General features: G+C 37.8%; 2 protein-coding genes and 1 pseudogene across 5 annotated transcripts; 2 read left to right on the top strand and 1 right to left on the bottom strand.

Moving 5' to 3' along the window:
• Positions 1–20356: 20356 nt before the first annotated feature.
• Positions 20357–67236, top strand: ARHGEF33 (Rho guanine nucleotide exchange factor 33). Of its 3 annotated transcripts, XM_060168553.1 has the most exons (17): positions 20357–20381; positions 21986–22035; positions 30332–30496; positions 30819–30940; positions 31828–31970; positions 34469–34528; positions 35358–35582; positions 40528–40657; positions 46219–46351; positions 47868–47951; positions 49066–49149; positions 50727–50875; positions 51887–52051; positions 54530–55328; positions 59249–59388; positions 66841–66998; positions 67124–67219. In XM_060168553.1, exons 1-16 carry the CDS (start codon positions 20357–20359, stop codon positions 66968–66970), a joined length of 2604 nt encoding a protein of 867 aa, XP_060024536.1. In that variant the 3' UTR covers positions 66971–66998; positions 67124–67219. The 3 variants fall into 3 exon arrangements, with proteins under 3 accessions (XP_060024536.1, XP_060024535.1, XP_060024537.1); XM_060168552.1 differs by having other exon boundaries at positions 66841–67236; XM_060168554.1 differs by lacking the exons at positions 66841–66998; positions 67124–67219 and adding an exon at positions 65009–66340.
• Positions 67237–77935: 10699 nt separating this feature from the next.
• SOS1 (SOS Ras/Rac guanine nucleotide exchange factor 1) lies at positions 77936–235272 on the bottom strand. 2 transcript variants are annotated; one of them, XM_060168550.1, is made up of 23 exons: positions 235049–235272; positions 160384–160509; positions 150152–150283; positions 147964–148128; positions 144839–145048; positions 142187–142330; positions 134055–134165; positions 133882–133980; positions 117160–117287; positions 115718–116373; positions 107111–107192; positions 106231–106353; positions 105618–105721; positions 104248–104470; positions 103018–103137; positions 98746–98908; positions 98129–98246; positions 89316–89488; positions 88991–89107; positions 87682–87946; positions 82301–82345; positions 80462–80580; positions 77936–79543 (listed from the first exon to the last, which is right to left on the bottom strand). In XM_060168550.1, exons 1-23 carry the CDS (start codon positions 235133–235135, stop codon positions 79052–79054), a joined length of 4002 nt encoding a protein of 1333 aa, XP_060024533.1. In that variant the 5' UTR covers positions 235136–235272; the 3' UTR covers positions 77936–79051. The 2 variants fall into 2 exon arrangements, with proteins under 2 accessions (XP_060024533.1, XP_060024534.1); XM_060168551.1 differs by lacking the exon at positions 82301–82345 and having other exon boundaries at positions 235049–235271.
• LOC132531881 (ubiquitin-ribosomal protein eS31 fusion protein-like) lies at positions 214435–214962 on the top strand (annotated as a pseudogene).
• Positions 235273–239877: the final 4605 nt, after the last annotated feature.

Below are 239877 nucleotides of genomic sequence, written 5' to 3'. Positions count from 1 at the left end.
TGCAACATAATAACTATGTGCGATTTTTAAGTCTTACCCTCGTTTTACAGTTGAAGTAGGTTTATGAAGATTAAGTAAGGTTCCAGGCTCACAAAACTAAATAAGTCACAGAGCTGGAATTTGAAGCTAGATGTTTAATGCACTTAAGAGAAAAGTCCCATAGTTCAAAGCAATATTTTTAAATTTCAAATCTAAAAAGTGCACATTATAAAACAAACACTTGTTCAAGACAGAAGAGTGTAAGTAAAATGTTTAAGCCCATCCCTCCCCTACCCCATCCCTCTTTTCAAGCATAACCACTGTTAGTAGTTTGATATAAACCCTTCCATATCTTTCCTTTTGTCCAATATGCTTTTCATTACATCACACTTCCTGCCTACTTAAAAACATCAATGAATAGAGGAGGTTGAATTTACCATATATCTGTACTAGTATAAATATCTATCTTTAAATAATAACTGAAAAGCTCATTCAGCTAACATTAGGCATCTAACTATCGAGACTCAAAGAATAGAATTCACTCTTTCTTTCCTAGGGCCTCATAATCTAGTGCAGTGGTTCTTAATTTGGTTTTGAGAGAGTAAATATGGACTCTTTTGAGACTCTGATGTGAGCTCTGAACCTTCTCCCCAGAAGAAAATAAATCTGTATAAAATTCTGGCTATAATTCAGGGGATTCATGGAGACTCTGAGAGTATACGGACCCCTGATCTTGTAGAAGTAAGATTTTTAAATTAGTAATTTAACATAAATACTATAATAGAAGTGTGGACAAGATGCTATGGCAGCACAGAAAAGCAAGGACTTTACCGAGACATGTCAAGAAAGGGAAGAGTGATACTTGTACAGAAATCTTGAAGAACACAAGGAGTTTGACAGCTAGCCCAGGGTAGGGGAAAGATGTCCACTGAGGAAACAACATTTATAAATCCTAGAGGCTAGAAAGGACAGGGACCCACAAGACTGTCTTTGTGTTAGGAGCCCAGTATGTATATGAAAGTGACTAAAGAGTTTGCAGAGCTAGGTAGAGGCCAGATCATGAAGGGTTTTGTCCATTGTGATAGGATGTTTGAACTTTAGGAGTCACTGAAGGATTTTGATCAAGATTTTCATTGATCTTTTGATTTGATTTTCATTGATCTTGATCTTTTGATCAAGATTTTCATTTCATTCATTCATTTGATCAAGATCATCATTGGTAGGTAAGAAGTCTACAGTTAATGCATGACTAAATAAATGATCATGGGAATACTAATGTGGATGATAGAATAAGATATAAAAAGGAGATAAGACCATTTGATTCAGATTTGTTGGGGGATCATTGATGAAATAATATGCTATTAAAAATATACGTTACTAAAATCAAATGGAATTGAGTGGAAGGTCACTGCTTTCACAAAGGAGATTGGGAGACTGAAGCTCTGAGACTGTATTTGTAAGATAAAGCTCAAAATTTGGGCAGTACATCTGCCCCCTCACTGCAGTGAGTCCCAGGCACAGTCAAGCTAGTGTCAGTCCCTCGGGGTGTCTGTATCACTCCTGGTCTGCCACACCATCTTGCCTTCCACTGTCCTACAGTAACTCCTGATGGACCATTTGGTTTCCTATTAACTTTGCAAAGAGTAGGAAAAGAGAAAGAGGGTAAAACGGGTAAGGTTATCAAGTTGTTTACACTGAGCATGTATTGCTTTTATAGTTATTTTTCTAATTTTTTTTAAAGTAATGTGGTATAAAGCCAGGCTTACAAATAATGTCATAGCTAGTTCATTTCTATTTGTCTGTACTTCACCTGATATACCTACCTAAAAATGCAATATTAGTCTCACCTCCTACTTCTCGGCAGTGACTTCATAAATGAGGTAAGACTATAAAGTCTCAAAGATATTTCCCTTGATAAATATTTATTGTTCAATAAAAATTTTACTTATCAGATGCTACAAAGGCTGTGAAGACTAAACTTGTACATATATTATATATGCTATTTTGTGTGTATGATGTATCATAAGAACTTTTTAAAATACAAGAAGCATTTGGTCTTTGCTGAAGGGTAGTGCTCTGAAAGATTTCTCAGTCTACATGTATAGATAGTGAACTTTTGTTAACAAAAAATTTACAGTTTAGGTGATACAGCATTGATTTTTCCAGCTTGCCTTTCTAGCTCATTATTTTTTAAAAAATGCATCTCCTTGCTATTAATAAAAATAAATAAGATTCCGCGTTGTTTTCTTTTTTCCCCAGATTTATTGAGGTATAATTGACAAATAAAGTTATAAGATATTTAAAGTGTGCAATGTGATGATTTTATATATGTATTCATTGTGAAAGGATTTGCCCCCCCCTTTTTTGGTGGGGACATTTAAGTTCTACTCTTTTAGCAAATTTCAATTATATTTACAATTCAATCTTAACAACTATAGTCACCATGTTATACATTAGATCCTCAGACCTTATTCTTCTTATAACTGAGAGTTTGTACCCTTTTACCAGCCTCTCCATATTGTTTTCTTTAGGGAAAGAAATCATTAACTATAAACATCCTCTGGAATTTAAATAAATTCAACTCAAATTTGTGTTGAGTGCCCACCACAAAAAGTTCTCAAACTTTTCATATCAGAGGAATGTGAACAAATGATATAAATGTATTTACCTTTAAAACTCAAGCTAATTTTGCATGCCTCTCTATGAACTATCTGAACATTTAAAATATATAATACTGGGCTTCCCTGGTGGCGCACTGGTTAGGAATCCACCTGCAAATGCAGGGGATACGGGTTCGAGCCCTAGTCCGGGAAGATCCCACATGCCGCGGAGCAACTAAGCCCATGCGCCACAACTACTGAGCCTGCGCTCTAGAGCCTGCGAGCCACAACTACTGAAGCCCGTGTGCCTAGAGCCCGTGCTCCGCAACAAGAGAAGCCACCGCGATGAGAAGCCTGTGGACCGTAACAAAGAGTAGCCCCCACTTGCTGTAACTAGAGAAAGCCCGTGTGCAGCAACGAAGACCCAACACAGCCAAAAATAAATAAAATAAATTAATTTAAAAAATAAAATAAGATAAAATATATAATACTTTTTAAAATTGCTTACCATTGAGTAAAATTGCTATTATAAAGAGATAATCTACGTTTATCTTGAGGCTTAAAGTCTAGCAGTCTAGTTTGATAAGAACCAGATGCTCACCAGGTGCAATGGATATGAATATGAATAGTCCCTGTCCTGGTGCAGCTTACAGTGTCGTGTGGGACACAGACAGGGCCTGTTGCCTATAAATCCCAACAGAGAGAGACACTAATAATATGCTATGAGAATGTAGTAGAAGAGGGATCAACTAATGATGACTTGGAGGACCAGGGCAGGCTTCATAGAGAAGGAGGGGCTTAAATTGAGCCTTGACGGATAAGAAATAGTCATTAGGTAGGGAAAGATATTTGAGGCATAGAGGATGGAAGGAACAAAGGTACACAGGCAAGGATTTGACGAAATGCATGAACTGTGATTATCTATCTACACATCTGTATCATATATACTAACTGCTATGAAGTTTTATTTGAAATACTATGAAACAGAGAAACAAATGAAGTAAGTTCAGCCAGTCCAGTCATTAGCTGTTACAAGTAGTAAAATCATATCAACTAATGTCTAAGTGGCTACAGGGATATATCGGGAGCCACACTCAGGCATAAAATTAAGGTCCCATAGGCAGAGCTTGATCAAGAGACATGAGGCAGGCTTAAAATCTGACACTCATTCAAACAGATTTTCTTTCATTATTCAACATTTGAATAGAAAAGAGGCTGATTCCTCCACAGAGGTAGAGCGGAAAAGGAGGACTCCCAAGGGCAGTACTCAGTCTCCTGTGCAGGATCAAGAGCAGCTCAACTCTGGCCTCACACTGGCTGCACCACTCAGCAAAACAAAAAGCCTACAAGGAAACCAGACTCACCCTTCTAAGAAGGCTTTCTGGCAACCATTTGTTGCTATTCAAGCCTGCATCTAGGGTATCCCATCACCCACCCCAAACACACACACATACATACACACCCTCAAGATGCTTATCGAAGCATTCCTTTCGATCACACAAGATACTTTCCTTGAGAGAATTCCTGATAAGTATGGTTTTCTCCCTCTCACATTTCCAGGCCCTTTCAGCACCTCTGAAAGACAGGTGCATGCACAGCTCCTTCATCTATCTCTAGCCCTGTTTTCAGGCCCGAGGTTGCCAAGCAGTTGATGGCTGGGGGGGCTCCCTCCCTCTCCACAGCTGGGCTGAGGCTGCTGCCTTGGATGCAAGCTCTCGATTCTGGCTCCTGAAGTGGTAACCGGCACCTGCACAGTGCTTACCTGTGAGCTAAGTGCTCGAGACCACAGACAAAGCTTAACATATGGTTCCTACCTTTAAAGACCGTTGAATCTAGACTCCTCGGGAGGATCCAAAGTTTGCTTTTTCTTTCACCTCTGTCGATCTCAGGCTAGAGCTTCCAGCTTTGTGCTAGGTAAAACGGCAAAGGATAGTAATAATCACTACCAGAGACATATAATCATACCACAGACGGAGCTAATCAGACTCTCAGAGAGATTAAGTAACTTTCCCAGGGCCAATCAACTATTTAAATCATACAGCTAGGACTGGAGTCTAGACGCTCCATACTTCAAAGCTCAGATTCCCCATTCCCATCCCCTACCTAGCTTGGCTCTCCGTGTTGCTCTCAACTAGTTAAAGTGTTAGCTGACAACAGAGTAAGTAAAGTATGTTTTAAAAAAATCTCTCAAGGTCCAAAGGAATAAAGTCATAGTGTTGGTGACAGTGAGGTTGGTTTATTTGGGCAAAGGGCCTGACCTGACAGCCTTTTTATTCCACTGATTTATGAGGCCCACCTCACTGAGATTAAAATGGCATTATCAAATTCCATAATTACCATATTTGTACAAGAAATTGGAACTCTGTAGTGAACCATTTTATTATTTCTGTCAAAACAAGAGCTTATGACTTGTCAGGTCACTTAACCATGGACCTCATTTTCTTTATTTTGAAGTGACAGGGTCTGGCTGGCTGATCTCTGTGTCATTTTTCAGCTCTGATCCTTTTTACCACATATGCTGAATCCTTAGTTTATATTGCAAGTTGTTCTGGTTAGGTGTGGTTTGGTTTGGTCTTTCCAAACCATGATACTGATACTGTTTCATTCATTTACTTCATACCTATTTATTTGGGGTCTATTCTGTGCGAGAGACCCTCTTTCAGACCTCAGGGAATGCAGAGTGAATAAAAACATCCAAGCCCTCATGAAGTAGAGATGATGGGCCAAGATGATCAATAAACAAATAAACAGACCATTGTCATTTGGTAGAAAATGCTGTAGGGAAAACTAAAGCCATGGAAAGGAGACAGGCAGTGAAAGCTGAGTCCTGCTCTTATGTGCGTGGTCAGGGAAGGCCCTTTTAATGAGGTGACATTTAAAGAGACCAGGAGCCTTAGAACTTTTTTTATCCTTAATGTATGATTGTGGGATATTGTAAATTTGACAAGACTTCGAAGTTGTCAAGAGATAGGAGCAAAATGGGCCCTGGTGAAGGTGCGTAAGAGTTTGAGTTTCAACCTCACTTTTTCCCCTCACATCCTGTGGGTCCCAGGATTTTCACAAATGAGCTTTTCTTGCTTCTGTGATTCTAAATATTCTATATTAACATTTTAATGACTTTTCAAATGTACTGAATCTACTTATTTATATAATTTTTGCCAATGGGGATTATGGCTATTAACAGTAAATTCAAAAGGCTATGAAAACTGAATTTACAGGATTTTAAGAAGCAGGGTTTTGATTTGCATGTAAACTTTGCATCCAGATTTACAGTATTTCTCTCCTCAGCTTCACAAGCCACAGGCTAGAGGAAGGACCTAAGTTTAGGAATATGTGGGAAGGAGTTAAAGATTCAAGGAGCAGGCTGAAAATACTGCTTTCAAAGGGGTGGGTGTGGTTTCATTTTTGTTTTTGTTTTTCCTGGATTCCTAGATCTTGCGTCTACAGGCTCATTTACTGCCTGTCTCATATTTGTTTTGGAGACTAGGAGCATGGATCCCCAAGAAGATGAGTGGTAGATGTTACAGGCCAAAGGCAGGTCCCTGAGCGTTAAGAGAAAAGAAGTGGGCAAACCCCAGGCAGTGAGGTTTCTAAGGTGCGTTCCAAAATAGGTGGAGAAGAAAAGGATTGACTTTGTCTCTAAATCCAAAACATTAGAACCTAATATATATAACAAAGGCTAAGCCATCGCAGATCATCTTATTTTAGACCCTGTCACTCTGAAAATGCCCTTTAGGACTGAGATAGAGCATTAAACCCCTTTGTTCTACTCTCCCGGCCTGGATTTCCTGCAGCCAAATTCTTTCTCCCTCTGTCTCTACGTCCACGACTGTTGATTGCCAGATTGTTAGGTAAGAGAACACTTAACAAGTAATTATTAGTAAGGAATTAACACCTAATTAATTAGGGGAGGATTATGTGCTACATAGTTATTATTGACAATGTTTAGCAGGTTTATCACCTCAGTCAACAAATTTTTATTGAGCTTCTATTCTATGTAAGAATATAAAACAGGCACCAAGAATATGAGGAGTTGGAAAAAATAGCCTCTTTTCTCAAGAAGTCTATTTAGAAAATGAGACTATAACATAAGATACATACAGCAGAAAATCATGGTTTTGGTTCCAGTTGAGTTCTACAGATATTCCACGACAGGGATAATTTCCTATTGGACTGAAGGTAAAAGTCCCAGACAGGGATGGAACCTGAGTTAGACTTTGGGGAGTGAGTAAGGATTTGACAATTGGAGTAGGGTGAGGAGGGCAGACTAGGCTGCAGGGAAGGGGAGAGATAAGGTAGGAATGCAAGTGGTGAATAAGAGTTAGGGGGCTGGAATACCTTCTAAATATCCTAAACAAGGTTGGAGACGAAGGTCAGGGACATTGTGGAGGACCTTGGGGTTTGTTGTATATTTTAATAAGGAGAGAGCTATTCAAGAGCATGAACAAGGGCAAAAGATGATAAAAGTGATATTTAAAGGAAAATAATCTAGTTCTGTAGCAGCATAGAGTGTTGATAAACTAATTAGGATGTTCCTATAGATGTTTAGGAACAAAGCAGTCAGGTTGATCCAAAGAAGTGACAATGAAAATGAAGGAGAGGGACTTCCCTGGTGGCGCAGTGGTTAAGAATCCGCCTGCCAATGTAGGGGACACGGGTTTGATCCCTGGTCCAGGAAGATCCCACGTGCTGCAGAGCAACTAAGCCCGTGCGCCACACCTACTGAGCCTGCGCTCTAGAGCCTGTGCTCCGCAACAAGAGAAGCCACCACAATGAGAAGCCTGCGCACCACAACGAAGAGTAGCCCCCGCTCGATGCAACTAGAGAAAGCCTGTGAGCAGCAATGAAGACCCAATGCAGCCAAAAAAATTTTTTTTAAATAAAAAGGAAGGAGAAAATGTAAGAAACCATATAAAGGAAGACTCAGAAGGATTTCACTAATGGTGGTGTCTCATAGGATGAGAGGAAAATCATTCCAAGGTCTTAAGTCTGGGTCAATAGTGGTGTTAGTGACAGAGCCTGGGAAAAGAAATCTGAAGGGGGTACCTGGATAGGGTGAAGGTGACCGATGTGATTTAAACAGGTTGAATTTGAGGTGACCATGGAACAGCCAAGTGAAAATCTTCATTGGAGTGAGAGAGTGGCATGGACATACATACACTACCAAACGTAAGGTAGATAGCTAGTGGGAAGCAGCCACATAGCACAGTGAGATCAGCTCGGTGCTTTGTGACCACCTAGAGCGGTGGGATAGGGAGAGTGGGAGGGAAACCCAAGAGGGAGGAGATATGGGGATATATGTATATGTATAGCTGATTCACTTTGTTATAAAGCAGAAACTAACTTACCATTGTAAAGCAATTATACTAAAATAAAGATGTTAAAAAAAATCTTCATTGGAAAGAAATATAAGTCCAACAAGGGATATTCATTTAGCAGAAGAAAAAGATCAGAAGAACAGACAGTTTTGTTTCCTCCTCTCAAAATAAAGACCTAAATACTAAAAAGATAGCTAAAATGACATAGCAGAAAAAATAGGGATTACAAAATTGTGAACTGTTTAGCATCATTTTGGTTTGCGGTACAGTGGGTCTTTTTTTTTTTTTTTAACATTTATTTATTTATTTTGGCTGTGCCAGGTCTTAGTTGTGACATGAGGGATCTTTAGTTGTGGCATGAGAACTCTTAGCTGCGGCATGTGGGATCTAGTTCCCTGACCAGGGATTGAACCCAGGCCCCCTGCGTTGGGAGCTCAGAGTCCTAGCCACTGGACCACCAGGGAAGTCCCTGGTTTTTGTTTTTTAAATTGAACAAAGGGACAGTTATAGAAGGCTCTGGACTGAGGGCTGGGAAGGAAAGCCATTGGTTGCCATATCACCATATTGCTGAGTAATATTTGGAGATGCCCTGCTAGGGTTTTAGCCTCAGCATTTCAGGGCTGCAAGGACTTTGAGAGACTCTGCATACTAGATATGAGGAAATGGAAGCCTGGAGAGGGTGCCTGGCTTTCCCACAGCCCCACAGTGAGTGAGAAGTCAGGGTTGGATCTCAGTCCAGTATTCCTTCCTTTCCCCAATACTGCTAGTCATGAGGTGCACTACCTTCCTGACTCTTTAGGGAACATTTTTACATAGTTCTATGGTAGGAAGCCTGAGGAAAACGTTCACAGATTGCGTCATCAGAAAGCAAAATGGATGGCCTAACAAGAGCGCTAAGTACATAGCAACAAAGGCAAGAAATGATGTGGGGCAGCATGTGTGTGCCCTGTTAGATCAGCTTGCCTTCAGTTAAGGGAGCCATTTTCAAATGATATCAGAACAAGTTGAAATGGGCATGATCTACACAGGGAATGATTTGCTATAGTACATTTAAGTAGCCCTAGATAGATTTCAAGTGAGGTTGTTCAGTGTCTTTCCATACATATTTTTAAAGGTTCTGAAGAATAGGATTGCTATCCAACTATCTGGGATGGGAGAAGTATGTAATTCAGTTTGGAGGCAGGAGGATGGAGTACTTCTTTCTATATTTTATTTCCTTATTCCTGTCCCAACTTTTTCCAAAAAGGAAATTGAAATAGTGCAATATGAGATTTAGGAATCAGAATATAGCTTCTTAGCAAAACCAGACCCAGTGTGCCCAATGTGTTCTGGTCTCTTTATGGAATGTTTTTAGGCCTTTTCTTTTCTTTTTTGCCCGTGCTGCTGAGCAGCTTGCAGAATCTTAGTTCCCTGACCAGGGATTGAACCCGCACCCTCAGCAGTGAAAGCACAGAGTCCTAACCACTGGCCCGCCAGGGAATTCCCTAGGCCTTTTATCCTTGTGCCAAACTTACCAGATGTGGTACGAAATTACCCACTGATTGGATTCAGTATACCTTAGCTCTAAGGAGGACATGTATGAAATAGGATAAATTAAAAAAGAAATTATCAAACAAATGATGAATTTACATTTGTTATCAATCAGTAAAAATGTTGACTATTTCTTATATCTAGGTTACTACGCTGTTTGACTCTAATAATAATGGGTTATTAGATGATCCTTGCCCTAGTGAAGACAGATGACAGTTGAGGAGAATGGCCAAGTCAAGGCTTATGAAGGGTATGAGTCATGATCTGCCCTTTGAAGGGTGAGCAGGACTTGGGTTGGCAGAGGGCAGAGGGTTTTAGGCAGGGGAACTGTGGGGACTCCTCAGGGAGATCCTCAGGGAGGAATACGTAAGGCCTGTGGGGGGACTAGTTCTGCAGGGAGGATGCTGTAGTTTCAAGAGAACATTGCTGACCCCTGTAAACGGTGCACGGGCTGTGGGCTATTCTAACTGAGGTCATAGATTTGCAGGATTTGTCTATGATTTCCAAGTCCTGGAGTTCACTGGGAGGTGGTAAGAAATTAGCCATTAATGAAGATTGTATTTTACTCTAGTTTCCTTTTTAGCAGTTATAAAAGTGCTAAAGGCAGATCCAAACTGGATGTCATTTCATCTGAACTATGAAAATTATGCTCCCAGGAGTGTCAGCAGTAACCTTGTTTCCCCTCTCACCTAAAATAGGCTGTTAGTGGTAACTGATGCTCTATTTCACAAAGTACTACTAACTCAGCTATGTGATTCAGATCTTGTGAGTCCTGCCACTGCCTGTGCTTCAGCCGGAAGAATACTTCCTGAGGACTAGTTAAGGGTTTACCCTCTGAAAATTAGGGTCAACCCTAGGGCTGGAGGGAGCTTTCTCTGGGGCTCAGGGCTCCTTCCCTGCAAAATTCTCCCAGGAGCCTCTCTTGCCCTTCACCATCTTCCCTCTCTTCCAAGCAGGACTGACCTAGTGAAAATACAGCAACAGTCAATTTTCTTTTGAAGTAGGTATTTACCTTGTATTCAGGTAACACTGTGCCCTCTGCCTCTTGAACAGAGTGCTGGGAGGCTCTTAACTTCTACTCAGATAATCCAGGGAGAGAACCTGTTTAAAAGGTTGAAATTAAAGTGAGTCAAACCAGGATAAGAAAAGAGATAGTGCACATCTTCCTCACCAGACCCGTAGCCCCTGAAGTGTCCAGCTTGCAAAATCAGGTTCTAACACCTTTATGTATGCCACTTAATGAGTCAGAAGAGCTTCTGGAAGTAATACGGTCTGAAACTTTTGATAAGCTTTGATGTTTTAAATGAGGCATTCTTAAACTTAAAATAATTATCTCTGGCCATTGGATTTTTTTGTATGTGTAATAGCATGCTGGCATTTCTTTTTCTTTTTCTTTTTTTTTCTGATTGAGTTGACACGCAGCAACTCAAGCAAATATCTTGCCTGATATTTGGTAGACAAAACAAAAAAAATTAACGTGCCTGTGGAGTGGAGGTGAGAGGACCTCTGCTATTCCATATTCAGATGTAAAGAACCTCTATGTGCTTTATGAGCTACAGAATTGCCCACTCTCTGTGCTTTGCCCCTCTTCTCATTGGCTCTGGGCACTTTGAGGTTGCTGGCAACCATGGAGTATCAGTTACAGTTTTGGTGCTGGACCATTTGTTAGGAAATCCTATTTATTCTCTCTTGGTTTGTCAAGCCCAACGGTGGGCGCGGGGGATATATTTCTGCTAGTGAAACTTTGCTTGATAAAATAAAACAATTTTTTTTCTAACAAAAATCACCTCTAGGCTAAACTCTTTCTGTATTTACCACCGATTATTTTTTGCTTATGTGAAGCATGCATGGTAAAATCACGTTTCTCTGTAGGCTATTAGATGAGAATTCAACTCACTTCCATAAGCATTTGTTGAGCACAAGCTCAGAATGGGGCAAGGAGCAGGGGATACAAAGATGAATAAAACACACCCTCTGCTTACAGTCTGGTAAGGGAACTAGCATTCAGGCAGTTAACCAAGGATGTGACAATGGCCTTGTGACCTGATTCAGTGGCAGGGGCCATCCTGTTTCTAGCAACACTTATATTTGAGAAAAGGTCAAGTAAGAGGCTGACTTGAGGACCAAGAAGTATTTTCAAAATAAGACTATTTATTGTTTGAGTCATCTGGTGAGATCCCTATTTTAACTCTTTAATTTATTGCCTTTGCCATCATAAATTGCTATGTATTCAAGGATGATTTTATTATATATATTTGGGGGAAGTGGGTATAAAAAGTTACATTATCACTGAGGCATCCTCATTTTAAACACCTGCATGTACACTTACGTATTGTGAAATTTGTCTTATCTCATCATTTTGCTTCTCAGGGTCACACTGTGCTCTTTGCTTTTGTTTTGTTTTTTGCATTATATTGATTAATGAATTATATTAATAGATTTCTAAGCATCAAGACCTTTTTATAACCTAGAACAAACCACTGATCATAGTGTTGTATTTTTGTTTAGAATATTTGTATATTTATTTAGGCTATCCTAGAGTAGATTTGGTATCAGAACCTCATAGAATGGATTTAGTGACATATATATCTTATTTTGGGGTATGGATTAAATAACACAGTCATTGTTATTTATAGAAATTTCCTGTTATATTATCCTGGGTTATTTCTTATTTGGTGGTAGATATTTGACCTCCCCCTTTCAATATCTTCTATAGAGAGTTGTAATTGACTTTATAGTTTTTAAAACAAAGTTCAACAGCCTATGTTTTCCTAAACAATTGTCCGTTTCATTTCACTTTAAAAGTTATTGGCAATAAAATGCACATAGAATTTTTTTTTTTTTTTTTTTTTTTTTGCGGTACGTGGGCCTCTCACTGTTGTGGCCTCTTCCATTGCGGAGCACAGGCTCCGGACGCGCAGGCTCAGCGGCCATGGCTCACGGGCCCAGCCGCTCCGCGGCATGTGGGATCCTCCCGGAACGGGGCACGAACCCATATCCCCTGCATCGGCAGACGGACTCTCAACCACTGCGCCACTAGGGAAGCCCTGCACATAGAATTTTAATAACAATATTTCATAGCCTCTGAATCGGTGGTTACATCCTATTTTTTTGTATTCTTTCTTTCTCTCAATCTCCTTATATGTCATTAGACTTGTCAAAACTTTCCTCATTTTACAATTTTTTCAATCTGTTTTTTCAAATAGCTATCAGACCACACATAGGAACTGATACGTTTATAATGACAGTAAAAGTGGCTTTTGATACTAGTGCTTTGGAATCCTGTGACATGAAGAGGTTTCTTTAAAGATAGAAACTAATAGAATAATGGTTCTACTTGGAGCTACTTCCTTAATTGTTCAGAGCTACTGTTTCCCTTTGTATAAAATGGATGGTAAAGTGTGCTGCCCACTGCACAGCATTGCTACAATCACCAGGTGAGATAATGTATGGGAGTGCTTTGGAAACTATGATGCAGGTTCAAGCAAGGTCATGAAATATATCATTTCATGAAACATATGTTGCTTTTAGGCTGTATGGAAAAAACAAACAACCCCTTTCATAAATTTTTTCAAAGTACTTTTCTATATCACAAAGATCATGTAGACTTTCCTCTTTGAAACCATTTGCAAGATTTGTCCTGATGAATTATTTTAGTTCAGGGGAAAATATTTCCTCATCACCCTCCCCCTAACACAAAAAGTTCTCATTCTACTAAATTAGAAATGTGCACTAAAGACCCATTCAATAAAGGACACTGGAATGGAAATTAACTCAAGTCTGTTTTCAATTAATTTCAATTCCCCAAAGTGCCAAACTTTCCTTTTCTGTCACAGCAGTAATTGGAAAGTAATAGACAATCCTAAGTTTTTGTGGTCTTATGCCTGCTTTTGTGTGTGGAGTATACATTCTAGGTCAGTCTGGGGGAGGTTCAGGAGATTTTCCAGTATTCTTAGGCTTCTATTAACTTTATTAATATTACTAATTTTATTACTTGAATTTCATAAAAATCTGGTTATAACTTTTTAGGTTAATGTTTCAACATTCTTATTTCTCTATTGTGATCATTTTAGAGCCTTTTTAAAACATCAGGAACCCATTTTAAAAGAAAATTCTTCCCCAAAGCTATAGTATGTGAATTAGATGAGAACAGAGAGACTCTGGTTGAAGGGGATGGGAAGGGGGGCCCAAGACTCCACCAGCTTGGTGGCTTTCTCTCTCCTCCCAAGGCAGGCTCAAAAAAACACTGAGGGCTTCAAAGAATAGACTAAAAACCATTGCTCTATATAATGATCAGACATGGTTTAGAGACAAACAGGCTTTTTTTAAAAACTTACCAGTATTTTTTTAAGAGTCTGCCAAGGCCCAGATGGATGTTATTAGAGGCTAGAATTGCTACTGTAGAGATGGAAAGAAAGGAGGAAGGCTGGGGAGGAGTAGAAGCATGATAACTTGGTGAAAATAACGTGGCAGTACCTGATTTATTCAAAGGCAGGCAGTGATTCAAGGACTATGAAGGGCAGAGTAAAGAATTACTGGGCCCAGAGAGTGAGGGATGCCCATAGGCAATGAAGCAGGCTACAAGTAAGATCTCAAAGGGAATTGCATAATATAGTATAGCTCTTTCCAGAAAAAGTCATAGTACTTGTCCATGTAATCCTGTTATTTTCCCTTTTAAGATGTACTTTTCAAAATATATTACTCAATAATATGATCATCCTCTTCAAACTAGTAATTCTCTTCTGTAAACTTAGCCTAAAAAAGGTCTTAAATAAGGGGAAAAAAAGCTATATTCTTTTTTATATTCATTAATTATAATGAAAAATAGAGAATGAGCCTAATATTCAATAATGGGGAGAGGGAAAGAAAACAATGATATAATTTCTCAAACGAGTATTTTTCAGTAATTAAATATAATGATTGTGAAACTATTTGGAGAAATTTAGGAGTTGAATCCACCAGTTCTGAAATCACAGAGACCTGAGTTCCAATTCTGTCTCCCTCTGCCATTTCTTATCTGTGATCCTGGGTACGTCATTACCTCATTTTCCCAAGCCTCAATATGCTCATCTAAAAAATGAAGATAGGGCTTCCCTGGTGGCACAGTGGTTGAGAGTCCGCCTGCTGATGCAGGGGACACGGGTTCGTGCCCCTGTCCGGGAAGGTCCCACATGCCGCGGAGCAGCTGGGCCCGTGAGCCATGGCCGCTGAGCCTGTGCGTCCGGAGCCTGTGCTCCGCAACGGGAGAGGCCACAACAGTGAGAGGCCGGCGTACCACAAAAAAAAAAAAAAAAATGAAGATAATGATCCAAACTAAACAGGACCAATATGAGGATTCAGTTAGAGGTGACAATATAAATAAAACATGAAGCATAGTGCTTGGCACATAGCAGCTGTTCAATAAAAGTTAGATGCTTATTCTCTATCAACAGATTTGTTGACAAATTTAAGGAAATTATTTCCTAGGAAAATATAAATTATAAAATTAAGTTAAAAAGTCGAAAAGACCAATTACTTTTGAAGAAATTGAATAGGGTTTAAGGATCTACATTTTTGAATTTTACTTATTTTTTATACAGCAGGTTCTTATTAGTCATCCATTTTATACACATCAGTGTATACATGTCAATCCCAATCTCCCAATTCATCCCACCCCCACCCCCAGCCCCCACCACTTTCCCCCCTTGCTGTCCGTATGTTTGTTCTCTACATCTGTGTCTCAATTTCTGCCCTGCAAACTGGTTCATCTGTACCATTTTTCTAGGTTCCACATATATGCGTTAATATACAATATTTGTTTTTCTCTTTCTGACTTACTTTACTCTGTATGACAGTCTCTAGAGGATCTATTTTTTTAAAAAGGCACTAAGACCAAATGTTTTCATAGCTATGCTCTACTCTCTTTCAATGAACAGATAATTGCAATTTAATTTTAAAATTTCTAGATTATAGAAAAAGATTTAAAAACTCTTTGATTCACTTTAATAAGCTAGGATAACATTAATTCCCCCCCATAGAATAAAAAACAAAGAGCAATAAATCCTCCACAGATCAAAATCACTCATGAATATAGATGCAAAAATGTCTAAATATTAACAAATAGAATCCAGCAGAGTATCAACAAAACTATATCCTATGACCAAGCAAATATGCCAGGAATGTAAGGATGATTCAACATCAGGGAATCGGTATAATTCATTATAATAATAAATTAAAGGAGAAAAAGGCAATTCTATCAATAGCTGCTAAAAGGACTGATAAATTCCTAATAAGGAATTTTAGTAAAATAAGACTAAAGAGAAATTACTTAAATATGATATAGATTATTTACCAAAGGTAGAAAATAAGTATGATTCTAAGTGACTTTAAAGCCATTTACATTAAAATAAGAAGATGGATAATGATATCCACTGTCACTATTATTAGTAAACATTATTCTAGAAGCTCTAGCAAATATAATAAAATACAACAATGAAATAACCAGTATAAAATTTGAAAATAAGGATAAAAGTCACCTAGAAATACTTATTTTAAAAATCTTCCACAATTAATAAAACAATTTAGTAATGTGGCTACGTATAAAGTAAATATTAAAAAAAAAAAAAGAGAGAGAGAGAGAGAATACGAAAACCAGCAACAGAGAATTGGAAATGGAAAAAATGCCATTCACAGTAGCAATAAAAATTATAAATTATTTAAGAATAAATTTAACAATAAAAGTACAGGAACTTTAAGAGAATAAAAAATCTGATTGAAAAACCTAAAACAAGATTCAGACAAATGAGAACTATATTGCTCTTGGATGACAAGTTTTGATGTAAGAAAAATGCCAATTCTCCCACATTAATATATAAATCTATGCAATTCCATTGAAAATTTCAACATTTTTTTGTAATGGGTAAAATCATCATGTAGTACATTTATTCATATGGAAAAATAAATGTCAGGAAAAGCAAATTATAAAAAGAATAATAGATGACTTGCCTCATCAAATATTTTTAAACTACTGAAGAGCCATATAATTTGTGATTTTGGAATAGTTAGATAGATCAGGATGGAATAGAGAGTCCATAGAAAAATAATAGATCTCAGTGTATATGAGAAATGGTATTTCAATTCCATGGAGGAAAATGATGATTTATGTAATAACTGGTGTAGCTACAAGTGGCTAGCTATCTGGAAAATAAGGAAAGTGAACATTCTCTCACCCCATATATAAAAACAAATTCCAGATGAATTAAATACTTAACAATAATAAAAACCTTAGAAGACAATTTAGGAAAAATGTATATATAAAACTCTGGGGCTGAGGAGAGCTTTTAAAACCAACTCAAGAAACCAAGAAGCAATTAAGGAAAAATTTTATTTGACTTCATAAATTAAAAAAATGTGTCAATAGCAAAAGTGTCCACAAAGTCAAAAGACAAAAAGATAGATGGGATATTCATAAATCATGCGACAAATAAATATTTAATCTATATTATATAAAAGCCCTCATTAATTGATAAGGAAAAGGCAGATGACCCTATAGAAAAATATGCAAAGCAGAGGAATAGATAATCACAAAAGAGTAAATCTAAATGTCCAGTAAGTATATGTAGATATGCTTAATAGCACTAGAAATTAGTAAAAGTAAGATGAAATATCACTTGTCATCCATCTGACTAGCAAGAACTAAAAAGCATTAACATCCGCTATTGGCTGGGATGCAGGAGAAAAGGTACTCACGCAGTATTCTTGGAGGAAATGAGAAGATAGTCTTTTTGGAAAGCAACCTAGTCATATCTATTAAACCCCTACATACATAAAAGCACCAATATATATGGCTCTATGTACCAAGATGTTTGTCGCAGCATTGTTTCAGTGACAAAATAATGGAAATAAGGGGAATGCCCATCAATACAGGAATGATTAACACAGGTCACTCCTACCATGGATATTATGCAGCCATTAAAAGTGATTTTTAGATCTCTACCAATTAACTGGAAAGATTGCTACGATGTATTAAGTGAGAGAGATGATGCAGAGAGGTACAGTATGAACTACAATGACAGCTCCACCCCATATATGTATATTCTGTATATATGTTTGAATGTGGTTCTATGAGGATGGAGAAAGGGATGGAAGAATTCCAGCAGACTGTTAACACTGACTGGGACTAAGGAGGAACACTCGTACCCTCTACCCAAATGACCACAATAAAAACAACATGAATAATAATGGTCCAATTTGTAAAAGAAAGTAACAGGCTTATGTTATAATGTAGGTGGAAAAGTAGATTAAAAATTATAGGTAGGCTCCATTAACAATCAGGTAAAACATTCAAGAGCAAAATGATCGACTGGCAATACAATCAAATGACTGTGATCATTAAGTAGAGGCATTATAGTTGGTTTTGTCCCTCTATATTTTAAAAATTTTTTACAATGTGGTTTGGTTGCTTTCGTAATTAAATAAATAAAATAAAACTTCTAATTTATTTTCTAGTAACCACATACCTTTGATTACTTCTTGAAATCAGCAACTATTTGTACATTTGTGAGCCTGATGATGTCTTACCTCTGAAAATGCAAAAATTTACATTTTATCTCAGATAGATGGAGGTTTTGGGGTTTGTTTTTAATTAGTTGTAGATTAGATCAATAAATCTGCTGGAATTAATTATCCATAAAATCCCATTAAAATATGGCTTCACATATTTCAAGATTTTTTCCCCCAAATAGTAACAGAAATCACTTCTAACAATTATTTTCAAAGCTGCGTGGCTTTGAGCAGGTCACTTCTCTTCTCCTCTCCAGGCCTCAGTTGCTTCTCCTATAAATGAAGAAGATGGATCAAATAGTTTTCTCAGTGCATTTTTGGCTCTAACATTCTGTGATTTAATTATATTCATCATGGAATTCATTAAATATCAAATCAATTGCTAAGGAGCAGAAACATTTCATCTTAGTAATGCTTATATAAGCTATGAAAGAGATTCAGATAGCTAGGGAAGATGCCTTACCTTGACATAACTTCCATGCTCACATGAAAAATGTACAAGATTCCAAATGGCATATGGCCTTCACTTTGGGCCTTCCTTTAGATCCCTCATTTATAACTGTGTAGCTATTGACCAGGTTTTCATCCATGTGAACCTTCCAGACTGTCAATTTATCATTTTGCTTCACAGACCTCAATATATGAATGAAACACCAATTCTACTTTGAGGTATAAATTATACAGGATAAAATGCACCCAGTCAAAACATACATTTTGATGAGTTTTGACAAATTTATGCATCTGTATAACCACTACCACAATTAAGCAACAGAATATTTTTATCACTCTAAAAAGTTCACTGTGCCTTTTCCCAGTTAAACTCCCACCTCTTGCCCTAGGCAACTACTGATCTGCATTTTATCACTGTGGATTAGATTTGTCTTTTCTAGAGCAATGAGCAAAGTCTTAACTTGTGTCTTCTCAGTCTTGGATAGCGTTAATATATTTTTATTGTTTCAATTAGGTTTCTTAGTTGCAAAGCAGTAAAAAATAGCTCTGGCTAATTTATGCAGCAAAGGAATTTGTTGAAAGGATATGGACAGCTCATAGAATTGCTAGGAGACTGGGGAACCAAGTTTGGGATATGCGGCCAACAGCAGTGCCCCAAATCATGTAGTACAGCTGTTCTGGTGAGGAAAGGACCAAGAACAGCAGCAGCTTGAGTTACCTAAACTGTCTGTACCAGATCATGGTCACCACCACCCTCCTTGCTGCTGCTGCTGCTGCTGCTGTCTTAAGAATTCTTTCTATTTCTAAGAAAGTAGAAAGTATATCAAGTATATCTGCCTTAGGAAATTCTTCTGCAACTGCCAGTTGGGGTGGGTGTATCAAAGTGGTACCATGTGCCCGTCATACCTTAGCTGCAAGGGAGGCTACGAGAACCTGGCACTTTCAGCCTCTATATAATGGGAGGCCTCTGATCAAGCCTCATAAGGTTGGGGAATTCCCCAATCATTGGAAATTCTAGATGGATAAAAAGAGGGCCAATGTCCACAACACTATTTTTGCTTGTTAGATTTCATTCTGAACTGGCAGTTTCATGTCTAATGGTCACAGCGGCCAGGCTACATTTGACAAGCATCTCCTGGTGTAAAAAAGTCTACCAGATGCAGAAAGTGGGGATAAGGCCATCAAGGAACTTACTATTTAATTAAACAGAAACAGATATATTAGCCTTTATGCCTGCTCAAGTTAATTTCCTTAAACTATACCCTGCTAATAAAATCAATGGGTTTAAATTAATTTATTTGATCCCCAAAATAGTATCTTAAAAACTACCATAATTTTAAGTAATGAATTTCATACTTGTCGACAAGATATTTACCTTTGAGTTTTTTTAATATAAATTCATTTATTTATTTGCTTTGTTTGTTTATTTTTGGCTGCGTTGGGTCTTCGTTGCTACGCTCAGGCTTCTCATTGTGGGGGCTTCTCTTGTTGCGGAGCATAGGCTCTAGTAGTTGTGGCACATGGGTGTTGTGGCTCGTGGGCTCTAGAGCACAGGTTTAGTAGTTGTGGCACATAGGCTTAGTTGCTCTGCGGTATGTGGGATCTTCCCAGACCAGGGCTCGAACCCATGTCCCCTGCATTGGCAGGTGGATTCTTAACCACTGCACCACCAGGGAAGCCCTACCTTTGAGTTTTAAGCTAAATATTTACTCAACAATATTTTCACTCTTCTGAAATTGCACACAATGCCTGTTGCTTCTAATAGCTGTGTTCATTTCAGTTTTTTAAAGTTAACACATAAAGTAAATCCAGTCACTTCACTTGTTCCCTTACTCTTGATTTCAACTGACAGGTCCGGGGAAGAAGGGATGGCCTGATACAGGGACAATGAAGATGCAATGTTGAAGAGTAAGCTGGAGGAGAGAAGCAACAGGCACCATGGAAAAAACCAAAACAAAGCAAGGTTAGATTTCTCCTATGTCTTGCTTTAAGGTTCAGGATTTAAGAAATGTAGGTTGTGGGCTTGTCTTGCCCTTGTCTCAAAACATGATAATATGTTAACCTGACTATTCTCATTGCCTTATCATAGTAGAATGACCACGAAGAGCATAGACTTGGTGCTGGGGAAACAGGAAATGCAACATGTATACATACAATTTGAGTAGTTATGTTACTTTTCTTAGTAATAACTTTGGGACTGCCTCAGAATGACCTGCTGAATAAGGCCAAGATACATATTCAACTAACAGACATCCAACACCTCCTAGGCTGGCCTAGAAACATAGGGCTTTCTCTTTTAATCTTTACCATATAGAATCAACCATATAAAAGTAGGTTCTATTATCATCTCCAATAGACAGGTGAAGAAACAGTCATAGAGAAGTCAGGCTACAAACCACGACCTATCAACGTTTGATTCGGGAGCCTGGTCTCTGTTCCCAAGTTCTGGTTCTTGACATTATACCAGGCTGTTGGGACATAGCATAAAATGGGCTAAGTAATCTTTACTCAAGCTTGTGTGGGGAATTTTGGTAATCTCTAACCATCTGGATTTTATAGGGACAGCCCTCAGTGTGTATAAATTCTGGGCTGAGGTTACGTATTATGAACTTAACATACCGAGGCTGGTTCCTCTAAGGAGGGGTTCACTATACCTGCATGTCTTAGGAGAACAATATACACATTCATACAACCAAATATTTGCAACCAGGGGTTTCATCTATAAACTGCTTGATTCATACAATGTGATTCAATTCATACAATTCATACAAAGGAGATGTAGCTAAGTGGATGAGTAAAGGGCTTCATGTGGGCTGCATGTTTTACATGGATTGCCTCATCTTCAGAGCCAACCAATGTGATTCTAAAAGGTACATTCTAGGCCAACCTTTTTTCCTCCCTAGGTATAAATGGTATTTATAACCTACTACTTCCTTTGTGTTTGACCTGTGTTTCACAGTCTCTGGTGTTGACAGTATTGTTTTCTTTCTGCCTGCATCATTCCCAGACCCTTTGCATTGACAATTCCCTTCTATCAACCCTCTTGTCCAGGAGGATGGCAAGGTTCCCTTAGCTGATCTGGGCAGTGACAGAAGGGCAAAGTTCAGAGGTTTAGCGAGGATCAGAGGCAGGAGAACTAAGGGATATTTTATAGAGGCCTCCTGAGAACAATAAAGTGACAACTGAATAGATGCCTTCCTGACTGTGGAACTACCCCCTCAAGTAAACCTCAGTCAGCCCCCAAAATCAGAGAGAGACCCTTCATGGGCATTCCCTTCTGACTATTTAATGATTACTCGTCATTCAGTTTGATTGAGAAACTTCCCCACCACGGTAAAGCATGGTTTTCTACTATAAGAGTTACCTCAGGTAGATATGGTTTGGTCATTAGGATGTAATACAAAATCACCTACACCAAGTTATCTTCTGTTCTGGTTGAATCATTGGCTTCCTGTCGTGCAGGCACAGATTCAGGATCCTATAAGTCCCCTTATTCCCTGCATGTGTCTGAAGAGAATAGGGACAGAATGAATTGTGTTGATTAAACAAAGCTCTTTCTCCCTACAGGAGAGAATGAACATAAGCCGATGAATAATCCTTCCACACAGATTTACCAGGTAAAGACACAGATTGTTTTGAGCTCTCCTATGTGTCACAGTGATGACTGTCCTTTACGTATAAATTTTTTTGGCACTCATAAAAGCTTCTACATATATCATTGTATTTGTTCACTTAAGGTTGTGGGATAGGCAGGGACGAGAGTACCATTCACATTGTACTTTTGAGAAAACTGATGACTGAAGGACAACTTATCCAGTTTATAAATTACAGCACCACCACTCCCACATCAACGCTGCTTTTCTTCCTGTTGCCTCCATCAACCTGGCATTACACTGTGGGATAACATTTCAGTCAGGAGTGAGAGATCTACTTTTCTTAGTTTCTTATTTTAGCAGGGAGAACTGAAAATAAAAGGGGGTTAATATTGCAAGTGTTCAAATACGATAATAGAAAAAAATTTAATCTCTTTTTAAACAATGGGAATAATTTGATTTACAAGGGAGATAAATGTTCTGCAAAATTTTATGTAATATGTTTGCAACAAGAGTCACATTGGGCTGCTTTGGCTCTCTACATAGCATTTCTTTGGCTTCTATCTTCCGCATGTGATTTAAAGTAAATTTCTGTCCTTAAAAATCACAGAGATTATTCTGACATAATTTGTAATGTAAAAGTAGCTTGGGTTAGGGAAACCCATGCTCCTCTCTAGACTTAAGACATTGTTATCTGGAATACATGAGAAAGAAGAAAGAATTGACAGGGTTTGATGGGGGTTGGGAGAAAAGGTGATAGCAAAGTTGGCTCTAAGGTTTTAAGCCCTGGTAACTAGGAAAAAGAGTGGTCTCCCAAATAGAGATATAGGAATCCAGAGGAGCAGGTAGTTTGGGGGAAATGTAATTTAGATTTGTTGAGTTTAAGTAACAGTAAAGTGAAAATAACAACTAGTTTCCAAAAATATCATGCAAGAGATCATTGCTGTGGACCCAACTAGGGCAAGCCAGCACAAGATTATGAAAACATTTTAATCATGTTGCTCCTAGAACCAGATCAGCAATGAGAAGGGGTGAAGGAAATAGCCTCATTTCAACTTAATGCATATTTATTGAGCAGTTACTACGTGCAAAGTCTTCTGCTTGGCCTAACGGGAGATGAAACAGATGAAACAGACATTCTCATTGATTTTTAAGTGTCCATACAATAAATAGCTCATACAAGGTAGGCTGTTGGAAGAATTACAACAGAGGTATTGATAAAATTCTATGGAATTTGGACAAGGGATGAATTAATATTGACTGAAGGATTTGGAGCAGGCATTTAAGGACGAGTTGATCATTGGTAAGTGGATATGTGGGAGGGTATTTCAGGCAGAGGGACTAGCCTGAACAAAGGTCTGGAAACCAGAGTGAGTCTTCACTCAGTGCTGATTTGATGTTTTACTTGTCCAAGACCTCCAAAAGCCTTCCCCGCCCACCTCCCCTCTGTTAACATCTGACCTTTGTATGGCATTTGAATGAGTGTGACTACCTCTTTAAACTCAGGTATGATTTAAAGTCTATTATAGATTTAATGTAGGTCACTCCCTGAATGTTGGCTAAATATAGCTGCAGTGGGGGTGGCCTCATTCTCTTATTGCATCACAAATCCAAGTACATCTGTTCACAGAGGAACAAGTGAAGCAGTAAAAGTGAAGTTGGCCTATATGACCTCTGTGATGCTGTGATTACAACCCCATCCTTGTTTTAAAAGAATGTCTCCTAAGCCCCAGTCTGTTTACTCCAAGCAACATTTAACCAAAAGAAGATGAAGGAGGAGAAGTAAAGAAAGAAGAAGAGGAAGAGGAAGGAGGGATGCAGGGAGAAATTAACTATAATAGATACAATCTATACTAAAAAGGGAGAGCAAAATATGAAAGTTGAAGTGTCGGGAATTCCTGGTGGTCCAGTGGGTAAGACTGCGCTCCCAATGTGGGAGGCCTGGGTTCAATCCCTGATCAGGGAACTAGATCCCACATGCATGCTGCAATGAAGAAGTCAGCATGCCGCAACTAAGACCCGGCGCAGCCAAAATAAATAAATATTAAAAAACAAAAAAAGCCTGTGACATCGAAAGTTGAAGCAACATATGACATTTCAGCCATTTTCTATCTCCTTATTTTATTTTCTCAATAGACTCCCCCATCCCTACCTGACATTATAGTAAATATTAACTTGCTTATTTATTTTTTAACTGTCTGTCTCCTTCTCTAGAATGTAAGCTCCAAGGGCAGGGATTAGTACATTTTGCTCTCTGTGGAACTCTCAGAATAAAGTATAGTGCCTGGAACACAACACATATTCAATAAATATTAGTTGAATGAATGAATGAATATCGTGAGATGTATATATCGCTTTGAGCCAAGAGGTCTGATGCAGTCATGTAGGCTGGTGCCAAATGGTATTTGGAAAATTGTCTGGTTCTTTGCAAAAGAAAGAAGTGATTCTCAATTCATACTCTAATCAAAATAAACTCAAAAGTGGATGAAAGGATTAAATATTTTTAAAAACCATAAAAGTTTAGAATTAGTGAATATTTATTTTGTCTCTGGATGTGAAATGTCTTTTTAAGTAAAAAAGCACTGGAAGAAACCACAAGGGAAAGGTTAGAGCGTTCATCACATCACAATTAAAAATTTTCCCAATGTAAAAATATTTTCAACAAATTCAGAGACAAATAACAAAATTGGAAAAATTCCTACCAAAATATTACAGAGGTTTAATGATGTATAAATAGTTCATAGAATTAATAAAAAGGAAACTTCTGAAACCCCGGTAGAATACGGGCAAAGAACGTAATTTCCCAAAGTAAGATTACAGATGGCTAACAAATGGAAGAAAAGGTTGAAGCTCAAAGAAACAATGATTAAAACAAGGAGTATTAGTTTTTGACTACCTAATTAGCAAATTAAAAGATACAGTAATTAATAGTATTTATATCTGATGAGTGTGTGTGTAAATTGGTGGAACCTTGTATGAAAATTAATAGTTAAAATGCAGAAAAAGTGTTAAAATGTTTGTACCCCAAATTGGTTCCCTGTTCGTTCAATGGACGTGACCTCCTTGGTAACAGTAAGGTACCATGACCTAAATCGGGTCACAGAAGGGAACAGGAGAATGAGTACTACCATCTCCCAGTTCATTCCAGGTAGAATTACTGTGGACCAGGTGAATCAGCGGGGACACGCTGACTGCTCCTTAGCTTAGTATACTTCCTTTTATTTGAATGCAAGTCTGTCCCCTTTCCTTCCTGTCCTTGGTCCACTGCACATGGCCCTCTCAAAGTCCACCCCAATATCTTCTCCAAAGTCACACTGTGTTGCTTCAGCCTTGATTACTTAATTTTGAATATGTATTCTAAAATTATGATTCCATTAACGTAAGAAGTGGGGGTCGGGTGTCCCCAATTAAGGCAACAGATGTGGCAACTGTGCAATTTACTTCTAGCTCAACCCTCACACTAATGATTTGAACTCCAGCTGTGTTTTTGCCTCACTTGTAGCCTTAGCAGTGTAGACTCTTCAGCTTCCACCAATTATACTGCCTATGTTTCATACATCTTGTCTGAGACATGTTTCTCCGAATACGCTAATTTAGGACATCGCACATCATACAGCATGTTTCTAAGAATATACAACCATATTGTTATAACTTTTCAAACCCTCTGGTCAAATACATTTTCTATAATTATTAATTAATTAAATACGTTGTCTCCTTCTAATACGGTAGATTGCCCTTTGGGTCAATACAACCTAACATTCTTTGACTCACAGTAATTTCATATTTAGGAATTTATCCTAAGGAAATAACCTGAAGTACATACAAATCTTTAAATAAAAAGCATTCTAGGGGCTTCCTTGGTGGCTCAGTGGTTGAGAGTCCGCCTGCTGATGCAAGGGACATGGGTTCGTGCCCCGGTCCGGGAAGATCCCACATGCCACGGAGTGGCTGGGCCTGTGAGCCATGGCTGCTGAGCCTGCGCGTCCGGAGCCTGTGCTCCGCAACAGGAGAGGCCACAACAGTGAGAGGCCCACATACCGCAAAATAAATAAATAAATAAATAACTTAAAAATAAATAAATAATTTAAAAAAAAAACATTCTATTCCAATGCATTATTTTATATTGAAAAATTACAAACAGGGCCTCCCTGGTGGCGCAGTGGTTGAGAGTCCGCCTGCCGATGCAGGGGACATGGGTTCGTGCCCCGGTCTGGGAAGATCCCACATGCCGCGGAGCGGCGGGGCCCGTGAGCCATGGCCGCTGAGCCTGCGCGTCCGGAGCCTGTGCTCCGCAACGGGAGAGGAGAGGCCACAACAGTGAGAGGCCCACGTAGCACAAAAAAAAAAAAAAAAAAAAATTACAAACAACAAAAATTTCCAACAAGGGTGAATGGGTAGGTAAACTCTGGCACATCTGTAGGATGGAATATTATATAGCCATTAAAAATACCTACTTAGATAAAAACTTGAAGGCTAAGGGAAAGGGCTTATAAGAATGTTAGCCAGAAGAAAAAAAAGGGGAGGGCAGAATCAAAATATATCTTTAGTGTGATTTCAACAATATAAATATCTGCATTTATATTCACAGCACAAATTACAAGGAAATATGCCAAAATGTTAATGGTTATATTAATGAAATTTGGGGTGACTCTCTTTTTTCTTCTTTATTTTTCTCTGTAATGAAAATAATTTAAGAAAATGAGTTATGTACCCAAAGAAACTCTAACTGAAAAACTATGGGAACCAGTCCTGCAGTAATAGGTTTCATCATCAAAACTGCCACTGAACATTTTCTAGGATTTGTAAGCCCTGTTTGAGCCTCAGTCTCTTTTTAGCATTGAGGAATGTCCTTTTAACTCCAGAGAGGTTAACTCTGCTAGACCTGTGGTGCATCCAAGGATGGATAAGATAAATTTCCAGCCCAATGGGCTTCACAGCAGCCTCAATAGTGCCCTGTGAGAATGCTTTAAGGATCAACCTCTGCAGGGAGTGTAGACGAGTAGGTTTGGGAAATTTACTCTTGACTGATCAAATGACTCACCTACTTTGTGTTTTAAATCACTGCATTAAATTAATTGCAATGGATTAGTTTGTTGCATTGGATTAACAGAGGCCTACAATTAGGAAGTGGCAGCTGGCAGAAGGAACCTGTTCCTTCTGTAGCAGCCACAATTTAGGGGGAAGCCAAAGCAGTTACCTTGCCATCCTTGCCATCATGTGCTACTTCAAAATACCTGGGCTTTTGCTCCTGTAGAGCCTTTAGACAGGTGTTGCAAGAATTTGGCATATCTTGTGGAGATTTCTCAAATCTTGACATTTATGACTTTGCAGAGTTCTCAAGGCACAGGCACAGTCCCTGAATTTGCTTCATAGCAGCCTTCTGACCTTAATAATGGGACAGAAAGGAAGGAGAGAGAAGTCTGTAAAAAAACAAGGTGGAACAACTTACATAATTCATGAAAATTTAGTTTGAGGGATCTTTGGTGGAAAAAAAATGGGAAGACATTGACTAAAATTCATCTTGAGAAGAGTTAAGAAGCCAAGAAAGTAAAAGAAATTGAGAGACAGAAATTAAGAGCATGAAATAGGAAGAATTCGGACTCCCCTCCCCTATTTCTTTGAGCCTAAGATGCCCTCTGTGGACCGTAGGCTTCGAAGTACAAGTCTTCCCTGCACCTGCCTCCAGTGGGAGCCCGCCTCCAGCGGCAGGATGGAGGGATCATAACCTCTCTAGAGCAGCTTCATGAAAAAATCAACGAGATGAGGAACGTGTTCAACTCGCTGGAGAACAAGGTAGACACCCATTTCTAATCCTGGGGGTGGGCTGCGGGCTGTCAAATAAGAAAGCTGCAGAGAGAGCCGAAAAAGACAAGTCCATGTCTTCAGAGTATTTTTTTATTCACAAATGAATGGCTAGTTGGTACCAGAAAACCAGTCTGTAGCAGCTAAAGATTTTAAGAGCCCCAAGCACCTTAAAAATGACCTGTTGTCTCAGGTGTGTGATTGTATTCACTATGGCATCCGCTCCCTGGCTGATCAGTGGTTGTGAAGCTGTTTATAAAGCAGTAGTGTTACTTCAGTGGCAGGTATCTAGGGAGCTCAAAGTAATACATGGAAAGGAAATGGGCTCATAGCTCTAAATGGTTTCAGAATTCCCAAAGTCCCTATACAACCTGGCTGTTAGTGAAATGTATTGATAATTCTTAATTTTTTGAGAACTGGGGTTCTACAGGTGAGGAAAATCCTTTCCCCAGGGCTCTGCTGCTTCCTTTTGCCTCCTGGGGAAAACTCCACACATCCACCTAAGGGAGCAGTGAAAATGAAACCTATTTCTGTTGGAAAGTGGTTCCCTTTTTTTTTTCCAAGCAGGAAATGTGAGTGAATCTCAGGCTTCCTTCCTTCAATTTTAAAACTTGCCTAGGTTTTGCTTTGATTTTATATGGTCATCGATTTCATTTTGCTCACAGAAGATGAATTTATATAATAAAAATTACCAGATCAAATGTAGTTGATCTGGTGATTTAATCCATCATGACAACTGAATTAGGACATGTGCCGAAATCCATCACAGAGATTAATTAAAATTAAAAATGACTGGAATGAAAAACAGATTGCTCACGTTGTTTCCCAATCTTTCAGCTCCAAACACTTGACAGGGCGTGCTTTTTCCCTCAGAATGACCTCTTTGGTTCCTCATATTTCCCCCTCCTCCTAGCCCTCGAAAGAAAACTTTGTGAAGCACAGTGAACCACAAAACCCTATATTTTGAAAATACGGTGTAGGAGAGTAAGTCTTCTTATAATTGGAGATGCCACTGCAAGTTGGAACCATTTGGATAATCAGGTTCTAAAAGTGTTTAGATATATACATTTGAATAAATTTTGTTAAGGTACTGGACTTTAATTTCCATCCCTTTAAAATAAGCATACTTGGTGGATACTTTTAATTGTAGAATAAACCTTCTAAAAAGTTCTGTTGTAAAAAGCAATCTGGAGCTAAGCATTCCTCTGCTTAGCAGAGTGTAAGATCATAAATATTATGAATGTAATGTTATTATTATCTTATTGTTATTATTATCTTAACTTTCTGTCTGTTGAAAATGCTTTTTTCATTTATTCAATAAATAAAACTGGCGCTTCCCTGGTGGCGCAGCGGTTGAGAGTCTGCCTGCCGATGCAGGGCACACGGGTTCACGCCCGGTCTGGGAAGATCCCACATGCCGCGGAGCAGCTGGGCCCGTGAGCCATGGCCGCTGAGCCTGCGCGTCTGGAGCCTGTGCTCTGCAACGGGAGAGGCCACAACAGTGAGAGGCCCGCGTACCGCAAAAAAAATAAATAAATAAAAATAAATAAAACTGAACTTTAGAAGTGCTCCATTTTCTCTACATTTCTGTTTGTGCTTAACTTTCTGATTTGCTACTTAAAGGGGGAAAAGAATTAAAATTTCTTGAACACATTTTATGTATCAAGCATATGCTGTGGCAGGTACCTTACCTACATTTACTCATTTAATTCTCAAGACAGCCTAGTGAAATGTTATCACAGCTATTTTATGAATGAGGAAACTGCTACAAAGAGGTTAACCAGCTTGGCTGGGGTTTTAGTACTTGTAGGAGAATGCTAGGATTTATACCCTGTCTGACTCCAAAATTGACACCTTTTTCATGGTTGGAAGTTGACAATAAAAATCCAGTGTGCATTCCTACACAACTGGGCTTGATGGCTGAAGATGATTCACATCACTATCAATGTGCTGAACTTCTACTGTTGTAGCTATTTCCTGCCACTGGAAATACCATTATCTCCTTTTCCATGATATCATCCAAGAATATTTAAAAAAAAAAACAACTTATTCCCTTTCAAAGAAATATTCAGATATGCTTAATTATTACTTTTTATCGTTTCATTTTTTAAGGAAAAAATATCTGAATTTCTTCAACATCCCTTCTTTCATGGAATTTGAAGAGTTACAGATCGACACTGTCTTTCACACGCATATGTTGCTTTTCAAGTAAATCTCTTTTTAATCAAAAGTGTGAGAATAAATAGTAGCTTGCAGAAGCACTTGCCAACTTAATTAAAATTGCTTGCTTTCCTGTCACTATCAAACTTCAGCATGTGTGATATAAAGAAGATCCTCTTTTTCCTAGATGAATGGGGCCAAGGTTTCCTTAAGTTGTCCAAACTTTAGTCTTCTAGTAAATGAGTTCTGCACATGTTCAAGAGCCTGATTTCTCAAACAAGAGAAACGTCCGAGGTGTCAGTGATACCATTTATAATAATTTATAGCAAACTGAATTCACTCTTTGTGTATTATTTAGTTGCAGGCTCTAGCCTCTGAACTCAAAACTGGCTTCACAGAAGCAATGCAAGAACTGTCAAGAATTCAACATGGAGAATATGCTTTGGAAGAGAAGGTTAAGAGCTGCAAATGTTCCATGGAAGAAAAAGTTACTGAGATGAAGAATTCATTGAACTATTTTAAGGTGGGCCCCTCTCTATTTCCCTGCTGAAGAGAGATTCCTGGTCTTAGTAACAGAAGTAGAAACCTTGCCTTTTTGCCTAGCAACCAAATACAAGAGTATTCCTCTGACCCATTCACTAATTTTCATGGAAAAATATCTATATCATGTTTTTACTTTCTTGGATCTCTGTGTTAAAATTAGAAGCTACAATAGAAGTAAAATTGTTATCTCTCATTCATTGATTCAACAAGTATGTATTAAAAGCTTACTGTGTACTAGATATCATGTTATATACTTTTACTTCATATACCAGGTTAAATACCTATCAATTCTTATTTTTTAGGAAGAGTTGAGCAATGCCATGTCAATGATCCAGGCCATTACTTCCAAACAAGAAGAAATGCAACAGAAAATTGAACAGCTTCAACAGGAGAAGCGAAGAGAATCTCGAAAAGTTAAAGCCAAGTGAGTGTCTGACCAAAAAATTGACCAAAGGCAAACCCGTAAGCAGCGGCTTGTACAAAGGCACCAGGAACACCTTCCCCACTCTTGGTGTACAGCTGGCCACTGGGCTCCATGGGCCAGCATGTGATGGAGGTTATGCAGCATAAAAGTTGGTTAATACTAAAAATGCATGGTAATAGAAAACGCACTTAATACAATAGGAAGTTAAATGAAAAGGATGTAAAGTGCCATGTAGAATTTAATTTCAACTGTAAAAACATGTAAAATAACAACTAGAAAGATATATTTAAATTACGACTGTGTTAAGATAGTGGGGTCACCAGTGATTTTCTTTCTTTATTAGTTTTCTGAAATTTCTCTAATACTATTATTTGACTTTGATCATTGAAAATAAATTTATGTTAAACAATCTCTCCACCAGGTTGAATCAAGTAAAGCTTCACCAATAAACAGACATAATCTTCTTTGTTATATGTTTTAATATTATCAGGTTTAAAATAGAAATAATATGTGTGTGACCCTGGAGAATGGTTCATTGTTTTCAGTTGAGGACCTGCTCCTTCCTGCTATCTTTGTGTTGGTTTGTGAAGAGAATGTAAATCATCCCAAGCAAACTGACACCGCTGTAAACTCTGTGAAGGTCTTGACCACAGGGAAGCCAGTAACAGAAAAATATGAATATAGATATTACAATTAGAAGGTGATTTGTAGATGTTTGATTTTTTTTCTCCAGCTTTGGTAATGAGTCATGCAAACTGCTAGTATTTAACTGTTTTTAACTTATAAAAACAGCAATTTTGTAGGGTTCAGAAGTTTCCTTGACCTATTCTGAACTTGCTCTCTTCTTACCCCATCATGTATTAAGATCCTTTGTTTTCCTTCCTTAGGAAAACTCAAAAAGAAGAACATGGCTCACAGGCCGGACCTGCTCAAGCACAAGGAAGTCCTTTCCGTTCCATCAACATCCCTGAACCTGTTCTTCCAAGTGAAGACTTTACAAACCTTTTGCCTTCTCAGGCCTATGAAAAAGGTACAGTTCACACACCATACTGAATTAGCCAAGTAGTTCTTCCTTGGTTCCTAGGGCTTAAGTAACGTTGAGAATAGGCTTACATCATCCATCCTTATTAGAGGAAAATGGTGTATTGCTCAGAATTTTTCCTTTTGTAACTGGAATGTAGAAGAATCCAGGGGATCTAAGAGATGGGGAGAGTCTGCCCAATTTTAAAAGATTTTCTTTTGGGGGAAAATACTAATCTGGGTATTCTAAGTTTCAAATGGATTGGAAATAACTTACTGCACAATAATACTATATCAGCCATAGGAGAAAAAATTTTTAAATTATTCACTCTAATAAATTGTTTTCTTTTCTACATTATTCTCAATCCTTGTCTCTCTGCATAGACATAAAATTGTGTGTTCTCCTTTTTTTTTCAGCCAAGTTTTCACGGATATGAGAAATTCATATCTGCTCTAACTGGCAGACAGTGATGTCAGCAACAATCTAACTCTGTACTCTCCTTTGTCTGGAAAACTGATCTGGTGTTGTTTGTGGGCTGAAACAGCCACAGGCACATCCCTGATCTGGGATGATGGAACAGATGTTAGCAAATAATTGCATGTGGCAGTACTGAAGAGACTGGCTTTCCAAGCGATGTCGTTAACCATGTTTGATTACATGTTTGCTACATCTTTGTATCCTCAGCAATGTCTAGCAAGCACCTTATACGAAGGAGTATGAATGTAGATATTAACATTGGGTGAATTTTCCTCTTATTCTGGTCTCATGTCGAAAGTCTCCAAAAGAGGCTCAGTGACTTCTAGATCAATTGTAAGCTCCTCAAGGGCAGCACTGGTGGTTTTCTACCCTTATGGCTTAAGAAACAATGTGGCTCATATATTCAAAGACAATAAATGTGCTTTGGATAACTGAATTTCAAACTCCTAATCAAGTGGCTTTTAATAGGTATTAACTTTAAAGTACAGATTTGTTTTTTTATTTTTAGTTTTTACCCATTTGAGTAGTTTATTTTAGAGACTCAATAGGTACAGCCTGGGAAAACTCATTTGATCCATCTGGGGAGTGGGTTCATCACAGGTCGTCCTACTTTCTTTGCTCCGTGTCATAGAGAGCATGACATAAAAGGATGATCTTGTTAGGGAAGAATATAGAATGGACTTGGAAGGTAGAGGTCAGATCAATGTCAAGCCTGGGGCAGCTGACCATGTTCACAAGATAAAAGATTAAAAGTTATATTTGCAAAAAAAAAAAAAAAGTTATATTTCCAAAGTGCCCAGGTGGATTTAAACTCGCTGTTTGGTGGCAAATTCTCCTTTCTTCCTTGTTATATGGGTAGGGCTTATATAATATAGTTTATTCTACTGAGTTACTACAGAAATTTGGGGATAATGTGCTGTAGTAAGACATTCTGGATACGATCGGTGGTAGGTTATGTTAAAACTCAGGGTCGAAGGACCAAACTTTTAGAAAGCGTTGGCTTACCCACTGTTAATTATAAAATGGTGCCATTGTTAACTACTGACCCCAAATTCAGTATCTTAAAATAGCAAACATTCATTATGTCAGTTTTTCTGAGTCAGGAATCTGTGCACAGCTTAGCTGGGTGCCTCTGGCTCAAGGTCTCTCATGAGGTTGCAGTCAAGGTGTAGCCGTCCCACTACCCTTCCTTCTATCCATCCATCCACCCCAGGCACTGATTTAGGTGGTGGGATTTCATAATGAACAAAACAAAAAGTCCTTCCCTCTTGGAGTTCTTGTTCTGAAGGAAGCAGACAATGAACAAGACAAATAAAATATGTAGTATGTTAGATGTGATGACAAATAAGGAAACAGAGGTGTAATTTTAGAGAGGGTGCCAGGTAAAAACCTGAAGGAAGTGAGAAAGTTAGGTTATGGATATCAGGTGGAGGGAAGGGAACAGCCCCAAGGTCCTGGTAGGAACATAACTGATGTGCCCAAGCAATAGCAAGAAGACCAGTGGGGCTAAAGCAGAATGAACAGGGAGACAATAGGAGATGTGGGTCTTTTGGGTTTTTTTTAAAGAAAGAAAAATATCAGGCAGGGGAAGAGGCAGGTATTTCAGGGCCTTAAGATCAATCTAAGATCTTTGGCCTTCGCACTGAAATGGGAAGCTGTTGGAGGGCTAAGCAGAGGCTTGACAGGGTCTGCCTTACATTTTAAATGCATCGTTTTGGCTCTGCTCAGCATTACCATCCTCATCATCATAGTTAGGCAATAATTAACTCTTGCTGTGTGCAGTTTAGAAATGTTATCTGATTTAATTCTTAGGGTTATCTATGAGTTAAGTACCACTTATTATATCTTTTTACAAATGGGAAAATAGTACTTATCATACTATATTGTAATTCTCTTTTTTCTTTTTTAACTGCTCTGGCTCCCCCAGTCAAAGGTAAGCTCTGTGAGTCTATCCCTGTTCCTAGCTCATAGCAGGTGCCAGTCTATGATAGTGAAATGAATACTGACTGAAAGCTTTCCTTCTTCCGCAGCTCAAGAGGCCAGATCCATGCATGTAGGAGATAGCAATGTGAAGGGCATGATGGGTCCTGGTGAGTGGCTCTTCTCTGAGTTCTCTTTTCTTCTAGCAATTCCCCCCTTTCCCTTCTTCTACCTTCCTTGTTTCTACTCCCTAAGTCCCAAACCAGGCACGAAAGAACCCAAGCGAGGTAAAGCACTATGGTTACTAAGATTCCAAGACGTGTGCTGGACTAGGTTGGTGACTCAGTGAAACCCAAAGAGAGAGAAGGGGCAGAGAAGTTTAAGACAAAACCAGTATTCTTGGTTCCTTTGGTCTCATTTTAGTTACCAATGAATTTATACTTGCTGAGAACTCACAGGTGTAGGTAGCATGACATAAGTGTTCTGTGGACCACACACCTTATAGTTTATGTAATTTAAAAAGTTGTTTATTTAAGAGATAATTCACCAGAATTTTATAAATTATTTCATCTTCCCTCCCTCCCTTCCTCCTGCCTTTGGGAAACTTACCATCATTAAGGCCAAGAAGGACAAATTCCAAAATAAGACATTGTGTGTGGCACCCTTCTTCCTCCTCTTTCTGTATTTTCTTCCCTGGTGTGCTCACCTGAGAGGCAGCAGGTATGAGGAGTCAATACATACTATTATAAGTTAGTTACATTATTTTATACATTTATTTTTTAAAAGTCCTTATTCAGTAGAGACTGTGTACAAAGAGTGAGAACATAGACCACAAACAGAGAAAGGTGATGCTTTGCAATTGTGGAGGCTTTTAATCCTTAATTGATATATTTAATCCTCAAGGGATAGTTGTACCCAAGCAGAGGCATAATATTTAAGAGTTCGTAACAAATATAATCTTTAAACGATCAGAACTTGATGGCAGACGTTATTTTTCAGGAATGAACCCAACAACTCCAGAAGCAGAAGAAAACCTTAAGACTTGCCTCTCAGCTGATATCCAACACAAGGGCCATCTTCCACCTGGTGTGTGGAGGCAGCCAAAGGATAGTAAAGAATGGGGTGAAGAATATGTCACGAAAGACCACCCAGATAAGCTCAAGGAAGCTGGCCAGGGCAGACACAGCTCCTTGGAAAACATTTTATGTGAAACCTCTTTAGCTGGTAAGTCCCAAGGGGCAATTTATTTTTTATTATATTGTTTTTTTTGCGGTACGCGGGCCTCTCACTGTTGTGGCCTCTCCCGCTGCGGAGCACAGGCCCCGGACGCGCAGGCTCAGCGGCCGTGGCTCACGGGCCCAGCCGCTCCGCGGCATGTGGGATCTTCCCTGACTGGGGCACGAACCCACGTCCCCTGCATCGGCAGGCGGACTCTCAACCACTGCGCCACCAGGGAAGCCCCCAAGGGGCAATTTAGATGTAGTGGACCTATGAGACCACCCAGCCCCTGGTTTACTTTTGAGATGAAAAAACTAAAGTCTCGAGAGGTGAAGGGACTCACCTGAGGTCACATGGCCGACTGGGACCACCACCTTGATTCTGGGTATCCATGACATTTAGTAATGTAGTGCTTTGTGAAAATGGCATAAGGTTAGTGGAGAAGAGGGCAGAATTTTGTGATCTAGTTATTCAGTGATAGGGAATGTTCAATATACGAATCTTGTATCAGGAGTCCACCACCAAAACACCGAACACTGCAATAAGGTCTGTTCTCCCTTCCTCCTTTTTCCCTCTTTCCTTTCCTTCAAATCATAAATCATCACTGAGCACTTACTATTGATATATGTCAGACAATGGCATATCCCTCTGTTTTGTGGGAGGTAATTAAAAATTTTTTTATTATAAAATACATGAAAAATTAAATAATACTAAAAGGTTTATTATGAAGACCAATAACAACCACTTTAAATTCTTTTGACAGTTTTTTCTGGTACTTGCTTCCATGTTTTAAAAAGAGTTCATGCTTCTATTTTTCTATCAATACTTTATTGATGGTTAATTTACATGGAGTAAAATTCACAAAGCTTAAGCTTAAGCTCACTGTCCCCCTTGTGATCACTACCCAGGTCATGATATACAGACCTGTATAATAAATATATTAATATTTCTAATAATAGAAATATTACCACCAGAATGTTCTCACATGCACCTTTCCAGGCAATATCCACCCACAGAACAACTACTCTGACTTCTGTCACCATAAATTAGTTGTGTCTGTTCTTGACTCCATATAAATGGAATATTACAATATATAGTCTTGTGTCTGGCCTCTTCCTCTCAACATAATGTGTTGTGTGTAATTCATTCAATAGTTTATTCCTTTTTATTAATCATATTGAATAAATTTACCATAATTTTTCCATTCTCCTGATACTGGACATATGGATTGTTTCCAGTTTAGGGCTATTATAAAGCAAGCTGCCATGAATATTCCTGTACAGGTGGAATATCTAGATTATAGAATAGGATTATGTTTAAGTTTAAAAGGAATTGTCAAGCAGCTTACCAAAATGGTTGGAACATTTTATACTCTTAGCAGCAATGAATGAAAGTTCCAGTTGCTTCACATCCTTCTCAATATTCAGTATGACCAGCCTTTAAATTTGAACCGTGCTTGTGGATGTGTCCTGCTATCATATTGTAGATTTTTTTGGCTGCACTGACTCTTAATTGCTGCACATGGGCTTTCTCTGGTTGCAGCGAGCGGGGGCTACTCTTCGTTGCGGTGCGCGGGCTTCTCATTGCGGTGGCTTCTCTTGTTGCCAAGCACGGGCTCTAGGTGTGCAGGCTTCAGTAGTTGAAGCATGCGGGCTCAGCAGTTGTGGCTCGTGGGCTCTAGAGCGCAGGCTTAGTAGTTGTGGCACATGAGCTTAGTTGCTCCGTGGCATGTGGGATCTTCCCAGACCAGGGCTCGAACCCGTGTTCCCTGCATTAGCAGGTGGATTCTTAACCACTGAGCCACCAGGGAAGTCCCCATATTGTAATTTTAACTTGCACTTACCTGAGGACTAATGAGGTTGAGCATCTTTTCATATGCTTATTGGCTATTTGTATAATTTCTTTTATGAAGTACTATTTAAGTCCTTTATCCAAGTTTTAAACTGGGTTATCTTTTTATTCTCTATTAGTAGGATTTCTTAATATATTTTGAATATGAGTTCTCTGTCAGACAGACATGTTGAGACCATTCTCTGGCTTACCTTTTCCCTTTCTCAAGTCTTTCGATAACAGATGTTTTTAATTTTAATGACGTTCAATTTATCAATATTAAACTTTTAAAATAGCTTGTGACTTATGCGTCCTTCCAAGAAATTTTTTGCCTATTCTAAGGTTACAAAGATATTCTAGTATGTTTTCTTATAAACTCTTTATAGTTTTAGCTTGCACATTTAGGTCTGTGACTTATCTTGAATAAATTTTGACGTGTGGTGCGAGTGTAGGTTCATTTTTTTCCCATATGGCTATTCAGCTGCTTCAGCTCCATTTATTGAAAATACCTTCCTTTCCACATTGAACTGAATAGGGAAAGTCAAGTGATCATATACCGGTGGGTCTAGACTCTATATTCTTTTTATTCCGATTAGTAGAGAATTGACCTCTTGACAGTACTGATGTTCCAGTTGAGGAACGTGGTATATATCTCCTTTTATATAGGTCTTCTTTAATTTTTCTTAGCAGTGTAACAGAAAATCTATCATTTACATTTTTTTACAAAAACGTTTGCCCTAGAGACCTCTGTCATCCTACTCCACGCTGCCTCATTGCACTGCTGTGCTCCTGCGACTTCTCAGTCTTCCTGGGAATTTACTTCAAATTTCTCCTATGTTAGATTCCTATTTGGGGTTTTGTGGAGTTTTTTGCATATCCTTCTTGGTTTCTTGGTTTACTCCTTGTTTTGATGGAACACAAAGTCTGGTAGCGTCCATGTAATTCTTTGATAGTTTATTTAGCTGAATATAAAATCATCTTCCATTACCATTTTGAAGCAATTGTTCCATTGTCTTCTAACTTCTAATGTTGCTAATGAAAAGTCAAATACCATTCTAATCCCCAGTCCTTTGCACATTACCTGATTTTTCTCTCTGGTAACTTTTAGGATCTTCTCTTTATCTTTGGTGTGCTAAAGTTTCACAGTGATGTGGTACACCTTACAATGATATGAGTCTTTTTCATTAATTATACTGAGTGCAATGGGCCCTTTCTTCTGGAAATACATGTCCTGGTATTTTTTTTTTTTCTATTCTTAATTTGATAATATCTTCTCATTCATTTTCTTTCTTTCCTCTGAAACTTCTACTAATTTTTTTTTTTTGAAACTTCTACTAATTTAATGTTGGATCTCCTAGATTGATTTTCTCTGTTACCATCTTTTTCAGTATGTCTCTTTCTTGGGGTGGGAGGAGAGCAGAGGTGGGTGGACAGATTTCCTTGAATTTATCTTCTCTTTTATCTGTTTTTAAAAATGCCAAAAAGTTTCTTCTTTTTTTGGATTGCTCTTTTCTAAAAAATAGGGTACTGTCATTATTAAATGGCTAGAACTTTTTTGGTAACTCTTTGAGGATATTAACCATAAGATTTTTTTTTTAAAAGGTTTCTTTTGTTTCCTGCATTGTCTCTGTTTATTCACGGTTCCTCCTTTTTTTTTTTAAAGCACACATTTATTTATTTATTTATTATTTATTCTTAGTTGCATTGGGTCTTTGTTGCTGCACATGGGCTTTCTCTGGTTGTGGTGAGCGGGGGCTACTCTTCTTTGCGGTGTGCAGGCTTCTCATCGTGGTGGCTTCTCTTGTTGTGGAGCACCAGCTCTAGGTGCGAGGGCTGCAGTAGTTGTGGCACGTGGGCTCAGTAGTTGTGGCTCAAGGGCTCTAGAGCGCAGGCTCAGTAGTTGCAGTGCACGGACTTAGTTGCTCCATGGCATGTGGGATCTTCCCGGACCAGGGATTGGACACGTGTCCCCTGCACTGGCAGGCAGATTCTTAACCACTGCACCACCAGGGAAGTCCCTTTACAAAAATTTTTTGTTGTTATTTGGCTGTTCCAGCTCTTAGTTGCAGCACATGGGATCTTTATTGTGGCTGGCGAGATTTTTTAGTTGTGGCATGCATGATCTTTAGTTGCGGCACGTGGGCTCTTAGTTGTGGCATGCGGGAACTAGTTCCCTGACCAGGGATCGAACCCAGGCCCCAGGAATTGGGAGCACAGAGTCTTAACCGTTGGACCACCAGGGAAGTCCCCCTCCTCCTTTTAAAAATGTGTATATACTTTTTCCTTCTCTTTCTTTTATGATGTAAGATTGATTAAATGTCTGAGGATTCTTAGCTAATTATTTATATCCAAGAAAAAGGCCCTAAATTTTAAAAAACCTGAAAATTCTGTGTTGGTTAAGCTTATCAATAAGTGGGCTTCATTATCTGCTAAACAGGTGGCAAATTACCTTTTTGATAGGTGACCTCTTTATGTCAGTGTTTATAGATCTTTTTCACTTGGGCAGTTCAGTTTCTCCAGTGGAAGGTTCTCCCCTCTCCTGCCTGGACAGTGTAAGTCTGGCTGCTGGCATTCTGGGACCTGCAGTGCAAGAGGCTGAGAGGAGTCTGACTGTTCCCTATGCAAGCCTTCTCTGAGTTCCTTTGTTTTCATTTAAGCATCTCAACTCTGCCCTCTACTATGTCTAATGTTAGCTCAGATACTAGAGACTCAGGCTTCTCTAGTTTAATTGTTCTCATTTCCCATTGGGTGGAAATGAGGAAGCCATCTGGCATGGGGATGGGGAGCTGGAGGATCAATTGCACTTTATGTGGACTATTTCTCCTGTTTACAGCATTGCCCCTTATTTGTACGTTCTGTGGTGCCTGGGTGCCTCCAATCCTTGAGCCTTTCTGCTTCTCAGCCGATTTCCCGTCCTCAGATGAAAACACCAAAGTAAAGGCTTTTGTGCCCTTTACTCTGCTGAATTAATAAACATGCATCCATTCTGTTTTACATCTTCCAAAAACCTGTTGGTTTCTCTTTATACTGCTTTCAATATCTCTCGATTGCTTTCTAACATTTAATGATGTTTCAGGGAAGAGTGGTTAACTGAAATTCCCTCCTTGGTTTGTTTTTAAAGCTAAAAGACAGACTGTGGCTTTGGAACTGCTTGAATCAGAAAGAAAATATGTCATTAACATCTCTCTGATCCTGAAGATCAAGGCAACGTTCCAGGGGTCAGATGGAAAGAGGAATTCCAAAGAGAGAAGGTATCCATGTATTCATTGCCTTTGCTTTTCAGATTAAAATTTAAGGTAAGTTGTTTATTGTTTCCACTTTGGGAATTCTGGGACCTGTAAAGAGTTCCAGAAATAGTCTTTGAAAAGAGAGTTATCAGTGACAGCAGGTAACCCTTGGCAAGTCTCAAATTTAGATTCTGAGCAGATACGAAAATGAGTGCAGTCTCTGGGGCTTTCGGTGTCCCTGGCCTGTCTGTTAAGAACCTAAAAGAGGAATAAATGCTACAGTGAGGGAGGCATTCCTGTCTGTTGCCATCTGCATGTTCCACTGGGATCCTGGAAGACCCCCTGGAATCACTTCTCATGAAAGTACAGGGAATGGATGCAATGGAGGTCTGAAGTGGCCATTAGATAAATGATACAGGGCTGATATAGCTATGAACTTGGACCTTTTTCATTATTTGTTCACATGATCCTGGATGATGTGTGAGTCGTGTGTGTGTGCACCTGTGTTGTGGCGCAGTGCTTCCAGAGGGCCTGTGATGGGTTACAACAGCTTGCTAGCCCCAAGGGTACAACACTCCTCCATCTATATCTGTTTCCAAACTTCAGATTTGCTCTGCTTGCCTCTCTGTTGAGAGAAAGCAGGAAAGAGAAACTATGATTTGGTGGGAAAAGACTAATGTAATAAAGATGTAATAATCCAGATCAACTGAGGAAAAGGCCAATCCAAATAAATGAAAAGTCTGGGTGACAGACTACTGGAGACAAATACAGCATCGTGACTTTAAGCATTCTGTCGGGTAAGATACACTGCTGGCTCATAAACCGTGGGATGCCCTAACTATGTTTTCCTGATTCGTATCACCCTCCCACCCCCAATCTTACTTGGCTTTGCAGCTGCCAGCAGTACACCCAGTCACCAAAACGCAATGCTCCCCCTACCTGGGTGATTGAGGTAAGAAAATATTCCCTGACAAATCCACCAGTGGCTTAACAATTTTCAAGAATTGTTTCACTGGGACTTCCCTGGCGGTCCAGTGGTTAAGACTCCGTGCTTCCAATGCAGGAGGCGCGGATTCGATCCCTAGTTGGGGAACTAAGGTCCCACATGCCGCACGGTGTGGCCAAAATATAAAAAATAAATAAATAAAAAGGAATAAATTTCTTAAAAAAAGGAATATTCATTGTTAAAAAAAAGAATTATGAAGTAAACAAAACAGAAAGCAGCAAGGAGCAGAAAGGGTCATGTGACACTTAAAGCTGTGAACAAGAGAGGCTCTGGATTGGGTTTTACTTTCTCTCAGCAGCCACCTAGATTCTTGCTGGTCCTTCCTTTCCCTTCTGGCCACTTGATTCCCCCTCCTTCACCCCAATCGAGCTTGTCCTACCCTCCCAGATTGCCCCTTCAGCCCTCCGAGAAGTCTCTCCGGCCTCTAGCTACCTTGCTGTTGCCAAAGACTTGCTCAGTTTACATTAAAACCAATTTAAAACCCAGTGTACCTTTTGATGGGCTTTGCCTCCACACCTAAGATCCTAAGCCAGCAGCATCTCTTTCCAGTCTCTGGAAATGTGGGGATGGAGCAAGGAGAGAGTAAGGGAGGACTGTTTGCTCTGGAATACAGTAACCAGGCCCCATGCTTCGCACTTCATTTACATTAACTTCATGACATCTTCACAAGAACCCTGTGAATCCTACCTTATGGATGAAGAAACTCAGGTCTAGAGAGGTTTAAAGCCACCAACAGGTGCCAGAACTGAAGCCCAGGCCTGTCTGACCCTGTGTCTTCTGCCCTTTCGACATCACACTGCTTCCCTAAGGACCAAGTGATGGCAAAGATACCACCTTGACTAACAGCAATATGCCAAGTGCCTCAGCCAGAAGCCGACTCTGTCTCCTCCTATTTCACAACTTACGCTTCTCTCTTAACCGCCCACAAGTTCTTACTTCAGATCTCAGCTGACTCGTCAGGTAGGGATATATTCTTAGCTCACGGAAGCTCTTTTCTACTTGCCCTCACTTCTACTTTTCATGACCCATTACTGAGGAAGAAGTGGGCCTTTCCCCAAAATCCTGAGATTAAAAAAAATTAAAAGTATCATGCCATCCTCAATGAAAGTAAGACAATGGCTATTTCTCGTATCCATGATAATGCTATTCATGTTAGTTATCTGCTAAGCAACCTCTTTTTTGTTTTCATAGCCCAAGAAGAGAAAAGCTTCAACTTAGTATTCTTAGTGCTAATCTCTGGTTCTGAGGTTCGCAATGTTGCCCTTCTCCTACCTGGGGTTAGATCTTCATCCTCCTCCTTTACTATGTTTCTTTTTTTTTAGCTTTCTGAAGCCTCCAGCTGTACTTTATTTAAATAGACCAGCTGAATGAAATACAAAACAGAATGAGATTATTCCTCTTCCCTACTGGCATTGTTCCTCCCACGCAAAGATGAAAATTTATTTATTAACATTTACTATTTTTCCCATCACAAACTGCAAGCCTTCTGCATCTTCTACCCTCACTGAAAAGTCACCTGGGGGTGAAAACAACACCCACTACAACTACTTACCTGACACTCAAACCTGAGGTTGCCACGTCTTCTCAAGCCTATAAAATAAAACTTCAGGTTTTCCACAGAAAAACGTGAAGCACTCAGGAGTCTCCTCAGGCTGTTTCAAGCCAGCCCTGCCCCTGGCTAAAAGGGCCTGACGCTACAGGGGCAAAGGCTGCCCGCTGAAGCCTGAGGGGGATGTGCAGGCTGCTGTCCATTTGTAGGAGGATCACAGAAGTTGGAGTTCTTGGCTTCTTCCGGTATGATTCACGCACACAGAGCCACAACGTCAGGCTCAAACAGCCCTGTCCGAACCTTTATCAGGAGGGACAAAGCCAGCTCCACAGGATTGCCAGTTAGCCTTAGAAGCTAAACTTCAGGGCCACATCTCCCAAGGGCTCAGCGAGCTGCGTGCTTCAGATCACCACCAGGTGGCACATATTTTAATTATCGATGCCTCACCTTGCAGCTGAAGCTCAGGAGCTGTTTTGACTTAAGAGCTAAGTTATTAATTTGAAACTATAACTGGATTTTCACTGATTGCTTTTAGTTTATTTTTCTCATTGCTAGAGTACTGTCTTGCGGGAGACGAAATTACTTTGAAGGCTTTAGAAAGAATAAACTACTCATGTTGCCATAATCTCACCCCTGGTAAGGAATAGAAAATAAGTTGAGCACCTAATACTTTTGTCTTAATGAAAAACTTGCTTCTGGGAGTCAGGTCTGGCTCCAGGCAAAATAGTGAAATAGATTAAGTGTGTCTGTGCTTCTTGCTTCTTTCTCCCTCTGCTCTCCACTTCCTGGCTTACCTCGTCCACACTCTTCCCTGATTTCAAATATTAACCTTATTAAATTAAAAAAATTTTTTTAAAGCCTGTTTTCAATATTTGGTACAGAACCCACTGTAAACCATTGCTCTTCATGTAACTTACATGCTTCCATGATGCTTGATGGGAGCCTTAGCCTTTTCTGACCCTCATCCTGAAACCTTACTCTGTTAGCCCAGTGGACAGTCCAGGAGACATCTGGACTCCAACCAAGTTACCAGCTGTCAACTCTGCAAGTACACTGGTCACAGTGTAGCAGAAGGCAGCTTTCTAGAAAGGAAAGAAAAAGAAAGGACAGGACAGGAAAGGAAGGAAGGAGAGAAAAAGAAAAGAGATAACCCAAGACATATTATATAACCTACAGTGACAACCCATCACAAAGTCATATCTCACCACGGTGCCCTAACATCTCTCAGTGTCACACCAGGAATATTACCCAAACTCACTGTCAGCCTCTGGGTGGGGAGAAATCTTTCACATCTAGATCTTTTGCTGGTGCAGTGTTTCACTCTTTCAGTTTGATCAGTTGTGCTTTCCTCCATCAGATTTATGGTCTTCTCCCAGTCAAGACTGTCTCCCAGCCACTCCTCCAAATTCCCTTTGGTCTGGACAGGGATTACTTAGATCTTCTGAGCCCACTGCACCAGCCTAGCACAGGCCTCTCCTCCCACGCTTATGGATCAGCTGGCTCTGCATGTGTGGAGGCACAGAGGGTGGTGAGATGGGGGTGGAAGGAATCCTTGTATCTTTTCACAGGAGGCTGGGTATCCCATTCCGGCATTTGTGTGTCTTCTCTGAGCTACGATCACGGGGGAGTCTTCTTTGCCTGGAGATGGGTTGAAAACACCTCCTTTCAAACTGGCGTCCTTCCTTCTGTTCTCAGCAAAGTTCTGCTTGTTTGCTGTTGGCAAAGCACCCCAACTGTCCACTAATTTACTCTCAGTAGACTCTGGGGAAATATCCAAATAAGTTTGGTTCTCAGCAACAAGCAGGCCATCACTTTCTTCTTTGTTAAACTTGTGGTCTTGGCCGCTCTCCCCTTTTGAGACGGACTGCATTCTGCCTATGGAATGTGTATGTCTGCTTTCACTTTACTACGGCTAGCCCTTGAATTCTTTGCTGCGCGAAGCCAAGGACGCTTACTTGGCAGCCTTTCCCAGGGACCCGCCCGAGACCTGGGACATGACCATTCTCTTGCACCCCAATTTTCCTGCAACCTCTTTACAAAGGATATTAATAAATCTACTTCTTACCTAAAAGAAAAAACAAACAAAAAACCAACCAAACAAACAACAAACCAACCCTCCCCAAAAACCCTGTGGTCTTAAAAGCACAGGGTAACCTATTTTCAATCTCCCTAAGTTACCAAGCTGGAGCTGAAATCCTTGCTGTAGCCCCAGTAAGACTTCACTCTTTCTGTTTCTTCCTTCCTCGCTCCTACAGGCCTCTGCTCCCTCCCTTCTCCATCCAATCCCCCTTCTTCTTCCTCCTATGATTCTCTTTGTCTTTCCTCTCCCCCCATCCTCCTCTAACTTCTCTCTTCTTTCCTTCATTTCCTCTGAAAAAAATGAGGCACACTGAGATGGCTGGGGGGATGTGAGAGCAGGAAGGGGGCTCAGCAAAACTCCTGGGAGTAGCAGGCCAGGCCTAGTTTGTAGCCTCCCCTGGCAAGACTCCATCCTTGCCCAGATTCTTCTTAGAAACTGAAGGAAAGGGGAAAAGGAACACTTTTATGCCCTCATCCCCTGAGCTTTCAGTTGCCAGCTTTAAACAAAATTCCTCCTTACCTAAGTACAGTCTCCTACCCAGTAGCTAAGAATGACCCAGTGCCACCTTAGTGTCCTCATCTGCAGCATTAATTACAATAGACAATTTGCACATCAAGCGGGAATAACTTTAAAACGTTGAAAAAGATTTCCCTTAAAATTTCCACTGTCACATAAATAAGAGTGTACCAGTTAAGCTTTAAAAAGGCCATTCGAGTGACGTGCCCTTTACTAGTTCAATACATTCGTATAGGAGCCATCAGTAAAGGGCTCTTTCTATAGTCTGAGGATATCTGCTGTGAGGTTGACGATGACAGACTTTTTTTTGAATACGAAAGGCAGACCTGTGACTCAACATATTTTGAATGGCTGGGAAAATGGGACCTGCTCCATGTATTCTTGTAGAGCCTTTTCTTCTCTACACCTGGTTTGTGTGTCTATTCTGTTCCAAGCCTCTTCCCTGGCTCTTTACGGTACCTTGTCCAGCAGCACCTGGATTTGCTTCATGCTCTGCAGGAAAGGGTCTTGAAGTGGCCACGCCAAGGGGTCCTTGGAGATTTATTCCTTAAGTTAACAAATGATGAGGTAAGTTTTTTTCTTAATCCTTTATAAACTTGAATTATATGTGTCTGTGTCTCCCTTGTCTGTTTCTCTTAATAGAGAATCTAGAACCAGTGAATTTCAGAGTTAGAGGAACTCCTGAGATCTAGTCTAACCTCCTCATTCTACAGATAATGAAATAAAGTTCAAAGAAACTAAAACCCTTGGCTGAAATCACCCAGCTATCTAGATATTTGTAGATCTGTGGCTAGAACCCAAGTCTTTTAACTTCCAGATCATCACTTTCCACTGTACTATAACTGCCCCCATTGAATATGCACGTGTATGTGTATGTATGTGTGTGTATTTGTGTATAAGTATATATACACGCACATATATATCCATACATACATATAACGTAAATATATGAGAGTTTGTATATATGTATATACTTTCACACACAATTTCATTTCCTGGAGATTTTTTAAAATGTGATGGGCAGCTATTTGTCTGGAATGTTTTTTGTTTTCACTTCCCTGGAGAAAGGATGCTAAGGTTTGAAATCTCTATAATGTTCTTCAAAGAAAGTATGATTTAGGCCACAAGTTGCAAACTCAAATGCCTATAGGGCCAGACAATGACATTAGTGAGGAGAAGTGAGCTGAATGTAAAACAATGTGGACTGCGGGGAAGTGAGCTTAAGTGGAGCACATATGCTTTCAACAAAGAATAGCTACTCAGCTTTATCCAGTTGTTATGCAGGAAAAAAGGACTAGAGTTACCAGAACTTCTGATATTTTAAGAGAAGCTGGAAATCCAGAGTTTTGTACGAAATTTTCTTATTTTAAAAGTATTGTGTGGGCTAATTAAAACTGGTCTGCAAGCCAGATTTTGCCTGCAGTTAACCTCTGCATATCGATGATTCTCAGCTGTGATTAATAATACAAAATTTACCATTTACTTGTATAGAGTGGATGTAATACTATCCCTCTAATATCACTTTTACTCATTTGTATTCAGTATGCTTTCTTGAGCTGAAAATTGTTATATCTATGGGAGTATAACTTTGAAACGTGAGAACTGTTTTCCTGAGGGGATATTCCATAGGTGAATATGTAATTAGCGGAAAAAGTCGAGAATCCCTGGTCTAGAAACTATGAGGTGAGTTTGACAAAGTTCCTCATTTAGATGTAGATGATTGAAGCATTTCATCATTAATGAAAGTAATTAAAAAACAAAATATGCATTTTTATCACTGAACAGCTTTTAAAAATATTTTTCAACTTACATGGCCCCTTCCCTCTGGTTTGGTTTATCATTTCACTTTCTCTCGTTAAAGCAGGGATACTGAGTTTTGTTTTCCAAATCCACAGGAATATTTTCCTTAAAACCAAAAAGATTTTTAAGGTGAATTAAAAAAAATTTACTACACACATTAAATGAATGATTAAAATCATCTCTGCAAAGTACTCCATTTAATATGCATGACTCTGTAAACATATTAGTTGTTGTCATTCCTGTCTCCAGGTTCTTACCATGCCTTTTTCTGCTTGTTTTCAAGAATAATTTTTTGGATTATTATGTTGCTTACCTGAGGGACCTGCCAGAATGCATCTCTTTGGTTCACGTGGTTGTTCTGAAGGAGGTATGTGTGCACTGTCCTTTGGTTACACTGTCCTTTGGTGTAACTATATGATGTTGCTCATCTGCCCAGAAACTACAGCACATGCGCTCTGAGCTTGTTCTCCAGGCTGGGGAATGGCTTGAACAGAGCCACTGACATTCCTCCCTGGGGTTAAAGGAGCCCACTCAAGGATCAGTGCCATTGCTTTGGTCTTTGCTGTTCCTTACTGACCCTCTGTTCCGTTCCATTGGAAATACAGACAAAGTAAACAGCTATTCTAAGCAGAGATCTTCAGACTGCAGCTTTGCAGCCTTGAGGGGTTTTGGGTTTTACAGGCTCAGACAATATGAACTGAATATTAAATTCATGTTATCCTGTATCTGTCAGTTTATAAGATTATAAAATGGCTTTAGTCATGTTGCTTTAAGTATCGCTTCTGCAATGATATATTAGGTGCTCAATAAGCACATATAAATATAAGACAATTCTAGTTATTTTAGGTCAATAGAAAAGAACCATATCAGGAGCTCTAAAGTTAAGAGTTAATCAAGTTTCACAAGAGGTGAGAGGCTCCATTAACTTTCTACTTCAACCCTACTGCTCCCAACCCAGTACAATACCAACCACGTGTTAGCACTCAGCAAATATTTGAGTAAGGGAAAGGAGGGGAAGGGACATGGAAAAAGTCCAGCATGTTTCCTGCTGCCAGGCCAGCTGACCAGTTTCTAATCATACTCCCTTCCCCATTCTCATGAGGCTCCAATCCACCCTTAGTGCCTATTCGTAAACCACTGTAAAGATTACTGGCTGAAGAACCTTAATGAATTTAGTCAACTCATATATAATTTACTGAATGCCCACTGTACTAAGATGGTGTTGGAGGGTGGGGAAGAGGAGGGAGTCGTTGGGAAACTTGGGTGGATTCTAAAGAAGTGTATGACATGCTCCCTGCTAGAGAAGAGCTGTCTCCTTGAGCATGTCCCCCAACAGATCAATGCTGCCTGACACTCTAGATGAAGAAAATTCTCTTCAGAGAAGAGAGTAAACCCTTCTTACTCTGGGGGAACTGACTCTGGGGTTTGACAGCCAGAGCTGGGGGGACGCTGAAGACTGACTCCAACTTTCTTTCATTCAGGGTGATGAAGAGATTAAGTCTGACATCTATACACTGTTTTTTCACATAGTTCAGCGCATCCCTGAATATCTGATACATCTGCAGGTAGGTATGGCTGGCCAAGCCACTAAACTGATTTTCATGCTAAACAGGTGTTTTGGCTTCCAATGAAAGACACTGTGAAGGGTCAAGGAATCATGAATATTTCTAAGAAGTGTTTAAATGATTTAGATTGTTATGCTCACCCCATCTCCACCTTGTGGTATGAGCTAATATCTCATTCTCTAAAAATATTTGGCTTGTGACGCCAAAAATGAAGTTCTACCTTCATTGACCAGCAATTCACACCTATGCTGATCCAGGATCTTTCTATGGCAGCTCCTGCCAGACCCTGGATACCTATTCAGTCCCTTCCACCTTGGTTCTACAGCCATCTAAATGCACCCCTGACTACTACTTTCTTTTGGCTTGCGTCCAAGACTCTACAATACATTGTGCTTATGTCTTGTGTCACAGGAGAAGCATGGAGAAGCTGATGAGCTGACTTCTTCACACCATTTTCCCGCAGGGTTTGTAGCATCTTGGAGGCAGTAGAATTGAGAAAGAGACTCATCAACACCCCTACCAGCCCCTCTTCTTCCCACCACCCACCTGTTCTGGTTTAATTGCTGACTGATCTTCTTAAGTAATTCAGTGAAAGCATCTCAGAAATGCTTGGGATTTGTCTCAGGTAGAAGTAGCCCAGTATTAATATTAAAAAGACTTTCAATTGTATGTAGCTTTAGATCTTAAAATTATTCTCTCACAGTAATTATCTAATTTAATCTTTTCAACAATCCCATGAACTAGGTATCATTATTAACATTTTTTTAGATAAGGAAATGGAGACCCAAAGAAGTAACTTGCCCAAGTTAAGACACCTGGTCAGTGAAAAAATATAGGCCTGAAACCCAGGTCTTGCAAGCAGGTTGTAAGTAAGTAAATAAGAGCCCAGATTCTGCTGTCTGACTTGAGTTCAAATCCTGACTCTGCTACACATTAGATGTGTGACCCAGTGAAGATTACTTAACTTCACTGTGCCTTGATTTCCTTATTTGTTAATTGGAGTAACAATGGCATATATCTAACTGGGTTATGGTAAAAATTAAATGAGAAAATAATGTAAAGGACTTTGTGCTTGGCAATAGGAAGCGCTCAATAACTGTTAGCTTTCCCAAATCCAGCCAGCATGCACATTCCACTATAGCACAGCAGGCAATGTAACAGGAGGGGCCACTAGGCCAGGCTTGATCATAAACATCCCCTCACTTCCAGCCTTGGTGCCTGACCTTCTCACCATTGGTCTGACTCCTTTGGGTTATAAGGCATTGCCTATAGACAGTAATTGTTAGAATGGCTCCATTACTTCAGAGATCTAATTAGTAGATCCTTCTAATTTTTCAGATGGAATTATGTTCAAATTCAACTCGAACAGGAGCAATAGTGACTATTATTTTCCCTTGGTGTGATGGCCAAAGAGAACAGCAAGTTTGACTTTTCAGTTTGTAATTAAATTGGCCATTTGCATCATTTTGATTAAATGGCTACCAAACTCTCACAACAGATCAAGGCAAGGTACAGAAGAGACGAAACAACTTTTCATTCTAACTATGCAATGCTGCTTCCTTTTTTCCTCCATCCAGAACGTCCTGAAGTTCACAGAGCAGGAACACCCTGACTATTACCTACTTCTTGTGTGTGTTCAACGCCTGCGAGTATTTATCTCACACTACACCCTGCTGTTTCAGTGCAATGAGGATTTGCTTATTCAGAAACGGAAAAAACTCAAGAAGTAAGGTTCTGACGGTGCAGTCTAGAGGGGTGATCAAAGGTTTCTGAGAACAGGGATACAGACGGTCAATGTGAGTGTCTGTCACAAGTAACCACACTGAATGTAAAGCGGCTGAAATGCAGTGATGGAGGCGGAAGAGAAGAGAGAGCAGGGGAGGGAAGAGAGGTGACCAGGTTGGCTACAGGAGGGAGGTACTTACTACCTGGTGGAAATTAATTTAGAAAAATAAGCACTTTTACTCTAATGCTTATGCAGACCTTCTATTATCTCATGTTGCTAACCACCTCAAAAATAGCTGTTTCACTAAACTTGCCAGGTTTAAAGTTGCAGTTTAAAGGCCAGAATGTGATTTCTTTCATTAATTCAAGAAATATTTACTGAGCACTTATTGAATATCAGGCACTGTTCAGCAAACTGAATATACTGCAAAGAACAAAACAGACAAACATCTTTGCCACGTGGAGCTTACTTTCTAGACCTGGGTAGCCAGTTAATAAATAAGTTAGATGGTTTAAGTGCTATGGATAAAAATAAAACAAATAAGGGAGGGGGTGGTGGTTGAAAGGATTTCACACTAAGAGGAAACAGGAAGGACCGATTAAGGAAAATCTGGGCTTATGAGGGAACAGAAGCAACTCATAACAAAGCTTCCTAATAACCTGGAATTCCTTCAACCTCATCCCAATCCAATGAGGAAAACAGAGTCATTTCTGTGCGTGCTTTACACCAGTGAAACATGCTGTGTCCCAAACCAGGGCTCCTCTAATTCTCCTTATACTCCCCTTACCCCCAAACTCAATTCAGCCAATTAATCAGCATCCCTACTCCTACCCAGCATCCAGCTTGCACTATTATGTAAGCAACCTGGTTTGTAGAGAGCCCTGGAGAGACCGAGAACTTCACAGCTGAGCTTCATCTGAGAAATAGTCTGCCTTTCTTGGTATAATGTGTGTATTCAGAGAGCTGATTTCCCACTGTAGACCCTGAGAATAATTACCTCCATTCCATTAGGTCATCCATGGCGAAGCTGTACAAAGGGCTGGCTTCCCAGTGTGCAAATGCCGGGCAAGATGCTTCTCCCACTGCAGGCCCCGAGGCTGTCCGTGACAGTGGGATCCACTCCGAAGAGATGCTGCAACCCTACTCTCCTGCTCCCAGTTCTGGCCCTGCTGTCACGTAAGCACCTGTTGCTGTGGAAAGGTTAATGACAATGCCCTCGCCTCCCAGGGGGCCTGTGTGGGGGTAGCAGGCCAGCCTGTATTAGGAGTATGACCTACAGGACTCCTTCCTCCCTCTTGCCCCATCAGGTCCATATGTGGCAGGCAAGCAGCTGACCCAAAGTTTGGATCCCAGAGGACGGTACTTATGTTAAAGAGCAGGCCTAGAGGCTGGAGGTTACTCCCAACACTTATCACACATAACCACCCTCCACCTACAGCATGAGTCTCTCTGGGTTTGGACAATGACAGAGTGGAAGGGAGTGCTGTAAGATGACAGGAAGGCATTTTACAACCCCACAGAAAGGTGGGAATCCACTTAATGTCTACAAAAGACGTAGTGGAGAAAAAGGTTTCCCAGTCAGGGGTCAGAGGAAGTCTGGGCTCTGAGGATGAGAAATAGGTCAGAGGTGATACAGAAAGAAGGTTGTTTAGCCCTTCCCAATTCTCCTTGAAGCTTCTTCAGAAAGGGACTTCATGACCTCTGTTCTTATGACAGCTTCTCTGAAAGCTGTTCTGGGCAGTGGATGGATTTGACAGTCTCTTAAAGTCACTGCACACAACCCTCTCGCACACGAAGCTGGATTATCATTCAGCCAACTTCTTGATGATCTTTAGGGTAAGGATTAGGCTATTTACATATCTGGAACTCATTTTACCTCTGAAGGATGTCAACTTGGCCACCTTTGAAACTGGGACTTCTGGAAGAATAAGGGAAACCAAAACTCAAAATTCCAAACCCCCAATTTACCAAATATAGACAATTCTCATAAAACTAATTCCTTAGACTATAATTTCTACTTTGGGTTTTATTATCTTAAGGAAAATTTAGAAATCATGCAAGAAGCTACTTTTCTAAAACTACAATGAAGTGAGAGGTAGGCAGTTGAGATTACTTCAATGTTTAATCCCTACAGTTTTTAGAATGCTAATTACAGTCACTGGAAGGAGCAACTGATCAATAACACAAAATAAATCCTGTTTGCTTTCTGCCCTTATCTCTTAAAATTGAGAACATTTGTCAGTGAGAGATGGAAGTGCAAATGTGGAGGCAGAAAGGGAGAAATTTTATCATCATTCTGAAAACCTATGAGACATTCACTTTTCTATAAATAGAGCCCAGGATGATTTTCTTACTATAGAGAAAATCCTGGAAGTCCTATAAGGAGAGAACTCCTTACAGAAAAAAATACCTTTCCTGAGTGGGGAGTGGGAGACAGGAAGTGGAATTTTAGTTTGTGGATCACTTCAGCTCTTAGAACAGTGACAGAACTCTCTACTTTGAAGTGAGACAAATACAGCCAAAAAAAGAAATCCCTAGAGATTATATCCAGACTGAAGAAGATGGCTGCCGTTGCACTCTGTGCTAGAAACATAACCAGAAAAAAACCCAACAAGAGTCTTCCAAGTTAAAAGGGAATTCAAGTCAATATTTCATTTTACTATTTTTTTCACCTCTGTCAATGTGAGACCTAATTTTCATCTTAAGACCACCAGAGAAAGATACTCAGTGTTAGCATTTACAACTGCATTCTTTATGCATTTCTGTGGTAGAACTAAGTATGAATAAATAAACTAGCACAACCAGTTTGGGTCAGTGTGTAGTAGTCCACTCACATCTGTCTGGCAATTAATTCCAGCAGAACTGGCAAACCACATCCAATCTGATGGGTATTCTATCCAAGCATCCAATGTTATTCTTTATCCATGATTAACCAAAAAAACCCTGCATGAAATTGGGCATATTCAAAGTGACAGCCTTTTCATTTCAGTAATGTTTTTTTGGGTGGAAGTTTGAGATGACTTATATAGCATGCTTTATAGCCACAAGGAATTTTTAGTTTATTATGAAAATTTCAAACATACAGAAAAGTAAAATGGACACTAAACCCCACACACCAACATTCAGATTCAACGGTTATCAAGATTGTACTCCACTTACTTCATCTGGGAATTAATTCTTAAGCATTAAGATCCACGAGTTGAACACAAGTTGTTTCCATGATTTTACATGACTCTGCTAGGGCAAGAAAGGGAGAGAAGAGAGAAAAGAGGTGCCTTGGGGCCTTGACAAGTGGTGGGAAGGGTCGGAGATTCCACATGGGGAATGATGAGCATCCTTGGCCTACCAGCCATCTCTGCGCAGTGCCTCTGGGCTCAGACGGGTACTTCCGGCATCCCCTTCACAGATGGTCATTTTCACTCTCCCACTTGGGGGACCAGGGCTCGTGGGGACTCCTTAATCTGAGAAGCCTGTGGCGCGTGGTAGGTAACACACGTAGGCGGCTGGGAGGGACGGAGAGGAGGGAGTCGGCAGTTTGCACCTAAGCGGTATCCGGCGGGCAGTGTGTTGGTCCCGGCCTTGCGCTGCTCGGTGAGAGGCGTGCGCTAACAAACCGTAAGCACACTTGTTTTGTATTCTCTTTCCCCTTTAAAGACATTTGATGCCCCCAGTGAAGAAAAGCCAACAACAGCAAAGCTTGATGGAGAGCATGCAGCCCGGAAAGCCCAGTGACTGGGAGATAGAGGGCAGAAAGCACGAGAGGCCTGAGAGCCTCCTGGCGCCGGGGCAGTTCTGTGCCGCCGAGCAGGACGTGAAGGCGCTCGCTGGGCCCCTGCAGGCCATCCCGGAGATGGACTTCGAGCCCTCTCCGGCCGAGCAGCTGGGCAACGTGGAGCGCTCCCTGCGCGCCCCGGCCGAGCTCCTGCCCGACGCCCGCGGCTACGTGCCCGCGGCCTACGACGAGTTCGAATACGGCGGCGAGATCTTCGCGCTGCCCGCGCCCTACGACGAGGAGCCCTTCCAGGCGCCGGCCCTCTTCGAGAACTGCTCGCCCGCCTCTTCCGAGTCCAGCCTGGACATCTGCTTCCTGCGGCCCGTCAGCTTCGCCGTGGAGGCCGAACGGCCCGAGCACCCGCTGCAGCCCCTGCCCAAGAGCGCGACGTCTCCGGCGGGCAGCAGCAGCGCCTACAAGCTGGAGGCGGCGACGCATGCGCACGGCAAGGCCAAGCCGCTGAGCCGCTCGCTCAAGGAGTTCCCGCGCGCGCCGCCCCCCGAGGGCGCGGCCCCGCGCCTCTACAGCACGCGCAGCAGCAGCGGCGGCCGCGCGCCGCTCAAGGCCGAGCGCGCTGCGCAGCCGCACGGCTCGGCCTCCTCCGCCCGTGGCGCGCCCAGAACCTTCTTTCCCCAACAGAGGTCCCAAAGCGAAAAGCAGACCTATTTGGAAGTAAGGAGGGTAAAGTAAAACCGACCCCAAACCCACAGCGCTGGCAGCCCCGGGCCTAGATCTCCAGGGTGCAGCCTGGGCTCACCTAGCGTGGAGGGGAAGCAGGCTGGCCAGGCGGGGGCGCAGAGGCCGGGCTGGGCGAGGATGTTGAGGGAGAGCCCGGGTTAAAGGCTTGACTATAAGTGGCCCTCGGAGGAGAGCGTTAGCGCCCACTCTGCAGTGCTAGGACACAGGAGCATGCCTACCTATATATGTAGGACGACCAAAAGACTAGGACTCCTAGTAGACCTGATTAAAACGCCCCCCCACCACCCCAAGTGAAAGAGTTAGAGGTGTTCTCTGTCTTGCTGCTTAAGCTGTGGCACCTCCCAGCAGCACTTCACTTGCAGGGCACTGCACGCAAGTCCCAGGCCTGTCTGTTTCTTCCTTTGCCTGTTAGGCGCACCCCTTGTTTACACGTTCAAAATATCGAGCCCTGTGTGCCAGCCAACTGTACTCCCCGACCTGCACCCTTGTTTGTAGCTAGGGAGGAGGCAAGTTGCCCTCTCTCACTGAGGACTCCCTGCAAAATTGACTGCAAAGTTCATTACCGCTTGCTTTCCTTTTGCCTGGAAAAGGGTGTCACCTTACTTGGCAGACTCCAGTGGGACGAGGACAACACAAAATAGTCAAGGAAGCATTGACTCACAAACACCTTCTTTGGCCTCTATATCGATGTTTGGTATTTTGATGTCTAACCTTGGAGTCTGCAAGCCTTGGGAGATTTAAAGAGGTGTTTAAATACACATCCATGAAAGGACTAATAGTTCCTGAGCAAATAATTTCTCTGCACGTGATTGGAACAAAGGCAATTTCTGATTAAACGGAGTAAACAGTGTAGCTTTGACCTGTGCCCCCGTCCTTCCTGTTAAACATTTTAGAAGTGGTGGTTAGGGTTTACAGGGCAACTCTGTATTGATTGATACATCTTGAAAATGACAGTCCAGGACTGCCTTTACCTGCACGACGTATCCCTTGCATCCAGCACTAGGGATCCTTTGCCTAGGTGAGAAAGGGTTTCCCCCAGGAATGAGGGCCCTGCATTCCACCTGTTTCTATTTCCAAGTGAATGGGAAGAGATCGAAGATCATTGACTCCTTTCATTCATTCATTTTTCAGCAAACACTGAGCACCTGCCTCGCACCAGGCTCTGTGTGAAGTGCTGAGGGTTCAAAAATAAACGGCATCCAGTCTCTGCCCTCCAAGGCCACTGGCTTAGCCCAGGGAGGAGACGCATAAACACAGAATTATAATAAACGGTGGAAGCACATGGGAGGGTATTTAAACCCTCCTAAGGTGATGATGGTCAGAGAAGTCTCCTAGATAGTTTGAACGTCTGAATTCAATTTTAAAAGCTGCTTAAAAGTTGGCTAAGTGAAGAGAGGGGTAGGGAAATATGAAAAAAGGCTCATGGGCCTTTTACAAAAACGGCAGGGTGAGTTTTTCTTTGTAAATATTGTCCCAGGTGGGAGTGGTGGACATTAGGCCAGAGGAACATGAAGAGCCTTGGAGCTTGCCGCCCACCTGGACTCCAGAAATCAAAGTCTGTGTCTGCTTCCTGAGAGGGCAGAAACGCCTTAGTGTGCCCAGCTAAGGTTGCTGAGTTTCCCCAGGATTCTCAGATTTCCTTCTGCCTCTGATTTTCAACTCTAAACTTTATAAAATTCTATTAGGTAAAATTTCTTAGACAAATCAAAGTTAGGTGTATGTCAAAGTTTAAAAGTTCATTAACAAGGGAAGTAGAAAGGAAATAATAGTGCCAATTCAAAGAGACTTGGGATGGGCAGAGATATACATACAAAATCTTATAACTAGTATAGTCTAAGCTGCAAAGAATTTTTTTTTTTTTCTTTTTTTCTTTTTTTGCGGTACGCGGGCCTCTCACTGTTGTGGCCTCTCCCGTTGCGGAGCACAGGCTCCGGATGCGCAGGCTCAGTGGCCATGGCTCACGGGCCCAGCCGCTTCGCGGCATGTGGGATCTTCCCGGACCGGGGCACGAACCCGTGTCCCCTGCATCGGCAGGTGGACTCTCAACCACTGCGCCACCAGGGAAGCCCGCAAAGAATGCTTTTATTTCATATATTCATAAAAATGTCTTTTTTTCCCTAGCTGATGTATGAAAAATTGGAAACTCAACAATTGCTAGACAAAAACCATTAATCAGAGCGAGATGTGGTTTTAGTTGCAAAAGATTAACCCTTCAAAAGCCCCATCTTTAAAGATATCAGCTCTTTCCTGCTGAGATGTGCAAAGTTCCTAGGGTTCCAAGTCCTCAGATATACTCTGTGTATCTTCCACCCCTGCCCTCAGAGCCAACCAAACCCTAGTCTTTAGTGTTCTGTCTCTAAGAGTCAAGAAAGAAGACACTATGTTTTAGTGGAAAGAGCACCTGACTGGGTGTCAGGAGATCCTGGTTCTAGTCCTGACTCCGCCGTGTGCGGAGCTGTGTGCTTTTGGACAAGTCATTTGGCTGCTCTGTGCCTCCAGTTTTCTTATCTGTGAAATAAGACAATCTATGCCTACCTCACAGGGTTGCGTGAGGATAAGGCCAAATAAGATAAAGTTTGTGAATATGCTTCGTAAAGTATGGAATGCTATACAAATGCAAGACATTATCAAGATGATTCCACAGAAAGATTTTCCTAAAACTATTAATAGATTTAGTCCTAAAAAGTCCCTAAAAGCCCACTTCTCAAAATATGGTCCTTAGGCTAGTAGTAAATGTATTACTTGGGAGCTTGTTATAAATGCAGGATTTGGGCTCCACCCGTGACCAACTTAATCAGAATCTGCATTTTATCAAGATTCCCAGGTGATTCATATAAACATTAGGTGCAGGTGGGTTGGCACATACCTTAAACTGTTGGTTTTCAAAATCTAAGTGTGCAAAAAGATTTTCTAGGCCTAACTTCAGAGATTCTGGTTCAGATAGTCTGGCTTGGGGCTCAGGAGTTTACATTTAAATAAAGGCCCCAGTTGATCCTGTAGCCCCAGGACCACACTTTCAGAACGCTACACTAAGCCGTTAAGGTGTTGATCTCCGTGGTTTAGTTATGAATCTTCATAGAATCTCAGAGACTCTCTAGATCTGCTACTACAACCCTGAGTTAAGGTCTCAAAGTCAAACCCATATGTTTCCTGAAAAAAATTTGTCCCCACTGTTTGCTCTCTATCAGCAAGCATTCACCGATCCAATTCATGAACGTTTCACGATGGTTTTTGCTTTGACTTCTCGGCTTCTCTTTTTGGTTCAAAGTTAAGTAGCTATTTTAGGTTGCTTTTTAAAAAGAAACTAGAGAGTTCACAAAAGATAGAGGCTTGCTTTTAATTTATTTTAACTTTACACTGTAAATAGCATGGATTAAGAATTGTAAAAGGCATGCGTGCAGGTTGGAAATAGGAGTTGACATTAATTTCTAAATAGATCCGACCTCTCAAAAACTCCTTCCATCATTAATGTCTAAAGTGGAGAATTAGGAACACGAATTTAAACTAGTATGAAAATCAAGAAACTTTTTTATTTTGTAGAAAGAGAAACATAGCCAGGGATATGAGGGGACTACTGCTGGTTTTCCAGCAAGACAATATTGTTGCCAGAAGAAGTTAATCTTCCTTTATTTCCTGATCTTTAATTATTGTTATATCATAACCCTACTCTAGACTATTTGCCTTGATATGTAGAAAATACTTCTACACTCAGCAGAAAATTATCCTCTTTTCAACTACTGGTTTCTTAATTAGCCTAGGTTTGCTTTGGTTGGAATAGGGTGCCCGCCATTAGCCTTTTGGAGTGGGAGAGGAAAGTGACAAGTTAAAAAAATTGTCCCATAGTCAGGATCAATATTAACTTTTGAAAAGAGTAAAAATACACCCCTCTTTTATGTTTTCAGGAGATGCATTTAGAAGACGCCACGAGATTCTGTCCAAAGGAAGAAAGAGAAAGTGAACAAACATCTTTCAGCGATCAAAACCCCAGGCAAGACCAGAAAGGGGGCTTTCGCAGCTCCTTCCGCAAGCTCTTTAAAAAGAAGTGAGTAGCCCTTAGACAAGACAGCATTGTAACTCATTTCCCTGTGGGCTAAGTCTTGAGGTTTTAACAGTAATAAGTATCAAGTAGCCTGGTTTCACACAACTGCTTCAAGCTCAGTGCCTGCACCCAGTAGCCACGATTCCTGCCAGGTGAAGATGTTTCTCATTGTGATCTCGTAGAGTAAAAGCAAACTCAGCTCTGTCCTCTGCTGCTTCTGTCTTTTAGCCCTACTTCCTTGTTCCCAAAGTCGTGTGTTCTGAGAGGAGTGAGCAGAGGAGGTCCCCTAGGAAATCCCCTTTGGCTGGGAGGAGTGGGATCCACCATTGGAGTTGGGTGTAATGGGTGCGCCAGCAGGATCTCCCCACCTGTGGAAAGTTTTCTAAGGCATCACAGCGCTTCTGCCTGTAGGGGCCTATAGTCATCCTGGTTGCTAGTGCATATTTCTGGGGACTTCTGCCAGTGTTTTCCTTAGCAGAAATGATTGAATGGATTTGGCTTGGGTCCTAGTTAAAAAAATCACTTTAATGGAGTTTCCATACTCCATAGGAGGCAAAAACAAGGCCTCTCCCTCCTGTGATCCTTCTAAGATTCTCGGTCCTTGCTGTGTGGAATCACCCACCTGTCATTTCGGTCAGCACTTATTAGCACTGTCTCGCAGACTGGGAGACCATGGCCAAACCCCAGCATGAAATGTGAGAAGAAAGAGCTGAGCGTTAGCATTTGATGGTGGGGGGAGTCTCCAGTCCAGCCATCGCGTGCCTGGAAGATGGCTGTCTCTCTCTCCACTGGTCCTCAGGCCTGTTCCCTCTCCCTTAGAGAGATTTCGCCTGCTACTTAGTTTCTCTTGGAAGAGGAGGTTCTTGAAGTGAGTTTTAAACAGTAAATCTTCCCATTTTAGTGGATGGAAAAGTTAAAGACACTATGGCTGACTTTACAGAGCTGCTGATAAGTGACGAAGCACAGGGAAATCACTTTCTCCTGATTTAGGTAATGGTCATGATGGAAGAATTGGGGGCAGGCCTGGAGTGAGAACTTTTTTTGATGGTTTGTCTAATTCCTCTCTGATAGGGAGGGTAGTACTGAGATTAGTAGGTCTCTGATTGTTGGGCCCACCTGTTGTGACTGGAAGAAGGAGGAAAGGGGGAGAAACTACTGCAGTGAGACAGCCCCACTCCATGAGTCCCCTTACAGTTTTGCTAACGTAGCCCCGTGTGTGCATGACTATTGCTAGATCCGCTTTATTCTGGGGGTAATGAGCTGAGAATTGTTCCCCTCTCTCTAGGATCATAGATTTAGATCTTTCCTGACCCAGTACCTATTGTCAGGTTTTTTTTAAAAAAAAATATTTATTTATTTTGGTTGCTCCGGGTCTTTAGTTGCAGTGTGCACGTGGGATCTGGTTCCCTGACTAGGGATCGAACCTGGGCCGCCTGCATTGGGAGGGAGAGCCCCCTACTGACAGGTTTGACAGGGTGGAGAGAACTGGAGGCAGACAGCTCTCCAGCCTGACCCTGGGATTTAGGCTTCTGAAATCTTCTGAGGGCTCCAAACTCCTAAGGACACTGCTTGAGCCTATCTTTTTATTTTATTTTATTTTATCTATTTATTTATTTAGTTTTGGCTGCGTTGGGTCTTTATTGCTGCCCACAGACTTTCTCTCTAGTTGCGGCGAGCGGGGGCTCTTCTTGGTTGTGGTGCGCGGGCTTCTCATTGCAGTGGTTTCTCTTGCTGTGGAGCACGGGCTCTAGGTGCGTGGGCTTCAGTAGTTATGGCGCACGGGCTCAGTAGTTGTGGCTCGCGGGCTCTAGAGCACAGGCTCAGTAGTTGTGGCACATGGGCTTAGTTGCTCCACGGCATGTGGGATCTTCCCGGACCAGGGCTCGAACCCGTGTCCCCTGGACTGGCAGGCGCATTCTTAACCACTGTGCCACCAGGGAAGCCCTGAGCCTATCTTTTTATTTTTACTTATTTTTAAGCCACAGTACTTCCCAGGAAAACAGCCACTTTTTGCCCAGTGCCATTTATAGTGACTGGGTGTTGTCTGTTAGAAAGCAATGAGTAATGGATCCACCATGGCTCCTTTACAAATTCCCGTTTTTCAGGGATGCAAGAAAACACTCTGCCAGTTACCTGAGGCAGAGGGAGTGGGCTTTTCCTCTCTGTATCCAGTGGGCTTGTCCTCTCTGTATCTAGGAGCAATGGGTAAGAGGAAGAACTTTCTAAAAATGCAGCTGCCTGGAACTGGAGCTAGCTGCCTCACGAGGGAGTGGGTTCTCTTAAGGAGAAGCTAGATGACCCTGGTCAGGGATGCTGTGAAAGGGATTGCCACACTGGGTGGGAGATCATTGTCACTTGAGTGCTTTCTAGTCCTGAGATTTGCTTTATCTGTAGTTTGACTTTGTTGTAGATCAGTCTGGGTGATCACCTCTTTTTAACACCTGAAACAAGAAATTAATGTGGCCTGGGACCTCTAATTTTAAAGACTCACCATGTAGAAGACCAGATTTTGTCTTTCTGTAGCCTCCCCCACCCCTTGGTTCAGTGCTGAGCACGTGCTGTGGACTCTCCAAATTTTCATGTTGGTTAACTGCTTTCAGCCCTCTTGCAGCTTTTTGGGATCCTTTTTAGAGGGCCAGAGTCCTCTTATCCTTTTTCATAGATGAGTGCCTCCTGTATCAATCCAACTGCTGCCACCAATCCTGGTACTGCCTTTGTATTTCAGATTTGAAGTGTTACACGGATGGAAGTAAAGGTGGCGCCACACAGATGGCTGCTCCCTCTGGCAGGCTTTCCTGGCTTTTTAGATCTTGTGTAGAACTGTGAGCACCATCATGTGATGCTTGCTTATCGCCTCGTGTCCAGGGTGCTGCGGTGGGCACTTTGGGGACTTGGCATGGGATAAAGGAGCAGCTCCAGTAGCTTTTCCTGAGTATTTTCATCCAAGAACCATGGAAAGTTTGTTCCATTATGCTGAAGTAGAGACGAAGGGCAGGGAGGCCCCAGTGTAGCACAGAAAGGTCAGTGGCTCTTAACTCAGATGAGAACCCTCGATTTTTCTCATTAATGGAACATCCTTTATTATATGCACGTGCTGTGCGAGATGCTTGTCTAGGAATTGTGAGTGGCTTGGTTGGTCACAGCTGTTAGTAGGAACTTGCACCCTGAAGCCAGGCATGCGGACAGGTACAGGGAGGAACCAGAAAGAAGGAGAATCAGCCCATTCTCCTCCCATGTGTTGGGAGGTCAGGCTGGCAGCAAGCTCTGGGACTTCAAGACGTGGTTCATCCCGGGTACTGGAGTCACGTCAGAGGCTGGCCTCAGAGGCCCAAAAGGGACCAGTGCCAGAAAAGCCATGTGTGTCACATCAGGGGCTCGCTGCCTGCCTCTCCCACGGCCCTCTGGAGGCTCACTCCCGTCTGCGCTGACACACGTTTTGTATCCATAGGGGCTTGTTTGGCTGGTGGGCCCACCCACCCAGAATGCTGCTTCGGGACGAAGCTAGGCATGGAGCCAGATGCAACAGAAAACCTGAGAAAGGGTTCTCTTCCCTCTGAGGCTGGGAGGGCCGAATGCTCCTACCCACAAGAATTCAAAAGGGAGAGTCAAGCTGACATCATAAAACAAAAAAAATCCTGAAAAATGCCCAAGATATTTGGGGAAAAGGATGACGCTCTGATTGTTTCTATCTCGGGCACATTTGTCCTGGGTAGATGCCAGGTCATGTGTCCCTGAGAGCTGCCCAGAATTGGTCAGAATAAAGACTGCCTATCTTAAAGTTGGAAAATGTTAAATGATTTAAAAAATTTTCAATGACGATTCTTAGAAGACAGGAACAGACCTAATGTGATAGACTGATGCTGGACTGAATCCTTGTCCCCCTGCCTTTGAGCAGGACGGTAGGCAGACTATCCCATTCTGCAAGGATCTATCTGGAGGCTTTCAAAAACTTAAATCTAGACTGTCCTGAAGCCTGAGACAGATGCTACTTCATCTTTATACATAAATCTTGCACTTAAGCTAATAAGTAGTCTTGGTTGGGGGTGTGCATGGGGGAAGAAGGGTTACGTAAAACAGCTTAGGGGCAGGGAATGTAGATGCTTTCTCTTTTTATCCTCAACTCTGGGGGGAGTGGAAGACAAAGAGTATGGCTTCCAAATGATTAATTCTGTTTCCTCACCCATTTCTTCCTCTTTAGCACTTTGTAACTCACATGCCTCAGAGTGTCTCCTTCCCAGTCAGCACCCTCCCTCTACCAGTCGCATCAGAATCTCTTATTTTCTTAACCACACACTGCAGAGAGAGCACTTCTGCAGGGCCCCATATGATTGTCAGTGAATCCACTTCGTGTCCTGTCAGCTGTCTTTGCATCTACTCAGCCTTGGCTATGGAACAGACCATGCAATAGAAAGGACTACTAAAGAATCAATTGATAACTTTACCCTCACCTTCTTCTCTGCCTCCTTAGAGCCTATCTCAAGTTCTTTCTCCATTCTTACCCACTTTGGGGTTCTCTCTCATTTACCATTTCACTTCCTTATACAACTTGAAAACTGAAGGAGATGGCTGAAAGGATAACATTTACTTAAACCTGATTACAGATGTTACTCAGTAGGTCACTGGAAATCAGTCACTAAGTTAAGGATCTTCAGTGTTCTAGGTACTGTCATTAGGAGCTTACGATCCAAATGTAAGAGTAACCTAGCTACAAGGTTTAGTACCTAGAACATAGTAACCCCTCTACAGATATACTTTAAATGAACATTCATTTGTCACCCTGTTGATTACCTGGGCCAACCGATTTGGCTGACAGGATGCGTGTTCCCCTGCTCCCTTACTTCTCCATCTGCATGTTCCTAAAGCTTTCAAGGCGGAGTCTTTCCATCAGAAAACCAACCCTTCTTAAGTCAGAGGGTCCTGCAGCACTAATTCCAGCCCTCCTCCCTTCCCCCGCTCCAAACAAACTTTAAGGCTTACCATAGCAAACTGCTACTTGTATGACCCACCCAACTTGTGATTTGTCTTCATCCCTGTCAGTTGAGTGGAAGGAAAGTTAGTGACAGGTCCGTTCTTTCCCGTCAATTATTTGGATGGCTGTGTCGGAATGTACTAGGTGCTGTCCTACCCTTACCCAGCAAGCGTTTGCCTTCCTAGCCCTTTATGTGTTCCCAGTTCTGCCCTGCAGTCAGCCAAAATGGCCCCAGGAACTCAAAAGCCATTTCTGTTTTATTGAGAAAGGGGATAAAAGCAAATACACTAGCTCTTTCTCCTAGATTCTGCAGCTTATGTCTCAGTAATTTAGGTATGCATTACTCGAGAGCCACACCTTTGGAGGAGTCCATGAGTTTAGGTGGCCATATTTCATTAGAAAGAAACCAGTTAAAAATATCTTTAAAAGGATAAAAATGAGCTTTTAGTCATAGCTACAGTAGAATGCTGGATTTTGAAAATGATTAACAAGTTAGTCATTAGTTAATTGTTAGTTAATATCAAGACCTGTGGAGCCATTCACACACCTGCAGACATAGAGAAGGTGGTTTGTGAGAAGAGCAGTTAAAGAAAAAACTAAGCTGAGTTTGTGGACCTTGAAAACTAGACAGGGCGATTTTGGCATTTGTTTCAGAAATGGGAACGCAACTGGTGAAGATTTCTGTGGTCCTTGGGGCTGGTGGTGACATCAAAGCTTTCCCATTTCCAGGTAAACATGAAACAGTTGCATGTTGGAACCATCAAAGTATGACATGTTGGGTTTTGGAGAGATCAGATATAGCTAAGAGGGGAAATGGAAGGTAAAGATTTTAAGTTTTGAGCAATGACCTTCTGATGAGAAACTGTCATTTGGGAAAACAATTAAGAAACACCAGCCAGATTCAAATCTTGCTTCTTACTTCCTGCCCCCCAAACTTTAGGCGTTCTTAGTCTTCTGGATAACAGAAGATATGGGGAAAGAAGGACATGGTCAAAAATCTATCTTCCTAACATTTTGGGTGCAGTGTACTAACCAGGGAAGATCTGAACTGGAGGTAGCTGGGAGTTCTGAGAGAAGGCCTGGAGCTTCAGGGTGGGACCTGTGGAGGTGGTCTCAAGGGAGAGTTCCAGGGGGTCTTCTGCACTGAAAAGGAAGAGGACTTTCACCCCACTCGGCTGTCATCTTATTGAATGAATACCCAGATGTACTCGGGTTGGATAGATAATATGCACTGGGATAAACGGAAAAGTGCTCCTTACTGACCAGATGTAGAGAGTGTGGTAGGCAGCTAGGGTTTCATCTGTGATACCAAATATCAGGGCCAAAAGTAAAAAAATCCAATCAGTCATCAGGCTTCCAGACATCAGGGTTTTAGCCTTTGTGTGGCTCCAACTTCTTCCCTTGAATAATGTAAAGGAGTTTGAACTCTGCCCCATTAATTCAGTAAATGATAGTCGTAATTAACTTATCTAATAGCAACAATGAGGACACTCAAAGCGTATCAGTGATAGTGAAAGAACTTATCTTTCTTTTGTGGATAGTGGAAGCATGCCTGACTCTGCCTTGGCATATGGAGAACGTGCTCAGTTGTGCAGGAGCTTTGGACAAAGAACTTCATGTCTAATGTCACTGTCCTACACCTTGCATGAGGTCTTTTGATATTGGTTCTTAAGTCACTGGGCTAGTTTTACTCATTTTAGCTCAGGGTTTAAGCTAGCCAAAGGGCCCCAGCCTAGTTTATCAGAGGTTATTTCCAGAAAGCCTCCTCCCTCTAGGGACTTCTGACATGAACAAACTGGAGAAGGTGCAGAGCTGGAATGGATTACCCAACTGGCTTAACCAAGAGAAAGGAAGAATACACCCTCGACTGGGGACTCAATTGGACTGTTTTGAGTTGTTGCCTCTTGATTGGGCTTGGTCTCCTATGTGGTGGTTGAGATAATAGAATCTCCCTAATCTGATTACTGTACTAATTTCTGCATTCTACCAAATGTAGCATATATGTGTGGTTGGCTTCAATAAATTTTTCATTTTAAAATGAAAACAAGCAAAAGCAAGAGTTTGTAATGTAACGCCCAAATTAAGTAAAGGCCCTTGATAACCTTGGTTGAGAACAATGAATTCCATCCCTTAAAATTTAAGGGCCTTGCTAATTTGTGGAGTAGTTACTTGATCGAATCAAAATAGGATTTATTGAATTTTCTAAGCCTTTATTCCCCTTTTACAATGTTATTACACAGTTTCTTACACTGACATACACAATTGTCACAACTGTCCCCATAAAGCATTAGAAAGGTAAATTCTTTATGTTCACTGCAAATCTTAGTTACACATTTCCTGAGTCATGAAATTCAGGGGAAGTTAAAAATTATTCCAGATCTAGGAGGCAACTGTTTTACAATTGCAAAACAATTTGGATAGATAAAATATTTGAAAACAATTAAAACCAAATCAACCTGTACTTTATCTGTGTGCTGAGATTTTAGGTCCAGTGGATCAGAATACAGGGAAAAAACTAATGAGAACCCCTCAATGGATCCTTCACCCACCAAACAAGATTTCTTCAGAAACCGACTTGCTCTTGCAAATGACCTTGACCAAGGAACAGCTGTGTAAAACATACTTACAGTTGTATTGTCAAGTGGTAAGATGAGGATAAAAAGCTTGTATATATCTGTGTAGGAATATATATATATATATATATATATTGATGTATAAATCCCTGAGGAAAACTAATATAAATACTTACATATGAAACTATATCAACAGACAAGACATTGAAAAGATGAAGATTAGTCTGTGCTTGAGAGCTTGCTTTTTGAACAACACCTGGGAAAAGGGAAATGAAGACTTTTCACAGCATTACAGAAAAACACAATAAATTTGGAGGAAAATAAACGTTTGTAAGAACAGAAACTTCCACCTTGAGGTCATTCCCCCAGTATAATATTGAGCATGTTCATATTTAACATGGATGTGAATTTTATGCTTCCTAGGCATTTAGCGTATTAATTCATCCCAGTGTTCTCAGACTAATATACACTATGTTAGGGGCCAGTTCTGTCTTGCCATATGTCTTTCAAAAACCCCAAGGCAAACACCTAACATCCCTTAAGGCAAAGGATCAGTTAATAGAATTGTATTTTACATGTACTTTACATGTACTTTACATGTTGCAAATATGAATTTTGTGGAAAATTTGTGCTTAAACCATGACACAGAAGGTTCAAAGCTTAAAGACATATTAATCTCCAAATAGGAAAAGAACCTTAAGAGTAGTATTCCTCTTGTTCTATGGTTATGAAAATCAGTGCAGGGAACAGTGATTTTTCTAGAAACTGGGAGGCCAAAGAAACATTTTCCCTCACGTGGGTTGTGCTGCAGATGGGAACGAATCCAGAGTCGGTGTTTTATTGAGTACTGAGGATTCAAAGATCCACCAGTGATCCTGAGTGTCACACACACTCATGACCATATGGACTGGGAAAAAGCACTGATTTTGTCACCAACATCAGTACTTTAATGGCTTATACACAGTGGTTGCTACAAACACCAAGTCGGAATGAAAAGTCAGCGCTAGCGTTACCTTATTCTATTTTCCAGAAGTAAGTTGTAAAGAAAGGTCTTACAGTGCAGGCAGAGAAATCATTGCAATGAGGCTTGCCTGGCTATGGGGTCAATAAAATGTACTCTCTTTCCACATAGGTATGCCCAATATGGCCCACAACCTTGACATGCCCCAAACATCAGAATCGTAACAGAAAAAAATTAGGTTGAAACAATCTGTCTCTATTTCTCAGCAGTTCTAATTAGGGGCATAGGTTACTATTCATTCAGAATCTTGGTGCTCCAGCTGACTTCTCCAGAGGCTGTTCCTCTAGTGACTACTGTTTGATAAAATAGGGGAAGTTTCACTTGTGTTACAAGTTTTCTTCTCCTTGTCTGACGACTAATTAGGAACCCATCTATTAGCATTTGGAACAGTAGGAGTCTGGAACAGTTACAGGATCACTGCCAACTTTTTGGAGTTTCCAATAATATTTGAAGCCAAGCTTTTCAAATTAATGAACTCCTCTGAAATTAGATTTCTTTCTATTATCAGGCCAAAGATGTTTTGGGGGACAGTGCTTAAAAGCATAGTGTGAAATTGACTGGACATGAAAAGTGAAACAGGAGACATAACCTCTTAAATAAAATGTAAAAAACAAAATTTCTTTCCCCTTCATATTGTTTATCATAAAAATGATGAATTACTGGGATGGTTTCAAAAATATTCACATACATCCCAAAGTTTCATTTTGATAACACCCTTTGAAAAATCTTGATGCTACATCTGTAGCACAACTCAATTTAGTAATATTTTAGGAAAGTAGCCTATAAAACTAGTAATAATTAATGCTGCTACTCTCTGGGTCTCTATCATCTGATATCTGGATTTTTTTCTGGTAGCTTTCTAACTGCCCCCATCAATCCCACACATCTCTTAACATGTGAATATTCCCAAATATTGCTTTGTGTTAAACTCTTTGACTGTTCTTATTTGTCTGTAGTCAAATTCCAAACTCTTTGACTTGACATTCAAGGCTCTCTCTCTCCAGTGCAGCTCCAGGTTTTCTCTCTGGCTACCAGCTCCCTCTTTGCAGTGCTACTGAACTACTGTACCTCAGCTAAGCTGGGCTGTTACTGTTTCCTGGCAAGCCACGCACCTCGCTCAGGCTCACTCTTGCTTCATGTCTTTACTCTGGCCTCCTTCCTCTCTGCTAATGTTCAAGACCCAGTTTAAGCCTCCTCGTCTTTCCGTGGCCTCTAGTGGTGTAACTTGTCTATCTTTTGATCTGTGTGTCTTGTCTTCCCAACAACAATGTAAGTCTCTGCAAGGGCAGGAGCTGTACCGTATCTTTTGAAATTCTTTCCACCTCTAGAATTCTAGGTGCTTAGTAAGCAGTTGATGCCAACATTAATGTTGGTGCTCTAAAATATAGAGGCCACAGAAATTAATTTCTACTCATAATTTGCCAAAGAGTTTCAGGGTTGTCACTTTACTTTCCTGCCTTTCATTTTTCTTTTTTTTTTTAAAGAAAACTATCAATCGCAAAGGAAATAAAATACAGTTGTCTTCAGAAGCCGGTAAAGGCACCACTGCCACTGTCATAGCATCTAGCATTAGAAAACATCTCTCCATTAAAAATAAAAAAGTTTGCTACTCTTTTCTGTGCTGTACTGACCCATTTCATAATCCTTCTAGGTAGTACTGTAAATTGACAGAGGAGCTAGGATATTTAATGATATTTAATGTAATGTTGCACTAGGGATGAAGTCAGGGTGGGAAAGAGCTTTTGGCAATTGATAAAATCTGTTGCCTCCAGTCCTTCCAGAGAAGGAGAGCACAGACAGCTCCTGGAAGTGTTTGAGTGAATAAGCAGAGAGAAGCATTCCACCAAAAGATGAAGTGGCTATTTCTGCACAGGCTGGCAGTGGCCACAGGTCCCTTCTGTGTTCCTGTGGGGTCTGTATGGAACTCCAAGCAAGGATTGTCCTGCTTTTCTGATGCCAGAACTGGGACCTTGGAGAGCTGGGGATTTACGGACGAACACTATGGGGTTCCATGTGGTGGGGTATTTCATCATATGACATAGTTTGCTTGAAATTACAAAGCCTCTTTCTTGCTCAGGGAAAACCCTTTGAACAGTGTTTCTATAGCACCTCGTGTCTGTCATATTCTCTCACCTCCTTCAAGTCTGTACTAATATACTATCTTCCCTATGAGGGCACTTGTGAAAATGCAGATTCCTGGGTACTATTTCAGTCCCACTCTACTGGAATATTTCAGAGTGGGGCCCATGAATCTGCATTTTAAATGCACTCAGGTGATTCTTTGGCCCACTGAATTTTTTGTTTTGTTTTGTTTTGTTTTGCGGTACGCGGGCCTCTCACTGTTGTGGCCTCTCCCGTTGCGGAGCACAGGCTCCAGACGCGCAGGCTCAGCGGCCATGGCTCACAGGCCTAGCTGCTCTGCGGCATGTGGAATCTTCCTGGACCGGGGCACGAACCCGTGTCCCCTGCATCGGCAGGCGGACTCTCAACCACTGCGCCACCAGGGAAGCCCGGCCCACTGAAATTTTAAAGCCACTACTTCTTAGACCAATAAATTGAATGATTTAGTATATAAACCACAGCACTGATTCTAAACATAGATTGAATTTTAGGACAGAATAAAGGATTATACTTACCTTGGGTTACAGAAAACTGATAGTTCATGAAAACCCAAATGATTCTTTTTGAATTATTTAATTTACCATCTGTGACCTTTACTATTATATATAGTAAGATTTTGATTAAAAATATACATATATACATGATCAGTGTTTTTTATAATAAAGTAGTAAAATTGACTATATATTCTACATAATCAATTGCATGCACTTAGAAACATGATAAAATGAATGTCTTAACATTAAGTTGTATAATAAGATTAAGTCTAGTTTTCAGACTAGACTTTCTCTTGAAATATCACCATAAATAACTTTCTTCCTGAGCCTAAAACAGTAGTGCTCTGGGAACACTTGGGACTCTCATATCCTGAGAGCTGATTTAAGTTAAAGATGTGCATGCCCCACTCAGCCTGTGAGCATCCGAATATCTATGCAGAGAGGCCAGTGGATCTCACATGGTAGGGAGAGGTTGACAGAAAAACGGGTGAGAAAGAGTTTTTCAAAAAGGGAAACAGGTTAAAAAAAGGTTGAGAAAATTGATGGAGAGACACCTCTATATTTTAAGGGAAAAAATTAGAAATTGATGTGTGACACTAAGTTTTAAACACAGGAACATAAGGATGTGCTGTAAGCAGTGCAGAAAATATTGTTTTGGAAAATTGTCAGACATTCAAAATAGTCAATATTTTTGTACCTAAACCAAATAACTTATTTTCCAAAATTTATTCTTGCTTTCAAAGAGCTTAGTGTACAATCTTTAATGTTATCAAACTTATTAAATATCTATAGAGATGTTTTTATTCCTTCTTCTTGCCTCATTGCCTCCAGAGATAGCAGCATTCAGTGCTCTGATTCTTAGCAAGAAGACTGAATGTGTTGTGTTTCTTCCTCATGTACGTAAACCTGTTCATCTGAAGATTGTGGGATCTACGTGAAGGACTGCTGTGGATCCCATCTGTGTTTCTAAGTGTGTTGTTTCCACTTCACACTAGATCGCATCCCCTCTTCTCATCATCACATTTTCCTTTTAAACTGGTGCAAACCCTTCAGCATACAAACAGGCTCTTATTTCTTTCATTTTAAGCAAAAGAAACCTTCTCTTGAAGGTTCTAACTCTGTCGCAGTTCACGGCTTCCTTTTATGTAAAACCTGAAAGACCAAACTGCTCCGCGTCTCTCCTCCCATTCCTCATTAAACTCACTCCACCCACAGCACTCCCCTTACTACTCTTGTCAAGGGCATCATCGGTGATTTTCACCCTTGCTAAATGAATGGTCCATTCTTAGTTGTTTTACTCCCCCATCAAATAGCATTTGAGGCACTGATCACTTCCTTCTTCGGAAATATCAGTAATTTCTTCACTAGGCCTCAAGGATGCAACAGGCTGCTGGTTTTCTCCTTCATTCCTTCCTGGTCTACTTGTTCGGGAGTGAGGCGGCTCTCTCCTCCTTTTAAGGTTACAAAGCCCCAGGGCTCTTTGCTTAGATCTCTTTTTTTTCCAGGCTGTACTCATTTCTTTGGTGATCTTATCTGGACTGCTGGCTTTAAAATATGATCTTTACAAAAGTGACTCCCAATTTTGTATCTTGAACCCCTAACTCTCCCCCAAACTCCAGACTCACATCTCCAGCTGCCTCCTTGGCACCTCTCAGGTGTCTTATATATTTATTGAACTTATCATGTCCAAGCTTGCTTCAACCAAATCTTCCCCACCTCCGTTAATGGTAACTTTGTCCTTCCAGTTGCTCAGGCCGCTAATCTGGAAGTTATCCTTGACAATTCTGTGAAACCCAACATCCAGTCTATCGGTGACCTCTTCTCACCACCTCCTCTGCTGTTACCCTGGCCGATCTGCCTTCTATTGGACCAGCTTCCCTAGTCCCACTCTTAACCCCTAATTATTCTGAACACTGCAGCCAGAGTGATCATGTTAAAATGTAAATCAGATCACGTCACTTCTCTGCTCAAACCCTCTAAGGGCTCTATTTCTCTCAAACAGAAGCTAAAGTCATTAGAAGTGATCTGGACCCATTAAACCTCTGACGGCACCGCCTGCTCACTCAGTCATTCCTCTCCAGACCAGTAGCTTCGCTATTCCTCAGATATATTAAGTATATGCTCCTGCCTCTGGGCTTTTGAATTGACTGTTCCCTGTGACTTCACATATTTTTTTTCCTAGATACTTGCATGTCTCATTCCTGCACCTCCTTCAAGTCTTTACTCGTATGTCCCCTTCTCCGTGAGGCTGGCTCTCACCATCCTGGTTAGGTTTCACTTCCCTTGCCCCTACGTTCCCAGTCACCTTGTCCTGCCTGCTTTTTTGTTCATAGCAGTTACAACATTCTAACATATATCTATTTGTTCTTATTACTTATTGTCTACATTTCCTCACTAGATTATTAATCCCACGATATGGATTTTTGTCTGTTTTGTTCATTGCTATATTCCTAACATCAAAACTGTACTTGAAACAATAAATATTTGTTGAATAGTCAGATGGGCCCTTAACAAATGCTTATAACTAAGGTCACTCAAAACCAATTTAAGTGTAAACATCAAAGGAAGCTGTATGGTAAAGAATCAAATTATGGGAACTTCAGGATGAACCATCAACCTCTTAAAAGATATCTAAAAGCAGGCAAACTCTGAAAACATATCCCTCATATCTTGTTACTATTAAGTACTCACTCTGTGAAAGGCACTGGGTTTTATACATACTACCCTTTAAACCTCACAACAGTCCCAAAGAGTAGATCTATTGACCTCAAATATTGATGAAGAAACACAGACTCAGATTATTTAAATAACTTCTCCAAAGTCACACATCTAGTAAGTCATGGGCCAGAATGTGAACACAGAGATTTGATTCCAAAGCACCTGCTTGTTGTACTCCACCACCACAATTTTTCCTTTTCTAGATGAGTCATGAAGGTACAGAAACCAGCTTCTAAAAATGGGCTGTAGTTTTCTTCTTGCCTCCAATAAGAATCAAGAGCCCTAAAATAGTAGAATGACTATAAACTGCTTTTTTGGAATTGTACTCTATCAAAGCCCTCCTTGCTACATGCATCTATCTGCAAAAAGGTAGGCTCTGCTGGTGGCCGAACCCTAGCGTCTTAAGTGCCCTGAATCTGTGATGAGCTAGTGACTAAAATAAGTAAAAAAACAAACCACCTGGTTAAAATTGAAAAGAAGTGATGTTTTAAGAGCAAATTTGGAATCAGGTCTGACTAATCAATATTGTTATTTTCCTATAGCTTTTAAATTGATTTTCTAGAATATACTCAATAATACATACTTGGATTTCACAGTGGCCTACAAATGGAATTTGTACAAACTGATGATTTTGTGTCTTTAAACCAGGGGTGAAAAAAAAAACAAAACAATGAATTTTGACTAGTCCTGAAAGCAGTCCTCCAAATACCAGGAATCAAAGTTGAGTCAGTGGTCTCAATCACTGACTGTCACATGATGTTGGCTAAGTCATGTCACTTACTTCAATTTTAAAATAAGGGTATTAGATCTCTTAAGGATTCATTAGTTTTCACATTCTGTAGTTCACCATGAATGACCTCATATTTGCATAATTCTTTACAGTGTACAACTGTAAGCTGTATCTTTTTATGCCAAGCCCAGAAAGAACTGCTGAATGTCAGGCTGCCATGTTCCAGCAGGTCTCAGCAAAACCTGCCTTTTGAGGGACTGTGGTATCTTAAAACTTCTTTTATGGAATACAAATGCCTCAGCCCTCCCCTGCAGCTTCATCCAGGTGACACCCAAGGTCACTAAAGTACTAATTTTCATCCCAAGGGCCTCCCACTCACTACAATCATAGAGCTTGATACAGAAGGAAGTATTCAACTTCTTTTATAATACTGTGATACAGGAAAAAGCGCCTCCAAAGCAAGACCATGATTAAGAGCAAACTATTTCTATGGAAAGTATGAGCTAAAATGAGAATCACTAATGGCATTAAAATACTGCCTTCTAAAATAAATACATGCAAAAATAATACACTTGTGGGCTATGTAAGGCATTTTTTTTTATTATTTTTCGGTTTATCTTAGTAATGCCAGAAAAATAACAGCCGTTATTTTCACTTTAAATGCAAACCAAATACTGCTGCACACAGAGTACAAAGATTACCTACGAACATGGTTAGGTACAAAGGCCATATTAGATGTATAGACCAAACTTTGTTTTTACATCAGAGTAAGACTGACAGAGCAATTTTTTGGACAATTATTTTAGCAAATAACCGTGCTACTAAACAAAGGCAAATACACATATATATACATAAACACGTTTCAACTGAAGTTATTCGTGTCACTTTGACAAACAAAGGCTTCTTCTCTGGTGGGTTTCACCAGATATTTGCACCCCAAAGTCCCCTGCCCTGATCCCGCCCCCAAATGCTGACTTGATCTGAAGAAAAAAATCAGAGATGTTCTTAATTAAAGGCACATTTGGCAGCTACGGAAAGTGGCATGCATCTGGCACAGGTGCACTCTCCCTATAAAGCCACACCACATGTGACTTCCATCCACTATGCATCTTGTTTGAGTGGTAGTCCAATGTGATCCACCTTTAGCTAATTTGCTTTATAATTTTGCAGCAATTGGCTACTTAATGCACTATTTTCATTAAAGGCAAAAGGGAAGTTTGCTCACAGTTGACAGAAAATGCACTTTATGGTGTCAAAAATGGAAAATAAGGCATGAAATTTACAAAACAAGTTACAAGTGCTTTTGTTTAGATTTATCATAGACTTCATGCTTTTCTTAACTAGCGCTCAAAATATTTCACTGGCTCATGTATAAGGAATTTTGAAATGATTTTAAAAGTAATGAGATGTTTCAAAAGAAAAATACTGAATAAATAAACTAAGTCATCACTTTCCCTTATAAATAATTTTACTGCATAATTCTTTCAGACAAACTGGTATTAACCCTGTGATGCTTACTTTACTGGTAAAGATTTATGTGCAACACAACAGCACCTACACTTGTACGACAGTCATACAATATAGGTTAAAAGAATAAGTGAACCTACCTATAGCAGCAGAATACCGAGAAATAAATGGTTAAATTTTTCTTTCTGAATCTGGAGGGGAAAAAAAAGGTTTTCCTCAATATGTATAACACTAATAAATTGAGACACCTCCCCCCATTTCCATTATCTGTTTTGCTGAGCCACTTAAAACTCTGAATTTAAGCTGTCATGAAAAGACAAATGATGAGGTACATGACTAATGTGAGCTAAATTTGAGAATTAAGACAAGATTGTGATCATAGATACCAACTAATTTTTGGTTTGCCTAATTTTTGATGTACAGAAAAAACACATTAAGGAATTTAGAACCATAATATAGCCTCCAACTGAAATAGTACTAGTTCACTACACTGTTCTGTTAATTGGAGTATAATTAGTGTGGCATGCTCCTTGCTAAATTCAGATACATTAAAACATTCTTGAGTTGTTAGAGCACAGTAACCTACTAAACACATAATTTGATACCCAACAACCTTTAATTAAGCAAACTTTTGACCTTTGTACATTTCCTCATAATTTGTAGTCTTAAAACACATTTGGAGATCTGGGAAGAGTAATTAACCTGTCTTTCAATAAATTTAGAAACATATATTTATCTTTTCCTGTTTTTAAAAGTACTTAGATGTGAAAAGCCTCCCTTTCTATTATATTGGTTATCAGCCCATTTAGGTAAATTCAACCTTGAAATATTTTCTTCATTTTGTGATCCAAAGAAAATGAAACATCTAAGAGCACTTACATTTCTAAAAGAAACGTTCCATATTTTGGAAGGTGATTTAGGAAAAGTCACGCTGCATTGACTGTCTTGTAATGTCCTGAATTCAAAAGCAGAATTTTGTGGTGATGCATTTGTCTTCTCAGCCACTTCCTGTCCCTGGAAATTTTAGTTACTACAAAGAATAAGTTTGCCAGCTAGTTAATGTTTCACATGTGAAGAAGGCAAGGATACAGTTTTCTCAACTCCACTGAAGGGCATCCAACTGGAATTTTTCTAATCAGTTACCACTGCAGAAAATATTTTTACCCAAATTTTACACTTCAGAATAAAAATATCCTCTATCCACAATGCATGTAAAGCTGATGCACAGTGAAGCGGTCGCCTAGAACCATGAGGGTAGAAGAATGCTTCCCTTTGGGAGAAGTATGATTAGAACTTCAAATCTGAGTTTTTTTTCTTTATACAATCAGGCAGGTTGAAAAGAGGTCATTACCTTGTTGAAGGCTAACACACTGGCCAGAGAGATACTGAATAGGCTCCAATGGGACTTTTCTCAGGTTCTCATTTGGAGTGGGGGTGGGGTAATTAAAGAGAAGTGTGCGTAAGACATATAAAGGGAAATCCTAGGGACGATGTGGCTGGTCTAATAAAAAGTCATGGAAATTCTGGAATGTGTATTATGATTAATTGTAGCAGCACTAGTACGTAGGCTTAGATAAATACTTGTTGAATGAATGGTCTTATGGACACTCTGCGTACAAGAGGAGATTTGAAATTAATTTGGGGGGAGACTTTTAAAAGGAGACATTTTACAAAGAGAAAAGTGGCTACCATAATAGGAATGGTACAAATATTAGAAAAAAATTATTCAACTTTAACAAATAAATAAAGTATATGACAGGATGGACTGCTAAATGATGATGCAACCAACACTCTAGTCTTAAAGGACTATATATTGTACTACTGTGATGTACATTTAATGCTCTAATAAATATCACAGAAAATTATTAAAGTACTAGGTTTCCACCACGATGCAGCACTTCTAAAAATGTCTCTAATGGCATCGTTAACAGAATTGCTGAAATGTTGCTTCATTATTCAGAGGACACATGCATATACTGATAAACTGATGACTCTCTAAGGATGGAATACTGCACACTTCACAGATACTATAGTGGAGATTAATAACACTTTTTCTCTTCAACAAGTTGCATGCATTTCAATCACAGTATTTGTTAGACTCAGAAGATCAGTACATAGGCTTAATGAATAATCCATATTATGATATTAATGATGTAGGTAGATGTTCTATTACGAATAGTTCTGAAAGAGCAAAGACCTCAAGCAAGGTAGAATGTTTAATATAAACTTTAACAGACTTTATACAGGTTACCTAGGAAATTAAAAACCTTACAAAGCTCTGCTTAAAAGATACCCATCCTATTCTAACCAAATATTTTCCTACATGCCAAACTGCAACTTTAGATCATTCTTTAAGATGAATACATACATCCAGAACTAGAAACCAAGGCGTACCACAATACGTGCTTTTATGCTTAGTGTTTGTGTGTTTCAACTGAAAGAAATAAGAATCAACCATTTTCTCATATAATAATTTAATATATGCCAGCCAAACAAAGTATTTGTATCTTTATTCAATTAAATTAAAACAGACCTGCCAGGTATATTATATAACATTCACTATATACACATGATTTAGGCAATGCAAGGTAATTCTAGATATGCTGCTCACTCAACTATTAGTAAAACATGAACGGTGTCAGCGATGCCCAGCAAGTACTCCTTTCACACTGGGTGACTGCATTTCCATAGTATGGTTAGAGGGACAGCTACAAGCCATGACATGGATTACCAGTAAACTTTTGTGGGAAAAGGGGGGAAAATGACAATCTAGCATAGATTAACAGTCTCCTAAATGTAAATCATATACTTGACAGTTACATTGTTTTAAAAGTTCTTCTGTCATTGTTAATGACACAAAACTTCTCTTGTTTGAAGGCAACACCACCACATTTTGTTTGTGTAGGGAGGGTGGGTAGGGGAATGCTCTTAAAATCGGTATAATTATTCTTAAAAAAAAAAAAAGTACCTCTTTGGTGAAGCCTCGGTACCCATTCAATTCACTGTAATAATCTGTAAACAGGACTGTAGTACAGTGCTGGGCCTTGATTCCAACAAGGTCAGGTACCACAGCCTTTCCTCACAGTCCTCTGAATGATTTTTAAGAAAATATTCTAAAGTAGGACAAACAAAAGCAAAGGAAAACAAAGGAGGATTTGAAGATCCCTGTTTAAGATTTCTTTTTAAAAAGTGCATAATATTTTGAATTACAAAAACTGTCATCATGTGGGCCTGCTGGACACTAGACTGTGTTTTTCATCCCTTTAATGATAAAGATCACTTCACAAAAAGAGGACTCCTGCCTACTGGCTGGAGAAAGTTCCCTTTACTTGATTTTCAGGTGCAATCAGTTGTCCACTTCCTCTAGATCAGTCTTTCCATATTCTAAACGAACACCATTTTCACTTTATAATTACATCTAGGTTAAAATTCATTGTCTTATACTGCATCTTGAAGTAGAGTCGTTAGTGTTTGGAGTTCTCATTTTAACTCCTCAGTGCTGGCACGTTCAGTGCATCCATCGCCAGCAATGGATTTGGGGCCAGGAAAATGTACATCCTGGTATAGAGGAACTCAGGAAGAATGAGCATTCTCCAACAGTGGTGGTCCATCTCTGTGCATGGATGGGTGTGTATGCTCCCTTTTGTAAGTTTTTGGAGGGAGTTTAGGGATATGTTGAGAAGTGCTTTGTCGTGGAGGAACAGGCGGCCCAGCAATGGAATGAAGGTCCACTTCTTGTGTCAATGGTGGTGATGGCAGATGCCTTCTTGTGCCGTGAGGAGAAGGTGTTTGAGGAGGAGGTGGTGTAAAGGGGGAAGGGCTGTTTGGGAAGAAGGCATTACTATGGTCACTTTTTTTGCCCAAAGGGGGAGGTTGGAGATGTAGTGGTGAGCTTGAGAAAACATCAGGTGTCCTCACGGGTTCTCGTGGAGGTAATAAGGGAGGGCTTTCAGGAGGATCTGATATAGAGGTCCGGTCTGATACTGAATATCGTGGTGAATAGGCTTTTGATGTGGGTTGCCTAGGAGGAATTGCTGGGGGGCTGTCCAAATGCTTAGACATGATCTAACATAAACGGGAAAAAAAAAGACATTTATTAATAATTTATGTAGCACCATGAATATATTAAGAATTAAGCTGGGGTTTTCAAATATGCTATTGGAAGAACCCTAGATGTGGATCAGGTCATTTTGCCATGTTTTAAAAATTGGAGGTTATGGCAGTTCATTCATTAAAATTATTTTTCCCTCAGTGTTAAGTTTTTATTTTTCTCAAAATTTTGTTATTTGCTACTGCTTACCTATTATTGAATCTAATATAAGATCATTTCCATTTAACATAAATTACCTGTCAACTTTACAATTTTAAACTTACTATATTAACATTTCATGATATTCTGCAAAGAGTGTCTTGACTTGCCCAGGTGCTCTGCTCTCTGGACACTGAGAACACTGAATCATGTTAACAACTGGCAAAGAAAGAAATTCCAAGAGGTAGAAAAAATAGCTATTATGAGCCTTTAAGGTCTCTTCTGACCCAGAATTTTAATGAAAATCCCACTTAAAAGCATGCCACATTCACCTATTAAAGGTTCAGATAGGTAATATTTAGCACTAAGATACCATTTCATTTAAAATGTGCTTTCATATAAAGCTTCAGACCTCTTTCCTTCTCTCTCTCTTGTATCTTTTAAAGAACTGTTTGAGACTGCATTACTCTTACATTATAGGTTAAACTTTTTTCTTGACAGTACCCATAATTTAGATTTACAAGGGTTTTGAAAACCTACCAAAAAACTTTCAGAAGAAAGGAAATAAACATTACTGCATCGTAAATCCATACTTAATCCTTGTTTAAACTCTATTAAGCCCAAATACTCTGAGTATTAACCTAATTCAGTTAGAACTAAACCAGACACAAGCAATTGATTATACTGTAACTGTAATGATTCCAGTTTCCAGATAACAAGGTTTTCTACTTTACCTTAGATGGCGAAGATTCCGCTGGGGCAGATTCTGGTCGTCTTCGTGGAGGAACAGGAGGGGGGACAGGCACTTCATCAGTGCTCTTGGTTAAACTTATAGATGATACTGAAGCAGATCCTGTAGGATGTTAAATTTTTTGAAAAGTTCACAGGAATTTTATTTCATCTATCAATCCTGAAAAGACTTGGAAACTGCTTATATTTATTAAAAGAAATGTACAGAAGTATCAAAAGCAGTTCAATAAATCAACAACCAATAGTATTTCCTTTATTAAAGCAAACTGCTATAAAAGCATGCAGAAATTTCTTAGCAGAATTTTCAGAAAAAAAGCTGCCTAAGATATTCTGTTATTATGTTTCTTGAACAAAATAACATTCCCACTGTTAATCTATTACTGGAATTTTTTATTTGGATCTGAGTCTCAGATTTCTGGAAGAGACAGCAAACTATTAAAAACCTTTGGAATGGTAATTTCTGTTAAGCTTTTTTGATGGGCTCATTTTTTCCTCTGACTTTATTAGTACAGAATTTTCTTGCCTTCACTGGATAGTCCTTGGGGATAGTTTCTGATCTTAACCACTCTCTCCAATGTCTCTCCCGGCAATCCCCTCAAAGGATGCCAGGGAGAGAATCTAGTGCCTGGGGGAGGGGTCTCTCCTCAGTGTGCTTAGATATTGTTCTCCTTGGCAGGGAAGCAAAGTCAGGTTCATCATACTCTAATCCAAAAATTTTCATTGTGATGGAGGTATTTAAGATGACTGAGGCAGTGTGCTGATAATAAAAACAGAAATTACACTAGAATCTGGTGAACCTGATTTAGGAGTAAGTTGATAAACTGGCACCAAAAGGTTAAGTAAAGCCTCTAACTGTAACACATCTTACAGACATTTATAATGACAAGGACTTAATATAAGCATATAAATAATTACACTTTGAAAAACATTTATGTAAGTTGTTAACTAGTTTATCAGCGCAATGAAAAAGATATGAAAAAACACTTAAATGGTCGTTCAAAATTATATTTGGCAGGTTCTTTTTCTCCTTTAAACACTGACAGTTTTTATTTTGCCAATTAAATGTTATAACAATATAGAACTTAAAAAGAGTAATTTGTGTACTGATATTATTTAAATGAACAACATTTTGATCACCTACCTTTTTTCTTAAGAGACTATGTAAGTTAATTTAGCTTTAAGAATACTTTCCATTGTACACATTCTGAAATCATTTGTATGAAGAACAACAACAAAAAACGATTAGCTTAAAATTTATGAAATAGTTTGGTGAATTGTTAGTTTACTTTAAAATTAAAAGCAAATACCTACATTGGAACTTTATTTTGCTTATCAGTGATGAATATTTAGATTATATAATACAGATAGGTACAATGATAAGATAGCTGTTCTAAAGTCAAATAATAGTCATTTGCCTACAATCTGTGCTGTTCCCAGGCTAAGTGACTTAGACACTGCACGTAGCTGCCAACATTCTCATATGCGCATGCATGCTCTTGCTTTTTTTTTAAAAGTTGAGCATTAAAATATGTTTAGAACTCCAGAGCTGGAAATGAGAAGTGGTTAAATGTGGAAGCCACCCATATAATAATGTTCTTTCAAAAGAGAAAAAAAGATTTTACAAAAAGCATGAAAAATATGTAAGTTTAAGCAAATCATTTATGGTCAAAAGATAGCACAAGTGAAGGCCTCACTTCTAAGATGCTGCAAAGCAAGGTACCAATACTGCCAGACCCAAGACGAGTTTTAGCAGGAAAGGTTACATTTGGTTTAATCTTTAAAGCCAAAGCGAAAATTATGAGTCTTAAACCAAATATACTAACTTGGGCCATGGGGCAGTGTAACCTGGATAAAGACGGTATCGCTGCCTGTGAAAGGAAACAAGAAAAAGTATATATTTTTTCTTTCACTGATATATTCAAACTCATCTGTAAAAATTTATGATAGAAATGTTATTTTTGTCATTCTAGTTTTAAAGAATGGTAGAACAGTTTAGCAAAAGCTCATTACTACTTACTTTTGAGAAAGATAAAGAACTAAACTGCATTAATATTGGGAATTTTCCAGATTCCTTTTAGATTCACTACTTGATGCCATAATAATTAAATGAAAAGCATTCATGAGAAAACTATATACAATATCCTGTATATTAGAGGAAGACTTTCAAAAAATGTATAAACCCAATGTGAGCAAAGAATTCAGCTGGACCTACAGAAATATGTCATTTACTAAGGATAATTTTGAAAAACCAAACTTGTGAAAGTAAGTAGTAAATAATAAATTTATGTTATAAAAATTGAAACATAAAAGGAAATTTCTTACTACTATAATTATTATAAAGTTTTGGAAATGTTCTTGGGGCATATGTTCATCACAAAATAACCACAGCTTTGGATATTACAAACAAGCTTCAAAGTGATATAGCTTTTTTTCCTTCTATATTTTTAAACACTTAAAAAAAATCATTAAACAGTTTTGGTGCTTAGACAGATTTTATATAGGAAACTCTGATAATTTTTGAATGTCTAATTTCAACAACACTAGCCCCAAGAGCATTAAAGTAGAAAAACTGAGACAAAGGCTAGAAGATCTATACTGCTTCTAAATCGATATAGGTGTTTAGGTTACACTGCCTCATATTACCAACATATTGAACAGATAATATCCAAGAGACTAAAGCAATACCTATAGCACTAGACTGAGCTGATTTTTAAAACTTCAGGTTTCTCTCATTTTTGCACAATAGGCAATCACTCAAATAATTAGGGCTGTTGTTTTTCTAGCTTCTTTGCTCAGAATGAGGATAATTTAACGTCCTAGGTTCAGTGGGCGGAATTATTAATTTGATTGCTTATACAGATACAGTGTTCTTATTTCCCAGACAGCTCCAATTTCAAATAATCTATCCTATTACCTCCTTTCCATATGTACTGATATTTATTTGGAGGCTCTGGTTACTAAGGGTAGCAATCCAGCTAATTCTAATAAGTTAGCTCTCAAAAGATTAAAATTCATTTTACACTTTGATATTAAATAATTCTGCTACTGTGTCAAAGATTCTGTTTACTAAAAATCAGATTCTCTTCACTAACATAATAGGGGTTAAAGGGGGTTATCTGCTTTAGTGTTTACTACTTATGTTTTTTCCAGTTTTCTTGGAAAGGAAATAAATATGCCTTCTGGAGATAAGCCTCAAGAACATGGTCGTATACTTAGTACAATACAGGAGTAAAATCAAAAGACAAAGCTCATGACAGTTACCAACTGCAAGCTTTTAGAAAGAATGATTACACCTATGCATACACACTTGTGCACGCAGACGCAGACTTGGCTTTGATCATATTTATATATAGCACAGGCTTAGATTCATGTGTAAACTTGGGGCACTTTTCTGAATTGTCACTTCAAACTAACTGCTTGGTCTTACTGCCTGGAAAATGCTATTTAAAAACTCTCAGAATTAAACATTATATATATCAAGAAATATATACTAGGAATTCTTGTCAGCTAGGTACTGAACAAATTTATTGATAATGACTTAGGAGTGAAACCCAGTTCATCAAAAAGTAGTATCAATTTGTTAAATACAAATCCCAGACAACAGATCAGTGGTTCTCCATCGTGGCTGCACATTAGACCCTGCTAGGGAGCTTTTAAAAAATACTGATGCCCACGTGCCAATGCCAGTCTAACTCAAGTGTGGGCTGGGCATATAGGTATTTTTTAAAGTTCCCCAGGGGGACTGTATGTCCAACCAGGGTTGAAACCACTGTTGAAGATAATCTCCAATTTATAATTGAGTCATTCTTGGAATAGGAATAAGCATTTTCCTATAGAAAAAAATTATATAAATCATGAATAACTTCTTAAACGTACAATAGCCTGTTAAATGCAAGTGTATGAAATCAGAAATTAATCACTTATAATAATCTTCTATGAAGAAAAGCCTTGCATTCCAGCTTCAAATGCTTGGAATACATTTTTTCTTGTTAAAGCTTTCGCTACTAAGGGATGGGGCTAAAGCTCATCTGCAGCCCACAGACCAGGCCAGACCTATGGCTTCCTTTTATGACCAGGCAACCTTCAAACAGGAAAGTACCAAGAGCACTTCATCCTCCTCCCTCCATGCTATAGCCAGAGATGCAAAGCTGGGTGGTCTCTCCCCTTTTCCCGGCCACTGTCATCATCACCTCAGAGGTGGACCTGGTCAGGATAAGGTGTGGAGCAGGGTTCTGAACGTGAGAATGTATGTAGCAGCAGTAGGTAGGTGGCCAGTTTCCTTCCCTCTCTGTCTTCACCACAAAGCTTTCCGTGACCATTCTTGCCTACTCCGTGGTCATCTTTGTGTAAACTTCTACAGCATTAATGTCTTTGCCACTCATTTAGCATTTTGCTAATAAATTAGCACTTATACATCTTCTCTGGTGAAGCCTGCAATCTTACTGAGAGATGAAAAAAATCATGGTACAAACAGAATCAAGCACTTAACAATGGTTAAACATGTAACTATGATTTTCTTGGTACTATGATTATTTTTTTAACATCTCAGTAAGATTGCAAGCCCTAACAGAGAAGGTGTGTCACTGCTTAGCAAGAAATGAGATATGCAACAGATACTGGCTGAAAAAATTAATCTTTGTTTTTAAAGTAAGTTATTTTTGGAAAAAAAACTATAAGAAGCAAAAAAAAACTATTATAACTGATCAAAAATTCTAGTCAAACTCTGCCTTTTAAAAAACGTAAGCAATGGAACTTTTTGCCTCATTGTATGGAGTGGAATATGTTCAGATGACTTAAGAATGTAGGTACAGCAGCTCTTTCCTGCCAGGCCCTGAGGGAAGCAAGGAAGTAGGTATTCACTCTAGTGGCAACACAGTGAGTACCAGTCTGGACGTGCTGGTGATCCACCCCCCCTCCCCCATAACACTAGCAGATCTGTTAAGCAGAGTGGGGTCAAAAGCAGATGAGGACCTTTAATATACACAGACCACTAATGAACTTTAAGTAAGGGACTAACTGAGCATACAGATGGTTTTATATTATACTGGCTTACTTAATTTCAAAATCAGTTATTTTCAATTTTTACTAAGAACAGAGGGAGTAGTAATAGGGGCTTTCTTTTTCACAAAGGAAGAGAAATGGAAAAAATCTTCAGGGCTAAGATTACAAAGCCTAAGGTTTCTCCACTTGTCTAGCTATTTTTAGTTAATATTCTTCCACTGTCACATATGACAAAGCACTGATCCAGAGCGCTGCATTCCAAAATGATTCCCTTTTCCCTGTTTGACTAATAATTTAAAGATTTAGCACTAGTAGGGAAAGTAGTAGGCTTATCTCCTGTTTTTCTACATCTCCCATTTTCAGCTACTTAAACTAAGAGAAATAGAATTTGCAATTGATGGCCTTCATGTGATTTCACTAATTCACTCATGGGAATCTTTATAATATAGATCACAGCCAACTGCTCTTGAAAAAACACCCTTCAAACAGTTAAATGGGTCATAATAAACAAGGATTTTAAGTCAGGTATACTGTGAAAAGTGCTGCTTTTATTTTATTACCTAATTTAGGAGGTTGGCGAATTGGGGAAAATAAATGGGAATTTTTTTAACCTGGTGTTTATTTGAACTTATAAAAAATATCTGATAGCCTACTGTGTGCATAACATGACTTCATAATCCTCAGTAGCCAAACAAGGCCAAGTTGTGGCAATTCTTAAAACAAATACACTTTAGGTGGTAAAAAGATAAGACAAACTGCTGGGTAACTACAAATATATATACAACACGGGAATAAATAAACGGGATTCTGGACCAAATCTCAAAATAATATACCTCCAAAAAATAATTTTTTTTTAAGTTAGATTCTCTGAGTTGGAAGAAATCTTAAAAATCTAGTTTAATCCCCAGAAGGCACAGAAAAAGTATTTTATCGAAAATCAGAAAGCTCACTAGCAGACTGGGATGACAAACTAGGATTCCTAACTCCTACGTCAGTGCTTCTCAACCTCCTCCCGAATAATAATGTCATGCTGCCTCTCACTATTGGATTCTATAACATCAAATATTAGGGCAGAACTTGAACTGTACACTGAGCTAGGACAGCCAATGGGAAGAGCATGTGGAAATGGTTGTGAGAGGGTTAAAGCCGACTGAATTCAAACTCTGATTTGATAATGAACAAATGAAAAAAGGTTGTGGGTTCTTAGTAGAGATTGAAAGCTCCACATGAAATTGATTAAAAAAATTAATGGAAGCATGGTGCTCTAGATATAAAAGGCAGCCTCTTCAAAGGGCTAGGGCTGGGCTGTACAGTTTGGCACCCATTAGCCACATGTGGTTATTAAGCATTTGAATGTGGCTAGTCCAAATTGAGATGTGCTATAAGTGTAAAACGTATACTGCATTTTGAAGATTTAGCACCAAAAAAGAGATTGTAAAGTGTCTCAGTAAATTTTTATACTGATTTCATATTGAAATGACAACATTCTGCATATGCTGGGTTAAATAAAATATATTACTAAAATTAATTTCACCTAATTCTTTTTGCTTTTTTAAAATGTGGCTAAAGATCATTTAAAGTTACACATGTGGTTCACATTATATTTCTATTGGACAGCACTGATTTAGAACTAGGAAAGGGATGAGCAACAGTATGCAGGCTGTGAGATTTGTACAGCTGGGCTTGAAAGCATAGGAGTGTATTAGCTGGCACTATATACCACCTGCTGGATGGTGTAGACTGAAAAAGGGTTAAGTAGGAGTTTGAATTTGATACATTGCAAAATTAGAAACTACAGAGTTTGGTTGGAAAGGAACCAGGTACTGAGCAGTATTCAAATATAATTTTGGAGGCAGCAATCAGATTGACATTCCATGCAGATTTTAGGAGTTATCTTTGTTTCCTCCAGAAGTTAGAGATGCATTTTAAATTCACCAATTGAAAACAAATGCTCAAATGAGATTTCAATTACCAATTTCATCATCAGGCCTATCTGTAAAGTATAATACATTTAAAGAGGGTTGTTCTAACAGATAAACTGCTGGAGTTTAGAATTTATTTTATATTTCTATAATAATAGCTTTTGAAATGGTATTTGATTTACCTACAAATTTACAAAATATATATATATACAGATTCCTTTTTACCTCTTGCACATATAACACTAACAATTACTTAAAGCACTTAAAACTTGAGCACCTACTTGAGTGAAAAGGGCTTGAATGATCAGAATCAAATACGCTGCAAACATCTGTGGTACTAGAAGCACCAGAAGCAGGAGGAGGTGTTAACGGTGTTCTTGGAGAATTTGGTGCAGATGCTGTACTTTCTGTTTCACTTTCAGGGATCCTACTATAACTAATTTTCCTTGGCTCTTGCTGCAGAGGTGTGGGATGTCTCATAGTACCTGGTCTTGGGTTTGATGGACGAACACCAGGAGATTTTAGGGGATAGCTATATTTTTTTGGCTGTAGACATATCAAAAGAAACACAACACTTACAACACCATAATGGAAAAGAAGGTTCTTCTATAAATGCTTGGTAAAATTCGATTAGTATCTAGGAAAACCACAAAGCACTAATAAAGAAGTGACATAACGATTCAAATCAAAGTGTCCAAGTTGAAGAGTTAACACCCCATTTCCATAAAGCCTTGGCTATCTAAATTATTAGGGATGCCATCAGGATCATTTGAGCTATTTACAAATGCATTAAACTGCTTGAGTTTTCATCTGTTTATGTTAGTTTTATGGCATTTTTTTTCTTACAGAGTGATCATTTCTCAATGATATCAGTGTGTCTCATTGGAGCAGACTATATAGCTATTTCCAATTTGCTGTTTTTAATCCATCTTTTAAAAAACTGTTTTAGGCCTTGAGAAATTTTCTTGTGACGTAATTTCATAAGCTTTGGTTCACAGACATTATGAGATTTATCTTGGTTACTTAGAAGCCATTTATGTTTACTTCTTGATTCTTGACTTTCTTATGAATAAGAGAGATTATATTCAGAACAGTGAGATGATGATACTGTACATAAACTTGGCCAGGCAGTTACTAGTAATAAGAAAGAATGGAAACTTTATTTCACCCCCAAAAAAGTATCTTTAGCCAAGCCTGTTATTTTTATGGCTAATGATTCAAGGTTAAAAGTTCTCATAAAAAGTACTTATATAAGTACATATATTTATTATAAGTGAATTAGTATAAATTATCAGATTTCCTGCCCTTAACATAAATACCGAATAACATTTTTTGTTAAGTTGGCCATATTTGCCCAACTTCTTCATCTATCATATTAGGATTTATTCACATTAATATTAGTGCCCATTTACCTGGAACTAAGTGGAATAATCCTGAGCATATTTATTAAGCATTTATTCACTATTTTTATCCATTACATGTGCACGTCATCTCTAAATGCCTTTATAGAAAACTATAAACCACCAGATATAGATGACAACTGTAAAAAATATATAAATGTAAAAGAAATATAAATGTATGAATGCTTACAAATCTTGGGAGAGGCTTAGGATTTCGTGGTTCTATTTCTAGGGATTTGTTGAAAAGATAATCTGTAAATTCTTTTTCCATACTATTTCCCATTGGATTCAAGTTTTCAAAGAACCTCTAAAACAGATGCCAAGAAAAACAATTATTAATATTAAATAATTTAAGTTCAGTTTAAAGTTCATGAAAATAATTTAAGAAAACATTTAACGTAAGAAAATTGGAATTATTTAAGTTTTATTTTCCTTTTCCTCCGTAATAAACCTGCCTCTTATCAGGTGGTTATAAACTTAATCAGAAATATGTGTTCTCAAATAATTCAACTTACTTTGATATCTGATTCTACTCGTAAACAATAAGGCTGATTTTGGTACTGCTGGATCTCGCCTGTTATTTCTGCTACTTTCCTCCTTTTGCTAAAGTTTATAAGCTCTTTTCCATGCCTTTTTAGGACCTCAGGGTTGCCTTCTTCTGTTTTCAAGATATTAGTTAGATAAATTCCTAGAAGAGATAATAAATTATTTCAAGGATAAAAATGGAAAAGGCTAGTTTTTTTCTTTCTCAGTAATTATAGGTATATTACACTGTACCATCTCAACCATCATAACCAAAGAATTAAGGCACAAATTTCCATTCTATGAAAAACAACAAGCTAAGTAAATATCAAAGAAAGATTTTTATAAGTATCAAATTCTTCTGTGACTTAAGTTCTATAAATACCCAGGAAAAAGGGAGACCAAGTTTAACAAAATTAATAGATTTTCAGGAGCAATAACCAATTTCCCACCCCCCACACCCATATGTTATTTAACATTAAGTCATGGTTTTGTTAAAGGAGCTTTAAGAATAACCCATCACTATTAACACATATTTTTGGCAAAACAGGAAAACGTCAAATTTAGAGGATCATATTTTCTGCTTACTCAGCTCCTGAGGCCCCCAAGAGGTCGTTAGGCTTTGTAATCAGAGGTAGTACTGTTTGGATAGGCTGACTCGTGAAAATGTGGGCGGATGTGCAAGCCTATCAAACACAGGACTGCATGTGATTTATGTATATTCTGGTCTTCAGTACTTCTAGAATTATGTCAACCTGGTAAGGGAGCTCCTGTTTCCCCACCACTGCAGTTTGTGCACTGGATGAGGAGGAGAATGAACAAAATAGCAGGCATTTTAGTTCCTTTCTGTTCTAGCATAAAGGTTCTGGAGCCAGCTCTGCTGCTTTCTCCTCTTGTGATCTTGTGCTTAGCCTTGGTTTGCTCATCTCTAAAATGAGGACAGCAGGGTTGCTGTGAGAAATAAATGAGTAAATTTATGTACAGGCTTAGAATGGGGCCTGACAAAAGTAGATGCTTAATTAGCTGTGGTTGGGATTGTTGATACTGTTGTTGCTATTCTTGCCCTATCCTATTTCTGCCTTTTCCTCTGAAGTACTGACTATGATGCTTTGGGGAAAAAAAAAGTGTGAATATCTGAGTTCATTTGCTCAGTACACATTTGCTGAGTCTCTGCTGTACGCCAAGCACTGCATTAGGTACTGCAGGTACAAAGATGAACAAGACACACAGTTCCTGACTTCAAGCAGTTCAGAGTGTTGAATGTGGGCTACTACAGTACCATTTGGTAAGTGCTATATTAATTAGTACTAATGCATAAGATGCTATGAGAGCACAAACAAGATGTGCCTAACTCTGCCTTGAGCTGTTGGGAGTAGCAGAAGCATCACAGATTAAAATATGCTTAAAGTAAGTCTCAAAAAATGAATAGAAGTTTAATAAGCAGAATAAGATAGAGGGGCATTCTAAGCAAAGCAGCCACGTGTTTGAAGGCACTGGTTTTTGTGAAGCTTGGAGGCATACTCAGAAATGGCTAGCCTTTAGGGGTTTGGTCTGTGGGGTGGAGGAAGAGTGGCAGGAAATGAGGATAGGCAGAGGCAAGGAATCAGTAGTTCTAATCCCTTCTCCACCACTGCAGGTTAGCCACTGGATGAGGAGAGGGATGAACAAAGCAACAGGCACTTCAGTTCTAATGACAGATTAGTGGTTCTAAATGGTTTTGTGGTAGAGGCAAACGTTTGGGTTTTTTTTGGCTGCACTGCACTGTTTGTGGGATTTCAGTTCCCCGACCAGGGATCAAACCCAGGCCCTCGGCGGTGAGAGTGCCAAGTCCCAACCACTGGACCGCCAGGGAATTCCCGACGCAAACTTTTAAATACGAGAATATTTGGCTACGTTCTTGGCAAGATTAAATAACTCAAAATCAATAGTGAACAGTTAGCAATAATGAAACATGATAGACATCAATGCCTGTTTGGTTCTAGAAAGCATCCAGTTACTCAGTGTATTAGTTACTTGGCTATTTCTCAGCACCTAGGCTACTCTTGATTATATATTCATAAGACAAATTGACCATGTGTTCTAGTAAGCACAGGCTCTTTTATTTTCCACATCTGCCTGTCACTGGCTTTTTTACTTGCAGTCGGTTATATTCTCCTCTACACTAAGTTGCATGACCCACTTAGTTCAATGTTCAGTCTGACAAACGTCCGTGACAGTACACATATTTAATGGGAGCCAAAATTAACCTTCCATGTTGGCCACAAATTGATGGCCCAACTATGAAGAGTTTGTGGGTAGTAGCACCCGTACAGGGTCACAAAGAGCCTTTTTAAAAGAGCTTAGCTTTTATCCAGTAGGTAATTAGGAGACTATCAGCATCTTTCCATTCTAGAATGATTATTCTAGTTGTACTGTGACGCTAGATGGGTTAGAAGGAGTTAAGACTAGAAGCAGGAAGCTCAGTTAACAGAGTAAAAGTCATCTTGGTGAGATGATGAGGGCTACCTTAGGGCCCACGGGGATAGAGTGGAGTGCATAAATATCTAAGAGGTAAATGCCACAAGGACTGATTAAGTGGTTTGGGCAGAGGGTAGGCACAGCGGGAAGGAAGACTCTCACCTTTGTGCTTGAGGGACTGACTGGGTGGTGGTGTAATGACTGACCTGGGGAACATGGGGATAATAAATTGTGGGATATTGTAGGTGTTAAAAGTATACTTGAAAGAAGTTGTGAAAATGCTTACAAGTAGCATTTTGGGAGAGTTCAGGATAAAATTTGGAATTATTTTATGACAAATTAACGGCTAGTTAAAAGGAGAACAAATAATTAAAGAGGTGGTGTTCAAACTTTGTTGATCATAAACTACATCAGTAAAAAAATGTTTAAGCATGCACTCTCTCTCTCTCTCTGTGTATATGTATAATAAAAAATGTAGTGCAAATATGTACATAGATGTACATAGATTTAATTTTTTTAAAAAAGGTCATTTTACATACCCTGCTCTAGGGACAGCTGTTCTAGGGAGAGGGAAAGCAGAGCATTATGACAAATGATGAAGAGGGGTGAGGTTTCACCTCTTGGCTGACACCCTTCCCAAGCTATTCGGGAAAAAGTGGCTGCTCAGGGTTCAGAGAGCACTCTGTTCATACTTTGATTTACACGTTTCTACAATACAGTGTTATATTTACAACATAGCACTATAATTTATATTTCTGCTCTTTCAAGGGAGCTTATTGAGGATAACACTATGTTTTACTTGTCTCTCTATTCTCAACACCTAGCCCTGGGCCTGACACATACAGGCATTCGACAGATATTTCTGAGTGAATAAAAGCAGCACACTATTTCAGAATAGAAAAGAAAGCATTTGCAGACTAGACCGGGATACAAGAGACATACGGTCAATTCTAAAATGGCAGGAAAGCAAGAGTGGAGATGGAACAAACTGACAAGAAACAGAAGGAGAGCACAAAATTAGAGCAGTGTGAAAGGAAAAGAGCAAAGCTGATGTTACAGGCTTGGAGTTTTGTGCAGAGAGGTGAGACTTGGTTGAGGTAGAAATCTACATCCTTTTACCTGAGAGGAAATGTTAGTTTGCCTATACATATTCATTCTACCTATGAGTAGAACCTTGTAGTGTATGGAGAAAAATTGGGAAATAGACCAGTAGCCTGGCATAGCCTTGGAAGGAGAAATTGCCTGACTTTTATTATTCTGTAAATAGTGCAGTGCCAGCAAAAAAATCTGAGTAAGAATTCTGCTAAGATGATAGAGAAAGTAGAAGTGTCAGATACTACCCCTGAGCCTCCTATAGAGGAGAAAAAAATCCAGTATCCAGAATTAAGGATAAGAATCTAGAAGAAGTTTCTACAATTGATCATACAGATGAAATGGAACTAAGCAGCAGCAATAATATCTACCTACTGGGTCAGAACCATGAAAGGCTACCTGGCTAACCTTTAGCTTGGAAATAGCAAAAATCTCCTAGAGCAGCAGAACTGACCAGAGACTTAATAATCAGGAAGATAAGCAGATATGGGTAGGAAGGCTGGCAGGCAGGCTGTCTGCACCTATCAAACCACCTGCATGTTTGCAATCACTCACTAAATCATATGGCTCACTTTAGAACACAATGGAATACTACTCTAAATATAGGTCTGAAATTTCCTTTTTTCTCTTAACAACATGTTAACAAAAGTCAATTATGTTAGTTCATAGAGATCTGAAAGAGAATACAGTTTGTTTGTATGAATAAATGTCCACCAATCAGGTGATATAATGGAGTAGCAGGGGCCAAACATGAGTCCAGTGAACAGGCCCTGTGGTTTCATTTCACCTCTGTGTAACAGGGGCCATAGGATATCATGAGTAGCATGACTATAAGTTCAGTGAGTGTACTGAGTGACTAAGATATTTTGCTTTTTTCTAAGCACCTGACATAGCCCCTGATACTTAGTGGTACTCAAGAAATATTTGTTGACAGGTTGAATGAAATGAACATCAGACTGAGGTCCTTCCCAGGCTCCCTTGTATGAACTGGCACCATAGTTACCACACTTAAAAGTAAATGCATAGACTTCAATGTTTTATCAGAAGGAGAAATGAACGCAACAGTTTTATCAAGAATTTAGGGGGAAAAGTCCTCAGAAAACGGAAAAAATTAACAATGATAAAAAGTAATACATGACATAAAAACTATAAAATCAGAGAGAATAACTGTTTCAACTTTTATTGTTTGGAAGAAAAACACAGTAAAACAAACAAGTAAAAATAGAAACAAAAACATGTTGCAAATAAGAGCAATTTTAAAAGTAGCATTTTTATAGAGTGAATGCTAGTACTTTTAGAATACTGAAATGAGACAACTGTGTAGCAAACAAAACTGAAATAGAAAAAAAATTAAGGAAGAAATGAAAATGTTATTATAGAATTACATACTACAAAAGATTCTAGGCCCAGATGGTTTTTCTGTTGGAATATTTCAAAGTTTAAAGGCTAGATCATTTCATGATATTCTGGAATAGAATAAGATGGAAAGCTGCTTAACTCATGTTACAAAGTAAATATAACCATAATAACAAAAGCTGATAAATATAGGACAAGAAGAAAAACCACAAACCAATCTCACTTATAAAGATGGATGCAAAAATCCTGAATAAAATGATAATGAATAGAATTCATTTGTATAGTTAAAAGACTAATCCACCATGAATATAAAAGACTTAATGTTGGTTAACAGAAAGGTTCAGTATTAGCAAACCTATAATTTTAATTTGCTAAGTAAGAAAAATCATTTTGCTCTAAGACAGCAAACTATAAAGGTAAATGTATACTGCCAACAAAAACACAGAAGATAACTATGCAAAGAAATTGTCTTAACATAATAAATAGCATCGAATCAAGCAAATAGCAAAATTATACCTATCCCTGCTGAAACAGAGATGAAAACAGAACTTCTTCTTTTTATTACTGTTTAACCTTTTTTTTTTTTTTTTTTTGCGGTACGCGGGCCTCTCACTGTTGTGGCCTCTCCAGTTGCGGAGCACAGGCTCCGGACACGCAGGCTCAGCGGCCATGGCTCACGGGCCCAGCCGCTCCGTGGCATGTGGGATCTTCCCAGACTGGGGCACGAACCCGTGTCCCCTGCATCGGCAGGCGGACTCTCAAGCACTGTGCCACCAGGGAAGCCCACTGTTTAACCTTTGTTTGGGAAGTTGTGACTAATGCTGTAAGGCCTAACACAGAAATAAAATCAAAAGAAGAGACACTATTGTTATCGGTAGACATGATTAAATATCTAGAAAATCCCAGGAAATTAATAATTCTTGGAATTAAGGGAAATTGACTATTAAAAAATGAATACCATTCACGATCAAAAATACCTAGGAAAAAGCTAATTATCATAAATGTTCTTTCCAAATTAATTGATAGATCATTCCAACTGTATTTTGGGGAATCACTCCCCCTCCCCAGTTCATTTGGAAAAATAAAGAGACAAAATTGGCAAAGAAAATACTGAAGAAACATCAACAAACCAATCTTATTATATATGAAAATATTATAAATATAAAGCAGGATTTCTTTCCTCCCTTCCTTCCTTCCTTCCTTCCTCCCTCCTTCCCTCCCTCCCTCTCTCTCTCTCTCTCTCTCTCTCTCTCTCTTCCTTTCTTTCTTCTTTTTGTGGCTGAGCTATGTGGCTTGTGAGATCTTAGCTCCCCAACCAGGGATCGAACCCCGGCCCACAGCCGTGAAAGTGCCGAGTCCTAACCACTAGACCGCCAGGGAAGTCCCTAAAGCAGGATCTCTTACCCTTGGCACTACTGACCTCTTAATAAACTGGATATTTCTTTGTTGTGCGGGCTGTCCTGTGCACTGCAGGCTGTTAGCAATATTCCTGTCCCCTACTGACTAGAGGCCTCTAGCACCCCCCAACTCGAACAACAAAAAATGCCTCTAGACATTGCTGAATGTTCCTTGGGGGACAAAAATCGCCCTGGTTGAGAATCACTGATTATAAAGTGCCAATCATTAAGACTGGGGCACTAGCATAAGAAGTTAATGGGATGAACCTAGAGATTATCATACTAAGTGAAGTTAGACAGAGAAAGACAAATATATGATATCATTCACATGTGAAATCTAATTTAAAAAAAGATACAAATGAACTTATTTACAAAACAGAAACAGATTTATAGAAATCGCAAACAAACTTATGGTTACCAAAGGGGAAATGTTGGGGGGAGGGATAAATCAGAAGCTTGAGATAAACACACACACACTACTATATATGACAGATAACCAATAATGACCTACTGTATAGCATAGGGAACTCTACTCAGTATTCTGTGATAACCTATATGAGAAAAGAATCTAAAAAAGAATTAATATATGTATAGGTATAACTGAATCACTTTGCTGTACACCTGAAACTAATATAACATTGTAAATCAACTGTACTCCAATAAAATTAAAATATAATAAACTAAAATAAAAAGAAGTTAATGGGAAACAATACTTTTTAAAGAAGGAGGTACCATATATAAATGGGGATGAAGAAGACTTATTCAATAAACATGGGTCAACATATAAACAATCTGGTGGAGAAACAAATTTGAATATTTCATATGATATCTAAAAGAGACTTCAATTTGATTGAAGAGCTAAATATAATTTTAAAAGTCAAATCATAAAGCTAGGAGAAAGTATGACTGAATGTTAAGTTACTAGACTGGAAGAACTTTCTACAGTCAGAAACAATAGAAATCATAATGGGAAAAATGGACAGATTACAGAATTTTAAAAATACTGTATTTCAAAGAATAACAACTAAAAGGCAGACTGGGAAAATATCTAGCTCAAGAAATATCCAGCTAGATATAAATTATCTAGTTAGATTGGCTAGCTAGCTCAAGAAAATATTCTCAAATACATAAAAAAGGTATAAATATGAAGATATTCATTATAACATTATTTAGGAAAGCAAAAAAGCTGGAAACAACATATGCGTCAGGTCATAGGGTAACAGTTAAATAAACTGTCATACCAACTTTAAAGAATATCATGTAGCCATTAGAAATGGTAATTATGAAGACTAATAAAACACAACAATATATCTAGGATATGGTAAGTGAAAAAAGTGAACAATGTGTACCTGTCACACAATTACAACTATATACAATATGTATATGTACAAAACTGGTTGGTTATAAAGCCTGAACAAAATGTCAATTGAAAAAATATCAGGACATAACAATGTTACATGCAGTATAACTTAAAGCTATATAGAAAATATATAAATAGAGATGAGGAAAAGGCTAGAAGAAAATACACCACATACTAAAAAGACTAAACACCAGATGTGTAATTGAGGTCATAATTTTTTTAAGTATTTAGAGGAAGAATTATGAGAGCATATATACCAGCAGAGAAAAGAAACCAGTGTGAAAGAGATATTGAAGATATAAAATAACAGGAAATAAGCTGGGACGAAGTGAGAGGGTGGCATGGACTTACATATACTACCAAATACTACCCAGATAGCTAGTGGGAAGCAGCCACATAGCACAGGGAGATCAGCTCAGTGCTCTGTGACCACCTAGAGGGGTGGGATAGGGAGGGTGGGAGGGAGGGAGACGCAAGAGGGAGGGAATATGGGGATATATGTGTATGTAGAGCTGATTCACTTTGTTATAAAGCAGAAACTAACACACCACTGTAAAGCAATTATACTCCAATAAAGACGTTAAATAAATAAAATACAGGAAATAAATGATGGAATAAGATAGAGGAACCTACAGAAAGGGAGAAGATTCAGATGGTAGGTTTCAGTCTTAAAAGAAAGAAAAGGCACTACCTTACTCTGGTGCAGAAGGGAAGGAAAAAAGAATAGGTAAAATTTTGATGCGTAGAAGGTGTGGGCCCAGAGGCACGTGCACTATGGTTTTTAGCCATGTGAGACTGTTTATAAGCAGCATGATTATCAAGTATGGGTAAATATGGCCATGCCTCTTCTGTAGAGTGTTTGGTTTACTAAAAGTCAATAAAAAGATTTCTATGAATATTAAAACAGAAGTAAGCATTATACAATATTGAATGGCTGCACAATATGGAAATAAAAAGTGGAATGTACATATTGGGCTTCATCTTAAAAAAGTCCTCATAGAGAAAAATTCTAAGGGGATTCAGGTGCTAAATATTTGTTAAGTACTTTCTGCTGGTATATTAGACATGTGTTTACTCAGTCATTTAATGAAATAACTGTTGTTTTATCCAGAAACATGATAAAGATTTAAGAAGAAATGCTCACCAAAGAAAGGCACACATGGTGGATTAATAGACCTGAGTTTTGCCAAATATTTCTTATAGTGATCTTCACTTAGTTCATGAGCTTCTTCTAAAATTTTCTTTTGGCGACTTGGTATTTGCTACAATAAAAAAAATAATGTTTAGGGAATATAAGTTTACAAAGGGAATCACAGGTTTTGCCAAAAAATGCCAGGCTTAGAGGAAAGCCCAAACACAACAGTATCAGTTTGATTCTAAGAATGATAATACTGCTTCAAAGAGACTATCTTCATAGACCCTAGTACAAACGTAAAGAAAAAGTGTGTGTGTGTGAGAAATCTATCTTATCTTGCCATTCCTCAAACAAGTATGTGAGCATTTAGTTGTACATTATATTACAAATAAGGTGTTGAAATCTTTTTATTCTTCTAACTTAGGCTAGGACCTGTGAATACATTTTAATGAGACTGCCTAATTTACAAAGAGCAACCAATTCAATACAAAATTTAGGTAATTCCATCATTTCAGCTGTTACTGAAAAGATAGATGAGGCATGTAAAAATTAAAGGTCATAATTGTTAACATCCTGATTCCTAGGAACAGGGAATGGAAAAAACACCTTTAGATAAGCAAACCTACCTCAAACGTGTGGTCTAGTCTGTATACAGGTGATGAGTTCATAGCACTGACAACCTCAAGGACACCATTGAAGTTGTTCAGCTCTTGAAAGACTTGCAGAATCTCAATTATTCGACTCACCACAGCTACTCTTTCTTCTAAGTTTTCAGTTTCTACAATACATCTGGGAATCAAAGACAAAAAGTGAATTAAAAAATTTGGAGTTTTCCCAACGAAGATATGATTTAAAGAATTTAGCAAACAAAATGGAATGGAGGGCAGCTATAGTGTAACAGTAGAGAATACGTATTCAGAATGGCAGGTAAATAGTAGGTGAATGGAAGAGAAGGCAATGCCTTCGGTCAGGCATGCTGCTTGTCACTGTTTTCCAGACTGATACAGTCAACCGGTCAGTCATTCTTCCTATTGTATTTGGTGCATTCTCTCTCAGTATTGGAGTTCTCTGATCAGTCTATCATCTTGTTGAATGTATGCTGGTCTTTAGGATGTGGGTGTGTTCTAGGGAAATTATTCTCAAATTTAAGAATTCTCTGCCTCTTATTCTTCATCTAATTGTAAGATTTTAGTGATTAATGCTTAATTTCTTTCTTTGACATACAGAAATAATTACCTACATTTCTAAGAACAGCTCTTTAGATAAGCACTATAATGTTAAAAAGTGAATGAAAGTATTTTACCACCATTCAGAATAAAAAATTTTTAATTACTTAGAAAGAATAAAAAAGTCAATGAAAACAAAAGCTCTTTACATTTAAATACCAAGAATCCTTGGAAAGTACATATATATCCAAGTAAATAGCTAAAAGTAAGCTATGCTCAAAAAAGAATTCCTCAGTGAGCATTTACTCTCTATTTCTAGTATTTGAGAAAAATTTTTATTTACTAATCACTTATCAATAAAGAAAATATTTTAAACTTGGTTTTCAATAACGTGATAGTAAACAACTCAATCTAAGAAAAAATAAAATACACGTATGGAAAAAATAAATATAAATCAATATTAAACATTAACAAAAATGTAAAGTTGTGGATTACACTATTCTCTGGTGAGGCTGATCTAACACTGAAAAAAAAACACTGCAAAACTATCAAAATAAATTTGCCTTATCAAATTAAACATAACATGTTTATGCATTAAAGCGTCAGATGTCTACAAATCATATACCAGCTAACTAATTATCTAGACATTTTAAAAGGTATGATACAAGTATAATATGTTTACATTTTTTTTTTAAACTCAGTTGATATTAACTAGGTGTACACGATGAGATCACCTGTGGAGCTTTTATAAAAACCAGGTAAGTCTGGGATGATTTATCCGGAAGTGACTTCAATTCTAATGCACATCTATGGCTAAAAAACCACTGTGGCAAATGAACAAGAACCTCTTCCACTGAAAAGGCAGAAACTGGAACCCTTGTACAATGTTAATGGTGAGAATGCAAAATGATGTAGCCACTATGGAAAACAGTATGGAGGCTCCTCAAAAAAAATTAAAAATAGAACTATCATATGATCAGCAATCCTACTTCTAGGTATTTATCCAAAAGTACTGTAATCTCAAAGAGATATTAGCACTCCCATGTTCATTGCAGCACTATTCACAATAGTCAAATGTGGAAACAACCTAAATGTCCATCTACAAATGAAAGGATAAAGCAAATGAGAAATATATGTATCATGGAATATTATTCAGTCAAAAAAGAAGGAAATCTCGCAATATGTGACAACATGGATGAACACTGAGGACATTTTGCTAAGTGAAATAAGCCAGTCATAGAAGGACAAATACTGCATGATTCTACATATATGAGGTATCTAAAATAGACTCATAGAAGCAAAGAACAAAATGATGGTTGCCAGGGGCTGGGGGAGGGGGAAATGGGGAGTTGCTAATCAACATGTACGTTTATACATGTTCATGTATACGTTCATGTTGATTAGCACTTATTTACACAAGATAAATAAATTCTAGAGATCTGCTGCACATTATGCCTATAGATAATAATACTGTATTTGTACACTGAAAAAAATCTTACCACAATTAAAAAAAGCAAAAAGAGAAAGGAAAAAGATCAGGAAATGGCCGCCTTCTCAGTAATCTATTAAAAAACAGGACAGAAATGAAAATGGTCTGTATGTCTTATGAGTTATGTTTCCTCTTTATAGACATAACTTTTAATTATTATGATGGCAAAGCGCTTCTGCAACTGAAGTGTAGTTATTTGACTTGAGCAACAGCGGGCAAATTCCAAAGTTTTACTTTTTAGAGGCTAAGAAGTAATAACATAAATAGAAGGAAGTCCTAACTTTCAGATGACTTATTTCTCGTTAGGAATTGCTTTCTGGTCTTTATCCACACTCTAGCTCACATTCCAGTCATTCCTTTATGTCACTGGTCTTGTGTTCTGATAATGCCAATATGATCTGTGGCAACTTGGGTCAAGATCATAAAAAATATGGCCAATACATAAAACTCTAATATTTGGCTCCAATTATAAAATTGTATTGAGATTCTGGACTTTTGACATGACAGTGTAAGAAGTTCTGTTTACTTACTCCTCAGGGAAACTGGTGAAAATTATATATATAATTATATATATAAAGTTCTAGCAGTCTCTGGAAATGCCCCTAAGAGCAAATGGCAAATAAAGAAACATCTACTCAGACTTCTCTGGTGGTGCAGCGGTTAAGAATCCGCCTGCCAATGCAGGGAACATGGGTTCGATCCCTGGTCCGGGAAGATCCCACATGCCGCAGAGCAACTAAGCCCGTGCACCACAGCTACTGAGCCTGTGCTCTAGAGCCCGTGAGCCACAACTACTGAGCCCACGTGCCACAACTAATGAAGCTTGCATGCCTAGAGCCCATGTTCTGCAACGAGAAGCCACCGCAATGAAGAGTAGCCCCCATTCGCTGCAGCTAGAGAAAGTCTGCGTGCAGCAATGAAGACCCAATGCAGCCAAAAATAAATAAATAAATAAATAAACGAACAAACAAATAATTAATTTTAAAAAAGACAGAGAAACATCTATTCAGGAAAATGTACAACAATTCAGTAAGAGAGGCAAGAGTTTGTAGTATCTGAACCAAGACTTCCTCTACCCTCATTCCTCAGAGAACCTTGCGGGGTTGGTAGGGTGGGGGGCAGTTAGCCCAGACAGCCAAGAACACAGGGCTCCCTACCCCTCTGACCTCTAAAATGTCAGGCTTCACTGGGGGAAAACACAGGCAACAGTAAACTGCCTGCAAGACAGACCTGATATGTCAGATTTAACAAAAAAAGATTTCAAAGTAGCCATTCTGAATTTGTTCACAGAACTAAAGGAAAGTATATTTAAAAAGTAAAGGGAGGGTATGATTACAATGTGCACCAATAGGGAGTATCCTAAAAGACACAGGAATTATAAAAGAAACCAAATGGAAACTCTGGATTTGAAAAGTACAATAGTTAAATAAAAATTTTACTAGAGGGACTCAATAGTCCATTTGAACTGACAGAAGAAAAAAATAGTTAAACTTGAAGAGAAGTATTGTTTAAAAAATGAAGGCAAAACAAAGACCTTCCCATATAAACAAAAACTAAGAGAATTTGTTGCTAGCAGACCCACCATATAAGAAATTATACTGCAAGTTCTTCAAGCTGGAAGCAAGTGACCCCAGATGGTAATATGAATCCACACAAAGAGCACTGGTAAAGGTAATTATATGATTATAAAAAACACTATAAATGCCTATTTTTTTCCTTATTGCTTTTCTTAACTGATTTAAAAAGCAATTGTATAAAATAATGTGTATGTAATGTATTGTTGGGCCTATAACATAGAGAAATGTAATGTATGTGAAATACATTGCCAATAACTACACAAAGAGTGGGTGAGAGCAAAGCTGTAACAGGCTAAGAAAATAATGGCAAATGGTAGTAAAGCAATAATTATAACAACGTATTGTTAGATCTACATCGTTAATTATATGTAATATATATTACAATACCACAAAAGGGAGGGAGTGAATAGAGCCACAGAGGATTAACATTTCTACATATCACTAGAATTCTGGTATAAATCTGAAGCTAATTCTGTTATAATGTATGTGGCAAACCTAAAAATAATCATTAATAAAGTAACTTAAAATGCTGCATTAGAAAATTATTCAGTCAGTGCAAAAAAAAGGAGGAACAGAGGAACAACAAAAAAGACATGAGACAAATAGAATTGCAGTGAAATTTATAACATAACTGCTATGAAATGTAAGAAGATCAGTAATACTTACTTCTCAAACCACAGAGTGAGATTAGTGGTATGCCGGATCATTTTCAGAAGATTAGGAGAATTAATTTCTTTGTCTTCCTTTGTCCACACACTTCCAACTAATTCTGATGGCTGTACAGCTCTGAAATCATCAAGACATAATTCTATGTGATACTTTTCCCTCTAGTATACTGTTTTATTAAGTAAATGAGGTAAAAGGTTTATGAAAACAAGAACAAAAACATTATAATTTTGCATCGTTTTCTATAGATTTAAAAAAACTTTGTATGCATGTACCTGTGTACTTTTTTTTTTACTGCTTTATAGTACCATTTTGCTTTGGGCAAGGTTGGGATTTCTTCATAGTATCTTTCCCAGCACTTATAAATATTATCTAACAAATTAGGGTGAGAAAGTAGTTTGGGATAATTCTTTTAAATAAATGATAATGTTATAATAATCAGTCCAATGAGGGTATAGTAATCACTGCATTCATAAATCTTTTTTTTTTTTCCCCTCCTAAAGGAGGGGGAAAAAAACCCTCCTGGGAAGGGTACTGGGAAAGAAATAAAATACATTCTAACACTGATTTTGGAAACAGTGATGATTTTTGGTGGGAGATCTATAAATTTAGTTCCTTTTTTCATTTAGTTTTTACAAAATTAAATAGTTTGAAATCTAAATAGTCCAAATTTAAAACTAGAAACAGACATTTTTTTGAGATAGTAATTATATCAATGTAGGAAAACTATAAAAGGCTAAATGGCAATGACTTAAGTTCTCAAGGACAATGGCAGTAGCTACCTCATTGAGCCCTTACTCTGTGCTGGGCAATGTGCTACATGCTGTAAATATATGGACTATTTTAAACCTTGCACAACAGCTCCAGGAGTAGGTACCATCATTAGCCCCATTTTACTGTTGAGGAAACTAAGCAGCAGAGGGATAAAAGTTACACGAGAAGGTTAAAGTTGCCCAAGGATACCAAGCCAACAATTGGTAAAGCCAGGATCTGAACTTAACTTTACCAACTAGGGGTGACTGCAGAAAGAGAGAGGCTGTAAATCCAGATAGAGTAAAGAGGATGAGGGAGTGAAAGAGGAGCCTTCCATACATCAGGCCTTATTACAAGACACTTCATGTACTATCTCATTTATGTCTTATAACAATCCTACATGGCAGGGATCAGCATTTCATTTTAAAAGTTAACTCATTTGAAAGGATTTTTCAGCTTGAACATCAAATTACATACCGATATAGATCTGATTCAAGTAAAGTGAGTTGTCGAGCAATTTCTATTGGGTGTAAGGTGAGCAGGTCAAAAGTCTCTATGTGCCCAGGTCTGCTTATATGCCACTCAACTGTAGGGGGTGAACTCTGAAATGTAATATTATGACCTGGTCCATTGTCTCTTGCAATTTTTTTCCTTTGGATTATTTTAGTGATGGATTCAACCCACTTTTTCATTGCTTTACCTGAAATAACATTACATTAAAAATAACGTTTAAACATTTTAGTCAATATTTTATTTTTAAAAAATAGTTTAAAATCGTATAAGTGATACCTGAATATATCTTTGCTATAAAAAGTTTCAAATGATCAAAATTAAAAAATGAAGTTCCCTTTTACCGTTTCCCTATTCCCTATCCCAATCTCAGTTTTCTTCAAGTGGATAACCACTGTTAATAGTTTGGTATATATTCTTTCATATCCTTTTTAAATAAGAGAAAGTAATTTATTTGTAGAAACTTTTCACCTCTATTGTTCTAAACTTCAGTTCAAAATATTATTTTATAATCCTCTCCAAAAAAGATATATCTTGCACAAATAAGATTTATAATGATAGAACATACAACATTAGCTGTTAATCTAACAAACTTTGCATTTTATAAACCAAACAGTGCAGAGGACTCCTTCATTTTGTGTGAGCTTTCTATGTGGCTTCGTTCTGTACTATGCATGAAAGTACTATTATTTAACACTTTATTTTTTGATTCTCATTTAAAGTGTATGATGGAAATAGAAACAAGTTTGTCTAGGACATCCTTAGACCTATACAATCAAAGTATCTTTAAAACTAGAAGGGGAACTGGAGATCATTAAGCCTAGCTCCTCATGTTACTGAAAAGGAAACTGAAGTCTAAAGAATCAAAATGATTTTGCCAGAGTCATTTATCTAGTGAGTGGCAGTGTTTGGAAGAGAACGCTTGTTTCTCAGCTCTCAGGTTCAGTATGCTCTGTTGCCTCTCTGATATGTTATGCACTATTCACCTGTGTCCCAGTCAACCTCCATCGTGATGTTATAATGGCACAACAGTTCCTAATTGTCCTTTGGTACACATATTTTCAGATGTGTTAAGACAGCATAAATTGAGACCTTTTTCTATCCAATTCCAAAATATCAGTAAGTTGATTTACTAAATGAAAATTCATTGGATCAACAGGATGATTATTAAACAATTTGTAGGTCAAAACTGGCAAAAAATTTTAACTTTTCCAGTTGGTTATGCTAGCATTATTACAAATACCTCTTAACTACACTGAGCAGTAGTGATGTCAGTTGATAGTTACCATATTGGTACTTTTATTACACATAAAACTAAGGTACTTAAAAAAAAATACCTCTTACTGTTCCAATAAATTCCTCCATTCGCTGCAAAAGATCTGCATCTCTTTCAAAATCGTAGAAGTGGTGCTCTACCCAGTGCCGACATACATTTAATACTCTATGGCATTAACACAGAAGAAGAATCGAATTACATGGGAACTCGGACATAAACATTTATCACAATGAGTGGTATAAATGAAAACAGAGTAACTCTTACCAAATTAAATACAGCTGACCCTTGAATAACAGGGTTTGAACTGCACGGCTCCACTTACACTTGGATTTTTTTTTCCCCACTAAATCTATACCACAGTACTACACCCTAGGCAGGTGGTTCAATCTGTGGATGCAGAACCACAGATTCAGAGGGCTGACTGTGGATTTTCTACTGTGCCAAGGGTCAGTGTCCTTAACCCCCACGTTGTTCAAGGGTCAACTTTAATCTTATATGTGGCCTACCACTTTCAAAATTCTATGTTAAGACTTATACGGTAATTTCTGATAATTCCTCTTTACTTCATTCATTTTACATGTTACTTCCTCCTTGCTTGGGAAACATCCTTATTTAACTCTGAAACAAAAATTCAACAAAAGCTTATTTACTTCAGTTATCTATTTAATGCTTACCGCAGTTGTACAGGCTGTATATATTCTTTTCTAAACCTTTTTAGTTCTGCACTCAAGGGCTGATCTCCATTCTCTATAGCTATGCGATCAGCTTCTGTTGGCTCAGGCTCTGGAATTTCAAACCTAACATAAAACAGAACAAACTAATGAAAAGATCAATGATATCAAATTATGCAAACAGAAAACTACAAATCTTTTCACTAGTCAGCACAATCGAGAGCACTGGAAAAAATACTAAGGATATACACATCAGTGAAAACAAGTGAGGATTCTATAATGTAAAGACTAATGATTTAATTTTTTAAGAGGAAATTAATACTTGCCAATATAAATAAAACCAACTAGAAACATAATAAAGAACACATGCAAAGTCTAAAAATAAGTGTGATTATAAAGTTAAGGGAATGATATTCATTTTTGGCTTGAGTAATTACTCTAAATCAGCCAACATAAAACTTTTTAAGGGTAAGTTCTGAAAAGCTGACTGCTCTTTGGGTACATGAAACACTTTTCTTGATTACAGTGCTTGTTCACTCTATTTTCCTCAACATGTGGTGTATTTGAAAAATTCTGTTTAGAACATTTAAATCATTAAAATTTGTATTTCCAGAGCCTAAATTCTACATTTTTATAGTCTTTAACTTGATTAATTCTGTAAATTTGAAATTTCACATACTGAGTTTCCATGTAAAAAAGTTTGCCTATTTTTGTATTTAAATAATCAAAGCTAACATATTATAAAATAAATGGTCATCCAAGAGATTTTCTTCTTAAAGTATTCATGAATGACAACTTAAAGCTCATTCAATATATTTCCATATCTTAGCTCAATCTCATTAAAAAAAAGAACAAAGAATTTAAACATTTTAAATTGACAGACCTTTCTATTATAAGACTCAGTAGTTCTTGAGGTTTACAAAAGGATCTATATGTTGTAAGAAATGTCCGAACAAAATTGGGATCTATGAAGAAAAAGGAAAAATATCTTATTAAAATCTTTTATTCAGAATGATTAAAACTATTATTTACATTTTCAAAAGAGATTAAATAGTCAATTTTAAAAGTCCCAAAATGTTTTGACCACACAGAATGCTTTGGACTTTAAAATCAACTGCTAACTTTAGTTTCTTCCTAAATTAGTGGCAAAATCATTGATACTAAAATTTTACATCAACTTATTTCTTGACCTCTGCACACTCTGACTAGCTGATATTAAACTCATTATTGGCCACAGGAATACAAAGGGAAGAAAGGCAGAGCATAAAAGCAAGCTTCCATGTGCTATGTGGATCTCAGAACATCACCAGTTGGTTTATCTCCCTTGTAAACAGAAAGGCCACAGCAATAACCCATTACTTTTCCTGCTCTTCAGACTAGTTTATCTGGATTAGTTATCTGGATTTCTTTAAATCATGTTAATAGAGCACACAACTGGAAATTGGATCTCATAATGTTGTAGATTAAGTTAAATAGTTTCTAAATGGTTTTATGTGCTAAAAGTCTTAATTAAAACTGCTAAAAGATGCTTATAAATACCTATGTTATTAAAACTATTAAATGTGTAAGAATATGTTGATTTGGCTCTATTCACAACTTTTAATTACTTTCATTGCAAGTAGACGCAATGAGAGTTCAATCATAAGAGCGGGAGTCTTCAACTCCTTCCATGAAAGGATTTGCTTTTCATTCATACTTCATGAAGTAAAGCAGGAAGCTGACTGAGTGTGATCACCTCTCCAGGCCTGCCTACTTGAGTCTCTCCTTGACAGTATTCTCCCTGAGTTGTGGAGAAAGGCTGCTGTCATCAGCACAAGAGACCTGGGCTATCATCTGCAATAAAGGGAGTTGTGGGTGGCGGGAGACATCTTCCCATAATGGGGAATAAAAAAAACACTCACCACTCACTGTAACTCAAATTTCATCAAGGTCCACATTTAGTTGTAAGAGTCTTTAAAAAGGAGGAGGGGAGAATTCATTAACTTGAGTGTTTTTATTGGGAGTATCCTTTTCCTGCTTCACATCACTAAGGAATGGTAAGCTATAATTTAATGATAAATTTATTGAGAGTAGCAACTACCTTTATTTTTGTTAGGCTACACACTATGGATTCTTTATAAGAAATACAATGTCTGTTATTAGCATAGGATTTAGCAAGAATCAAATTCATTTGCATGGAAAATCTCTATTTAGTCTGATTCTGTCTGATTAAGAATCACCCTAAATTGAGCCTTAAAATAAAATTACTATGTTAACTTCCCCCCCACCCCCGCCAAAATCAAATTCATGGATTTATCATAAAATAGAAATCTATTTCCAATCTATTGGTATATGTGGTCATCAAGATAATGAATTGATTTAAATATCAGACAACCTTGAATTTAAGATTATAATAAATTTTTAAGTTAAAGAAAAATTTACATAATAAAAATATATTGGTTTTAAATGGCCCTCTTCTCCTTTAGCTTCATACCTTCTGAGGCTAGAGTGGGTTACTGATAAAAGTGATTTAAATAGATACAATCCTTTAGTAATTTCCTCTTTGTTGGTATTTTATTGTTTGTCTTCAGTTACAGAGTTCCTCAAACGTTAAAGACTAATGTCTCAACCAGAAGAAAAGATTTTAAAACAGAAGGCTGTACAAGATTTTAAAACAGAGATTTATATCGGTTTCATCACAATCCTCCCTTTCAAGAATCTTCTTCCTGTTCTGCAAATCTATTTGTAAAGGTGAGGCTACTCAAACATCATGTACTTAGGAAGCAAAAGCAGTGGCCACTGTAGAGATGCTGAGCTGTCACTGTTGGAGAGGCCAGACCCTTAGTACAGAGTGCTCCAAATATCCCTGAGCTGTGTTCCAAAATTAAGGGTAACCTCTCCCTTTTTTAAAAGAAAAGTTTATTTTAGTCTAAAAGTCTAAAATCAATATCCAGATCCATTTCTTCTCAAATGCCACCTAAGTCAGGCTAAAAAGTTGTGGGATATCAAAGATACTTTTAAGTTGAAAAACAATAAAAGCAAGTTCTAAGTGAATTAAAGTATGTTTTAAGAAAACTGGCTATTTTTAAAGGCAAACTATTTTAAAACAGCCTTTTCATCTTATACCAAAACTTCTGGCCATTTCAGTGCTTTACTAACTGATGACAATGCTGGGAAAGTCATGATGTGCCTCAGTGCCACATCAGTCAAAAGGGATCACATCAATTCCTGATGTCTGTTACGTAATGAATTCAAAGAGCATTCACATAATTCATTCCATATGATTTCTGTGAAGTGAGCAGGGCGGCTGCTGTTTTTCCCTTTCTACATATGACAGAAGTAACTAAGAGTTATCTAAAGTCACACAATAGAGTGAAAGAGATGGAACCAGAATCTAGATCGTGTGATTTCTGATTTACTGCTTTTTTCTGCCATTATCACCTGACCTCCCTGGATTAAAGGATCTGTTAAGGTTTCCAAAGCTGTGAGAGCTAAATATAAAGAATGAATCCATGAGTTACATAATCACTGTAGAAATTCACATAAATGATTAACTCAGAATGAAGCTGTAAACTGCTAATCTTGGTTAAAGGCACTAAAGTCATTGAGAAATTAGCAGTCTAATTGTGATTCTGTAATTCTTGTTAAGCCTTCTTCCAGATTTTAGGAAGTAGCAGCTGTACCTTCCTGTACACTATTCAGAAGAGGAGTTTCTGAAGCTGGCGGTGCAATAAACACTCCCACAATCATCACTGTTGTATTAACTTCTAAAGTGACTCAAGTTTAAGTTGTTTTTAGCTTGATTAGAAATTAGAGCAGTCTTGCCAACAGAAAAAACCAGCAGAAGCTAAAAATAAACCAAGAAAAATTGGCAAGAGTTTAAGTACTTTCAAAAAACATCTTAAAGGCTGCATATATTCCCAGGCTTGTATTAATTTAGGCTCTGTTTCTAGTTTCTAAAGCAGTGGGAAATTGCTAATGAATGAAAAACTTATATTAAGAGAGGACATAACATCTATATTTGAAATTTTGCACAAAATTCCATATTCCAGAAGCTATTTTTATTTCTATTGATTTCTCCATTGCAGTGATAGTGACACATATGTCACACTAATCACTGGAAACCTTTATCTTATTGATGATACAAAGGACTAAAATACTTAGATATTTTAAAAGTATCCGTCAATAAGGACAGGTTATATAATTTTATAGGAAAACAAAGTACCTACTTACATTTATCAGACAATGATAATAGCTAAGTTTTACACTGCCTCTGTTATCCACCTGTATTATAAAGTGATGTTTCAGAGACAGATGGAAGGCAAATGCGTTAAAAATATAAAAGCCAGGCTGATTTGGTTTTAAAACATAAGCACAAATATTTGTGGAGAAATTGAAAATCAACTATTTCGATATTCTCCTCTTTCTGTTTATCGCTAGTGGATGTAATTCCACAAACCTCTTTCTCAAACACAACCCCTAATGGATTTCAATACGAGCAATGGCAAAAACATCCTCTGTGGTTTTTCTTCTTCACCATTTTAGGTAACACTCTTTTCTGCCCTCAAAGCCCTGGACTCAGATGTCCACCATGTTCACTAGCTGCTCCGCCTCCGTCTACCCAACCTCTCTGTGTGTACAAGTACCTGCCAACTCTACCATCAAGTCCCCGGTCTCGGCCCAGGCTATTTCAAATATGAGCCGTGTTTTCTATTTTCTGCTGGCCTTCTAGCTGCCTGTCTCCCTCATTCTAAAGCTATTTTCTTTGATAATATTTTATTGTACAATTCTTCAAAATCTTAGGAAATCAGAGTATATTTACATTAATGTTCAGAATACAGCATACTAGATTCGAGGTGATAAATTTAATCCTTTTTTAACACATTTTTATTGGCAAGGTCAATAAATTTATGAAATATTTGTTACATAGAGTTATTTATGTAAATACCCCTCCCCCAACCACCATAGTGAAACACCGTTAATCAGGATGTCTGTTCATGTGATAATTCTCCCTTTAATACAGCCATTTAAAACGCTACAAGAAACAATAAGCTCCTCAACAAGGATTTATAAACAATCACTCTTGAATTCCTTAAAAAAGGAAACAGACGCTATGCTGACGCACACACACTTAAAAAAAAAAATCAGAGAGTTTAAAAATAGAACAGCACTGCCCTATAGATCAAAAATTCGTTCAAAAGATTTTTTTAAAAGTTAAAACACCCGAACTGAGCTTATACAGGACACAAACTCCAAAGAAATCTAACGCAGTTTTTTGCAAATTTTCTATATGAGGGCATAAAATAGCAGTAAATACTTTAAAGAAAAATATCAACTGGCTTAAATTTTTTCAATACCATTTTCTTTAAAAGAGAAATTCACCATGCATGGGAAACACCTTTTCCCCACAATTCAGTATGAAAAGCTTTTATTTCCATATAATGTCAGTTCTGAAAGACCCCTACCACAAAGTCATCTCATTTCTCTAAGAGAGACTATCAAAACCAGACATACCATATTTCTTCACCCATGTTGTTTTAAAGTCTCAATAATTAATTTGTACTAAATTATTTCCTACAACTCTGTAACAGAAGTGAAATTCCTACTTTCATCTTCTGCTTTTTATGTATATTGCTTTGTGCTTTCTTACGGTAGGTAAAAGTCTCTTCACATCCTTACCAGATGCAGAATGATCCACTCGACTAGACAATTTCCCCCCACACCATTTCAGATGAATTCTGAAGTTCTGATGTAGTTAACTAATTATTGTATGTCTAGAAACACTGGTCCTGAGGCACTATAAATTAGATCCCACATAAAACCCTGTTGCAATTCTTTTGAGCAACAGTTAAGCACCTTCTAATTCACCTACATTTACAGAGCAAACACCACCAATAGACTGACTGGATTTTGTTAAAAACTAAAATTATAATGACCAACATCTAAATATAAACTAAAATCTATGCATTAAAATAGAAGTTATCTATAGTCAGAATTTATTACCTATTTCAGTAAGAAAAATAACAGTACTCTGACTATATCTTCATAGTAGACCTGTGTTTGCCCAGAAGTGAACAAACTGTTTATATTACTGGCAATTCAAACCAAGCAAGTAATTCTCTTTATTTTTACTATTCAATATACATAATAAAAATTATATTCTAAAAATGAAAAAATTTATGAGTCAGTGTAACATGGTATCAAGTATACTCTATTTCAAGAGTCAAGAAACCTAATTTCTAGTCCTCTTTCTGCAATTAACTGGTATGATTTCTGGCAAATCACAAACTTCAGGGGCCTTGGGTTTTGGTCTATAAAGTGAAGGATTGATCATCTAAGATCTATAGCTCTGTTTCATAAATTACTGTTAAAACACTTGAGTGATGAAGCTGGTTGAAGCCACAATGAAGTCTGAACTAAGTAAGGTTAAACAAGTTTTCTTTTATGATAATGTCTGAAAGTAGTGCTTATTAGTTATTGGATTTTTCTCATTTATTACAGCCAATGTCTCTTATTATAATTCTATACAATGTAATAAAAATATGCAAGTTAAATTTTAGTTTTTGTTTCAGTGTAAGCCACAACTTGCACTGTATGTTCTCTGATAAAATACCTATCAACCAACTGAACCAAAATTAAATAGAGCAGACCAACAGTTCTTTAAACAAATAGCTGATCTATTATCATTGTAGTGAGGACCAAGAGTCCATCTGAGCTGGAAAAGACCTTAAAAAATAGCTGCTTTCATGTTTTACAAGTTCATACATGGTCTATTAAAAACACATTCTATATTGCCAGTAATACATTCAGTCACAGACCTTACAGAAGTCAAATAAGCTAATAATACTTATTAATTATTTACCGTACCGTGTGTACGGTAAATCACAATTCATGAAAGCTGCTTACGGGTTTTAGTTACACTAGTAATATATTTATGACATAAATTAAAATATTCAATTAAGCTTCAAAATAAGATAGGAAAGAAAAATGTCAAAAAACTTAGCTACAACACTTCTGAACCCAACAGTGGCTTTTTATTCCTCAAGAAATTAATGAAAGGAATTTTTAAAAAAACTTTAACATTTTAAAAAAGTAAAAAATCTTGTCAATTTAAATTTGAATACACCTAACTTTGCAAAGTTCTATAAATTAAGTGTTTTATATTAACTAGAAATAAAACCATTTAAGTTATTCTATTCAAAAGCTAAAAATTAATGTAAATGAGAGCAACTATCAAAAGTAACTAATAAAACACTATAGCAAAAGTACTGTGTCTACAGACTTAGCTAGCATTGTGTACGTTAAGGAGAAAAGACTGCCAAGACTAAAGAAAAACTATCAAGCTATGCTTGTTCTAGTTTTGCTTGTTTTGAAGTTTCCTCATTCAAAAAATAAAAGGCACAGTCCCCTGAAAAAAAAATATTTACTTGTAGTTCTATAACTGCTTATTAATAATCATAAGTCAGTTCTGTGAAATAAAGCAAGCAGTAAAGAAAATTTTTATCATTAACAATAGGAGCTTTAAAGAAACAATTATATTAAAAATTTTGAAATTTGAAAATATTTTCCAAATCAAATACCACTAACTTGTGATAGTAAACACTAGCAAGTCTTCTTTAGCATCTGCCACTTGTATTGCTCTACAGAAAGAAAAAAAAAACAACTTCTGCCTCACATAGATAAGAATCTAAGGATTAATTCTACTCTAAATAGTCTAAGAACCCAAAACAAAGGTACTTAAAACGATGAATAGTTTAGAATGTTTATGATAAAAAGTTCTGTGAATCTTCCAAGACACAAAAATCAGAATAATGTGGCAAGAAGAATAACCTGAACCTTTATAACCTTAAAAATTCCTGCAAAAGTAGCAAAGAAATAACAATTTTGCAACTACAAATTTCAGGTAATGAATAAAAACATTTTTTTAAGCTGTATTCTAGATCTTAAAGAAGCTGATGGTCATCAACTAAATAAACAGGTCATATTAATTACGGAAAATTGTACCTCTCAAAATAAGTTTCATATGTAAAAAAAGATGACAGAATAATCTATTTTTCATGTAGAATCCTCGGCAGCTTATTTAAATTTTCTGTGCTTTGATCTGTTTTTTATTTTTGGGTCAGTAAAATGAATATACTGACTACAGAAGTTTCTAGGTGAAAAATCAATAGTAAAACTGGAATCCCAGAGTCTTCTTTCATTATATTCAACATGTTTCAGTTACTGCCTGCTACTACCAAATCATATACACTTAAAGGACCCAAACTGCTTTTAAAATTAGCCTACGGAAAACACTATTATTTCACTATGGAAAAGACTAGCAAAAGAACTACCAGATTCAACTGGTGCCAGAATAGTTTCCAGAGAAAACTGAGAACCCATTTGAAGGACTTTCAAAACTGGAGAAATTTCCCCAGAAACACACATATCCTAGAGATAGAAATATATTTAAGCAAAAAGTTTGGGGATGGAAGTTAACTTACACATTCAACTATTTAAGAATAGCACTTATAAGAGCTGTGTTTGATTTTATATGTCTTTGTAATAAAAGCATTCTTTGAAAATAAGTTTATATTTATCAAGAGCTTTCACATATTTCATTTATTCTTTCCAACAATATTCTAAGACAGCTGTTGTGATGTTGATTTTTGAGATGAAAACTAAGGTTCTAAAACCTTAAGGAACTGTGATAGAGTGAAGGTGTGAATCTAACAGTGAGTGCTCTTTCCACAGTATTTTACAATCGTCAAATTTCCTACTATGTAGGGAAGTTGAAGAACACTGGATTATCATGTTACTTTATTAGAAGAAATAAAATTACTTTAAAAAAATCGATCATTATATTTGTTCCTTACTCTCAAACACAATATTTGATGCAGCCCATTTAAAGACAAACATGTCTCAACCCCCTAGGAATCCTCCAAACACCTATGTTTGTCTCTAAAAATTGCGCTAAGGTGAAACTGTTCTCTAAATAACATCAGTTGTAAAAAGCAAAAAATACTGAAAACTTAAATGACTCCCAGGATTGCTAAATTTAATAAATTTTAGGAATGGAAATTAAGAAAAAGCAATGCTGTATATATAATGTACTACCAGCACAATTTTGGTAATGGATATCAATTAGAATTTTTACTGATTTTATAATCTCAGTAATGAAAAAGAAAGAAAAAAAAGAGGTAAAGGAGTAAAAAGATTTTTAGACCCTAATGATGATTGATTTATCACTACTTTTAGTCTTGTTTCTGCCACTGTCTAAATTTAGCCCAGTAACTTTATTTATAACTCTGGTTGCAAAGTTAAAAGTAACATATGTAAATGTGGTAGAAAGATTATAAAATTTCAAAGAAATATAAAGTGACGGTATTTTTAGTCAAAGGAAAATCAACTCTGATAATGCGGAGGTCTTTTGCTGTCAGTTTGCTTTCTATTTTAGGCATAATGACCTGTGCAGCAAAGAAAAATCAGCTTGAAGCAGAATAAAAGTGACAGGCAAGTTCATGCTTCTTACCTGCGTACATATGGTATGTGAGCCTCTCTATAAGTTTAATAACAGTTCCTGCTTTGATAATTGGAATTCCAGCTTTGGGCTGCACGTTTTCTTCAAATATGATATTTTCTTCAGAGTCAGGCTCTGCAAATCTATAAACATCAGCACTAGGGAGCCTCATCTGCTCCTCCTTTTCTTCCTGTAGCATTGTCACATCAAGCATCCTTTCCAGTGTACTCCGGTACTGTAAAGATATCAATGCTGCCATCCAATTGTTTTTCTCTTCAGCTGACTTGGCAGAAAATATAACGCTATTTTCATCTTTTAAAATTATCTCAAAAGCATGCTTGTACTCATTGGTGTCATCTTTGTCATTAATTTGTACCTTTCTCATAAAAAACTTTTCTTTAAGACGATACTCTGCATTGCTAGCACCAGGAAGTCTTGGCTGCCCATGATTTGATTTACAGCAAATCATTAAGCCATCAAAGAGAAATATGTGTCTCTCATGTTTGGCTCCTACACGTGTAAGAGTTCCTTCCATTATAAACTCATTGCAACACTGTCCAATGTCTTTTCCCTCCCAACCATCAATATTCTTCTGAATCTCGTTCATTTTCTTGATTGCTAGTTGTTTCCCCTTCATTTGCTGACTATAAAACCGACATGCAGATTCACTAGGATAAAGGAAAAAACATGGTTAGTACAAAGATGACAGGAAATCTACAATTCATGTAAATAAATGACAGTGCAAAAGTATATTTTAAAAAGTTGCACTGAGAAGGTTTTCACTATTTCTCCAAATATATTAGTGTTACAAAATTGCACAGTTTTGGAAACTAAAGCAACACAGTGGAGACATTTTTTTAGTGCTCTAAAAAGAACAACTGACTATTGACAAAATTCTACCCTATAAATTTAGCTACAGAATGATTATTTCTACCATGGCTATGAAATATTTAGAATGACAAGTATTAAAAAGTAGCCCAATATAGTGAAAGAAAAGAAAGATTAAAAAATTTATCTAGAAATGCTTAAGTAGATAATACCTAAAGTTAAAAACCACGTATATATTATAATTAGGAAACTGGAAGCATATTATCTGAATTAATGCCTTGAGTTACATAATCCCTAAAATAAAAGACACTACTAATTTTACTTTGACAGAACAATGATGTTGACATAAATCTACCCAATACATTTTGCTCTATCTCTCCTTTAGCTTACCAGTTGACTCTCAGGAGGTCTTGTCTGGGAGTATGCAAGGAAAATGCACAAATATGAAAGGTTTTTCAAACAATAACAAATTCTCTTGGCTTTGATGTCACTTCCTCTGAAAGACCAAGCTTGTCACTAAAAGTATTTTCTTCATTGTTTACTTGAGGAGGGAACTGGGATCCCTGAATTTATACCACAATATTCAGGGTGAAAAGGAGGATTATAAAAAAAGTGAAAATATTCACCTCAGTCTTCGTTTTGCAAGACTTTTAGAGCATATTTTTTCCATACCACTCTGAACATTAAGCAAAGCTGTTATTGCTTGTTTCAAACATTCCTTGTCTTCTTGATCTTCACTCTTTTCTTCTAACTGCTGCAAAGTAAAAAGTGACAAATCTGAATTAGCAGAACAGTTCTGGCCCCCAAAAATAATAATCCCATTTTTATTTAAGGATAAAGATAACATTGATTAACTCTTTCTACCACAATAAATAAACATTTTAAACCTGTCATAAAATATATTTTATTTATTTATTTGGCTGTGCCAGGCGTGCATGCAGGATCTTAGTCCCCCGACCAGGGATCAAACCCGGGCCCCCTGCATTGGGAGCGTGGAGACTTAACCACTGGACCGCCAGGGAAGCCCCTATTATTCTTTTTAGAAGTCTTTTTCTTCCTTTATATTACTATCCATATCAACATGCAACCAAGTTTTCTACATTAAAAAAAACAAAAAATGTAGAAACAGTGTTAACAGATATCACACCTTCTGACAGGCAGTAATGTGCAGCTTCTCAGATAAATATTACTGAAAGGAAATGAGGGACATAAATTATCTTTTTACTATCATAGGTCTTGGCACCACAGTAGACACACAGATGAGATTTTTTTTGAAGTGTGTAATTTGGTCTTAGATTTCTGATTCCCACATTACGGTTGTAAGCAATGGAATGCCGAGGAAGATAAATATACAGAGAAGGATGCAATATAGTGGAGAGGAAGTTGAAGACACAAAACCTAAGATCAAAATTTGACTCTACTTTCTGTGTGACCTTGGGGCAAATTACTTGACTTATGAGCCCCCCTTTTCCTATCTGTCAAATGAGGCTTATAAAACGCCTGCTTTGCCTATTTTATGGGATTGTTATTAAAAATGAAAGCACTTTGTAAATGGTAACATACAATATAGGTGCAAGTTGCTTTCCTTTGCAGTTCTACTACAGAATTAACATTGGTATCATGAAGAACTTTGTCAGTATTCACATGTTAAGATTTTGAGTAAAACTAGGAATATACATGTTAGTGAAACTCAAGCACATTTTCAATTAGTGGCTAAAGATGCCACATGTGCCAGACAGAAAGTCTGTACTTAATAAGAACTGAGTCATCAATAACTACTAATCATCAATGCAACTAGGTGGCGGTAATTCAAGCAAGCAGTTAACTGAGGTATGAGTGACAGTAAGTGACAATAATTCAGTAACCTTATAAATCTCTTTGTGGCCACCAAAAAGGAAAAGTTAAGAAATGACGTTTATTAATAGAGCTTTCACGCAACATTTAAGAACACTTACTCTCGGTCATAAAGGAAAAAGACTTGAGAAATAAAACCATAAAAAATAGTAATTTACAAAGGTTTACTTTTCAAAGAGCTTCATTATCCATTAGTACTTTAAGAACTTTGTTCTTGGAGAGGTATCTCTTAAAGAGTAATGATAAATTCCTTTTTTGCTTCAACTGATACAGGTTATACACACACACGCACACACATACACGCACACACATGTGTGTACTGATGACCTATGAAAAGTAAACATATTCTTACTCAATGCTCCAGACAATTTTTATAAAAATAATTTGCTTAAAATATCTTAATGCTCAAATATTCCAGAAGTAATAAATATATTGTAATATCTATTTAACAATCAGGTTTTATTATTCAGATTTCTTCTATCCATTATTTAAAACTCACTGAGGCATAATCTGTACTCTTTAGAAAAATATTCAGTCTCATTTGTATTAAATAAAACAAAAATCTATTCACATAATTTCCAACAAAAAAGCGTTGGGGGAGGGAGACAGTTGCTAAAGGATAAGAGACTTAAAAACAGCTACCTTACAAAAAATATGCAAATACCTTTTACTCATAGTATTTCTCTTCACCATGGCCAGCCAGATTAAAGAAAGCCAATGGCCAAGTGTTCATAAAGAAAGAAACTAGGTTTTTAGTTAACGGATGTTAATGGTAGGCTGAAGGCTGGACTCTGGGTAATCTCTAAAAGTATCTTCCATCTCTATGATTCTAAACTATTTACCTCTCATATGGCAGAATTTTTGGAGACAAATAAAATATTACCATAGACTTTATCAAGTTTAGGCTTCAAAGGCAGCAGACAATCTAACACTGAAAGCAATATTCAGTAAGAAAGGGCAAAATTCTAGATGGTTTAATAAAAGTACCACTAAAGAGTAAACTACTTCACTGAGTTGTTTCAGAATTTAATCACTCAATATTTAAGTCAATATGATACAAAGCAAAAAAAAAAAGAGTTGACACTAACAACAGAATATTATTGAGTCCTTTACATTCTATCCTTTGATATTTTTAATATTATTAATTCAGGCAAACATACCTAAAGTCATACAAAACACAATTCTAACACATAAAAAGAACTCTGAAAGTAACAAATCCATTTAGACATGCATTTGATTTTCTATTCTAAAGATGTTTCAAGTTTCTGGGTCATTTATCTATCATTAACTATAGCATTTCACATACAGAATATACTGGTATCTCAAAAATATTTTTAATATATTTTAAAAGCACAAACCCAAAGTCTGTTTTAAAAACCATAAAACTTTACTGATAAAATAATTTTTAAATGTAATATTTACCTTCACAGCATTAGTCAAGCATCTAAAACAAATTTCAATGTAATAAATGACCTTCCTTATAAGCATTCTTTGCTTCTTTTACTTAACATAGCTGATTTAAACAGGGCATTGGTGCAGAATAATTCAAGCTAACCACCATCAAAGGGGTGGCTTATTGTTGCTACAGAAACAAAGCAATGGCAATTAGTATGTAAATGAGACTCCACAAAGCAGCATCCTCTTGTTACCAAAGTGATATTCAATACCATGCTTTTCATGGGTGCCTATTTAATAACACTATGTAACAGCAACAATTTAATTTTACAAATGCTGTTTACTAAATAGTTTAAAAAATTATCAAGTCGTGATATTACATTGCCGTATATGAGCATGTATTTAAACTTACCCAGAGCATCATATTCTAAAGCACAATGGTAAATCATACGATCTACAGAGATGATAAAATTCACGTTTTCAAAAGAAAGGAGCCACTTTTACCAGTAATTTTTTGGTTTTTTTTGGGGGGGTCCTTTTGAAATAAGTAGAAGGGGCAGTAGTCAATATGGTATATCGCATGCCCAAAGGAAACCCTGAGAGATAAATAGTATTAAATTTAAGAAGCTTTAAACTGGAAAAAGATAGGAGACAAATAAAACTCAAGATTGGTTTACACATAAAAAAATAAAGTGCTGTACCTGATGCAATGTATATAAGTTCAACTAATTCACAAACATATAATGGCTCCTCTCTTTAAAAACAAACTTGAATCCATATGTTTTTATTTCTAGAAATTAGTTTTCTCCAACAAGAAATACTATAGAATAAAGGAACTGCCATACTTGATGATGGAGGCAGGCAGGACCAGAACCCAGGATTTCCAACTCTCAGTCCTTTTCAATATACTACCCAAAGAACTGAAATGACTTGAAATACTTGTTTAGAAAATATTCACCAAATAAAACCTATTCCATTCAAATAGGTAAATTGCAATGCACAAGGATGACAAAATATATAATCAAGAAACATAGTATAACTAAATTGCTGTGTTGAACACCTGAAAGTTACACAATATTGTAAATCAACTGACTTCAATAAAAAAATTTTTTTTAAAGAAATATACACTATAATTGTCTAAGATTTGGAACATAAAGCTAAAGATTTATCTTTATCTTAAATATTGTGTACATATATGAGTTCATCACAAAATGTGAGAACACAAGCAAAGATAGGAATCATGAAGTAAATTTCATAACTAGTTCCTTCCTTTCCCCCAAATGTTATTTTTTGAGTTAAAGTGATTTCATATATGCAGATAATTCTCCTAAAATATATAAAATTACAACCAGTATGTGATGTTAATGATATTAACAGAATTCGATCTTCTTTTACTTAACCCTTATTTTCCCCCCAAGACAAGCAAGGAGATGACCATTGCCAAGGTGGTATATAATACATGAAATAAATAGTGTAACACTATAAATAATCCATAATTGTAATTTAAATGAAACAATATCTTTATTAAATTAGCCAATGGCTGAAAATATAAAAGTGAAATCTTAAAATATAAATTATAACCTGACTTACAGTTCACTATTAGGAAATTAAAGCAGAATTCTCTAAGTTTTTGAGGAAAGTCATAAGTTTTATTGAGATAATTAAATGGTCTTTTGTACACTTTTAGAAACTATTTAGAATATTAATAGTAGCTGAATGAAACTCAAAAGGGCAGATCTACAGGGGAAGCCAGTGAAATTCCAATCAGAATTAATTTAACAAACATTTAATTAACCATCCATTATTTATAAGTAATGAAAATATGACAGTGAGCAAGCCAAATCTGGTCACTGCTGTTAGAGCTTAGAGTGTAAAAGAGAAGATGAATGACAAAGTGCTATAATGGGGAAAATACAGGGCACTCTGGAAATACACAGCAAGGGCCCCTGACTTAATAAAGGGAGAGATGATAGCAAGGAAGGCTTCCAGAAGGAAATGACTATAAGGTTCGAAGGATAAGAATGGTTTAGCTATGGGGAAACAGAGGTACAAAAAATGTATTAGGAAGAAGAAATAGCATGTGTAATCAAAGAGTTATTCAGGACCAAGGCTGAGAGAAACTGGCAGAAGAGTAGAACCTGGTGGCTGGGAAGGATTGGGGTGGGGAGAGGTGAGGAGTTAAGACGTTGGAGAAGTCAACCGGGACCAAGTCAGGGCTGCAAGCCTTATTAGGAACTTGAACATTAACCTGGGTCAATGCGGAGCCATTAAGGGTTTTAAGCTAATGACTAATGTGATCAAATTTGCATTTTAGAAAAATGGCTTTGGTTTGGTTACCTAGGAAACAGCAAATGTGGGGGGTGAGGATGGGAAAGGCAAGACTGAAGGGAGATGAGATGATCATGGCCCTCATAGAGTACTGAGAGGAAATGAACAGAAGATGAATCCAAAAGAAGATCCTTTTCACGAATGAAAAGGACTTACTTGGTGACGAAGTGGATGTGATGTGGAGAATGACAGAGAAGAGTTGAGGACTTCCAGGTTTCTATTCTGAGTAACCAGATGGATAGTAGGACCACTTCACTGAGTGAATGAGTGCAGAAAGAATAGTTTTGCTGGGAAAGATAAGGAGTTTTCAAGAAAGTGAACTTGGTTTATTTACACAATAAAGAAGCAGAGTAGTTCAAAAGATAGTTGGACAATAAACAGTCTACATTTTCCCATTTCCTTTTTCATACCCCTCTCTTCATTGAATCTCTTTAATCCTATTGAGACCAGCAAAATTCCTGATTTTCTTCATGCTGCTAAAAGTAACCTTGGGTGTGACAGGTTTCTTACCTGATAGCAAAGGGGTCACTGCTTTTCTAGATAAACTTCATGAGTAAATGATAGGACAGGAGTGGGGGAGAAGGGTGTGATAGGGTTCAGGACACACTACTCCCCAATTTGGCACCTTGGCATACTGAATATTTTAAGTTGAAGGAGTTTGAGAACAGCAGGAGGGAGGGAGAAGGTCAGTGACCTCCCTGGTTCTGTTTTGTCAAGTTCCTTCAGTTTAAAATACTCAATATGCCAAGGTTCCTGTGTCATATAAAACTTACATTAAATAAATCTGTATGCTTTTCTCCTGTTAATTTTTGTCAGTTTCCTTTTCAGACCCAGCCAGAGACTCTAAGAGGGTTGAGGAAAAAACTTTCTCCCCTACAGGTACCTGGGAGCGGAAATAATTTGAAAACAAACAAACAAACAAAGCATATTTTAATAGAGAACACTGCGGCATGTAAATTATATCTCAATAAAGCTGTTTTTTAAAAAAAAGTAATAATTTAATTCTTTTAGCTAAATATCTGCTCTTCAACTTTCTGTATACTGTACCTATCTTCTCTCTTAAAATGGGCTTTTAATGGTTTTAGCAATCAGACTGATGGTAAGTTCAATTTCTAGTCTGAAATGTGCAATTACCAAAGAAATCATATGACAAGATTTTATGGTTTTAAAAAGTAAATGGCATCATACTTTATCTATTGAGATTTCAAATATTAATTTTAAAAATAGTTGACCAAGAGAAGGGAAAACAAAAAATACTGTTGATTCAGTGAGTTTAAAGTTTGTAATTAAAAAAAATTTTTTTTAATACTAGCTGAAGTTTATAGTTATTTATATAGTTTTATTTGGGGTTTCTTAAATTAATTAAAATGGGTATTTATAATTTTTATTATAAAAATTGACAAAATACTTAAAAGTAGAGAGAATAAAATGATGAATACTCATATACTTCATCCATATTTGGCAGTTTTTAAGATTTTGCTAAATTGGATTAATCTCTTTTGTCTTTCTTTGCTATCCAGACAGGTGGAAAATTGCAATTAATATAAACATTTAAATATATATAATAGGAATTAAAACTGTCTATGAAAAAGTTTTTCAGTATATATGATCAAAAGAATGATAGAGACAGGGGCTTCCCTGGTGGTGCAGTGGTTAAGAATCTGCCTGCCAATGCAGGGGACATGGGTTTGAGCCCTGGTCTGGGAATATCCCACAAGCCACAACTACTGAGCCTGTGTGCCACAACTACTGAAGCCCGTGCGCCTAGAACCCGTACTCCGCAACAAGAGTAGCCACCGCAGTGAGAAGCCCGTGCACCGCAATGAAGAGTAGCCCCCGCTCGCCGCAAATAGAGAAAGCCCACACACGGCAACGAAGACCCAATGCAGCCAAAAATAAAATAATAAATAAATAAATTTATGAAAAAAAACAATGATAGAGACAGATAATGATAAAAGTATTATTTACTATTATCTATTACCAGTTAAATATTAGAGTATTAGAAATTCTGAAAACTTTTATTTTTTTAAGATTTTTAAAAATATGGACCATTTTTTAAAGTCTTTATTGAATTTGTTATAGTATTGCTTCTGTTTTGTTTTGTTTTTTTGGCTGCGAGGCATGTGGGATCTTAGCTCCCTGACTGGGATCGAACCTGCACCCCCTGCAGTGGAAGGCAAAGTCTTAACCACTGGACCACCAGGGAAGTCCCTGAAAACTTTTTAAAATAGAGAAGCACTTAATGAAAGAAAAGATCTTACACCTTAAAAAAAGAAGAAACTGCGCTATAACTGGAAGGCCAAAATTCTGGTGAATAACGTTACCAAGCTCCTTTCATTGTGACTTAGAATCACTTTTTTACAGTAAGGCCAAATTTATTTTTAGCTTTTTAAAGAAAAGGAGAGAGTTTGGTGAATTTCCAGCTAAAAAAGGGGAAAAAAAATTGAATACCACAATGTTTATTTGATGAAGAAGTCATAACACAACAGCAAAAAAAGTAAAACAGGGAACTATGTTTCTAAGTATCACTATTATGTTTTCAGATTGTAACAATCCTAGATAATTGTAAAACGTTTTTAGAGTTCCTGCTAATTGGATTAAATTTGTGTACTGTTTCTGTATGGGAATATTTTAAGCTCAAGCATGTCATCTAGGTGAGGAAAAAGATAAAGGATGATCTAAGAACAAATAAAGCAATTAAAAAAATAATCAATGCAACCGATTTTTAAACATGCCCAATATTCAAACTGTATTTTAAACAGGATCCAGCTACTCATATCTTTAAATCTATTAGAATACATTTTCTAACATTAGCAGCTCTCTTGCCTACTTGTGGAATATGAGTTGCAGCCCTTCACTGTACCCCCTTCCTATTGTTACAGACAGCAAAGCCTTAACAAATACTGAAGAAGAGCTATAGGGCTTCCCTGGTGGTGCAGTGGACACGGGTTTGTGCCCCAGTCCAGGAGGATCCCACATGCCTCGGAGCGGCTGGGCCCGTGGGCCATGGCCCCTGGGCCTGTGTGTCCGGAGCCTGTGCTCCGCAACGGGAGGGGCCGCGGCAGTGAGAGGCCCCGAGTACCGCTAAAATAATAAAAAAAAAAAAGAGCTATAAAAATGCAAGAACTTCCAGTAATGGTGGTGAAGTGAAGAAGTATTGAAAACCCTCTGTAGATAACAATTATTCAATCTAAACAAGAGATTAAAAATATTTATAGGCACTGGAAAAAATCTGAAAGAAAGCATAAGCCAGAAATACTATTGCTCTTGAAAAGCTGCAACTAGAAAGTGTACACTTGTGGGATTAGGGCTTTCTCCAACCTCCCATGATGACAGTGAGGAAGAAGCAGAGGAGAAGAGGAGCTTCACACACTAGAGATGAAAGAGAGCAGAATTTAAAAGGAAACTGAAGGGGGAAATCTGGAAGTGAATGAATTGCAGAAGGGTTGAGACACAAAATCTGAGAATAAACTCTACCTAAACGCCTGGTTGACTCCTAAACTCTGCATGCATGAAAAGACCCCAGGGAGTCTAGAAAAAAAGTAGGCAGAGACCAAAGAGGAATCTCTATTGAAAGACAGAGCTATAATGGATAGGTTCTGCTTTTCTTAAACTGAGCTTATTCCCCAACTGTACATAGCTCAGAGAGCAGAAAGCTGAAGACTTACTGGTTTAAGGTGCCAGGGAATAGAGTCTGAGGCTGGCAGAGTGGCTGGAAATTAAGGGGGAATCTCCAGGTGTAAGGGAACCAGATACTGTGCCCCCAAATTTGAACACTATCTCTGCCCAAACATTTAGTCTGTCAAATCATACATGTGTAAGGAAGACAGTAAAGAGTCAAGCTAAAAAAGCAGCGTATGGAAATCCTAAAAAGTGATACAGAGATATTAGCTGCTGCACAACACAGAAGAGACAAATTTGCAGTTGAGTCCAGAAAAGTTAACTGTCTACTACTAGAATAAAAACCCAACAATCCAAAACAAAACGAAAACCAAAACCCACAAAGGGAACCCCAGAAATCCTCAACATAACAGAATCCAGAGTTGTTAACTAGCAAAAAAACTGGGAAAATGTGACCCATATTCGAGGAAAAAAACCCAGTTAATAGAAACTGACTCCAAGCGGCCCAGATGGGGGGTTTAGGAAGACTTCAAAGTAGCTTTTGTGATCATATTCAAAAAATCAAAGGAAAACATGGTCTTACTGAGTGGACAGATAGGGAGTCTCTGGAAACTATAAAACAAAATCTAAATGGAAATTCTAGAGTAAGTATAGTAACTAACAATTCTATTGACAGATCAATAGAAATTACCACTCTGAAGAACAAAGATTTAAGAAAAATGAACAGTCTCAGAGATCTGTGGGACAACATAAAGTAGTTCTACATACATGTAATTGGAGTTCCAGAAAGAGGAAATGAGAGAAAAATGGCAGAAAATGCAGTAATGTAAAAGCAAGTTAAAATCTGAAAGGTGAAATGAGTTTGAAACTTTAAACAGGAAATCAACCCTAAAAAAATGTTAGGATAATCTCATTTATGGAATAAAATACCTTTCAAAACCATCTCTCTTTTCTTATCAGAGAAAAAAAATCACCAAAACTATGAATGTTCCTCAAAGCACTTTAGTTGATTTAAAATTTTAACGCGGGACTAATATATTAGTCAGCTATTCGTTTATAATGGCTCCTGAATTATACTATTCTGTGTTTAACTTTAGGCATTCAACATCTGTGGTCAGATATGATACTACTTAGCTCACTGCTTTGAGCCCATGGTTTCTGGAAAAGAATTTCTAAATTTAGAAAGCTAGTTCAAAGGAATGGAAGCTAGACAGACCTCTTCTGGACTTATTTTTATGATACTCAGAGAGAAGCTATGTTTTCTAAATCTCCTCTTATTGCTGGTATTAAGCATCAGCTCATGGGCAGTATAAAAAAATGGTCTGAAGCATACAGCAATTAAACCAGATGCAGAACATGAAAAAAGTAGATAAAACATTATCTAGAGTAGAAGATGTCTGATACTTGTCCAGCTCCCAAACTGAAAAAGCAACAAACCAAAGCCATTAACAAATGCATACAAGATACCTGTAGTAGGGGTCTGCAGAGCATATTTCTTTACAAGAGTTTCTGGTGCACTATGTGAAGGCCATTAGTGGGTGTTTAAAGTGAATGATGTAGCACAATTTATGTTTGCCTTTTCCAATTTGTTTTATATACTGAAAAAAAAAAACTACTCTGGGAGGAAAAATGTCTCCTACTTTTAACATTTCTCAGTTCTTGAGCCTAAGTTTCCCACTCACTGCACCATTCAGTTCTAAGTTCTTATCTGTAACCCTTTCCCACAGTTCTGTACTTAAGCATTTGGGGCTACAATTTTGGCAATATTTATGATGCTAAGGGGAAATGTTAAGGACTATTCTTCGAGTCAGTCAGTACACAATAATCTAGGAATATTAGAAAATTTAATGTTAAATTTTAACATATAGCAAGTGTCTAACCATGTGAACATTCAGATTAAAGTCTTTAGTGTCTCTTATTTTCTAAAGTAAAGCTTGTGATCAAGACAAGCACTGTACTGTTATAACGAATTAACATCCACTAAAATATTTACTATTCCATTGGTTCTTAATTTAATAATCTTACCTAAAAACTGAGGGTTGTTGTGATGTGTTAAAATTAAACCTGGACATGTTTCTCTCAATTATTTTCCTAATCTTGTACTTTTTATTATCAATGAAACCTAAGACAGGTATGGAGGTTTTAAGTGTTAAATTTTCTATTATTTTTTCATTTAAGGGAAAGCATACATGATAACCCCAACCTCAGTTATGTACATTTAGTCTTATTCAGAAGATTGTTAGTAATTTTGAATTCCCATGAGTTTTTAGCTGCTTATAATCCATCTATTTGAAAAATACTGCAATTGTTGGCTTTTCATTAGATTTTTGCTGGACTGAAATTAAATGTTAAAATCTAAGATCAGGAGGAAATGATTAATTGGCCCATGCAAAAAAAATATTTTTATGGGTTTAAGAAAGCCAATATACACTGGAGAATCAGAAAAACAAAAATGAATTTAATTTTTATAGTATACCAAAAACTAACTGTAATGGGTTGAGTTGTGTTCCCCCCAAAAGTTCTACACATGGTACCTGTGAACATAATCTTATTTGAAAATTGGGTCTTGGGTTTCCCTGGTGGTGCAGTGGTTAAGAGTCTGCCTGCCAATGCAGGGGACACGGGTTTGAGCCCTGGTCCGGGAGGATCCCACATGCCGCGGAGCACCTAAGCCCATGCACCACAGCTACTGAGCCTGTGCTCTAGAGCCCGCGAGCCACAACTACTGAGCCCGACTACTGAGCCCGCGAGCCACAACTACTGAAGCCCATGTGCCTAGAGCCCGTGCTCCGCAACAACAGAAGCCACCGCAATGAGAAGTCCGCGCACCACAACAAAGAGTAGCCCCCACTCGCCGCAACTGGAGAAAGCCCGTGCGCAGCAACGAAGATCCAACGCAGCCAAAAATAAATTAAATAAATTAAAAAAGAAAAGAACATTGGGTCTTTGCAGATATAATCAAGTTGAGATGAGGTCACATTGGATTAGGGTGGGTCCTACATCCACTGACTTGGCATTTTACAAGAAAGGAAAGAGATTTGGATGCAAAGGTAACAGAGAAGAATGTGAAGATATGAAGAAAGTGATGTGAAGATGGAGGCAAAGATTGAAGTGAAGGCATTTATAAGCCAAGGGATGTCAAGGATTGCTGGGATACACCAAAGGCCAAGAAAAGGCAGTAAGGGTTCTTCCCTAGAGACTTTTTTATAAAGAGTATGGCCCTGCCAACACCCTAATTTTGGACTTTTTGTCTCCAGAACTGTGAAAGAATAAATTTCTGTTGTTTTTAAGCCACTCAGTCTGTGGTGCTTTGCTCTAGCAGCCCTCGGAAACTAACACACTAATGCACAAATAACAATATAGATTTGAACCTGATTTTTTAAATTGAGGGAGACTTACTTTCCCCTAGGTTATATGTACCCAGCATATTGGAAAGAGAACAGGTAATTTTCTAGGGAACTGATTGGCTCAAAATCACCCTGGATGATTTTTTTCTAACATTTGTCTGAGTATACCATAAGAGGATAAAATAATATATCTAAAGAACAAAGAAAAAGTTAACATTTTTGATGAACTGAACAATGTACTGATTTGGTAACCTTCAAAATACTGGTCAACATATTTACTTAGCCCCAAGAAACAACTCTAAATTGGTTTAATAAAGCAAATTAAACTTCACATAGGAAAATCAAATTACTGGAACAATGAGGTTTTCAAAAGGACACAAAGGAAGTTTTTTTGTTTTTTTTTTAACTTCATAAAAATTAACTTTAATGTGAAAAAAATTAATCAAAGGTTCCAAAGACTTGACTGCAAACTAACTTGCTGGTGGGGGGCAGGGGAAGGGGGGGAAGTATTTCTTTTTTCCAGTTTCAGTGGCATTAAAGTCATACTATTAATAACTAAACTTTTATTTTCTGAATTTATAAAGTTGAAGGCATTCTAAGTTTCCAAAGTAAATGTAATTATATACATATTATGTATATATATGCAATATATATGTAATTATATACATATATGTAATTATATTTACAGTTAAACTATTCCTACAAATATAAAACATTTATAAGAATTGTAAGGAAAACTTACTTTACTTTTGCGATTCATTTTTTTTTTTTTTTTTGCGTTACGCGGGCCTCTCGCTGTTGTGACCTCTCCCGTTGTGGAGCACAGGCTCCAGACGCGCAGGCTCAGCGGCCATGGCTCACAGGCCCAGCCGCTCCGCGGCATGTGGGATCCTCCCAGACCGGGGCACGAACCCACGTCCTCTGCATCGGCAGGCGGACTCTCAACCACTGCGCCACCAGGGAAGCCCGCGATTCATTTTTTAACAAGCATTTATGGAATGTCTAAGTGCCAAACACTACGAGGTATGAGAATTCAAAGATACATAGGGCTCAGTTCCATTCTTTATGGAGTATACAGTCTAATGACAAGGTAGACAGTAAAAATGGGACATGTTCTATAAAGAGATATGAAGAGAATAAAGGAGCTTAGGCAAAGGATCAGCCTAGGAAACCAAGGGAAACTTGATGGAGAACCAACATTTGAACAAAGTCTTTGACAAGCAGGAATTTTTCAGATGAAATGGGAAGGTAGAAATAGAAGCAAAATTCCAGGAAAATAGAAAAAAAGAAAGATATGGAATCCTGAACAGATTTGACATATCCAGAGTTGCTCGGAAATTTTTTATTGCTAAAGCATAAGGAAAGTAACATCAAGTATTGAGAGATGAGGCTGGAGAGAGGCTAAAGAATTTAGACTTTGTGTCCCACTTCACAGGGCACCAACTGCACTTTTCAAACTGGGAGTTCCATGAGACACAAAGACCATATAGGAAACCGCTACAGTAACCCAGGAGAGACATACTGAGGGTCTGGACTAAGGCAGTGTCAGTGGAATGGGAGAATAGACTGGATTCCAGAATCATTTCTGGAATCAAATCATGATGCTCTGCTAATAAGGGACTAAGAAGAATCAAAGATGGTACTGAGGCTTCTGGTGAAGGGATCTGAGCTGATCAACAAAGAAATGGAATACAAATTTGGGCAGGCAGGAGAAGTGGGGAAGTGGTGAAAGATGAAGGTAGTAAAATGTTAGTTTAAGATATCTGCAAGACGAAGAAAATTTTCTAGTAATGACAATACTCAGTATTTATATTTTTTACTGCATATGAAGTACTTTTACATACGTTCTCTTGGTTGACAGAAAAACCCAGTGAGATAAGAGCATTTCACAGATAAGAAAACCAGAGCTCAAAAGGTGAGGTGACTTGTTACAGGCTACTCAGCTAGTAGGCTACCAGGCTAGAGTCAGAAAAAAAAAATCAGAGTCCTATCTAGTCTTTCAAAAGCCACTCCATACCATAGATAAATTATGGTTAGTTTCCAATTGTTATTCACGTCTTAGCATTTTGCTGCTTCCCACTGAGCTGATTTTATTTAATCACTGTTGAGTCCAGAATCACCTAGTCCACAATGGCACTTGAAGTTATGACAATATCCAGAGGAAAAAAATTTAGAGTTAGTGAGAATCACGTTACTGGAAAAAATCTTAGACCATTAAGTGTTAGAAGGTCTTTCAGTTCTTCTGATGGAGGAATTCTATGATAGGTTCCCAAAGTAACCTCCAGAAATACATTATAGTTTCAAAGGGTTCCATGGTTTAATTAATTTGGGAATTAATTGCTTTAGATTGCTTTATTGCACAATTTCACAAAGACTTTAATATTCTAATGTACACTGAAAATTTCTAGGAGTATAATTAAGGATACAGTGTTCCCCAAACGTATCTGACCACTGAACATTTCTCCCAAACATATTTTTCTTTTTGGCTGCACTGCATGGCTTGTGGGATCTTAGTTCCCCGGCCAGGGACTGAAGCCAGGCCCTCGGCAGTGAGAGCATGAAGTCCTAACCATTGGACCGCCAGGGAATTCCTTCCCCCAAACTTTTGATTTAGAGTATCTTATGGGACTAGCATTCTATAGAATACACTTTGAAATACTGCTCAATGAAACTATTTAAGCAACATACCAACAAATACAAATTAAAAATAATAAACACAAACAGTACATTAGTGCTGAGGGAATGCAGAATAAAAAGGAGGGATGACAATTTGTAGAATTAATTGGGCAAAGTTTCCTGCTCAATATACTGTTTAATTTTGCAATGAAATTTAGGCAGTAATATGAACTAGGAATACATGTGCTTACCAGTAGAAATCTTTTAAATTGCTGATTGACGCAATTATAAAATAAAAATTTGCGGGACTTTGCTGGTGGTGCAGTAGTTAAGAATCCGCCTGCCAATGCAGGGGACATGGGTTCGAGCCCTGGTCTGGGAAGATCCCACATGCCGTGGAGCAACTAAGCTCGAGTGCCACAACTACTGAGCCTGTGCTCTAGAGCCCATGAGACACAACTACTGAGCCCACGTGCTGCAACTACTGAAGCCCATGCACCTAGAACCCATGCTCTGAACAAGAGGAGCCACCGCAATGAGAAGCCTGCACACGGCAACAAAGAGTAGCCCCCACTCGCCACAACTAGAGAAAGCCTGTGCACAGCAATGAAGACCTAACACAGCCAAAAATAAATAAATTAATTTAATTTTAAAAAGTTTTATTACCATAACTTATAATTTTAAAAAATTTAATTGCCTATACTTGGGGGAGTAAATAATTAATTTCTCTTATACTATTAAGATGGTTAGGTTTTATAGCCTTCTGAAACTTCATCAAAGCTTCTTGTTCTTACTTATTAATTAATGACTGCTTCAAGGTTTCATATGGCCTTTAATCCATCAGAATTTCATTGTAGTCTCAGGTAAAAATCTCATTATTACAGATTCCATTATGAGGAAGGGATCTATATAATAAACTTGTTTGCAAATGTCCCATTCTGAGGTTATGATTTGTCATAATGAATTTTTATAAAGAATGATTTTACACACCAAATGCTTCCTCTTGATTATCCTCTTAAAATAATCATCCTATATTACCGCAGACGATAAATGGTATTCCGTTTGCAGCCCAGAACAGAGAGCTAAGAGCTCCATAATTCTGCCTGGTGATCAAGTCCTTTAACTTCCTTAGTCCTTTCCTACTTCAAACATTCCTACTCAACAAATCTAACTGAACTCCAAATTACTACAATGTAGAGAGACCTGGGAAAATGGAAGGAAAATGTAAGAATCTGAGTTCCTCCAGTTTACTAAATTCAGGCTTTCTATTCATTCATTGATTCATTATAGAGAGCCTTCATGTACCCCTGCAAACTATAAATCTGATTTCTAATAATACATGCTTCATAACAAAATCATAATAGAATTTTTCTTTAATAAAACATTCTTTTAAAAACTAAAGAAATAATAATAGTATTAATGCATGTCTTATTTTGTATTTATGGGGTTAGTTCATTAAATAGAATATCTTTATTATCTCATTATTTAAAATTTTTGAAAAAAATTTGATGTTTTTTTAGGACATATTATCCATAATCCAAAGCAGACATCATTAGATACATAAGATATTTAAATCACCTGGAGCTACACTACTGAATTATAATTTATACAGACTAAGGTTCCCTTTTCCCTAGTTAATTTCAGTGCATAATAGGAAAAGAGGGAAAAAAGCACAACCTTTTCTTTTTGGTGCTTTTTAAATTGAGTATTTTAATCAAATGGGAATTTTCTACTAGGATTACTATAGTTCACTGCTTCTAGAGTAACAGTAAGCAGTTCTACAGACACAGTTGCAAACTTAAGCTACGAAAATTAGGTGATTAATCTTCTCCATTACTTTGGCATTATCCCCACACTGGTTCCTTATCTAAGGAATCTGAATCTGCTGAGGTCCCAAAACGGAGACTTGGATGCATAAATACAAGGTTGTTTCCAAACATTCGACCATGTAAACAAAAAGTAAGGGCACAAGATAAAAGTATCTGATGATTGCTTTAAAATTCCCTATTGAAACTGGAGAAAATATGCCACTCTTCTGTAGATTCATTTACATTTGCTTCTTAACTAGAAAAAGAAAATAGATACAGACATGTTCATGAGCGCTCACATAATGATTCACACACAAATGAACTGGTAAAAAACTGTAACACACTTGAATATTTTATAAGTAGAAGAAAGTTTTCTTACCTTCAGAAGTTCAAAGTAATGTAGACAGTGGTAAACAGGGGCTAGAAGTAGCCTGGGTAAAACATACTGAACAGCTTCTTTGAAACCTTCGCCTATTGACTAGAAAACAAAGTGATTTAATTTTTAAGTTTACTTTTCAGACATCATATATCTTGATCTAAAAACTACTATACCTGCAAATAGAGTGCCGCTCCAGGCTTTGATAACTGACTAAGGAAACGATCATGAAAACCAGGTCGTAAAATATCTCGAGCATATGATTCATATGGATCAAATGCCAGTTCCTTAGAAAATAAAGAAGGCAAAACATAAATAATCTTTCTCCAAGGTAAAGTATAAATGACCTACCACCATAAACACAAAAAGATTAAATTATGGGCACACCTATGCCTGCACAATTATATATTTCTTTTAAAGCCTCTAAACAAAATTACATTGCTATTAATTTTAACAGAATAAACCTAATATTCTCAATTAAGAAAGTAAATCAATTCTTTCTGATGAGTAATGGGATTCTTATATGTTATGACACCTCTCATGAAAGGGTTCTAGTAGAGTATTATCAACAAACATAGTCAAAAGAATGGGGGGATTTTTAGATCTGGAAAACTAAGTGTAGCCTGAATAATAAAGAATATAGATATCCACAACCAGGTAAAGTATAAACATTTAGAATATTGGTGCCAGACATTTATTTTCTCACGGTTATTTCTTGTTCATAGACTTACTTACACATTCTGCAAGCCAGAGGTAATTGTTTATATCATCTAAAATTCATTGGCACATTTTTCACAAAACAATTAAATAAAAATTTAATCCAAATTGCCCAAAAATTTTACCATCACCAATGATTAATAAACTAAACAATTCTAAAGGTTAGAATCTACTGGTTTTGCTGATTCCTGAGGAAAAAAAGAGTAGTTATTGTGATTTTATCAGGAGGTAGGATTTCTACTCTCCGCCATCCTGTGCTCTATTCCAGGTAAAAATAAAAAGCCAAAAAGCCCAAACTATTATGAAGATGGTGTTATAGATTCTAGCAAGAGCTCATTTCTATGAAGGGTAATTCTAGAAAGAGGAAGAGGACATCTAGTGGAGGACTGCAGAAGAATGAAGTTAGGAGTGAATGACAGAACAAATGTTTATCTTTAAATTACCCTTTATGTTGTTTCTCAGACTGTTTTCTTTAAGAAAGATTCAATAATAACAACACAAGATCAGAAATCAGAAGACCCCAGTTCTGTTCTCTGTGAAATGCAATATGGGATATAAAGTTCCAAGTCATCCTAAATTCCTTGAGCCATTTCAATTCCTTCAACTGTCTTCTCAACTGAAAATTTCTGTAATAATATAACAATGGAAATTGCAGTCCATTGCAGATCTTACAGGAATGGATAGTAGGTTTTCAACAATAACAGCAGGAGGGAGTCAGGTTATGAATAGACTGGATGGGAGAGAGGAATAAAAATGTGATTGGATGCTTTTATCTTGGGTCTCTTGAATTCATGAACTTATATAGAGCAGATAATGTTTGTCCTCCTCCCCTTTCAATAAACTCTAATTTATTATAGAATTTTTATGACAATTACACATATAAATTAAAGACTATACAGACAGCGTAGTGGCTTAAAAGCATGACTCTAGCATCAGAGAGACTCAGGTTCCACTTCTTATTGTACTACTTACTAGCTGTGTGACCTCTGACAAACTATCAACATTTACTCTCTCTAAGCCAAGCTTCCTCACTGGAAAATGTAGATGATATCTACTTCAAGGAGTTGTTTTAGGAATTAAATGAGATACACACAAAGTGCTTGCAATAGCGTATGCACATATTTAGCGGTGAATAAATGGTATCTAGTATTATCATTCTAAAATAGCTAATTTCAAGAGAGAAAAAAATTGACAACTAACTGGAAATCCAAGCTCTTATCACATAGTTTTATTCTTGAGGATAAATTTATAGAATGGCAAGCACTTCTAAGCATCCTCGTATAAATTAATAGATTATATTATGATCAATTTACTGGTTAAATGCAATACTTATAAGATTCATTTAAAAATTTAATTATTGATACACACAACTGTGTATTAACAGTTAAAAATATAGACTATTCTAAACATACAGAAAAGTACAGAAAACAGTTTAACAACCATATTCACCATCTAGCTCAAAAAGAGCTCAACATTTTATAACACTTCACCTTTTTTTTTTTTAAAGAAATAAAACAGTAGAGATGTAATTGATCCTCCTGAGCTCCCTTTCAGAAGGTAATTTCCTCTCCTGCTAATCCCCAGAGGAAATCACTATCCTGAATTTGATTATTTCCAAGTATATTTTTATATCATAATTACATATGTATCAAGAAACAAGGCAATGTTTTCAAATTTTATATAAATATTGTAATGTACATAGTAACAATAAATTCTTCTGCAATTTGGTTTTTATATTCAGTTGTTTTAATGATTTATCCAATATGATTCATATAGTTCCTTACAGTTCATTTATTTCAAACTCTGTATAATATTCCACTGTATAAATATATCTTTTTTTAGGTAAATTTTTTACTCTGAGATAATTTAGATTCACATGTAGTTGTAAGAAATAATACGGAAAGATTCTGTCTGTCTGCACACTACCCAGTTTTCCCCAGTGGTAACCTCTTAGAATAGTACAATATAGTGCAATATCACAACCTGGCCATTGACATTGATGTAGTAAAGTATAAAATATTTCCATCACCACAAGGATGGCTCTTGTTGCCACCCTTTTATAGCCACACCTTCCTCCTTCCCATCATAGCCTCTTTAGCCCCCAGCAACCACTGATCTATTCTGCACCTCAATAGTTTTTTCATTTCAAGAAAGTCATATAAAAGGAATTACACAGTATGCAACCTTTTGGAATTGCTGGATCATACAGTAATTCTTTAATTTTTTGAAGAACTGTTTTCCATAGCAATTGTACCATTTTATTTACATTCCCACCAGCAAAGTTTGAAGGTTCTAATTTCTCCACATCCTCTCCAACACTTGGTATTTTCCTTTCATTTTAAAAATTTAATTCTAGCCGTCTTAGTGAGTGTGAAGTGGTATTTCATAATGGTTTTGATTTGCATTTTACTTATGACTAATGATGCTAAACATCTTTTCATGTGCTTGTTGGCCATTTTTATATATTCTTTGGAGAAATTCCTATTCAAATCCTTTGACCATTTAAAAACTGAGTTGTTTGTCTTTTTTGTAAGAGTTCTTTATATACACTGAATATATCAGATATTATCAGACATATGATTTGCAAATATCTTCTCCCATTCTGTGTGCTGTCCTTTCACTTTTGATGGTACTTTTTGAAGCACGAAAGTTTTACATTTTAAGTCTAAATTATGTATTTTTTTCTTTTCTCACTCATGCTTTTGGTGTAATATTTAAGAATCCTTTGCAAAGTCAAGGTCATGAAGACTTAGCCATGCTTTTCCTAAGAGTTTGATAATTTTAGTTCTTATATTAAGTCTCTGATCCATTTTGAACTTATGTTTATATATGGTGTGAGGTAAGGAGTTCAATTTCATTCTTTTGTGCTTCTCGTAACTTTATGGTTTTTTGTGTGTGAACAAAAGTTTAAAAATTTTAATCTCTTCTTTTATGGTTTGTACTTTCTATGTGTTAAGAAACCCTTCCTACTTCAAAGTGATAAATATGTTCTCCTGTATTTTCTTCTGAACTTCTAAAGTTTTGCTTTTCATTTTTTAGATTTTATTTAAACTACTGAGAGTTTTTCCTGTATGATGTGAGCTAAGGAAGGAATATTTTCTTTCCACATGGAAAACCAGTTTTGACCCAGCATCATTTATTAATTAGTTTGTTATTTCTCTACTGATTAAAATGTAATCTCGGTCACATATCGTGTGTATGTGTATTCTTTTTCAGGGTGCTCTATTCTGTTCCACTAATTGTCTATATCTACAACTAATAATGTGGCTTTGTAATAAATCATATTAACTGTGGCTTTGTAATAAATCTTAAAATCTGATAGGACAAGTCCCCTCAACTTGTTCTTCCTCAAAATTGTTATTTTTGTCCCTTCATTCTTCCACATGAATTTTACGATCAGCTTGCTGATTTATAGATTATTCGGGGACAACTGCATCAATACAATATTGAGTCTTTCCATGAACATGGTATTTCCATTTCTTCAGATTTTCCTTATGAATATCATTATTTTATGATTTTCTTAACAAAAGTCTTGCATATATATGTTTATTGGGTTTATTTCTGAACACCTTATAGTTTTGTTACTATAGAGAATGGAGCCTTTTTCCTTTAATATTATACATTCACTTGGTTGGAACTGAGTATAGTAATGCTAGCAATTTTTATGTTGGTCTTTTATCTAGCAACTATACTGAACTTGCCTAATAGTTACAACACTATATATATTTTCTTGGATTTGCTGTGTAGACAATTATGTTGACTACAAATAGGACAATTTTGTCTTTTCTATTCTTTTTCTGTCTTTTGGCTAGTATCTCTATTAGAGTGCTGAAAAGAAGTAGTAAGCGGCATTCTCCTACGGCTTAGTCATTAAATATGTCTTTTATAGGTTTTTGATAGATATCCTTTATTAGATTAAGAAAGGTCCCTTCTATTCCTACTTTGCTCAACATTTTAAAGAAATTCCTGAATGAATGTTTTTCTATGCTTTTTCTTATTTGTTGAGATTTTAATGTTAATGTGAAATATTACATTAACTTTTAAAAAATTTCAAACCACTTAAGAGTAAACTTCCTAAGATATATCATACTGGCCACAGTTTTTATTTAATTATAAACTGATTACTTTTCTTTGCCAGTTGTGTCAGTATGTGAGAGTGGTTCATATTTCTTTCTTGTATTACTCTTATCCAGTTTTGATAATATATGTATTGATATATAATCCTAAAAAATTGAGTTGCCCTTTGTGTCCCTATTTTTTATCTTCCTTATGAATCTATTTTGTGGTTTTCTTAACAAAAATCTTGCATATGTTTATTGGGTTTACTTCTGAATACCTTATGGTACTATTTCTAAACTGAATGGAGCAGTGGACAACTTTCAAAAGAGTAAGGTTAACTGTTTCTTGAAGACTGGTAAAACTCCTAATACTTAGTGTATGCCTCATGTCATTTGTTGACACATAGATTTGATTATTCAATTTTTAATGGTTTTTAAGTTAATTAGGATATCTATTTTTTTTTTAGGATATCTATTTCTTAAGTCAATTTTCCTATTTTATATTTTTTAAAAAGTTAACCACTCCATCCCAGTTCTCAAAAATTTTCAAATGGATCTCAGCATTCCTGAATGATTTTAAAAGTTGCAATCTGTAGTTAGTTATAACTTTTTCTTCTTAATATTTATGCTTTTCCTTTTTTCTCCCTTGATCAACATTATTAGAGGTTTTGTTCTATCTGTTGTGTGCTTTCTAGTTCATTAATTCTGTTCTTCTATTACTTCCTTTATGTTGTTTCTATTATTATCAACTCTCAAATTTACATTATCTTTCCTGTTTCTTGGATTGAAACCTTTACTCATTTATTTTTAGTTATATCTACTTTTTAAAATATATGTCTAAAACTGTAAGTTTTTCTTTATGCATTGCTTTAGTTGCATCTTACAGGGTTTTGTATATAGTACTTTCACTTTTGCTCAATTTCAAGTATTTTGTAATTTTCATTGTCACTGCCTCTTTAATCCATGAGATATTTAGAAATTCATTTTTAAGACTTCCTAGTATTTTAATAACTTTTTATTGTGATTTCTAATTTAATTTCATAGTCAGAAAAGATGGTTTATATGCTATTATGTAATATTTGAGACTTCCTTTTTTATCTAATACTGTAACCACTTTTTGTAAATATAACTGGTATCTTGAAATGAATCTAGAATCATCCATATATACATAATCAAACCTGTTCATTTTCTTATTTTAACTTCTATAGCCTTAATCTTTTTTCTGTTTGTGATAGAGATGTGCTACAATTTCCTATCATGATAGTAAATTTTTTTCCATTTCTCGTAATTGTCAGTTTCTATTTCTTATATTTTGAGGCTTTATAATCAGGTACACATACATTCATGATTGTTGTATCTTCATGACGTTGTCCCTTTTCCTATTTAGGTAGTGTTCCTCTCTAATGTCCTCCCCACCAAGCTTACTTTTCCTAATTATATCAATTGATATTTATATACTAGCTTCCCTTTATTTGTTTTCATATGTTGACTTTTCAATCCCTTTATTTTATTTTTTGCCGTATGCGGGCCTCTCACCGTTGTGGCCTCTCCCGTTGCAGAGCACAGGCTCCAGACGCGCAGGCTCAGTGGCCATGGCTCATGGGCATAGCCGCTCCATGGGATGTGGGATCTTCCTGGACCAGGGCACGAACCCGTATCCTCTGCATTGGCAGGTGGACTCTCAACCACTGCGCCACCAGGGAAGCCCAATCCCTTTATTTTAAATATTTCTGTGGTTCTGTTTTGGGTGTGTCTCTACAAGCTGCAAGAAATGGACTTTTAAAAATAAAAAATAAGTACTTTCTTTAAATAGGCGAGTTTCATCAGTTTACATATACTGAGTTACTAACATAGTAGTATAATGTAGTTGGATTTATTTGTATCATATTACAGTCAGCCCTCTGTATCTGTGGGTTCCACATCTGGTGATACAGAAGGCCAACTGTACTATGCCATTTTAAATGAGGTTACTTTACTTTTTCTTTACTTCATTATTCTTTCCTATTATCAGTGGAAGAGATTAAAAAGTGTTCCTACAGTTCTTGTACATTGTAAGATATAGGTAGTATTTCTATTCTTTTGGTGATTTTCCTAAATGTTTTAAAATCAAATAAAGTTTGTTATTATCTATAAATTTTTCTAAATTTTAAAGAGAGTTTACAGTTGTTTAGTTTTTCTTATCTTCTGAATACAAGCCCATTTTATGTGCTGAGAAGTTTAGTTTACCTTCCCTTTTAAATTAAAAAAAAAACAGTTTGGTTTTTAAAATATTCAGTAGCTTGGGCCTCCCTGGGAGCACAGCAGTTAAGAATCTGCCTGCCAATGCAGGAGACACGGGTTCGAGCCCTGGTCCGGGAATATCCTACATGCCGCAGAACAACTAAGCCTGTGCACCACAACTACTGAGCCTGTGCTCTAGAGCCTGCAAGCCACAACTACTGAGCCCGTGTGCCACAACTACTGAAGCCCACGCACCTAGAGCCTGGCTCTGCAACAAGAGAAGCCACCACAATGAGAAGCCTGTGCACCGCAATGAAGAGTAGCTCCCGCTCTCCGCAACTAGAGGAAAGCCTGTGCACAGCAATGAAGACCCGAAGCAGCCAAAAATAAATAAGATAAACAAATTTATAAAAAAAATATTCAGGGCTCCCCTGGTGGCGCAGCGGTTGAGAGTCCGCCTGCCGATGCAGGGTACACGGGTTCATGTCCCGGTCCGGGAAGATCCCACATGCCGCAGAGCGGCTGGGCCTGTGAGCCATGGCCGCTAAGCCTGTGCGTCCGGAGCCTGTGCTCCGCAACGGAAGAGGCCACAACAGTGAGAGGCCCGCGTACCGCAAAAAAAAAAAGATATAGTTGATTTCGAAATGAGAACAAAGAGCTAGAAATTTCAGAATGACTATCAATGCTAACTTGTAAGGGCTAACTCAGTATTTTAGCACTTGACATATCAAGGAGAAGGTTATCATTTTTCTCCCCCTATGATATCTGAATCATCTAGGTCCTGGACTTGATTTCCCTATTCACTTTATCCCTCCTATTCTAAATAATTATGCACAGTTACCATATATTAAGTAGCTGTATGAAGCTGGTTAGCTAAATATTTCAGGAAAGTTATTTAACTTTCAAAAAATCCTGAGTCCTATTATTATCTTTCTTTTACAAATATAGCTAGAGAGGTTTAGAGATGTGAAGTAAATTGCCCACGGACACATACAACTACTAAGTAGCAGATTTTAGACTGGAACACAAGTAGTTTGACCTCAGGTCCAAGTTCTGTGGCCTCTTCATTGATAAGATAGCCAATTAAGTGTCAGCTGTGGGATCTGTTTTTTATAATGATGAGAAACTACTTTTTCTAAGTTTCGTGAGATAATGGAAACAAATGCTGACAATGACCCTTTGAGGAAGAGGCAATATAGTTGAGTAGTCAGCAGTTAATGTATATGTTCGCTGGAAACAAGAATTCAGATTCCAATTTTAATTCAAATGTTGGGCCTTCTAGATGCAGACTTTTTTGGTGTATAATTACTTACCTCTGCTAAGTCTTCAAAGCAACTTCCTACTAATGGATGGGGACTGCCTTCATCTGTCATTTCTACAGTATCTTCTATATGGCCCAGTAACTTTACACTAAGTTCATGTATATCCACTATACGGCTAAATATATTTTCTACATCCTGTTGGGATGAAAAACACATGAATTCAGTTAGGTGGTATAATAAAACAAATTTTGAGCCAGTAAGTCATTTTATAATCATGAAATTTAACATGGCAGATACAGTGAGAAATTTTAACAACTTACAAATATAAGTAAAAGACAAAGAATTCCTTTGGCAATGAAGTACAGTTTGCAAAAAACATTTCTCTAGGTCACTGGTTCTCAAACTTTTGGTTCTCAGGACTCCTTCACACTCTTAAAAATTATTGAAAACTCCAAAGAGCTTTTGCTTACTATATTAGAAATTATTTACTATCAACATTTACTATATTAGAAATTAAAACCAAGAAAATTATAAAACATTTAATTCATTTAAAAATAACAATAAAGAGTTCTTTTATGAAAAGTAACTATTTTTCTAGAACAACTAAAAATCTTAGTGAGGAGAATGGCACTGTTTTACATTTTTGCAAATCTCTAACACCTAGTTTAATAGAAGATAGCTGGCTTTTCATGTATATTTCTGCATTCAATCTGTTGTGATATGTTGCTTTGGTTAAAGCATATGAAGAAAATCTAGCTTTACAAAGACATGTAGTTGGAAAATGGAGGAGTCTATTCAAATAACTGTGGATACCCTTTTCTTTTTCTGCATAGTTTCTTCACTGAGATATGTCACGTACCATAAAATCCACCCTTTTAAAGTGTACTTTCACATATTCACAGCCTGTTCAATCGTCACTACCATCAAATTCTAGAACATCTTCATCACCTCAAAAAGAAAGGCTGTATCCAGTAGTAGCCCTCTCCATTCTTCCCCGACACACCCATCCCCAGTCTCTGGCAACTACTAATCTACTTTCTATCTCTATGGATTTGCCTATTCTGGAAATCTCATATATATGGAGTGAATATCTTTTTATGGTATTATACAAGTCAATAAATGGTAGCTTCTTAAAGGTTAGTTGCAACACAGAATCTGAAACTATATAAATTTTGCACATTAAAATCCACTGGTCTATTTTGAACTTTGAAGGGATGTTTTACCCAACTGTGATTTTGTAGTGGAATTGCTAGGTTGTATGGCTACCTTATGGTTAGTATTATATGAAATTACCAAATTCTTTTCCTAAATATTTATACCAGATTACATTCTCAGAAGCAATGTGGGAATTTTACATTCCCAAAAGCAGTTGCTCCACATGCTTTTCAACATTCAGTATTGTCAGTCTTTTTAATTTTAGCTTTTCTAATGAGTGTGTAGTAGTGTCTCATTATGGTCTTAATTTGCATTTTCCTTATGACTATTAATGTTGAGCATCTTTTGATGTGCTTTTTGGTCACTGGCATACCTTCTTTTATAAAGTGTTCAAATTTTTTGCCCACCTAAAATATCAGGCTGTTTTTCTTATTATTGAGAACTGCAAAAGTTCTTTATATATTCTGAATACAAACCCTTTGTTAGATATATGTAATTCAAACAGGTTCCTACAATCTGTGGCTTACATTTTAATTTTTCTGACAATGCTTTTCAAAGAGCAAAAGTTTTTTTCATTTTAATGAAGTCTAATTCATTAATTTTTAATTTTATGGTTCTTGATTTTTGTGTCCTAAGAAATCTTTGCCTATTCTTTACCACTTTGTTTTTAAACAACTTTATTAAAATATAATTTACATACCATGCAATTCATCCTAAAGTGAACAATTCAATGTTTTTTTACTATATTTACAGATTTGTGCGACTCAAAATCCACTCCTTTATTTTTTAATGTCTGCTCATTGCCATAACAGTGAGTGAATACCAGTCTCAGCCTCTGTTGTGAGCACCACTTCTCCATCAGTCACCTGTGACTATGTAGCTACAGTTCTAGAAATTACTAGAATGCAACTCCCTTAGACAATCTCCACTGTTCCCATTTAGCATTTCTCCAGGACCCAATAAGGTTGGTCTAATTACTACTATAAGATCAGCAGTCCCTTCTCTAATTTTCAGTTATTGGCACCTTCCTTTGTGCTCCCCAAAATACTGTTGTCATACTTCTGTTTATGGTAATTACCACATTGTATTGCAACTTAATTTAAAGTTTACATTTCTGTCTTGACTGGACTAAACTTGACAGAAGAACGGTTTTTTATTCATCTTTGAATCCCCATTGCCAAGTATGGCATCAAAAATATAGGCAGCCCTGATGAAGTGTTGGTTCAATGATACAAATGAGTCAAATTAAACATAGAAACCTTCCACCTAAACAAGACGTTTTATTCTTTGGAGTACATGGAAGAGTCTGTGAATTCATTTGTACTTACACAATCAGTCTAGTTTAGATTTTGTCTTTTAATTTCTGATGTTTAATTTATCAAAACTGTTGTAGCAACTTTATTTTTGATCACAGTCATGATGAATTAAATCCCACTACTTTTAAAAAGTGGACCAATTAGCAATCATGAACTATACAAATTCAGATTTGAGTGGTCATGTAAAATTAACAACACATGCAATGATATACATTTATTCAATGATACTTACGTTAGCTGAAAACAATTTTGAATTGGAGACAAAGGGCTCTCTAAAAACTTTTATAATTAAATTAAGTTCCCTTATGTATTGTCGAATTTCTGCCATAAATGCTTTTACCAAATCATAATAAGTTTGCTCTCCTGAGGTGGAAGGCTCTTCATCAGTTAAAGATAATATATTTATATCTTCTACATCTTGATGAAACATATCCATCAATACCTACAGTCAGAGATAGAAAAAAGTATAATAAAATATGAATCTGTAGTTCAACTTGAAGTGAAGCACCCTAAGCTATTATTTGAATACAGTTCTTAAATGATAATAAGCAGACACACAATTACCTCTTCTCGGATATAATGTCATTTCCCCCTCCACAGCTTCTCTAAGACAAAAATTCTACATCAGGTATCACAAACTGCCTCTTCCAAGTTCTCTGTCAATACAAGTATCTGTCTGTCTGTCTCTCTTGTTAACCGTGTATTACTTCTAATTTGTTTCCAAATCTTGTCTTGGATTTCTCTCTTAGTTTCCTCTGTTTCATAACCTTGACATCACCACTTCATTCCAGGGCCTCACATAATTCATATTTGAATAATTCCTACGTTTGTTGGTGATTGATCAAAATAAGTCCTGTTTTTTTCCAAGAAGTCTACTATTACTACTCTTGCTAAACCTTATCTTTTCCCTCCTGTGAACTTCAACATCATTATCCAAGAAGTCTACTATTACTACTCTTGCTAAACCTTATCTTTTCCCTCCTGTGAACTTCAACATCATTATCCCTATAACATAATAAAATATTTTATCTTGTATTACTTTCTGCTTGTTTCACAAATGTAAGTACCCTTTCATCAAATTTACAGTCTCATTTTATATTTCTCTTGCATCTCTTCTCTGTGTGAGCACGTACTACATACTCAGAAATATTTTATCAATTCACTTAAAAGTATCAAATATTTTATATTCATTGAAAAATAACTATTTTAAAATCAAATACTCATTCATTAAAAAATAAAAGCATCTGAAATCCTTCAGATGAGGTGATTTTTACATTCTGAAAAAACAAATATACTAAAATATATTTAAGTGGATTCAGCAATCAGAAAGAATATTCCGAATCAATAATAGTTGGAAAAAAGGGAGTGAAATGCTTCATCAGAAAATATTTTCTTTTCTGAAAACTCATTTTTATAAAATAAAATTACTGAGACAGTACAGCGCAATGACTTAGACTCAGATCTGGAGTGCACGTCTAGGCTTTGAAACTTCTCAGAAAATTCTAGACCAATTTCTTTATCTCTCTGAACTTCAGTTTCCCTTTTATAAAATGTAGATAAGAGCATCTACCTTAGAGCGATATCATAAGGACCAAATGAGATAAGTCGCGTATATGCTTAACTTTCAATAAATGTTTGCTCTTAACATAATCATAGTAAAACCATACAAGTAGTATCTAAAGAAAGCTAGGAAAAAAAAAACATAAAGAAAGCTAGGCAAAGAAATTAAACTCTCAAGAATTTAGTATTGGGTTGGCCAAAAAGTTCCTTCGTTTTTAAGTAAAAATAAAAGATACATTTTCACCAAGAAATTTATTGAACAACGTATTCACCCATTTTGTTCCACTACCTTCTGCCATTTTTCAGGCAACTTCATAATTCCACCTTCCCAAAACTTTTTAGCTTTTTGAGCAGAGAACTGTTCCAGGTGTCTTTTACAGTCATCCAGGGAATTGAAATTTTTTCCATTAAGAAAATTTTGTAAAGACTGAAATAAATGGAAATTCGAAGGTGCAATGTCTGGTGAATATGGCGGATGAATCAGAACTTCCCAGCCAAGCTGTAACAGTTTTTGCCTGGTCATCAAAGAAACATGTGGTCTTGCGGTATTCTGATGGAAGATGATGCATTTTCTGTTGACTAATTCTGGATGCTTTATCGTCGAGTGCTGCTTTCAGTTGGTCTAGTTGGGAGCAGTACTTACTGGAATTAATCATTTGGTATTCCAGAAGAGCTCATAATAGAGGACTCCCTTCCAATCCCACCATATATACAACATCACCTTCTTTGGATGAAGACCGGCCTTTGGTGTGGTTGGTGGGATCTTGCCCCACTTGCCCCACGATCTCTTCCGTTCCACACTGTTGTACAGTATCCACTTTTCATCGCCCATCACAATTTGTTTAAAAAATGGAATGTTTTAATTACATTTCAGCAGAGAATTGCAGGCGGAAATATGGTCAAGGATTTTTTTCACTTAACTTATGTGGAACCCAAACATCAAAGCGATTAACATAACCAAGCTGGTGCAAATGATTTTCAATGCTTGATTTGGATATTGTGAGTATGTCAGCTATCTCCCACGTGGTATAACGTTGACTGTTCTCATTTAATGTCTCCATATGCTCGCTATCAACTTCAAATGGTCTACCTGACTGTTGAGCATCATCCAGAGAGAAATCTCTAGCTCGAAATATCCCAAACCACTTTTGACACGTTTGATCAGTCACAGCACCTTCTCCATACACTGCACAAATCTTTTTTTGTGTTTCAGTTGCATTTTTACCTTTCTTGAAATAATACAGCATAATATGCCGAAAATGTTGTTTTTCTTACATCTTCAATATTAAAATGGCTACACAAAAATTCACCAATTTTGATAAGTCTTTTTTAAATGCATACTGAAATGACAGCTGTCACAATACAATCTAACAAAACTGTTTCAAATGAAGTTAAAGACAACTAAGCGCTACTAGAGAGCCATCTTACGAATGAACCTTTTGGCCAACCCAGTATTTTTACATTTTTGAATATTCTTTTCAAGTAAATCCATAATCTTCTAAGTCTTCCAATGCAAATAAAAATTTAAGAAATTCGCTAATAAGAGATTATTACTGTTATTAACCCTACATGCAGCAACACATAAAAGAAAAGCTACATGACATACTTAAACACATTTAAATACTATATATATAATACTTTATTTACATAAAGTGATATCTGGAGTTCTTGCCATTAGAGTACTAAAAGTATGTCCTAACAAACAATATACAATTTTATTCAGTCTAAGTAGTATGTTAGCACCCAGTAAGTCATGAATAAAAATTTAAGAACAAAACATATAGAGCTGTATCCTACCTTATCAGCACACATTGCCACTTTAATATCTTGTTTTGTAATTTCATAATGCCGTATATTTCGCACATAATTCCCCACCAGCTTCAAAATGTCTGCAGAAATGTATTCTAATACTGCTACTATGTAAACAGAAACCTGGTGGTCAATTTTATAACCTAGGACCTCCTGAAAAATTAAAAGAAAAGCATGTTTAAAATTATTTACTACAAATTTGACACACTGAGTTTTTAAAAAGTGTATACAGTTTAGCTTAACTTTTACTGAGGCGTGTGATTATCAACAGCATTTAATTTTAAGTAGTTCATCTATGAATAATATACATATTGCTATTTGAAAATGTAAACTAAGAAAAGGTAAGGCAAAATTACCTATGATCATGTAAAATACTTAAGAAGTACAGGTAAGTAAATAGATAATCCCTAAACTAGGAATGGAAGCCCAAGTTTGGGGGAGGGGAAAAATGCTCATTGTTACCTAATTCAGAATACCTGGAATTAAGAATGACAAATGAGGGTTTTTTCCTTTATGCAGAACAAGAGTTAATATATTATTGGTATCTGGGAATATCTACCATCCTTATACCTCTATCCTTCTTTCCAAAGGAACCTGGGCTTCCTAAAAACCCTAGTGGTACATTCATTCCTGGTATCTGGGCTGTTTCTATGGAAAAAAATTCATGCTATGTCTTGCTGAACAACAGTGGTTATTAAGGGCACATTAAATAGTCCTATTATTAGACTTCAAAGAGAGTATGGGCTTTTGTGGGGCTGACCAATTCCTATAGGAAAATAAATTCTATTTTGTAAACAATCCAATTAAGGAAAAAACCTTCAAAATAATAAGTTTACTTATATATTTTATAACAACTTTAAATGGAGTATAATCTCTAAAAATATTGAATCACTATGTTGTTCACCTAAAACTAATATAACATTGTAGATCAACTATACTTAAAAAAAAAAGTTTACTTATAAGTTGGGAACAGGTTGCATTTACCTTTAAGAATATGTAAAAACTATTAACTGTTTATAGTGATATGGATATATTAATAAATTGAAATGATACGCACAATTAGACCCTAAAATGCAACATTTAGAATCATTAATACAGCATGCACATACCTCAACTTGTTAATTCTCTTAGAATATAATTCAAAGTATGGCTATAAAAATCATGAAAAGAGAATTATAAAGAAGTGCAATGACTAACAGCTTAGTAATTTTCTATAACTTGAACTTACTTCCTCAGACCAGTTAGTAAGATATAGGTAGATATTTCTATTCAAACAACAAAGGACAAAACGTAACCTTTTGATAGTCTTAATCACCCAAGTGTTCAGTCTTAAATCTTGTACAAGATCAAACTGACGTGGATTTCCTAATGCTATTCACTTAGAGTCCTGTGAACTAAAAGTTGCTTAATCACCTTCTGCCTCAGTTATCTCATCTACAAAGTGGGGATGATAATAATTAACTCTGTTGAATAATAAAACCTACAGATAATGTATGCAAGCATTAGCATTTTACTTGTATTATAGTACACATAAAATTATTAATATCAGAGAAGTATTATTAAGGTTTTAATTATTATCATACCTATATTTTTGATGTGAGAGTTAATCAATAGTTTGTTCATTGTATTAAATAAAAAAGAAATCACATTATTAGAGTTCCCAGCAGTTATTTTTTCTATTAGTTCTGGAGAGATTCAACTGACTGACTAATATAAATGACAAATAGGACTAAATAGTATAGGTGATCTTTATGGAATTTTTGTTCAGAGATTACACATAGCCCTATGGCAGTCTCACAGAGGTCCCTACACGTCTAACTATGTGAAGGATTTATAGGGACACTTAGGTCTAGCCAACAAAAAAAGGAGTTTTACAAGTTCTCTTTGAGGTTCTATTAACATCTGAGATGAACAAAATCCACAATTATAACTTTTCTTAGTGCTTTCAATTTGCTTGATTATTACTGTTGGTATGAAATTACTTTAAGTCATGTTGTCCAACTTATAGTTTCCTATTATATCATCCCTCCCCATGACATAAATTCCTGGAAAAATTAAAACGAGAGAATGTCACTCTTCAGTTGACTCTATTATCCGTAAAACATACTCTTTGTGTTTGAAAATCATGGGTTTTATTTTGCTTTTAAAAGGCAAGAAGGCAGTATTTCAGTTTTACCTTTAACAAAGGATGAATTTTTTCTACTGGGAGAGATAAAGGGTTTCTTCGCTTCCTCTTTTCAATAGCCGACTGGGCATCAGCTATTGCCCACTTATCAATTGGATGAGGGAAACTTTTTTGAACACGTTCCTTGGAAAATAGGAAAATAACAACTAAGCAACAAATATATTAAATAGTGCTCTTCACTTACAATTTACTTTTAAAATCAAAGAATACCAAAAGCAGGCTTTCACATGTAGTATAATTTATACTACAAACATACCTAAGTTAAGAGAAAACCATAACTGCCAATGTACTAGTTTCTTAATTACGCAATTAAGAGACTAAATGTTCCTTCTATTAACTAGGGGAAAAATCACATTCTGAATTTCAACTTCACTGTGGTAAAGCTAATGACAAGAATGAGTAGATGCTATTTAAAACATTACTTATATAAAATTTCAAGGAACAAGACCTAAGCTTAAAAAGAAAATATCTAAATCCAGTTCTCATTTGTCCTTTATTTCAACACCAATTACAAACTAAAATAGCATTTTCTACTTGAAACTTCTAAGAATTTTTTCCTTTATCCATCATGCAAAGGTACTTGACTTCAAAACTATTTATAAATCATGGAAATCAAGGGTTTACATTAGTAACAGCAACTTTAATACACTGTAGCTTATCATTAGAGTTTGAATCTTCCACAGGTTATTAATTTTTATCAAGATATTTCATTTTAATCCAGCAGTTATCCGGTTAGAATTTCCATTGAAAGTGAAAGAACTCATGTAAAAGCTGAATTTCCCGACTTTAATAAACTAATATAATTCACTTCAAACAAAAGGTACTATTTTCATGCTCTGAAGTTTTTAAAATCCACTTTCAGTATACCATAATTAAAACCAGTAGAGGTCGCTATTACACAATTTTAACATGTATTTTAAATTGCTCCGTATTTAGTTAGTAATACATAAAAACTGTTTAACATCACTCCTGATTGTAAGTGTAAATTAAAAGTTTTGTCAATTGCTACTAAGATGGAAAATGAAAAAGATTGCTATGTGATATTCTGTGGAGGGAAAGGAAACATTGATTCCAGGACATGTTTATAACAAATTTATAAACTGAAAATAGTTTAACCCATTCAAATTTAAGAAATTTTCTCTTCATCTATGTTCAAGGATAAGTCAGCTTCTAAATATAAGAAGTGATCATTTTAGGGCTTCCCTGGTGGCGCAGTGGTTGGGAGTCCATCTGCCGATGCAGGGGACACGGGTTCCTGCCCCGGTCCAGGAGGATCCCACATGCCGCAAAGCGGCTGGGCCCGTGGGCCATGGCTGCTGGGCCTGCGCGTCCGGAGCCTGTGCTCCGCAACGGGAGAGGCCACAGCAGTGACAGGCCCGTGTACCGCAAAAAAAAAAAAAAAAAAAAAAAGTGATCATTTTAAATCTAATCACAGAAATTATTGTAGTTAAAAATGGAGTTTACAGGGCTTCCCTGGTGGCGCAGTGGTTAAGAATCTGCCTGCCAATGCAGGGGACACGGGTTCGAGCCCTGGTCTGGGAAGATCCCACATGCCGCGGAACAACTAAGCCCGTGAGCCACAACTACTGAGCCTGCGCGTCTGGAGCCTGTGCTCCACAACGGGAGAGGCCGTGACAGTGAGAGGCCTGCGCACCGCGATGAAGAGTGGCCCCCACTCGCCGCAACTGGAGAAAGCCCTTGGACAGAAGCGAAGACCCAACACAGCCAAAAATAAATAAATAAATTAAAAAAAAATGTGGCAAGTAATTGAGTTACTTTTTTTAAAAAAAAAAAAATGGAGTTTACAGACATTTTCAAATGTCTAGTTGAAAAGCTATTTGCTAGGATGCTACACCCTCATATAATAAAGGCAATACAAAGGTCCAAAATACTGGGGGAGTTCGGCAGGTGAAAAAGGACTAACAAAGGAAGAAGGAAAAGGGTGGAAAAGAATGTCCAAAACAAGAATTCTTTTCCTTTTTTCCAAATCAATACTATAGACTTGATAATCCAAAAATGACAAGAGATTTAGGACTAACTTTACCATGATTCCCAATTAAAAATTTCATACTGATGGGTTTAACCCATGGTTAACTGAATAAATGATTACAGACCTTATAATAGTATAGCCCTATGGCTAACATTTTTTTGGTGGGGGGGACCTCAATGCATAGTAAGAAATCTTAATACATTTTACATTACATTCTTGTATATCACATACATAGTACACTGGAACAAAGTTTCATAAAACAAAACCTTCTTTTACTATAGGCAATGTACTGATTTTTTCCTATTCATTTATAAAAATGTTAGTTGGGCATAAGGGGTGATGACCTAGAATCTAAAAAGCACTGCTGTGTAGTGGTGATAGAAAGCAGGAGAACAGAACAGAAGGTGAACTCAATCTAATAATTCTAAATACATTTAACATACATCTTTGAAGAAAAATCATCAGTAGAATTACAAGGCAAACTGTAGGCAGGGGTTGAGGTAGAAGAGAAAGAAAACAGAACAGCAATCCTTGCCCATCTCAATTTTATCAACCTAATTCTGAGTTTATCTATTGTTTTGAGAAAGAAGGGGAAGGAAAGTCAGGAATGCTAAAAGAGAAGGCAAGAAAGGGAAAATAATAATGATGAAGAAAACATTTTAAACTTACTTGTGTATTACTGGACTGTATATTTATGAGGTAATACCAAAGGTCATGGGAAAGATTAATAGGGTCAAAATAGATGCCTTGAATGTGGAAAGGCCAGACTGAAAGAAATACTTTGTATCTTGTAGTGGCAAATTTAATTACAATTTTAGAGCAAAATAAAATTTATTTTTATAATTATCTTATATAATTTAAGGTAAAGAAGCCCAAGGAGAAATGATCAATGAAAGATTCATGAATTAAATAAAGTCTATTACTCTTTCAAGATACTCTTTCAAGATGCCACTTTCAAGATTAATAGTTTTGTTTTAAATTGAGAAATTCCACCTTGATTGATATTTAGTGGCTTTGGGAAAAATAAAAGATAGAGAGCTAGGTTTGCAATTCAGCTCTGTCTCTTACTAGCAGAACCTTGTCTTTTCCTTTACATAATAAAGGTGTCTAAATAGATAATCTTGATGATCAATTCCAATAGAAACATTCTAGGATCTATAAAAATTCCTACACATGCACTTCAGTGTAAATATTCAGACCTGGAGGTACTTTTGAAGTGCTATTAATAGTAATAAAGGCTTAGAATGTGTAGAAGAATTTTTTTTTTCTGTCTAGAAAGGTAGAAAATACTGTGAAATCACTTGGGAAATCAAAATGTGAATGGCAAACTTATTAGAAATTACAAAGATTCTTTAGGATGTGAAGGAAAAGAAAGTTAAAGAAAAAATGAATGGGAAAGGAAATGCAAACTTTTAAAATTTAAGAATTCAGCTCACGGGGAAAAAAGTCTAAGATAAAAGGAAAGAGAAATAAAAGGGATCCAAATTGGAATAAAAGAACTAAAACTGTCACTGTTTGCAGATGACATCACACTCTACATAGAAAATCCTAAAGACACTAACAGAAAACAACTAGAGCTCACCAATGAATTCAGGAAAGTTGCAGGATGCAAAATTAATATGCAGAAATCTGTTGCATTTCTATACACCAACAATGAAAGATCAGAAAGAGAAATTAAGGAAACAGTTCCATTTACCATCACATCAAAAAGAGTAAAATACCTAGGAATAAACCTACCTAAGGAGGCAAAAGACCTGTACTTCAAAAATTATAAGACACTGATGAAAGAAATCAAAGAAGACACAAACGGAAAGATATACTGTGTTCTTGGACTGGATGAATCAATATTGTCAAAATGACCATACTACCCAAGGCAATCTACAGCATTCAATGCAATCCCTATCAAATTACCAATGGCATTTTTCAAAGCACTATAACAAGATTTTTTAAAATTTGTATGGAAACACAAAAGACCCTGAATAGCCAAAGCAATCTTAAGAAAAACAAATCTGGAGGAATCAGGCTCCCTGACTTCAGACTATACTACAAAGCTACAGTCATCACAACAGTATGGTACTCGCACAAAAACAGAAATATAGATCAATGGAACAAGACAGCCCAGAAATAAACCCACTTACCTATAGTCAATTAATCTATGACAAAGGAGGCAGAAATATACAACGGAGAAATAACAGTCTCTTCAATAAGTGGCGCTGGGAAAACTGGACAGCTACATGTAAAAGAATAAAACTAGAACGTTTTCTAATACCATACACAAAAATAAACTCAAAATGGATTAAAGACCTAAATTTAAGATCGGATACTATAAAACTCCTAGAGGAAAACATAGACAAGACACTCTCTGACATAAATCGCAGCAATATCTCTTTGGATCCCCCTCCTAGAGAAATGGAAATAAAAACAAAAATAAACAAATGGGACCTAATAAAACTTAAAAAGCTTTTGTACAGCAAAGGAAACCATAAACAAAATGAAAAGACAACGTATAGAATGGGAGAGAAAACATTTGCAAATGATGAGACTCACAAGGGATTAATTTACAAAATATACAAACAGCTCATACAGCTCAATATCAAAAAAAACAAACAACCCAATCAAAAAAAGGGCAGAAGACCTAAATAGACATTATTCCAAAGAAGACATACAAATGGGCAAAAGGCACATGAAAAGACGCTCAACATCGCTAATTATTAGAGAAATGCAAATCAAAACTACAATGAGGTACCACCTCACACCGGTTAGAATGGCCATCATCAAAAAGTCTACAAATAATAAATGCTGAAGAAGGTATGGAAAAAAGGAACCTTCCTACACTGTTGGTGGGAATGTAAATTGGTGCAGCCACTATGGAGAACAGTATGGAAGTTCCTCAAAAAACTAAAAATAGAGCTACCATATGATCCTGCAATCTCTCTCCTGGGGATACATCCAGAGAAAACCTTAATTCAAAAAGATACATGCACCCCAATGTTCACTGCAGCACTATTTACAATAGCCAAGACATGGCATCAACCTAATTGTCCATCAACAAATGAATGGATATAGAAGATGTGATATATATATACAATGGAATATTACTCAGCCATAAAAAAGAATGAAATTATTCCATTTGCAGCAATATGGATGGACCCAGAGATTATCCTACTAAGTGAGAAAGACAATTACAATTATATGATATCGCTTATATGTGGGATCTAAAAGAAAGAAAAAAAGACATAAATAAACTTACTTCCAAAACAGAAAGAGACTCACAGACACAGAAAACAAACTTACGGTTACCAAAGGGTAAAGGGGGTGGGAATGGGGATAAATTAATAGGCCGGGATAAACATACAAACTACTGTGTATAAAACAGATAACCAAGATGCAAGAGGGAAGAAATATGGGGATATATGTATACATATAGCTGATTCCCTTTGTTATAAAGCAGAAACTAACACACCACTGTAATGCAATTATACTCTAATAAAGATGTTAAAAAAAATAGATAACCAACCAACAAGGATCTACTGTATAGCACAGGGAACTATACTCAGTATTATGCAATAACCTATAAGGGAAAAGAATCTGAAAGAGCATATATATATACACACACACACACACACACATATATATATATATGAAAAAAAAAAGAGTCCAAGAAAGCCTGAGTTAAATGAGAGGAAAAATCTATCAGTGTCCTAAGAAATTAAAGTTGGTTAAATACAGGACACACAGGCGAGAAAGGGAAACAGGAAAAAAAGATATTACAAATGGAAATCAGTCTAGTCAACCAGAGAAATAAAAACAAGTACAATTATGAAAGAATAAGACTTAAGAAATTTAAAAGAATACACTTATGGGGGACTTCCCTGGAGGCACAGTGATTAGGAATCTGCCTGCCAGTGCAGGGGACATGGGTTCGAGCCCTGGCCCGGGAAGATCCCACATGACACAGAGCAACTAAGCCCACGCGCCACAACTACTGAGTCTGTGCTCTAAAGCCCACGAGCCACAACTACTGGGCCCGAGTGCCACAACGGAGCCCGCACACCTAGAGCCCATGCTCTGCAACAAGGGAAGCCACTGCAATGACAAGCCCGCACACCGCAACGAAGAGTAGCCCCCGCTCACCGCAACTAGAGAAAGCCCACCAGCAGCACTGAAGACCCAACGCAGCCAAAAATAAATTAATTAATTAATTTTAAAAAAAAAGAATATACTTATGGATAAACAACAAGGTCCTACTGTATAGCACAGGGAACTATTATATTCAATATACTATAATAAACCATAATGGAAAAGAATATGAAAAACAATATATGTATGATTGAATCACTGCTGTACAGGAGAAATTAAGACAATATTGTAACTCAATTATACTTCAATAAAATAAAAATTTTTAAATAAATAAATATATACTTTATCAGGGATATATCAGAAAAAATACTACTGGTTTTACTTCTACTTTTAAAACAACTAAATATACAAAATGAGGAGAGGGAGAGCAAACCAGATTGGAGGAATTTTTATACACTATCTTTTAAAACATAATTTTAAAAAGACAGGACCAAATAACATATACCCCTTCTCTGCATTCCCAGGGAGTTTATATATACTACCTTATTCATCTGGAACACTGCCTGACAAATAGTGGATACTCAAATATTGGTGCCATGGATTAGTGAACATTAGCTACATCAACAAAACAAAATCCCATTCATTTGAACTACGATAGTTCATAGTCTGTAATAACCTGTAGCACAATTTATCAAAACTTTTAAATTAGCATAAGCAAGATTATAGATACGTATGTAACCCATTAGTTTTCAAGCACTTCTGAAGTATCTATTTTCCTAAAACTATAGGGCAACTAAAAATCACTTTTAGTTTTTCATTGAAACAAATCCCCTAGGGGCCGAATATTAAGCAAGAATTGCCACCCTACTTTGAATTATGCTTATACTTTAAAGTAATCAAAATGTATTCTTCAGAAGTAAAATTCACATATTCCACTAAATCAGACTGCTCTATTTCTTAAAGCACATTTTTTATACGGCCTTCAAATTAATTTTTTTTATGAATTATCCCTTACCTCAAAATTTATTTGAAGGGCTTGCTAAAGTCATGGCCCTTATTATTTTAAAAGAAAGCTCCATAAATGCATTAAAGAAATTAAAGAAAATTATTTCCTGATAAAAGAATCTAAAGACACTATTATATTCATCTAAATATCTCCAATCTCCATATTCTTAAATAAATACCCTTCCAGGAACGGTACACAAAGAAGGGTATTTGACTATTGATTGGAAAAGAACTAGATTTCCATCTTTTTAAAAAAATCCGTTCTACCATTCTGCGGGTTAACTGTCTAATATATAAAACAAGGAGAACAATAACTACTCCACAGGATTGTTGGAAGGGCACAGAAATGTCTATAACAGTACTTTGAAATTACGAAGCCTATTACACAACTGATTGCTAACTCTATTACTGTCATATATTCTCTTTCAAAAAGTCCATTCCCAACCACAACATCAGCTCACTGGAATATCCCATGGCTACATCTATTTTAAATGTCCAAGTTACTTGCTTAAAAATAACACAACAGGGCAGAGGGTAAATATCTTCAATATCTCAGAAGTTTTCTGAGTATTAAAAAGCCATGAAATATCCCTTATTATCTAGAATCGTGAGTACCTACATAATGATTAAATCTGTGCAAGTGGAAGATTGAGAGACTCATTAGTAATTTTTGAGAATTCATGGAGATCTCCTTCAATACTGGAAAATTGTTAGTTTTTATATTAATGAAAAGGAGAAAATTAGATAAACATAGGTACAGCACAACATTATTTGGAAAGAGCTGAATTTGAGTTTGTAGTGTTTTCAAACTAGCAAATACCTGGAATATACCAACATCAGAATGATGATGCGATCTGTAACCCCATTCTAATACACTAGGTATAGGATTGGATGCTACATTTTATGAACACTGTGGGAGAACCTAATCAGGGTCCAAAAGATCAAACGGAGTTGTTAACAAGGAGAGTCAGGCAACCATTTCTATTCAAGATCTACTCTGAAAACCCAATGTTAATAAGTGCCTAAAGGAAATTATGAATAAAAGGTATTTTACTTATAATTCAATGGAAAAATGGGATAAAAATATATAAACCTACTTTGAATTACTTTAAAAATCAAAATGAATTACTATTCCATAGTACACAATCTTTTCTACATCCACAACCTCTGTAACTTAGTGTTGCTTAATATTTCTTTGCCTCAGTTGAAATCTGGATCTCCCCTAAAGACATCTAGAGCAGGAAATGCCCTTGTCCCAAAACCCACATGAAGGTGGATTTAGCATCTTTTCCACTCCCCAAGCTGATTCTGGAATATCACTCTTCCACTCTCATGTGAAGTCCTGCCATCATCCTGTGTGACTTTATTGTTTAAATTAAGGACACATAAAATACTCTGACCTCTTAACTCCTTGAACACTTCATTATAGGGACCTTCATGTCTAGTCCAGCTACCACCACATGGCCACATCCTGCTTTTGTAACTATGTTACTTTAGAAATCCTAAATTCTAACAACTCTGTCTCTGATCTCAATCTATTCTTCTATTTCTATCACTCAGGTATTCTAGTGTTATCAGCTCTCTGATCTTATTGGGAAATCCTATACTGTTCCCTCCATGTTTTGCCAATCTACCTTCCCCTCTCCTACCTGGCAGAATAGTTTAGTAGAATTTACGCCCAGAAAGCTTAGGCTTTCTGGGTTAGAGTCTTGGCTTCACTACTTACTAGCTGTAACCATGGGCAACTTATTTAACCTCTCTGTGCTTCAGTTTCCACATTAATTCATTCAACACATACTTTCTGAGTGCCTTCTTAGTGCCAGACAATATTCTAGGTGCTGGGGATTTGGTAGTGAACAAGACCTTATATTCTGGACCTTATATCTTATTAAAGGAAAAGACAGCAACATCTTCATGGGGTTATTAAAAACTTTAAATGAAACATAAACATAGAAGTGTTTAAACCAGTGTATGATACTATAGCAAGCACTCAAATATCAGCTGTTTGTAAATTTCACTTTTTTTCCTTATCCAATTTGATTCTCTGATGCTCTTTTCAGCTGAGCTTCCTACTGAATATAACTATATATCAATCCCTCACCCCTCAGGGGAATAGAGCAGGGCCTGGGGTAGACAGAGATACACCTCCTCCCCAGTCACTGTGTACCGCAAAATCATGATTACATTCTAGTGTGTTGTGTCCTGAAAAGGGTTGTAAAGCACTGCTGCTACCAATTTCCACAATTCTCTTGCCCTACTGTTCTGCCATTATATATCCATGGTGAAATGCCATTCAACTCAACCATCCTTTTTGTGCCCAAACGAGTACTGCAGAAGAAATGTCACAGAAATGCAAAGATTTGTATACTATACATTCAAGGTCTTTAAAGTCAAATGATCCTTCATCATTGCCAGAAAACTCCTTTTGTATTTCCAGCTCTACCTCCCGTTTTCTATAGTTGGTACTCAAGCCTCCTTTCTTCTCCTCTCAATCTTGACTCCTCAAGAACTCCATTTAGATGGTCCTTGTTCTGAGAAGCTCACCTTAAGCACCAAAGCCTGCGTTATTAGTTTACCCATTTTTTCGTTTCCCACATACCCTTTTCTCATAGTACATCACATTATGTTATCGCCCATATACCTACCTGTATCTCCACTAATCTATAAGCCCTAAAAAGACAGGAGCCATGTCATCTTTGTAGATTACAGAACTTCCTTCCTAGATTTTTAGATGTTTCCCTCCCTTCCAATTGGTGGAAAGTGGTTCACTTCTATCTAAAATACACCTAGCAACTGAAGATCAAAGGATTAATTGAAATGTTTTTGAAATGACAGCTGGCTTTAAAAAACAAACAAATAAAAACACTTGACAAATTCCACTCTTAAAGGTGTATTTGTCATTCTAGCATCAAGAAGCAGTGTTTAGAGGCCAATAAAAGTTCATTTTAGATTAAAAGCAAATAATGGAATAGTCTGACAGCAAAAACATATACAAGCTATCATATACTCAATACAAAGTTAAAATAAATCCAGTCATTATTTTAAAATACCATATATATATTTTGTGGAACTGAAAAGCAAACTCTTTCCCCCTTCACTGACATTACAATAAACACACATATTAGACACAAGGCAAAATTTATCATACCTCTACATCTGAAGCACTTCGGGGCTGAGCTTGGCATAGCATATTTAGTAACTGCAAAATTAATTCTTCAACATACTGAAGAGCATCATCACTAGACTCAAGAGTAGGATGAACTTGCCCCTGAACCTATAAACAAAAAGCAAAGTAATTAAAATGTAGGCTTGTTTCATCTAATTAGACAAATGAAACAAATAATTTTGTTTTTTGGGGTTTTTTTTGCGGTATGCGGGCCTCTCACTGTTGTGGCCTCTTCCGTTGTGGAGCACAAGCTCCGGACGCACAGGCTCAGCGGCCATGGCTCACGGGCCCAGCCGCTCTGCGGCATGTGGGATCTTCCCTGACCGGGGCACGAACCCATGTCCCCTGCATCGGCAGGCAGACTCTCAACCACTGCGCCACCAGGGAAGCCCATAATTTTGTTTTTTTAAGTGTGGGTTTGTATTCAAGAACATGGTCTGGCTTGCAAATACAGATTTGAATGTTATGACCCAAGTCTGGAATTCTTAGCCTTTTTCCCAGCCACGTGCACCATACATGCTTATTAACATGTTTCTAGAGATTCAGATACTTAATTGCATAATTTCCTTTTTTTTTCTTAAACCATGGTTATCCTGGAGTGTGGGAATATAGAGAGGGAGGGAGAGGCTGAGCTGGGGATAAAAGATGCAGTTTATATGGTTTTTGCCAAGAACCAGTGGTAGTTAGAACACTTAGTCAACACAGTGCTTGGGAAAAATTGACCTCCTATGGGTCCCTTGTTTAACTCTATCTTTCCTACCCAATGATAAAATCCAAGAGGGATATATCTTATTCACCAAAGTAACTGGGATATATCTTATTCATCAAAGTAACCCCAGCATCTAGCGCTGTACATGGCACATAATACAAGCTTGATAAATGTCTGTTGAACAAAGTCACCCGACATCAAAGGACACGAAATGGGCACTTTTGACAATGTGAGACTGTCTATGCTTCAGGAAGATAACTTGATGGTCACTCATTCATAAATGCCCAATAATCTTTACCTTCATTTTCCTCAACCATTTCTTTGGAGGCATCTTAGGCCACCGGTTTTTGTAAAATTTACATTTTAATAACCAGCATGATAGTCTTTACTTGCATCCCTTTGTCACTCACTATGGGTCAAAACTGTTCCCTACTTTAGAAAAGGGCAGAAAAATCAGTTTCAGGAGACAAACAATACATGTTTCAAAATATGCTCAACTCTCTAAAGGACGGTAGAGCTCTCAGAGCTCTCATTGGATGAAAGTACACAGTACTCATTAGCCAAGAGCATTTAGTATGGTCTGTCCTACTACATACACCTCATTAGCTGAGGGTTTGACAGCCTCAATGTATGGAGAAATTTTATTATAAAGTATACCATATAATGAATTTTAAAATATATATTGAAAGTACATAGACATGCATATAAACATATATATGCACTTATAATACTTTTTAAAGAAAAGTATTTTAGAGGCAAATAACATTATGACAATTCAGAACTGTGTGAGGGGTACTACATTAATTATGACGTTTGAAACAATTTACTATTATTTTACAGGTGAAGAAACTGAGCCCCAAAAGGCTTAAATCATCTGCCCAAGTACTTTTTGTCATTTTTGGTATAGCTATTACCAACCTGATTGTAACTGATCTGCTTACAAATCTCTCACCCTATTAGATGACTGAATGGTTGTGCAGTTAAAATAATGGATGGAGTATGGACTAGAACCCAGAATTCATGTTTCTCAGCTTTCTATTCACCAGGCCATCACATTCTGACTAATCTGTGTAGGTAACGAAACTTGTTTGTAAACAGACTCCTCTTCAACACTAAGCATGATTAAAAAGAACTTTTAAAAATGAAACCAAAAAAACCCTGGAACTTTTGAGAACAGTTTTATTTTTATACATTGAATTGCATGCCCTCATTGGCTTAAACTGTTTTCTTAGATACCCTTTAACTTCATGGTTGACTTATCTTCCTTGACAACTGAATCCTAACACTTCATGGTGGGTTTTTTTTTTTTTTTTTGGTGGAGGGCTCTCGACTTTTTTAAACTCTCTTTTCTTATTATCTGCTTCTCTTATTTCTGCTTCTCTTATTTCTTTGTTTCTTTTTCCTTACAGAGTTCCATATCTTCCTTCACCCCTCAAATGTGGAGTCCCTCCTTGTCTGTCTGCTCCCTTCTTCTGTTCTCTCTGCCAACTAATCTCATTTACTTCCACATTTTTATCACCTGCATGGATGACTCCAAATCTACCTGTAGTCCTGACTTTTCTCCTGACTTTTAGACTCATATATCAAAATACTTGCTAGATATCTCCACCTATCCTACCAAAATCTCAACTATACATGGGCTTGGGGGGGGGGGAAGTGGGGAGGAACTTATTATAAATGTTGAACAAGAGAAACTATATCTCACAAATGAAAAACAGTACAGACAGCCCCTGGTTTCACCAAGATGTAGTCCCGGAAAATGTAGCTATAATTGGGGTTACATTCCTATTCAAGGTTCCAGCATCACATAAAATACAGCTACAAATTTATAAAACAACATAATTTTATAAGTAAAAGAGACTTTAGAAGTCATTTCGCTCAGTCCCTTTATTTAGCAGATAATAAAAAGGACACACCCACAATCCTGTAGCTAACTAGTAATGCTGAACCTGGGCCTCCTGGTATTTAGGCCAAAGCTCTTTCCACTAAACCCCTGACTGTCAACTTGGAGGAGTCCTAGTAGCTCCTTCAGCATAAGGAGTAGAATGTCCATGAACTGTATCTATTTATATAGTGGGCTTCTATATAAAACTTCGCTTTTTTTTCTCTTGGCTGCACCACGCAGCATATGGGATCTTAGTTCCCCAACCAGGGATCGAGCCCACACCTCCTGCAGTGGAAGTGTGGAGTCTTAACCACTGGATCACCAGGGAAGTCCCTAAAGCTTGGCTTGAAGTATGCGGTCATACTTTAAGAAACATCAGCATGTCATAAATGTAAATGCAGCACTATAAATCTTATCATCTGAAAAGGTAAAATCATTCAAAATGGGTAAAGTGATCATTGATTACACAAACGATCCCATGTATTACATAAAATTGTAAATATACTAAAAATGTGACATAAAACTAAACTGCTAGAGATAATAAATATTAAGATGAAAATATTTAGGGACTTCCCTGGTGGCGCAGTGGTTAAGAATCTCCCTGCCAATGCAGGGGACATGGGTTGGAGCCCTGGTCCAGGAAGATCCCACATGCCGCGGAGCAACTAAGCCCATGCATCACAACTACTGAACCTATGCTCTAGAGCAGGCGAGCCACAACTACTGAGCCTGTGTGCCACAACTACTGAAGCCTGTGCGCCTAGAGCCCATGCTCCACCACAAGAGAAGCCACCACAATGAGAAGCCCGCACACCACAGCGAAGAGTGGCCCCCGCTCGCCACAACTAGAGGAAGCCCACGCCCAGCAACGAAAACCCAGCATAGCCAAAAAATAAAGATATTTATATATAAAAAAAGGATGAAAATATTTAATCAATAATAATTCTAATTAACTTTAAAAAATATCAAGCCTTTTGAGGAAGTGGTTTAGGTACCTCAAAACACATTTTAGAAAGTGTTCAAGAAAATGTAAATTGATCAGATTATATTTTTTAAATGTTCTCTGTTTTTCAAAGAAACCCATAGAAACTGTATAATTCTTCACTAATATAGCTCCATCTTTAACTGCTCTTCAATTTACACTTTATGCTGAAGCAATTCATACTATTCACAGTTTGTGAAACATGGCATGCAGTTTTCACTCACACTGTTCTCCATGGCTATCATTCATTCTCTTCCCATTTCGCCTGACTTTCAAACCCCAGATCTCGTGTCATTTAGGTAGACTTTCTTGCTTGTTGTCTCTTTCTAAAGCAGAATTAATCTCATTCATTTAACTGATTTATTGAACCTATTAAATACTGGATATATAGAGATTAATAAAAAACAGCCCCTGCTCTATGGGTCTTATACTCTGCTCTGTGCTAATCCTTGTACTAGGTATCACATTTTTGTTATTGGGTTTGTCCTACTGAGTTATAATTACATGTTCCCTTGTCTATTTCCTCTATTGATGCTCCCATTACGCAAGGCCTTGTTTATCTACTTATAGAATCATTTTCTCTTTGCTTTTCACTCTAAACCCCTGACATTCAGGGAATACTCAAAGCCTCTGTGTTATAGGGGAGAAAGGAAGAAAATATCTCTTTCTCAGAATTAAGAGTTAAAAGGGGTGGTGGTAATGCTAGAAGTCTGGTTGATTTCAGGAGAATAAATCCTTATGGCAGAAACCATCAACATATAAAGGCAGTCAGAACTAAAATCAATGTTTATTACGTAGAATCAAATGAACTGTATATAAATACAGTGGTGAAATGCTATGGTTTAAAAAAACAAACCAAAAACCGTGATACTGCTTATCACTTATAGTTAAAATGTTAAGCTTGACACCTTGTATGATACATGAAATTTCAGAAATTCAAATTCAAACAGTTTTATTCGTTGATGGTTACTAATAGCCAAATAAAACCTATTAGGTAAATAAATCAAACAAAGAATTAGGCTTAAATAGAAAATAATGCATGATGCCAACTGTTCACCTAAATTTCTGGAGATTAACCTTTATCACATCTTAAATCTGTCAAATTAGAATCGTAAGGTTCATTCATATGAGACTAATAAATTATTTTAATTCTCTAAAAACAATACTTCAAAATCTCTGACTGAAAAACATGTACAATGGTAAATGCTTAAAGACAAGCAGAACACCAATTCCTGAAATACAGACTTTGCTCTTTATTCTTTCAAGGAAGATGCTGTTAAGAGATTTCTTTAATGAGCAGACAGAAGAAGCATTCCATTTCCTTATACATATAGGATAAAAAAACACTTCTCTTCTATAAGATAGTGTAACACCTAAAGTGTTCCATTCCATCTAAATGGTACTCAAAGATATTTAATAGATCAAATGATCCAAAGTATTCAAGACTATACAGAATAGGTTACACTGCCAAATTTGATGACAGCCTTTAGAAGCTATCTACAACTAACATTCACTAAGGGTGTGTGTATGAGAGCAATTATAATATGCATTTAGACTTGGGTTTGAAGTTGATGGGGGTTTTCCTTTACATGCAGTTTTCAAAAACATTATATTTTATACTTAGGTTTACTGACATAGAAAACTTCATATGCTTCTTTAAATGCACTTATCTTAGGTAATTTGAGTAAAGTAAATGCAAAAACTTCACTAAAAAATGAATGATAGCCATTAATAAGAATTTTATATGATCATGACTGTAATTCTTTTGAGGTATAATCATCATATTCGATTAAGGAATAATCATCATATTCAGTTAAAGATGCCACCCACTGAATTTTAAACATTTCTTAAGGACTGCCGGCTTCTGTCTTGACAGTTCATTTTGTCTCTAGTAATTTCTAACAAATTCAGAAGCAACTTTGTGGCTATTATTGTCAGATTTATGGAATCTGGAATAGCAAAGGGATTAGATCTATAACAATTCCTAGCTGTTTGATCCATGAGTCCTCTAACTGTATTCAGGAACCCCTTGGGTAAACTGCTAGAAAACACTAAGTTGAATTCTGATGAATCTTTCATAGCCTTTTCTAGCTAATGGCTCTCTGAAGAATTAGAAAACTTCTGGATTGTACTTTGTCACATCTTGAGCCCAGATCTGCTACTTTTATTTAAACACATAACAGAATTTGAAATAAAACTGGTATGCTCAAAACCTTTACCATAGCAAATAATAAAGATTTGGACTGTTAAATCAATTTCTCATTGTTACAATTAGTCAATGTATGATGTTTTAGGTTCTTATTTCTCCTCATTTTGAGATTTAAAAATCAAAGCAAAAAAGCCTTTGTTTAAAAAAAATTAAAAGCAACAATAATAAAACAAATCAGAGAACAAATTTTTTCCAAAAACAAAATTGACTGAAAATATTTTTGCATTTCTTAGGGCTTGTTAATTAGCCTTTAGGCCCATGTATGTAACATTTTTTCTTCCCCGACTTCCTCTCATTGCTGGGGACACGAAGATGAATGAGAACATGACATCTGCCCTCAAAGAGTTCAGCTCACAGAGGAGCTAGACATGTCAACAAGTGACTTAACACAGCGTTATGAGGTTACAATGGAGTTATATTTACGGTACAATGATAACCAAAAAAAGAATGATCCTTGCTGATGGTGTGTGAGGAGTATCAGAAGTCTTCACAAGTAAAACACACTTGAACTGGATTATAAAGGATGAATAAGGTGCAACAGGGAAGCAGATAAGGAAGTAGGGCTTTTACTAAAAGAGGTAACATATAAAGAGGCATAGAGGCCAAGATAAAATGATGTATTGGGGAAACTGTAAGAGTTGAATCAAAGACTGCACCTGGGAAAAGCTAAGACTGGAAAGGGCAGGCTTGTGTGTCATGCTAAGAAGTTGAGAAGTGATCAGGCCAGGAGAAAATGATAGAAGGGTTTCAAACAGACATTGACATAATTAGATCTATTTGCTGAAGAATCTCTCTGGTGTCAGTATAAAGGATGGGTTAAAACAAAGATCAAAGTGAAGAAAGCAAAACTAGTTGGAAGGATGCTGCAGGCTGTGTAAAAAGATACAATGAAGGCCTGAAACAATGTAGAAGCAGTGGGAGATGTAAAAGAGGTGAGGAGGTCAGTTTGGATAATTATTTTGGGGGTAGTGAGAACAGCAATGAGGGAGAACCACTAATTTCACTAGGATAGGAAATACTAGAAGAGGGTAATATTTTTCAGAAAGGTAAGAAATTAAAGTTTAACACCTTAGTTTAAGGTTCTTGTACACTATCTAAGGAAACAAAGTTGAAATTGTTTTTTATGAAGTGATTTTTAGAGTTTTATTATATTTTATTTTGGGGGCTGTGGAGAAGACACAGGGAGAAGATAGCTATCCATAAGCCAAGAAGAGAGGCCTCAGAAGAAATCCACCCTGGCAGCACCTGGATCTTGGACTTCTAGCCTCTAGAATTGTAATAAAATAAATTTCTGTTGTTTAAGCCACCCAGTGTGTGGTACTTTGATATGGTAGCCCTGGTCAACTAATACAACTTTGTAGTTGTTAAAAAGAATAAATCAGAGCTTTGCCATGTAACAGATTTCCATAAGGTATTCTTGAGTAAGACAGAAAACTTTAAAGTACAGTTTACTTTACACTCAAAAAACGACAAACACACAATACAAACACATACACACTTGTATGTATGTATAATGTATTATATACATCTGTATATGAACATGACAACATGGAGAAAAATATGGAATAATATAACCTAGGTTATTAATATGGGTTAGAAGGACCTGGCAGGGCAGGAATGTGGATGAAAGGGAAGAAAAAAGGGGGAAGAATGAACAAACTCCCCCCTCCCTCTCAAAAAAAACCCCAAAAAAAACCTGTACTGAAAGTAAATGTCATATTTATGCACTTTTGTAACTTTATGTAAATATAAAATGTAGATTTAAATTTTTTCATTTAAATAAAAAATTTCATGATTGCTTTTCTGCTGTGTGTACATCAGCGATGGGAAAGACAACATTCAAAGTCCTTTCCCACAGAAAATAACTATGCACATCAAATTCCAACCACGTGTCAAGTGCCAAGTTTACATCATCTTTCATTTATTTTGCTTTAAAAACAATGAGTATGGCCTTCCTAGACAATTTTTTTACTTTCTGTGATAACAGAGTTCCCATCAATAAAACAAAGAACTGACTCAAGAAAAGAATCTCTGATGGAGTTTTAGTTCTTCTTCAAAGCATTTTCTTAATCTTCATACCCAAGAATCTTCCAAAAGTAAGAGAAATCCCTTACCAGTGATGTCCTGACACAGGCAGGAGCTCTTTATAATATTCCCATCTTTTTTACCCTAGTGCTCCCACTCATTCTATTCTACTTTAAGTTTTGATCTCCGTCTAAGAGGCATCTTTTTTTTTTTTTTTTTTTTTTTTTTTGCGGTACGCGGGCCTCTCACTGTCGTGGCCTCTCCCGTTGCAGAGCACAGGTTCCGGACATACAGGCTCAGCAGCCATGGCTCACGGGCCCAGCCGCTCCGCGGCATGTGGGATCTTCCCGGACCGGGACACGAACCCATGTCCCATGCATCAGCAGGCGGACTCTCAACCACTGTGCCACCAGGGAAGCCCTAAGAGGCTTCTTTAAAGCTGGAAGTCATAACACATGTGTGTCTATTGTCTATTCTTTGACAGTTTTCCCCAAAATAGCAACAGATGGCAGTTTGTGACTAAAATATCTAATAAAACTCACCAATTGACTGCCCATAACCTCTAAGCATTAGATTCTAAAATCTAGTGAATCAAAGGCAGAGGGAAATTTTTTTTCAAATTCAATCTTCTCCAAATAGATCGGGTTCCTTGATGTATAATCACTAACAGTAAATTGATTTACGAGATGAACTAAATAGATTTCTACACATTTATACTTTCATTTCTAGAAGGTAAAATGGTCAATGTCATCTGTGAATCCCAGGTGACATTCTTGTAAATTTTAACCATTTTCAAACTTTCTGAGTAAATGAGGCTACATCTCAAATACGACAATGCACTTATGCATATGTTCAACTAGATACTAGGAATATAAGATAGACATAGTCTCTGCCTTCACAGAGCTTAGAAGTACAAGAGGGGAACAAGACAAGTAATCACAAAAGTAACTACACAGTAAGAGGCAGAGCAGTGAAGAGGTTAAGTGTGGGGTAAACTGTCTAAATTCAAACTCAGTTCTTCAAATTATCAGGGTGTAACCCTAAAAAATTACTTAATCCTTCTGACAATATCATGTACCAGTACACAGTCAAGGTTTACTAAATGTTAGCTGCAGCTATTACTGTTATTCTTATTAAAGGATGTCATGAAGCTACAAAAGGGGCCTAAATTAACCGGGTAGTTCTGGAAATGAAGATTAAAGCTGATATCTGAAGGGTGAGTAGAATTTAGGTAAAAAGTGGATTGGCGAAGTGAGAGGAATGACATTCTAGGCAAATGGAACAGCGTGTACAGACATGAAGGGGAGAGTGAAGGAAATGAAATTAGAGAGGGTTACGTAGGGCCCAAATCACTGGCCAGATGCACCAGATGCAGATGCATTTACTAAGATGAGGAAAACTGTAAGAAGCAGATTTTTTAGTAAATGGGAGGACAAGGAGATTAACAGTTTAGTTCATTATGCTTGATATCTTCTTTTTAAAAGTATAATCAACATACATTATATTAGTTTCAGGTCTGCAACATATTGATTCAACACTTGTATACATTGTGAAATTATCACCACAATAAGGCTAGTTACCATATGTCACATACAAAGTTATAAACCTTTTTTCTTGTAATAACTTTTAAAATTTTTCTTAGCAACTTTCAAATTTGTAATGCAACATTACTGACTATAGCCACCATGCTGTACATCACATCCCTGTGACTTTATTTCATAACTGGAAGTTTGTACCTTTTGATCCCCTTCACCCATTTTGCCCACCCCTCAACCCCCCTCCCCTCTGGCAACCAGATTCATTCTCTGTATCTATGAGTTCCGTTTTATTTTGTTTGTCCATTTGTTTTCTTTTTAAAATTCCACATATAAGTAAAATCATATGGTAATTGTCTTTCTCTGACTTATTTCACTTAGCATAAAACCCTCAACGTCCATCCACGTTGCTGCAAATGGTAAAATTTCATTCATTTTATGGCTGATTAGTATTCCATTGTGTGTATACACACACACGCCCCACATCTTATTTATCCGCTCATTCACTGATAGACACTTCGGTTGTTTCCATATCTTGGCTATTGTATTCCATTCTGTGTGTGGATACACACACACATCCTACACCTTATTTATCCACTCATTCACTAATAGACACTTCGGTTGTTTCCGTATCTTGGTTGCAGTGAACATAAGCGTACATGAATCTTTTCAAATTAGCGTTCTCATTTTCTTCAGATAAATACCCAGAAGTGGAACTGCTGAATGATATGGTAGTTCTATCTTTAATTTTTTGAGGAACCTCCATACTGTTTTCCATAGTGGCTGCACCAATTTACATTTCCACCAACAGTGCACAAAGGTTCCCTATTCTCTATATCCTCACCAACACTTGTTATTTCTTGTCCTTTTGATTATAGTCATTCTTACAGGTATAAGGTGTGTCACACTATGGTTCTGATTTGCATTTCGCTGATGATTAGTGATGTTGAGCATCTTTTAATATGCATGGTTGGTCATCTGTGTATCTTCTTTGGAAAAATGTCTATTCAGACCCTCTACCCACTTTTTAATAAGATTGGTTGTTTTATTTGTTATTGAGTTGTATGAGTTCCTTACATATGTTGTATATTAAGTCCTTATCAGGTATATGATTTGCAAATATCTTCTACCATCCAGTAGGTTGCTTTTTATTAATGGTTTCCTGTGCATATGCTTTTCAGTGTGATGTAGCTCAGCGGTCCCCAAACTTTTTGGCACCAGGGGCCAGTTTTCTGGAAGACAATTTTTCCATGGACCGGGGATGCTGGAGTGGTACATTCAAGCACATTGTATTCATTGTGCACTTTATTTCTATTATTATTATATTGTAATATGTAATGAAATAATTATACAACTCACCGTAATGCTGACAGGAGGCAGAGCTCAGGTGGTAATGCGAGCAATGGGGAACGGCTGTAAATACAGATGAAGCTTCACTCACTCGCCCGCTGCTCACCTCCTGCTGTGCGGCCTGGTTCCTAACAGGCCACAGACTGATACCGGTCCGTGGCCTGGGGGTTGGGTACCCTGATGTAGCTCATTTTTTAATTTTTGCTTTTGTTGCCATTGCCTTTGGAGTCAGATCCAAAAATATATCTCCAAGAGCAATGTCAAGGAACTTACTGCCTATGTTTTTCTTCTAGGAGTTTTATGGTTTCTGGTCTTAAATTCAAGTCTTTAATCCATTTTGAGTTAAATTTTGTGTATAAGTTAGTAGTCCAGTTTTCCAATCACTATTTATTAAAGAGACTGTCCTTTGCCCATTGCATATTCTTGCCTCCTTTGTTGCAAATTAATATACCATCTATATGTGGGTTTATTTCTGAACTCTCTATTCTGTTCCATTGATCTACATGGCTTTTATGTTGATACCATACTGTCTTGATTATGATAGCTTTGTAATATAATTCTGAAACCAGGGAGCATGATGTGATATCTCCAGCTTTGCTCTTTCTCATGATTGCTTTGACTATCTGGGATCTTTTGTGGTTCCTTCCATAAAAATTTTAGGATTGTTTGCTCTATTTCTGTGAAAAATGCCACTGGAATTGATAGGGATTGCAATGAATCTATAGATTGCTTTGGGTAATATAGATATTTTAACAATATGTTAAAAATTGTTCCAATCTATGAGCACAGGATGTTTTTCCATTTACATGTGTCTTCTTCAATTTCTTTTGTCAATGTCTTATAATTGTCAGTGTGCAGGTCCTTCCACCTCCTTGGTTAAATTTATTCCTAGCTATTTTATTCTTTCTGATGCAACGGTAAATGGGATTACTCTATTAATTTCTCTGATAGTTCACTGTTAGTGTATAAAAATGCAATAGATTTTTGTATATTGATTTTGTACCTTTCAACTTTATTGATTTATTAGTTCTAACAGTTTTTTTTTTTTGGTGGAGTCTTTAGGGTTTTCTAAATATAAAATCATGCCGTCCACTAATAGTGAGTTTTACTTCTTCCTTTCCAAATTGGATGCCTTTTATTTATTTTTCTTATCTCACTGCTTTGGACTTCCAGTGCCAATACCAGTGGCAAAAGTGAACAACCTTGTCTTGTTCCTGATCTTAAGGAAAAAGCTTTTAGCTTTTCCCTGTTGAGTATGATGTAAGCTCTGGGCTTGTCATATATAGACTTTATTATATTGAGAGACACTCCTTCTATACCAATTTTGTTGAGAGTTTTTATCATAAATGGAGGGTGAATTTTGTCAAACACTTTTCTCCATCTGTTGAGATGATTATATGATGATCTGGATGATCTGGACTTCATTATGCTTGAGATATCTTTGAGATATGAAACTAACAAACAATCAGTTTAATATATGGGTAAACAAGCCTGGAATTTTATTTTTAATAAGTTTATCACACTGTGCTCCTATGAAAATAGCAAGAAGTAGATATCAGATCACTGTTAAAACAAAAATGTCACAAAAAAACAATAAAACTTTTTTTCCTCCTACAGATCCCATACTATCCAGCAGAAATCAGAGGCATTTATTTATTTATTTTTATTTTTATTTTTTCTGTGGTACGCAGGCCTCTCACTGTTGTGGCCTCTCCTGTTGTGGAGCACAGGCTCTGGACGCGCAGGCTCAGTGGCCATGGCTCACGGGCCCAGCCGCTCCACAGCATGTGGGATCTTCCCGGACCAGGGCACGAACCTGTGTCCCCTGCATCCGCAGGCAGACTCTCAACCACTGCGCAACCAGGGAAGCCCCCTAGAGGCATTTTTTTAATGCTTTGAAAACTGTAGCCCACAGTTCCCTTACCACACCAATTCCACGATGGTAGCTAGGAAGGCTATGGGGGTATGAGTATTAAACTAGAATATCAGAAGTGGCTTTTCCCTACATCTTTCTACTATTCTAGAGCATGGCCAAATGTCCCTGGCAAAGAAGGGAACCTACTGACTCTTGGGCTCCAATGTGTTGAATACGTTCTTCACAGAGAAGCTCTAAAAGAATAATGAAAAGCATAGTATACACAAATGGTTGGGTACAGAGATTAGTTCAATGCAAGAGAAGAAAACAGCTCCACACAATAATAGATATGCTTCAGATTTCCTGATAACTAGCATTAATTAGTATTTATTATAAAGTATCACATGTTTATGCTTCATAAAAATACTTCCTTATATAGAATCAGTGTATCTTGATTTTGTAAATATTAAGCAATATGGCAAGAACAATAGAGCTGTCAAATGAGAGTCTGCAAAATAAAGTATTAAGTCTTATGATTCATTTAAAAATTTCATTTTTTCAGTTCACAAAACAATTAAATCCATGGGATCTTTCTAATAACTTAAACAAGACCTCCTATTTTCTTGGAGACCGCCAATGGGGGAAATAATGAGAGTTGCTGTCAGAAGATCTATCTTGGAGGTCTGACTTTACCTGTATGTATGTATGTATTTGTTGTCTTAGGTAAATCATATCTCCTAAATCTCAAGTTTCTCACCTGAAAAAGGCAATATCATTACCCATCTCCAGAGACACTTGATCAAATGAAGTCATATAACTGAAAGTACTTTAAATGATAGAATGCTAAATAATTGTAAGTAGTCACTATTCACATTACCACATGCAGTGAGGTACAAATTACAGCAGCTGAACATTAAAAACAGATGAAGATTGTATGTACTTGAACTCATCAATTTGACAAATTTCTCTTTAGATATAGTACCAACAAAATACAGTTTATCCCACTTTGCATTATATAATCCCATATATCAGTGGCTCTAACCGAAACCATGCTTAACAATTACCTGAAGTGTTTTGCTTTTTTTAAATTGTGGTAAAATACACACAAAATTTACCATTTAACCATTCTTAAGTACACAATTTAATGGCATTAAGCACATTCACTGTTCTGCAACCATTACCACTATCCATCTCCAGAACTTTTTCATCATCCCAGAATGGAATTCTGTAGCCATTAAACAATAATTCCCCATTCCTTCCTCTCCTCAGTCGCTGGTAACCACTTGTCTCTATGAATTTGACTGTTGTAGGTACCTCATATGATTGGGATTATACAAATTTATCCTTTTGTGCCTGGCTTCTTTTGCTTCACAAAATCTTTTCAAGGTTCATCCACATTGCAGCATATATCAGATTTCATTCTTTAAAAAAAATATAAGTTTATTTATTTATGGCTGTGTTGGGTCTTTGTTTCTGTGTGAGGGCTTTCTCCAGTTGCGGCGAGTGGGGGCCCCTCTTCATCGCGGTGCACAGGCCTCTCACTGTCGCGGCCTCTCCCGTTGGGGAGCACAGGCTCCAGACGCGCAGGCTCAGTAGTTGTGACACACGGGCCTAGCCACTCCGTGGCATGTGGGATCTTCCCAGACCAGGGCTCGAACCCATGTCCCCTGCATTGGCAGGCAGATTCTTAACCACTGCCCCACCAGGGAAGCCCCAGATTTCATTCTTTTTTAAACTGATAACTCCTAATAATCAAAAGACTATTTTTTAGAGCAATTTTAGTTTCACAACAAAACTGAGCAGAAAGTAGAGAGATTTCCCATATACCCTCTGCCCGCATACATGCATAGCTTCCTCTGTTATCAACATTCCCCTATCAGAGTGGTACATTTGTTACAACTGATGAATCTATATTGACATATCATTACCACCTAAAATCCTTAGAGTTCACTCTTGGTTTTATACGTTCTACATTCTATGTAATTTAAATTATACTTTTTCATTGTCGATATACAGGAAAGTGACTTACTTTTGTAATTTAACCTTATATCTTGCAACCTTGTTAGAATCACTTATTAGTTCCAGGAGTTTTTTTGTCCATTCTCAGGAGTTGTTTTTTTTTTTTTGTCCATTCTTTCAGATTTTCTACATAAACAATCATGTCATTTGCAAGCAATGATGGTTTTATTTCTTCTCTCCAAACCTGCATTCCATTTATTTCCTTTTCTTGTTTAATTGCATTAGCTAGGACTTCCAGTATGATGCTGAAAAGCAGTGTTAAGAGGGCACATCTTGGCATTGTTCCTGATCTTAGTGGAAATGCTTTGACTTTCTCAACATTAAGTATCATGTTAGTTGTAGGGTTTTTTTTGGGTTTTTTTGCGGTATGCGAGCCTCTCACTGCTGTGGCCTCTCCCGTTGTGGAGCACAGGCTCCGGATGCGCAGGCTGAGCGGCCATGGCTCACGGGCCTAGCCACTCCGCGGCATGTGGGATCTTCCTGGACCGGGGCACAAACCCGTGTCCCCTGCATTGGCAGGCAGACTCTCAACCACTGCACCACCAAGGAAGCCCGTAGCTTTTTTTGTACCTATTCTTTATCTAGTTGAGGAAGTTCCCCTGTATCCCTAGTTTACTAAGTTTTTATCATGAATGAGAGTTGGATTTTGTCAAATACTTTTTTTTGCCTCTACTGATATCACCATGTGATTTTTTTCTTCTTTAGCCTAGCGATGTGAGAGGTTACATTAATTTTCATTCATTTCTTTTTAAGGCTGAATAATATTCCATTGTATGTACACAGCACATTATGTTTATCCATTTATTCATCCAGCAATGACTATTTGGGTTGTTTCTACCTTTGGCTATTGTGAATAATGCTTCTATGAACACTGGTGTACAAATGTCTGTTTAAGTCCCTGCTGTCAACTCTTTGGGGTATATACAGGCATACCTCACTTTATCATGCTTAGCAGATACTGTGTTTGTTTTTTGTTTTTTTAACAGACTGAAGGTCTGTGGCAACCCTGTGTGGGGCAAGTCTATTAACACCATTTTCCCAACAGCATTATTTTTTAATTATTATATGTATATTTTTAAAGACATAATGCTATTGCATACTTAACAGAACACAGTGTAATAGAAACATAACTTTTATAAGCACTGGGAAACCAAAAAATTCATGTGACTAGCTTTACTGCAATATTTGCTTTATTGCAATGATCTAGAACCAAGGTATGCTTGCACCTAGAAGTAGAATTGCTGGAATATATGGTAATTCTATGTTTAGTTTTTTGAGGAACCACCATGTTTTCTGCAGCAGCTGTACCATTTTACATTCCCATAAGTAATGCAAGAGGGGTCCAATTTCTCCAAATCCTGCCAACACATTGTTTTCTGATTTTTTGATAATAGCTATCCTAATGGGTGTGAAGTGGTATCTCATTGTAGTACTCAATTTCATTTCCCTAATGATTAGTGATGTTAAATGTGGTTTTGTTTTTTTTAAACACCCTTGATGATTCTGATATCGGTGGCTAATCAGAAGACCCCACTTTTCATAAAACACTGATCCTATATTAGGCATTCCTCAAAAAAGGGAAGAACTAAGGAAAAAGTTGAATCAGAAAGCAGTTTTCAACAGAAGCCAACTTGAAAGAGCTCCTAATGGCCAAAGCTGGAACAACTAAGCAATAAAATAAGTAACAATAGTACTGTACTGGGGGCAGAAGCAAGATAGGGGTAGGAAATTAAGAGGTACAAGCTACTATGTATAAAATAAATAAGATACAAGGATACAATGTGCACCACAGGGAATATAGCCAATATTTTATAATAACTTTAAATGAATATAATTTATAAAAATATAGAATCACTATGTTATATGCCTAATATTGTAAGTATAAACTAACATAATCAACTATACTTTAATTAAGAAATAGTATTGGGGCTTCCCTGGTGGCGCAGTGGTTGAGAGTCCGCCTGCCAATGCAGGGGACACGGGTTCGTGCCCCGGTCTGGGAAGATCCCACATGCCGCGGAGCGGCTGGGCCCGTGAGCCATGGCCGCTGAGCCTGCGCGTCCGGAGCCCGTGCTCCGCAACGGGAGAGGCCGCAACAGTGAGAGGCCCGCGTACCGCAAAACAACAACAACAAAATAGTATTGTATTATAACCCAAAGAATAAAATAAATATCCATGAGTTTCCTACAAGAGGGCAGTGACTGTCTCCCTTATCTTTATATCTTAGCACTTCCCATGTGCCTGGCGCTAGCGAATATTCAATAAACTGCAAACAACTTATGTAATCTTGGCTTTCATTTTCCCCATTTTCTCTGTGATCTGAGTTTCATTCTTTTTATTGAAAGAATCTATTTACAAAAATTCTGTGCATAAACACTAAATGTAGACTACTAAATAGCAAAAACATATTCCAAAAAAGCAGTGCCTGGCGTCAGTTCAGTTCAACAAACTCCACTGAGCACTTTTTTTTTTTTTTTTTGCTGTATGCGGGACTCTCACTGTTGTGGCCTCTCCCGTCGCGGAGCACAGGCTCCAGACGTGCAGGCTTAGCAGCCATGGTTCACAGGCCCAGCTGCTCCGTGGCACGCGGGATCCTCCCAGACCAGGGCACGAACCCGTGTCCCCTGCATCGGCAGGCGGACTCTCAACCACTGCGCCACCAGGGAAGCCCCACTGAGCACCTTTTAATATGCCAATCCATGAAAATGTCTGATTTAATTTTTCTTCTCAATGACCATTTTTCTTCTTCTGGAGAGATGAGGGTAGTAATTGATTTGATACTGTATTTTATTTATAAGAATCTATAGTTCTTATTACATTATGTTTAGTTTGTGTAGAACAGTGCTTCTCAGACTTTTAACATGCATATATGTCACCTAAATATCTTGTTTAAAATACAGATTATGATTTAGTAGGTCTAGGGTGGGCATTTGGTAGTTCTATCAATGCTGCTGGTCTAAGGACTGTACTTTGCACAAGGATACATACATCTGTCTATTTTGCTAAATTTTTATCTCCTTGAGGGGAGGGACCATTTCTTACCTTTATATTGTAGTTTCTGGTACTTCAGCAGGAGCTCAAGTACACCACTTTGAATGAGTAAAATTATATATACAATGTATTCAACTCCCTTGATGTTTCATCTATAACACCAAATTAGGAATTCCAACTTTCCCATAAGTACAAATAATCCTCTGTAACAGGGGTCCCCAACCCCTGAGCCACGGACCAGTACTAGCCTGTTAGGAACCAGGCTGCACAGCAGGAGGTGAGCAGCAGGTGAGCAAGCGAAGCTTCATCCGTATTTACAGCCAGCCGCTCCCCTTCGCTCACATTACTGCCTGAGCTCTGCCTCCTGTCAGATCAGCGGCGGCATCAGATCCTCATAGGAGCAGGAACCCTACTGTGAACTGCGCATGCGAGGGATCTAGGTTATACACTCCTTATGAGAATCTAATGCGTGATGATCTAGGTGGATCTGAGGGGAGCGGCTGCAAATACAGATTATCATTAGCAGAGAGGTTTGACTGCACAGAGACCATAAATCAACTGCTTGCAGACTCTCATCAAAATCCTATCAGTGAGTGGCAAATGAAAACAAGCTCAGGGCTCCCACTGATTCAGCATTATGGTGAGTTGTATAATTGTTTCATTGTGTATTACAATGTAATAATAGAAATAAAGTGCACAATAAATGTAATGCACTTGAAACATCCTGAAACCGCCCCCTCCCCCTGGTCTGTGGAAAAACTGTCTTCCATGAAACCAGTCTCTGGTGCCAAAAAGGTTGGGGACCGCTGCTCCATAAGTCCATTAGTTCCTTTCCAATTCTCTTCTACTTCACAAAATCCTAACTTCATTCATGAACAACAAAACTGAACTTAATCACAACTAGATCATTCCCACTGGTATACAAAAATGCTCAGAACAACAAAAAAAAGCTTTCCTTGCCCTCAGGTAACCTAGCCTTCCACTCATTTTCTGTTGCCTTTCAGAGATATACTCCTCAAGTCTCCATAGTAATTTTCTCTACCCACCCCCCAGGCTCTTCTCCACTTAGGTCTATCAGGGTCACCAAGGACTGCCATTCTGCAAAGTGGCCAGGGCTAAATCCCTGACCTCATCTCACTTGGCCTCTTGGCAGCATGACATAGTTGACCACAGTTGAACCCCCTTCTTCATTTGACTTCCAAGGCACCATGCTCTCCTAATGGTCCATTTCAATGGACACTCTTAGTCTTCTCTCCATCTCTGAAATGCTGGAGTGCTCCAAAGCTCAGTCCTTGGCACTTTTCTCTTCTTCATCCAGTGTACTCTAAGTGACCCAGTCCATGGCTTTACCAACTATTCACTCATAATTCCCCCATTTTTATCCCCAAACTTAACCTTTCCCCTGATCTGGGATATCTACACTCTATACATCTCCACTTGAATGTCTAATAATTCCCTCAAACTTACCACAACCCAAACTGAATTCTTAGGTCTGACTCCACCCTCAAACTACTCCTCCTCACATTTTTCTCATCTCAGTAAATGGCACCTCCATTCAGTCAGCATGGGCCAAAAATACAGCAGTCAACCTTGATTCCTCTTTTCATTCTTCCCTACACATTCAACAAATCTATTTGTTTTACCCAAAATATACCCCAATTCTGACACCTTCTTACCACCTAAACTACTAGTCCACATGACCATCACCTCTTGCCTCCAAACTGGTCACTTTGGTTCATTCTTGCCCATCAATAATCTTTTTTCCTTCAGAGTGCCCAGAATCATCTTTTTTTTTTCAAGCCTAAATTTGACTTTGTCCTTTGCTCAAAATTTTCTAATGGTTTAACCATCATTAAGCATGTAAGTTTCTAGATGAAGTAGTCCCTTTCTACTTTTCCCAGCTTATCTCTTATAATTCTTCCTCACAAATGTAACACTCTAGTCATACTGGTTGTCCTGATCTTTCTTACACATACCAAGTTTGTCCTGCTTCAAGGTCTTTAGCTAACCCCTCTTTTAGGATGCTCCTTCACCAGATTTTTGCATGGCTGGCTCCTTCTGAACATTCTTGTCTCTTCTCAAATGTCACCTCCTCCAGAGGCCTTCCTTGACCACCACATTTAAAAGAACACCTTCCCTTCTTACCTCTCAGACCCTCTTTATCCCAACCTGCTTCATTTTGTTTATTACACTTACTCTTTTCTGAAACCACAATAGTTCTTTGTCCATTTATTTGTTTGCTTTCTCCTACCAGAATTTAAGGTTCATGTAAATAGCGACTTTGTCTCATCACTTTCTATCTCTGTGGTATCTAGAGTACCTCTTGTCATTTTGTTGGTTGGTTGAATGAATAAATGAATGATTAAGAAACAAAAACCACTAAATATATTTATAATTAAAGTCAATTCAAATTTTTAAGAAATTAAAAGAAATCCAAGTTTGATGTGAATTAGACTTACTACAAAACCATTGCCATTAGTCTCTAAAAACTCCTTGTAAGCATCAGAAAGTTCCCTTCAGACTCTGAATACAAAGTATCTGCTTCTATATCCTTCAATGATTAAATCAATTTTCTGAAGTACTACCAATGTTAAGCTGAAAAAAAGAAAACTATCCTTATTTAAACTTCTAATTTAATTACTAGTATTATTTTCTACCATTTTCCTATTCTGTAAATATTCAGATTTTCTTCTATATGAGAGTTAAATGTGCTTTTGCAGCACTGGCCTGGAAACTAACCACCAGGTCTAATGCTGAGCTGTTGCCCAAAGACTGCAAATATCCCTTCTCTCAACAGACACTTCCTGCCATTTGGGCCCTTAACCTGAAATTTTGGAATCTCCTCACTTTCCACTAGCTGAAGGGTTAACACCTGACACAGTAGGGTGCCTATTCACACCAGTCAGATTACTAATACCAGTCACTGGATATTTTGAATGTGGTCACTGCAGCACCAGATTAAAGCTGCATATGAGAAAACAGAGGGGGGAGAAAACTTGAAGTGAACTTAAACAGCCAACTTATATTTTTTAAAAAAAATAAATCAAAGACTAAGCATCCTTTTTTGCCTTTTCTAATTTAAGATGACTTTATCAGCTCTATTCCTTCATTTTGGATCCACCATCTGGATCTAAAGCAGGAGTTTTCAACCTCAGCACTCCTGACATCTTAAGCCAACTAATTCTCTTTCATGGGGGCTGACCTGTATACCAAGTTCAGCAGCATAACTTGGACACTAACCACTAGATGGCATTAGCAGCAACTCACCCACCCAAGTTGTGACAAACAAAAATGTCTCTAGACATTGCCAAATGTTACCTTGGGGGGCAAAATCACTACTGGTTGAGAACCACTGATCTAAAGTACACCTTTCCCCACCTCTTCACAGCCTACCACATGTACCTGGATTCCGTGCCCCACTACAAATTTTCTTGGATAAAAATAAAATCTCCAACACTTCGTAACTCTCCAACCTAACCCAGCAGACCTTTTCCTCTCTACCATTTATATATATTCTCTTACAATATTCCTTGTGTTTTCACAACATGCATTCACATTGTACTTAAATCTCAACTTTTAAAAATAGCAAATTCATATATTTACACCTTACATATCTACTGACAAAGAAATCACATCTTTTTAAGGCAAGAAAGGTACATGATATACTTAAAACTTGAAATAAATTTTTAAAATTGTAGTTGATTTACAATGTTGTGTTGGTTTCTGGTGTACAGCAAAGTGATTCAGTTGTACACATATTTTCCATTATGGTTTATTACAGGATATTGAATATACATCCCTCTGCTATACAATAGGACCTTGTTGTTTATCTGTTCTATATATAATAGTTTGCATCTGCTAGTCCCAAACTCCCAATTCAATCCTACCCTGACCCCCACTCTCCCCGGCAACCAAAGTCTATTTGTAGACTTTTTAATGATGGCCATCCTGATTGGTATGAGGAGGTAGGTACCTGACAGTACTTTTGAGTTGCATTTCTCTAATAATTAGTGACGTTGAGCATCTTTTCATGTGCCTATTGGCCATCTGTATGTCTTCTTTGGAGAAATATCTATTTAGGTCTTCTGCCCATTTTTTTTCTTTTTTTGTGGTACGCGGGCCTCTCACTATTGTGGCTTCTCCCGTTGCGGAGCACAGGCTCCGGACGCGCGGGCTCAGCGGCCATGGCTCACGGGCCCGGCTGCTCCGCAGCACGTGGGATCTTCCCGGACCGGGGCACGAACCTGTGTCCCCTGCTTCGGCAGGCGGACTCTCAACCACTGCACCACCAGGGAAGCCCTGCCCATTTTTTTATGATTTTTTTTTCTTCTGTTACTGAGTTGTTTGCATATTTTGGAAATTAATCCCTTGTTAGTTGCATCATTTGCAAATATTTTCTCCCAGTCCGTAGGTTGTCTTTTTGTTTTGTTTATGGTTTCCTTTGCTGTGCAAAAACTTACACATTTGATTCGATCCCATTTGTTTATTTTTGCTTTTATTTCTATTGCCTTGAGAGACTGACCTAAGAAAATATTGCTACGATTTATGTCAGAGAATGTTTTACCTATGCTCTCTTCTAGGAGTTTTATAGTGTCATGTCTCATATTTTAAGTCTTTAAGCCATTTTGAGTTTATTTTTGTGTATGGTGTGAGGGTGTATTCTAACTTCATGACATGTGGCTGTCCAACTTTCCCAACGCCACTTGCTGAAGAGACTGTCTTTTCCCCATTGTATATTCTTGCCTCCTTTGTGGAAGATTAATTGACCGTAGGTGTGTGGGTTTATTTCTGGGCTCTCTATTCTGTTCCATTGATCCATATATCTGTTTTTGTGCTAATACCACAATTGTTTTGATTACTATAGCTTTGTAGTATTATCTTAAGTCTGGGAGGGTTATGCCTCCTACTTTGTTCTTTTTCCTCAGAATTGCTTTAGCAATTCTGGGTCTTTTATGTTTCCATACAAATTTTAGTATCATTTGTTCTAGTTCTGTGAAAGATGTCATGGGTAATTTGATAGAGATCGCATTAAATCTGTAGATTGCTTTGGGTAGTATGGCCATTTTACCAATATTAATTCTTCCAATCCAAGAGCATAGGGTATTTTAGAACTTGAAATAAATTTTTAAAAAATTAATCAAAGTATGCTTCAACAGAAAAGATTAGAAATTTCAAACAGAATCTCTTCAAAATCAAGACAAATTTAAATCCACTTGGAAGCTCTTAATTAGTTGTAAAAAAGTCTCTTCAAACTAGGCATTCAAGAAAAACTTCATACATAACCACTCAAATTTCCCAATTAAAGTTTAAAATGAAAATGACAATTTACTTCTAAATCAAAGTGCTATGTTATAATTTCAGAATTCTTATGAGGCAATATTACTTCCTTTGTAAAATGTGACTCCAAAAAAGTGACTCTACAAATTAACCAAAGATCCCCCAAAATCAATTACTATAGAAATACTTTAATTTTTTTTAAAAATGCATTTTAAAAATGAACATTTAACTAAATGTTAAATATTTGTTAACTCTTACAATAACAGGAAACTTCCTGTACTTTATCTTTAACCTTCAACCATCTTGCAAGATAGGCATGATTTTATTGTACGACAATTAAGGGTTATCCAGGCCATTCTTAATATGTGTGAATAAGTAGGACCTGGATTAAAATCTTTTTTTTCTGGATTAAAATCTTGACTCTAACTTAACAGCAGTATGACTCTGGACAAGACATGTAACTTTTCAGTCTTCCTACTCCATAAATTGGGGCCAATATCTACAATATAATGTTATAACAAATATTAAATAACGAATGCAAATATGCTATATAACTTTAAGGGATTATTATTATGTGTGTGTGTATGTGCCCATAAAATTGTAAGTAACATCACTATCGGTGAAGTGCTAAGGAAGTCCTTTCATTATAATTTGTATCACATACACAACACACACACACACAACACATACAGACTTTCAAGAATACTGTATCAGTTAAGTGATGACTTAAGTATATTTATTTCAGAAATTACTAATGCAGATGCTTCTGTACTACTAATCCAGGTGTTTTTGTACTTCTGTACTAAAAGTGTTATTAAACTGCAATCTATTTTTTTCTTTCAATTGAGGCTGCAATACAGTTTTAACTAACTTGTTTCTTCTGTGGATTTATAAAGATAGTTCTCCCTTCAACTAACTGTAGTGAATATCTGTCGTTTCTGGGCATCTTCCTAACAGGACTCTGACTTTCTTTTGAGGAATGAGCTCTCCCTCTCTGTGCAATGTTGGTAAAAGAGGAATTTCTGGTGACCACTTCCCAACATAGAAGCCAAAAGGGCTAAACACTACCTCTTCCAGTTCTAGCATAGCCAGGGGATGGGCACAGACACTCTTCCCTAAAACATAAGCAGGTAACCCAAGGAAGGAAAGACTGACTAGGGGTCAGTCGCAGCAGAAGCAGAGATCTAGCACGTCTTTTCCACTTCAAAGCCTGCTGCCATGAACCCTGAGGCCCTGAACAGAGCTCCCTTGGCTCTGATAGTTTCTCTATCAGGGCTACTCTCCCCTTCCATGACCCTCTAAGCAGCACCTTCCAACAAATTTCTTTTTAAAACCAAGTCCTTTTATTTGCAACTAAGAACTCCAACTGTACACTAATGGGAAACAGAAAGGGGAAAATCTGGAAATAAACTAGATAAGGAAGGTAGATGTGTTTCTTTTTCATGCTGACATCTGACTTTTGTAGGTTTTAAGTACAATATTAAACAAAATGTCTAACCGTTAAGGTACAACAATAATTATTTCCTTAAAATTTAATTTTTAAAGTATTAAAAATATATCCAGAATAAAGTTATATAATTAAATATTTCAGTATCCACTGAACTCGTAACACATAATAGAAAAAAAAATCCTCAAATATACATCTTTAACCTGTTAAATCAGAGAGAGGACTTTTCCTAAAAAGTTAGTGAGAATTTGTCTTTGTTTACTTGGGGCTCCTAATCATACTATATAACACCATAGCAATTCTGTAAGAGATGCATCTTTTTAACCCCTTTTTCCTTGGACTACCACTCAATAAATTGGTGAATTCAGTGAAGCATCAAATATATAGAAATGTAACTTCCTGAAAATGTGTAGTCTACAATACCTTTTAAGTGAAGAATATTAAGTATATCAAGCAATAAAAAGGTACTTTTGAAGAAAAATGTTGAATGTTCCTGACCAGTAGGTTTAATTGTTTCAATCACCTAGATTTAAATCAAATCTGCCCTAAACATGTAGAATAGTGACTTTCTATTTCTGTTATATTTCCCTAAAATGACTGATTGCCTATGTGGTTAGGTTCTAGTAAACTATAATAGTAAAGACAATCTTTAGTGTTTTGCAAAGGGGAGGCACATTTATGTACTCTATAGCAAAGTATTAGTAATCAAAATGACTTGTCACCACTTTCATTTCCACCAACACAGGACCAAGTCAGAGTATGACATAAAGGTGGTGAGTAAATGTTTCTGACTGCAATGCCAATGTCAAGCCAAGTATAAGTAATTCAACTCAGAGATTCCTCTTTTCACATTCAAAACCAGAAATATGTTTTGCCAGTAGGTTTTTACTAAATTAAGATCATTTAACACAATATCTAATTTATTTGCTAAGAAGTCAGAGGGAACAGCAGCACAAAAGCCAACACAGGATACTGTTTAGAGAAACAAACAGCACGGAGCGCAGTGAGACTAAAGCAGAGTCAGCAGAGGGTTTGGAGATGAGATCAAAGAGGTAGTAGGAGGCCAGATCACTTAAGGACTTTGAGGGTGATAGAGCAGCAACGATGAGCCTTTAGAGCCTTTCTACAAGAGTACATTGCTACTCTAAGTTCAGGAAACAAAAAGTCCATTGCTATGGTTTCAGATTCCACATTGCAAATAAGAAACTACAACTTAACGGGGTCTGATGTCAAAGAAAAACATTCATATCATCTGAAAAACCTTTTCCCTTCCCAACTATTTATATGCATGAGGCTATATTTTCTTCATGTAGTTCAACTAAAACAGCATATCACAACAGACTGGATGCAGAGGGAGATATGAGAATCTGTGTTTCTTCTTTTTTTTTTTAATTTATTTTTTAAAATTTATTTTTATTTTTGGCTGAGCCATGTAGCATGTGGGATCTTAGCTCCCCGATCAGGGATCGAACCTGTGCCCCCTGCAGTGGAAGTGCAGAGTCTTAACCACTGGACCACCAGGGAAGTCCCTCTGTGTTTCTTCTATTAAGCCAGATGGTAAAGAGATTTGCAAAAATGTAAAACAATGACACTAAATTTTTTTGTTTGGAAAACATCGTTATTTTAATTAAAAATTTATTGTTGTTAATATGTAATGAGTTTACTATTTTTTAAAATTAATTAAGTAATCTATTTATTTGGCTGCGTTGGGTCTTCGTTGCTGTGCGCGGGCTTTTCTCTAGTTATGGCGAGCAGGGGCTACTCTTTGTTGCGCTGTGCAGGCTTCTCATTGCGGTGGCCCCTCCCATTTGCAGAGCATGGGCTCTAGGCACACAGGCTTCAGCAGTTGCAGCACGTGGGCTCAGTAGTTGTGGCTTGAGGACTCTAGAGCGTAGGCTCAGTAGTTGTGGCGCACGGGCCTAGTTGCTCTGCGGCATGGGGAATCCTCCTGGACCAGGGCTTGAACCCGTGTCCCCTGCATTGGCAGGCGGATTCTTAACCACTACACCCCCAGGGAAGCCCGAGTTTAGTATTTTAAAATAAATTTAAATGTTTTATTTTAAAAAATATAAATTCATGGGTATAACTCATATACAAGTTGCTCTTTGAGAGCCTCAATAATTATTTAAGAGTGTAAAGGGGTCATGAGATCAAAAACTTGAGAACTATTGATCTATTAATCAAAGATGTCCTGGAGTAGCATTCCCCAATCACCATTAATAACTTCGGAGGACTTCTCGTCAGGCTAACTACAGAAAGTCTATTTACAAGTAATTCAGTCAGACACACACATCATCGTTGTTTCCCCTCCAAAACCCCACATCATAAACCTGCTAGTCCAGTGATTTTCAAAACTTTTAGCAGGGAGAGGGGAGCTCCCAAAAGAAATCTCCACTGAACCACAATATATAACACAAATAAAAGTAAAGTTGCCCTGGTTAAAGAGAGGGTGGTGTCTCCTACCTCTAGTTCATCCATCCCCTCAGTTACCATGAAGGTCCCCCTAAGGTACTTCCTAGAATCACACAAAACACAGTTTCAAAAAATCTTTATTTTAAACCACTGCTCAAATGTGCTACTTAAAAAAGTTTCAGAAAGGTTCTGTCATAGTTTCAAAATGATCATTTTCAACTTCACCCACCAGTAGACACTAGATGTATAGTATTAGTATCTATACCTATAGAGAACTACAGAATTGGTTAAATCCCATAAACAACTCTCAGACCCATGAGAGTGTCTAAGGATTCTTGAGAAACTACTTGAGGACTGGTGGATGAGCAGAGTTAATCTGAAAAGGCTTCCTGGAGAAAGAGACACTATGATTAGGCAAGCAGAAAAGTCTTAGCTCAGTTAGGAAGGGCTAGGATGAGGCACGTTTCCTAGATTATAAGGAGAACTAACAGCCAGGCAGTACGTGGCTCTCAAGTAGCTGAGTTCTGCAGGCTACATTCAAAAGTCTGTATCTGAAACAGTGAAATAACTCTCTATTCTTGAATCTGGGAAAGAAGTACATTTCCTACTTTAGTAAGTTCCCTTGGTGAAAAACGCACCAAGAATATTTGAATATTTGCTTCCAAGACAAAAATTATTCCAGTTCCACATAATCTGAGATTAACATAGGACAGGGCTGTGTCACTGTTCAAAGAAGACAGAAGTCATTAAGAGTTTTATCAGGGAAGCAGAAAAATTATTTTAGCAACATTACAGCATGGTTGGAATAGGCTACTGGCTGTGTAGAAGTCTATGCAGGAGCTGACCAAGGGCAATAAGTCAGTCAGCAGTGCTTTCACAATCTATTTTTACTGTTTAGTAGTGTTTTCTATGCATTTTACAGTTGGTGTCTAAAAAAACTAGATGTTTATATGAAGCTGCCTATTTGGCTACTCAAACTCCTATGAAAGAAACAATGCAGGGACTTCCCTGGTGGTGCAGTGGTTAAGAATCTGCCTGCCAATGCAGGAGACACTGGTTCGAGCCCTGGTCCGAGAAGATTTCACACGCTGCAGAGCAACTAAGCCCACATGCCACAACTACTGAGCCTGTGCTCTAGAGCCCGTGAGCCACAACTATTGAGCCTGCGTGCCACAACTACTGAAGCCCGCGTGCCTAGAGCCTGTGCTCCACAACAAGAGAAGCCGCTGCAATGAAAAGCCCACGGACCACAACGAAGAGTAGTCCCCGCTCACCACAACTAGAGAAAGCCTGCACGCAGCAACAAAGACCAAACACAGCCAAAAATAAATAAATAAATATTTTTTAAAAAAAACTCAAAAAAAAGAAACAATGCAGATTAACTAATTTGGGGGCACCCCCCCCAAACTTAACTATTAAGGTGAAGGGCTAAATGAAAAAAAGATTTTAGTATTTCTATAATTATTAAAGTGAGTATTTACTAGCCTATAACCTAGACTGGCGAAAGCAAGACTGTCTTTTCCCTTAAGCAGACTTGGCCAGGGAGATTTTTGGGACAGGGGGCTGCTGGGAGGAGAGGGGGGAGAGGGCATAGGGCAGGCAGCTTTATACTTTTTCTATTACATGTCCTTTTCTCATCACTCCTCTGAATTTTCTAATAGGTGTAACATGTCTCCAAGAAATAAATAACCTGCTCACTGTACTGTTTTACATGAGTTTATTCATGGAAATCTGTCCCACATTTCATTAGCACACATTTTTTAACATCTATCTTCCTCCTCATATGCTTCCTTTGTTTAAAATCAGAAGACAAAAGATGCTTATAAGGGGAAATGTACCCCTTATACAAAGGGTACAAAATTTCAGTAATGAAGGATGAATAAGTTCTGGAGATTTAACATACAGCACAGTGACTATAGTCAATAATACTATATTGTATTCTTGAAATTTGCTAACAGAGTACATCTTAAATGTTCTCACAACCCAAAAAAGGATGATTATGTGAGTTGGTGGATATGTTAATTAGCTTGATTGTGGTAATCACTTACAATGTAAATGTATATCAAAACATCACATTGTACACCTTAAATATATACAGTTTTTGCCAGTTATACCTTAATAAAGCTGGGAGAAAAAGAAAAAACAAAAACACCTATAGGGGCTTCCCTGGTGGCGCAGTGGTTGAGAGTCCGCCTGCCAATGCAGGGGACATGGGTTCGTGCCCCGGTCCGGGAAGATCCCACATGCCGCGGAGCGGCTGGGCCCGTGAGCCATGGCCGCTGAGCCTGCACATCCGGAGCCTGTGCTCCGCAACGGGAGAGGCCACAACAGTGAGAGGCCTGCGTACCACGCAAAAAAAAAAAAAAACCTATGAAATACCTTTTAAAACCTAATTATCTGTCAGGCTAAATTCATGGGGTTTTTTGGTATATAGTAAAGCAATAAAATACCATTTAGCACAGATTCAAGTTTTAAGTCATTTCAAAAATATTAAGCTTTTTATTATTAATATCTAAAGAAATGTTACCAAGGAGATCTGTATTTGAAAATCACTAAAAATATATGAGCTGATATAAAAATTTGTACTTTTCTTCAAACAAAAAAGAATTATTGGAAATAAATTCACTAAGAACTACCTATACGCACCATTAATTAGCTATGTAATCTTGGATCAAGTGAGTTAATTAATCTCTACCTGAGGCAAGGAGAGAAGGGATTAATTGGATGATTAAAATTCCTTTAAGTTCTAACATTCTTTGATTATTAGATATTTTCTTAAGTTCAAGGAAATTTGTGAGGATCTGTAGGGAGACAACCCTAGGAAGAAAAGTATACTTTATGTATGCAGGAATTTTGAAAGAAACTAAATAATTCAGCCACTACCTATGGTTAAATAATTAACCATAGTTAAATAGTATAAGAAACTATGTATATGCAAATATATACAAATTATATGTGCAAATACGGAGGGTAAATCTAAATTTTATCTAGTAGACAAGCAGAAATTGCTACTTATCAGCATTTCTCTAATATCTTATGATGGCTCATAGAGATCATTAAAGCAGAGGTTCAGGAACCAAGAGCATCAGCATCACTTGTTAGAAATGTAAAACCTTGGATCCTACACAAGACCTTCTTGAATCTAGGAAATTCTGGGAGTGGGTCCCAGCAAAGTACTAAAACAAACCCCCTAAGAGATTCTAAGGCTTAATAAAGTTTGAGAACAACTGACCTAAGGCACAAGCTTGAAGTAAACTCCTGAAACATTAATGATGAACCCATGATTAGAACAGCTCAAGTGCTAAACATTTTCACTTACTGAAAATTAAATATTTATATAAGCTTTAAATTAATTTTTCTGTATTAATCACAATGTTATAAGAATGCTCTGTTTCACATAATGGGAAGAATATTTTGCAATTCATATATCTGATAAGGAACTTGTATTCAGAATATACAAAGAACACTCACAAATCAACAAGAAAAAGACAGAGAACCCAATTAAATGGGAAAAGAATCTGAATAGGTATTTCTCCAAAGAAGATATACAAATGACCAATATGCACATGAAAGATGTCTAACATTATTATTTGATAGGAAAATGCATATAAAAACCACAATGACATATCACTTCATACCCACTAGGATGGCTAGAATCAAAAAGATAATTAAGTGTTAGCGAGACTGGAGAGGAATCAGACCCCTTACACACTGCCGGTGGGAGTACAAACTGGTACAGCCACTTAGGAAACAGTATAGCAGCTCCTCAAACAGGTAAACATGAAGTTTACCACATGCCCCAGCAATTCCACTCTGAGAACTGAAAATATTACATCCACACAAAAACTTTTAAACAAATGTTTATAGCAACATTATTTTTAACAGCCAAAAGATGTAAATAAGTCAAATGTCCATCTATTGATGGATAGATAAATAAAATATAGCCATAGTATATCCATACAATGGACTATTATTTGGCTATAAAAAGGAATGAAATACTGATACATACTACAACATGGACGAGCCTAAAACATTCTGCTAAGTGAAAGAAGCCAGTCACAGAACACATGTATTATATGATTCCATTTATATGAAATGTCCAGACTAGGCAAATTTATAGAGACAGAAAGTAGCTTAATGGCTGCCTGGGGCTGGGGGGGGGGGGTGACAGCTGAAGGATACAATGTTTCTTTTTGAGGTGATGAAAAGGAGTAATAATTGAAAGTAGTGATGGTTGTACAACTCTGTGAATATACTAAAAACCACTGAATTATATACTTTAAATGGTGGACTGTATAATATACAAATTATATCTCAGTAAAGCTCTTACCCAAAAAAAGAGAGAAAGAAAAGAAAGAATGAAAAGAATCAAGAAAATTTAAAGAAAAACATATATTTTCATTATAGGAGTAGTTTCAGCAGTACGCCTAAAACAACTGATTAGATAATATAGAAAATAACTTTATATGTAGCATTATATGAATTCTGACAGCATTCTGGACACCCATCCTAACTAAGCCTGGTTTGAATTATATCTTATTTAAAAATTAATTACCAAAGTTTGTTCCAAATATTGACACTTCTGACAAAGCAACATTTACATTACAAATATAAGGCTACTTTTTAAATACATGTTTTTAAAAACCAGAAGTACGTCTCCTTCATAAAATGTTCAACTAATTTCTTGCTTTTAATTATCAGAAGCACAAAGGGAGCAGGAGTTTTCAAATTATGAGCACAGAACTGAGTGCTTCCCCAGGGCTTCTCCAAGTACCACCAGGTAAAGGTGAGGCATAATTCTACACATTGCCTCTGAAAAAAAGAAAAACTTTCTTTGTGATCTGTAATATACTGAATTTTTCTTTAAGATCTTGTTTGTTTTTTGTTGTTGTTTGCTTCTATTTTTTAAAAGGGAGAAGAGCTCATTACTGAGAGGAAAGAACAAGGATTTTAAAGTATAAAAGATTAGGCTATGTAGATTCTGGGGAGTAAGCCTGGTGGGATAGAGGAAGGGAAAGAAGAGGAAGAGATTTTCACTTTTATTTCAAATGCATCTGTTTTATTTTAATCTGAATTTGAATACTGAACGATTATTACTATTTAAAAGGGAACAAGATCCCACAAAGTGAGTCACAGGAAGATCTCAATCTTTTAAGTTCTTTTTTTATTTTTAAGAAGGTTATAAAACCAATATGAAGATGCCCATAGTTACCAACATATCGGCTATTAAATGTAAACCATTTAAAACTTTTATTTTTAAAAAATACTTGTATTTTAAAATACTTTTATTTTTAAACTTGTATTTTTGCTGTAACCAAAGTATCCAGACTAAAACAGCTTAGTACTATGAATTGCTAAAAGTCATCACATACTCAAACTCTAAAAAAGAAACCACAGAAGAAATGTTTTCATTTATGCATGATATTTTTGTTCCACAGTGGTGACTATGTGAAAAAATTAAGAGTTACTTAATGGTAGAACAACAAAGTAAATTCTGTAAAAAGTTGAGTCCTTTAACACTTTAATCATTCTAAAAGGTAGAATTCACTCCACATACAACTGTTAATAAGGTATAAATAAGAGCATTAAGTTATGTTTTTACCAACTTCATAACTGTTCAACCTAAATACTGAATAGAAGACAAAAATCCAAGAAAGCAAAAGCAAACTAGAATTGATTTATTATATAGATCTGAAAATAAGAACCAGAAATGGTTACTTATACTTTTCCCACCGGGCAAAGTTTTAAACTACCTCAGGTAAAATGCTAATATAACACAGATAACTTAAATATAGTCATAAAGAGATTTCACTACTTTCAAGCCTTGGTAATTTTACAGTACATATATTAAAGACTGAAATATTTGATTCCAAATTTCAAATAGGGTCAGTGGAATGAAAAATTACCTTTGCTAACAGAATCTGAAAATATAAAGTACCCTGGCTTAGAAAGGGGTGGGGTGGGTAATAGATAAATGTAATTTTTTTTTTACTTCACTGGAGACCTTCTTTTTAAGAGTTAGTTTATGTAGCTATAGCTGCTATGAAAAATTAAGTAGAACTATCATTACCATCTAAAAAGTAGTACTTTATGAAATAATTTTACTAAACTTTCTAAGTCATTTCTATTTTAGAGCAACATAATACAACTTCAGCTGGGAAAAAAATTTTTTTTCACACAAAAAAATCATACACACATGCAAGAGTAGATTTCCTAAATAGACTGGCTTGAATGCAGCCGGAGGAAAACACCACCTTACCTACATTAGAAAAACAATTAAAATAACAGAAGATTTCTCATCTAAAACCAGGGAGGTCAGAAGGAAGTCAAATAATATTTTTTAGGTGCTAAATGAAAAGAGCTATCAACCCAGAATCCTATACCCAGTGAAAATACTGTTCTGGAATGAAGAGGAAATCAAAACATTCTCAAATGAAACAAAATTAAGAAAATTTGTTGCCAGCAGACCTACCCTAAAAGAATGGCTAGGGGGAAGGCGGAAGAGTAAGACGCGGAGATCACCTTCCTCCCCACAGATACACCAGAAATACATCTACACGTGGAACAACTCCTACAGAACACCTACTGAAGGCTGGCAGAAGACCTCAGACCTCCCCAAAGGCAAGAAACTCCCCACGTACCTGGGTAGGGCAAAAGAAAAAAGAATAAACAGAGACAAAAGAATAGGGACGGCACCTGCACCAGTGGGAGGGAGCTGTGAAGGAGGAAAAGTTTCCACACACTAGGAAGCCCCTTCGCGGGCGGAGACTGCGGGAGGCGGAGGGGGGAGCTTCGAAGCTGCGGAGGAGTGCACAGCAACGGGTGCGGAGGGCAAAGCGGGGAGATTCCCGCACAGAGGATCGGTGCCGACCGGCACTCACCAGCCCGAGAGGCTTGTCTGCTCACCCGCCGGGGCGGGCGGGGCTGCGAGCTGAGGCCGGAGCGCAGGGAGAGGACTGGGGTTGGCGGCTTGAACATAGCCTGAAGGGGTTAGTGCACCACAGCTAGCCGGGAGGGAGTCCGGGGAAAAGCCTGCACCTGCCGAAGAGGCAGGAGACTTTTCCTTCCCTCTTTGTTTCCTGGGGCGTGAGGAGAGGGGTTTAAGAACGCTGCTTAAAGGAACTCCAGAGACGGGCGCGAGCCGCGGCTAAAAGCGCGAACCCCAGAGACGCGCGCGAGCCGCAGCTGAAAGCGCGGAATCCAGAGACGCGCGCGAGCCGCGGCTGAAAGCGCGGAATCCAGAGACGGGCGCGAGCCGCGGCTGAAAGCGCGGAATCCAGAGACGGGCGCAAGCCGCGGCTAAAAGCGCGGACCCCAGAGGCGGGCGGGAGACGTTAAGGCTGCTGCTGCCGCCACCGAGGGGCCTGTGTGCGAGCACAGGTCACTCTCCACACCCCTCTTCCGCGGAGCCTGTGCAGCCCGCCACTGCCAGGTTCCCGGGATCCAGGGACAACTTCCCCGGGAGAGCGCACAGCGCGCCTCAGGCTGGTGCAAAGTCACGCCGGCCTTTGCCACCGCAGGCCCGCCCCGCACTCTGTGCCCCTCCGTCCCCGCCGGCCTGAGTGCGCCAGAGCCCCCAATCAGCGGCTCTTTTAACCCCATCCTGTCTGAGCAAAAAACAGACGCCCTCCAGCGATCTACACGCAGTGGCAGGGCCAAATCCAAAGCTTAGCCCTGGGAGCTGTGAGAACAAAGAAGAGAAAGGGAAATCTCTCCCAGCAGCCTCAGAAGCAACGGATTAAAGCTCCACAATCAACTTGATATACCCTGCATCTGTGGAATACCTGAATAGACAACCAATCATCCCAAATTAAGGAGTGGACTTTAGGAGCAAGATCTACGATTTTTTCCCCTTTCCTCTTTTTGTGAATGTGTATGTGTATGCTTCTGTGTGAGATCTTGTCTGTATAGTCTTGCTTCCACCATTTGTCCTAGGGTTCTATCCGTCCATGTTTTTTAAAAAATTTTTTTCTTAATAATTAATTTTAATAACGTTATTATACTTTACCTTCTTCCTTTCTTTCTTCCTTTCTTTCTTTCTTCCTTCCTTCCTTCCTCCCTCCCTCCCTCCCTCCCTCCCTCCCTCTCTTTCTTTCTTTCTTTCTTTCTTTCTTTCTTTCTTTCTTTCTTTCTTTCCGTCCTTCCTTCCCTCCTTTAGACAACGAATCATCCCAAATTGAGGAGGTGGTCTCTGACAGCAAGATTTAGGATTTTTCCCCATTTACCTCTTTTAGTGAGGGTGTATGTGTATGCTTCTATGTAAGATTTTGTCTGTATAGCTTTGCTTCCAACATTTGTCCTAAGGTTCTTTCCGTCCCTTTTTTTTTTCTAAATAAGAATTTTTTAATTCAATAACTTTATTATACTTTATTTTATTTTTACTGTATCTTCTTTCTTTTTTTCCTTCTTTCCCTCCTTCCTTCCTTCCTCCCTCCCTCCCTCCCTCCCTCCTTTCTTTCCTTCTTGCCTTCTTTCCTTCTTTGCTTCTTTCTTACTTTCTTCCTTCCTTCCTACCCTCCTTTCCTTCTTTCTTTCCTCATACTTCTACTAATTCCCTCTACTTTTTCTCCCTTTTATCCTGAGCCGTGTGGATGAAAAGCTTTTGGTGCTCCAGCCAGGAGGCAGGGCTCTGCCTCTGAGTAGGAGAGCCAACTTCAGGACACTGATCAACAAGAGACCTCCCAGCTCCACATAATATCAAACGGCGAAAATCTCCCAGAGACCTCCATCTTAACACCAGCACCCAGCTTCACTCAACGACCAGCAAGCCACAGTGCTGGAAAACCTATGCCAAACAACTAGCAAAACAGGAACACAACCCCACTCATTAGCAGAGAGGCTGCCTAAAATCATAATAAGGCCACAGACACCCCCAAACACACCACCAGACGTGAACCTGCCCACTAGAGAGACAAGATCCAGCCTCATCCACCACAACACAGGCACTAGTCCCCTCCACCAGGAAGCCTACACAACCCACTGAACCAACCTTAGCCACTGGAGACAGACATCAAAAACAGGAGGAACTACGAACCTGCAGCCTGCAAAAAGGAGACCCCAAACACAGTAAGATAAGCAAAATGAGAAGACAGAAAAACACACAGCAGATAAAGGAGCAAGATAAAAATGCACCAGACCTAACAAATGAAGAGGAAATAGGCAGTCTACCTGAAAGAGAATTCAGAATAATGATAGTAAGGTTGATCCGAAATCTTGGAGATAGAATGGACAATAGATTGGACAAAATGCAAGAATCAGTTAACAAGGACCTAGAAGAACTAAAGATGAAACAAGCAACGATGAACAACACAATAAATGAAATTAAAAGTACTCTAGATGGGATCAATAGCAGAATAACTGAGGCAGAAGAACGGATAAGTGACCTGGAAGATAAAATAGTGGAAATAACTACTGCAGAGCAGAATAAAGAAAAAAGAATGAAAAGAACTGAGGACAGTCTCAGAGACCTCTGGGACAACATTAAACGCACCAACATTCGAATTATAGGGGTTCCAGAAGAAGAAGAGAAAAAGAAAGGGACTGAGAAAATATTTGAAGAGATTATAGTTGAAAACTTCCCTAATATGGGAAAGGAAATAGTTAATCAAGTCCAGGAAGCACAGAGAGTCCCATACAGGATAAATCCAAGGAGAAATACGCCAAGACACATATTAATCAAACTGTCAAAAATTAAATACAAAGAAAGCATATTAAAAGCAGCAAGGGAAAAACAACAAATAACACACAAGGGAATCCCCATAAGGTTAACAGCTGATCTCTCAGCAGAAACCCTACAAGCCAGAAGGGAGTGGCAGGACATACTGAAAGTGATGAAGGAGAAAAACATGCAGCCAAGACTACTCTACCCAGCAAGGATCTCATTCAGATTTGATGGAGAAATTAAAACCTTTACAGACAAGCAAAAGCTGAGAGAGTTCAGCACCACCAAACCAGCTTTACAACAAATGCTAAAGGATCTTCTCTAGGCAAGAAACACAAGAGAAGGAAAAGACCTATAATAACGAACCCAAAACAATTTAGAAAATGGGAATAGGAACATACATATCGATAATTACCTTAAATGTAAATGGACTAAATGCTCCCACCAAAAGACACAGATTAGCTGAATGGATACAAAAACAAGACCCTTATATATGCTGTCTACAAGAGACCCACTTCAGACCTAGAGACACATACAGACTGAAAGTAAGGGGATGGAAAAACGTATTCCATGCAAATGGAAGCCAAAAGAAAGCTGGAGTAGCAATTCTCGTATCAGACAAAATAGACTTTAAAATAAGGACTATTAAAAGAGACAAAGAAGGACACTACATAATGATCAAGGGATCGATCCAAGAAGAAGATATAACAATTGTAAATATTTATGCACCCAACATAGGAGCACCTCAATACATAAGGCAAATACTAACAGCCATAAAAGGGGAAATCGACAGTAACACATTCATAGTAGGGGACTTAAACACCCCACTTTCACCCATGGACAGATCATCCAAAATGAAAATAAATAAGGAAACACAAGCTTTAAATGATACATTAAACAAGATGGACTTAATTGATATTTATAGGACATTCCATCCAAAAACAACAGAATACACATTTTTCTCAAGTGCTCATGGAACATTCTCCAGGATAGATCATATCTTGGGGCACAAATCAAGCCTTGGTAAATTTAAGAAAATTGAAATTGTATCAAGTATCTTTTCTGACCACAACGCCATGAGACTAGATATCAATTACAGGAAAAGATCTGTAAAAAATACAAACACATGGAGGCTAAACAATACACTACTTAATAATGAAGAGATCACTGAAGAAATCAAAGAGGAAATCAAAAAATACCTAGAAACAAATGACAATGGAGACACAACGACCCAAAACCTGTGGGATGCAGCAAAAGCAGTTCTAAGGGGGAAGTTTATAGCAATACAAGCCCACCTTAAGAAGCAGGAAACATCTCGAATAAACAACCTAACCTTGCACCTCAAGCAATCAGAGAAAGAACAAAAAAACCCCAAAGCTAGCAGAAGGAAAGTAATCATAAAAATCAGATCAGAAATAAATGAAAAAGAAATGAAGGAAACAATAGCAAAGATCAATAAAACTAAAAGCTGGTTCTTTGAGAAGATAAACAAAATAGATAAACCACTAGCCAGACTCATCAAGAAAAAAAGGGAGAAGACTCAAATCAATAGAATTAGAAATGAAAAAGGAGAAGTAGCAACTGACACTGCAGAGATAAAAGAGATCATGAGAGATTACTACAAGCAACTCTATGCCAATAAAATGGACAATCTGGAAGAAATGGACAAATTCTTAGAAATGCACAACCTGCCAAGACTGAATCAGGAAGAAATAGAAAATATGAACAGACCAATCACAAGCACTGAAATTGAAACTGTGATTAAAAATCTTCCAACAAAGAAAAGCCCAGGACCAGATGGCTTCACAGGCGAATTCTATCAAACATTTAGAGAAGAGCTAACACCTATCCTTCTCAAACTCTTCCAAAATATAGCAGAGGGAGGAACACTCCCAAACTCCTTCTACGAGGCCACCATCACCTTGATACCAAAACCAGACAAGGATGTCACAAAGAAAGAAAACTACAGGCCAATATCACTGATGAACATAGATGCAAAAATCCTCAACAAAATACTAGCAAACAGAATCCAACAGCACATTAAAAGGATCATACACCATGATCAAGTGGGGTTTATTCCAGGAATGCAAGGATTCTTCAATATACGCAAATCTATCAATGTGATAAACCATATTAACAAATTGAAGGAGAAAAACCATATGATCATCTCAATAGATGCAGAGAAAGCTTTTGACAAAATTCAACACCCATTTATGATAAAAACCCTGCAGAAAGTAGGCATAGAGGGAACTTTCCTCAACATAATAAAGGCCATATATGACAAGCCCACAGCAAACATCATCCTCAATGGTGAAAAACTGAAAGCATTTCCACTAAGATCAGGAACAAGACAAGGTTGCCCACTCTCACCACTATTATTCAACATTGTTTTGGAAGTTTTAGCCACAGCAATCAGAGAAGAAAAGGAAATAGAAGGAATCCAAATCGGAAAAGAAGAAGTAAAGCTGTCACTGTTTGCAGATGACATGATCCTATACATAGAGAATCCTAAAGATGCTACCAGAAAACTACTAGAGCTAATCAATGAATTTGGTAAAGTGGCAGGATACAAAATTAATGCACAGAAATCTCTGGCATTCCTATATACTAATGATGAAAAATCTGAAAGTGAAATCAAGAAAACACTCCCATTTACCATTGCAACAAAAAGAATAAAATATCTAGGAATAAACCTACCTAAGGAGACAAAAGACCTGTATGCAGAAAATTATAAGACACTGATGAAAGAAATTAAAGATGATACAAATAGATGGAGAGATATACCATGTTCTTGGATTGGAAGAATCAACATTGTGAAAATGACTCTACTACCCAAAGCAATCTACAGATTCAATGCAATCCCTATCAAACTACCACTGGCATTTTTCACAGAACTAGAACAAAAAATTTCACAATTTGTATGGAAACACAAAAGACCCCGAATAGCCAAAGCAACCTTGAGAACGAAAGAAGGAACTGGAGGAATCAGGCTCCCTGACTTCAGACTATACTACAAAGCTACAGTTATCAAGACAGTATGGTACTGGCACAAAAACAGAAAGATAGATCAATGGAACAGGATAGAAAGCCCAGAGATAAACCCATGCACATATGGACACCTTATCTTTGATAAAGGTGGCAGTAATGTACAATGGAGAAAGGACAGCCTCTTCAATAAGTGGTGCTGGGAAAACTGGACAGGTACATGTAAAAGTATGAGATTAGATCACTCCCTAACACCATACACAAAAATAAGCTCAAAATGGATTAAAGACCTAAATGTAAGGCCAGAAACTATCAAACTCTTAGAGGAAAACATAGGCAGAACACTCCATGACATAAATCACAGCAAGATCCTTTCTGACCCACCTCCTAGAGTAATGGAAATAAAAACAAAAATAAACAAATGGGACCTAATGAAACTTCAAAGCTTTTGCACAGCAAAGGAAACCATAAACAAGACCAAAAGACAACCCTCAGAATGGGAGAAAATATTTGCAAATGAAGCAACCGACAAAGGATTAATTTCCAAAATTTACAAGCAGCTCATGCAGCTCAATAACAAGAAAACAAACAACCCAATCCAAAAATGGGCAGAAGACCTAAATAGACATTTCTCCAAAGAAGATATACAGACTGCCAACAAACACATGAAAGAATGCTCAACATCATTAATCATTAGAGAAATGCAAATCAAAACTACAATGAGATATCATCTCACACCAGTCAGAATGGCCATCATCAAAAAATCTAGAAACAATAAATGCTGGAGAGGGTGTGGAGAAAAGGGAACACTCTTGCACTGCTGGTGGGAATGTGAATTGGTTCAGCCACTATGGAGAACAGTATGGAGGTTCCTTAAAAAACTACAAATAGAACTACCATATGACCCAGCAATCCCACTACTGGGCATATACCCTGAGAAAACCAAAATTCAAAAAGAGTCATGTACCAAAATGTTCATTGCAGCTCTATTTACAATAGCCCGGAGATGGAAACAACCTAAGTGCCCGTCATCGGATGAATGGATAAAGAAGATGTGGCACATATATACAATGGAATATTACTCAGCCATAAAAAGAAACGAAATTGAGCTATTTGTAATGAGGTGGATAGACCTAGAGTCTGTCATACAGCGTGAAGTAAGTCAGAAAGAAAAAGACAAATACCGTATGCTAACACATATATATGGAATTTAAGAAAAAAAATGTCATGAAGAACCTAGGGGTAAAGCAGGAATAAAGACGCAGACCTCCTAGAGAACGGACTTGAGGTTATGGGGAGGGGGAAGGGTGAGCTGTGACAGGGCGAGAGAGAGTCATGGGCATATACACACTAACAAACGTAGTAAGGTAGATAGCTAGTGGGAAGCAGCCGCATGGCACAGGGATATTGGCTCGGTGCTTTGTGACAGCCTGGAGGGGTGGGATAGGGAGGGTGGGAGGGAGGGAGACGCAACAGGGAAGACATATGGGAACATATGTTTATGTATGACTGATTCGCTTTGTTATAAAGCAGAAGCTAACACACCATTGTAAAGCAATTATACCCCAATAAAGATGTTAAAAAAAATAAAAATAAAAAAATTAAAAAAAAACCTAGGTAAAATTCTAAAATTATATAGACCAATCAACTTTCCCCATTTAAATCTTCTAAGTAAAATTTAAGAGTGTAATGGTTTTCTAGTAATTTTAAATATCAATATTTAGTTTTGTGGTGTTAATATTATATTTTCTGACATTTAAAAAATGGCGTTTGGACTTGAGATCAATAAAATAAAGAGGTAATAAAAAAAAAAAAAGAATGGCTAAAAGAAGTTATCTAAACAGAATGCAAACAACCAAAGGAAGGAATTTCAGAACACCAGGAAGGAAGAACAACATAAGAAAATATATAGGTAAATCCAATAGGCTTTCCTTCTCTTCTTCACGTTTCTAATTATGTTTGATTGTTGAAGCAAAATTATAACACTGTCTCATGTGGTTCTATACTAAGGCAATCATCCTATAAAGAGAATCGCATAAAGGGAGGGAGATAAAGTTTCTCTATGCTTCAATCAAACTGATAAAATGATACCAATAAGCTGTAATGAGTTATGCACAGTTTACCCTTGAACAATGTGGATTTGATCTGCATGGTTCTCCATGGTTATAGGGGGATATCTTTCAATAGTAAATACTTCACGGTCCACGGTTGATTGAACCTGGAGACTCGGAGCAACAGCAGATACTGGGGGGTAACAATAAGTTATGCACAAATTAACCCCTGCCTTGTTCAGGGGTTGACTGTATACATCATGTAATACTCAGAGCAGCCACACAAAAAGTTATACAAAGAAATACTCAAAAACACAATAAAGGAATCAAAATGGAATTCTAACAGATGTTCAAGTAACCCACAGTAAGGCAGGAAAAAGAAAACAGAAATGAAAAGCTGAACAAACAGAAAATAGCATCTAAAATGGCAGGCTAAAAACATGGAAACAACCTAAATGTCCACCGACATGACTGGATAAAAAAAGATGTGGTACATATATACAATGGAATATTACTCAGCCATAAAAAAGAAGGAAATAATGCTATTTGCAACACGGATGCAACTTAGAGATTATCATATTCAGTGAAGTAAGTCAGAAAGAGAAAGGCAAATACCATATGATATCACTTATATGTGGAATCTAAAATATGGCACAAATGAACCTATCTATAAAACAGAAACAGACTCATAGACATAAGAGAACAGACTTGTAGTTGCCAAGGGTCGGGGGAAGAAGAGGGATGAACTGGGAGTTTGGGGTTGGTAGATGCAAACTATCAAATTTAGAATGGATAAACAACAAGGTCCTAATGTATAGCACAGGGAACTATATTCAATATCCTGTGATACACCAGAAAAGAATATAAAAAAATAATGTATATATGTGTATAACTGAGTCGCTTTGCTGTACAACAGAGATTGACACAACACTGTAAATCAACTATACTTCCATTAAATAAAAAATAGAAAAAACCCCCACAGGCTAAGCCATAACACAGCAATAATTACACTGCATGAAAATGGTCATAACAATTAAAAGCAGAGATTACAGTGTGGATTAAAAAACATGACCTAACCATGTACCATCTACATGATAGTCCCTTCAAATACAGTGATATAAACAGGATAAAAGTAAAGGAACAGAAAAAGATATATATCATGCAAGCATTAATCAAAGGAAAGCAGAAGTGGCAATATTAATATCAGATAAAGTAGACTTCAAAACCAAGGAAATTTATTGGACAGAAAGGGACATTACACAATGATGAAAAAGTCAACCTATCAAGAAGATACAGCATTCCCATGGGCCTCCCTGGTGGCACAGTGGTTAAGAATCTGCCTGCCAATACAGGGGACACGGATTCAAGCCCTGGTCCAGGAAGATCCCACATGCTGCGGAGCAACTAAGCCCGTGCGCCACGGCTAATGAGCCTGCACTCTAGAGCCCGTGAGCCACAACTACTGAGCTCACAAGTAACACCTACTGAGCCCGTGAGTCACAACTGCTGAAGCCCACATGCCTAGAGCCCATGCTCCGCAACAAGAGAAGCCACTGCAATGAGAAGCCCGCGCACCGCAACAAAGAGGAGCCCCCGCTCACCTCAACTAGAGAAAGCCCATGTGCAGCAACCAAGACCCAATGCAGCCATAAATAAATAAATAAATAAAAACAAACAAAAAAAGAAGTAAGGCTTTACTTTATGCAAAAAAAAAAAAAAAGAAGACATAGCATTCCCAAATGTGTATCCACCAAACAACACATCTCTAAAATGTGAAGCAAAAACTGATAGAACTGAAAGGAGGATATAGAGACAAATCAACAGCTACAGCTGAACAATTCAACACCCTATCTGAACAATTAGTACAACTAGATAGAAAATCACCAAGAATTTGAAAGAACTCAACAACACCATCAGCCAACAAGAATTATTCAACATTCATAAAACACTCCATACAACAACAGAGGAAACCACATTCTTATCAAGTGCCCAAGCAACACAAAGTAAGATAGAATATATTTTGGACTACAAAACAAATCTGAACAAAAGAACTGAAATCAGAAAGAATATGTTCTCTGACCACAATAGAAACAAACTAGAAATCAATAACAGAATGTTAACAGGAAAATCTCGAAACACTTGGAAACTAAACAACACATTTCATTTCATTTCAGTATACTTGCTTTACAATGTTGTGTTAGTTTCTGCTGTACAACAAAGTTAATCAGTTATAGGTATACATATATCCCCACCCTCTTGGACCTCTCTCCCACGCACCTCCCTCAACCCACCCATCTAGGTCATCACAGAGCACCGAGGTGAAGTCCCTGTGGTATACAGCAGGTTCCCACTATTTTACACAAGGTAGTGTATATATGTCAATCCTAATCTCCCAGTTCATCCCACCCTCCCCTTCCCCTGGTGTCCACATGTCCGTTCTCTACATCTGCCTCTCTATTCCTGCCCTGCAAATAGGTTCACCTGTACCATTATTCTAGATTCCACATATATGCGTTAATATATGATATTAGTTTTTCTCTTGTTGACTAACTTCACTCTGTATGACAGACTCTAGGTCCATCCACATCTCTACAAATGACCCAACTTCATTCCTTTTTATGGCTGAGTACATTCCATTGTATATGTGTACCACACCTTCTTTATCCATTCCTCTGTTGATGGACATTTAAGTTGCTTCCATGTCCTGGCTACTGTAAATAGTGCTACAATAAACGCTGGGATCCATGTGTCTTTTTGCACTATGGTTTTCTCAGGGTATACACCCAGGAGTGGGATTGTTGGGTCATATGGTAGTTCTATTTTAGTTTTTTAAGGAACCTCCATACCATTCTCCATAGTGGCTGTATCAATTTACATTCCCACCAACAGTGCAAGAGGGTTCCTTTTCTCTAAACCCTCTCCAACACTTATCCTTTGTAGATTTTTGATGATGGCCATTCTGACTAGTATGAGGTGATACCTCATTGTAGTTTTGATTTGCATTTCTCGAATAATTAGTGATGTGAGCATCTTTTCATGTGCCTCTTGGCCATCCGTATGTCTTCTTTGGAGAAATGTTTATTTAGGTCTTCCACGCATTTTTGGATTGGGTTGTTTGTTGTTTTGATATTGAGTTGCATAAGCTGTTTTGTATATTTTGGAGATTAAGCCCTTGTCAATTGTTTCATTTGCAAATATTTTCTGCCATTCTGAGGGTTGTCTTTTCATCTTGTTTATGGTTTCCTTTGCTATGCAGAAGCTTTTAACTTTAATTAGGTCCCATTTGTTTGTTTTTAGTTTAATTACTCCAGGAGGTGGTTCAAGAAAGATCTTGCTGTGATTTATAACAAAGAGTGTTTTTCCTATGTTTTCCTCTAAAGCTTTTGTAGTGTCCAGTCTTACATTTAGGTCTTTAATCCATTTTGAGTTTATTTTTGTGTATGGTGTTAGGGAGTGTTCTAATTTCATTCTTTTACATGTAGTTGTCCAGTTTTCCCAGCACCACTTATAGAAGAGACTGTCTTTTCTCCATTATATATTCTTGCCTCCTTTGTCATAGATTAGGTGACCATAAGTGCGTGGGTTTATCGTTGGGCTTTCTATCCTGTACCATTGATCTATATTCTGTTTTTGTGCCAGTACCATACTGTCTTGATTACTGTAGCTTTGTAGTGTAGTCTGAAGTTGGGAAGCCTGACTCTTCCAGCTCCATTTTTCTTTCTCAACATTGCTTTGGCTATTCAGGGTCTTTTGTGTTTCCATAAAAATTGTAAAATTTTCTGTTCAAGTTCTGTGAAAAATACCATTGGTAGTTTGATAGGGATTGCAGTGACTCTGTAGATTGCTTTGGGAAGTACAGTCATTTTCACAATATTGGTGCTTCCAATCCAAGAACATGGTGTATCTCTCCATCTGTTTGTGTCATCTTTGATTTCTTTCATCAGTGTCTTATAGTTTTCTGCATACAGGTCTTCTGTCTCCTTAGCTAGGTTTATTGCTAGGTATTTTATCCTTTTTGTTGAAATAGTAAATGGGATTGTTTCCTTAATTTCTCCTTCTGAACTTTTGTTGTTAGTGTATAGGCAAACTTTATCTTTTATTTATTTAATTTTAAAATATTGATTGATTTGGCTGCATCGCATCCTAGTTGTTTCATGCGGGATCTTTGTTGCAGCACGCGGGATCGTTAGTGGCAGCGTGCGAACTCTTAGTTGCAGCATGTGGGACCTAGTTCCCTGACCAGGGATTGAACCAGTGCCCCTTGCCTTGAGAGTGCGGAGTCTTAGCCACTGGACCACCAGGGAAGTCCCTCATCATTAGTGTATAGGAATACAAGAGATTTCTGTGCACTAATTTTGTATCCTGCAACTTCACCAAATTCATTGATTAGCTCTAGTAGTTTTCTGGTGGCATCTTTAGGAGTTTCTATGCATAGTATCATGTCATCTGCAAACAGTGAGAGTTTTACTTCTTCTTTTCCAATTTGGATTCCTTTTATTTCTTTTCCTTCTCTGATTGCCATGGCTAGGACTTCCAAAACTATGTTGAATAAGAGTGGCAAGAGTGGGCAACCTTGTCTTGTTCCTGATCTTAGTGGAAATGGTTTCAGTTTTTCACCACTGAGAATGACGTTGGCTGTGAGTTTGTCATATATGGCCTTTATTATGTTGAGGTAGGTTCCCTCTATGCACACTTATGGGTGTTGAATTTTGTCAAAAGCTTTCTCTGCATCTATTGAGATGATCATATGGTTTTATTCTTTAATTTCTTAATATGGTGTATCACATTGATTTGCATATATTGAAGAATCCTTGCATCCCTGGGATAAATCCCACTTGATCATGGTGTATGATCCTTTTAATATGTTGTTGGATTCTGTTTCCTAGCATATTGTTGAGGATTTTTACGTCTATGTTCATCAGTGATACTGGCCTGTAATTTTCTTTATTTGTGATATCTTTGTCTGGTTTTGGTATCAGGGTGATAGTGGTTTGCAGAAAGAGTTTGGGAGTGTTCCTCCCTCTGCAATTTTTTGGAAGAGCTTGAGTAAGATAGGTGTCAGCTCTTCTCTAAATGTTTAATAATATTTGCCTGTGAAGCCATCTGGTCCTGAACTTCTCTTTGTTGGAAGAGTTTTTGTTTTAATTTACTTATTTATTTTTGGCTGCGTTGGGTCTTCATTGCTGCGTGCAGGCTTTCTCTAGTTGTGGCAAGCAGGGGCTACTCTTTGTTGTGGTGCGTGGGCTTCTCATTGTGGTAGCTTCTCTTGTTGCAGAGCACAGGCTCTAGGAACACAGGCTTCAGTAGTTGTGGCTCTTGGGCTCTAGAGTGCAGGCTCAGTAGTTGTGCTACCCAGGCTTAGTTGCTCCACAGCATGTGGGACCTTCCCATACCAGAGATGGAACCCATGTCCCCTGCATTGACAGGTGGATTCTTAACCACTGTGCCATGAGGGAAGCCCCTGCTGGAAGGTTTTTAATTACTGTTTCAATTTCATTACTTGTGATTGGTCTGTTTATATTTTCCATTTCTTCCTGGTTCAGTCTTGGAAGGTTGTACCTTTCTAAGAATGTGTCCATTTCTTCCAGGTTGTCCGTTTTATTGGCATATAGTTGCTTATAGTAGTCTCTTATGATCCTTTGTATTTCTTCAGTGTCAGTTGAAATTTTACCTTTTTCATTTCTAATTTTATTGATTTGAAACCTCTCCCTTTTTTCCTTGATCAGTCTGGCTAAAGGCTTATCAGTTTTGTTTATCTTCTCAGAGAACCAGCTTTTAGTTTTATTGATCTTTGTTGCTGTCTTCCTCATTTCTATTTCGTTTATTTCTGCTCTAATCTTTCTTTCCTTCTACTAACGTTAGAGTTTTTCTTCTTTTTCTTCCTCCTCCTCCTCCTCTTCTTCTTCTTTCACTACTTGCTTTAGGTGTAAGGTTAGATTGTTTGAGATTTTTCTTGTTTCTTGAGGTGAGATTGAATTGCTATAAACTGCCCTTTTAGAGCTGCTTTTGCTGTGTCTCATAGGTGTTGGGCTGTCGTGTTTTTGTTGTGGTTTGTTTCTATGTATTTTTTGACTTCCTTTTTGATTTCTTCAGTGACCTCTTGGTTACTTAGTAGTGTATTGTTTAGCCTCCATGTGTTTGTGTTTTTTATAGTTTTGTTTCCTGTAACTGATTTCTAATCTCATAGCATTGTGGTCAGAAAGATGCTTGATATGATTTCAATTTTCTTAAATTTACCGAGGCTTGATTTGTGACCCAAGGTGTGATCTATCCTGGAGAATGTCTGGTGTGCAGTTGAGAAGAAAGTGTATTCTGCCACTTTCGGGTGGTATGTTCTTTAAGCATCAACTAAGTCTATCCGGTCTATTGTGCCATTTAAAGCTTGTGTTTCCTTATTTATTTTCTGTCTGGATGATCTGTCCATTGGTGTAAGTGGGCTGTTAAAAACCCCCACTATTATTGTGTTACTGTCAATTTCCCCTTTTAGGTTAACATTCGCCTTATGTATTGAGGTGCTCCTATGTTGGGTGCATAAATATTTAGAGTTGTTATATACCTTCTGCTTCGATTGATCCCTTGATCATTATGTAGTGTCCTTCCTTGTCTCTTGTAACAGTCATTATCTTATTTTATTATTTTATTTTTTTAAACATCTTTATTGGAGTATAATTGCTTTTCAATGGTGTGTTAGTTTCTGCTTTATAACAAAGTGAATCAGTTATACATTTACATATGTTCCCATATCTCTTCCCTCTTGCGTCTCCCTCCCTCCCACCCTCCCTATCCCACACCTCTAGGTGGTCAAAAAGCACCGAGCTCATCTCCCTGTGCTATGCAGCTGCTTCCCACTAGCTATCTATTTTACATTTGGTAGTGTATATATGTCCATGCCACTCTCTCACTTTGTCACAGCTTAACAGTCTTTATTTTAAAGTCTATTTTAACTGATATGAGTATTGCTACTCCAGCTTTCTTCTGATTTCCATTTGCATGAAATATCTTTTTCCATCCCCTCACTTTCAGTCTGTATGTGTCCCTAGGTCTGAAGTGGGTCTATTGTAGACAGTGCATATACAGGTCTTATTTTTGTATCCATTCAGCCAGCCTGTGTCTTTTGGTTGAAACATTTAATCCATTTACATTCAAGGTAATTATTGATATGTATGTTCCTATTACCATTTTCTTAATTGTTTTGGATTTTTTTGTGTGTGGGTCTTTTTCTTCTCTTGTGATTCCCTCCTAGAGAAGTTCTGTTATCATTTGTTGTAAAGCTGGTTTGGAGGTGCTGAATTCTCTTAGCTTTTGCTTGCCTGTAAAGCTTTTGATTTCTCCGTCGAACCTGAGTGAGATCCTTACTGAGTAGACTAATCTTGGTTTTAAGTTTTTCCCTTTCATTACTTTTAATATATCCTGCCACTCCCTTCTGGCCTGCATTGTTTCTGCTGAAAAATCAGCTGACAACCTTATGGGCATTCCCTTTTATGTTATTTGTTGCTTTTCACCTTGCTGCTTTTAATATTTTTTCTTTGAATTTAACTTTTGTTAGTTTGATTAATATGTGTCTCGGCATGTTTCTCCTTGGGTTTATCCTGTATGGAATGCTGTGCTTCCTGGACTTGGCTGACTATTTCCTTTTCCATGTTAGGGAAGTTTTCGACTATAACCTCTTCAAATATTTTCTCAGACTCTTTCTCTTTCTCTTCTTCTTCTGGGACTCCTATAATTTGAATGTTGGTGCATTTAATGTTGTCCCAGAGGTCTCTGAGACTGTGCTCATTTCTTTTCATTCTTTTTTCTTTATTCTGCCCCTCAGCAGTTATTTCCACCATTCTATCTTCCAGCTCACTTATTTTTCTGCTTCAATTGTTCTACTGAGTCCTTCTAGTGTATTTTTCATTTCAATTACTGTGCTGTTCATCACTGTTTGTTTGTTCTTCAGTTCTTCTACGTCCTTGTTAAACATTTCTTGTATTTTCTTGATCCAGGCCTCCATTCTATTTCCTAGATTTAAGATCACCTTTACTATCATCATTACTCTGAATTCTTTTTCAGATAGGTTGCTTATTTTCTCTTCATTTATTTGGTCTTGTAAGTTTTTACCTTGTTCCTTTGTCTGTACCATATTTTTTTGTCATCTCATTTTTCTTGATGGGTGGGGCTGTGCTCCTGTCTTGCTAGTTGTTTGGTCTGAGGCATCCAGCACTGGAGGTGGCAGGCAGTTGGGTGGAGCCAGGTCTTGGTGCCAAGATGAGGACCTCCAGGAGAGCTCACACCGATTAATATTCCCTGGAGTCTGAGGTTCTCTGTTAGTCCAGTGGTTTGGACTTGGCACTCCCACCACAGGAGCTCAGGCCTGACAACAGGCGTCTCAGAATTGGATCCACTGTCCAGCCTCCTGGTTGTACTGAGACACCGTGCTGAGCCATTGTTTGTCATCCAGAAAATTGCCTCAGTCTGGCCAGCCCGTGGCTGCTGCCAGAGCCTGTGTACACCAGGTGGCCACACACACGCACAGCAGGCGCCCAGAGTATCCACGGCTGCCACTCAGCTCTCTAAACAACACACTTTATATAAACAATCTATGGATCAAAGAGGAATTATCAGGGGAAATTTAAAAATACATATAACAGAACTAAAGGAAAATGAAAATACAGCATAGCAAAATTTGTGAGACATAGGTAAAACAGTGCTGAGAAAGAAATTCAAAAAAAGGAAAAGCCTCAAATCAAAAGGAAAAGCCACAAGTCAATAACCTAAGTTTCCACCTCAAGAATCTCAAAAAAAGAAGAGCAAACTAGAAGCAAAGCAAGAGAAAGGAAGGAAATAATAAAGATACAGTAGAAATCAATAAAACTGAAAACAGAAAAACAGAGAAAAATCAGTGAAACGGTTGGTTCTTTTTTTTTTTTTTTTTTTTTTGCTGTACGCGGGCCTCTCACTGTTGTGGCCTCCCCCTCTGCGGAGCACAGGCTCCGGACGCACAGGCTCAGCAGCCATGGCTCACAGGCCCAGCCGCTCCGCGGCATGTGGGATCTTCCCGGACCGGGGCACGAACCCACGTCCCCTGCATCGGCAGGCGGATTCACAACCACTGCGCCACCAGGGAAGCCCTGGTTGGTTCTTTTAAGAGATCAAAAACTGACAACCAACCAAAAGGATGCATGCACCCCAATGTTCACTGCAGCACTAGTTATAACAGCCAGAACATAGAAGCAACCTAAATGACCACTGATAGAAGAATGGATAAAGAAGATGTGGTTCATATATACCATGGAATATTACTCAGCCATAAAAAGGAACAAAATAGTGCCATTTGCAGAGATGTGGATGGACGTAGAAATTGTCATACAAAGTGAAGTAAGTCAGAAAGAGAAAAACAAATATTGTATAAAATTGCTTATATGTGGAATCTAGAAAAGTGGTACAGATGAACTTATCTACAAAGCAGAAATAGAGTCACAGATGTAGAGAACAAACGGTTACCATGGGGGAAAGGGGGAGGTGGGATGAACTGGGAGATTGGGACTGACATATATACACTACTATGTATAAAATAGATAACTAATGAGAACCTACCGCATAGCACAGGGAACTCCACTCAATGATCTGTGGTGACCTAAATGGGAAGGAAATCTAAAAAAGAGTGGATATATGTATACGTATAACTGATTCAGTTTGCTATACAGCAGAAGCTAACACAACATTGTAAAGCAACTCTACTCCAATAAAAATTAATTAAAAAAAAATCAACAAACATCTAGCAAGACTGACAAAGGAAAAAAAGTGAAGACACAAATTACCAACATAAGGAATAAGTCAGGAATGAAACATGAACATCTCTACACACCCTGCAACTACAAAAGGACAGTAGGAAACACTACTCAAATATTTGACAAACATAATTTAGTGCTATGAATAATCTCTTTTAAAAGTTTGTTATTAGGCAACTGTTTAAAAATGTTAAATGCTTTGTATGATTTAATCTTTTGATTGAATATTTTCTTCAGAGAGCTATAATAGCTAAAAGATTATAATTTTCATCATAAAGCCATGAAGAATGTTTCATCCTTATACTGTTCGGGTGTCTAGGGGAGCCTTTCTAATCCTAACAACTCGTCACCAACATATAATGATGATTTAGAAGAAATGAACCAATTTCTCACAAAACGAAACAAAACAAAAAACTACCACAACTTACCCAATATGAAGTAAATAATTTGGATAGGGCTTCCCTGGTGGCGCAGTGGTTGAGAGTCCGCCTGCCGATGCAGGGGACATGGGTTCGTGCCCTGGTCCGGGAAGATCCCACATGCCACGGAGTGGCTAGGCCCGTGAGCCATGGCTGCTGAGCCTGTGCGTCCGGAGCCTGTGCTCCGCAACGGGAGAGGCCACAACAGTGAGAGCCCCGTGTACCGCAAAAATAGTAATAATAATTTGGAGAGTCCTATACCTATTAAATAAATAAAATGAATTGGTAATTTCAAAACATCCAAAAACCTCTCCAGGTTCAGATGGTTTCACTGAAAATTATAGCAAACTTTTAAAGAATTAACACCAATTTTCCACCATCTCTTCTAGAAAACAGAATTGAAGGGAATACTTTCAAATTCATTTTATTAAGCTAGTATTACCCTGATTTAAAAAAAACACAAAAAACAGATAAACACAGAACAAAAAAGGAAAACTACAGACCAACATCCTTCATAATTACAGATCCTTAACAAAATATTAGCAAATCAAATTTGGCAATATACAAAAAGAATCATACACTATGACCAAGCAGAGTTTATTCCAGGGATGCAGGTCTAGACCAATATTCTAAAACCAATCAATGTAATCCACCACATTAGAAAGCTAAAGAAAAAAACCACATAATTCATCTCAATTGAGGTAAATAAAAAAAGAGTATTTGACAAAACTCAGTACCCATTCATGCAGGAAAAAAAACCTCTCAGAGAAAGAGGAATAAGAGGGAATTTCTTCAACTTGATAAAGAGCATCTACAGAAACGTATACTTAACACACACTTAAGAGTGAAAGACTGAATACTTTCCCCTTAAAACTGGGGAAAAAGGCATAATGTCCACTCTCAACATACTCATTGAACATAGTGCTGAAAGTTCTTGCCAGTGCAATAAAACAAGAAAAGGATATAAAAAACACAAATTTGAAAGGAAAAAATAAAACCATCCCTATTTGTCAGCTACATGATTGGGTAGAAACTGCAAAGAATCTACAAAAGCAAAAAAATAAAAACCTAGAACAAACAAGTGAATTCAGTAAGGTCATAAGATACAAGATAAACATGTAAAAATATCAACTCTATTTGCAATGAACACATGGACATACAAAATAAAATATTATAATAAAAAAACCCTCACAAACCCAAAATATTAAGTACAAATCTAACAAAACAAGCACAAGATTTGTATGCTAAAAATGGCAAAATATTGATGAAGGAAACCAATCTAAATATAAATGAAGAGACATTCAATGTTCATGGAATGGGAGACGCAACATAGTAAGGATGTCAATTCTCCCACTCCCTCATATTAATACATGGGTTTAACACAACTCCTACCAATATCCCAAGAAAGATTTTGTGTACATATTGACAAGATTATTCGAAAATTTATATGAAAAGGGAAAGTAACTAGAATTACTAAAATTCTAATTTGGGAAAAGAATAAAATGAAAGGAACCATCCTACCCAATTTCAAGACCTATTTTACAGCTATAGTAATAAAATACTGTGTAGCATTGGCAGATAGAGAGAAACACATGGAACAGAAGAGAGAATCTAGAAATAGACGCATAAAAATATGCCCAATTTTTGACAAAAGTACAAAAGCAATTCAATGAAGGAGGGACTGCCTTTCCAACAAATGGTGCTGGAGCAAATGGACATCCATAGGCAAAAAAATGCACTTCAACTTAAGTCTCATACCTTATGCAAAAATAACACAAAATGTATCATGGACTTAAATGTGAAATGTAATACTATAAAGCTTTTAGGAAAAAATACACGAAAAAAATTTCAGGATCCATGGATATTCAAAGAGTACTTAAGACTTGACACCAACCCATAAAAGAAAAATACTGATAGGGACTTCCCTCGTGGTCTAGTGGGTAAGATTCCACGCTCATCAATGCAGGCGGCCCGGGTTTGACCCCTGGTTGGGGAACTAGATCCCGCGTGCATGCTGCAGCTAAGAGTCCGTATGCCACAACTAAGGAGCTCACATGCTGCAACTAAAATGGTCCTGCATGCTGCAACAAAGATCCCGTGTGCCACAACTAAGACCCAGCGCAGTCAAAATAAATAAATAAATAAATATTTTTTAACAAGTAAAATACTGATAAATTGGACTTCACCAAAATTTAAATCTTTTGCTCTGAGAAAGCCCCTGGAAAGTGGATAAAAAGACAAGGTAAGTAGTGGGACAAAACATTTCCAAGCCACAGGCCCAACAAAGTATTAGTATCCAAAATATATAAAGACCTCTCAAAACTCAACAGTAAAAGAGCAAACAATTAGAAAATGGGCAAGAGACATGAAGATACATTTCACTCATATGTGATAGGACATATATATAGTTTTTGCTACAAGTGTTTATAATACAAAAAGAAAGTGACCTCAATGTTTCTCAATAAGGGACTAGTTAGCTTTTGGATCTGCCATCTGTGGCAGAACTGCCGCCAAGGTGCAGATTTTCATGAAGACCTTCCAGGGATGACCATCACTCTTGAAGTTGAACCCTCAGATACAACAGAAAATGTAAAGGCCAAGATCCAGGATAAGGAAGGAATTCCTCCTGACCAGCAAAGACTGATCTTTGCTGGCAAGCAAGTGGAAGATGGACGTACTTTGATTACAACATTCAAAAGGAGTCCACTCTTCACCTTAATGTTGAGACTTCATGGTGGTGCTAAGAAAAGGAAGAAGTCTTACACCACTCTCAAGAAGAACAAGCATTAGAGAAAGAAGGTTAAGCTGGCTGTCCTAAAATACTATAAGGTTGAGGAGAATGGCAAAATCAGTCACCTTCATCGGGAGTGCCCTTCAGATGAACGTGGTGCTGGAGTTTTTATGGTGAACCACTTTGACACACAGTATTGTGGCAAATGTTGTCTTACCTATTGTTTAAACAAACCAGAAGACAAGTAATTGTACACTAGTTAATAAAAGACAATGACCTAATTAAAAAAAAAAGAGACTAGTTAAATTATAGTACAACTAAATAATAGTATGTAGCCATAGAAAAGAATAAAGGTGATAATCTTAACTGCTATGCTCTCCAAAATATACTGAAAAGGGGGGAAAAAACAAAGGTACTAAAAAAAGGTGTACCAAAAACACACACACACATACACCACACACATATATACACATACACAAGCTTATCATGGAAAAATCTCTACACAAGAAACTTGTAAATTGGTTGCCCCTGCGTAGAATGCAAGAACAGTGGAGCAGAGGAGTGAGATGGAAGATTTTCACTGTATAATCTTTTGAGCTTTGAATTTTGTGATTGTGTTCTATAAGTTAAAATAACTTTTATAAAGCATTATAGTTTTTAATTTAAAAATGAAATAGGATACTTTTTATATTTGTCATGTTCAACATTGAAAAGTATATTAACTATATAAAAATGTAAATATGAAAAACATTTGAAAAAATTACCAAGGACTAAGATGAGTTTATAAATTAATTGTATTTTCAAGAATTTGCTACTATGGATTATTAAATGTTGATGAGTTCAATAGCAAACATGTAAGCGTAAAAATGTAAAGTAGCAACACAATTAAGAACACTGTAGTGGGACTTCCCTGGTGGTGCAGTGGTTAAGAATCCACCTGCCAATGCTGTCCTAAATGCCCAAAGCCTTGCCACCCTCCAAAATACACTGAATGTGCTTAAATAACCCACTGTCTCCCTTTCCACCCACTAAGACTCTCAATCTCTCATGAACAGGTGTGATTTCAGTTACAGATATTGAGAAAGGCACCCTAAATAAACTAATGTGAACAACATGTAGCTTAAATTTTCCTAAAGATACAGTTGGCCATTCAACTCGGGGTTTAATCCACATGTAGCTTAAGAGCAGGCCTTCCATATCCACGGTTCCACTGCATCTGCAGATTCAACTAACCACCAAGTGTTGTACTGTAGCATTTACTACTGAAAAATATCCATGTATAAGTGTACCCATACAGTTCAAACCTGTGTTGTTCAAGGGTCAACTGTATTTGTGATTTTATAAAAAAGTATATTTGTTAATTTAAATGAAAGTACAATTGATAGAATTTCACAGACTACTACTTTAAAAAACGAAGATGTTTAAGAAATAATGAAGTAGCCTATATCTATTCAGGAGTACTTCTTACCCTAGCCTTAGCTCCTCAAAGTTATGTTATGTATGTGTATATATCTAGAACATAGTTAATTCAACCATTTATCCAATGATTAAAAAGATTTACACATTTGTGCTGCATTATTTTTTTGAAGATACTATATTAGGTCTTTAAATGATATCTATATTTGGAACTATCTTATCATTCACTATATTATAAATACTTCGATGCAAAATCTTGGTTATCCTTTTACTACCCTATGAAGCCAATCACAAGATTTTGCATACAGAAGCTCCTCAAATATTTCTTGAATTTAATTGGGTTCTCCAGTGGAACAGAGTAACAAGGGTTCTGAAAGTACCTTCTGCTTGTTAAGTCAAGAACTAAGAATTTTAAAAACCAAATACTAGGACACAACTAATTTAAACCAAATACAAATTATTTTCTTGTGAAAAGCAGAAAACTTTATCTTACATAGCACAATGGACAAATCTCAGGGTATAGATCTGAATTTTACTCTAATTATTAGTGCTATGTCCCACTGGCAATTCACAAGGTGTTACAAGAGTGCACCAGCACAGAGCCAATCTGTACAGACTGGGAGAGGTTTCTGTTGTTGTTTGGTTGGTTGATTTTTTTTAGCTCCTGGAGCTCAAAGAAATCTCTGTCAAAATACTATGGAAACACAGGCTAAGTAACAGAGACTTCAGTGATTATACACACCAAGGAATACTGTGTTTGAAAAAAAAAATCACTTATGAAAGTCATTAAACAAACATATTGATAAACTTCAACAATCAAAAACAAAACCAAATAAAAACAAACAATAAAACAGCAAGCCCTGGCGAAAGGGAAGAATCTGATTTCAATAGTTACCATATTATAGTATTCAAATGCCCAGTTTTAAAAACAGAAAAAAAATCACATAGCATACAAAAAAACAGGAAAGTATGGCATGTTCAAAGGAACAAAATTAACTGAGAGAAACTGGCTAAGGAAGCCCAGACATCAGACTACCTAGGCAAAAACTTTCAGACAACTGACTTAAATATGCTCAAAATGCTTTTTTAAAAAATAGTAAACAAAACCTAAGGGACCTGTGGGATAACAAGTAGACCAGAACATGCATTATGGGAGTCCCAGAAGGAGAAGAGAGAAAGGGACAGAAATAACATTTGAGGAAATAATGGCTGAAAACACCCCAAATCTGATGAAATACATTAATCTACAAATTCAAAAAGTTCAATAAAATCTAAGTAGGATAAATTCCAAGAAACACACACCAAGGCACATTATAATCCAACTGTCAAAAACAAAGACAAAACCCTAAAAGCAGCAGGAGAAGCAACTCTTCACGTACGAGGGGTCCTCAATAAGATCAGCAGCTTATTTCTTATCAGAAACCGTGGAGGCCCAAATACAGTAGGATGGCATATTTAAGTGTGGAAAGAAAAAAAATGTCAACCAAGAATTCTATATCTGGCAAAACTGTCCTTCAAAATGAGGTACAGGGCTTCCCTGGTGGCGCAGTGGTTGAGAGTCCGCCTGCTGATGCGGGGGACACGGATTTGTGCCCCGGTCTGGGAAGATCCCACATGCTGTGGGGTGGGCTGGGCCCGTGAGCCATGGCCGCTGAGCCTGCGCGTCCGAAGCCTGTGCTCCGCAACGGGAGAGGCCACGGCGGTGAGAGGCCCACGTACCGCAAAAAAAAAAAAAAAAAATGAGGTACAAATTAAGATGTTGCCAGATAAACAAAAGCTGAGGGTGTTCACTACCATCAGACCTGCCCTACAAGAAGTGCTAAAGATAGTCCTTCAAGCTGAAATGAAAGGCCACTAAACAGCAACTCAAAGTCATATGAAATAAAGGTCTCTAGTAAAGGTAAATACACTGGCAAATATAAAAACGAGTATTACTGTATATTTGGTTTCTAACTTTGCTGTATTTCCTATAGGATTTCAAAGACAAATGCATAAAAAATAACTATGAGTCCATGATACTGGATACACAATGTATAAAGATGTAATTTGTGACGACAGCAACATAACGGGGTAAGACTGAGCTGTATGTTACTGAAGTTAAGTTCACATCAATGCAAACTAAACTGTTATAAATTTAGGACATTAAATGTAATTCACCACAAAGAAAATATCTAAAAAATACACACAAGCGATGTCCCTGGTGGTCCAGTAGTTAAGACTCTGCCAGGTTCTATCTCTGGTCAGGGAACTAGATCCCCCATGCCATAACTAAGAACCAACATGCCACAACTAAAGATCCCACATGCCGTAACTACGACTCAGAGTGGCCAAATAAATAAATATTTTTTAAAATATTTAAAGAAAATGAGAAGGAAATGAGAATGGTTCACTACAATAAACTAATTAGAAAAAAAAACAAGAATATTTAAATATTTAAAGAAAATGAGAAGGAAATGAGAATGGTTCACTACAATAAACTAATTAGAAAAAAAAACAAGAAGGCAGTATGTAATGGAGGAAAATGAGCCACAAAAAAGGTATAAAATTTCACAACAAAAAAGCAAAATGATGGCAGAGGTCCTTCCTTATCAGCCATTAACTTTAAATTTAATTGGGTTAAACTTTCCAATCAAAGCCAGAGATTGGCAGGATGGATTAAAAAACATGATCCAACTATATGCTGCCTATAGAGACTCACTTTATACACAAAAGTATAAATAGTTTCAAAGTGAAAGGATGGAAAAAGACATTCCATGAAAACAGAAAAAAAAGAGTATTAGTGTGGTTATTCTAATATCTAATGAAATAGGCATTAGATCAAAAACTGTTACAAGAGACAAAGAAGGACATTTTATTTTGAAAAAAGCGTCAATTCATCAAGAAGATAAAACAACTGTAAACATATATGTTAACATATACACACCACTATATATAAAATAGATAACCAACAAGTACCTACTGTATAGCACCCAGAACTACAGTCAATATCTTGTAACAACCTATAAGGGAAAAGAATCTGAAAAAGAATACACACACACACACACACACACACAACTGAACCACTGTGCTGTACACCTGAAACTAACACATTATAAATCAACTATACTTCAATAAAAATTTTTTTAAAACAAATAAAGAAATATATACGCACAAACAACAGACCCCCAAAAGATATGAAGTAAACACTGACCAAATTGAAGGGAGAAATATTAGTTCAATACACCAATTTCAATAACAGAACATCTAGATAGAAGGTCAATAAGGAAGTAGAGGACTTGAACACTATAATCCTAACAGACATATAGAGAACACTTTACCCAGTAACAGTAGAATACACATTCTTCTCAGGTACGTATGGAACATTCTCCAGGATAAGCCATATGTTAGGCCACAAAACAAAGACTCAATAAATTTAAAAAGACTGAAATCAGACAGAACCTCTTCTGACTAAGAATAAAGATAGAAATCAACTGCGGGAAAACTGGAAAACTCACAAATATGTAGAAGTTAAACAACACATTCTTAAACATCCAAAGGTTCAAAGAAGAAATCCTAAGGGAAATTAGAAAATACTTAGGGAAAACACAACATACCAAAACTTAAAGGATACAGCAAAAGCAGCACTTGGATGGATATTTATGACTATAAATGTCTACGTTAAAAAAGAAAAAAGATATCAATAACCTAACTTTTAATGTCAGGGTACTAGAAAAGAAATTAAACTCAAAGCTAGGAAATAATAAAAATTAGAGATAAATGAAACAGAGAACAGAAAAACAATAGACAGAATCAATGAAACCAAAAGCTGCTTCTTTGGAAAAAACCAGCAAAATTGACAAACCTTTTATAGACCATCTAAGAAAAAGAAAAGACAAAAATAACTAAAATCAGAAATGAAAGTGGGGACATTATTACCACTGCCCTCACAGAAATAAAACAGATTGTAAGAAAATACTATGAACAATTACACACTGAAAAACTAGATAATATAGAATAAATGGACAGATTCCTAGAAACACACAAATTAACCTAAACTGACTCAAGAAGAAATTTAAAATCTCGACATATAACAAGAAATCAGTAATCAAAACCTGACTCAGTAATCAAAACCTTCCAACAAGGAAAGATGCAGGACCAGACAGCAGCACTGGTGAATTTTACCCAACATGTGAAGAATTCCAAAAAAACAGAAGAAGGAACAGTTCTTAACTCATTCTGTGAAGCCAGCATTACCTTAATACCAAAGGCAGATAAAGACACCATGAGAAAATTACAGACCGATATGCTTTATGAGTATAGATGCAAAAATTCTTAACAGAATACTAGCAAATTGAATCCAACAGCATATTAAAACAGCACCTTGACCAACTGGGATTTATCCCAAGAATGCAGAAGCAATTCAACATTTTAAAAAAAATCAATATAATAGACATTAATAGGATAAAGGAAAACACACATGATCACTCAATTAACTCAGAAAAGGCATTTGACAAAACCCAACATCCTTTCATGATAAAAACACTCCTAAAACTAGAAATAGATGGGAACTTCCTCAACATGACAAAGGGCATCTATGAAAAACCCACAGCTAAACTGAAAGCTTTCACCCCAAGATCAGGAATAAGACTAGGATGCCCACTTTACCACTGCTATTCAAAACTGTACTAGATGTTCTAGCCAGAGCAATCAAACAAGAAAAAGAAATAAAAGGCATCCAAATGGAAAGGAAGAAAACTATTTTTATTTGCAGATGACATTATCCTATATGTAGAAAAGTCCTGAAGAATCCATAAGAAAGTTACCAGAGCTAGTAAATTAATTTAGCAAAGTTGCAGAACAAAAATCAACACACAAAAAGCTGTTGTGTTTTACACCTACAAGGTACAATCTGAAAAGGAAATTAGGACTGTAATTCCATTTAGCAACTAAAAGAATAATAGCATCTAAAAGAATAAAATACCTAGGAATGGATTTACCCAAAGAGGTGGAAGTATTTTACCCTGAAAACTACAATATATTGCTGAAGAAAATTAAAGAAGACCTAAATAAATGGAGAGACATCCTGTGTTCATGGGTAGGAAGACTTTATATTAAGATGCCAATACTAACCAAAATAATCGACAGATTCAATGCAACTTCTATCAAACTCCAATAGCCTTTTTTGCAGAAATGGAAATGCCAATTCTCAAATTCATACGGAATTGCTGAATAGCCAAAACAATCATAAAAAAGAAAAACGAAGTTGTAGGACTCCACTTCTTAATTTCAAAACTTACTATGCTATGCTACAGTAATCAAAACAGTGTGGTACTGCCATAAACACAGACTCATAGACCAATGGAATAGAATAGAGAGTCCAGAAATAAATCTATACATCTACGGTCAATTGATTTTTGACAATGATGCCAAGTCTATTCAGTGGGAAAGGATCAATCTCTTCCACAAATGGTGCTGGAACAACCAGATTTCTATATGCAAAAGGATGAATTCATTTCCACATCTGTGGAAATGAATTTTCCACAGATTTCCACATGTATTCGGTGTGAGTTCCACCTAACTCACACCAAATACAAAATTTAACCCCAGAAGGATCAATGACCTAAATATAAGAGCTAAAACATAAATTTCTTAGAAGAAAACTTAGGGGTAAATCTTCATGATCTTGGATTTTGCAAAGGATTCTCAGATATGACACCAAAAGCACAAACAATGAAAGAAAAAAATAGATAAACTGAATTTCATCAAAATTTAAAACTTTTGTGCAAAGGACATTATCAAGAAACTGAAAAGACAGTTTTTTGGTTGTGTTTTAATGGGAGAAAATATTTACAAATCATATAGCGGATAAGGGTCTAATATCAAGAATATACAACGATGCCCTAACACTTAACAACAAAAACACAAACAACCTAATTTTTAAAATAGGCAATGGACTTGAACAGACATTTCTCCATGGAAGATATACAAACCGCCGTTAAGAACATGAAAAGATGCTCAACATTATTAGTCATTAGGGAAATACAAACCAAAACACAATGAGGTATCATTTCACATCAACTAGGATGGCAATTAAAAAAAAAAAAAAAAAACAGAAAATAACATATAAGTGACGACGTGGAGAAACTGGAACCTTTGCACATTGCTGGTAGGAATGTAAAATCATGTGACTGCTGTAGAAAGCAGTATGACAGTGCCTCAAAAACTTAAACATAGCATTACCAAGTGACCCAGCAATTCCACTTCCAGGTATATACCCAAAAGAATTGAAAACGGGAACTCAAACAAATACTTGTATACCAATGTTCACTGTAGCATTACTCACAATAGCCAAAAGGTAGAAACAACCCAAGTGTCCATGAACAGAGGAATGAATAAACAAAATGTGGTATACACACGCAATGAAATATTATTCAGCCTTAAAAAGGAATTAAATTCTGATACAATATGGATGAGACATTATGCTAACTAAAATAAATCATACACAAAAGGACAAATATTGTATGATTCCACTTACATGAAATATCTGGAATAGGCAAATTCATAAAATCAGAAAGTAGATTAGAGGTTACCAGGGGCTGGGGGAGGGGGAAGTTAGGAGTTATTGCTTAATATGCACAGAGTTTCTGTTTGAGGTGATGAAAAGTTTTGGAAATAGATAGTGGTGATGGTTGCACAACCTTATGCATGCAGTTTTTGGCACTGAATTTACACTTAGAAATGGTTAAAATGATTAATTTTTTTACATATATTTTTTTACCACAATAAATAAGAGAAAAAGTTATTAAACATATGGACAGAAATCAGAATCCTATCAAAGTCCTTAAACAAAACAGCTGTGAATGCAATTATCAGTAAGTGCATTCCATTACAAACTACTGAGCCATACACAGAAATCAATTTACTTGCAAATGGTTTAGATTATAAGTAAAATAGAAAATGGGACTTGTCTATATAGAAAGGGAAAAGTTTGTTTCAGGAATTATAAAAGAATAACTGGAATTTAAGTTAGCTTATTACAAAAAGTCTTTAATTTAAAACTCAACTTTTTTTTAATTCCAAGACTTATTTATTTTTTATCTATTTTTTAAATTTTTATTTTTAACCCTGAACCAAACTTTCTGTACACTAGGACTGGAGTGTTTTAACCCATATGGGAAGATTACAGATTTTCTTTTTACCACCATATACAAGTTTCATAAAAGCAACAATTATGTTTCATTTTTTAATTGTCCATAATGTTTGCCATACAATAAATACTCAACAAATTTGGTGAATAAAACCAAACCAGTCAAAATCAGCAGGAAAATTTTGAAAACTCTTTTCAAAATCATCTTCCCATTACAATTTTAAAATACCTACTTTAAAAATAATATGAGTAATTCAGGGTCCATAAAACCAAAACTTTAAATTACCTCTTTTCTCCAGTGTATGCTCCCTTCCCCAACTCCAATGGGAGATTTCCAGAATCTGACTTTATGAGTAATTTCTTTTACTGATTTGTGTTTGTCTGCCGGAGGCAGCTCAGTGTAGAAAGGAAAGTCAACAAGCACTCATCTTCATAACTGGACGGCTGGACTACTCAAGGTACTGCTGAAGTGCCTGAAGTGCTCCTGGCTCACTAGTTCATACAGTAATAATACAGGTATCGTTTGCATTGTTTTCTTTCATCTTTACTGCTTTGTTTGTGGTTTGGTACATTAAAGGTTTAATTATGAAATAAACTTGAATATGAAATGCAAACTTTATTTGATAACTACTAAAGCAAACTGTGTACTATTAATATCAATGACAATTAAGTTTTGACTTTTAGAACTCATCCTAAGGTATATTTTTCTTAAAGCATAAGGGGTTTGGGGGGAACAAATTACCACTTTAACTGAGGGAATACTGTAATTAAATTCTCCCAAATCAGGCAATTTATAGCCACAGACATGACCCTGGCTGGCTATGAGAATGAGCCTCTCAGATCTCTGACTCCAGGGGAAATACTTGACTGTGGGCCCCAGCTGCTGCACTCTGAAATCCATCACTGTGCATGGAGGCCACACTTCTCAACTGGCTGCTGCCAGGCAAAGAGCACCATAGGCATACTAAGGCAGCCCTAGTCCTGGGAGATGAGGAATTTTTGTGATAGGCAACTTTGGCTCAAGGACTTCTGAGGTCTTGGTGAACTTCCTTAGAACTACGACACTTTCACCCAGACTTCCTTCCTTACCTCTCTCCTTCACTTGGAGTCAGACTTACATCAGTCTGACAACTCTCCTTGCCTCTGTCCTCATTTTCTCTCACAAGTACTTCTCCTAATAAATTTCTTGCATGCTTAATCCCATCTTGGCATCTGCTTCTCCCTTGCAGCATTAGACTGTTTTTTTCTATTTTGCCATTTCAAATGAATTATTTGTTTCCCTATTTGCTAAAATAGGATACACCAAACATGACAATTCCAATGCCTTTTGACTGGTAAAGATCTCAGCTAACTCCTTAGTAAGTATATTCTTGAGGGGACAAGATCAGAACTTCATACAATTCAACATATGTACTGAGCACCTGCTATACATGAGAAATATGCTAAGCATTACAGGGAATACAAAGGTGAGTAGGATCCTATCGTGCTCTCAAATAGCTCCCAATATAGTGGAGGAGAGAAGCCACAGATACAAACAAACTTTAAAGGGCAGATTATCATTAAGTACTAAAATTGAAGTATAAAGTACTAAAGAAATTAAGAGATTCATTCTATTTAGGGGATGGAATTGTAGTAGAAAGCCTTTGTAGAGATGGTATTTGAAATGTACATTGAAAGATATCATCAGGGCCTTCAGGTTGTACCTGCCTGTAATTAATAAGGACAATCCAACAAAGATCCCTTCCATGCTTGCACGCTTGACTACCCACAATGTGTAAATTCCTCCTATCACAATTCCCTCACACCTTCTCATTCCCAGAGTACTGATGGTTTCCTAGTTCCCCTCCAAAGGTGTTCCTCTCCCAGTATCCCCCCTTTCATCACCATTACCACTTAGACTCCTATGCCAGAATCCTGGGAATCAGCTTTGACTCCTCTCACTACCCTGTCATTCAACTACCAATCTACCTCTAAATCTAAACTCTGTCCACTACTTCCCTGGTGGTGCAGTGGCTAAGAATCCACCTGCCAGTGCAGGGGACACAGGTTCGAGCCCTGGTTGGGGAAGATCCCACAGTCCGCGGAGCAACTAAGCCCGTGAGCCACAACTACTGAGCCTGCGCTCTAGAGCCCGCAAACCACAACTACTGAGCCCGCATGCCGCAACTACTGAAGCCCGTGCGCCTAGAGTCCGCGCTCCACAACAAGAGAAGCCACCGCAATGAGAAGCCCGTGCACTGCAACGAAGAGTAGCCCCCGCTCACCACAACTAGAGAAAGCCCACGCGCAGCAACGAAGACCCAATGCAGCCAAAAATAAATAAATAAAAATAAAATATGTCCACTTTTCTTTATCCCCACAGCTACTGCCCTAGTCAAGACCACCATCATCCCTTCCATGAATTGCTGCAAAAGTCCCCTAACCTACCTTCCTGCCTACAGTTCTGCTGCCATTTAATCCAGGCTCCACAGAGCAGACAGTGATCCTTCAAAATTCATATCTTATTATCAATATCCTGCTTAAAACCTTTCAGTGGTTCCTCACTGCTCACAAGATAAAATGAAACAATTTGGTTCACAAGACCTGTCCCCACGCTCCAGACTCCAGCTACTCAGAATTCCTAAGATGCTGAGCTCCTCTTGGACTCCAAAGACTCTTTGGACCACAAACCCTTGGAACACACTTCCTCCTCATCCTCACCTGGCTAACTCCCACTTCCACTAAAATGTCACTTCCTTCACTCCCAAATATAAACATACAAGGATAGTCTCCTAGCTTCCTATTGCCATCCCAAGACCATTACTTCTCAGCCCTTTCCTTTATGGTCTATGCTGTCTTTTCATTAACTACCACCTTTAAAATCATTACTTTTTTATACAGCAGAATCCTTTTGTCAAATGCAATTCTACACAGAGCCCCAATATGTAGAAGAGTTAAGCTTCTCAGCCTAACTCAAGGAGTTTCAAAACCCTCTTCATTCAGCCTCCTTCCCTCCTAAGACACTGCTTCCCTAAAACCTAAGGTGCAGGACAATTAGAACACCATTGTCTGTATTATACTGCCTACTCAAAGGAAGAAACACAGTACAGTGGAAAGAGTTGTCTCTGAAGCTAAACAGACATAAGTTCAAATCTTGATTCTACTCATTAGTCACAAGATCTTGAGCAATTTGCCTGAGGATCCATTTCCTCATCTGTAAAACTCAGCTGTAAAAATCACCACCTTGAGAAGTCAATGGGTAGAACAGAGATAAGTATGTAAAGTACCAAGCATAGTGCCTAGAATACTGACACAAAGCAGGAAATCAATAAAATACTATCTGCTATGGCTTATCCAGGAAATGTAGGTTAACATTCAAAATCAATTAAGGTGATTTACCATAATACTGACAGAATAAAGGAGAAAAACCTTATGATTATTTTAAGAGACACAGAAAAATCATTTGACAAACTTCAGTATCCATTTGTGATTTTAGAAAACCCCAAAACTCTCAGAAAACTACAAGTGGAAGGGGAAATCCTCAATCTGATAAAGAGCATCAATGAAAACTAACATCAACCTTAATGGTGAAATAAGACATGCTTTTCCCTTAAGAATGAGAACAAGGCAGGATGAGCACTCTCCCTACTTTGATTCAACACTGTAATGGAAGTCCTAGTCAGTAAAATAAGAAAAAGAAATAAATATAAGACTCTATTTGCATATGACATAATTATGTAGAAAATTCTATAAAGTCTACAAAACAACTACGAGCAAGGTCAAAGGATACAAATCAATATACAAAAGTCAGCTACATGCTTTTGTTTTTTATTCAGACATATCATCTTTATTAAACAACTTTTTTGAGTTTCATAATGCCTTTCTTTTTCATGCATTTTCGGCATACTGAAGGACTCGATGCATATTTAAGGACTTCCAAATGATAGCAATATAAAATTTCTGCAATTCCCTCTCTCTTTCCCCTTAGAAGTCTCTCTCCTTCATCTCCCATTTGGACTAAATTCTCTCTAGGCCTGGGCACATGTGTTACCCTGCAACTTCTCTTTATTGCTCTCCAAATTTTCACCTATTGTTTATATACTTGTAGCAAACAACTGGAAAATAAAATTTTGAAACAATTTACAATAGCATCAAAAAGCAAAATATTTCAGATTAAACATAACCAAAGACATGTAAGACTTCTACACTTAAAGTGTTTCTGAGAGAAATTTAAAAGTCTAAATAAATGGAGACCTATACTACATTCATGAATCCAAAGATTTGCTATTGTTAAGATGTCAATCCTCCCTAGTTATCTACAGATTCAATGCAATTACAATTAAAATCTCACCAAGATTTTTTGGTAGAAATTGACAGAATGGTTCAAAATTTATATTGAAATGCAAAACCTAGAAACAATAAATATTTTAAAAGAAGGAGGACTTACACTACCTAACTTTAAGACTTACCATAAATCTACAGTAATCAATAGTGTGGTATTCGGGTAAAGATAAACAAAACATCAATGGAACAGAATGGAGAGTCTAAAAATATATATATATTTTATATATATTACATATTTAAATATACATTTACATTAATATATAATATATATTCATTAATTTTCACAAAAACAACAACAGAATCCAACAGGGAAAGGAAAGTCCCTTTGACAAATAGTTCTAAAATAACTAGATACAAGCATAAAAAAAATGAATCTCAATTCTTACCTTGTATCATACACAATTAATTTGAAATGGACCACAGATTATGTAAAAGCTAAAACTATAAAGCTTTTAGAAAATAGCATTAGGACCATGTCTTCATGACTTGGTGGCAGGCAAGGGGTTCTGGGACAGGGCACAATAACCTTAAAAGAAAAAAAACCTGATAAATTTGACTCCATCAATATTAAAAACTCGGGTTCATCAAAAAACACCATTAGGAAAATGAATAGACAAGCCACGGGCTAGAAGAAAATATTCATGAAACATATATCTGATAAAGGACAGTTAACCAGGATATACAAAGAACTCCCACAACTCAATACTGTAAAGAAAAACAGCTCAATTTTTTAAATGGGCAGCAGATTTACACAGACACTGCCCAAAAGAAGATATACAAATAACCTACAAGAACAAGAAAGAGTGCTCAATATCATTAGTCATCAGGATATAGCAAATTAAAACCACAATGAGGACTTCCCTGGTGGCGCAGTGGTTGAGAATCTGCCTGCTGATGCAGGGGACACGGGTTCGTGCCCCGGTCCAGGAAGATCCCACATGCCGCGGAGCGGCTAGGCCCATGAGCCACAACTACTGAGCCTGCGCGTCTGGAGCCTGTGCTCCGCAACGGGAGAGGCCACAACAGTGAGAGGCCCGCGTACCGCAAAAAAAAAACAAAACCCACAATGAGATACCACTACACACCCACCACAACAACTACAATTAAAGACTAAAAAAATAAAAAAAATAAAAGACTAATAACACTGAGTACTGGCAAGAATGTAGAGCAACTGGAACTCTCATACATTGTTGGTGGGAACATAAAATGGTACAACCACTTTGAGAAAAGGTCTGGGAGTTTCTTATAAAACTAGCGGACACTTACTCTATGAGCCATTTCTCCTGATATTTACCCTAGAGAAATGAAAACATTTCTACAACACAACCTGTATAAGAACATTCATGGCAGCTTTATTCATAATGGCCCCAAACTGGAAACGTCCCTGATATACATCCACTTGATAAACTTTTGACATGTTCATATGAGAGAAAAAAGGAATGAATTCTTCATAAACACAATCTCAAAAGCCTTTCCAAAAATATATACTGTACGATTCTATTTATATGATATCCTAGAACAGATAATATTAACCTATGGTAGGATGATAGAAGATCAGAAGAGCAGTTGCTTCTGGAGGCTGGGAGCAGGAACTGACTGAGAAGGCACATGAGGGAAATTTCAGGAGTGATAGTTATGTTCGATATCTTGGTAGAGGCTTAGGTTGTTACTGATTTGCCAAAATTCATTAAATGGTACAATTAACATTTGTGTATTCCATTATATGTAAATTTTACCTAAAAAACAAAAAGAACTGCAAACAAATACTGAACTCTAAGTTAATGACATACATGCTGAAGTATTTAGGGGTAAAGTGTACCGATGTCCAAAACTTACTTTGAAATCCATCAAAACGTAAGTTGTATTGGTGGATGAATAGGCATGTGATAAAGCAAACAGTAAAATGTAAATTATAAAATCCAGGTGTAAACTGTAAAATAATTCCTTACCTGCTCCCATTACCCTTTTCTAACTCATTGAGATTTCTAATCCATGGAGCTCTCATTTACACCTCCATTATGTCTCTTATAGCTTCACTTCCAATCATCTGTAATATCTCTATTCTCTTCGTCTCTACTGCAGCCACCTGCAACCAACTACCCTTCTCTACCCATTTACCTAAACTGATGAGTGCTGCCCGAGGAAAATCTCACAACCACTAGACCAATGAATGCTACTCCAAATTTATAACTTCCACACTCAGCACTGCTGAGCAATTCCTTTCTAATTCACTGGTTGGCTCCTTCTCCAGACTCCACAGCAGCAATTCCAAAACTGGATTATGCTTCTTAAACTCCTTACTCATTTCTCTTTCCTCACTCTATGTAAAGGATCTTGCCTTTCATTCCATCATGAACATAGTGGCTACCGAGCATGAACTACCTGCTCCCCAACCTACAAACCCATTTTATCTCACCTCCTCCCACCTCAGAAGAAAGGATGTCATCACTCCTGCCAGAGGTAGCAGATCATCATCAGTACTGCTTAAAAATGCAGACTCTGTAACCAAGTTATACTTTCCAAACCTCAGTTTTCTCTCTTATAAAATAGAGACAATAACAGTATACTGTGAGAATAAGAGAACACATGCAAGGCACTTAAAATAGTACCTGGCAAATAATTCAAGGCAAATCCCACTGCTGTGTTCCTGAGCTCATCTTGTTCAGTATCTTCACTAGCATTCTCTATCAGCTCCTTCCCCAAAGCCTCCTAACATAAACAAGTTTCCATCACCTTCAAATAAAAAACAAGTGTCTTCCCCAACTTGAACCCCCTTCTTGTCACAGAAGTATCTCTTTTCCCTTCATTTCCAAGCTTCTAGGGGGAAAAAAAAATCTGAAGAAACTCATCTGTTCTTGCTATTCTTTTTCTATGCTCTTCCATCTTCTATTCTCACACCGAAACTGCTTGGACATAAGTGACCCCTAAGCTGTCAAATCTAACTAACACTTTTCAGGCCCCTTATTTGACTTTTCTATAGCCTGATACAGTTAATGACACTTTTCTTGAAACTCCTTCCATTCTCAGCTTCTCAGACACTAGGGTCCCTTCTTTCTTTCCTTCTTAATCTCCTTTACTCATGCCTTTCCCTCTGCTCTTCCCCTACACTCCATTGTCCATTCTATTTCCCCAGTTCTGATGCCAGCCTTATTTCATTCTTATCTCTAATCATTTTCAGTGGGTGGCCTCACCTACTTTAACACCTTCTTTGAGGTACAATTAACATACAATAAATTGCACATATCTGAGCTGTATAATCCGTTAAATTTTAATATATGTATACTCTCCTGAAACTACTGGTACAATCAAGACAAATGAACATAAAAGCCTGCCCCCCAAAATAACTACTGACTTGCTTTTTGTCACTGTGGATGCATTTTCTAGAAATTTATAGTATATACTGTGGTGTTTTTTGAGGGGGCAGGGGGCAGTTTCTTCGGCTTCTTTCATTCAGCTTATTTTGAGATTAAGCAACGTTGTCTTGTATATCAATAGTTCATTCCTTTTTACTGCTGAGAAGTATTCCAATGTATGACTATATCACAATTTGTTTATTAATTCACCTGCTGATGGACATTTGGGTTGTTTCCAATTTTCTGCTGAACAGAACTGCCATGAACATTCACGTGTAAGTCTTTCATAGGATATAAGCTTTGTCTATTCTCATGGCTCTACTCACACACCTGGAAGTCCCAAATCTGTTTCACCAGATACCAACAACCAGTTGCCAGTTTGACAAGTCCACCTGGATAACCCAAAATGACTTTTAAATCAACAAGTTCAAAACTCATCTTATAATGCCACTCTTTCCACCCCAGCAGGTTCTCCTCCTACATTCTCTATCCTGACTAAAGGCACTCAAACCAGAAACTTAAGAATCCTCCTACTCTTACCATTTCCCCCAATCAATCAGTGAGTTACTAGATCCTGTCAATTCTGCATTTTAAACATCTCTCAAGTAAAATCCATCTCCACACTTCCATCCTAATTCAAATGCATATCATCTCTTGGCTGGACTATTAACCCTAGCCTTCTTCTAACTTTTCTCCTTACCTTGGGTCTCATTATTCTCCAATCCATTTTCTATTCTATGGCCAAAGTGGATTTTCTAAAATTGAAATTTTATGTTACTCCCCTATTTAAAATTCCTCAATGCCATCTATCCCCTCAAGATAAAATTCATACTCCTTAGCTTAACATACAAAAAGTTCTCTATAAATCAGTTTCCTCTCCAAACTCATCTTCTGCCACTTCCCATCATATTCGAACTTAGTCATTTCTGGATGATGTCAATTACCTTTTAATCCTTAGTGCTGAGAGCAATACTTGGTCTGCAGTAGGCACAATATGCTTATGCAATAGATAAGGTAGGACTTAGACTAACAGATATATTGAGACCTTCTGGGGCTTTTCAGGAAAAGTAGTAGTCCAGTCTGGCTGAAGCATAAAGTATATGAAAGACTATGGTAAGCAATCCATCCAGAAAAGCAGGATGAAGCCAGACCACAGATCACTATCAAGTTTATTCCAAAGAATACACACTTCATTCTATGCCCTCAAAAGACATCAACGGTTCTGAACAAGAGTGTGACACATTCAGAAGTGTCCCATAACTTCTGAAATTTGAAAAATAGATAAAGGAGAGGTGAGAGGCAGTGAACTCAGTAAAGAGGCTACAGCAGTAGTCTGGGAAAGGGGACTCAAGAGCAGTGGGAGTAGGGGGAATAGATTAAAAGAACATGTCAAGGGGAATGAAGCTACAGGCTCTGACTGGGTGTGGGCAGTACTAAGTCATCAGAGATGACTCCAAAGTTTTGAACCAGTCAAATAAAATAATACAGCTAATAGATCAAGAAGAATTCTTTTTTAATAGGTGAAAGGGAGGGAGCTGATCGTTTTGTTTGGGTTTTCCCTACCCTTTCATTCAAATTTAAGTGCCAACCAGGCGTCAGGCACTGTATACATGGAGGATAAAACGAGGGTAAAATATCGTCCCTGTTCCCAAAGACCATCCAATCTGGCTGGGGTGGGGAACGTAAACAGGAAAAAAATAGGAACTTAAAATTCATTGTTAAGTGCTAGGCTAGGGTGCTAAAAGAATATTTAGATTGAAAGAAAGACTATCCAACTCAGGCCTGAGGATCTGAGAAAAGATCTGAGGTCTAGAGAGTCCAGAAGATGAGTGGTGTTAGGCCAGGCAAAAGGCCGTGCAGGTGAAGAAAACCTGGATGTTCAAAGAGCCTCAGGTTAGATAACACAAGCTGATGCATCTGCAAACAGTACAATAAGTCGAAAAGAAGATATGGAGATATCCACAGGAAATGTCTAACAAGCAGATGAAAATGCAGGTTTTGAGCTACCAAATATATTTTCAACCTGTCTTTGGTGGCTTAAAATCATCTTTAGTGCGTATTTTATATACGAATTGGGAGAATCTCACACATCAGCGAGACTGTGTACACTTCCACCTTCTCCCATCACTTCTACTGTCAAGCAAGGGTATCTCTGCTTAAAGTCAAACCGGGTTTATATAAATAAGCAAAGAGGACTGGTGGGGACTGTGGAAAATCTTAGACAGATGCCTTGTCTAAAGAAGGCAGCCATTTACTCAGCTCCAGCAGCTTACTGCCTTGCTTGAATGCTGGCCCAATGTGGAGAGATCTTCCTATTCTCCAAGAAAAGCTCAAAATTCAGATTTTATGTAATATCTCCCATTTGAAAATACTGGCATCTGATTACATTAAAAATAAAACAACACTATGCCAGCCAAAAAAAATGCTTTTGTGGACAGATTTCAGCATGGGCCACCAGTGTGGAAGAGTTAGATCTGGTCTGCTAAATCCTCCAGTGCTCTTTTCACTATCTCATAGGAGCCTCAACTGACAGGGTTTCATGGTGACTCCCATGGGATAGGAACTGCTTGCTTCCAAGCAAAACAGCCCCAAACTGATAGTGCTTTATTAGTTCTTTTATATATTGTCAATAATTTTTGTCTCTTCCCCACCCTGGTCAGGATACCTGCCTCTAGCATCACTGAGACTTCCTACTCCCCTTCTATTACAACCTAAGATGGCAAGCTAGCAGGTAAAGCAAAAGTAAACAGAGAGCCTGACAGGATTTCTAATGAATAAAGCAGGTAAGGCATATGGCAAAGATTTGGTTTTCTTAGAAAACAATTATCACAGAGATATCTGTGACTAGTCAGATACCTGAGCAAAAAAGTCAGTAACTTATATTTGAAATATATGAGCAATTTCTACTAACAAACCAAATAGGTTCCATTGTGAGCTACCAAGAGGGGGAGAGGGAGAACATCGCAAAAGGGAAAGTAAAAGTTGCTGGCCTTTGAGAAATATCAGATACCTCTTAAAACACAGGTTTTTTTAAAGTATAAATGTTTAAAAGAAAAGGTACACTATAATCTCAACTCTCAGTGAGGAATAAAAATATTTTAAAATCAGATAACATGAAACATTCTTCGAGCAACAAGAAACGGGGCTTTAGAAACACTATTAAAAGAGTAAAGCTATCCCTATATTTATAAGAGGTAAAAGGGAAACAAAATAATCTGACAGTTTTTAATATTCATTCAGAGATCAGTTGCTGATGTTTTAGTGTATTATTAAGTCACAACGTTGCTTCAGAAGCTCTGAAAATGTAACTACACTTCCTAATTATACTAAAACGTGTAAAAGTACAGATCACGGGATATATAAGTTTAGATAACAATGTGGCAAACTCGAAGAAACACAGAAATGTTAAAATTTCTAATCAACAAACCGAATGACAGTACCAAGACTTTGAGAGAGAAAAGAGAGACGTGGGGGGCGGGGAGGGAGAGAAAAAGAGAGAGAAAGAAAGAGAGAAAGGGAAGGGAAGGAAGGAAAGCAAGGAAGGAAGGAAGGAAGGCCAGTGGCATGTGCACCCGCCCCTGTGAATCGGAGGAGTCGGGGAATTCAGGGGAATGAAGAGTGATTACAGAGGGCGAGCAAAGCAGGCCCTGTTCCTGCTGGCAGGCGAGCTCTGCAATTACTTAGAGCAAGCATTATGGCCAGAGCATTCTGGAGCCCACTTAGACAAGCAGACTGGACACCTAAAACCGGAGGCTGACAGCAGCTCGGGGAGAGGACCGAGAAGGCGGAAAAGTGGCCTGCTTTGACCTCCACTGAAAACGGAGGCTCCTCCAACTCTCGTCTCTGAACCAGGGGCAGGGGCAATAAGCTCTCAGCGGTTGGATTCTTCGGACAAACTCTCTCAGGCTCCCTGCGGCCTTCCCACACACCACACCGGGTTAATGTCAACACGGAGAGCCAGCGGGTGTGAGGGAACCTCTCGGTGTGCGCCGTCCTTTCTGGGAGGCGGTGAGACCGGGAAGAAAGACGACTCCGCGCGCGCCCCGCCTCCCAGCCCTTCCCCAGCCCCGGCCCGGCGCCCTCGCGGGGGCTGCAGCCGGGAAGCGCGCTCCTCACCTTTTTCAGCGCAGGCACCAGCAGCCCCCGCCACTTGGGCGCGTTCTCCTCGCTGAAAAACTCGTACGGCAGCTGCTGCGCCTGCATGGTGCCCCCGGGGCGCCTCCGGGTTGGGAGAGGGGCGGCGGCGGCCGGGCCGGGGAGCCGCGAGAGGGCGAGCTCTTAGCGCGGAACAGGGCCGCGGCCCCACCGGACGGCCCGGCCCCCTCGGGGCGCCGAGCGGCCGGGCTAGCCCCGGAGAGGGAGCTGGGTGGCGAAGCCCGCGCCCGGCCACCCACCCGACACGGACACCAGCCGCGAAGAGCGAACGCAGCCCGGAGGCGGCGGCGGTGGCATCCCGCACCACCGCCCCGGGGCCGGGCCCCCACTCCTCCCCGGCCCGCTGGCGCCGCCCCGGGTTGCCCTCCGCCGCGGTCGCCGCCCGCCCTCCCGCCGGGGCTGCGCTCCCGGGCCCGGCCTGGCCCCGCGGCGGAGCCGGCGGCTGGGGGAGGGCGTGTGGACCGACACTCCGGCCGCGGCGCCCGCTCGGCAGGGACCCCGAAACGCGAGTGACCCGGGGTGGGGCGGAGCTGGGCGCGGGGTGTACCGGGGGAGGGGAAAGGCCCGAGGTCGTTGTTGGGGAATCCGGCTGCCTGAGGTGCCGCCGCGGCCGCCGCCGACGCCGGTGTAGCGCTAGAGCTTCCTACTAGCGAACTGAACCTGCCTGCTACTGAGCATGCGTCGCCGGGCAGGGCCGGTTCGCTCCGGGTTTTCCGGCTCCCCAGCCAAGGAGGAGGGAAGCGCGAGAGAGCGAGGGAGGGCTCCCGGCCGGGCTGTGGCTGCGCCCCCGAGGGCTGCAGGGGGAGGAGCGCCAGGGCCCCGAGCGGTCGAACCCCCGGCCGAGTGGGGCCTGCGGGGTGCGGTGCGAGCTACGGTGAAGCGGCCCCCATTGTGTGGTTGGGCCGAGAAGGATCCCACCCCTCTCTCGGAGTCCCTGGGCCTTTCGTTTCGGAAAGGGGTGTGTGTCTGTGTACTTTGTTCCCGAGCGTGAAGATAAGGACTGCCCAGAGCATGCAATGTATAGTAAACAGGCTGGACAAAAGATAGGTGCCTTTCTCACGAAACCTACAGCATAATAGAAGTGATCGCAATGTCTCCAAACGGTCTTTCCACATCACCAAGAATAAAATGTGTACGCGTAACGTTGATTTTGTGTGTTTTTAAATGCAATATGTTCATCTTTGAAACCCGTTTCAAATATGAACTCCAATAACCACTTACCTCCAGTGGAAATTGACACCTCTCCTGCAGATCCCAGGAACACTTTACTCAGTCCCCTCTCCGGGCATTTAGCTTAACGTGTTTTTGTGTCTCTACAAGGCTCGTTCAACCAGATAACAAACTCCTGGAAGGTAGATCTTTTTCACCAGGGTTAGGGGCTCTACACAGAATAGGCACTTAGTGAATGTTTGTGGAATGCTGAAGGAGCATTATCTGTAAATTGTTCCTCCATCCCAGGGATGCAGGTGTTTGCTTAACAGTAGCAATGGGTGGCTGGCGCCTCATGGTTTACCATTACCACTTTTTGAGCATAATCTCATTTAATCCTCGGAGCAATCCTATTGTTTTTACATCACAGTTTAAAGAACCAGCCTGAGTTGAAATTGATACTGTACCCTGCTATTTCAGAGAACAATAACCAGAATCACATAGATGAGAAATGTTTAAGCAGCGGTTCTTAATCTCTACGGGACCTCTTTGAGAATCTCATAAAAGTCTTGGTTCCTTTCCTTTAAAGATGTACACATATGATTTACATTTAAAAGTTCTCCACACTTTCAAAGTGTTCAGAATGACATTTTGAAAATCATCCATAAATCCTCTGGGTAAAAAGAGGTAAAGTAACCATAGCTTAGAGAGGGGTTGGGGGTAGGAGAAGGGGTCTCAGAGGAAAATATGACAGCCATTTTCAAATCTCTAAAGTAATGATATGAAAAAAATATATATGTGATAGGGTTTTGTGTGATTCTAAACGATTTAATTAAGATCAAGCCTCTGCCCCAAATTATTCCTGGGCTTCCTACTGCTCTTAGAATACTTTTCAAACTTCCTACCATGACCCACAAAACATGCATCTAGCTACTGTTTACATTCTCAACTTTTTCTCACCATTCTCAACGTTGGCTCACCACATTCCAGTCACACTGGCCTTCTGTCTATTCCTAGAAAACACCATCCTCTTTCCTGCCTCAAGGGCTTTGCTCTTCTCTGAGCCTGTAACTCATTCTGCTCCTGTTCACTTGGCTGGTTATAAACGTCACCGCCTCCAAGAGGCCTTCGGTGATCACGCTAAGTAGTTTCCACCTATACTTTTCTCCCATAAGCTTTGGCTTCTTTCTTCGCAAGCATAAACCACGGCCTTTAATTATTTTTCGTTGTTGGTCTCCCCCACCCCCCGCCGCTCCCACCATCTGGAATGTAAACTCCAAGATCAACAATCTTATGTGTTCACTCTAGCTCATCATTTTATCCCCAGGAACTACAGCACTTGGCACATAGTAGGTTCTCAATAAATACTGTTGAAGGTATAAAAGTTGAATGGCGGAAGCTTTCAGGAAGACTACGTAATCAGAGTTGTCCTAAGAAACGGGTGATCTTCTGGGGTGTGCAAGTAAAAACCGTACATTCGCTCTCTCGGGACGACGGGGAGGGTTAAGAGGTGGGACTTGATGACCTCCAAGGTCCCCTTCAACTCCGAGTCTCTGATTTGACTGCAGAGGTAAACAAGTCCTAGAAACATGTATTAAAGCCCGGCTGGGCATGCTTAGCGGCCGGGGCAGGTTTTCACTAGTATGAACGTTTTAGCTGCAGACTGACAGCAAGCAGCTGGAGGGAAACTGCAGAGAAGAGACTCGGCTCTTCGCAGCTGAGAGACCTAAGGGGAGTGGTGTTGGGTTCGGCGTCGCTAAGGTCAGGGAGCAATCGAGCGCCTCTACATCGTTCGCTGTATCTCTTGAGCCAAATCAAAATATATGGGCGTGCTGCGAGAGAAGACGACCGTGGCGGACTCAGAAACTTGCTAGTGGAGACATGAAAGCCCCGTGAGCCCCTCAGCTGCAACCGCGGACTGTGGCGCCGCGGCGCAGGCGCAGAGGTTCCTTTCGCGCCCCACCTTCGACTCTAAAGAGCCAGGAGCCTGAGCGGACGTGACGCACGGGGGCGCGTCCAGGCAGGCTAGCCGAGGCCCGAAGGGGGAGCGTCCAGGCAGGCTAGCCGAGTTCTGAGCGCGTCGAGTCAGAACACGGGCAGCGGGAAAGGAGGCGGGGAGGACTTTTGGGCTGGCGGCGCGCCCCCTGCAGGTGGGAGTGCAGCACTAAGCGCTTTGCCTCGCGCCGCAACCGGACGCAGTCACAGGGTTCCCTGCCTGGGTGCAGCCGCAACGATCTTCCTGAAGCAAACTTCAGATGCAGTTACTCTCCCATTCGAGTCTCCACTGTCATACCAGAATAAAGTCCAAAGTCCTTAGTTTTGTATTCATGGCCTTGTACAATGGGGCCACTACTTATCTTTCCAGCTATATCACTCACTCAAAATGAACTACTATTGCCTCCTATAAACCCATTATTTCTGTCTCTTGTTTCTTGCCTATTCTGTTCCGTCTGCCTAGAATGCCCTTCATCATCTTCCTCCAATCCCACCACAGCTTCACCCCACCTCCCATATACACGCTCACCGTGAAACTCTTATCCACGCTGTCGCCGCCAGCACATATGCCGCCTTCTTTCTGAAGTCTTTTTCAGCCCGCATTTAGGATTCCTCCCCTTAAACTTTAGAGTCCAATAGGCATAAGAAACAGCGGTTTCAGCCATCAATAAAGTTAAGGTCTTCTCTACCAGCAGCATATCCTCTCAATGCTTCCCCTCACCCTTTCTTCCCAATCCCCACTTTCAATTCCATTTCTCCAATTACGTCCCCAGAAAAATACACCAGAGAAAACAGTGGCTGATAAAACCACTGGATAGCCATCCTTTATCACCTTTAGTTAATACTTTGATCCTCCCTTCTCTCTCTCTCTCTCTCTCTCTCTCTCTCTCTCTCTCTCTCTCTCTCTCTCTCTCTCTCGGGCAAAGATGGTGGGGAGCAAGGTAGGTACAATTAGAAGACATGATCAAAAGCTCTCCAAGATATTTAGGACTATTCCTGGAATTTTTTTTTTCAGGATCCCGGCAGAGTCCAGTTTTTGGCAAAAGTCTTTTTCCAGTTGATTCAAGTGGTAATGGCTCCTCAAACTGATTGCACCCCAATCCAATTCAACTTTCATTGAATTCCCAAGTTTGTCATGGAACTTGATAAACTGGTTCTAAAATGTATATGGAATTAAAAAAAAAAGTTCTTCTGTTAAAGAGCAAGGTAGGGGAACTTGACTTGCCAGATATGAAGACATTACACAGCTAGAGTAATTAAAACAACGTGGCATCAGAAAAGGAACAGACAGACATACCAGTGGACCCATCTCATTGCGGTGGCTTCTCTTGTTGTGGAGGACCAAATACACAGAAACAATTCATGACACAGCAAGCATTGCAGATGAGTGAGGAAAGGGTATAGTGCTCAATAAATGAAATATGCACAGTTGATAAATACATATAGAAAAGTGAAATTACATCCCTAACTCACACCTGACACAAAACAACCGCATGTGGATAAAAGACTTAAATGTAAAAAACAAAATTATAAAATTGTGAAAGGAAAATAAAGAATATCTTTATGAGGCTTCCCTGGTGGCGCAGTGGTTGAGAGTCTGCCTGCCAATGCAGGGGACACGGGTTCGTGCCCCAGTCCGGGAAGAT

The sequence above is a fragment of the Lagenorhynchus albirostris genome, chromosome 13 (genome assembly GCF_949774975.1).
Source record: "Lagenorhynchus albirostris chromosome 13, mLagAlb1.1, whole genome shotgun sequence".
Classification (NCBI taxonomy): Eukaryota; Metazoa; Chordata; class Mammalia; order Artiodactyla; family Delphinidae; genus Lagenorhynchus; species Lagenorhynchus albirostris.
This window is presented reverse-complemented; position numbering and strand designations above follow the sequence as displayed.

What these genes read in the sequence shown, in the direction of transcription:
- ARHGEF33 (XM_060168552.1), top strand. Translation starts at nt 20,357, where the DNA reads ATGGAAAAAACCAAAACAAAGCAAG. An exon ending in TTAAGTTAACAAATGATGAG is followed by an intron (nt 46,352 to 47,867) that starts GTAAGTTTTTTT and finishes CTTGTTTTCAAG; the next exon opens with AATAATTTTTTGGATTATTA. An exon ending in CGCAAGCTCTTTAAAAAGAA is followed by an intron (nt 59,389 to 66,840) that starts GTGAGTAGCCCT and finishes CTGAGATTTTAG; the next exon opens with GTCCAGTGGATCAGAATACA.
- SOS1 (XM_060168550.1), bottom strand. Translation starts at nt 235,135, where the DNA reads ATGCAGGCGCAGCAGCTGCCGTACGAGTTTTTCAGCGAGGAGAACGCG. An exon ending in ATTACTTTGAACTTCTGAAG is followed by an intron (nt 117,288 to 133,881) that starts GTAAGAAAACTT and finishes TTTACTTTGCAG; the next exon opens with CAGTTAGAAGAAAAGAGTGA. An exon ending in GAGTAGAATCAGATATCAAA is followed by an intron (nt 89,108 to 89,315) that starts GTAAGTTGAATT and finishes CATCTGTTTTAG; the next exon opens with AGGTTCTTTGAAAACTTGAA.